Genomic DNA, 265,846 nt, shown 5'->3' with positions numbered 1-265,846 from the left:
GTGTGGGGATTGCTCGTCTGCTTGTTCTGCTGAGGTGCCTCTAATTTGCCAACCGGTGCCAACATGGAGCTGGAGAAGCTCTCTGGTGACGACACGGAAGGCATGATGCCCAATGGGAACCATGTGGATGAGCTGGGCCCCGAGAAGGTCACCCTGGAAGACGGGTACGTCCTGTGTTTTAAACCAGCCACTGTTTTATCCTTGTTTTGCATTATGCATTATTCAGAAAATGTATCCCACATCATGTTATGTATCTGTACTACTAATAATAGTAATAATAATTACATCGCATACATTGCCAAACTATATCTCGGGGTGTGAAGCAGCTGTCATCTGTTTGTCTGGGCTGGGTTTCTCTCCGTATAAAACAAATCGATTGGATAGAGTTAATAGAGTTAACGGGCACAATGCGTCATCGTAAAAAACATCAAGAACAAAAACCACAAGATCGAGGATCGAGGGTCGCAGGTTAATAGCGACACGCAGTTGGCTGTCCGATCCTGGCGTGGATGTCTTTCCTTGCTGGGTCTGAAGAGCCGGGCCAGGTGTGTCAGAGCAACAGTTGCCCTCGGAGTAGATGGGTCACACTGTGCCTGTATCAGTGCTTGTGCGCTCCGACCCACTGACCCTGAGCTACTGAGCTACTGTGACACTGAACCAGTGAACACACTGTAACACTGAGCTACTGAACACACTGTAACACTGAGCTACTGAACACACTAACACTGAGCTACTGAACACACTGTAACACTGAACTACTGAACACACGGTAACACTGAACTACTGAACACACTGAAACACTGAGCTACTGACCACACTGTAACACTGAGCTACTGAACACACTGAAACACTGAACTACTGAACACACTGTAACACTGAGCTACTGAAGACACTGTAACACTGAACTACTGAACACACTGTAACACTGAACTACTGAACACACGGTAACACTGAACTACTGAACACACTGAAACACTGAGCTACTGAAGACACTGTAACACTGAGCTACTGAAGACACTGTAACACTGAACTACTGAACACACTGTAACACTGAACTACTGAACACACTGTAACACTGAGCTACTGAACACACTAACACTGAGCTACTGAACACACTGAAACACTGAGCTACTGAAGACACTGTAACACTGAGCTACTGAACACACTAACACTGAGCTACTGAACACACTGAAACACTGAACTACTGAACACACTGTAACACTGAGCTACTGAACACACTGTAACACTGAACTACTGAACACACTGTAACACTGAGCTACTGAAGACACTGTAACACTGAACTACTGACCACACTGTAACACTGAGCTACTGAACACACTAACACTGAGCTACTGAACACACTGTAACACTGAGCTACTGAAGACACCGTAACACTGAACTACTGAACACACTGAAACACTGAGCTACTGAACACACTGAAACACTGAGCTACTGAAGACACCGTAAAACTGAGCTACTGAACACACTAACACTGAGCTACTGAACACACTGAAACACTGAGCTACTGACCACACTGTAACACTGAACTACTGAACACACTGTAACACTGAGCTACTGAAGACACCGTAAAACTGAGCTACTGAACACACTGAAACACTGAGCTACTGACCACACTGTAACACTGAGCTACTGAACACACTGTAACACTGAGCTACTGAAGACACCGTAAAACTGAGCTACTGAACACACTGAAACACTGAGCTACTGAACGCACTAACACTGAGCTACTGAAGACACTGTAACACTGAACTACTGAACACACGGTAACACTGAACTACTAAACACACCGTAACACTGAGCTACTGAAGACATTATAACACTGAACTACTGAACACACTGAAACACTGAGCTACTGAACACACCGTAACACTGAGCTACTGAACACACCGTTACACTGAGCTACTGAACACACTGTAACACTGAGCTACTGAAGACACTGTAACACTGAACACACGGTAACACTGAACTACTGAACACACTGAAACACTGAGCTACTGAAGACACCGTAACACTGAACTACTGAACACACTGAAACACTGAGCTACTGAACACACTGAAACACTGAGCTACTGAAGACATTGTAACACTGAGCTACTGAAGACACTGTAACACTGAGCTACTGAACACACTGAAACACTGAGCTACTGACCACACTGTAACACTGAGCTACTGAACACACTGTAACACTGAGCTACTGAAGACACTGTAACACTGAGCTACTGAACACACTGAAACACTGAGCTACTGACCACACTGTAACACTGAGCTACTGAACACACTGTAACACTGAGCTACTGAAGACACTGTAACACTGAGCTACTGAAGACACTGTAACACTGAGCTACTGAACACACTGTAACACTGAGCTACTGAAGACATTGTAACACTGAGCTACTGAAGACACTGTAACACTGAGCTACTGAACACACTGTAACACTGAGCTACTGAACACACTAACACTGAGCTACTGAAGACATTGTAACACTGAGCTACTGAAGACACTGTAACACTGAGCTACTGAACACACTGAAACACTGAGCTACTGACCACACTGTAACACTGAGCTACTGAACACACTGTAACACTGAGCTACTGAAGACATTGTAACACTGAGCTACTGAAGACATTGTAACACTGAGCTACTGAAGACAGCGTCACACTGAGCTACTGAACACACTGAAACACTGAGCTACTGAACACACTGTAATACTGAACACACTGTAACACTGAGCTACTGAACACACTGAAACACTGAGCTACTGAACACACCGTTACACTGAACTACTGAACACACTGAAACTGAGCTACTGAAGACACTGTAACACTGAGCTACTGAACACACTGTAATACTGCACTACTGAACACACTGTAATACTGCGCTACTGAACACACTGTAACGCTGAGCTACTGAACCCGGCACTCTTAACCACCAGAATCCACATCTATGAACATCATAACATTATAAACAACAAGTTTATAAATGCAGACAGAGAGATTACTCATTTCCTCGGCATGCACAGTAACTCAGAGGATATCCTCTCCAGTCACCAGCGCTGCTCTCCTCACACATTACAGGTGGAGCAACAGAAACAGTGCCTTCTGGTTAAATCCTTCTTGGATTGGCCACCTATGCATGAATGACAAAATGAGGTTTAACCCGGCGACCTGGTCATTGTTGGCGATCTCCACTGTGCTTTCCCGTGCATTGTCGCAAGCGGGCTCTGGGTAGCACTGCTGCGTTATAGCTGGGCGTGGGGCGAACAGGGTTGTTTACTCTTCTCACCAGGCACGGCCATCACATTCCCAGCGAACTCCCAGATAAGGACACGACCGCCCCTGTTTAGTCAGTGAACACGAGAGCGGGGGGGGTTACTCTTCTGAGCATGGCAGGAGTGCAGTCTGTGTTATCGAATGGGGTGTCCTAGGGAACAGTAAGACTTCGGTACGGTCATCTATAAGAGACATGCAGGGGGTCCACAAAACAGGTCTTAATCATCAATCGAACGTGGAAAATCCTGTGATTCAATGTTGACCAGTCTTTGTCCTCCAGGTACGATGGACCCGAAGAAGCCGAGACAGAACGGGAAGAGTTCTTGCCGCACAAAAGCGATGGGAAAGCGCAGCCACAGTTTACAGATGTAAGTACGGCACCCACCAATCAGGAGCCTGCGTTCTACCCCAGTGGGGATAACATGTTAGCAATCTCCTTCGTCCAGCGGTTGGCTCACCTTTGTGTTTACCCCGGCTGACCGACTGCCCCTCTTGTTCTTGGTAGTTCGAAGGGAAAACATCATTCGGGATGTCTGTCTTCAACCTGAGCAACGCTATCATGGGTAGTGGAATCCTGGGGCTGGCATATGCCATGTCCAACACTGGCATCATCATGTTTCTGTGAGTATCCAGCCCACACCCTCTCCCTCCCGCAGCTAAAGCCACTTCATACTAACGCAGCGGGCACCTGAAACATCGGCCACCCACGCCGGCTCCTGTTTGAGTCTGAAACATGATATATGACGCATTAAATGTCACATAAATAGTCGGCACTGACGTGCAATTACATTTGGATGACCTTTTTAAGAGTCCCAATGCACAGACGAAATTGGTCCCAGTGCACAAATTAAATTGGTAACAGTGCCAGTTTTTTTTCTCTTCCAAGAACAGCACAGAAAACTGTGAGTTGAAGCTTTATGACTGTGGGCTTAAGGGACAGATATAAACCAGTACTCTACACTCGGCGGACTTGAACCAGATACAAACCAAAACAAAGTATCATCGGCGCTCTTCCAAGAGTCTTGAGATAGGATCACTAACTGAGCTTCAGCACAAGATATGGGTAACACAGGAAACAAGTCAATCTTTTAAAAACTGATGATATTTAAAGATTCGTGGAAAAGTGTCCATAAGACATCTAAGACCTGAAGAACATCTTGCCTTAACCCAGTTCTCACAATCAGATTATCCCCCACACTGTGGACTGTCTCACCAGACCAAACAAGGTCACATGACCGGTAGCGCTTTCCCATGATGTCGTTGTCTAGGTGGGATCAGTTTGGCTTTGCCCGTTAGCTACACATATGTGTTGAGTAAAATTAAAGGGGAAAATCCATTCAAAGGCTCCCAGCTTGCCAGAAGGCCTGTCCGATCAGACAGTTAGTAATTACCGCTCTGAGTTTTGTGAGCCAGTATAAGTTCTTTGCCACACCTTTGCCACACCTTTAAAAAAGGAGCTGATCTCGGGTGGGGTGGTTAATTACTATTAACAAAGACCCACGGGTAATGATTTCCCTACGTACTTATTGAGACGGCAGCCCACATCAGGATGAATACGTGATGTCAAGACACTGCCTAGATCTTTACGATGCCAAGACCACAACTGAAGCCAAGAGAACTGCAGATTACTCACTCCACGGTTCCTTTTTTCAGCATTGCGAGGAATTTGGTTCAGACCCCAAATCCCACAGATATGCAAGTAATGAAAGGCAATAAAACCTTGGCAGCAGAAGCTAGTGACACGATTACCATTGTTTAACAGTGTGTGTGTGTGTGTGTGTGTGTGTGTGTGTGTGTGTGTGTGTGTGTGTGTGTAATGGCGAGGGAGGGTGATGTGGATTTTCCATAGCCTCGGTGAGTTAGTGCAACGCACGGGGAGGGAAGCAGAACGCCTCTGTCCGTCTATCGCAATGTTCTGGACACCGAGAGATCAGGCTGCTCGCTGTACAGAAATACTCAGGTTACAGCAGGACGAGAATCAAGTCCGAGAAACACCAACCCTACACTTTCTCCATTTTATCTCTGTCGTTGTTTCTCCTCCTTTAATGTTCCCCCTTCCTTCTTTCTGCCTTACTTCCTTCCCTTCAGTCCCATTACCTCAGTATCAGTTTAGGCCTCAGGCTTCTACCGGCCTAGATTTGAGCCTGGCTCCCATCCAAGAGGCAGTATGGCTGGGCAGCCTCCATTTCCCATCCCCACAGGGGGGCTTCTAACCGGCCTTAATTAATCTGTAATTACCTAGCGGGGCAGCTGCTGCTTAGCACGTCCCTCGCACTGGGCAGGGACGGCAGGGAGGGTGGCCAGGGCTATTTCCAGTTAATCTCCTTTTTGTCCTCCTTCCACGTCACGCTTGGACTACCGTGCGTCTGCCAGGAGCTGGCATCCGATTTAAGACACTGATGAAGCCAACGTAACTGTGTACGGAAGGTGATACTACAGCGAGTTATGAGAAAAGGCCAGTTAGAAGTTAGAAGCTGATGTGACAGGATACGCAACATCCCGAGTGCCTAAAGGTTTCTACAAGGGTGGGTGAGCGTGTGCCCGGAACCCCAAAGTTACTCCAAACTGACGCGAAAACAGAATTAAGATGAACGGGTCTGGAAAAGCTTCCAACCCCTCCTCCCCCAACCATCCCCATTCGCTGCACCCAGCCATCGAGCCAAAAGTGCATCTCTTTCCAAAACTCACTGCAAATTCCCAGTTGGGTAAAAGAATGAGGCTGCAGGAGGCTGTTGGTGCTCTGAGCAGCAGTGTATTTATAGCCCCGTCTGTGAGACACATCACCTCAATGATGTGCAGCTGTTTCTGCAGCCCGGCCAACTTTTATTACCTCCCGACGAAGCCCATTGTCAGTCAGTTTCGAGTCTGAGAACTGCAGTTCCCCCAGAGCCACAGCTGTCCGGCACTACAGTCTGACTGCCAGGAGCTGGAGGGGGCTGTCGTTGCTCAGAAGTGGAGTTTGGGGGGTCCTATACACACTCTTCTTCACGGACACATGAGAATCCTACGTCCGGGTGGCAGGAAAAGTACTCTATAATGCCATTATTTCGACTCCTTATTAGGTTAGGTTTGGCAGTTGGGAGGGGGGGTCTATCACCGTCATTTCTTCCACTGAAGAAAAGGAAAATTGGGAACAAGACCCAGGCAATGCAGGCACATAACCCAGCATAGTTTGGGAGTCAGGTTTGGATCGGGGGACTGGATAGCACGGAGCGCACTTAAATCAGATTTGATTTAAATATAGCCAGCAGCGAGCAGATCAAATACAACCTGCATAGGCAATTATGGTCCCTGGCCTCGTGGGAAGGAGGAGGAGAAGGGGAGGAGCAGCTCATGTCCATGCAATCTGGCCCGCTGGCGTCTGTCCATGTAATGAGATTAGGGGATTTGATGACCTGTTGAAGAGAGGAGCTGGGTCACAGGACAAGACACAGCCACTTTAATCGCTTCAGTCCAACTGTCACACACTGCCCAACCATCCCCTCGATCCCCCCTTCCCCTTCTCCTCTCCTGTCATATCCTATCATCTCCTCTCCTCTTGTCCCCTTGCCTCTCCTCTCCTCTCTTCTCCTCCCCTGTTATCTCCTCTCCTCTCCTCTATAATTCCTAACTTGTGTTCATCTCCTCACTGCTGTTTCTCTGCTCTCATTTCCCCTCCAGCCCTTACTGGGTTCGAGGGACTTGTTTTGGCATCCCCTCCACACACACACATTGGTTGCTCTGGGAAATGTTCTCTCCTGCAGCCAGAGAACTCCAAAACAGCATCCAAATGTTCGAACCCCTGTCCAGAAGCAAATAGCTGAAGATTTAATGCACCTTGTATCGACCTGCAGAACTGACTCTTAGTTCCCAGTAACTGCTGCTCTGTGCCGAACCACAGTTCCTCCACAGTGTTCAATAAATACTGCAGTCCCTGTTGACACAACAAGTATTCTTCACCTCTAACATCATGTCCTCTTCGCTGGCCTTCTTGCGTATCTAATGGCACGTCTCTCCGCAGCATCTTATTGACATTTATCGCCATCCTGTCGGCGTACTCCATCCACCTGCTGCTGAAGAGTGCAGGCGTTGTAGGTAAGGTTATCTACTATATTGATGACTTTTATTATTTTCGTAAAGACAAGTAAAGAGGAGGGAACACAATGTAATGGACCGTGCAATAGTGAAGAAGCCAGACACGGCCCAGAGTATTATCTCTCCTCAGGCGGTGCATGCATTCACCGATCATTTTTAGTGTTTCTTGGCCAAGAACTTGTAAAGTGTACTAACGCGTTTGTGGTCCATATTGTGTTCCTAGGAATCCGTGCCTACGAGCAGCTGGGCAAGAGAGCCTTTGGGAAACCAGGGAAAGTGCTGGCAGCTGCAATTATCTGCATGCACAACATTGGAGGTATGACACAACGCCCTACACACACATGCATACAGACACATACACTTTCATATGTACAGATTTATACATTTTGTTTTGCTTTACTATATTCCACCACGTAACATTTCATAGTTCGCTCTTGGACAAAGACTTTGGACAAAGAGAAGGGTCTGTTACTAAAAATATTTTTGGAGCACCGGAGTATGCCAAATAAATAAGGTGGTGTTTGAATTAAGCCATAGAATTAAGGTGCGCTGCAGTGTGATGTCAGCAGTGACGCCTTCTATTGAAAGTGCTCAGTAAAGTAAACACCAAGTCTAATGGAGAGACGCAGCTCCCAGAACACTCTTGTTGACTCTGAGATCCAAGGAGCGCCGTCTCACCCTGCAGGACGCATGCAGTCTGAACTCACTTAACACTTGTTCTCGCCTCTGTTCTTCCAGCCATGTCCAGCTACCTCTTCATTGTCAAGTACGAGCTGCCCTTGGTCATTCAAACCTTCCTGGGCAAAACCGGGAACACGGGGTGAGTGAGTGGAGCGGGAGGGAATGCAGGACCAGTCACTGGGAGACGTTATCCATCAGCACTTAGTCTTAAGATGCCACCATCAATCTCCCGGCTTCACAACCCATACACTGTCATCACCCCCTCGGTACTGGTCCCTACTGGCCACCCAGGCCCCACAGGTCCTTGTGTTTAACCCCAACATCCACTGTGCGCCTGCTAATCCAAGCAGATTGGTGCCCATGCCCCCCTCACAGGCTGTTGGTGCAGGCAGGCGCTTCACTTCCTTCCCCACTCCCCTGCGCCACCTTCACACATTTAAAAGAGTGAGATGCAGAGTGAGAGAATTGGAGAGTGTTGAAGAGTGAGAGAATTGGAGAGTGTTGGCTCGCCGTGTGTCTGATCATCTGTCTTGTCTGTCATTTGTAGGGAATGGTACATAAATGGAAACTACCTGATTATCATTGTCAGTGTCACTATTATCCTGCCCCTCGCCCTCATGAAGCAACTTGGTACGTTATTATTAACACCCCCTTCACTCCCTTCTTTCTTTCTTCTTCTACTTTGTCTTTCCATCCAACTTTTCTCCACTCTCACCTCGTTCCCTGCTCTTTTTGTTTCTCGTCTTCCCGCTCATGTTTCCTGTACTTGCCTGTCCCTTTTGTTCTCGTTAGCAATGGGATCATTAGCAGAGCAATGGGATTAGATGACTGTGACGGGGATTATAACAGTAATGATGAGGATGCAGATTAACAGACACAGTAAGGGATGTGGCATCCAATGTAGATATAGAGAAGCATGAATGCTAGCAGCTCATCAGTCTTATTCTTTATTGTCTATGACACGTTATGAAGTGAAAGGTCAGAGCTTTATGTCATACTCTAAATAGAGAATAGTGTATCAGTGTATCTTTCCCTGCTTTCTGGATAACCCCACGTGTGTTCTTCGATTGCAGGGTACTTGGGCTATACCAGCGGATTTTCCCTGACCTGCATGGTGTTCTTCCTGTTCTCGGTGAGTGAGTCAGAAGAAAGGAGCGGGGCATTGCAGTTTCTCAGAGTTTCCTCACTGTGCGGTTTCTGTCAGGACTGATTCATTCGTTCACTCTGAGTCAGGAGGGGTCCAATCCGCAGGAATATGATACCATCTTCCCTAGTGGGTCAGGAGTTTTAGAGGGCAGAATCAGGGCCATCTGCTCTCGCTGTGATGGTGGCAGGATGTTTGTGCACATGCTCAGTCTCGCTCTTGTCCTTGCTGGCAGGTGATCTACAAGAAGTTCAACATCCCCTGTCCCTTAGAATCAGAGGGCAATGCAACACACTACCTGAACGACACGGCGGCAATGACCTGTGAAGCCAAAACCTTCACCTACAACTCGCAGGTAAGCCACACGCACACACACACACGCACGCACGCACGCACGCACGCACGCACACACACGCATGCACACGCGCACACACAAACACACACACGTGCAGACGCACGCACCCACACACACACACACACACAGACAAACACACACACACACACACACACACATGGGCAGACGCACGCAAACACACACACACACATGGGCAGACGCACGCAAACACACACACACACAGACAAACACACACACACACGCAAACGCACGCACACACACACGCAAACATACACGCACACACACACAGACGCACGCAAAAACACACGCACACACACATAATATTTACTAGGACGTAAAGGTAATAAACCAAGGAACATAAATAGGTAGGCTATATACTATTTTAAAATTGTCTATAAGTATGAATTAGACAGAAGAGTGTGTATATTTTCCAGAGTCAGGGAAAAAAATGATAATGTGCATTATATATATATAATTATTGTAAAAACACTGCAAACATAGAACAAGATAAAATACATAGAAGGAGCTCAAAATAATAAATGAAAAAGAATCCAAATAGATACTGTCTGGATCAAAGGATAGGCATGAGGAAACACTGACATTTCTTTTTCGTTTCATCTGCAGACGGTCTACACTATTCCCATCCTGGCATTTGCTTTCGTGTGTCACCCAGAGGTGCTGCCCATCTACACCGAGCTGCGCAGGTAAGACGGCTGTCACCTAAGAGTAACCCCCCACCTCAGCGCTCAGTTGGCTGTTGCTGGCAGATGTGAGGATTGTGTATTACACTCCTACACAATTAATAACAAAACAGACCTTGTGTCAAACCTTAACACATTCCGATATCGAAAGCAGAGGTACAGTAATAGTAAGAATTACAGAGGTCAATCATCAATTGTGCAAAAACAAAATACAGTTCCCTACATATTTATAGAACGTGTAGAGATGTCCCATATCAATAACTAGACAAAGACATTATAAATATAGACTGTAACACACTGGATTGACTATACGGGTGCTGGGGAGGACAGGAATAGCATTCGGTTGCAGATGGTCAGTTATGAAAGGAGTTCATGCAAAGAGAATGGGATGAACCTCACACTGGGACCTTGGTCAGTGATTTGGGGGGGTAGGGCAGCAACACACTGAAGATTTTTCCCTCGTTCACCCGCCTCCTTGTGCCATACGCTCACTCACTCGCTCTCCCTGTCTTTCCCCCTTGTCCCCTACCCACGCCAGCGCCACCAAGAAGCGCATGCAGAACGTGGCCAACATCTCGATCCTGGCGATGTTCGTAATGTACCTCCTCACGGCGCTGTTCGGCTACCTCACGTTTTACGGTAAGGCCCCCGCCCTCTCTGGCGCTTTCTCTGACCTCGGGTGACGCCGTCCTCTTTGGATTCTCCTGTTAGATTTGGTTGGCAGGCTTTTAGCACCCTCTAGTGGGAAATTGTTTCTTGGCCTAGACCAAATCTACACTTTGGCCTATTTATCAATCGCAAGGTGCAAATTCATACCCAGTCATAGCTCACTTTATTGCCAGGTCACTTTCTAGTGCTTATACATAAACACAAGTGTGACGGGTACGGGTTTGCGATTTGCGACTGGAGGGTCGGCCACAGTTTCGATTTCATCTAGTACTCTGAGCAGGAGTTGGCACTGACCGGCGGCTGTCTCTGCATCCCCAGGCAATGTGGAAGCCGAGCTACTGCACACCTACAGTAAAGTGGACCCCTTGGACACGCTGATCCTGTGTGTGCGGCTGGCTGTGCTGGTGGCCGTCACTCTCACTGTTCCTGTGGTCCTTTTCCCGGTAAGACACAAATCCGCTGCAGCTCAGCCCGACACGCCAGCTTGGTTGACTGAGTGCAATGAATGTGCGTCTTTTCTTATTTCAAAGCTTGACGTTTGCGGTCTGAAGCCAGGAGAACAAATCAACACAAAACCTGCAGTCTGTATTCTAGATTTGGCCAGTTTGAAAACAAAAGTTTTAGATGCTGCAGGGAGGGTGCTGTGTTGGTAGGGTTGTGGTGGAACTGCTATGGCTTTGACCGCACTGCACTCCCTCTCACACCCGGCGGCTCGCGTAGATTCACAGCTCGCCACCAGTGATGCCCTGCAATGGTGACTGAGAAGTACTCTCTGCTCCCCAGATTCGGAGAGCAATCCAGCAGCTCCTGTTTCCCAGGAAGGAGTTCCACTGGGTGCGTCACATCCTCATCGCCATCACCCTTCTGATCATCGTCAACCTGCTGGTCATCTTCGTGCCCAACATCCGGGACATCTTTGGCATCATCGGTGAGTGATCGTGCCCGGGAAGGAATCTGGGAAATTGCAGAATTGATTGTTGATCAGAGGTGCCATGCCAGACTCTTTTCCCAGGGCATTAGTTAAAATGAAATAAATACAAATGTTGACCACATTTGATGGCAAGTCAAATCCAGAGCTTGACTGTCTCGTCTCACTACTTGCCGCAGCTACAACTTCTAAGTATTTCCGACAGCTTGATGACATTTTCTTCCTCTTTCCCTCCACAGGTGCCACATCTGCTCCCAGTCTCATCTTCATCCTCCCGGGAAGCTTCTACGTGCGCATCGTCCCCAACGAAAGAGAGCCGCTGAGGTCGAGACCCAAGATCCAGGTAGAGACTCGTCTGACTGCTGGATCTGCAGATGCTCCCCATCTCTTTGCTCGCTGTTCTTTAGTGTGGTCTTCATGCCTTGGTGTCTCTGTTGTCATCCCACATCGATTTAACAGACCAAGCTGGTGGAAACAGGTGGCAGAGCATGGTACTGTGGCATGTGGGAGGCCTGCTCTGTCATGAATGATGTTTCTGTCAGAAGACACAGAGAATCTCAACGCATCTCAATAGTATTTTATGACAGATGTCTTTCTAAATGTAGCTTCCGTTTCTGGGCTGAGAGAGAGCAGCTTTCTGTGCGGATATTCATCCTGTAGCAGTTCTTCTGCGATTAGCTCATTAACATGGTGTGCTTTTAGCAGAAGTACACACATATAAGACACAGGGGACCATAAGTTAACAGTGGGTTTGTTTCCAGAAGAGGCCAAACATAAGAAGGTGTTTAAGTCTTTTGGATAAGGGGCAAGGATTGTGGAAATAGGATGCTATCAGACATAACAAACAGTGGCTCAGTTAAGACTTGTGAGGAACGGTGGTCAGATAATTATTCTGTCTTGCAGACAGTTTAGTCCAGGCCTACTTTATAGATCTGTGCCTGTTCAATACTAGAAAAACTGTTTATTTTCTCCAAGGAAAAGGGGAAATGTGCTTCAGAGTCAAGCAAAACAGGAGGTCAAGAATAGAGACCTGTCATTTAACAGAAATAGTATTCTAGATGTGGCACAGATTAACGGCTCGTTATGTTAACGAATGAATAACTGGGGTGGTGCACCAAGCTCCATAACAATGGCAAGGCTTTGGTGCATTAATGATTCATCCCACTACACTACATAGTAATCCAAACACTGTTAATGCTCATACTAATCAGTGTTTTCTCTCTCTCTCTCTCTCTCTCTCTCTCTCTCTCTCCATTGCAGGCGATCTGTTTTGCAGTAGTTGGTGTCATATTCATGGTGATGAGCACCTCCTTCATCATTTCAGACTGGGTGACAGGGGAGAAAAACAGTGGGGGTGGACACTAAACCTACAGCCCCCGTCCAGGGGGTAAACAACAAAAACAACACCAAAAATAAGAGACAAACGTCGAACACATCAACCTCCTTCCTTCTATCCCTCCCTCCCTCCCTTTCCTCCCTCCAGCCCGAGCTTGCTGAACACAGACCCGTTACTGAATACCGTGCAGCGAGAGCAAACAAAACCAGGGCTGGGTCCCCTTGAGCTTCCTCTAGCCCCTACACCCCAAGAGAAGCAAGACTGGTTTGCTATCCCCCTTTTTTGTTCGGCTAGAGGATGCCTAAACTCCTCACCGAAGAGTCGCATTTCACTGAGGAAGGCCGTGCTTTCCGAGGCTGGCGCGAGAGAACAGAAAACCTTCTATTTCAGCGGGTCAAGAATCCACATACATAATAATGCTCAATTCCCGAGTATACGTCATTGCCATGCTTTGGGATTTCCAGGTTGCTGCCAATCGGGTTAAGTGTTTCCCCCAGTACTGATGACACACCGGTAGGCAGAAATAACCTTGTCCGACAACAAAACCAAGAATCCACAGCGAGTGTTTTTTCGAAAATGACATCATATACGTCCATTTAGTTTAGGAACAGCCTACACCCCCACCCACAAATCCCCTCCCACCTCCTGACATCGCAGGATCACAGATGTAACAGAATCTGACTTCTCGTCACGGAAAACCAATTAACACAGAAGCTACCATTTTTAATTATGTTTTCTCGGCATGACAAGTAGGCTGTCCTTCCCAACCCACCTGGCCAAACACACACACACACACACTAACAGTTCCTGTGGCTCAAAATTGCTGCAAATAAGAGTAATAAGAAACTCCAAATGTTAGAAAATGCCAACAGGGTTTCAGCGACCACTTGGGGCATGTCTCTGAATACTCAAATCCATGGCTTCCTGCAGGAAATTCAGTGGGGTGAACGGTATCCAGAGCAAACCACATTCCCCGGCTGATTTTCCAAAGTCTCCTGCTCCACAGAAAGAGGTCTTGAGCACATCCTGAAAGAAACTGTTCAAAATTCAAGTCACAGATCTTGTATTGGACCAACATGAGTCTACTTTTCCCACTTCACCCTGGGTTTGGAGAGCAAGTTCAAAAAGCAGGGAGAGCTGGGAGTATAAATCTTCACAGTAATGTTGCTCTAGAGGAAATTTCCGGCAGGATTTTCATCACAAGCAGTAAATCACAGTCAGATCCAATTCAGCCCATATCTATTTGAAATGCACCAATCACTAATGCCTCCAATCTACCAGTGCTCTCATGTACAAGGGCCGTGTTGTTCTAGAAAAGGAATCCAACGCTGTCCTTTTCTGAGGATGAAAAACATTTTCCTTAATAAGGACAAAAATAAAAGATAACTAATATCATTATGGCACTCCGATATTTATCATGTATTTATTATGTGGTGAATAACTTATAAATAAATCAAACGAATGATAAAAGTAAAGAATCAGCAGAGCCCATGAGCCCGTCACAGCACATACATTTAGAGTACCTCAGTGGTTTATTTTTACAGTCAGTGGCCATCTATACATGCAGCCAACACAGTGAGAAAATTGTGCCATCACAGAATGCAGTATTTGATTGGTCCACATGCAGCCAATGGGAAGACTTGAGCCTTCCTATTGGCTACCATGGATAGCATTACCTTTAATCCCCTCAATCCTGTCATCCTTTTACTTGGGTTTTTATTTTATGTCTTAAGTTGTTTTGACAGCGCAGTGTATTTCTGAAAGTATTTCTGATGTTGCTCTTGTTCCTCATGTGGCAAGATAACATTCATTGCAACCTTTAGTACACCATCCACAGATGAACTGGTCACCCTTTTCACAAACCCTTCTGCTGCCCCCCAGCCCCCAATCCCTTCCAACATCTATCAAATCACAATATATCTGTTCAGTGAATGAGCCCAAATAGTATTACCGATCTGACCCCTATGGAGAGAGACGGCTACCGATACAACCAAAGTGGATGAACCATTGGGATCGTTTTATTGTATTTATTTTTTTAAAGGGGGTGGGGGGAGGGGGGACGGGGCAGAATGTAAGTATGTCAACAAACTTTTTTTTTTGTGTTTAATTTAATTGAAATTAAGGTGAGGGTATGCGTGCAGGGGTTTGGTGCAAGACTATCCTCATTCTTTGGAGTCAAGGCAAAATTAAAGGGCAGGAATTGGAAAGACTTGGAGTAACATCCATGTAAAACTAACACAGCAAAACTAAAATCTTGAGAAAAGCTGTGAACGTGTATCTGTACGCTCTTGTATATAATGTTTTGAAAGCCTATTTGAGGCGGCCGTGTACTGTCCTCCAATGAAAGGCACCTTTTCAAGAACTGGGAGGTTGTTCAGATATTAATAAAGACAAATGGGAGACTGTTCTTGTGCTCGTGTGTGCTTTTTTATTATTTGTCTTTTGTTTGTGTTAATATAATAATAATAAAAAAATGTTACTTTGTGGAATGAGACATAAAGGTTACTCGTAGTTTATACCTACAGCCAATTGCTTAACCCCCCTCCTGACACCAAACACAAAACTGACATCATCTAGGTTGTGACATCACAGATAAACAAATAATGTTGTGGCAACATAAAAATGACATGGCTACATCCATTGGAAGATCCCAAGGGATGTTGTCAAATCGCTGTGAAATAACACGATACACTGAAATTTGTATACGTATATTGAGAAGAAAATAATATTCACAAATAACAAAATACAGAGAATGAAAAGTCTAGGGTGTGCATGCAAAACAGTAAAATTGCCCCTGATGTGTAATTGAAGTCGCAGAGATGGACCTATGAAATGTGCGCACAATGTTACTGTGTGACAATCGCACAGCATTAGAGCCACCACATGCTCGCGGGTTGGACCTGTCCGCAGCGTTTCTCTCGCTTCAGAGTTTGTCAAAACGGAAAGGCCACCGACCTAAAAAACCTCACAGCGTGGCCAGAACAAACTGTGTCAGCGGGGGTCAGTTAAAGAGCCTAACTGCCACTCTTCCCAGACACATTAATATTAAGTCTTTTAAAGGTACCTGATAGGTTATTGAAACTCTTTATCACACAAGGATTTATGTCTCAATGACCTCTAAACATGCATTTTTACTTTTAAACACAATGGGGAACACATTCTGCATTGGAGAAGGATCCTGCTTCAGTGCATTGAAACACTAGTCCCTTTGTCAACTTCCTCGGACAAGAAGCGACCGAGAAACCTTCCATAACTGAACACTACCAGCTCTATCGCACTGTCTGTGATGATTAACCAAGGAAAGGTTACTGGAGAGGGAACAGAAAGAGATGCTAGACATTGGCGCTTCCTCTGTGGCCTGAATACAACAGGCTTTCTCTTAAATAATTGGCAGTGTTGTTTGCAGCATCAGATTGGGCCCAGTAGAAGGCGTACTTTTACGCTCTGTGGTGCCGGTGTTGGTGGGGGGTGGGGTATTTTGTTTAGACCCTACTACCACAGCAAAAAGTGATGCCAACCCCCAGTTTCAACTTGTCATCGGTGGTATACCTCAGAGCGGAGTGCACCAGGATGCACAAAACAATTCCCGGGCCCACAGACACGATGCGGGCAACTGTGACAACTGAGTCCCCGGCTGTCCGTGTTTGTGTGTCCGTTTCCAGTACCTTAGTCTATCAAAGACGGCTCAGGGGGCAAACTGAACAAATCCAGTTTCACCCCAGCGTGTGGTATGACTACAGTTTTCTCTCCCAAAAGAGGAACAAAAGAAAAAAGCAAGAAATGCAATTCTGCCAGTTCCTGCTAACATTTCCCCGTCTAGCTCTGAAACATCACTGAATGCATTACATTTCTGTTCATTCCTCACCCACTCCCGACACAACAGATAACACTCTGAGCACCAGCAGAGAAAATCCCCTATATTGTGTTTCTTCCTGATCACCTTTGATGACACAGCTCATTGCTTCATGCTTTGCAGGGAATCCCAAAAAATCCCACCCCCCAGCAACCCAACCACTTCCGGCCGACCATGAACTGAGAGAGACAAACAGAAAGGAAAAACAGAAGAAGAAAAAGAAGAAATGATGATGCTTTCAAACTGCGCTCAGCAAAACCGTTGTGAGTGTGTGCATGTGTGGTTGCTGGCTTCCTGTTCACTCAGCCCCTGTTGGTTCTCCCTGCTCATAAGAAGTCAACGCGGAAGTCTGCGTTTTTAATCGGTCTTGGTCCTCTCAGTACCGCACACTCCTCCTTTTTGCTTTTTTCAGGGAGGGGAAGCGGATCCTGGCCTGATTTTTCTGGGGGGGTCTTATTTACTCAGCCTGGGGCGGGAGAGCCCCCCAACTTTGTGTCAATTTATTTATCCTTTCCTCACCTCCAGAGAGGGATAGGAGCGGCACCATGAGTCGAGCGTCCAAGGTGTCTAAGACCCAGGAGAACAGCCCCAGCTCTCTCTTGAGTGTGCAGGAGAACGAGCGGGTGTTCGAGCTGCTGGGGCGGAAATGCATGGTGAGTAGTTATCACTGGGGCTGCCGAGCACTGGAGGGGTGGGGTGGTGGGGATGGGAGGGAAACAATTCATGCGGACATGTCTAGGCTGACATTCATGGGTTTTCTTGTCAGATACTGATCTAGCACCTTCTCTCTGGTGGTTACAAAACTACGTCTCTATAAACGACAGTGTTTGCGTCTCTCCTATCAGAGGTTCGGTAGCAGGGCAGGCCAGGGAGGGATCGGAATTAACCTGAATCTTTGATTAATGAATTCATGGATCTGTGATTGGGATTTTGCTGCTCAGCATGGCGCAGCTGTCACGTAACTTCTCACTTGCGGAGTGCGGCAGTTACCCCGTCCCCAGCTTGGGGTGGAGCGTTACTTTGGTGTCAAAAGCCACTGCTTGGAAATACCTGGAAAGCAAAGCCTTGTGAAAAGTACAGGTCAGTTTGGGACAATAATAGACAGCACTCGCTGCATCCTTAGTATCTATAAAAGTGAGCAGGAATCCCCAACTGAGGTGATCTGTGAGTCACCTCCTCCTCTGTGCTATGATTGGTCTGAAGGCATCTATCTAGTATCAGAGTCAGGGGTCAGTCCACAGAAAGCAGGTCGATGTAGCTCACAAAACGTCATCATGAGTGAGTTATTTCCATTGAAGTAAAAATGATATCGTAGGCAGGAACTCTACATCTCTTTAGTGTCCACTACAGGAATCAGAATCACATCAAACGTGTCGGGCCTGGATTTCCTGTGGTGGGAAGTGGACAGCAGCACAGATATAGTGATTTGTTTGTAGACTGGAAAGCAGACGCTGGATTTGAGCTCTACAATCACAAGTCCGACGACGTGAATTTTCAGTTAAAATGTTAAAATGTCTAAATAATCTCATGCGATTTCCTCTGTGTCCAACCGGAGAAGTGTGACATCCATTTTCTATCACCAGCGCTTGAAGTTGTTGGTCTTTTTTATTTTTCCAACATCTGTTGTCCCTGTAACTATATGTGGAGGCGATTCGCTCCCTTAATTGAACTTGAAAAAAGGGATTAATGACCAAAAAAAGTTATTTTTCTTCTTCTATATTTTGTATATGTTGATTGTGCTGCCAATTCTATTTAGTCATTTGAACACCAGCGTTCACTGAACACGTTGGTCACTCACCAACTGCATCAACACCATTTTACTGGCTTTTCATTCCCACACGTCACCCGTTTCAGCTTCCACTGTGCTCGTCTCCCCAGTGTGCGATATTCTCGAGCAAGGCTTAAGCTATTGTCTCGTAACTGGGGTGCAGTCGTGTCTAAATGGCAAGCCATTAAGATGTTAAGACAGGTAGAGATTAGGGAAATACAGGCCATAAAGGACCAAGACAGATATGTCACTTTACCAAGGCGGCTGAAAAAAGTCAAGATCGATGACTCTCTTCTATTTTGTCTCTGTATTCTTCTTGACGTATTTCCTGTTTATAGCAAATCTGAATGTTCTACAGCTTTGTTAACCTTGGTAGCCACTTTCCCTCTCGGCGATCACATCATGACAAGTTCAGAGGTGGGATGCAGTCTTGTGGGCTGACATGACCAATTCCTTCCAGAGTCACCAAAGTTCAACCTGTGATCATCTTTCTTGACATTAGAAACAAAAGCAACAGAAGGAACAGTGCACTTTAGGTTCCCTTTGCATTCAGATTCCTGCTTCATTTAAAGCCAACACATCCATACACGTGTCGATTGTCACGGTGTTTTATTTGCCCCAATTTATCTACGTGGACTGCTCTGAATTTGCTCCTGATGCACTTGAAGCTTACAACTGTTTTAAAGATGGCTGCCTGCCTTTGTGCAGGGCGGGGGTGCCCTTTGAGGCAGCTGTCAATCAGACACCTCTGGAAGCTGCCAGGGAAACGAGATGATGATGCCATTTCTCTAGAAGCTGGCAGCGACAGTGAAATCAAAATGACACACCACAGCGACTCATGGGAGTCTGAATCACAGCGACAGGGATCATCTGTTCAACTGCAATGATGCTGTGGAGTTCCAACGACAATCATCAAAATTAACTGGACAATGATCTGAAGCCACTGGCAACCCAGAAAGCCACTGTTGTGCACATGTTCAGATCACACAACCAGCCACCTCTTGTCTCTAAGCACAGCCCTGCCCGTCATCAGTCTTCACAAGTTTGCCACTTCAAGAACAGTCACACCTCTGCAGCGTGGAGAGGAGTCTCAGAGTACTCTCTTCCGGTCGGTAGCACGTGATTTCTCATCAGTCCACACTCAGGGCTCCTGCTGCTTCAAGCCTTTATCTTTCTGAGGTTTGCTTTGGTTTCCACCCCTGTGTGTTGTTATACAAATCTCTTGTGATGCTTTGAGCTCCACAGCACAGCTATTGCCAACGCATGTGGCCACGTGGATTTGGGGCATGTTATTTTTGAAAGGGACCCCTCAACTAAACTGAAGAAAGATGCTCATGTTGGATCCCCCCGACCCCCGACGAGCCAAACCTCATCACAGTTAGTTCCGATGGATGCCTCTTGGACGCCTTTCACTTCCTGTTGTGTGGTGCTCACTGATGCTCTAGCGCCAGTTTCTAGTTAGACAGTTGCTTGGCTTCCAAGAAACATGTCTGCATTTCTCTTTGTGTTGGCCAAATGCGCAGGAACAAGGATTGTCGAGGCCCTGGCGGTGCAGAGAGGGGATTGGGAAAAGTGTTGGTGCTGCCTGACTGGGCTCGAGAGCCTGGCGTCACGCCGAATTCCCTCCCCCTGGATAACCCTATTAAAAAGCACTCCCTTCTGTAAAACTGAGAGGTCACCATCCTTGCAGATATTCCCGGCTGTTGTGTCCAGGGTGCCTCATTCACGTACCGTAAGACTCGTGGTCACTGAGATTTCAGGGTTTGTGCTCCGAGACCCAGGAAGACTCACCATCTCTCTCTCGCTCCACACTGAGGTCCAAAGTAGAAAACCAACCCCTCTCCTCCCTACTACGCTGCTTCACTCTCCTATATCAGTGTGATGTATTACAATCCAACATTGCAGAAACAATATTTTGTTCATTGCATAATCCGTTCTATATGACAATCACAATATGATCAAAAACAAACAGAAAAACACTGCGCACTTCAAAGCCGCTTACAGACAGAGATGTATACGTTCAGCACACAACATCCTTGATCGGTTCAGATCTGTGCGTCTCCAATTCTTTTAACTGAATTATGAAACCTAGGGGGGTCTTTTTACGTGCAGAGGGAAGAAAAAGGGGGCAGGGAGGGCTAAACTGAATCGAAGTGACAAGGCTGCTAATTAAAGAGAAGTCTAACTTCCATCTCGGCTTGCAGGGCCTGAGCAAGAAGTAACAGGAAGCACTGAGCAAAGCCACTTCCTCTATTTCTATAATGAGAACCCATACTGCAAAGAGTCGCACTCCATGGCCGCACACACGAAGCAGGAAAACAACAAACAAAGGTTGCTTGCCTGTGCACTCTGACGGGGGAGTTATGGTAGCACCGTACAGTAACCCCTGACTGGCTCTCTCTCTGGGATAGTGTTCCTGACCGATTTTGTGTGGTGCCTTTAATGCGATCTACCTCTATGCGAGAACGGGGGTATGGTGCAATGTGTTCTGGGGCCCGACTTTGGTCGTTTTGGTTCTAGGTTGGCACTGGCTAGTCTAGATAAATATTCCTGGGAGCGCGTCTGAAATGCACCACTCTCCCAGGGTCGGTCGACGGACACATTAGGACAGAGTCTAAAACAGGTCTAATCACCAGACATAGATAGCAGTGAAGGCGACTCAGCGTGCAAGAGTAAATAAAGATATCACAAGACGGGGAAGAGATAAGTACAAGATTAAAGTGCATTAGGGGATGGGTGCACAATGTCAGCTTATTTTAAGAAGGGCGCACACTGAACCCCTCGAGCTGGTTCCGTCTCTTCCTTTGCAAACAGCGTCCACATCATCCCCAGTGAATGAGTTGTATCGGAGGGAAATGCAATTAACCCTGCAGCACCTCACCTCACCATTTCAGTGATACCAGATTAGACATCTAGTGAACCTTACAGTCCTGTCTACACACTCTGTAATTGCTGCTTCTTCACGCCCTCATGGTTCACAGAGTAAGCCAGAGTCGCGCAGCCTGGGGAGCATCAACGTGAACCGAAACAGGAAACCAGCTCAGGACAGTGGGGCTGTTTTCACTCTGAAAGATTATGCCAAAAGAGTGCAGGGACATACAGCTCTGAATGGCTGAGTCAGTTGAGTTACCAGTCGGGCAAAATTCACCCCGAGAGGAGGGAGAAAAAATATATTGGTTTCAAGTCATTCATTAGCAAGTAGCCAGTCATAAAAAGTGCTTGCCACACACACTGCTATAATACAATCCTTCCCAATATAGTGGCAATGCTAGTGTGGCAATAGTTGGCGTACAAATTAAACCTAATCTTAACCGGAGGATCCACGGGTCTTTTAAACAGCAACAGCTATCAATGAATTATTTTGATCTCTACAGGCTTTTTACATCAGCCCAAATTAGGTGCTGAAAAATGCAAGCGTGTTCCCTTTTCTGTTTGAGTGAATCTGCATAAATAAATACGTCATGTAGAAAAAAACACACAGCTGCTTTTCTTTGCATTGCCAGTACAGATATCCAATTTCCATTTGTACCTAGGGACACAAATGGAAATTGGGCTTCAAGGCATTCACGACAGAAAACAGGAGACACTTCTTCACATAGAGAGGCGTCACAATCTGAACAAACTCCCCAGCGATGTGGTAGAAGCTGAAAATTTGGGAACATTTAAAAATAGACTGGATAGGATCCTTGGATCACTTGGTTATTAATGGACACCAAACGAGCACGATGGGTCGAATGGCCTCCTCTTGTTTATAAACTTTCTTATGTTCTTATGTTCTTATGTTCTAATACTGGTGCAACGATACTGTGAAGAGGCTGTACAATGCTTAGTGAGAGACTATGAATTGTGGAGCAGATCGAGTTGATGTGCACTGGCAATGGGGTGGCTGGCTAGTTTCTTGCACACCGTTGAGGAAATAAACCACAATGAGCATGGTTTTTGCCTGGGTCTGGGTAGGGCAACCTATCTACGTTACGACACAATCGCAGCACACAACCCCGCGAGCAGCTAACAGTTTGATGCGTTAGCTGTGAAACAAGTTTTACAGTCCAAGCCAGGCAGACACAAATGAGACAAATCCTCCAATCAGACAAGAACCAAGCGGGATCGGGCTCTGATTAAAGGCGTTGAGGTTTGAGAGTGTGTCGTCTTGCCCTGCAGCTGAAAGGTGCGACTGCAACTCTGTTGAAACGCTCTCTGTTGCCCTGTGATGGACAGCCACCCCCCGCCCACACCATCATCTCCGCGCATCCCTAATGAAAAGCTCAGCGAGTTGATGAGGTTTCTGTGGCCAGGCTGTCCAACATTCCCTCCTGTGAATAACACTGGCCCAATCAGGCTTTCAACTATCTCCGCTGAACAACGGGTTTTCAGAAGAGCTGCAGGGAAATTCTGAATAAGGTTTCTGTGCTACTTGCAGCGCGCTTTGACAAACCCGGCTGGTGTGAGACTAGTGCTGATCTGTTGCCTCTCCTCTCCTCTGTCTATTCCTCCCCCAGACCCTGGCCTCCACCGTGGTCCAGCTCTACATGGCCCTCCCAAACAGCAGCAACCGCTGGAGCCTGCAGCACTGCGGAGTAATCTGCTTCGTCAAGGACAACCCCAAGAGGTCCTACTTCATCCGTCTGTATGACATCAAGGTAGCTGTATGCCTGTCCGCGCTCCTGTAATTGGTCTGATTCCAGCCAGGGTGGCCTGGCCATCCCGGCACCCTATGCTTGTGCTCCATCCTGGCCAAATCTGACAAGATCCAAGATTCATGAATAGTTCATATTTCAGGTTTGGTCCAGGAAGGTGTGAGCTTGCTCTTAAAGAGGGAGTCCAGTAAGTTCTTCCAGTGCATACAAACCAGTAAATGAAGTTGTGTAATTGTTTCTTGTTTGTTTTGCTTTTGTTTTGTTGTTCTCCAGGAGGGCAAAATGATCTGGGAACAGGAGTTGTACAACCAGTTCATATACCTGACGCCAACACCGTACTTCCACACCTTTCCTGCAGATGTAAGTTAGTGCCCCACAAGATTTGTAGCAGTAAACACCATCTCTGACTCCCAATGCCCGCTTTTCCTTTCATATATATCTTTCCAAATTGCTGGTATTTATATTTCAATTTCCAATGAGACTTTATACAACTGAACCAGGGATCTGTATCGTTGTGTTGACCCTCAGCACGAATAGTGATTGTTCTGAATTGTCTTATTGTCTTCATAAAAGGTGAAAAACTTGTTCCCCATTTTCAGAAAAATTATAAGTTAAAATAGACAGGCTATGGCCTCACACGCCAGGTCTCACAGTGGTCCGATGTCTCTCTCTCTAGGATTGTCAGGTGGGGCTGAATTTCGCAGATGAGTTTGAGGCCAACAATTTCCAGAACCATTTGGAGGACAAGATCAACCAAAGACTGAACCGCCAAGGTATGTTTGTGAGAAGTCTCTCTCTCTCTCTCTCTCTCTCTCTCTCTCTCCCACTCGCTCTCTCTCTCTCCCGCTCGCTCTCGCGTTTTCTTGCATGCAATGTTGGACCACACTCTTCTGGAAAATGGAAACATGACAGTGACATAGTTTCTGTTCTGTGCACTTGCAGTTCACAAAGAGGTAAAGGACAATTTCCCTGTCCAGCTGGTTTTGAGCCAGGCTTTGAGGTGGTCACCCCGTTGAACACTGTTAGAAATCACGCTGAATTTCTTGTTTCCATTTTAGTTTCTGTTTGTTAAGAGCCAGTCCACACTACACGTTTCATTTCCACATTCACCTTCAACAAGTGTGACCAGTCGCGTGTTCCAGACAATGGTCACAGTACGCTGGTGCTTAATGTCTGCAATGTTGAGCGGGTTTGGTAAACGACTCACGGGCAACAGTCTGGCACATACAGCCATTTCACAAATTGATGCCCCGAAACAGATTATTGTGGTACTTGTGGTATTAATAATAATGAAGTCTGTTTAGAAAACAATAGGCTGGCTTGTTGAGGACTTAACTAAATTGCAAAGCTGTTTGTATGCTCACTAGTACAATGTCTGATGTCTGTTGAGACTGTTTGTCTGTTCTGCATTGTGAGAGGAAGTCGATATCTCGTAAACAGCTTTTATCTCTCTCTTTCTCTCTCTCTGTGTCGGTCTCTCTCATGCTCTCGCTTTCTCTCTCTGGCCTCCAGAGAAAAGACAGCTTCCTCCACCACCCTCAGGAGATGGTGAGTCCTCTCACTTCTTCTTTTTTTACTCCCCTTCCCTCACATCTGTTTCCCTCTTTATTTGGGGGTTTTAACACCCTCTCTGCCATCCATCAATCAAGTCACCAATCAAATAAATTAAAATGTGTTCTATAATACAGTGCGATTGAAACGGGAAGGAGAGAAGCACAATACTAATATTCTACATGCAAAACAACTTGACCAGTAAACTGACCAAACAGTGACAGCAAGCATGTATTTTAAACATGTAGAGGATGGTTTATAATCCATGTATTTTTCACATATCCTGCTTGTTGTATATCACAATCACATAGGCTGTATGTACGACGTGTTTGCAGAGCTACAGCTCAAATGAAAGCCCTGTTGATATCTGCCGTCCTCATTCTGAGTCGCACATTCTCTCCCTGCAGACAGGAGAGGTCTACCGCCACTGCCACCCCCCAACGGTGAGTGTCCGTCCACACCGCGATGCACATAAAGACACGCAAAGAGACAGACACGGGTCGGACAGCATGCCAATGTGTACGATAGTCACATACGGTGCTCACTTCTTCCCCTCTCTCTGGCCAGGCCCGGCTCCCTCTCCGGGCGGCCCAAGCCCCTATCAAATGGCCACAGTGGACATCCAGAACCCGGACATCCTGTCGTCTCGGTACCGCTCCACCCCCATGCCTGCTCCCATGCCCGCTTCGTTGGACAAGGGCAAGAAGAGCAAGAAGAACAACAAGAAGAAGGGGCCCAAGCTGACAAAGGCAGACATCGGAGCGCCCAGTAGCTTTAAGTATGTGGTGGATAGGCCCTGCTACTACCACTACTACAAATAATAATAACGATAACTGTTGTGTATTTGTTTTTTATTATTTTATATGTTTATATGTTTTGGTTTTTTACTGTACCTATTCTGTTTGTATGTTCACAGACATGTAACACACGTTGGATGGGATCCCAACACTGGCTTTGATGTAAGGTTTGATTTGAACTGGACATTCTTTTACCGGTTGTGTTACAAATGGTGATCGCACATGTGAAAGCAGCGAGGAAACTCACCTCTCTGTTCAGACATTATCTTGAGGAATCTGAGACTGAGGTTATCTGAGGGGTAACTCTTCTGTAAATGTAACTGTACAGCAGAATTGATTTCACCTAGGCTATCTTACCATGAAATAACCTTAATGTAACATTTAATCCACCTGTAACTTCAAAAGGCTTAAGTTTTTGGGATAATTTTTGGGGTGTGGGACAGATGAATAATTTGGACCCAGATCTGAAGAACCTGTTCGCCCGAGCCGGGATTAGTGAAGCGGAGCTGACGGACGCCGAGACCTCCAAACTGATCAACGACTTCATTGAGCAGTCGGGGGGGCTGGAGGCCGTCAAACAGGAAATGAGGAGACAAGGTGAGACTTCGGTTGTCATTGCACTGAGCCGTTCCACACGGAATGGGTCTGTGTCTGAGGCCTGTCTCTGGGATCCGAGTGAATTTACAGCAACAGTAATATAGAGTCGATTAGCTTTTTCTGCTTCTTATTTTATACAATTTGTTGTACAGGTTGTAAAGTTCAGGTGAGGATGCAGAGATGATATTGATCACTAAATATCACTAGAAGTCTCCTAGTCACCAAAATATATCTGCTATTATCTATGAATTGCTATCACGAGACGTCCACGTGTCCAATCGAGAGGAGGCCATTCGCCCCATCGTGCTCGTTTGGTGTCCATTAATAACTAAGTGATCAAGGATCCTATCCAGTCTGTTTTTGAATGTTTCCAAATTGTCTCTTCAGCCACATCGCTGGGGAGTTTGTTCAGATTGTGACGCCTCTCTGTGTGAAGAAGTGTCTCCTGTTTTCGGTCTTGAATGCTATAGTATCTGCTATCTTCTTCTGTTGTTTTCTATCAGTTTTTGATTGTGTGAAGAGCTCTAAACTTGTTGCTAAGGATGCTATTCTAAATGTAATTTATTGGAATCAGGAGAAGTTGTAAATTGGGTATAGATCTTAAATAAGCTATTTGACTCTCTCTCTTCTCCCCTCTGTCACAGACCCTGGTGCCCCCCCACCTCCTCCCCCCAGCCGCCAGGGCCCCCTGCCTCCCATCCCCTCCTCCAGCCTGGCTCCACCGCCCCCCCGGGGCCGCAGTGGGCCCTTGCCGCCCATCCCAGGACAGCCTCAGCGCGGACCCCCCTCCCGCAGCCCCGCGCCCCCCCCCAACCGGGGCATGCCCCCTCCCCCTCCCCCCTCCGGCCGAAGCGGCGGACCTCCCCCCCCGCCCCCTCCGTCCTTCTCCCAGCCCGCTCCGCCCCCCAGCCAGCACCGCTCCGCCGGGCCGCCGCCGCCACCGGGGCATGCAGGGATGGGGGGAGGGGGAGGTGGACCCCCGCCACCACCGCCGCCTCCTCCACCGCCACCCCCCTGTGCTGGCCCCCCGCCCCCGTCCCAGCCCGGCCCTCCCCGGCCCCAGAGTGGTGCCGCGCCCCCTCCCACTCCCAGCGGGGGCGGAAGAGGAGCCTTGCTGGACCAGATCCGACAGGGAAAGAAGCTCAAAAACGTAAGTTAACAACCTGGCACTCGTTGGCAAAGTTCTGGTGATCACGTGGCTTGGCTTGATCCAGTGAGACACCGCCCCCCCCCCATGCCAGAGCCTTGATGTATCGACTGCTTTTAACTGACGAGTCTGTGCCCCCCCCCACCCCCACCCCCACCCATAGGTCCCAGACAGCACGGAGCCCCTCTCTCCATCTTCGAGCGAGTCCAGCGAGGGGATAGTGGGCGCTCTCATGATGGTCATGCAGAAGAGAAGCAAGGTCATCCACTCCTCCGGTGAGAACACGCGTCCCAGATGTCTTGTTGTTTATTTGTTTGTTTGTATGTTAGTTGCATTTGATTTTGATCTAGTTTGGGGTGGCCATGCTGTCGTTATTGCAGTCAATCGATCAATCTCTGTTTTCCCAATTGAAGGCTAATTAAGCCCAATAACTCAATGCAGTCGCAGCAGCTGTGAACAGGCTCTGGACAGAAAGTAGCTCAGGAGGTTTGAAACTGAAGTTTATTCCAGTTGACCAGATTCTGTGCAACTCTGACCTTATCTTGAAACGAATAAGTCAGACAAATTCATTTTAATGCCCCGTCATCCTGTAAGCGACTCTCCTCTGTAATTCTACTTTCAGACGAAGGAGACGACGACGCGGGAGATGATGACGACGACGACGAATGGGACGACTGAGCTTTCATTCCAACTTTTCAACTTCCCTTGTCCTGTCCTAACCGTGTCTTACTGTGCCTTCATTGACACCCGGGGGTGGGGAGGGGGGATGATCAATATAAAAATAAAACACCAATGAAACAAATGAAAGGGGTGGCTTTTGCGGGACACTGGGGTCCGAGAGGAATCACGTGGAGATGCCCTCCGCCAGATATGAATTAGATACGCCAAATTAACAGGAGTCAACAGGATGATAAAAAAGGAAACACATTCGTTCATCAGGCACCTGCGTGACCCCTGGTATGATCCGTTACAGACAGTGCTTTTGGTGGAATGATGTAAGCCGACCAAACGCTGTCCCTTTCCTGCATCGCTTTCCCCCTCACGTGTTGCGTTCACAATGTGTCAGAGCATTTCAAAGGCATCCGGCTGCTCACATGACCCCCCAGCCAGACGAGGACGACACAGCCCACACCCCGACTGCTTCCTCACTCTGTTACTCATAAACGTAGATACTGATTGGTCAATCAAGCGAGTGATCACCTCGGTTCACAGGTTACGGGGTTCAGAGGTCAGAATACCCCACCGCAGCTATAGCCCCAGCCTTGCTCCTTTATCACACACTTCACATCTATTTGCCAGCTGGTCACCCACCTGCAGCTTAATATCAAGTAAAGTGTGGGAGATGTATTATTCCAGGGGTGTTCTGCTTTGGTAGACTTTGAACTAGGATCTCGGGTCCTGAGAGGGTCCCCACAGAAGCACACAATTCGGAGACACACAGGTAAATGAAACTATACTGTTCATTAAAATGCCTGGACTGAGCTTCTTGAAGGACCCGTCTCCCTGTGGTACTGCTATTAGTATTTATTGTTCATGTGGACATTACAACTACTGTGAGTCTTTTATGCCATTTTAAACTAGAAAGGATCACGGTTGGAAATCCTTAAGGCTTTTTATTTTCACATAAAATACATTTTTATTACACCACAGGGTTGTTTGATTTTGTTGTGTATACTCTGTAGAAACATTGTTGACTTTTCTGTCAGCTGCAATACAGTATAAAAGTGGTAATGTAAACTGCAAATTGAGCGTCATCTGTCCAGGCCCTGAGACATGTACCTGTACATATTACCTGCTTAATCTGTGTAATTAAACATTGATGATAAATGATTTGGCAACTTTAAATGCAGCTAATACATCAAACCAAGTTACACAATGACCACAATGAGAAATGCAGTTACACTAAACTGAAATGGGAAAGAAAACGCACTTGTTTGACATGGTTTTAAATAGTTGTCATTTCCCCCTGCAGGGTACAACAGGTAACTGTCAGCTGGAGGTTTGTTTTCTCTGAGCAGCTATGCCTGAAAAATATATATACTTTTACTTCCGCATTAGCAAAAAAAAAAAAAAACCTGTCAGCAATACAATAATAAGTCACAAACAGACTGGGCAGTTGGGAACACTGATCAACTAGCATACAAACTGTGAAAAACACATAAGGGCACCTGGGGGAATTTACCTGTCAACTTCAAATACGACCTAATAGATTCATATTACTGTCCAGGAAGAGCACATGTTGCATAACAAAATGAAAGCTGAACCACATTTGAGTGACCCAAATCAGATACCAACAACAAGTACAAAGGCCTGCACAATGCGATCAGGATGCACATAACAAAAGGCAGCCACAATAACTTGTCATGTCAGGATTGTTTAATGCGCGGTTTGTAACACAATCTATGAAATTCATCCACAAGGGGGGGGACTTGTGCCACAGTCGTCTGTACAAATATAAGGAGAGGTGGGGGGCCGGGGGATTATGACATCATAGAGGGGCTCTCGGTGCGCAGGAACACTTGTATCCACTGCCTCATTACACGTGCAAGTGTCTGCGAAATGTCAGATACCTATTTTGGATTCCATATATTTGACGTTGATTTCATGAAGCCTTAAATTGCAGAAAACCTAATAAATGTGGTTAGTGATTATATGTAACTTGTTGCAATTAGTAAGGTTTTTAAGTGTTACTGACCTGGAATATCTTACTCTTAGTTCGTTGCAATTGGTGATTATGTATGTAAGGATACAAAGGACGAAGCAGACAATCAAAACAATGCACCGCCGTGTCTGAGCGAGTGAATGAAGCGCTGTTTAAAGTTTAAAGAGGGGCACAAGGACCGTCTCACAGAGCTTTACACTGGGGCCGGACAGTCAGATTGGAAAGATCTAACTTTACAACTTGAGCTGCAATTGTGAAGAGCCGTGCACTACAGAAAAGCACCGTCATACCTATAGAGCTGGGTCGGGTCGGGTCGGGTCGGGTCGGGTCGTGTTGTGACGGGCGGGCGGGGGGTTTATCTCTGCGCACACCGCCTCAGTGCCGCAGCGCGCTTTCCTGTAGGCCTTAAAAAACTTTACAAAAACAAACCACGTCACAGCGCTTCCACGCACAGCCCGCCCTCGCCGCCGCCCGATTGGCCGCACACACATCAATCACTCCAGGGGACGCCTGTGACTGGCCGGGCCCACTCTCGCTCTGCTCCAATCCGGTAGCCGTCACATGGGTAAACAATCCGCGGCCTCGGCGCTGCGGCCTCTCATTGGTCGAGAGGTTTCGGCGCGGCGGGCGGCAGCCAATGGCAGAGCCGGTCATTAGGGAGCGAGTGAGGGCGACGCAGAGGGAGCTGCGGGGGGCGGGCGCAGGGACGCGCTAGATAAGGGCTGCGGGATGATCCGAAACAAGCGGGCGACAAACTTTGAGCGGCGCGATTACAGCTTCAGCAGGCGGACGGCAGCGGACTGGCCATGACTGTGCGCCGCCGGGCTCGGTAGGCCTGTGCGCGGCTGTGTGGGCTGCGGAGCGCGGGTCGGAAGTGCGTTATAGTTGTGCTGCGGCGGCGGTTCCGCTCGTTTTCATTTTGTATTATTAATAACCGCACGCCGAGCGAGAGGGACCCGAAGCCCCGGACGGAGCGGCGCAGCGGCGGCGGCATGTCGGACTGCAAGAAGCGCTCGACCGCGGCCAAGCGCGGCGCGTCCCCGCCGCCAGGGGGCTCGTCCCCGCCGGCCAAGCAGCCCCGGGAGCGCGCCGAGGAGCGGGGCGCCGGGGACGCGCCGCGCGAAACCCTCCGCAGCAATGGAGGCGCCGGGGACGCGCACGCCTGTGGCAGCGGCGGCCACGCTGTCGGGGACGCGCCCCCGGAGAAGGCGGCCGGCGGGGGCGCGCGTGTGAAGGAGCCCTCTGATTGGGCGGCGATGGCGGCGGCGGAGGCGCTGGCCAGCCTGACGCGGGGAGACGGCGGGGGCGGCGAGGCCAAGGCCAAGGCCCGCAAACACGTGGAGGCCAAGAGGAAGAAGACCACCGCGGGCAAACCCAGCAGCAGGAGGGCCTCTCCCAGGGCGGGGGAGGCTGAAGACAGCCCCACGACAGAGAAGGGCCTGGGGAAGGGGGAGACGACCGCCCCGGCTGACAGCTCCACCTCTGATGCCGCAGCTGCCGTCGTGGACGCGGGGGGCACCGAGGTGGCAGTCGGTGCTGAGGAAGATGAAGACCATGAAGAGGAGGAGGAGGACGAGGGAGATGGGGATTCTCTGTCCGGTCTGTCCACCCAGTCCTCGTCCTCCGAGGGGCCCGGGGAGCCGGAGGACACGGAGTGCTCCATCGTGTCGGTCAAGGTGGCCCCCGAGACCCGGCAGTCGGTGGCCCGGCTGGCCCAGGTGCAGGTGGAGCTGGAGGCCATCGAGAAGCGGGCCACGCGCAAGTACCGGCGCATGGAGCTGCGCTTCAGTGAGATGCGGAAACCCCACCTGGACCAGAGAGGGACCATCATCCAGAGCATCCCTGGCTTCTGGGTCACGGCTGTATCCTTCCTTCAGACGCAGGAGTGTCATTCGATTATTCTGTCATTAGAATTGTGCTGGGTTACAATAACACTGGTTCATTTATGTAATGTATGTATGTATGTCTTGGAGGCTGATGATGGTGATCTAGACCTGATTATATTATATTAAAGTGTGAAGAATTAATGCAGGGTGGAATTGTGCAGTCCACTGATTTGTAGATGGAAAATAAACTGTTTAGAGGGTGATTAATGTAGGGCTGTCACAGTTGTGTGTGTTGTTCTGATTCCTTGACCGACGGCCTGGCAGTTCCTGAACCACCCCCAGCTCTCGGCACACATCGACGAGAACGACGAGGACGCGCTGAGCTACATGACCAACCTGGAGGTAAGAGCATCTTTCCCCAGCCTTCGTCTCGTGATCTGCTCGTGATTCATCTCGGTAAGAAGGAGGGTTTTTTTCTCCTTCGCTTTCTCTCGCTCCTGCTAACCATCTCATGCCATAAAGAGAGAAAATGTACGTTCTGTGCCTGTGCTAGAGTCCCACTCATTCAAGCCCAAAAAAAGCCTGCAGGAGCAGAGGGGCAGCAGTGTGAATGAGTGGGAGGCCCGGCCTGTCTGCAATATCTCCCGTTTCCTCCTGACAACCAAGATGACTGATCTAGCATGCATAAAACAGTTAACGGCGTTAACTGAAATGTAATGAGAAGTCCTTACACAACAATGTCTCTACAGGTGGACGGCTTCAAAGGCAACAAGATGGGCTACCGGATCTGCTTCCACTTCAGCAGAAACCCTTACTTCCAGAATAACATCATCGTCAAGGAGTTCCACATCGGGATGGCAGGTGAGACTGCTGTACTGAGACAGTCCATGTCTGTGTGTCTCTGTCTCTCTCTCTGGTTGTGGTGCAGCTGTGATTGAATATTTTCAGTTTGTTTTTGTCTCTCTCTTCCTTCTTATGTCAGTCAATCAGTGTCGGTAATGATGTCAATGCCCTTTTCTCACCTCTCTCCGTCCGTCCCTGCCTCAGGCTCCTCGGTGTCGTTCTCGAACCCCATCTTCTGGCACCGGGGCAGGAACCTGGCTGCCCACGGGAAGATGGTGAAGGGCCCGGGCAGCATGAGGGTCTACCAGAGCTTCTTCAACTGGTTCACCGACCACAGCAGCCCCAGCACGGACGAGATCGCAGAGGTACGGCTCCCCGGATGCTTCCCCCGTGATCGTTCCCCCAGGGGTTCTGCGCAGTCCTGCGGCGTCTGTCCCGAGACTCCCGTGGGCGCTATACACATTGATGATTCAATGGATGGCTTGATTGATTAATTGAGATCTCCTTTGACCTGGGTTTCAGGGTCTGGGTTAAAGGTCTTGCACATACCCACCACAGGAGAAGTAAAAAATGATTTAAGGTGTGAGATGTTTGTGGCTCTGTGTGCCTGGGTACCCAACGCACCGGTCTCTCTCTCTCGTTTTGCTGTAGATCCTGAAGGACGATCTGTGGAAGAACCCTCTGAGATACTACCTGACGCCAGTGTGGGAGCCCAGAGAGAACGGGAGGTAGGAGACCAGAGCTGAAACGGAGCAGATTAGACTTCTCTTCCTGTGATATTACACACTTTAATTGTGTAACATCCCTTCCTGCTTCGTGTTTTGTCCGTTTATGGAGAAATTATTTTCTCACTGTGGTTCTTCCCTGCTGACCCTGATCAGGCGCGCCGACAACGGCAACGGAGACGAGTGTGTGGTGATCTCGGACTCGGAGGAGGAGGGGGAGGAGGAAGAAGAAGAAGAGGAGATGGAGGAAGAGGATGACGACTACGACGACGTGGGGGCGGCCGGGGACGAATCCAGAGAGGAAGACCTCAGCGAAGAAGGTGCGCTTGAGTTACACGCAGATTAGTGGTTTAACGAGATGGGAAATGGTCTTTAGAGTCCCAGCTCGGTGCGTTTGCATCCGTTTGAACCCGTCCCCTTGTTGTACGTGAGCCGCTGCCTGACCGGTCTCCCCATGTCTGTCCCGCAGGCGATAGCTCGGATGGGGACGCCACTGCGGACAGGGAGGTCGTCATCGATGGTGAGTCCTGGGCCGTCTTCATCTTGTCTTTTTCTCACGGGCTTTCTGTAATCCCCCCGGGGTTATCAGCGGGAGATGCTTTAGTACCTAGCAGGGCCCTGGCTGTGAGCTCCCGCTCTGTATAGATGGTAGATCAGTACGTTCCTCTGATGACCAGTCGGCTAGAAAGCGGTGGGATTGTGTTCGTACAGGGCTGGAATCGCCGTCCCCGAGTTAAGCACTGAAACTGTGTAATTTGCACTTTAAAAAAAGAATAATCCGCAGGTTTGCCTCTCATGTCTGTCCCCGTCTGATCTCCTCCAGGCTCCGAGGACAGCGAGGAGGGCGTCCACGCGGAGGAGGAGGAGGACGACTCCTCTGACAGAGACGGGAATGACGAGGACCTCGACGTGGAGGAACTGGACGACGGCGAGGGCGGCGGGGCTCCGGGGGCCAAGGGGCAAGAGGGGGGCGATGAGGAGGACATCGAGGTGGACGGGGAGGAAGACGGATAGGGACGCCCCTCGCAGGATCCTTTCCATATTTATTTTTATTTTTTTATTTATTTTGTACTTTCTTCGGCTTTTCTAAATCGCGGGGCCCGGCGCCGGTTGAGCGGTGTCCTGACCAGCCGGGGAAAGTGGCAAAGTAGTGCTGCTCTCGGCAGACGTGTGGGGAACCGGACTCGCCCTGGCCGGCCGTGGGGCGCCGAGGGCTCGGACCCGCCCTGCCGGGAAGGGGTGGCTGCTCGGTTCTCCCTCTGGCCCCACAGACCCAGCAAAGCAGATTTTAAAGGCCTGACGGTGTGTTGTCCTGAGGGGCCGTGCTCGGGGCTGTGCTGCTTTGGCGAGTGATTTGCATCGCAGGGCGCGGATTTGAATATTAATCATTTGCATCCTCTGTCATGAGATGCGCATTGTGGGCTGCGTTTGCAGGGAGGCGTCCATTAAGATGGTAATGCGGCGGGGGTGACGACTGGCATCTTAACTGACGGTCTTCAGCTTCGCCATGGCTTTGTCGGTTCTGAAGTCTAAATATTAGCAAAACTATTGGTACCCCAGACGTCTTAAGAGAGTGCAGTGTAGGTCCTGACCACGGGCTGGACAGCATGCATCCCGTTTGTCCCGGGAGAAGCACTGCGACGTTCCTCTGCGAGGTGCCGCTTCGAGCCCCCCAAAAAGTTGATCTCGGCCCGTGTATGCCCATTCCCCCGCTCCAAGTCATCCCGGAGGTGTTCTGCATTAGACTGAGGTGGAGAAACGGCTATCTGCACCGTCCTTTCCTAGGTTTCTCCCCGTGCAAGTCCACCGACCGTTGGCAGGACCAGCCAGCGTCCAGAGACCCAGTGCGTGTATTCGCTCACCGGTGCCGCTTCAGAGACCCTGTAGGGAAGGCGACCCCTCCGGCAGCGTCTCTCTCTGAAGCACCTAAGAGCCCAAAGTGATCGGACGGTCGTCTCTCGTCCGGGGAACGGGGCAGTGAAGCCGTTCCCACAGCGGCTCTCGAACGCAGGGGAGACGCACGGCTTCCCCCCCCGCCCCCAGGTTGCGTGTGTTGCCGCTGGCCTCTGTCAGTGGCCCGGTTTGCCAGATTTATGCCCCTCTCTCTTGCGCGTGTCTTTATCTTGATGAGCGATCCTTTACTCATAATAGGCTGTATATTACTTTCCGAGTCTCAGGGATGAAACTTGTATTTAAAAAAGGAAAAAAGTGTTAAGTAAAAGATTAAAACCGACCTAGATCATGAAGTTGTGCTGCCTGTGAATTTTGCTACGATCATGATTTATTGTGGTCCTTGGGTCAATGACAAGCTGACTAATAACTTAAAATGTGCCCATACTGTCTACGACGCTTGAAGAGGGGTTTGTGATGAGAAAAATGCTATTTGCCTAGGAGTTTGATGGGTCGACAGTATTACCAGACTAAATCCCCCTGTCCTGCTTCGAAGGTCAGGCGCCGCCTCCCCCGCCGCCACTCTTAAGATGACCCTTCGGGGCCGCGGCGTGGGGCAGGTTGGGATCGTGGTGTCCAAAGCTCTGTGTAAGTGGTCTTTGTGGATCTTGCTGTCGTCCCCGACCCGTTTCCGCACGCATCTACGAGGCTCTGTCTACCGTCGTGTTGTGAAGTACTATCCACCACTTCTTTTGTATTTCTTTTTCCGGGGGGTTGATGCAAGTCTGTGAGGAGAAACTTCTGCCTCCAGAGCCCACTACAGCTTTCTCAATACTGCAGTATACTGCGTCTCTGCTCCATTTGTCAGCAAAAGACAAATATATCAACTCCCGTGTGTTATCAGGCTAATTTATTTTTGTATGTAATGAACTTACTGTAATGAAGCTGCAGTTATGCTTTTCAGTCTGTTTTTTATGATTTTTATTTTATAGTTTTTACCTTCACCATGATGTTCATATTTCTTCAGTCGGCTCTTGAAATGCAGCTTCGTGTGTCCGTCTTTCCGGGCGGTTTGTCCTCCCCTCGGATGAGATGTCCTCAGTGCTCGCATCCGTCTCCCTCGCCTCTCTGCTCTCTGTTTTGTGTTTGGGAATATTCATCGGGAGATCGGCATCCCGTTTCAGCAGACGGACTTCAGACGTCTCTGGGAGCGTGCGAGGGACACATCCTTCGAGACGCGCCTGTAGGCAGACTCGGTACAAACGGGATCGGCTGGCCAGGTTCTATATAGGGAGCAGTGAACCCACGTGGACAGAGTCAGGACCTTTATGGGTTTTGTATTTAAAAACGTAATATTTTAAAATGCACTAGGGATTTCTTTGCAAAATCCTTCAAAACTAAGAATTTGACACTTAAAGAAGCCTTAAAGAAATATATGCCAGATATATGTTTGAGGTTAGACTGTTGTAGATTTTTCTAACATCACTCAAATGACTACCTGACAACCCCCCCCCCCCACACACACACACACAGTACAATTAAAGTCTGCATTTTTAAAGATCTCTGCATTTTTAGCTATCTGTTTGCATATGCTTTGTAAATATTGCTTTTTTTTTTTTTCCCCTTCCTCACAGATTTGGGTAAAGCTTTGTAAACTTTACGAATGATGAGATTATTTTGTTTTGAGATCAAGGAAATTAAAAATTAAAAAAAGCTATATTTTGTGTACTGCATTTGTTTGAACAGCTTTATATCTGCTGGATTGTGATGGGAAGAGGGTTACTCTGTTTTGTTTCTAAATAAATCTGTGCAGAGATCCAGATGGAATATGTTTAAATGGTGAATGTATCAAATCAGTTTCACCTGCATTACTTATTAGACAGAAAATAAAGGAGCATCTTAATGAAAACCATATTCTTGGAGATAGTCAACATGGGTTTAGAGGAGGGTTTGTACGGGTCTGCGCTCCACACTTGAAGATATCGCTGCTCTAGAGGCAGTTCAGAGGAGAGCAACCAGACTTATTCCAGGTCTGAAGGGAATGTCCTACTGAGAGACTGAGGACCTGAACCTTTTCACCCTGGAACAGAGGAGACTACGTGGGGACTTGATTCAAGTCTTCAAAATCATGAAAGGCATCGACCACATCAAACCAGAGGCGCTTTTCCAGATCAGCAGGGACACACGCACCCGGGGACACAAATGGAAATTGGGCTTCAAGGCATTCAAGACAGAAAACAGGAGACACTTCTTCACACAGAGAGGCGTCACAATCTGAACAAACTCCCCAGCGATGGGGCTGAAGAGACAATTTGGGAACATTCACAAACAGACTGGATAGGATCCTTGATCACTTAGTTATTAATGGACACCAAACGAGCACGATGGGGCGAATGGCCTCCTCTGTCAGGCACTGTGTCATGTTCTTGTGTTTGGGTTGTAAGTGAGGGCTCTGGCTGAGCTTGCGCAGCTGTAGTTCTGCTGAAGTCCAGTAGGGCGCAGCACCGCACAGCGAGCAGCCGCTTGAGGATGAGCAGCTCAGTGCGCAGCGCCAGGACTCGGCCTGATCCATTCGCGTCACACGGGCTGTCGCTTCAAAGGTCGTTTTCCACTTTGCTGCAGTTCTGTCCTTCAGTCATATGTGCCCCTTCCAAGCTGCACAATTTAAAAGAGCCAGAAAACATTTCGCCAAACAAACAAAAATATTAAAAACTACACACTAATATGTGCACAGTGGTCTGCTAAGATATATATGACCCGACAGGACATTCACTTGTTTGACATTTACAGTATTTGTCTCGTACACCTGCCAGAATACGATTGCAAAGTCTCTGTGGATTTTCAATAGTTTTTCCAGGGCAGTAATTTATAATCACTCAAAAATATATATGTATAGACTGACTAGGGGAGAAGACCGCGGGACAGTGTCCCTCGGGACGGGCCCAGCCCGCCGCAGCGCCTCGCCTCTCCTTTGTGTGCGGGACTCGCTGCTTTTTGTTGGGCAATGTGAACCTGTTGCACCACACTTTCCCACGCACTTGTCCTCTATACCGTCCATTAGAAAATACACACCACTATGATTATTGCGCATTATTATTCACAACACCAATATGACGCTGCACTACTGCATATATTGAATTTTGAATGTTGCAACACATTGTTAACTTTGAACTTGCATTCCGTGTTGACCATTTCCGAGACTGTGATCTGTGACGGCAGGACTTGTCTCAACAGTGTGTGATGCAGGACGCCATGTTTCATTGAAAAGGACACCAGCGCACAATCTTTATACTATTTCTTATCAGCTTCAGATCCACTTACACTCACTTTAAAAACACACTCGTATTCATATATACAAGCGTTAGCACTGTTATGATTGTTGCATGTAGCCAGTTGTAGCAGGAGCGCACTACCCTGCCAGCGCAGATCCAGATGTGCAGCACATCTGTCCCAGGTGTCGCAGGGCGCGCAGGTGAGGGAGTGACGTCAGAGTGGAAGGCGCGCCCGCAGCTGCTCAGCGCCAGTGACGTCAGCACCGGACCCGCAGCCAGGTAGGACTCGCACCCTCGCACTTGTATTATCCGGCGACCCGGGGCCGAGCAGCGGGCGAGCAGAGGGGGTTTCTATTGCGCCTGTAACCTGGGATAACGCGGAGGACGCACCGAGGCGCGGTCTGCTATTGTTCTGCACATCTTACCTGCCATTGCCATTGCTCATGTTATATTAGTAGCATTAGTATCATGACACTAATCAATAGGCTACTTAATGTCCGGTATTTCAAAAGCGGTTGTGGATACTTTATGTGACACTGATTTGGCGTTTAGTCTATTTCTGTGTGACTGTGTTCTTCTTATTAACACATGCAGGTTATTGGGTGCGTTTTGAAGAGCTCTGCACACCGCCGAGAAAAGGGTGTTGTCAAATAATAACAGGATTATACCCTGATGCCCGAGGCTGAGGAGACTGATCTGTGTTTAATTCTGTTTTAACTCAATATCAGGTTATATCTCTCATGAATACGTAGCATACTTTACAAATGATAGGACATAGCAGAGAAGTGGAGGAGCTTTACAGGAGCGCAGCCCACCTGCCAGACAGACAGACAGACAGCGCAGACTTTGCTCAGACAGGTAGAGACACAGGCAGGCCGTGCGCTTCCAGGCTGCATAATTGATATGTAGGGGGTGCAGTTCAAAGCTGGGGAAATTCACAGAAAGTGCCTGAAAAGATGCAGTGTTATTCACATTTTTTATAAAAGAGATTATGCACATATTTCTACAATGCACATCTTCAGAAGAACGGTTTAATTTAAATATCTGCTATTTAAAATACAATGTCTCAGCTCCCTCAAACGACCAAAGAGGACCTGAGAGTGAGGAGACGTGAGGAGGGCTTGTACAGCCAGGATCCCCAGCCCTGGACCCGGAGCTGCCCTGTCCTGCTGCTCTGTGTTCCAGCCGAGCTCTCGGTTACTTCACTGAACCTTAACTGAAGTAACAATCTGCTTAGATTAGATTTTTTTAAATTGTGTTATAATAGAGTTGGTTCTTTAATAAGTTCTTTATACTCAAATGAAAACCCCTCCGCTCTCAGAACGCTTTGTGTGATCAAGGACAATATAACTTTGTGTTCAGATACACCAAAGAATAACACAATAATGTGTATTTTAAACACAATGTATTTTTCCCCAAAAGTATTTGTTAAAAAGACACTGTAGTGTGTTGTGATTTGGTGAATTAAACAACAATAAATAAGTCACAACTGTGTGGCCTATATATACACCAAATTAAAAACAGCGCATCCAATGCAGTGTTGTTGTGCAGCAGCTCGGATGACAGACGTGAGGACTGCGGACGGATTTTCCTCCAAGGGCGCAAAAATAAATCGCAAACGCCGCTGTTGACTGCGCATGTCACCTCCGGCGTTCCGCAGTTCACGTCACAAGAGCAACACCGCGCTGCGACTCAAGTGCGGCCCGTTTGATCTCTGTTTCATTGATTTGTGAGATGCGCGCTTAGCTGGGCCCGTATGTTAGGGAGGCAAATGTGGAGGGGGGATTTATACGCGTTGGCACAGAGCCCAGGCATTTATGGGTATTATTACCGCTTGTAAATGGACCGCTTTCCAAATCACAGCTCCTGCTGGAGAGTCCACTATTGTTGAACCTCCCTTGGTATGCGTTTTCTTTAATTAGTATGATAACTTCATGTACTTATAAGGCCCAGTATCCATGTTATTAGTCCCCAATTTGCTCATAAAAATGTTTGGCTTTAAAAGGCCCTTTGGTGTCCCGCTGTTTTAATCCACGGTTGTGCAACGGGGTACCTGGGAATGTGTTTCGAGGGGTAGCGAAGAATGCTGGGGGTGGGATCAGGCATTCTTCCAATCTGCAGAGTCATGGCTTGGAACTCAAGTTCGTTTATGGCCTTTTTGGAGGTGAGCCTAGCTGGGGATTAGGGGGTTGCCATGTATTCAGTGGCGTGTTGTATTTTATTTTCTCAGATTGTCAGATTGTCCAAAACCAACGTCATTGTATGAGGTCAGAGATGAGGTATGAGGTCACAGAGCCATATTTGAGAGGAAAGATTCAACCTTCTACTGCGAGCAGGCCGTTAACCCCAGTGTCTTATCCAACTATAAGGTGTGGTTACGAAGTATGTCCTACCTTAACTCCCCATACATTAATTAGGTTTGTGTCATTATATAAGCATGACTAGAGTTGTTTTCCACACATGAGACATCCCGAAAAACGCAAGTCCAACACAGCTTGTTGTTCTCAAGAACCATAACCTCATTGTCCAAGTGCTACAAACCTGCTACATTTTGCACATGCTTGATGAAGACTCCTAAATTAGTTAAAAGAGGAGAATTAAGATGCCACCCTCTCTCTGGGGATCATACACACAATCCATACTGGATTCACTCTGGCGTTGGGGTTCTGCCAAATACACAAAGAGGGGTCTAGCTCATGTAGTGGCCCATGGGGGCATTGCTTCATTTCTGGGGATGACAACACCCCAGTGGCATCAAGAAATACAGCAATCACATTATTTATTCATTTATGTATTTATATGCCTGCATTTACGACGCTGGGTCTTTCCCAAACATTAGGTAATCCACAAGCATTAACAATATTTTAATTGGAGTCCACATAATTACATATTTTTGTTGTTGTTTGTGGATTTTAAATAACTGCAGTTTTGATTTGATCATCTAGGTGTGAACCTTAAGCATTATTGTCAAGAAGCAAATGTAGAAGTTGGTTACAAAGTAATTTATAAAACCTAATTTGGAGTAACCCATTTCACATGGTATAATACCATGGTAAAAGTCTGCACTTTTAAAAATATACATTAAATTATTAGGCTTAGATCATCTAGGCTTTAAAAAACATTTTTAAACCAACTGCTTCTCTGGACCCATTTTAAAACCTCTTGACATCATTAATTGTCCATTAAGTCCGGTTGTGGATGGCTTATCGTAGTTGGTGTTTGGTCTAAAACTAGGGGAAGGAATATGTCTGAATCAACCTAAGACTGTTTAAAAATATGTAGTTTCAGGGGCATCTTCCAACTTGAACAGGTAATAGCGAACAACATTTTAAAATGAAACAATTACAGATCCTTAATCATATAATTAGCGTCCTTCTTGCATGAGATTCAGCCTGCAGGCCAGAAAGGCGTGTGTCTTCTGAACATGAACTTGGCAAAAACTATTAGCTGCTTGAATGAATGAACAAGCTGCCGTACAAGACAAAGGTAACCGATTTGTTACGTTAGAAATGTATTTCTATTTCTTCTTGTATTATTTAATTTTCATTTAATTGTTTTAAAATTTATGAAGCGTAAATTGGAACACGCTGTTCAGAATGTTTTTATGATGTTCTGAAGAAAGAGAATTTTGTAACAATTGATAAATGATACAAATGTTGCAAAAATGTGTTTCAGAAGGTGTTCAGCCTGTGGAATGCATTCATTTTTCCTGTGTACATAATGATTCTGAAGTTCTTCCTCTCATTTTAGAAGGTATGGAAAAACATTAGTTAATTTTCAACATAAGTATATTTCCAAAGTACTGAATTTAATCATTTTCAGTCCTGAATTGGTAGTAGTTTGCTGTACAGCAGACATTTTCAGTAGACCAAAAAAAGTATATTTAGTATATGCCAAGTATACTTCAAGTAATTCATAAATTGTAATTGATATACTTAAACTACAGCATGCTAGATAAGTATACTTCAAAATGTACCTTTTTTTGTTCGGGTATTACAATTGGAATTGACAACCGAAGCTCAACCCAGCTTTTCAAAGTGTGTCTTTGACGTCTGTCCGTTCCCTCACGTGGTGCAGCGCTATGAAAGCAGGTGTGCGGTTTTCATTCACTACCAGGCCTTTGGAAATGCCTTTACTAAAACACCTCTCAGCATTGAAGGTGTCTGCAAATGGTACACACTTGTCCAGCTACTGAAAATGGACAGGTTATGAAATGCATTCTGAGTGGATTATTAAAGAGACCATCAAAATATTGCAGTTAGTTTATGGATTTTGTTTTTCAACTACAGGTCAGAAATCTGGTCGTGTTTGATTATCATTTCAAGATTTCTGAGAAGGGCCTAGACTAAATCAAAGCTTTTCTAAGTAGTTGAAGTGGCCTCTGACAAAAGGTGAAACCTATGGTAGGGTACAGGTTGTGTTTTTGCAATGCGTGAGTAGGTCAAAGCTGTGATTTGGTCGAGCCCTAGGTTTGTAATCGGTAACGTAGTCTTGAGGCCAGTATAATGTAACACACTGCAAATTATAATAGCTCATCTTCCAGGAACAGGCATCTCCTTTTCAACCCAACACTAATAATAACGATAACTGCAGGATCCTAATAAAGTGGCCCATTTTTCTGTGTAATTACATTCCTCCCATCGCCCGGTTTCCTACACCTGTTCCATCTGGTTCATGTTATTTTCCCTTATCTCTCCGTATAGCCTTCTTTCCAAGTGATGGAGTTGAATTGAAAAAGAAAAAGAAAGGAGGACAAAAAAACTGCGCGGGCGTAAACACTACGATAAGCCAACTCAAGTTCTGTAATTAGATCATTCTGGGTTTTCTCTCCCCCCCATCCTAAGTGCCTAGTGGAACAACGGACCAGGCTGGTCTGTTCATTGAGAGACATCCATCTTCTGGCATAGCTATGTCAAGCCCTTGGAGATGGGACTAATTAGTAAAACCATTTATCTCCCACTCTCTCTCTGTGCCTCTGCCTCCCCTATCCTACGCTCTCTCTGCTTGTGTGTGTCGGCGATGGAATGCCAGGGCTTTTGTTGCGGCATTGTAACAAAGCATCGGCAAACGGGCAGCTCCTGCTAATTATTAACCACCCCGTCCCCCCAAGTACGGTTGTACCTGAGCAACGCAGTTCAAAGCCTGCCTTGCTGAGAGGGTGAAATTGTGGGCTGCTGGTGTTTCATGAACCATTGCTCATGTTGTGCCTGTTCAAGCCCCCCAGGACAGTTCTGCCAGAATATTGAGACAGGGTTGTTTTCACTCTGCAGTTTTGGATCAGTGCGTTTGCGTTGTGCTTCGTCGACAGCAAAGCACTCAGCCAGGTTTCCAAAGCCCACCCACGGTCCACTCCAAGATTTCTCCAATCTTTTCTTCCATCTGCTGATGAATTCTGATGTTTCCAGTCTGCTGTGGCAGAGAGGTGCCCGACGCTGCCTGCGACCCAAACTGGATACAACACCTGCAATGTTGTCGAGTCGTCTTTCGTTGCCGATGTTTCCGTCACGGTTGTTACTCTTAAATGAAAGATGGCCGGGTGGTGCTTCAAACCGCGTGAAAGGCGCATGGAACCAAGTCTGTGGGAGGAACAATCCAGGTGTGATGTATTGTACTTGATTGATCCGTGGGTTTAACAGGCAAAGGAAAGGTCAACTGTGTTTCAGCTCTGCTGCAGGACATCAAAGACTTAAAGGGTCTTTGTCAATGCTTTTCTTGCTTGGGATTCCTTGTCAACTGAGCAGAACTTTGTTCAATAACCACACACACAAAAAAAACAAAACCCTTTATTTAGATGGAGACTTTATCTGTGATATGAGCCCTAATGTTTTTTGATTACATAAAATCTCTGCAGTCTTTATTCTGCTGTCTTTATAGTGCTGTTGGGAAACTTGTTTTTCTCATTGCCTGATTACATCATGGCCAGAGAGCAGACCCACAATAGAGCTCCACAACCTCATATAACAAATCAACGCCACTTCATCTCGAGAGAGTAAGGAAATGGAAGGTTTTCTTCAATGATGGTTATGTTTTTGTGAAACACAGTCCAGGTTTCTTTTAACCCGGGTGATGTTCAAACAGTGTTTTCCCCCCATAGTATAAAAAGAACATCGTAGCCACAACACATTCTGTTAAATCCATCCAGGTAATCGTTTAATTAGATCAATTCAAGAGTCGGGCTGGTACAAAAGGCAGAAGACGCTGTGGCCCTCGAGGACTGGAGTCCGAGACCCCTACTCTAATGCGATCATCTCTTTTCAAACCCCAAAAAGAGCCTTTCCATTTTTTTCAACCTCAAACGAAGTTGTATCTTTTCAAATTCTCTTCCCTTTTTTGTTTGTAACAACTCCCCCCCCATAAAAAGAAAGAAAGAGAGAAATCCATCTCTCCCCTTCAGTCATATCATCTTAACTGGCAACGTCAAAGCTCGGGAAACTCCTAAACTGCACCTTGTGCTGTCAGAATTTGTGCCCTTGAGAGAAAGAGAGAGAGAGAGAGGAGGGAGAAAAACGATTAAACTGAAACCTAAAACCTGCTTGAAGATGTCTTTCTTTCTTTGAGGGGTGGGGGGGGTTGCCTTCCCCATTTTCAAAGGTTCGTTGTTGCCTGGTTTTGGCAGGAGTCCCTGGGGATCAATCTCCCTGTGTCACGGGAGACACGTCTTTTCTCCTCGTACAACATGTTTTCTCCTTAATCCTCTGTGATGTGAAATACAGGCTTCAGCTTTTGGGAGAAATCTCAGTTGGGCCCTCCCCCCCGCCCTAAACTGTACTAAGCCTCTGAACACGCTTAAGAGGGGGGTCGACTACTAAGGTAACAGAGAGTTATACATCTTAATAAAGCAAGCTGTGAGTTATGAGCCTGTCAGTTGCATTCGTGGCTAAAGTGTTTATCAGTGGTTAGTCTAAATAATAGAGCAGTTTGCACCTGCACCCAGTCTATCAACGCAACCCCCTTTGCCATATCTCGGTCACAATGGTCCGGTCTGGAGATGTGGGGGGAGTGTGCCAGGCAGTTCGCAATTATATTCCTCTTCTAGCTAAAGAGATAACATATCTGACAGACTCATCGCTCACTGATAACATACTTTTCTGGAGATTTCCCAGCATGCGCGTTCATACCGTGATGCATTTCTCCCACACGGTAAAAGGACCGCGATTTGAAAAGCGTTTTCTGGAGTTTGTCATTTGGCATCCAGCTTGTATCCAAAGCAGTGTATGGAGACTAGACTAGAAACAGACTTCTGCAGAGTATCCAACAACGGGACCTTGATTTACTTCTCACCCGAATGAGGGAGCGTAAGAGATGAAGTCACTTCCTCAGGGAAACGCACGGCCCTCTGTTCCCGTCACCCCCCCACAGTCGATGGAACCAAGGAGCAGCTGCAAAGGCGGAGGTGGAGGGATGCGATTTCTTAATGCCGTGGTTGCGATGCTGTGTGATGCAGCGGAGAGGAATCCCACTGCTTATAGGTGGGAGCAAGACTGGGGGTTTTCTCCTCCTGAACTTTGTGCATCATGTACTGTGGTATGTGTTAAATACATACAAGAATAACAATTAATTCTTTATTCTGAGCTGTGATACTTTATGACAGGGGCAAATGAAAATAACTGACCCTCGTCACCCTCACCCTCACTCATCACCGTTCTGACAAAAGCCAGTACCCTAACCCTGGCCTACAACGCGATGATTGGAAGCTACACCCAACCTGACACTAGAAGTGAAAGCAACCAGAAAGCAACTGGAACCACAAACCGAAAGTGCCATGCAGTGATACCTGACACTATACACTGTTTTACACCCATAAGAGACCTACCCCAGAAAGACAACGCCCCAAACCCCAGCCAACACCGAGATCGAAAGCCACGCCCAACTTGAATCTACCCATTTCAGTTAACTGAGTAGAAAAGCAACCCAAACCCTAAAGGAAGTGTTTACAGTAGTGGGATCAGCCTTCAAAATCAGTATAAAAGAAAAGAAAACAAAAAACATTCAAGCTTGTTCTTGGAATGCATTCCCCCGACATAATTTAAAGATGTTTACTATCTGCCTGGGTCCACTCCAGCCTAACCCCCCTGTTACTGCAGCTGTGGATCTGAGAAATATTAACAGGAATTTCAATCAATAACTGTAGGGCATCAGACTCAGACTCGGCTCCTGAATACCACATGTGCAGCGTTAACAAGCACGACGTCCCAGGGTAGGTGATCCCAGGCATCCACTGTATCCATAATGAAGTGGGTTTTTTTTTTCCATTGTATAGACTTAGATTCAAGAATGATTCACAAATGCCACAAGCCAGTGCACTAAGTCTAGGTGAGCATTATAATCATTCTCATGCATAGGGTTCTTTAAAAAGGCATTATTTATGACCTCCCCCCCTCCACAGCGGAAGATAGTTTACATGCACAGTCACACAACACAATCCTGCCGAATACATTTGGAAATCCTGCAGGATTAAGGGCCTGAACGCCATACAGATTCCTGCATGCATTGTGAAAGCGAACGCTTCAGGAATCCTGCTTCTCCAATGGAAGGCAGTCTTACGGTTTCTTCTCCTTCTGGGTCCATTGCCGTTTTGCTCAGATCCATGCATATCCTGCACCGAATCTGGTGCAAGATCACGTAGCTTCAGATAAATCCCTTTCTAGTCACCTTGGATTAAGTTTTCTGTCGAACGAATGAAGCACAATAACAACGATGTAATTATGAGTTCAAGATTGAATATTTGTCACTGATCTCCACTCAATTCAGCACAGCGTCTCAGATGCAAATATCCACATCACCAGCCAACAGTGTTTAATAGAAGGTTTGTCTTCTACATCCGATGCTCATTAGAAAACATCCCCCTTTCTTTGCAACTCCTGAGATTTAAAAACGATTTGAATATCCACTTCCTTAGAAGGATAAATCTGTCTTCGCACTGTAGTGTCTGCGGAAACACTCGAGTGATGATCTGTAATCGAAACACGGGTGAGAACACTTCCACGCAATCTGACAGTTAATAAAAACAGAAGTAAAATTTGAAGAGCATATGCTTTGCTGTTTTAGTTTAAGTTACTGCAACTGCTGCAGTAATAAATATTGTACACACACAAAATCTAAATCATATACCTTGAAGAACAGACTGTAATGCAGAAAAGCGTCTAATACCGACAGCACATGTATACAATACTTGCTGTGGCCTTAGCGTGTTGTGTGGTACAGTATAGATTCTACTGCAGTTCTTCTTCCCCAGGGGTTCATATTTCATCTCTTGTTTTAAAATCAAGGCCAAACATGTGTTCTGATTCTTTTTTGCTAACGAACTATATACTAAGTCTGTTAATTATGAGCAATGTAGTCCTTGCTTGAGCTGACTCACAATGGCCAGCAGCCCCCAAATAATAAACAAGAGATGAAAAGCTGCGGACCGGCACACCTCTTTGGATCTGTTCTGAACGAGCTTCTTGCTTCATTTAATTCCCCTTAAAACAGGTTTTGGATGTCTTTCCTTCTTAATTATGGAAAACAAAACAGAGATACAATAATTGAAACCGTGCTTAAATGACATAAGCCAAGGCAAGGGGGCGGGGGGGCACAGTGCCCCATCTAACCAGAACATTCTGCTTGTGTTTGGTAGTTTTCTCATTCGCAGCCAGAGCAGGGGGTGGGGGGAATGAGCTCAATAAAACTCTGTTTAGATAACAATGGAAAAGCCTTGCAGAAAAACAGACCCGGCTGCATTTAACCTTTGCTTTGAATGTTTGCAAGTAGACAAAGCGCATGAACCCAATGCTTAGGAAGCTCGGTCTTTCAGCGCCATCCTTGGGTCGGTCTTAAAGAGCTGATATCTGTGTTAAATGTCAGCAGATCTGGTTTCCTCTGTCTAGGAGGAGCACCTGGCCTGATTGTGTTCATTGTTCAGGGAGTTGTTCAGATTTCAGGCAGGGGTGAAGAAGCCTCAAAGCCACGGTCACATTTCAAGATCAAACACGGAGACAAGGAATCAATGACACACTGCCAGCACCTTTCCCATCATGCTCCTGTGAGCACAGACAGTGTCGTTTAATTGAATTGTGGTTTAAATCCGGAGCGGTCTTGAAGGTCCAAGGCAGGTCCAAGTATCTGTTCTCTGATTCACTCTCTCTGGCTCAGCATCCACATCCAGGTCTTCCTCTCCCCCACGGCCTCCCGGAATGAGGCAGCGAGGGAGTGACTCCGGACTTCACTCCTGCGTAGAGTTGCATCAGATCCCAGAATGGCCTTGTTTTCCTCCCTGCTTTTTAAAAAATATTTTTGTATTTCGGTTCACTGCAAGTTGCTGGCTGCCCCCACTGTGTTCAAATCTGAGGCCCCGGCTCTGGGCTTTATTGAAACAGATGCGAGATGTGCTGTATGTTTTAATCAGTTCCATACCCCGGGGGCTAGGCAGAATAATTAAGCCACGTGGCCAAAAAGTTAAATAAAATAAAAAACGTATGCTTCCTGCCTGCAACTGAGTAACATACGAGCTTATTTGAGATCTTGAAGTTCACGAAGTTCCAGTTAATAATCTGTGGTTTGAAGCAGGCAGGATCTTTTCCTTGACAATTTCTTACTTCCTATATGTGTCTTCCAGGTGTTTCACTATTCTTCCGGTGGAGCTGCTTTCAAACAGGTTAATGAATACTCGGTAGTATTTTCGGTTAATAAAAGTAGGACCAAGCAAGGGGACCTGTATCCGTGTTGCACAGTCCTCACAGCTCATATGTGACCTTCAGAACATTTTGCGACACTAAATTGCATCCCAAAGAGAGCGTAATATGGATTTAATTATGCCTTTATTGAAATCAAGGTCTTGCTCTAATAACCAAGTTTCTTTTTATGTATTTAATTTCCCTTGGTGATGGGTTAGTGAATGTGCTCTAAAAATAAACGCACTTGTTCTTTCTTTCTGCATCTGTCTGTACATAGTTGTCTTGACCCGGTACTTGCGCTAGTGTAGTGTATGTAGCACAATGTGCATTAAACAAGCACTTAAACCAAAGGATAATGACCACAATAAATCAAACTTTAAATGCATGCAAATAGGGTTTCTGAGCTACGTTTGGCTCCGACTGGTACTGAGAAGATCTAGCTTAAAATTTAAAATCCAAGCCAAGCAGAACATTTAATTTTGCACAGTATTCCTTTGATGAGAAATTAGCTGTTCTATCTCCAATAAAAATAGAAAAAGTTAATTGTTCTGTAGAAATCCCAAGACATCAGGATAATGATAGGACTCATAGTTGCCTAGCTACATCATCTGTCAGATTTGCTTTTCTTAATGAAGAAAACTGTCCTTAAATTAAACTGGTGCCTGAAAAACAGCTAAACTGACGTCTGCACGGAGAGATCAGCAACAGAAAAACCTGGCTAACGACAACAACCAAGAGGGGAATCTTGAATAATTGAAGCCGCTTGTAATTGCGACGCAGGGTGGGTGTCAGATCGCCCCCGTGTGCCAAAGACCCATTAACACCGAAGAGTAAATGCTCGTTTAATTGCTTCGTCTGTTGCTCGGATTGATCGCAGGTCTTTCCTCCAGATAGTTGTGCACGTTCAGGAACCCCAATTAAAAACAATAAAGCTTACGGCTTTATTAATGATGATTGAGGGTTTGAGTCTGATCCTCTGTTTAGTCGATGGAGATCACAGAAGCTAGTATCATGTACAAGGGTGGTTGAAAGAATGAGCCTAATACAGATGGTAACGCCAGAGACTGACAATGTGAAGGTACTCAAACAGCCACAACATGAAGTGACACTAAAGAACAATTATTTCTAGTTTTGCACTCTTTCTTTTTTCAGTTTTGCTCAGTGTTCATCATCAGAACTTGGATGCGTGTTATGACATCATCACATTCCTACACAACAATGCCCTTTCTCTTTCTTCAGAACGGTGACAGAAACTTCACTCCACAATCCAGAGGAGACAGACTGTTCGTTTAATATCATGTAATTGCCGTGCGTCTGTCTGAAGACTTGAAGCCAAGGGTGTCGAGGCTGAGACGCCAAAATCCTGTACACAATGCGAGCTTATTTAGAACTCACCATCAGATTCCTCCACAGCTCGGGGAATTGCACGCTGCTCATCTATAAATAGCTGTGAGTGAAATAAGAAGGTGTACACTGTTTGTAGCATTTCCAAACCAAACAGGAGCCTCTTGGTTTCGCATATTTTTCCAGGGCAGTATTTAAAAGTTCCCCACATGTTCAGCTGCAAGATTGATCGCCGTACATGACAGGAGAGCAGAGGTTTAACGGTGTCATTTCAGCATAACAGTGGCCCTGTCTGGGCCTGTCTGAAATGCCTGGCCTTAGGCAGTGTGTGTATAGGCAGTGTGTGCACGTGGATCTGCATCGCTGAGCCAGTTGGAAGAGCACTGTTTATAGAAGTATACCAGCGATAGGCAACTGTGATTTTTCTCTGTCTCTAATACTAGTTGCCCTTGCTTGAGCTGTACTCTCTTTCTGTGGAAACCCTGGTGTTTGTGATTGCTGTGTGCCAAGCCAAAGCCTGGTCACATTGTGAAGTTACTACTCCCCCATATACAAATAATTAAATTTAAACTGTCTGAAACCAGAGGATTATTATTGTTGTCATTATTAAGTTTTTGGCAAATGCCTTTAATCGAAGTGACTTACATGGTTTAATAATCGCTCACGTACAGTGTTCTGTGTACACAATATTACAAAGGTAACAACATTAATAGAAAACTTCACATCCAGTGAATACAGTTATGGTGTAAGAGAAGATCAGAATAGTCTGCAGGTGTTAATCTAATCTAAACACAGGTTTCTGAAGGGGGTGTTGAAAGGTGCTGTGCAGTCCTGCTGCTTATGGGCAGCTTCTGCCACCATTGCAGGGCAAGAGAGAGACAGAGAGAGAGCCTGAATGCCATTCACACTACGTTTCTGTTGGCTGTGGTGTGCGAGCGAGATTTGCGTCGATGTGAAATCCCTGTGAGCTTTGGAGTCTTAGTGGTCTGGACACCTGTTTGAGACTAGCATTGCCCAGGTGATAAGTACCTGCCAGGATGACACACAAGGCAGGAATTTGACAGATAGTGGGTGCAGATTCATTGTGTTTTATTGCATGGGCTTGGACTGGTATGATTTAATGTAAGGTCCTAGCTGTAATATATGCCATGTTGCAAAATATATCCAGGCAGCAGGCAACATTAAAGACAGTTCTTCGTGGTGCATTTTATAGTTTAGTCTTAATGACTATAGCATCAGCATTCTACACCTGACCTCCTATTAAGAGTCCATTGCCAAGCCTTGGGAAAATTGTGTCTAATTAGTTTCCACTTTCAGTGACAGAGTTTATATGGGCAGCGAGGCCAGGCTGAAATATGAATCGCAAAATTCCTGGAATCTGATATAATCTAAAAGCTAAAATAAATATATAAAGCACGCAGAGAATGCAGACCCTAAGGACTACAGTGCAGATTCCCAGGAGGAATGTGGGAAAAGGACATCTACTCTGGTAAAATGAAAACGGTACAAGAAGGCACGTGCCGGGAGTACGGTTGAACTGGCAAAGCTGCTGTTGCCCCATTAGCTCACGATCAGGGTACCGCGGGGGCCTCTTGTGTGTTTATACGTGATGCACGTGGGCAGGTTTTCACAATGACAGCCCTTCGGTGCCAAAAGCAAGAGAGCAAGAACAAAGAATGCATCATATTCTTGCTCTAAAATCATAATTGGCAGTCTGGGCAGCAAGCAATTAGATTGGAATTTCTTCAAACTAAGTAGGGGGAAACAAATGAAAGATGCTCCAGAAAAATTATACGTGTGTCTTATCTGAGGTGATAAATATCTTGTTGCTGGTGAATATAAAAGCTGGGAATGAGCTGGAAAAGGGTTGCTGCCCCTTCTTTAGGTGTGATAATGTTTTTCAGTAAGGCTGGTGTGGATAGTGGGGGTGTTTTAATAATGAGGGAGTGAGAAGATGAGGGACATTTAAAAAGAGTTCAAAGCTTTGCAAGCCAGGTGCATCCTATGAGACAAACGTGTGTCCGTCTTGAAAATAAAGCGTAAATCCTTACTAGGACGCAGAATTATGGCAACAAAATTAGGCTTCACAGAAAAGTTGGAAGCACGCCTCAACATGTTTGACTTAAGCAATCAACGTGTTATATATTAAAAACTGATCAGCAATTTCAGTTTATCAAGGACAAAATCAATCAAGGCCTAAAATAGAAATAGAATAAAACAGAAAATCACTGATTGGCACCAGATTTTTTGCCAGCGTTTCTGCTCTGTGCAATACTGCATAGGTGTGGGAGATCATATTTTACACCATCGGCGCCTTCCTTTCCGGTTCGCCCGATCACAAGCGACTGGATCTATTTCAGAATAGCCGAAGTCCCGGTGTTTATAGGAGGATACGGACTGAGTGACAGTTTACGCACGATGGCCATCAGTGTGTGCCTTGAAAAAGCCAAGGTGTAGCGGTTTTGCTTATTTCCCATGATCCTTTGCCAATGTGGGAAATTATTCATTTCCACCAGAAGGAAGCCCCCTCCCTTTGTCCAGCCTGTGCCTGTGAACAGCATCATGGGGTTACGCTCACACGAGCCAAGTAGCACAGATGTCACTCGCCAGCCTCCCAGTTCTGCCGAAGATCAGACGAGTTCCGAGCGAGGGCCCATTTTTAAGCCTCGGGGTGAGATCTTTGGCTGCGCTTACCTCTGTCAATGTGCATATTGTTACAGCAGTGTTAACCATGCATTTCCTGCACTCACTTTGCTACACTTAACCCCATTTGCTGGAATCCTCCAAATCAGCGGCGTCCACCTCCGGTCCGGGAGGGCCATGGGGTCTCTTGGTTTTTGTTCCAGCCCAGTTCTTTGTCTAATTAAGTGATTAAGTGAATGAGTTGAACACTTCTCTCTAGATTCTGAGAAGTTGAGAGTATAACCCAAGTAATGGACATATAATTGAAGCTATCAGCTGAGCAAATACAACATGCAAAACTTTAAGGAGGCTTAACAGAGAAAATAATTAAATTAAATCGAGGAACTGAGAGCTCCCATCGGAACAAAAACCAGAAGGCAAGGCACCCCTGTTCTGAATGTAAATCTCCTCCAGTTTACAAACAGATTAGAGTGCCAGCAATTTCCATACACACGGTGTTTAGCATTCACCACATTTTTGTAGTGTATACAGACCCGATACATCTGCAAAGCAGCCTCCCTGTTCTCCGTCCCCTGGTGTAGAACTAAACACACAGGGGAGATGTGCTATAGGGTTAACATTTGTTTTTAAATAAAGGGACATAAATTGTGATGCCTTTAAAGTCAGCAAGGGTATCATTTGATGCTTATGCATGGAGTTTATTTGTAAAAAAAGATTGGGAAACTCAAGATTATGAACCACATTCTGACACGTACCACAAAACAACACGCCAACAACTGCTAAAGAGAGGCTATCTCTGGAATAAGTTAATAATGTATGTAATATTCCCTAGCATGAAGTATGTTGTCAACAGGAGTAAGACAACTCCGAATGCTGCAGTGCGTAAACCACAGGTAGTCAAGTACCACATATGCGTCTCCTTAATGACAACACTGAATCCTTTATCAAACCACCTAACAATAGTGGCTGGCAGGGGAAGGTCAGCCATTGTCTCCCCCCAATGTGCGCACTCTACCCCCACTCAGTTTGATGGGTTGGCTCAGAGGGGGTTCTCAGGGCTGTTGTGGGTACTCCGGTGTGGCTCCAGTGTGGTGTTTTCCTAGTGCAGCGTCGGAGGAAGATCTCTTGACAGCGCGGGATGTGGATCACTTCCCCTAATGGGAAACTGGGGAGGAACCGTCCCCGTACAATGGGAACAAAGGTGACTGAAGCACGTGCCAGTTTGCGGACTCTACCCATTGCGCACAGGGTACCACTGTTCCCCTCTCTCTCTCTCTTTCTCTTGCGCTCTCAACAGGATGTCCTACCCTAAAGCTGGCAGTACAATAACTGTGTCCTAAAAATATCTCCTGTCGAAACCCCCCTGTCCGGTACACTCCCCCAACCCCTACACATCGAGCAGTCGAGCAGGTTGTGAAGTTGAGCATGTCTTTCTATCGCTTTGTTTCTCATTATTAACCCGTGGGGGTGACTGAGAGGTAGGGGTCACTCTAGTGCAAGGAGGTAGCGGCAAAGCCGGGGAATATGGTGGCAGTACAGACAAAGTGACAGGGTTTCTCCTGACATGGCTGCGGACTCAGTACCTCCCCTCCTTCAGTCTGTCTTGAGTAGAAACAGATAAATTGACTTTGATTTATCTGCGGAATTATTTTTCCCGATTGTGAGACTTTTTCACATTCCCACTGTTGGCTTCCTTCTGCAGTGATGACAATCTCCTATAAACACCAATGTCTCTCTCTCTCGCTCTCTCTCTCTCTACACATTCTCTCACTTCTCTTCCCTCCTCCTTTCATTTCCTTCCAGCTTTTAAAGTCTTTTCTTTCTTCATTCATTCTTTCAATTCTTTCTGTCCATCTCAGACTGTTTCTTCTTCCTACATACTTGATCATGAATATATTACTGCATGGTTTTCTTTTCACACAGCTGAAGAAGGACTTTTATCTGAAATGTTAGCTGTAGGATCACAGCTGAAATACTTCTTCACAAAAGGACACACTTACCCATAACAGTGATGGCATTTTTAAAAGCAGAGAGAAATAACAAGGGAGACTTTGTTGGAAAATTCATTCCCAGCATGTGAACTCTACCGCCATCAATTTATCAAGTCATCAGCGGTGGACATTTAGCAGCTGGCCAGGACTGCCTCTTGCCTTTATGTTTTCGGCTGATTTGGCAAGACCGGGGCCCTCCTGTGGCTTGTGTGGGTGTGAGATCTCCTGCCCAGCCCTCTCACACGAGGCCGCTGATAATAGGCGGCCCTGCACTGAACGCCCACCAAAACAGAGATCTCAACACCCCTATTTTATTGTCGGCGCCCACGCCACCCTCTCGTCCATTGTCCGCTGCTGGTGTTCCACTTGTGTGCCATCACGTAGAAAGAAGACAAAAAAGAAAATATCAGGCAGTGGGACGGACGACCTTTTGGCAGATGCTTCCGAGGTCTTTTGTCGCTTCAGAAATCAAGATCAAATGTGGGCAGCTGCATTTCTGTGGATGCCTTTAATAAAAAGCTGTGAAACTCTTACTATGGGAGTAAGGTTGGGGTGGGGTGAGAGGGTTACGGTAATAACTTTTGTGTCGTTTAACAATCCCCCCACAAAACACTCGGATCTCCCCGCACAATCTGGTCCGTAGCAGAAAGATTTACAGTTGGCATGTTCCTGATGCGTGTGCTGTAATTAAGCTTGCACTATGTTCTGCTTATTCTGATACCCTTTCTTGTGTCAAAGTGAACGTGAAAAATGACTGTCCGTGACCAATCTCTGGTCTGCAGTTCTCGAGTTCAAAGAGTGTTTTGATATCGAGGGGGGATTGAAAAGATAAGCAATATTGCATCTTTAAAAGGGTAGATGTATATCTGCAGGCCTTGGAATTGTGTATTTGTTTTCTTTAACTTGTCTCATATCCTCCTCGGGTTTTCATTAGGGCTTCTTTGATGTTGTCTCTGCTCAGCCAGTGATGTGTAATCACTGTAGCCCACAAGATTAAGTCAATGCCCTCAGTCCTCCAGAAACTACACTGTGGGCAGACCGGGCACCGTATTCCTTCGACCTATCAAAAGCAGTGCAGTGGGCCTGAAGAGCTAGCCTGGGCCTCGATGATTGGTTCAAACGGACTGGCAGGGGTGCTAATTTCAATTAACAGAAATCTGTACAGACTTCTCCCAGCAGAGGGTTCAGCAAACTCTGCAAATATATCCCTGATAGGTAAGCACAGTTCAGTGAACAATCTATTCTAATCTCAAACGCAAATACGGCTAAACAACACACAAGATTGAAGGCTGTGAACACGTTGGACTGCATCTCTATATCCACATATACGTGCAGTTTTCTACCGAGCTGCACTTAAAGCTAGACTTGAAGTGAGCCCTGTTTATTCATGAGCCGGGGAGGGACTTGTCTCTTCCCTTCTTGTCCACTAAATGGGCATACTGGGCTTAACGGTAAACCTGAAATTAATTTCCAGGAATATTAGCATTGCTCATTCTGCCGTATTAATATTTCATCAGGGATGGGGTTCAGCACAGAGGCAGATTATATCTCAGAGGAGTCTGAGTGGCGAGCATAACACTGCACTATCAAGACGGGCTTCGGTTTAACAACAGCAGACAAACGTGTCCATTTAATGTTGCAGAAATGGGCAAAACCACAGAGAAGGTGTGTGGTAACGTCAGGCCATTAAATGAAATGCCTCCTCTGTCTAATGAATCCAGGGGCTTTTAGAGAAGCAGGGCTGGGGGAAGCCCGCCAGTAAGATTGCATTAAAGAGGCTGCAATAACCTCGGTCATCGGTGCCAGATGCTGGTAAATGAAAACAGGCTGATGCCTCCACTTGTATTTTCCCGTTAGTCTAATTGGAAACCACTTACGATGCACACAAAACAAAAAAGAAGTCGAAATTGCCAGGAATAAAACTTGACTATTTTTCTGGAGCCTTTAGAACAGGGTGGCCCGTTTTCAAACCATCACGGGTTATGTAATGTCATAACGTCATGTTGAATGTTCACCCTTTTTAAAGATGAAAAATGTCACGAAATGAACTATGAACCATTGAATTTATACTAGATAGACCAAATCAAAACCTTTTACCTACAAATCGCAAAGCACAAACCTGCACCCTATCACGGTTTAATTTGTTATCAGAAACCACTTTCTGCTACTCACACAATAAACGCAATAGGGTCCAGGTTTGTAATTTGCCACTTGATAGGTCAAAGTTAAGTTTTGGTCTAGACCTTTGTTAAGATAAACGAGTTCTCTGGAAACTTTATGAGACACATCCCCACCGAATGACTTTTACTTCATTAGGAAAAACAGATGCCTACTCAGCACAATAGTAACGGACATCAGCATGAATACAGAATTCATATATTGAAAGGCCAACTTCCCGCCATTGAATTTTCAACAGAGTTACTAACATCCTACTAAACTATCAACTGGTGGACGATGATAAATTAAAAGGCATCCACTATCATTCTTGTCCATGTGGCTATATATTCCGTTTCATCCATTAAAAGAGCAAAACACGAATCTAATTATTTATTAAACACTAAATATATATATTATTACGTACTCAGTTGCATTTTGTAGCTCGTTTTTGCCTTTCTGGGCTGACAGCAACGGTTGTGGAAAACCCGCTGCAGGTGTTTGGGGACAGTGTATTGTCCCCGTGTGGCCAATATTAACGACTTTCCGCCAATGCAACGTCATAAATCAATAATACAGATCAACCCGTGCAATAGCACTGAACGCGTACCTTAGTGTTTCTTTTTTCACAGATTACAGTTCTCTCTCTCCGATGTTGTCAATTACAGTTTCGATTAAATCGCTTTATCTGATAATCTCTCTTGTTTTCCTAGTTCACTTTTCTACTTTTCCTGAATTTTAATTAATAATTAGATCAAAACCGTCAGTAGTTGCTGCTCCATTTGATGGTATATTCGATGGTTTTCTGCCATTTAGAAAGAAAAAGCGATTTGTTAAGGACAACCTCCCCTGCTGTAGGTGAGGGCGCGTCGTCCAATCACATCCCGAGCTGTCCGTTTATAATAACTTTCCCAATTAAGCGGTTTTGTCTTTTTCCATCTGAAAGCTGCGCTTTTTACAGACAGATCTCGCTGATTGGAAGTGAGTGAGGTCCATTTTAACTTCATACTTCTAAGTATTAATAGGCGATCATTTGTTTCCTAAATTCAGATTTGTGTATTATTTAGTATTCACCATGCAGCGCGGTTTCGGCCTGATAGGAGCGCAGGAGACTGAAACAGTTGCGCCATTTGTGGGTGAGGAGGAGCCGCCACAAATATAGCAAATCAACTGTTGAACCTGGGGCGCAAATAACTTTGTTACACAGTTCGGTCTTCTCGTCAATAATAGCTCTTATTTAAAAACATGATAATAATTCTGACTTTGTCTTTAAAGTCTGTCTTTGTTAAAGTGTATGCACTTGCAAAACTCGCACCTTGTGCAGTTGAGATGTTCAGCCCAGGCCTGGAGACACCAAACAGCCCCGAAAACAAGAAGCCTATTGCTTTTCAAAGACACTCTGTTCCTTCCTCCCAGGTGGAGAGAAACTGCTAAATGATGTCTAACATGTGGCTTGAGCTCCTTCCAGAGCTGAGACAGGATGTCTTTGAGGAGGAGGAGGAGGAGGAGGAGGCATTGCCCTCAGCAGTGGGGATGGACAGCGCTGAGAAATATTTCAGAAACTAGCTCAATTGCAAATAAATAAATCTAAAACTTGTAGGAAATCATGTGATACTTTAATGTATTGTATGATTATTGTTTTTGAAAGCAATACCAGTTTATTAACAAAATATACAGAGTTTATAGAGTGAAATATAGAGTTTACTGCCTAAGAAAGGTGATATTATACTTCGGAGCGCCACAAGATCGTGTCGGCAGCGAGAGAGTTAACTGGGACACGGTTGGGTAGCTTTGAGAGACAGAGAGAGAGAGAGAGAGAGAGAGAGAGAGAGAGAGAGAATGGGTAGAGCAGAGGGGAGGGAGGTGGAGAGAGAGAGAGAGAGAGAGACAGAGACAGAGGGCTTTTTAACTCGGCGCTGCTGACACCTGACGGCTCTTGACGGCTCGCAGTTCGGCCGCGGCGCACAGGCTCTCTGTGGGAATTTCTCGGGGTTTTCTTTCCGGATTTTGGAGGCACTTTTGGCTTCGCTTGACATTGTCCGAAAACTCACACTGGACACCCGCTGCGGAGCCCGGAGTTAGAAAACCAGCAGAAATAAAAAGGTGGAAACAAGTCTGGACAGAGAGGCCGCTGCAGCTCACCTGTCTATCCGGAGCTGAGGGTCGTGTCCGCGCATCGCCGCCCCGGCCGGCAGGCATGTGACGCAGTGAGCAGCTCCCGCACTTTCTCTCCGCGGAGCGCAGCCGAGGAGCAGCCAGGTGCGTGAACGGCGCAGTTGTGTCTTGTGCTGATGCAGAGCTGCCGAGCGCTGGCGTGTCTGCAGTTCCGCGGAGTGGGCGCAGCGCACCTGCACTGAGAAGTGCTTTTAAGAGCCTTGCCCTGAGCCCGTGCCGTGCGCTTATCTCGCACATCTTGCCGCAGTGTGCGAGGTGAAGGTGTGGTGCATGCTTACATTTTTAAGGACTTGGATCATGTCGTGTCTTAAGCTTGGTGTGTAGAGGTATACAACATATGTGTGTGTGTGTGTAAGTACAGTAGAGTGCTTTTACTGGCCGTTATTGCCTTTGCGCCTGTTAGCATTGTTGTAATTGTGTTGGTCAAGCTGCTTAGTATTGTCAGTATAAGTTGTCCCTTCCTAAAATGTGCTGTACTGTATATGAAATGAATTGACATTGAGTTGCTCAGTTGGTGCCTGTCACCCGACTGCGTACATGCGGATACATATGAAGTGTGGTCTTCGTATGTGTGTAATGTATTTTAATATACATTATGTATTTCGCTTTTAGTATTTATAATTCATACAACGTCTTCTTGCGCGGATGAAGTGCTTATACATAATGTATGCAGAGCTAAAACCAAAATGAAAACGAAAAGCCTGATTTAGCTTTTTATCTCACTCCCATCTCTATAGGTTTCGTATTCTTCTTCTGATCATGATGATTGTTGTTGTGTACAGGGGTTGGTATTGAACCTGTGCTTATCATACACACACTTATCTCTGAATGGTTTCTATGGGAGTGTATCTATTGGGAAGGATGCAGCACCTATGTGATTGCAATCTACTGACACAGGAGCCCACAAGTGGTAAATTAGTTTCCTGGTCTGTGCTCTTTGAACCCGCATGCTCCTGTGTTTGTTTGTGCATTCACATAGGTATTTTAAAATGCTCTATGCTTTTGCAGTTTTGGAGATTGCAGATCCAACCAGTTTTTACCTCAGCAGGGTGCTAACAGCAGTCACAAGACCATGTCATGCTGTTACCAATGTTGCTTTTTAAATAGCCTTCTAATGGTTGCAAAGTGAGGCTAGGTGTTGGTAATAAGGTATTTGGATCAATGCAACAGGTTTTGCATTAGAAAATAAGGATGCTGTTTGCATTACAATTACGAGATTGCGTTATAAAAGAAATACATAAGTACACTTTTAGGTTTCTCTTGAGGGTAGGCTTTATTGTGCGTGCATACAACGATTCCGTGTCGTGAGTAATTCCGTTTCTGCATTTCTATTCCCCAATGTTTTGCAATGCTTTTTTCGCCCCCCTTTTCAGTGAGGAATGAGGGGGAACTTAAAATTGGTCACTGGAGTATTTTTAAAGTACAGGCTGTGGGCTGCTCTGCTATTAAAAAAAAACATGGAATTTGCATGCTGAATAGAATAATAAGTCTACAGTAAACCAATTATATACATATTTATATATAGCAGAGGTTGGTTCAGTTTTATTAAGTGAAGAAATCCATGTAGTAGAAGTTTCCGTAGTTCCATAGAAATAATAAGAAATTCTCCTTTTAAATAAACGTGACATTTACCAAACGTGGCAAGTGGTAGAAAGAGCCACGGAAGTGCGGTTTCATGTTAAACATAAAAACGAAGTCAATGGTTCAATGAAGTTGGACATTGTACTGCCAAGGAGGTTATAAACGACGGACGGGGAGAAAGCGTGGAACAGAAACCGCACTTTGCACCAGTACATGTTTCATCCCTGTAATGTGGCACCGAAAACATCCAGCATGTTTCCAGAACTGAATATTCCGGGAAAAAAGTATTTTCCTCCCCCCCTAATGTTTTCTTTATAATTATTGTTCCAGGACAAGGATATAAATCCACAGATATGTCATATTTTTCTCTCTCTGTCAGTTGTTTAAAGAAATTCTGGCAATATCATCAAAGCAAAAGTGAAACATTTGTTTGTCTTTCTTTCTCAATTTCCATTCTACCTACTTCCTTATCTTTCTATTTCCGTGCATGCAATAGAGGTAAATCAGTTTTATATAAATTATTATATCTTGCATGTGTTTGCTTATCCCACAATGAAACAAAAACCTTCTGATTACTCCATGCACGAAGGTACAGAAGAGAGCCAGCTATACACCCAGGCAATTTGTACCACCATTGTCAGAAATGACTGTTTACTGTTACATTAAGCCTAGTTTTGCATGATTAGACAAACCCATTTGCCGTGCTTTGCTCTGTGTGCTTAACAAGACCGTACCAAGTGGAATACAGTGCTTGCTTTGGCTGGGTCCAGAATTTATAACCAATACATCAGATAGCCAGCGTCCTGTGGTCTTCATTTATAACGGCCTTTGATGTTCCTTGCTTTAGCGTTTGTCTCTGTATTCCTCTCTATGCTGGAAAAAAGGGAAAACCAGAGATCATTGCTTGCAGTTATTTACATTTTGGGGAAATTAAATGTTGTAGGTTGTGCCCTTTCTTGTTTAGGCTTTGTGATTTTTAGGTAGACCATGATGGAGGCTGAAAATGTATAATTCTATATAATGTATATAATCAAGCATTAGACTGTAATGAAATTCTCTGGCCAGCCTGAATCAAAGGGAATTGCTGCTTGATTGCAGAAAGTAAAAAAAAAAATGTCTGCAAACTGCCCTGTCTGTTCAGTTTGCATACCCTTGCAAAAGACAAAGCACAAGTAGGGAGCAACACATTCCAGAGCATTGTGCCTCGGCTGTCGGGGTCTGCTGCACTAGGGCTGTAAGCAGATACAGCTGCGGCAGTCTGTAGGCTTTCCCTCTCCGTGGGGAGCCCGACTTTCTGAACTCTGAGTGGAGGTCTTTATCGCCGATCACACAGCATAACCTCGGAGCTGTGCCTGGCATTGTGCGAGGGAAGGCAGCTCAGGCTTAATTAGGGAGAAAACTTGTTCCCCCTTCTGTTTCTGCTCCCTCTGCCTGTCTCTCTTTCGGACTGACTGCTGCGACTGGGAGAGCAATAACTGTTATTCCGGCACAGTAATTGTTTGCTTAAGGTCGGGGTTAAAATGAATTGCGTCACGCTGGGCAATATCCACAGATGCCTCGCAGTCCTACTCCTATCTATCCAACATACAGCCAGCCCCCTTCTCCTCTGGACATCCTGCCAAGAATCTCAATCGCAATCCGAACTGAAGCTCTCCGTGTTGTCCGATTTCTCCTAGAGTTACTCTTCTGGGACCCTGTTATTCCTTTCCTTTTTCTTTGACTACTGCTTTCAGCCGAGGCAACCTTTGCAACAAAAGACTTGCAGCTGTGTTATTGGCTTACGAGGAAGTATAACAGTGATGTTGTGGGGGGAAAAAAAAGAAACCTGGTTTGGACCGGTTGATGATATCAAAGCGCAGTAGAAGATAACAATGTAACACCCTGATGTAAAACGGCAATAAAAACACACGGATGTAATGATAGAGAATTAGTTTACTCATGAGTTACTGGATATACTCTGGTTCCTTTTCAAAGTGTGACCCCAGCTCTGCCAAACTACCTGGCAAGTTCAGTCATCCCTTTTCCTGGATAAAAATGGGAATTTTTAGTGTATTTTTGCTAATACTGAGACGAGCTCATGCCCAAGACAGAAGACTTCTAAGCTGTCCTGCTACAATGCAAGCTGATGCGACCGGTCAGGGCAGTCAAAACACACTTTGATCTCAGATCTAAGACTTTGAGAACATACAAAGACTGGGAAGCAGTAAAAGACAACAACAACAACAAATGTAGTACAGATCCAACCTGCAAAATATAGTATAGTAGGAGTATATTAAGCATCCCAGGCCACACTGACCTTAGAGTGACCATCCCTCCGAGTCTGGACAGAAGTGAGCAAATATAGGAGAATATCTCACTCTTTCTCTGGCAGTGCAAACCGAGTTACTCTTGGCAGACTTGACTCCATGCATGAAAAGTATTTCTAATCCAGAAATAAAAGCACAGTTCCATTTGTCTTGGCAGAGTTTTGGATGACTTTATCTACTAGGCAATATGGGGTTTCTGCCCAGTTATTATTATCATTCATATGCAATGGTGTGAGGTTTTTAAACACTGTAGTATTGATCCCGATCCACGATCCTGTCTCTATAATGAAGATCACCCACACATGGCTGTTTCTCTTTACCCTCGAACGGTTTCGGCACAGTGCTTGTGCAGTCTAAGAAAGTCCTCAATAAAAATAGATGCCGGGACCAGCTGAAGAGCGTTGCCGTTCTGTGTGCTTTGTGTAGCGCCTCAGACTGACAACTGTGTTGAAAGCGTTCCAGCTCACAATCACTCAAGACTGTGAGTTACTGAGTGAAACATCAGCCAACACACGGCTGTGCAAAAGTCTTTCAAAAGAAAAAGCCATATATATTAACAGAGGGACTGTGTCTTTACATGCTCTTGTACCGTTGTGTGCATGACGATTGTCAGGCCTGACAGGTGAAACCAATGAGCTTTCGCTTCCTGTTCGTTCTGCGCTCGTAATGGTGGGGATGGTGGGAAACCTGCTGTTGAAACGCAGCTAACCGTGTGGCCTGTCGCTCAGCCCATCCCTCTGAATTAACGCAGCAGTGGAGTGAGGGTGGAAACCGTACGGGAGCTGCCTGCTAGTCCAGTCCTGATCACAGGGGCTTTGACAAGTGAAACTCAATCCCCCGAGGGCTGTGGAAGGCAGTTGTTAAGAGGTTGTGCAACAGAGAGAGTGATAGGGCTTCCAATAATTATAACTAATATAATATTGATGACTATATATCTATGCTCGGAGAAACAATCGCTACATATCCCATTAATTAGTGACTGGAAATACTAGTGCAGATGGGAAATAGACCTCAATATCAACTGTGCTTCATCTTCCAACCCATCGGATTCAAGTTCAGCTTTGCTTTCTAAAATGTTGGTACCGAAACTACAGGGTTTAGAAGAATTATAAGTAACAGATAGTGGTTTAATGAATTCTAAAATTACCCTGTTTATATATTTTTAATGTACCTGATAATTAACAAATGATGTATTGCTCAGTGGCCTGTGCAGTTTGCTTTGGCAGCGCTGCTAATGAGAGTGGAGCCAATGAAGCACCTTTCGAATCGAGTTGAATTGGGACGGGGGGGGGGGGGAGGCAGTCGGAGCGGAGCGAGAGAGAGAGAGAGAGAGAGAGAGAGAGAGAGAGAGAGAGAGAGAGAGAGAGAGACAGAGAGAGAGAGGAATGTGCTGTCGTGTTGAGCCGCGGACAAAAGCGATGTCACCTCTCGCTAGATAATTACACGTGAAGGAGTTGAAAGGGAGAATGTATTTTGGAAACGGGACAGAGCTCTGAAGTTGAAAGTTGTTTCCACTTTTGTAATTAAGACCCGTTCCCGAGGCTGGGTGCCCATTCATTGCCAGCCTTCAAAGAGAGGCCGCTGTGTATTCACTACCGAACGTGAAATATAAATCACAGAAAAACAAAAACAAATGGGAAACGCTTTCCCCCTCTTCTGTTTTCATAGCTGTGATGTTTGTTAATTAAAAGAAAGTGTTGATTTATAATTCCAGCTCAAACGGGTTTGTCTTGTCTGCACAGGATCTTGGAGTTATACCTTGAAGGGAAATTATAACTTATTTGCTACCTTAATAATAATAAAAGAAATCTTTCACTTCTTTTCATCCTCTGCCTTGTTTCTTTCTCACTGTAATTAAGTTTGCCTGCTTTTTATTTCCCCCCCTTCCTCTATCACTGGCCCTCTGAAGTAACAAAGCTTCGAGCTGCCTCTCCCTCCTCTCTCCCCCACCCCGTTTCTCTCTGCAGCTTTCCCTCTCCCGCTGTCTGTCTTCTTATCTTCATCTCTCTCATCTCTTTCCCTTCCTCTTGCCTTTCTCTCTCTCTTTCTCTCTGTATATTCCGAACATGGCTATAGCTCTCTTAATAAGCCCCTCCCTCCCTCCCTCTCTCCTCTCCTCTCCGCCACCCTCGCCATTTTTCATCTCCAACGCAACGTAGTCTCCTTGGGAAGTGTTTGTGGGGAATTCCTCACATTCCTCCTGTTGCCAGCCGCGTCCCCACTGAAACCCTCGGAGCCACTTTAATGGTTCATTGGAATGCCCTCAGTGAGGTGTGAATGATCAGGCGGGGGTTCAAGGGGGTCAACGAGAAGGGTCAGCCTAATTGAGTGCCCCTAGTTGGGAGGATGTGGGTTATAGCGCCCCCTGCGTTCACTTTGGGCGGTGCCGTCTGCATCAGAATTCGTCTTTGTTTTCCCATTCAAAATGGTTCTCGGATCCGTTTACAGAGGTTTTTAATTTTTTAATGCACCGCACCATGTCAGATGCCTATATTTTTCTGACCTCTTCAGTCTCGGAAGTGCAATGCTAGAAGACTTAAGCCCGTAGGAGGACGAAGCGCTCGCCGCTAATCCATGCACAGCTGAAGATCTGAAACCGGCAACCGAGCAGGAGGTGCATTCAATCTCCGCAGAAACTTTGCAAGCTGGACTGCGGATTTTGTCTTGGATGTGTCGAGCATGTTCCGCATTGAGGGCTCTGCCTCCCATATGTACAAGTACTCCTACGACATAAATAGTAATGAGACGTGTGCTGATGGGTATGCTTTTATGAGTCACTGAACTGCTTCGATGAATAAGAAATCACCCTGTACCTTTCAGTGCATTCCTCTTTCCAATTGATCTCTTCCCTCCCTTGTGAAATCAACGGTTCATTTTATTTAATTAAAAATCAGTTCCAACGTCCGTATCATGATTTCACATTTTGCTATTCCACACGTGACTTTTATTTTATTACGGCATATTACTATGAACGTTTATAAGGGATTTACACATATACACACACATAGTTGGACTTCCAATCAGTGCTGTTCAGTGAGACTCTAATCCATTAAAGAAAACACAGGGGTTCCTTCTTTAAGAGACCAACCTGACCTCAGTCAATCAGGCACCGTGACGCCTGTGAGGAGCTCAGAAAAATGCCCGCTTTGATGGCACTCGGTGGGAGGGCTCCCGATCCCGACGTGGGGTACAGCGCAGAGAGAGAGAGAGAGAGAGGGCGCACACTGCGGGCGGCAGGGAGGAGGTGAAGGGTGTCAATGACAGCATGCAAAAGGAGCTAATCCCAGGCAGCTGCCAGTTCTGAGTATTAACTGGCTGTGCTGGGGATTCTTGAGCCGTGGCCAGTGGCGGGGACAGCCTCGCGTCCACATGGGTTGTGATGGCGTGTGAGGTGCTCTGATGTGCTGCGGTTTCTAGGTAGCACTAAACGGTTGGGGGTGGCTTGGGGGATGATCGCTGCAGAGGGGATGGGAGGCTAAATGTGGCCACACACACACAACCACTATACACTCACTCACACACGAACGTATACTCACTCACACGCACACCAACAAACTGTCTTCGCTGTGGTATATACAGGTTTTTTGAGAGTTTTTGTGTGTTTATCAGCCCCCCGAGTAGCGCTGTGAACCGGTTCCAAGGTTATTCTCGCTCTGGCCAGTGTGTCACACTCCTGTCTTCCTGGGATGAGGCGGGGGCGTTATTGCGTTGATGTTCAAGTCCTCACTGACAGATTCTGTCCATTCTGCTACCCAGAGCTTCACAATGCCTGCCACACGCTTGGCGGTGGCTGAAAAGGAGGAGGATAGGGGCTAATGGCAAGACCCGGGGTCACCTCTAATTCTCATTCCAATTACACGCATCTTTTGCGGGTGTGAATGACGATTATAGTGACATTGGGTTTGGTGAATGGACTCTTGAATGTGGTCTGGGTTATTTGGAGATCACTTTATTGCCAAAGCGAATTGACATCGAAGCGCAGGTAGGGACACGGGTGACATACCGCCGGCACTGTGGATTTGCCATCAAGCGATCGGGGGGCAGGTGTGCTTGAGCCGAGTATCCTGGCTCTGAAAAGCAGGGATTGAGTTTTAGGTTGAAAAGTTAAAATCCAAGGTCAACAAATCAATAACTAACTAAATAAACATGGTTGAAATGGTTGAAATGCTGTCATCTCGACCTGGTCCTTAATGTAAGCATCTTAGTGTACAAGCTCAACTTCCTCCCCTGGCTTTGTGCAACACGTTTGCGGTTTCATCGCTTTGATGGAGGGGACAGACATGATCATTGGAAGGAGCTCCCGACTGTAAGGCTCAGCCTCCTGTCCTTTTGTGTGTCGAACACAGAAACCTGCATATCTCGGGCTTAGCTTTGCTTTGTAATTACGGCATAGCTGCTTTGGGAGGGGCTACGGCCTGGAATGTATCCGCCAGGCTCTGATCAGTCTCATCTCCTCGCCCTCGTTTAACACAGGGGTCCTGGCGCCGGGTCCCGGGGCCCTACTGTCCTCCCTGTTTTCATTCCAGCTCTCGATCACTTAACTGAACGTCCTAACTGAAATCATGGTTTGGCCATGATTTTTAAATCATTTTAAACAGTTGCATGATGATTACAAATAATACAATGATTTAAGGAGTTTGAATTCCCAACTTTGTTTGTGAGCAAAACCATAAAAAAAATCAGAAAACCAGCAGGGCAGTGGGGGGCCCAAGATCAGAGTTGAGAGCCACTGGTTTAAACCGTTAGCCTGTTACCTTATTTAAATTTTTATTCTTATTTTCCTTGAAGTCCTGTTGGTCTGCCCACTGCTACACCAACTCACATCTTAGTTCCCCCGTCAGCGGTTGTTTTTATATTCCATGTTGATCAACTAAATGATGCACCTGAAGATATCACTTCCTTCTTACACATTTAACACAGGGTCTTCTCCGTTCTCAGTAAGGTATCAGACCTTCTAAAGACCGTATTTGGAAATGCAGTTACTCTGAACAGGTGTTCAAAGCGACCTGCGGACCACAACTCCCATCTGACTGGGAATCAAGTTGCAAGTAGTTTCCATGCTGACTTCAGTGCCATTGGTTTGGTTCTTTTGAGGTGTGACACTAGACTGGTGTCTTATTTGACAGTGTTCCCTTCAGTGATTGGACCGTGTTTTAAAATGGAGGTATGGCGAGTGGGGCAGAGAGATCATTCGATGCAGCACATGCACTCCAGACATTTATTCTACAATCTATCATGCTTTGCGTCTGTGGTTTCCCCTCCACCGTGCCTCAAATTTGAAGGCTAAACATGTTGCAATCCCACTCTCTGAACATGCTTCGGCAGCCGCCACTGAACGCAGCGCCTTCCCTGTGTTCGGTCCGCTGCCACAACTTGGCAATTTCCACGCGGACGTCTGTCTTCTCTGACCTCGAGTGCCAAGAAGGGTTCACAGCCAGCCTTCCGATCAGGAAAGAAATGGCACTACGGCTGTGCACTCAGTGCCTTTGGATACGACCCCCCACCAGTATCTGTTTCTAATTCTTTGGCAACAGGTTTGATGCCCATATCTTCACCCAGCTCTCTTCAACACAGAGCCCCCCCCACATCTTAGTTTCTTGAGACAGCCTTCCTGACATTCAGCACAGAAATGGTCAAGAGAGATGTGTTTTTTTTTGTTTTTCTCAGTATACCTCAGGTCTGAATCAGCTGTGTTTGTGTTGTAGTGCAGGACAACCCAGCTGCAGGCCTCCAGCCCAACACAGTCCAGGGTTTTGAGCCAAACACCAAACATGCATGCACATTTTACAGCAAAAGGCAATACATCACCAAGAGACCTGCCAATCAAAGCAGCCGAGACTGTGGTTTCCAGAGCAGTGCGCAGGTACAATCTTGTGTGTCTGCTCTCTCTTCTGCTGCTCCATCCCCCAACCCCACCCCCAAAGGATCAAGGCAAGGCAGGCCTCCCAACAAGTCCCTGCGACCCGTATGCCTGCATGACATCAGCCTGAGGGGGGGCATGCCAACCAAACAGAGATTGCACTCTCAGTGTCTCAGTTTGACTGCTCTCTTAAAGCCAGAAATCGCTGCGGTTCTCAGGTTCAAATAATAATCATCATAATTATAACCCTATTACAAATCGGAGCATTAATTTCCACATTCTTTGTATTTGTGCAGACGTTTCCTACTGCGCTGAATTGTTATATTTTCCAGATTTCCAGAAAAGCAATTCGTACGGCACCCACTTGAACAAGTTGTTCATTGTGCTCTTATAACAGCCCCTGTTATACGCAGAGTGTTTGTGATTTTACTCTTTCATCACAAAGTGGTTAATGTGTCTGAAAACACTTAATGGATCTGGTTCTGTTCTGACCCAGTCGTGCTGTTAAAGGACTCTTATGTGCTCTCCCTCCCGTCTCAGTGCTGGGCTGCTGTGTGTTCAGCTCAGCAATTGGCCAGTGCAGTCTCTCAGGTCAGGCCCAGCCTTGGCCGGGACAGCGAGGGGACCAGCCAGGCCCAGGGCAGCTTTAGCGCCGGCTCTGACACTGGATCTGCAAAGGCGAAAGCAAACATTGATATAAAAACAACAGGGGAGAAAAAAAAATAATAGAGCGCGGTCTTAAGCCAATCTGACGCTGAGAGACAGCTGTGGCATATAAATAGGAGCGCGAGAGGTGCTAGTAATTGGAAAGGAATCTCCTGTTTATTGTGCGAATGAAGAGCCCGGGCATCGAAACAGGTGTCGGAATGTGACGGGCCATCCATTTCTTCCCTGCGCTGTTCTCTCCCCCCGACACACGCTTCTGCTGGTTTTATACCAGTACAGTATGCGTCTCCCACTGGCAGCCGGATTACGGCAGAGACGCGGGGAGAAATTGGGAGGTAATGCAGCAAGATGACCAATGTCTATTTGTGACTCCTGTCTGTACATTTCTGTCATTCTCCAGCTTGTTGAAAGATTTGCTCTCAGGTAGGGAAGTTTTTCATAAGCGGGACAGATCCGTTGGGTTGTTTTGTGTCTTTGTTGTATTGTACCATCATTATCTTCAGTCTTTGTCGAACCACTACTGGAGGCCTCCCCACGATGTTTCTATTTCAATCTACAGCTTCTGTTTTTTACAGTTTACATCTGCAAAGCTTCTGATCTCATCTTTTAATCTTCTGTGGTCCTCCTCCTGGTTGAATTTCATCTATCCATTCTATAGCTGCTTTAGTCCATCTCTGATCTGGCCCTATCTCTTGCCCATTTCTCAGTTGAATGTCGGGAAGGCTGGCTTACGCTACAGTAGGGAAACAATAGGCACCTTGTGTTATTTCCAGAAAACACGGAGCTGGGGGTTGAAAGAGAGAGAGAGAGTGAGAGTTAACTGTAGCTGTGAGGTAAGAGCAGAAGAACTAATGTCAGCAGTTTTGACTTCCCGTGAGAAGATGCTTTCCTTCACAGAATGCCTTGAGTCACGCTGGCTTGACTGAATCTGAGAGTCTGCAGCAGTTCCCCAACATCTGGATTCGTTCTTTAGCAGTTGTTGATGATGACAAAGTTCTCGTTCATCTGGATCTTTGTTTTCTTCTTTTTCTAACCTTGTAATTTAATTGTTTGGGTGCCGTGGTACCTACTGATGCCACTGAAGAAAAATGGATTTCAGCCCAACTCTACTCTACCGAACTCCATGTTTCTCACCGTTTAAAAAACGAGCCCTGCCATGCCACAGAGCGAACCCAACGCTGCACCTCAGCGCCTGGGAGGCCTGGGAGGAGTTAACACTGATATCTCCTCTGGAACGGCAGGGTAGTCATTAGCTCTTAAAGATGGGATATGAGGACGGGCCCGGTTTGTTATCTCGCGCCCGTGTCGTAAACCTGGAGGTGACAGTGCTGAGAGAGACGCTGCACCAGAGCAGGGAAGAGAAGAGAGGCGGAAATTATCGACATCAAAGAGCAAGATAAGATCAGGGATCGCTTAGCAAGTCTTAGGCCGAGGTGCCGAATCCTCCAGTGAAGAACTCGGGGATTAACAGAGGCTCCCACAGTTCACGGCAAAAAAAAAATTAACTCTTTCCACACCAGAACTAAAGAAAAGATAAAGCAGACAACATTCTGGAGGGCCAAAATGCGGGTTTCCCTAAAGTAAAGTTCAACGAACTGAATAATTAGTTCAACTACTTAAGTGCTCTGGCCCTCAGGCACAGGATTTGGGGAAAAAAAACTTTTTGTCAGTTTGTGGCGTGTTTATCGACTCTCATCTTAAGCCAAAGTGATTCCCTTTCCAGAAATCAGCAACCAGGGAAGGATCTGTGAAAGTTACGTAGCTGCAAAATTGGAAAGCGTGAACAAAATGAGCACAACTCTATTGTGCACTGAGATTAAAAAACTACTGATTTACAGAGTATTTGTCAGAATCCAAAACACTCTTGAAACGACTTCAGAGGGAGCGTTCAGTTTGGGAAGGCTCTTGTCAAGCACTCAAAGATTGCTCTTATTACTAGAATTGTGTTTGTTGTTTATTTGGCTGAGGTCTCTCTCTAAGCAACTTACAGGACAGACTCTGAATACGAGGCAGTGGAACAAAGCAACGCAGAGTCGTAGATGTGCAGTAAGTCGTTTGAGTGGAGGAGTTTACATCATGTAGCAAAAATGCCGAAATACAACAAACACACTGTAATGTAATGCTTTTATCCCTTCTATGGAAGTGTGTGGGGGCATGAAAATGAGAATACATTTCAATTCACATGCAAATATCTTCTTTCGTAACACGCAACATCTCTACATGGCGGAATCTTTCCTATCTGGAGTAGCACACCCCTATGGTAACTATTGTTGTACCACAGTTTAAGTGTAGTCTCCTGTAGTTTGAACAGGTCTTTGCCTTGTTTTACGACACTGGACACATGAATCAACCGGTCAAGCGCAGTAAACGTGCCGTAGAAATATTGATCTTGTGAAAAACAGTGTCTGCATTTCTGAGAGTGTGTTGACTGTGTATTGCTGATGTTGGGTAAAAATGGGAGACGAATGGAGAAGATTTGGTGGGGAATGCCAGACATTGCCTAACCCCCCCACCTACACACACACACACACACACACACACACACACACACACACAGACATGCTGATCCCCAGCCCAAGACAGCCAGCCTTCAGCTAATGGGAATATTGGTCTGTGGGGGCCCATTAAAAAACAAAACCATAAAACCCAGCTTTTTATTTTGTGAATGAAAAGGTACTGATGTCAGTCTGGCCCCAGGGCCTCCAGCTGTCGGGCCTGTGAGCAGATTCAAACTTGTCACGTTTTCACTGAAGGAGAAATTCCATACCTCTCAGAATTAAATAGCTGTTGACACAGAGAGAGAGAGAGGGAGGTGAAGAGGGAGGGCTTGGGGGGCACAGAGAGCTTGGTAAATAATTAGGCTCTATTCTGTCAGTGTTGTAACATGACCTCAGTTAACCTTTTTTTGTGAAGACTGCTCGGCTCAGCAGTGGAGGTGTGGACTTCCAGAAAGGCGGGCTGCGTTCCTGTTTGCTTTTACTGTGTCAGTGGAGCAGCCTCTGTGCGGACCTCTGACATGGACAGGCTGATCCCGGTATTTTGCCGATCTCTCTGTGTTGCTGCTACTGTGTCCCCCTGAAAACAACGCACTCTCTCTCTCACACACAACTAGATTTCTTCAACTTGGCTTCGAACCTCCTCTGAATCACATCACACTTAATTTATAAAAAGTCTACTGTGGCGTACCATGGTAAAAGCATAGGAAAGTGTCTTGACATAAAGTAAAACCATGCCAGACAGTGGAGAGGTGTAGTAAACCATGACACGAACTGTGGTAAACCGAAGGATGTACATTTATTTATTATTTATTATAACACTTGGGAAAAGAAGGGGGAAAACTTCCCAGTTACTGTGCAAATTGGCTGTGGTAAACTTTCATAGAGGTTGTTTCTTAGAAGAGTTTTTTTCATTTGTATGTAGCCTATAGTTTTAATGTTATTAGACTGATGTTAAAACGATTAAAAAGTTAAACAGAGCACTCAGTGTGATTTAAACAATGTACAAACTGGTATGCGAGAGATTGCAAAACCTGAAGTGGATTAGAGTGGTTGACACTGGCCATTTCTATCCCTGCAGATTCCTGACATTTAAAAACCCCAACGCCGCCTGACCGCGCAGGTGGAAAGTGCTATAAATGTCACTTTAAAAATGTTTTGTTCAAAACTTATTAGAACCCATTCTCCCCCATTTTAATCACCTCTGTTTGCTCTCCAATGCAAAGAAAGAGAGAAGGAGGGAGAAAGGGGAAGAAAAGATGACCCCAAAAAATGAAAAAAAAGACAAATCTGGCAGCTTCGCAATGTTTGGCGTCTTTTCCAGAGAACTTGTCTGAAAACCACGAGACATATCCGCAGTATTGTGCCAGGACGCGGCAACAGAGAATGAAAGCCCAAATCCTCTGAATAGCCACACAAAGCCTTTGACCGCACAATATACGACATACAACACGGTCTAGTGCTGGGCAAACACAGGGAGGGAGGGAGGGAGGGCTGTCTGAGGGCTACCTGTATAAGTCAGGGAATTACAGCGGTTTCACTTGAATAAAACAGCTGCATTTGCTTGTGAAAGAACGGGTTCATACAGTGTAATTCTCCACACTTATTTTAGACGTTCCTTTCTTCTCTTGTTGCCCGTGGTGCTAAATGGGCTTCGTCTATTCTCTCAGATGGGAGAGGAGGAGGAAAGGGGAAAACAACAACAACTTACAGCTGAGTCATATTTCTTTGTTTGAGTTATATTTTTACTTTTGCATGACTGGTATTTAGAGATGAGCGAATGCATTTCCCCCCCCAGTGTGGGGGTTGGGTGGTCGGCGGAGATGTCTGTGAGTTTGGCTGAGTGGTCTGCCGGTGCAAAGAGGGTCTAAATGTTTATTAAGTGAGTAGCCGACGGGTTCGTGATCTATGCAAACTTTTCACACCACGCACACCAGGAATCTGCCGTGTGTGTTTTCTGGTTCCTGCCAACCACAGAAAACACGTTACAAAACAATCTCGTGATGTCGGAAATCCCAAAGGAGATGTGTGTTTTTCCTGTGCTGTTCTGTGTTGTCTTGATTCTGCTTCTCCTTCAAATTACAGTTCCTTCCCCCTGTCATTTTATACCAACGGGTCAGCGTGCCACGTATGGCAGAGCTCATCTGTGCAGTCTCCTACTGATAAGCCTTAATAACACACTGCGCTTCACAGTATTTTTAGCCAAAGCCAACAAGTGTTTCAGCCTGTTATGACTAGGTTAATTTCCGACGGTCCTTTTCCAAAACACAGGGTCGCATCTCTGTGTTAACTGCCCTGCTTGGGACAACATTAAACATACACTCCAACTATCGCAATATAGAATCGGAGTCTTGAATGGAGGGCAGGAGACTGTGCCATTTTAAAACAGGCCCATACTTTGAGAGATTCTCCGTTTGGGACAGAACACCAAGCCCAGACCGGAGCACACCCCAACACACTCCTCTAACCGCATCTTGCGCAACGTGCAGGATTGGACCCAGATGTCGGAGTAGGAGGCCGACACGGCACTATTCTAGGGAAACTCAATTCCACTTAATTCTGTTTGCGTTTGGCATGGGCTGTCTGTGTACAATGCGGAGAAGGAGCTATGCAGCTCAGAAGAGTAAAGCCACGCTTCTCCAAGATCAGGGTAAACAACGGCATTGTGTTCAGTTTGTTTGTTGTTTTGTTTTTGTAAACACTGTTTGTATATAAAGGGAGTTAAGCCCGAGTTCAGATTTCTAATTCGGTTCCGGTAAACAGTTTTTAAAGGCTGGTGCAATCTGACATTCTCCCATGGTCGCCCACTGTATTGTTTATTAAACTGTAAACTTGGCCACGGAGAGCCAGAGAATGAAAGATGAATATTTTGTGGGATACTGTGCAAACTCAAACTCCCGGCCAAACACTCTGACAGTTGACAGGAAAATCTTGTTGTTGTTTTTTTTTTCTCTTCACAAGCCAGCGTCCATTCCTAGGTCTTTCCACAGAGGACTGTTTGCACACCAAAATGACAGGCCATCTCTCTCTCTCTCTCTCTCAGGACATTTGGGCACATCGCTTGCATTCCAGCGCAAATCTCTGGGGCCGACTGTAGAATGAGGCAGGCGGGCCCCGAGGAACCGAAGGATCAGTTCATATCATAAGATGGGACGGTTTTTAATACCGAAAGGAATTTGCCTGGCATGCAGAGGTGAAGACAGATGCGAGCTTAGGGCGCCCACAAAGGGAGGAAAGTCATTCAGTCAGACATGTTCGTTGTGCAACCGTAGAAAAACAGCGAATTGGATATTAATATAAGATCACTGGGTTAAATACCACGCTTCATTACTGATCACTAGCACATTTTGTGCCAGGCTTTTGGTTTGTAACATATTGATTATCATTATGATTATTGTGGATGGTAAGAGATGCTGCAAAATCCTGTCTTCTCCTTTTCCTTCTCTGATCTGGGATGAAGGTCACGATGTCTTTAGATCTCAGAACTCGCAGGTGCTCTGATAAAAATCTCCCCCCAAGAAAGGCACATACTTTCTCTGACACCTGCATAGGGATTGAACTTGTTAAGACCTGGGTCAGCCTGCAATGAAAATAAATTGATTTAAGAAACGCCCGCACCCAGATCACCCAGGCCTGTGTCTCAGTCTGTCCTCCCTGTCTTGCACAGCAGGAGCACAATCCACTAGACGCCAGATATATGGCCTTAGGAAGGTATTTATAATAAGGATGATAATAATAACAATATTCTACAACTGGATACGCTGGTTCTATCAGGCTAATAATAATCATAATAATAATAAGGTAAGCATCTAGATAATAACTTCCCTTGCAACAATGGGATGGATTCTTGCCTCACAGATGACTTTATCCTTTCCGGAGGCTGAGCACAATAGACTGTTTGGCTGATTTAATGGAGCAACCCAGGTTTTCAGACAAAAATGCACGCTATAGCTTCTTCGAGTGGGGTTGTGTCAAGACAAACACTGCGGAGGAGATGCCACACCCCCGTTGCGGTGCCAGTTAATACACTGGAGGCAGTGTAGGAATCTGTATTTGCCAATTTGTTTTGTCTGAAACTGTGACAGACTCGTGCGTGACCTTGCTGTTGTAGACCTGGATTAAGCATGAGAACACGGTTGTTTTTAAGCCCCTGGTGTGAACGGCTTAAGTCAGATTTTTGAATCCCTTTCCTAGAAACACAACTTGAAGCAAATCAACCGTTCAATGCAGCTCTGACCGAAGAAAACCCTCATTGTGGCTTCCTTGTGTTGGCTGATTTGTAAGTTAACTTCCAAAAGTCCTTTCGCACTTACCACAAAGCTCCGATCAGCTTACATCTCTTCGCTTCACTTTCTTTCTCGTGTTTTTCTTACAATATGGACACTGGGAACTGCGTTTTAAAAGCCCAGCGCAGGCCACACGTGTTTCACCCTTGGCTTCCACTCAGATATGTCTTGTCTGTTGGTATTTGTGTTGGGTTGGTGCCTTGTGTGCTTTGGATCCTTGTTGTTTTCTTCGAGATCGTCCGAGTTGTGGCTCTGTAAGCTACAGGCTGGAGCTGCTAGTTTGTGTCAGGATGTTGTGTAAGTGTAGAAATGGATGGATTGGGCGGTGAAGGGAATTTCAGACCCCTGTTGAAGACACTGGCTTGAATCAAAACTCGATCCCTGGCCTTGGTCTCTGCAGTAAATACACCATCGCAGGATTTGAACGCAGTATCGTAATAACATCAGTATCCAAACCGTAATCACTTAACTCAGCCTGCTACTGGAGGCATGCTTTAAATAATCCTGGCTCAGTCTGGACAGGGCCTGGTGGTCAAATGAAAACAAAGGGCCTGGGTTGTAGGTTAGCCTTTTTCCCTGGGGGGGGGGGACTATTTTATCTGCTGGCATGGTAACCTTCTATTTGTAGGGGCTGAAGCCTAGGCTAGAACCCGCAGGCTGATGATGTTGTATATTATTATTATTTTAGTATTTATTTTTCTGCTTCTGGAGCTGGGGATCAATGTAATCCGGAGCAGCAGGAATGAGAAACGTTTGGTTCTTATCAGGGCAGTAGAAGCGTTGGGAATTTGTGTGATGCAGTGGCAGGGGATTGTAGACAGGGGGGCAGAGATCGTGTCTTATCCATGGGAGATTTTTTGTACCGGTCTGAGAAATGCACGCAAGAAACTGGTTAAATTCCAGCTGCATTGTTGGGTTGTGTTTGAATGTGTGAGCTCTGACCAACAGTGCGTCTCTTTCTTAGTTCACTGTGGTCACCGTCTCCAGACCTCGACAGACCCCAAGCTGACGTTTGTGTCTCTTTAAAGAGGCCTTTGGTCATCAGATCCTCTTGATGGCTTGTCCAGTGATGTAGTGGAGAGCTCCATCTCCAACCCTGGTGCACAGGACAGTCCCAGGCCCAGCAGGTTTCCTATGCCACTCCTATCCATATGAAAAGACTTGGAAACGTCCCATTCAGGTTACTCAAGCTTTGGCTAACTGCCGGCCTCTAGAATCCATTCAGAAATGCAAGGATACTTTATCAGTCCTCAAGGCCAAGAGTTGCCCTCATTCATAAGTGACTGGCGTTAACGCTTTAGTAATTGAGGATTTCCGAGGTATTTCCGTGACTTGTAAAACCTGTTAAACTGGATTCCAGAGCCCTCCTGTAGAGACCCTCGTATAGACGTTCCAGTCTATAACAGGGTTACATACCAAGTACAGTTTATACAAAAGCCCAGATTTGTATGCGTCTGTCTATACTTATCCAGTCTCTCCCCTGTACATTTTTTTATTCTTATTATTTTATTGAAGTCGTTGTTGGTGGAATCTTGAAACAGGTGTTGTTTTTTTATTTATTTTTTATCACGTTATCAAACAGGTGCCATGTAAACAGCAAACCATATCTTTGATTAAGGCACACAAAAATACTTAATCTCCTTCGGCTATGAATAGCATTGCCACGTGATGCTGCGAATGTGGATGACGTACTGGTGATTTCAGCTTTAAAAGGAGACGTGCTGTTGAAAATGAAGGTAACACTCTTTCTTACCAAAAGTAAAGGGGCAAGTTTTTATCCTAGTAGATTGTACAAGAGGTTGTGTGCTTTCTAGAACACAAGTCCATATTGTGTACAGTACTGAAGGCATGTTATAATGTTTTTCCCTATATATCGAGGGTTGAAAGAACTTTGTAGCCTCTGCTCAATAATATGGTCCTTGTTGATGTTCATACACAGGGACTTAAAGCATTCATGTCAAGGGCTTGTTAGAAAAAAATAAAATAAACTGGGCCATTTGTGCAATTTCATAATCTACAACCCCCTCCTAGTCTTATCAGCTGAAATCATTATTAGCGTGATTATTTTTGTATCAGATGGGATACCTCCAAAGAGAACGTTTTCAATTTCGTCACACATTTTTTTTTACTATGCAAACAATTACAAATATCTGGGGTAAAGACACGCACAAGATGTCTGATCTCCTCCTTGCTATTCACAGACTCACTGAAGGAATGAGAGAGGTTGCTGTTGAGTTCATCTGTGTGGGGCTACCCGGCCGCACTGCCAAAAGAGACGGTTCAATCATAGACGGCTTGGAATGAATTGTAAATAGTTTAGAACAGGAAGAAAAGCAAATCTGTTCTCCGGTATTTACAGTTCATTCATCCATTTCTTACAGGTCCACCTTATTTTGGGAAATGAAATGTGAGAAGCCTTCACAGTCCCCTTATGGAAGTACATTCTGATGAATTTACCGCAGGAATTGAGCACTTTTAACATGCTTTTACTATGGTTTTAGCATTTCTTTACTGTGTAAATATTTACCTCCAGTGCGATAAAGCACAGGGAAGGCATGTTGTAAAAGTGCACAAATCCTAAGGTAAATCTCTAGCACAGGCCAATCTCTAACCCTTTTCAACACGGCAGTGGGTACAGTCTTAAACTTGATTAAAATCTCAGCAGGAATTCCTATACCTTCTGTCTGTCTATTAATAGAAGTCCCAGCGTCATACTCTAGCATGCAGGTGCCTCACAGGTGAGTTAAACTATGTGTCCAGGTACTTCACCAAGACATAACAATAATAATAACGTAAAAAGGAAAGGTGAAAGAGCAGGAGGCAACGCTGGAATGATGTTGATCACACTGCGCCGCTCGCCTGTCGACCCGGTCGGGCGAGTTTGCGGCACAGGGAAGGGGTTTAATCTAGTGGATCTGTCAGGGGCTTAAAAGACACCGACTTTGAAAGTCTCCTCTTGTGTCTCCCACCCTTTAAAAAAAAAAAAAAAAAAAAAATCACAAATCGTGCAAATCTGTGCAACGCTTTGAAACGGAAGCAGCCGAAGCTCTAGCTCTTTGGGTTTGGCAAAGCTCAATTAAAAGCAGATTGCAAACGGAGATAAAATAATACTGAATTCACTTTCTTTAAGGCTTGTGTTGGTGTATGTCACAATCTGACCTGCTATCCTTAAGCATCAGTAAGAATTGAGGGACTTAAGCAGCCCAAAGAGCTCTCTTATCTGTGACAAAGCGCTAGATATCTCTGTCGCAAAGGCTAAGGCTTCAGCAAAGCTCCAGAAAGTGCAGAATCGTCGTGTAGGCAGTAGGCAAGGTTTGACTTTAACTCCGGGTCTTTGTGTGAACTAAGTCACTTATCCTGGAGAACTGTAATTTGAGAAAGAATGTTATTGAACTTCCGTAACTGCATTTAAAGCAGGACTCGATTCACGCAAGAGCCCGATACAGGTGTCTTAAAGCTCGGGGTTGATCCTTTAGCTAGGGCCACGAGAAGATACTGCTGTTTGAAAGGAAACAGGAAGGTGTAACTACAGCCGGTCCACAGAATACGAATACGACAACTTCCCAGGGATAGTAGAAGTTACATTACAGACTTGTAGATCGATAAGATTCGAGATTTACACATATTGAAAGGCAGGAGGAGAAAACACGATGGGAAAATGAATGAAATAGCTGAGATATAAGCAAATATATATAAGCCCCTGAAATAAAGACGTTCACTCAGCCGATGGATTGACTTTGATCTGAAAACATGCCGGGAAAGAGGGGGTGGGGGGCGCATTGGAAAAAAAGGTCTTTGCGGAGATAAGCAGTCCAGGAAATGGCGACCTGTCATGTGCCGGGCCGCTCTCAGCCGCGGTGCCTGTCAGATCGGTGTGTGAAGTTCAGCGCCGCTCTGACTCGGAGCAGAGGGAGGCTGTTGTTTCCTTAGACAGCGCTGCCGAAAGTTAAGGTTTAACGTGAGCCGGTGTGACAGGGATTTATATTAACACCGAAGATCTGGCAGCAATCTTAATCACGTTTGGTCTCTGAGCAAATAGTTGTCTAATCTCCTTGAAGGAGCGCACTTTCTCCAAGAGAGAGAGAGAGGGACTCCTGAAACGAGATGAACAGTATCAGAGCCAGTAACTCCATGGCATATCCTTTCGAGGATAAGACAGAAATTGACGCCAGAGGAATAGAGGAAGGTCTGTTTGTTCAGAAACTGCACTTCAGCCATGAATGAACATGGCTGTTGAGTAAAGGAGCCTCTGAATAATTATTGTTGTTGTTGTTGCTGCTTTACATGGCTCATACCATTGGTCAAATCCATTCTTGGTCAACCTTCATCAGGACAAATTAAAGAAGACACTTGCAGAAGACGCATCCTATATCGAATCACTGAAGTCATGTACAGCGGCTCGGCCCTTACTCAGCCCATTCACTGCAGTGCATTGTGGGTCTGCAGAAGACCTGAATAATAATTGTGTAGATGTTGAGATAGATAAGACACAGAAGTAACTTTTCCACTAAGATCTTCCACCGAGGCCTAACTTGATGTCCATTGGTAGCTTTGCAGTTATTCAGCATCCTACCCAGCTGATATGACCTATTATTATATTATCACCATGGCCAGTGCAACATTGAATCCCCTCAGTTGCTACGTTATCAAGAGATGGTCTTAAAGTTGAATATTTAGGGTGTGCCCCTGTTCACAAAAGCCTTGTGATCATCCTAGAAGATCAGCCCTCTAATCCCTCACCTCTAATCCCCCTTTCTCTCTCTCTGTCCGCAGGCCTCCACTGGCTTCCCGAGCCACCGCTACCATGGCCACGGCCGCACTCCTCCTCCTCCTGTGCTTCTGCGGCATCCACGGCCACCGCCAGTCTACTCCCAGAGTGCACCTCTCCTACAAAGGTAAGTGCTGTCTCGGCCGAGAACGGTTTCAGCCCAGTCCGGTCCGTTCAGGAGTGCTTCTGCGCAACACGTGTGCCAGAAATCCTGGCGCTCGCAGACCCTTCAGTGAAATGGTTAAAGAACGGAGTCTAACGGGGAGTCCTCTGTTTTTCTCTCCTCTGTGCCTGAAGGTTAAATTGACTCCTGTGGTCATGGTGGCCTTGTCGTTGCTGCCCTTATCTGTTGTAAATCTCCGAAGGCAAGGTCTCGGTGACAAGTTGTTTTGAAGCGTGTTATACCAAATTCCACGGTTCCCCTTCACAGGAAAACGCCTCTATTGGGCACACAGGCGCTGCTGCAAACCGCCGACTTCTGGCACAGCAGTAAAAGTCACAGGTTGTGTTAATGCTTGACTCTGCCCGGCTCTGCGCTTTTCTCCACCTGACTGTAGGTTTGAGCAATACAGGGTTGAGCCCGCCTTGTGTTAATTGCTCTCCTGCCACAGGCATGGGGGCAGAAGCTTTCCACAGACGCTGGGTTATTGGGTTTGGAGAAAATAAAAGGTGAATCATCGAAGAGGTATGATTTGAATTCAAATACCTGGTTATTACCTCAGAAGAGCCATTGCCTGAACTTAGGGATGAATAACGTGATACAAAACAAATACCAAAACGTTCAGACCCGTTGTGTAACGGCACCACAGATTTTTCCCAGGCCGGGAATAGAATCAGTCCATTTTCTTTTCTTTCTTTCTTTCTTTTGTGTGTGTGTGTGTGTGTGTGTGTGTGTGTGTGAGCATGCATGTGTTTATCAGCATGTCAATTATATGAGGCATGACACATGAAGTCCAATTGGTGTCAGTGGAAAAAGCCCAGGCAGGTTTGTTTTGTGTTTGTTTGTTGCTTTGTGTAATTATTTGTTGTGCCACACTGGCAGTTCTCTTAAAGCAGCGACTCATGCAGCCATCCATGCTAAAACACACGAAAGATGTTTCAGCAGTTTCTTCCCAAAGGAGAAGTGTATCCTGGGACTGTTTAACTGCTCTCTCCCATCAGCCACTGGCCTGTTGCTGTTCAGGACAGGGAGTCAATTTAATGTTATGAAGATTCAGTAGTAGAATGGATGTAATATAAGTATTGAACAATGTAATTTTGCAACTCATATCCATTTAAATCCAGAGATTAATTACACAGTATCAGAGAAATCTCGTTCCTCGGACCAGAGAAGGTAAAAAATCCAGCGGGACTTCTGCCTCAGAATAGGTATCAGAAATTATGCACACCTCAAAAAAGAATATCTGGAAGATATTTTATTTTATTTTATTTAGGACATTTTGTATAATTCAGATGGGAATAGGAACACCAATAATCCACCCGGACTCAACTGTCCCTGCCCAGAGGGATCTCATTTTGCTTCTGAGAACTTTGTTTTTTATTTTTTTAAACTTGCTTCTGTTTTTAGGCTCAGAGACCTATATACGTGTCCGCTGGTGTGATCCACATTCTGTGTGACAAAGGGAGACACACAGGCCGCGTTTCCCAAGGGGGGATTAACATACCCCGCATTTTGGTGGATTGCCAGAGAAAGAAAGAGAGAGACAGAGAGAGAGAAAGAGAGATTTGTGAAGTGAGCAGAGGGAAGGGGAGGGACTGCTTATTGTGAATGTCTTGCTCTTGACAAAAGGGGATTTGGATAGTCCTTTTGGTAAATCACCAAGTCAGGAAAAGGCCAGAGAGAGAGAGAGAGAGAAAGAGGGGCAGGGGGGAACAGGGCTATTGTGTACGTCTGTGACAGCGAAGCGAAGCCCTCTTCTGCGAAACGGGATAGGCCAAGTACATAAACGGAGTAAAAATACACCCCCAAGGCCTGGCTTTATTTACCTCGGCTCAGGGAAGCCCCCAGAAATATGCACCGGCCCTTTTCCAGCAACCTGCTCCAGTGCGGCCGCCAGCCATTCCTGAAACGTGGCGACCCCGGCCTCACCCCTCTGCCGTGCACCGCCACCCTGTGCTCTCTCGTCACCCCCCTTTAACGACTGCTCCTACAGTTACAATGAGGGCAATTAAGTGCGAGAAAGAGGGTCTATATAAAAAGAGCAGCAGAGGGGAGAGACCAAGCAGCCAGGAAAGGAAGCGCATTGAAATCTGAGCGCCATATTGGAGGGGGGGTTGGATCTGAGCATCGTCGGCTTATAAATGATATGAGACGCTGCGTGGGAAGTGCAGTCAGTGTCCAAGAAAAGGCTCAGACAGTCCAAGTCTTGATCTAACAAGTCTGGTTAGAGTTTAACGACTCTCTGAATCAACTGCTTTCCCCCATCAAGCCCAGTCTCTGAACTCCACTCGTCTCTTGACCACTTGCTCCACTCTCTCGCTCTCTCATTTTCACTCCCTCTCTCTCTCCCCCTCTCCTAATCTGTCCTCATCTGTCTCTTTTTCCCTTTACCTCCCTCACTCTCTCTCCCCTCACTCTTTTTCTCCCTCTCTCTCTGTATGCCTCTCTCTCCCTTTCCCTCCCTCCCTCTCTCTTTCTCACCCTCACTTTCTCTCTCTCTCTTTATCCCAGTCTCTTAGTTCTAACCACTAGCTCACATGCCTCCGTCTCTCTCTCTCCCTCTCTCTCTCTCTCTCTCTCTCTCTCTCTCTCTCTCTCTCTCTCTCTCTCTCTCTCTCTCTCTCTCTCTCTCTCTCTCTCTCTCTCTCTCTCTCATATTCCCAGTCCCTTGTGCTCCAATCACCATAAAGGACAGAGGCTCCCTCCTCTCCTCTGGGCCACGGAAAAAACAAAAGGCCATTCTGTTTTACCGGATTTGGATAAATTCCCAGTCCCCCCCCCACCCCCTTCCCCATCTCCCAGAATGACAGTGACGCTCTGCAGCCCGGTTTACAGCCGGACTGGGAACTTTTTCAAAAAAATGGCTCCCCTGTGGAAAAAAACCCATCACAGAAAGAGAAGAAAGAGAGAGCGAGTACGCAGGGTAGGGCCGTAGTGTCAGAGAATGGAAAAAAGCATGAATCACGATGGCTATTAAATGTGTGACGTCCAGTGAGAGAGAGACCCTCGCCCTATCCGTTCCAGTAACTCGCTGTTTCTGTGACTCCATGTGAGCGAAATTCCCACATTTAAAAAATTATAAATCAATCTTAAAAAGGTATTTCATTGAACTCATCCTTTCCTGCTGTTTTATTCACAGGAACTGCATGTCCTCCTAACCCTATCCTGTCTGTCTCGCTCTCGGCTCTTGCTTTAATATGCTTAGACCGGGGAAACTTGTGGTGGGTACCTTTGCACACTTTCCTTCACACCAAGAAAGCCAGGCAGTTTTAACAGACAGCTTCTCGTATCTGGAAAACATTTAATTCATATTGTTGTCCTTTTTTAAAGCTGTTAGGCTGACACTGTTACTCCAAAAGTTCATGTAGTACTGAAGTTACAGAGTGTTGAGTTATATCATCTATAGTGTACTAGAAATAGCAGTCTATCTCTTGAATACACAACCAAACTAGAAAGTACACAGTTATTAATCTCTGAGCCATCTCTGGGGAAGTTGTCAGTACATCAAATCCAACGGGATAAGACTCGATTGTGTACGGTATACGGCTCTGTTTGTTACACGTTACAGTTATGAAAAATGCCGTGTTCGCAATACTGTGGAAAACATACACGCACAGTTTTCCACAGTAGACGCTTATTAATGACTGGCTCCTTCCAGCGAGCTGAAAAGCAGATGTACAGGACATGTGTACAATTGCAAACACGGTTACAGAGAAATCCATCACAGTTGTTGTTTTTTTGCCAGTCGTCTCTACACTGTGTCAATCCCCGATCTCATTTTAACTCTTAGCAGCCCAGTGTGACGCACAGGGCTCACACAGAGGTCTGAGAGACTGCAATTACTCCCTGTTCTCAAGCCCATTAAACACATCGTGACACCTACGTCACCCTGGGATCCGAAGGGTTAACCTGGCTGTATTGAGACGAGCGATAAGCCTCCTCTGTCATTGTTTCCCAACGATGCTTTGTGATGCTAAGTGCTCTCTTAAGACGACAACCTATATTCAGAGGAGTGGACTATAGAGCTGGGCGGGAGAGTTGGCAAAGTAAACTCTGTGTTTCGATTGATCCCTTTGCCGAGCTGCCAAAGTATGCCGAGAGACGTGGCCTTCGGTCACACCAGACAGCGTTTTGGGGATCTGAACTCTGTAGACAATGGACTAAGAAGATTGCTTCTCTAAGGCCTGCGTGTTCCTTCACTTTTTAATTGCTGCCAGCTCAGCAAAACAGTGTCTAATCTGCAACTTTGCCAACAAAGAGGATGTTTGTTTTCTTTCTAACTGCAGGGCTGCACCAACTCCCTCTCTCTCCAGACCTCACCACACCTTCCCTCACCTGCCTTAATCACCCCAAACCTCACAGCCGCCCCCTCCAAGTGTCCCACCTGTAAGCACACGCCCACATGCCTGGCCTCTCTCTCTCTCTCTCTCACTCTCTCTCTCCCAGACTCTCGTTTCACCTTCACACAGCCATGCTAGGTGTAGCGATTCAGCAGTGATACACCGGTCATCCGTATCTGATTCCCCCCCCCATGCAGATATCCAATCCCCACTCGGCTGGCTGCTCTCCGTGCCCCCCATTGTCCCGAGACCAGCGAAATCAGGCTCCAACACACCCCGGGGCAAGCTATCCCGCCCCCCTGCCTGAATGCCCCATGCCTGTGCTTGTCCCAGCCCCAGTCTTGCGGTTAATGGGGCAATCTAGCAGCAAAGCAGCTTTCAGGACGGTCCCTGAGAGCTGGCAGCCACCCAGGGGCTTGGCAAGCGGCTGCAGATTCAAGACCCCGCTCGGGCTCTGTTCAAATATTTTCAGAAAACTCAAGTTCTGGGTTTGGAGGAGGAGGAGGAGGTTGGGGGGGGGCAGCTCACCCCTATTGAGACTTGTTCATTTGTTCGTGCTCTCTTAGTCGCATTCATCTTCGCCTAAGAGGGGATCAAAGCAATAAAAGGCCCTATTGAGGACTTTTTGTGTGTTTTTTTTTTGCTGTAAGACTCAGTCAGGGGCATAATACATTTCCTCAGCACTTAAGAGCTCAAATAAAAAGGGCAGTCGGGTCCGGACCCTTTTGTTCCCTCCCACCACAGTTTGTCAGAAAGGAGGATGCACCGATCTCATGCCAGAAGGAGATAATGGTTACAGGCAAGGCCACCGCCTTCTGCCCTCCTTGCCCCTTTGCTTTCCAGTCACAGGATCTTCTGTCTCGTTCCCTGAGCTTCACCTGCACACCTGGGTACCCCCTCTTTGTGTAAAGAAATGCTTATTACTTTCTTATATTCTGTTGCTGTCATTGTCCTATGTTTAAATCTGTCCCAAAACTGAAAGCCAGAGCAGAACGATGCGTTGATGCTCTGATACTCCGTCCTCAGTTGTTCGGGAGCCAAAGAAACGATCAGCTTTACCCAAAAGATGGTAAAGTAGGGTGAATTAATTGTTTCAGTTACTACAGTATTAATAGTTAAACAGTGCAGTGGGGAGTTTTTTGTTTTGTTAGTGCTCTTAGCAGTACATATGCCAGAAATGTACTTTTAAAATGTGTTTTTGTTGTCCCTAAACAGTGTTTTACTATCATGGGCCACTAAGGGCCTCAACAGCTGGCGAAACTCAGTCTTAGTATCGCTGCATTCAAATAAATCCCTCACATCTCCCCCTTCTGTAGGATCTGTGGCCTAAAATTCTCCCCACATCTCAATGTGACGAGGTCTTTAAACCTTGTGGAGTTAATGTGCCGGCTGTGGAAGTGCCTGAGTGATCATCCGTGTTCACGACCACTCTTGTTTCTGGAAGAGTGGTTTCATTTGCCTGGTTTTGCTCGTGACTTATGACATGACAAAGTTGGGGAAGTCTAATTCTGGCTCCCCATCACCTTGCCCTGCTGGGGTATGACATTTTCCCCGATGTGCTCTGACTGGACCACGGGGCCCAGGCTACATTCCTGTCTAAGGCTTTTACCGTTTGATCCGTTCAGGAATTCTGTTGCCTGTTTTTATCGTTTTGTTTTTTTTCCAATGCGGCTCTAGCCTGACGTGGACCTGTTGCTTCAAAGGTCACTGCTAAATCAGGAACTAATGGATAATAATAATCAGATCGCAACTCCAAGTTCCATTGCTGGAAGAAAAAGCAGAGCGGTTCCTATGTAAAAGCGTTGGCTTGGACTTAATGTTCCCATATGTTGAACCCACTCTAGATATTAAATTGACTCAAAAAGTGGAAATAATTCTCTCAGTTTCTTGTTTTTGACAGGGTATTTGCTAATGAGATGAGTATACCCCTGCTACCAACGACCAAACACACAAAGGTCCGCTGGCAGCAGTTGCTGGTTGTATTGGGGTCAAATTGTTTAACCTTTTCTTCCCTTCACCTCCCCACCTCCACTGTATTTGGATTAACTCGAATACTGCATGTGAAGGTGGGATATACGAAGATATCTGGACAATTCAGTATTTTTTTTATTTGCCACAACAGGCCCTGGACACCTTCCATCAGCACAAGAAAATTCAGAACAGACACAGTACAGGGCTTCTGACGGAAGTGGGTGTAGCTACATATCTGACTTCCTTGGAGTTCTGAAGGAAGTGGGTGTGGCTATATATCTGGCTTCCTCGTAGTTTCAAGGGCATGCAAACTTCAGCACCGGCCTTGCGGGCACAAACATGCTCCCGGGCACCACTCCGAGGGGCACTGGTCAGGAATACAATGGCAGGATGTGGTGCAGAGCAGTGCACCATGAAGTTGAAGGAGTCGTCTAATTGCTCTGTTTCATTGTTGACCTTGAAGTTGCTTTTGCGTGATTTTGAGCACCTGAAGGCAAATGCCCCTCCCTCGATTCAAAGACCATGGAGATGCTGTTCCTTAGATCAGTGCCGGGCGCGTGCAGTTGCCAACCGCATTGTGTGGCGTTGCTCATGTCGGGCACGTTTCCTTTCCTCCGTTGGTGCCATTATGTGCATCCTTAATGAAGAGATCAGAGACGCACAGGATGCTTACGGCTGCCCGGACATGGCCTCCTTTCGCCAACCACGATGGGTGGAACCACGATGAGGGAAAAGTACAAAACGTCCAGCCCTCTGGTTTGTGTTGCTTCCCAGAGATGGATTGTTCATTGTTAGCAACAGGAGCGCTTTTGTTCCAGTTGGCGCCTGAGAAGTAATTTGTGTGCGTGTGCGTGTTTGTGTGACTGCTTGCATGCTCAAAGCCTTCTTGCCTACTGTTTCTCAGCCCTAAATGTGAAGGGCAGTGTGGTCTGAAGGTTTTATGGTTTACTCTAGAAGTCAGGGGGGAGTCTGGTGGTCAGTCGGGCACCCGAGAGGGCGGTGTGAGCTATTCCTGAATTTTTCACAGTTCCACCCTTCTATGTATGACACAAGTCATTAATATTCATAGTAATGATGGAATTGTTAGTGAATGAGCTGGAAGCGGAATCCGGGGATAGTGTTTGGATGGGCTTCATCCAAGTCTCAAGTTCAGACAGTCATGATGTACTCTAGACCCAACCACATCTGAGCTAGTACAACATGTGGGATGGAGATGGGAGACTGACAAGAGGGAGGGAGAGAGGGAGGCAGTGGGGATTAATACACAGAGCTGGGGGACAGGAGGGAGAGGGAGAGGGAGAGGGAGAGAGAGAGAGAGAGAGAGAGACAGAGAGAGAGGGAGAGGGACTTTGGCTACTCATTTCTTTTGAAGTGCCGGAAGGTCCACTTTTGTCCTCCTTATAAAGCTTGGCTCTAGTTGCCACAGGATACAGGAAACAGCTCCTCTCCCATTTCCTGTTGTGCGTTTGCTTTCAGCTCCTCGGCAGCGCTCGGCTATTTTTGCTCCCAGGTTGACCGTCGGTTCCGCTTTTGTCTTTGCTCTGATTAATGCATCCTGTGCAATGGCTGAATTTGTTATTTGTTTATTAGGCTGAGGCCGTTATCCAAGTTGACTCACCTGTGACACACACACATGACAAGGCTGTTGTGGGAGAAACACCATTTCTACCGAACACATCACAACCCAACACTCTGACACCGAGCTACTAAACACAATATAGCCCGACTTTAAGACTGAACTAAACTCACTGAAGTGAACTCACTTTACCCCTTCATCTACTGTTTATTCTTTGAATTAATTTCCCCCCCTCTCTCCCTCTGTCCCTCTCTCTCTAACCAAGAAACCCCCTTCCTTCCTCTCACTAACCACGTATTAAAATAGTATCACTCGGTGAATTAGCATTGGAAAAGTCAGTGGAATTTTCTCTAATAAATCCTATTACAGCACACGTCTCCCTGGCAGCAAGGCCTGCGTGTCCGACTGGCAGCGCCTGGCAGCGAGAGCCATCGCAGTGGGTGCGTGGCTCCAGCCAGTTGGCGTCAAAGTCCAAATTCCACTTTGGCACATAATAACACCCCCCACCCCCCACCAGTGGCAAAACAAGTGCTGTGAAATAGAGTCCCATGCAGACTCAAAGAAAAGGTTTTCAGCTCCAAGGCATCAGCTCCCGTCCTGATTCACCTTTTCCATCTGTCGCTCATTGAGTGTCAGGAGGAATATATCGCACCGCAATTAAAGAGTCCTTTATATAGTTGAGGGCTTTTCTGTAATTTCGTTTTCTTATGACTTTTATTAGAGCATCAGCTGAGCTGATGATGAGGAGAACAGACTATATTTCGATCCTAAAAGTTCCCGGTTCTCCAGTACAACTTCATGATCTCTAGAAATTGTGCAGATATTTTTTATTTTTTTTTATTTTATTTTACTGTCCCCTCCACAACCTGGCTTGGCAATCTATTTTCCATGCCTCTAGTTTTCCGGCACAGTCCACTCTTAGCTAAGTTTCCATTCCTGGCCGAGCCTTAATCGGTAATACTAATACAAGCTGAAACGTGGCCTGAGAGTGCAAGTTGGAGAGGACAGTTCGTGCGTGCATGTGTGTGTGCATGCGTGTGTGTTTGTCCTTATCTTCTGCTACAGGGTTGAATTGTTGATCCACAACCCAGAGATTCTGGAAAAATAAACAAACACTCATTATGGTGACTGGGGAAATGACACGTTGGCAATTGGAGCCAGTGCCATGACTAGATCTCCTAATACTCTGACTAATTTCTCTGCCGCCTGAATTAAACCGCCTGCCTACAAACTACAAACACTTCAGTCTCTGAGAGGATTTTATTTTTTTCCAATTCTGTTCCCGATCTCCAGTTTTCTCTGGATCCAGTTGCTCGTTTGGATGGTTTCAGGATCTCATCACAACATGCCAGTTAGGAGCTTGGCATGGCTAATTCCCCAAGCTAGCATGTTCAAATCAGCACAGGATTACAAATCTGTTTGGCGCCACAGATCTTTAGGCTGTTAAAACCCCGAATTGTCCTTGTCCTTTCCTGGCCAGAATTTACCCCAGCACTAGTTTTCTGCCCCATCCTTTCCTCTCCTTTTCTGTGCGCCCTTTGGCACTTTGGAGTGTTAGCCCCCCATTACCACGACGGCTGTTGGAGCACCAGTCCCGTTGCAGAAGTTTCTGGGAGAAGCTGGGGCCTGGATTGGATTGGCAACAATCCCCGTTTCCCTTTGAACCTCAGCGCGGTGCATATTTCACACCTTTTTGTATATGATAGCCCAGAACCAGCTAATTAAATCACTGGAGAGAGGATAGACCACTGGAGATAGAGAGAGGCAGCGTCGTTTCCACAAGACACTAATGCCAATCGTCATGTACAAGACTACGTCAGAGCCCCTGAATAGCAGTTCAGTCCCCCCTGCGCCCGGCATTCCATCCATTGACAGTAGTCTAGGCGCTGCTTTTGCTTGTCATTAATGCCACAGCCCCCCCACATTAACAGTGACTTGTGGGATGTGTTGTTGTTGTCCAGTGTTCTCCGTGAAACTAAAACACACAAGTGTCCGCTTCCCCTGCCCCCGTGTTGGTGCTAACTCCATTTTGTACTTGCTGTTGATATCTGTTTCCATTCCAAGTCCAGTTGTCATCGGTTCATACTGGCCATTTTTTTTTTTTTTTTTTTTTTTTAACCTATCCTACTAAAGGGGAACCTTAACACTCCTTCTTGAATGAGGCAAGAGCATCATGTGCATTTGTGAGTTTTTTTCCCACCTGCTTTTTAATCTGAGGTCGAGATCACAGCGACTTGCGACAGTTTAGCAGTTGCATTAAACGGCTGTGAAGGGCAGAGGTTTGTCCACCCATTCTGGCGTGGCTGGGGAGGTAGGTGTCATATTGACCTTTCGAACAGCAGGTGCATCCCATAAAAGCAACCCCGCTGCCCGCTCTCCTCTGTGACCAGACACAGACATGGCTGCCGGGAGAGAGACGGAGAAAGAGCGAGACCGAGAGACCGAGAGGGAGAGGGGGGTGGTGGATTTTCAGGATAAACCCTCTTGGATTGGGATGAGACAACCCCCGAGAATAGCACCTCCGTTCTCGGGAGGCTTTCCGTGACTCTTCCCTCCCTACCCCCCGCGCGGAATTCCAGGGATTTTCTCCGGATCATCTGGGGCAGCTGGGGAGAGACAGACAGACTGTCACAAATCGCCACCTACTTAGAGACAGAGCCCGGGCAGACCCAAATGTGCCAGGAGTAGGCTATTACCAATCTCTGCAAAGGTTGCCTAATGTTTGAGCTGCCAGCTTCTCAACGTGACCTCTGTACCTGTCTTCAGTAGAGATCAGAGTTGTTGAAGCACGTCTGTGAATGCATCAAATCGCTGGTGTCGCTGGAAATGATCAATCAAGCCGCAATCTTTTAAAAATATTTATTTTGCTCCCACATTGCCTTTCCAACTTCAGATTAATTAAACCACAGTCAGTGCTGGTTTTGCTAAATCAAGATCACTGTAACTGTGGTTACAAGTGAAACAATGCAGGAGAAACACAAGCAGTCAGTCTTGCTCATTTGAAGTTTGCCTTGAAAAGACGCTGTTTAAGGACCAATAGGATGGTGGGGAGTGAAGCAGCTTTGGGAGCAATGAGCTCTTCTGTCTGTCTGTGTGCGGAGCGAACGTCGGAGGCTGTCATTCTAGTTGTTTTGCCGGCACAAGAGATATTTCCATTAGTGTGGCAGTGAGTTGTGTGCATCAGTTGCCCTTCATCCAAAACTTGGTCAGCCTTCCTAATCCACAGCAGGCAGCCACTCGCTTGAGGCGAAGAGATGAGAGTATCATTTCCGAGCTGTGCTTTACAGGGGCCACGCTTTGTCCGGTGAATAAACATGATCTATCACGTCTGGACTTGAAACTGCTGTAAAGGCCTGCCAGGACATGGTGGAGTCTGAAATAGAAGCGGCCGCAGTATTTGGAGTCCCACCAGGGATGGGAGTTTTGCGGCCCACCCTGCGCTCTACTTCATTATCCCAGAGCAATGAAGTTGTCCTCGCTAGCATGTCTTATTCAACTCACATTTCTACTTCCTGAGCAAAGGGACGGTGGGGGGTTATGTGTCTCAGACACCCCATCCGTCCTTCAGCTTGTGCGATCTTTCGTTGGTGCCCCCCAATGTCATCACAATGCAAGCTGACACACAAGCCCACACAATGGTCCGGCGGACTGTTGCGGCAGCTCAGCTCTCCCAGGCCTGCGTTGAAAGGTCTCCGCCCCGTTTTATTCTAGAGATGCAAAGATCTGAGTGCAGACATAAGATATCCGGCCCGTGTGAAATCAAAGTCAACCTTGCCGATGTCGGACAGCAGATCAAACAGGAAAGCCGACGGGCAGACGCAGGGTCTACCCAAAAAAGACGCCTCGATGGGATCGGGTGCCAAAAGAGCACACTGACCTTTTTGGGCCTTGGTTGCCTATTATTTATTTATTTCTTTACAGCCCTACCCAGATGAGCCTCAAAGGCGGGTGGCTGGGTGCTGGTCTGTGGTTTATGATGTGAGTAATTTACTGGGCATGTCACACCCCCCCGCTCTTTTCCCTTTACCTCCCCACCACCAACCTCGTTAATGTCTGTCAGGAGAGTAAAACGGAGGCGCGCATTCTGACGCTGGTGTCATCGGGGCCCCTGAATGGGGGATTTATGGCTAAAGTCAACAAGCCCCTCTCTGATACTCCAGCAGCTGAGTTCATCTTTCATCTCTGCACCTGCTTAGACTCGGCTGGAGCCCCGCAATGGAAAGGAGGAGAAAAAAAGAAAAGGCCGCTGAGCGACTGGGTGCCACTTTGCCTGGCCACGGGCGCCCTCTGCTGTTTGCGATAGCGCCACTGTGGCAAATTCGGTGCTTCACGTTCAGAGAAAGTGTGTCTTGTGTTAGTGGTTCATGAAACAGAGTGGCTTGAGTCTTGCATGAAAATCTTAGTTTGTGACTTTATTTTCTTTATACTTTTTCAATTTCTACTTCTTTCTTGTATCTGTACATATTTTCTGCTTTTTTAACTTTCTTGCTTTATGTTGCCGTTGGCTTCCTCTCGTTTTCTTCCTCTCGTTTTCTTCCTTCCTAATTAATTTCAGTCCATGTCAGTGTTCTTGTACTTTGTACTTCATATTGTGCCTCTAAAGGCCCAAAACAAATATCAAGTCCTTCCATTCACCTTAACTTCACATTCTTATGAGCCTGCAGTGCTGGGGTCCGGTTCAGATTATGATACGGGCCGCCCCGATGAAGAAGGAAGCAAACAGAAACGGGCTTTTCACATCTGTTTTCAGACATGGCCATGAGCTCACAGGCACAAACCCGCAACAGATCCATCTGTAGTAGATTGTGTAAGTCGGCGTTGGATTCCATCCCAGCAAAACCAAATAACAATTTGGCAGCTTCGCAATATTGTGACCACAGCGCAATATGACACTGCTGCAACACAAATTTGTAGACTCTAGGGGAAGTTGTCAAAACATCGTTTAATGAAGTTATCAAATTTCCTGTACATGAGGAAAACCTTCACAAATAACACAATTTTAGCCGTCAACAATCTTACAAAAGATACTGTATATATTTATATATGCTTGCAAGGTAATAGAACGGCTCTCGATTTGAGTTGAGGACCTGTGGAATGGGCAGACCGTGTTGCTCACTGTTCATGTGTTTCTACAAAGGCTTTCCACCATCCTATCTGTTAGAAACAAAATGCCATGAAAGTGAAACTTCCCTCAACATGACCAAACGTGTTCACGAGAAACTACACTCTAAATACACTGTATGGACCTCAGTAATTCCTCACTAATAGACCCGAAAAGGCCAAGCCATTCAAGTACATCTCCATATCCTCAAGCAGCCCGATCTGGAATGGATGACAAGCTCTGACATTCTAAATGCCAGCTAATTCACCTAGTGTTTGTTCCTAGATTTGTTCCTAACCTGGATGGCCTCTCTTGTTGTGTTCCCGTCCAGAGCTCCTGGAGACCCGCACGGTCCGGCCCTTCAGCTTTTCCTTCAACACCAGCGACTACCGCATCCTCCTCATGGACCAGGACCAGGGCCGCCTGTACCTGGGCAGCCGGGAGTATGTGGTGGCGCTGGACATGCAGAACATCAACAAGGAGCCGCTCATAGTAAGACACTGCCTGGCGTGTGCGGGGTTGTGCGGGGTTGTTGCGGCTAAAGAAAAGAGTCATTTTCATATTTATTTTGCCATTGCCAGTGTTTGATTGAACATGTGCTTCTCTCTCTTTCTCTCTCTGTCTGTTTGTCTGTCTCTCGCTCCTCAGATCCACTGGCCCGCCACCATCCAAAGACAAGGAGAGTGCAGGATGGCTGGGAAAGGAGAACAGGTTATTTTCCTTCTTTTTTTAAGGCAGTTTTCAGTTTAGCCATTAGTAAAGGCCGACCATATAACAGTCATGGGTTAAATCATCTACACATACATACACTCATTTACAACATGGATCACCACATGAAAGCTTACATGGCTCTTAAATGAACTCTGTGGTCGTGTTCAAAGACACGTGTTCAACTGTATCAGGGCCTATTTGAGAGTTTGAGTAATGACATCAAGATGACTCACTGGCCATAACTGTCTCTTCACACTCAACTCAGTCCCATACAATTGCTATCTTCACAGGGGGAATGTGCCAACTACGTGCGTCTGATTGAGCCCTGGAACCGGACGCATCTGTACAGCTGTGGCACAGGGGCCTACAGCCCAATCTGCACCTTCATCAACAGAGGCTGGAGAGCCGAGGTAAGGCATGAATGTCATTCCATTCATTGAGTCAAGCTAGATGATGGTCTCAAAGGTGGCCACACTTTTCCATAGTCCGATATGTTTATGAGTATTTGGGAGCACAAATGGACTCACCTGGCCAATATTAGCATATATTCAATACACTGTCACACATCTAAGGTTGTTTCAAGGCTAAGACACCATTGATTAAAACAAACCAAAAAACATCATGATCCATTACTCCATTACTACACTGTACGTGCTAAGCAAGCACTTCTCTAGACTTACTCCCACTCTCTCGCTCTCTCTCCATGTGCAGGAGTACCTTTTCCGTTTGGTTCCGGGGAAGATGGAATCGGGAAAGGGGAAATGTCCGTATGATCCCCGGCAGGAAAACGTGGCTGCCCTGATCAGTAAGACCATCCTCATCCTAACCCTCATAATCTTTCAGGCTGGGTGGCCTCTTCCTCATCTGCCCAGCCTCACGATAACAGCTTCCTTCCATACGAGTCTGAGAAAAGGAGACCATATTACAAAAGTAGACAAGGGGGAGCAGAAAATGTCAAGGATAACTGCACAAATCTTTGGGAGTAATCAGTCCTTATAGATCTCTCTCTCTCTCTCCCTCTCTCTCTCTCTCTGCAGATGGGAATCTATATGCAGGAGTCCATGTGGATTTTATGGGAACAGACCCTGCAATTTTTCGTACCTTGGGTGGCAGGCCGGCCGTCAGGACTGAACAGTATGACTCACGCTGGCTTAACGGTAAGCACTGTTTCTATGTCACACCGCGATCCTGGATATAGCCATCGAGAAGAACATGCTCAAACCCCAAAAGACCTTTGCCCAATTTCAGTACGGTCTGGCGGTCAACCAAAATCTAAATTCCAGTAGGAGAGAGCTCTGAGCTTCAGACAAAGGCACTAATGCCTCGGTTCCACTGGCTTAAGCGTCTGTGCCGTGCCATGCCATGCCGTGCCGGATGCATCCCAGAGCTTTTTCTGTAAAACCAGGCCGTTGTGAAGTCCGTCCCTCTTGGGAGGAACAGCGACTGTGGGTTTGGTTTGTGTTTCATTTTAAAAACAAAGACAGAGAACAACACTGCGAGCGACACAGCCTGACGTGGAAAGGACTTGTGTGTCTGTTTTATTATTTGTGCTTTACATGATTGTAAACAGCGTAATCAATACACGTTTCTGTTAAGAGATATTAGGAAGAGCTAAACGTGTATAGACAACATTATATTCAGACAAGCACGTCCCATAAGAATACGTTTTCATGTGCAACAATAATACTAAATAGCAAATATGTATTATTATTATCGTCATCATTTGTGCTAGTATACATGTATTTTAAACGGCACAACATGACTCCCTTAACTTATTACTCTTTCTGCAGATTTGTAACTGCAAACAATACTTGTTGCCGTATTATTTATAATGTACTTATCAGACGTCCTTAACCCGGGCAAGTTACAGTTGAAACAAAATACACACGTTTCACGATTAATCATCCAGATACAATATAGCAGGTTATAATTTATCTAAAGTGTGTAAGCAGTCATCGTTTCTGTATGTGGATTTCACTCCATGCTGCTAATAAAACTGTAATTTCTTCGTGATCGCACAGGCACTTGAGATTATATCTTCTGACACAATGTATTTGATCTCTTCCCTGTGTCTCAAGTCAAGCGCACACCTCCAATTCTGAAAGCGAATCATGTCCTCAGTGGACGGGACAGACGCTTATGGACACGTCTAGGACCAGATATTTAATGGACGCGTCCACCAGTGGAAACGGGGCATTAAAGGCACTAAAAGTAACACTCTTACCTCATTTCAAAGCCTGTTTTTTCAAAGCACGCTGGAATTCCCCATGAGAATCCTAATTGTCTTTACCAGTCACAACCCGTGATTAAATCATGGGTCAGAAACGAAAATTACAAAAAAAATTATAAATCTTAATACAAGAATATCTGAGCATGTTTTGGACTGACTCTTTCCCTCAGAGCCCGTCTTCATCCAGATCCACATGATTCCTGACAGCTCGGAAAAGAACGACGACAAGCTGTACTTCTTCTTCCGGGAGAAATCGCTGGAATCCGGGGGGAGTCCCAGCGTCCTGTCCCGAGTGGGGCGTGTCTGTCTGGTGAGGATCCCTCCCTTGCACCCCAAAACCCATTAATGCTGCTTCAAAAACCCCGTTCTCTCGTGTGTGAGCTCTGGGCGTAGATGGGCAGCAGACGCAGAATGGAGGGATGGGTAGTTAAAGCCACGCTGTGTGTGACGTTGATGTCCCATTTCCGCAGAATGATGACGGGGGTCAGAGGTCGCTGGTGAACAAGTGGACGACCTTCCTGAAGGCGAGGCTCGTGTGCTCCGTGATCGGGGAGGATGGCGTGGAGACGTACTTTGACGAGCTCCGTAAGTCAGACATTTTTTGTATGCTAAACAAGTCAAATTAAGCAAATTATGTATTCAAGGGTTTCAATTACGTATTGGCAGCAGGACAGTGGGGCCCCAGGACAGGGGTTGAGAACCACTGACTGAGACTATACTTACACTCTCTCTCTCTCTCTCAGGGGATGTTTTTATCCAGCCAACGCAGGATGAGCGGAACCCAGTGGTGTACGCTGTGTTCTCCACCGCAGGGTGAGTCTACAAATCTGCTCCACTTTGTGTCCCTTGAAGCGCAAATTCTAACCTGATGTTTCCATGAATCTATTCAATCAAGACCTCTGCCATGTTCAAATCTGTCCTTATTCCCTATCTGTCTGTCCGTCCACAGATCGGTGTTCAAGGGCTCCGCTGTGTGCGTCTACTCCATGGCTGACATCCGCAATGTCTTCAATGGGCCGTTCTCTCACAAGCATGGGCACAACTATCAGTGGACCCCCTATACGGGCAAGATCCCCTACCCACGTCCTGGCACCGTGAGTCCCACCTACTAGTGTCACTCCTTCTGCCATATAGTGCCCCTCTCTACACACAAAACAAATGCTCCAAAACAATTTGTCAATTAGATTAGCAAGTGTTTCTTTGTTTTCTGAAATGGACACTTCTAATGTTGCAATACTTGTTACATTCATCTCAGCACAGTTATAAACAACTAACAAGCAGTCTTAGATTTTGGAAAGATACCTACTGTTTTTCCATTGCTGCTTTGATTTTATTTATTTTTTATACATAAATGGTGTTTCTGACTCAATATACATTTAAAATATCTTTCCCTCACCCACGTCCCCTCTCCCTCTCTTTCTCATCCTCGCTGACTAACCCTCTTCCATCTCTCCATCCACCTCTCTCCTCCTCCTTCACTAACTCCTGTTCCTGGCCCTTCCCCATCCCCCTCTCCCTCTCTCTCCCTCTCTCTGTAGTGTCCCGGTGGTACGTTCACCCCAGGCGTGCGTACAACTAAAGACTTCTCGGACGAAGTGGTGAACTTTGTGCGCACACACCCCCTCATGTACCTTCCCGTCTACCCACTGCACCGCCGCCCTCTAGTGGTGAAAACAGGAGTGGACTACCGCTTCACCACCATTGCCGTGGACCTAGTGGATGCAGTGGATGGACGGTATGAGGTCCTGTTCCTCGGGACAGGTGAGTCGAGAGAGCAGCAGTATTGCCTCAAACAAGCGACGTGGATGGCTGTGAGCAGGACTCAGCTATTGGATGTTTCTTGACATATTAGACATTTTCCTTCCTACCTAGCTATGTTTATTCATCTGCTTCACTTCCCCCCCTCTTCTTAGACCGTGGTACAATCCAGAAGGTGATTGTGCTGCCTAAAGACCCCAGCAGCACGGAAGAGCTCACTCTGGAGGAGGTTGAGGTTTTCAGGGTAATTGGTTTCTGTCTGTAGATTGTAACAACTATTTAAAAAAAGCATCAGCCAGATAAGTAACAAATAACTCCATGCTTCAATTGAATGTTCTCTGTGTGCTTTGTGTTATTGCAGACCCCAGCTCCTATCAAAACCATGAGGATATCTTCAAAAAGGGTAAGCTTTTTACAATAAAGACTTAATCTATTGTACCCTTCCTACAAAAGGGTCCTTTCAGCTATGAGGCATCCGTTATGATACAGACATCTATAAGGGTGCCTGTCTAAAAAGCTCTTTATAGTTTTATGACAGTGTTTTAAGACAGCAGTATATATATATTTATGTTGATGATTTGTCTTTTTTCCTTTTTTCCTTCTTCAAATTTACAGCAACAGCTCTACGTGTCCTCAGAAGGGGGCCTTGCCCAGGTGTCTCTGCATCGCTGTGGCGTCTATGGAAAAGCCTGTTCGGATTGTTGCCTTGCCAGAGACCCCTACTGTGCCTGGGATGGAGAAAACTGTGCCCCCTTCACCCCTGCCACTAAAAGGTGAGGAGAGGAAACAAATCGCAAAACAGGGCTGCTACAATGCATTATCAATAGACATCTGTGTATATGGGCTACTTTATAAATACTCAGTAATTACACGCCATTTATTTTCAGTTACTTAGTTTAGTTTTGCACAAACTTGTGATTGTATCAAATCAAAACTGACCAACCTGCTAAGCGACAACTACAAAGCTTCTGCGCGGGTTTGTATTTTTCTGTTATCTGGCCAGTCTATGTATATGACTGACGCACACTTTCCTTGTCTTCCCTGTGAGCAGGAGGAGCCGACGGCAGGACATCAAGCATGGAGACCCCTTACGCCAGTGCAGGGGCTTCAATGCCAAAGGTAACCAGGCATATGCCACCGCCTTGGGCATTCATTTGTACCAGAAGAGACATCTGATCACCCTGTAAATCTCCCAGTGGCATGCAGGCCCTTTGATCCAGCTGTGCTTCTGGGATTTTGTAGCAGAAAAGCTTATGGATTCCAACAGCATTCTTGGGTCTAATTCTCCTGCCCTGTGTCCCTCAGTGGAGAACCGGCTGAGCGAGACGGTGCAGTTTGGCGTGGAGGGCAGCAGTACGTTCCTGGAGTGTCAGCCGCGGTCACCCCAGGCCTCCGTCAAGTGGCTCTTCCAGAAGGACACCACAGAGCGCCGCAAAGTGGTGAGGGAGGCGTCCAACAACTTTCCACCCATATTTCATTTACTTAGACCACTAGTAGCTCTAGGCTATGTTTATGTGAGGAAAACAACAAAGTCAGGGTTCAAAAAAGGGGGCTACAACATTATAATTCACGCTCTCTCTCTCTATCTCTATCTCTACTTTCCTATCCATCCCCTCTCTTCCTCCATCCTGCGCTCTCTCCCTTTCTCCCTCTCAGCTGAGTCGTGATAGGGAGGTGCTGAAGACCGGCCATGGGATCCTGCTGAAATCCGTGCGCCGCTCTGATGGGGGGTTGTACCATTGCGTTGCCACAGAGAACAACTTCAAACACACGGTGGCCCGCATCTCCCTGAGGGTCCTGGACCGCGAGATCGTCGACGCGCTCACAGCCTCCGACATCCCCGAGCCGGCACATTCCGCCCCTGAGGCCCCGCCCCCGCGAAGCCCCGCCTCCCTCCCACCGCCCCATCTCATTGGGCAGCCGGAGATCCGCCTCATCAGCCAATACTGCCAGTCGTACTGGCACCAGCTCAACCCGGCGCACCAGCCCAGGCGCACCAACAGACGGCACATTGACAGCGACCAAATCAGAGACTGAGCGATTTATTTTATATTTTCTACAAAAAAAAATAACAACACAAAGCCACTGATCTCATAAAGTATAAAAAATGTCACTTTATAAAACGAGAGTAACTGAGTTTTCCGGGCATTGTCTCACGTATTCTGTGACCAGAATCTCCCTTTTAATCCCAGTTTGATCTTTGAACTGCTATAGCTTTCAGTGCGTGTGAATTATTGCGTACTGAAACGCAAGAGGAACATAAAATAGCACACATGCATGTAGAACTCAAGGTCACCTGAATTCATGTGTAGCCCCTAAAACACAGGAAAATCCTCGCCTTCTAACAAAACCCTTTTCATAACACCGGCCAAAGAAATCGGAATGCTTTTCTTGTAAAGGACTCTAGCAATGCTCAGTGATGTCATTTTCGCTGCTCCCCGGTTGGGTGTTTGGGTCCGTCTCTCTTGAGTAAAATAATTCCTGAAATGGAAATTGTACTATCAATTGTACTCTCAAATAGACTCGTCAGACTAGTGAACGCCAAAGAAATCCAATTTTGATTTTGATTTTCCGTAACTGAGAGAAATGTTAGAGCCTTTTACCATTATTATTATTATTAATATTATTAATCTTTTTACCCCTAATGTTTAAGAAATCCATCCCAGCAATTTGTAGCTAATAAAACACACCAAGGAGACAGACCAAGCTGCTGTTAAAGACCACAACTCAGAGATGGAGGGCAATGGGATCCTCACTGATCCACAGGGGGAGCAGTGACAATGATACAGACGGCTAAAGAGTGAGAGGCAAAACGGAAAACTCGGTTACTATGTCTTGAACTACTAAGCTTTGAGGGTGTATAAGTAGCGTCCCCTGAGTTATATTGTAAGTTTACAATTCCAGTCCAAAGCTACCGTATCCAGGTCTGATACCATAGACTGCTTTTCTATATTTTATGTTCCGTTGCCCAAAATCCGCATTACTTACACTAGGACCCAGAATTCAGAAAGTACAATTTTATGGCTTGAAAGTTAAATTCAAAGAGGGTTATACTGCTCTTCTAAGACAGGTTTTCAGAAGCATGTTTCAGCATCGCGGATGTCATGTGTTCATTTGCAACAGCAGCGAGAGGTTGTTTTAGTTTCCGTAGTTGACTGGGAACACTCACGCTAGGACCAAGTCCAGATACTCGCCTGCAAGTTAAAAAAAATCCAATGAATGTCTTTTTTTCTTGTTACAATGATCCAAAGTTCATCTTTTCATGTTCTAAACTTTGTCAGACCGCCGGTTGGTTGGTGAGACAGGTGGTTGGTACGTTTGGCAGGAGTATTGTTGACGGTTAAACAGTTGAGCTCAACAGCCATTGTGGTTGATTGTATCATGAACTGGCAACAGAGAAAAGGCAAGAAAAAAAATCCAGGAACTGGTAAGAAAGTTTATTTTGATATTTTAGTCGGAGATGCTCAAACCTGACACCTTGTGGAAGGTACCATTAAATGCATAGTACATTGTAATCAGAAATTAATATTCTATATTATATACAGGCGCGTTCTGTTCCTATGTCCTGTCATAAGTCAGTTTTGAATGTAGGTCGTAAGTCATGCAAAATGTTAAAGGTTGTTACCATAAGTTAACCCATATTTAAACGCATATACTGTATAGAGTACATTATTGATGCAAAAACACAGGGTAATGTACAATAATGAATTTGTTACAAACAAGGTAATAAAATAAAGGTAAAGATCTGACCCAGGCATCTCTACCTTATGCGTATACATTGACAATTGCCGATATTTACACACAAGGCAGAGATGCACGGTAAAAAACAAGTTTAATTGGAGGAGTGACATGGTTGTGGAGATGATGCTGTACTCGGTCTCGCTCGTCGTAAGTGACGACTGAATCCGTGTGAGTCTAAATTGAAAAATAATGGGGCTTACGTCGTAAGTTGAGGTTGTCGTAGGTCGGAACGCGCCTGTATTAATTAATTCTCATCTGATTTTGCACCATCACTTGGCATAGGGATGCTGATAAACTAAGATAAGATAGACAAGCTAAGATGAGGAATATGAGCATAGAGATGTTGGCCATTGATCTTATCTGTCCTTCCTTAGTGATGCAGCAACACCCAGTCAGTCGTGACCAAGAAGAGTCAGTCACATTTTCCCATTTAAACAAGGACGGTTTATGATCTGTATTTCAAAACCCAGAATGTCACAATCATTGCCGCCAGGTTCTGTCATTACACAGAGTCTGACTGCAGTGGGATGTCTTAAAGCAGAACAAGGTTCATTCTTTAAAATCCCACAGGTGACTGCTTAACCCATAGCTGTGAACAAGGTTTAAAAGATACAAAGTTGAGAACCAGTGTGTGTTGCTTGGAAGTAGAGCAGAAAGACGGAGGTCAGGACACAGAAGTCACTTTATAATTTATAATCAAAGGTTTTGGTCTGGAGTTTCAAGCCATGTAGATCAATGAGGATCAATGAGGAAATCTCGAGGGACGATCTGGGCGACAGATAAGCTACCGGAAGCCAGTCTGGACATTGGAGGTCTTTGGATCGTAACTCTTTGACTGTTTTTTCCGTGCGACAGTTGGTGCCCATGGACAATTTACAGTACTTTAGAGGGACTTTATAAGTGTAAAAAATGAACAAACAAATATCCCAACACAATCAGGTGATGCTGAACAGGAAGGTTGTGTATTTTTTAGAAAGCAAACCCTAAAGCACTCCAGGCCAGGTGCTTTAAGCAATCTCTCTCTCTCTCTCTCGCCTCACCAACTCCATGACATATTTATTTTGAGGATGTAAATATTCCTGTAATCTCTGCACTTTGGTGTTGGGAGTTTCTAGGGGTGGGTGGGCTGGTGCGTGGGGCGTTACTGTGTGTATTAACAGGACCAGTATTCACGGAGAAGTACGGAAGAGGTAGACTTTTCTTGGTTGCCATTCATCAGTTGAATCTTTCAGGAGGAGCTCAGTAACCGAGTTCTGCGTTCATCCCTTTCTTTTCACCAAGCATATTAAACCTGTGTTTAGTCCCTGGGATCCTCCAGGAGCAGGGCAGCAACATCCTGGAGTTATATAGTCCAAAGCCGCTAAAGTGGCCAACGTATGAAATTTAAGATCACTTTACCTTCTCCAGCACACTCCCAGACTCTCCCATCCTTGATCCGCTTCAATGAATCCTTCCATTGAAAGATGTAACCTAAAGCACAAGTCTGCCATCACCAATTTAATGGTCAAACTCAATTACAAGAGTAATTAATAATAATAATTGCCAACAACTCCATTGTCCTCAGCCCGTTGAAAGTCTACCTCCTCCACCATCTGTGGAATATATTTTGTACCAAATCATGAAAGTGAAATCAAAAGATGTTGGAGGCCATATTCCTTCCAGTTTGTGTGTGTTTGTGTTTGTGTGTGTGTGTGTGTGTGTGTGTTGTTGTTGTTGTTGTTGTTGTTGTTGATACAAGGTTTTAATGAGTGCATGCAAAGGTGTTGAGAGAAAGGTATCTGTGTCCCTACACGCCTATGTTCCTTCTCTCCTTAAATAAGAAAGGGAGGCTGCAAAGTATTAACACCTTCCAGCTTTTGTTTCTTCAGTTTTGGGTGTTGCTTAACTTCCGTCATTACAGTGGAGCATATAATCAAATGAATATCACCTTTATATCGATGGCATTTTTAACCATTACACTACAGCTCTAGCTGGTGCTCAATGCAGATGTTTTGGAAGCTTGCACAGATCTCCCCCCCGATGTTACAATCCGCAGAATGAGCAAGCAGCCAGTCTTCAATTCCAAGCGTGGCTACCGGTCTCCAGTCGTTTTGTCGATTGTCAAGGGCGGTCTTTTGAAAAGAAGAAACACTGGAAGGAATTCGGTCTGGCCAACCTCGTTTTGTACCGTAGCGGATTTTCTGTTTGTTGTTTGTTGTTGGACTAAATGAACTACTTCCATTTCCTGTTTGTAGATGTTCTTGTGCTTAGTTTAAATTAATAAGGTTGTTTGTAATTATTATTATTAAAGAATTGTATGTTTATTTTTCTTTGTTTTATTTTATTTTATTTTGCAGTTTGTATAGAGATAATAAATATGTTTTATAACCATGGGGAAAAACAACAATCTTGCCCAGTTGAATTTCTGTCTTTTTATTTGGTTTATTTACTACCTTTATTTTTCATCTTTTCTGAAGAAGATTATATTGCATTGCATCGCTGGCTCAGATGTTTTTGGAAAGGTATCTTTAAGACTGGTGATCTGAAAAGGACATTTTCTCTGTGTTTTTGTGATTTTTAATTGATATGTACATGGCTACATAAAAAAAAAAAATACTGTGATGTCTTTAGATATTGTGTCACTCAAAGAACACAAAACTAGGAAACCTATAAAGCAACAGCAACTTTCCAAAAACTGTTGAGCAATATTGTTTATTTTTTATTTAGATTGTTGCAGCCGTTATCAGTAAAACAAAAAAAATTAAAAGCCATCTCTGTCGTCAGCCAATCAGATCATCTGGTCCGCTTCCCGTTGTACTTCCTTCTCTGTGACAACTTCTTGCACTGATTCTAAAGAAATAAACACATACATGAAAGTGGCGCCTCACAAGCTACAGCTAGCAAAAGAAGATTTAATTCCTGCACCATATTTCATCTCACTTTCTTTCAATCTTTCACGTTCGATCTATTTCTTGGAAAATCCAAAATTGCCCAATAAAAACTGTAATCTCTGTTTTCAAATTAAAACTATTCAGCAATTGTCAGATGTCTGGTTGTACAGACTCAAAAGAGGTGACGAGGAGTGGGAGCCAATACTAAGTAGTGTTAGGATCGAATAGCAGATCCATTGAAAAGCTAAATATTTAGGGCCCCGTATAGCAGCCAAACCCAGAACACATTTTACGGTAGTCTGAGAGTAAATTAGCACCTATAACCAGATGTATTGTTCTGGTGCTTTCAGCTCTGTTTTGGTGCATTATTATTATTATGTGTTCAGACATTCGATATCCCAGCATTCCCTCACCCCTCTTTCTCCGGCAGTAGTTGAGAGTACAGAATATGGTGTTCACAAGCAGGATTATGCTCAGCAGCCCCACGCCACCGGCAATCCAGGGAGAGGAGACTGCAAGGAGAAAGGAAGACAAGTGAGTTGCAACGTACATATGGCACAAAGTGTGTGGTAAGAAATGGCCATTTTCTGGTTTCTGTGTCGAGTGGGTCAATTTGAGCACAGCAAGGTGACCTCTGCACACTAGAGGGCAGTAGCTTCAGCCTTGTGCTACTTTCCCTTTTTATCTCACATCTTTAGTCTTAAATACTGTGTTACTAGTTTAAGTATTTTACAAGCAATAATATAAACATTCAAAACAAATTTTAATACTTATGATTAATTTTTTTTTTAATCAATTCTTAAAATCACTTAAAAAATTTAAAATCTTAAGTGATTAACGTAAACAAAATACATGAACTTCAAATAAACAAGTGCATAAAACAATAAAACAAACTCGTGATTAAAGCAAAACTGCAAAACAACAAAAGGGTCAAATACATTGAAAATAACTGAAAATGCACAGGACAAACCAAAAAACAAATAAAACGATAAAATAAAAAACAAACCAAAACAGTCCGATGCATTTAAAATTAAAATCCTAACGGCCAATGTATTTGACAAAAGAAAAAAACGGAACAAAACTAACCAAATACCCAAACAAAACAAGTGCATTTAAAATCAACTAAATCTTTAAAAACAGTTAAATTCATTTTTTAAAAGTCATTTTTTAAAACCAATCTTTTCATAAAAGGTTAAAAGATCTTGGACTCGGGCTCCAGCAGGGGGAGATGGCCGTCCCCGGAGGTGGGTCCCATCACGGGATTCTGAGCTCCCCCAGATCTTGTATCTGCCAGTTCTTAAAGGCTTCCTCCTTGCCCCTCTGATGGACCTCCAGATTGACATAGTCCCTAATAAGTACCATGCCCCTCCGTGCGAAGACAGTTGGGTCCAGCTCCTGCTTGTTGAATAGGCAGATGTTTAGTCTTAAATAAGGAGGACTTCCTGTCGACCACGGGCACGTGCCTGTCACTCACCTGGATGTGGGGCACACGTGTCTTGGGTAACAGGTTCCACTGCCACGGGGAAGGTGAAATTGACGGACTTCCTTACAGCGTCCTCCACATCAGCAGCAACCTGGGACCAGAGCAGGGAGATGTTATGAGGAGGTACAGAGGGTCTTCACAGAGCGTTCCTTGGTATTTTGCCCACTGTTTGTTAAGGATCCCTACACCTCACCAGACCTAGGGTAAACACAATTGTTTGGATGATTCATTTTGCAAATGTAATAGTTTAAAAGAAAAATGTTCATAGTATTGGAAACCATTTCAGTATTTTCAGTATTTCTGTAAAATAGTTCAATACCAGTGAATGGTGAAATAAAACCGCAGGTGTGAATGGTAACTGAACTAGAGAAGAAGGGGTTAACCTGCTCTGAGGTCAGAATGATGATGAGGCTTGTAATTACTGTTTGCTCCGGTGACTCATTGAAACCAGTTTAAACTCCAGCTGGTGAAGACTCTAGAAGCTGCCTCATATTACAGAGCATTACAGTCTATTTGTGACCCTGAGAGCGATCGTCATTTGACAAGAATCCAGCCGACCACACTGGCATCGCACCCGTCATTCAGCTTTTCAAGCGTCGACTTGCCAGGTGAAATATGTCAGCTGGGTTTCCCCAGTCTGTGAAGGACAACCACACACTGAGCTGCAGGTCTTCTCGGTCCACTCAGACGTACCATGACCGTGTAGGTTCTGCCCGGCCTCAGGCTGTGGAGCTCCGCTTGTCCTGCCCCTCCGGACGCATTGACCGCCTGGCAGGGTCGAGACAAGAGGACAGCACATTGATGTGTGGATGTGTGATTTTCTCTCTTTCTTTTTTCTTTGTCGTGTTCTTTTCCTTTCTTGCCTGCCTTGCTCTCCTTTTTATCTTTTTGTCTCACTGTCTCTTCTTCTTCCTATCATTCTCTTTTTCTCTTTCTCTTATCATTTTTGTCTTTACTGTCTCTTTTTCTCTTGTCACCATTAATTTGATTTATCTACCCATTTATTGCTTGCTGTCCTTTTGAATTTTTTTTCTAGTGATCTTTTTATCTATATTTATTTTCCTCATCCCAAATCAATACACTGTGGGTCTGCTGTCCTCTTTACCCCTCTCCCCCCTGCTCTTCTCTCACCACTACAGTGGACTGGATGTCCTGAGGATTTTGGTGTCCATTTTTCTGTTCTCCGTGATAAACAATGTACTTCTGGATTCCCAGTTCCACGGGTGCCAAAGTGAAAGAGATCTTCACCCTTTGGCCCTCCAACGACAGATTCACAAACTGGGGATACCAGCCTGGAGAGAGAGAGATAGAGAGATAAATTACAATAAGTGGGACAATGTGGGGTGTAATTGTGTAATTGTAGTTTACCAGTTAATGTTGTGGCAGTGTTGCAATACAGTGAACAATTTTTCTCACGTCATATCCATCTGAACCAAAAACACAACCAAACTACAACCACACTCAACATTGTCAGAACATAACGTGTTAGCTAGGTCCTACACAAAATACACACTGTTGAGCACGTCCGCTATTACTCACTACCCAAACATCTGTAGCATTACCCCAGATTAAGCAATAGTGCTGGATAATCCCAAACTGCAGTGAGTAACAAACTCTTACAGTGCAGTAGACTGACACATTCCCGGCTATACCCTCCCAAGGGTCTGCTAAATTCAACCTTTGTGTTTGTGTTCTCAAAATGTTTTCTGTTAAGTTTGTGGACAGAGAGAGAGAGAGAGAAGAAGAGAGATTGAAGGAGGGGGATGGAGAGAGGGAGAGAGAAGAGATGAGAGGGAACTAAGGTAAAGGGAGGGAAGTATGGAAGAGAGGAGGTATACGGGGTGGGAGGTGGAGTTGGGAAGAGGATAGACTGACGAAGCAGGAGGTAAAGAAGAAAGGAAGAATTGGGAGTCAGAGAGAGAGTGGGGGGGGGGAAGGAAGGAGGTACCTCTTGCTGTTATGGTCTTCAGTTTGTTCTGTGAATAGCAGACCGAGCACAATATAAACACCTAAACACATCATTTATACATTTTCCTCAGATAAGGAATAACAGGCAAATCATCTTTTTGGGTTAAAAATCACTTCCTCAACAAACAAACACAGATGGGTTGAAAACTACACCAACTACAAGCATACTACACTGTTGTCATATATAACTGATAGGTAAAGATGGCTGTCAGTTACTCAGCCATGTGTTTACATTCATTATTCAATTGTTTTAATGTCATTCATTCGTCTTTTGTCCTGTATGTGCTCACTTGTTTCTCCTTGAGACAATAATTGAAAAGAAACAAGACACTTTAGGCCTTTCCTACATCTTGTGTACATTTGGCTGCTCCGCAAAGAACAACACACTTCAATTCATTACAGCTATGAAGTGAACTACATTTATTTTGTCCACTTACCATTTCTGTGACAGACGTTGCAAATAAAACGGCCATGCAGATCCGAAGGTAGAGAAACACAGCCATGTTTCTCTCACGCGAGATCTCACTGTGGTTAAACTGACACACTTTCTGTATAGTTGTGGTGTTAATAGCGTTGCTACTTCATGGGTTGGCTTTGCCTAAAACCCACTTCCACCCTGTGTTAGCTCTGTGATCTTCAGAGCCATTTGGTTGTGTGCTGATTTTTTTTCTGAAGAACTAAAGAAATAGCAGAATGGTATTTGCATGACAGTGAAAATGGCGGAGGGCCTTGGAAATTAATTGCAGCTTCAATTATTGTTGTTATTGGTTATTGTTATTTGGCTGTCATTTTACTGCAAAATATGAATAATCGTTATGGGTGCTACATCTAAGTGGTGGATGAATTGTGTCTCCTTTCAGTTTGTTGTCTGGTTTTATTGCATTTGACTTGACCTGCCACCCAAACCCTGAAAACCCTTGTTATATAAAGAAACACTGACCAGCACTGTAGTATCAAGTGAGGCAATCTAATATTAGCTTAAAGTGTACCTTGTGTAAAGTATATACGGATGAATTAGTCACTCGGGTGAGGGGGTGGTACTGTAGTAAATGTCGTGCCAAGGTACCAGTCATCTGTGGCCACACAAAGCCATAATGGTGGCCGCATTTGCAAAACTCGTATCACTTTTAAAAGGAGTGTTTTTAATATATTTCTTAAATCGCAGATCTCTCTTGTTCTGCTACCCTCTCACAGTTACAGGGAATTACTCATAATCTTTCATCTTATCTGCTATATCTTGCAATGTGGATTTGAGTAATTGCGCTGCCTGTCAGCACAATAGTAAAGCTGCGTCACACATTCCTTGCGAACCGTCCTCCACTGGTGTTGAACACTGGAAAGCATAACTACATTGAGAGAACCTTTTTGAGAGATGTCCAAAAAGATACAACCTTAAAAACGCACAGCCGTATCTCAAATAGGAACATGTTTACTTTTGTGTCAGATCAAAGAAAGTTAAATCTGGCAACTGTCTAAAGCACACCTGGGAGATAAATCTGAACTGTAATCAAATCTGTGACAGTTCTGGATAAGCACAAACTCTCTTTCTGGAGAAATTACAGTGGTGTCATCTGAACTAACCACACAATGCAGCTTTTTTCCTTTCCCCAGTAACAGGACTTAATAAATAATAAATCAGACACTTTATGCGATGCAAACAGATATATATATATCTGGAAACAAATAAGAGACCACCGAACACTGATTTCAGATTTTTTTTCCAGAGCTGTACATACGTGATTTATATTTCACATGTACCCCCACATGTGTGAACTGTGATTTTGTTGTACTGGTGATGTGTAATTATATTGTCATGTGTATGAAATCAAATTTCAAATCCTATGGATAATTTGTGGTCCTGAAGAATCGACTACATCACACATGCAGTTATTTTAAGTAAAAAGGGAAAAGGAATCCACTTAAAACAAGTGTGTGAATATATGCATTGTAGTTGAAAGTATTTAAAGCCTCCATTTTGAACAAGGGTATTGGGTGGTTCATTTAGACTAATGACTGAACTATACTTAGTTATCAATACTTACATACTCATTTTTAATCAACAGAGAAAACTGGATTTCATTTGAGTTAGGATGGCAGTATGGACTGTCATTACATATGGAGTGTCAGTTAACATGCAGAATTGTCAAATGTAGTATTTTGTCTACGTCTGTGTTAAAGATTCAGTAAATAACAACATGCTCTCTTTTCAGTATAGATTTATATTCTTAATAAGACACATACAAAGTAGTCTCCAAATCGAACTGACACACAGTGTAATCCTGCAGGCAGATTCGTCTCCACAGAGTCCATCCTCAGAATGGAGCCCAACGTCCCACGATAGGGTAAGCAGGTTATTGTTTTGTGTTTTGTAAGCTTATCTGATGATCAGACTGGTGTGTGGGTAGCAGGTGGAAACATGGCTTCCTAGGGGTGGCACTGCTGTAGATTTTGTTGCGGTCTTTGTCCCACAGAGGATTCTGGGATCCCATTGGCTGCTATGTGAGCTGAAGCGGCCGATCCCTCAGTGCGCAGAATAAGGCGTATCCTGACCCGACGCAAAAGTAATCATCCTTGTTTATGTTGCTGACTCGGAGACGGACCCCGGGCTGCTCCAGCGGGAGGAAGTGAAGGTGAGAGAAGAGCTGGGGGAAATCCTCCATGAGCTGGTAGTGGGTGGCCAACTCCAGCACCCGGGGAACGTGGCTCCTCTCCTCGCCACCCTCAACTCCCTGGCTGAAACTCACGGTGATGAATTTGGACAGGTCCCCTGAGCTCAGCTGGGCTCTCAGCAGCTGCTCTCCGGCCAGGGCGGCAGCAGCCATGAAAAGATGCCTTCCTCTACAGTCATCTGGAGAAGAGGAGGAGGAGGAGGAGGAGGAGGAGGAGGGCAGGTCCACCAGCCGCTTCAGGCTCTCTGAGCACAGCACCATCACAAACCGGCACCGGCCGATCTGCTCGCTCAGCCATGTCATGTGACCTTCCCTGGCCATCACCTCCTCTTCCCATAGGTCGAGGGTCACCTGCAAGGAGGAACGTAGACCTCTCACATGTTAGACACTTCTCCAGAGACCCTGAGATTGCAGCTTGCTCGAATCCCACCTTGTGTTGGTGGTCTTACTGTTAGCCAGTGGCGATGGATGGACAACTATACCAGGGCACAGAAAATCAGGTGTCCCCCTTAACACTAGGCACAGAAGTAGGATCTTCCGCATCTTGGTAATTTAAAACAGTTTAAGCATCGGACAAACTGGCCTGTGTAAAGGCTGGACCAAACTGAAACTTTACCCTACTTACGAATCCTTACCCACTTATTACTACTCACAAACAAAGATGTGATTTTAGTTTGGGTAGGTCAAAGTTTGGATTTGATCTAGGTCTTAGTGAATCAACCCAAAAGTCCTTCTTTAAAATGTTTTCCTGTGACCCAGTTGATCGATACGCAAGATTTCCCACTCTCAGAGAAACTCCCTCCCCTCCATGCCAACCTGGCAGGCGCAGTGCTGCTGCAGGTAGGATGCCAGGGCCAGCACCAGTCTGATGTGCCCGGGACCTTCGCAGCTGGAGTAGCAGAGAAATATGCTGGGCGGGGGCCTCCGGGGACAGCTCTGGGGGGGTACAGAAGGTGGGAGCATGAGGGTCCCGGCGAGGTCAGATTTGGATATTCCTAAAATCCAGGAAAGAATCCGACCATTAGTTCTTCAGAACCTTCACAGCCTACTGAGCAGGACCACGTTGAAACCTCTGTAAAACAATGTAAACATCCTATGGCACATTTATAATAATTAACATGCCTACAGGGAGTGATGGACAGTTTTATATGTCTGGTTTGAGAACATCCTGGCGCTATTTCAACAGGCTACTGCACTCACACTGCAGCAAGTAGAAACATGGTCTTGCTTTCATGCCATCCCCTGATTGACAGATGAGAAAATCTTAACATATTTCTGTTGGCAAACTGCATCTGCTATCTGTACCATCGGTTCCTGGCCCGTATTGTGTACACAGCGAGAAGCTCCGAAAACCTGTTTGGTGGCAGAGTATTATGTACATAGGTGAAGAAACAAAACCAGCTAGACAGCACCGTTTTTTCTTCTCCTGAGGCACTTGTGTAGGAAGAGTGAAAGGATCACGGCCACGGTGACCAGTATCAGAGCTGTGGCCGTCACTGCGACGTAAATGGGAGACGCCTCTGCAAACACGGGAGAAGCTGGGCAGTTACTGACCGCACATATCTGCTGTACACAGATCCCAATCATATCAGGATATGGTGTTATTTTGGAAATGTGTTCCTTTTCCACCATTTTCTCTTCTGCACATAAATGATTAATGTCTCTCTATCTATATATACATTTTGTTTGATTGCCAGTGAGCAGTCAATTCCACTGCTCCTTTTTTCCTCTTGTTATGCTGGACATATGCAGTTATTATGTCAAAAGCACTTGATTTATTATTTCTGGTATTTATCAAGCTATGATGATACATTTGGATGATTTTAATGCATGTGTCTTCCACACAGTCTATAACTTTTGTGGATTTGGCAAACTGTGCATAAGCCTGACTATTTTTAGAGCTCATGCTGGGGAATACATTTCTCTTCTTACACGCGATTATCTACGATAAGTACTTTTCTACAATAATACCACTGTAATTCATTCTTACCCATTTATATACATCTAATTGACAAATTAACTAGATCAATTATAAGCTCCAGAATAGACTCCAGGGCCAAAGGAACACAATTTGAGAGCTGGGGTTTAATTGGTTATTGCTCTATATTGCTGTAGCTTAGTGCCCATCTTTATGGATGAAATTCAGACTCACCTGTCTCTTTCAGGTAGTAAACTATCTGCTTTCGAGTGGAATCTAGAAGATCAGAGAAGATCTGATGGGAAAGCAAAGCAAAACAAAAAACAGTTATCCGGGAGTGCTGAAAAACCGTCCGTAAGCTTACTGTGCAGCTGGGTCAGGACTGTGGATTGTACATCACTGACTAAGCACAAGACCATTTTGTCAGCCTGTAATGGGTTCATGGAAAACCCCAGACTCACCATGAGTAGAATGGTAATGGTGCAGTAGGGGCTTGACTACAAAGTTACAGCTAGAAAATGGTTATTATATATGAAGACGAAAAACGCACAGCGAGATAAAGGAACATAAAGGGAGAAAACATCTTCCTCGTTCAAATAATGCTGGAAAATGAGAACAACATGTTGCCAAATCCAGGGCCCCACCTGTATGGTATAGTTAGCTCCTGGCGTGAGATCCTGCAGAGTTGTCTCCACATATCCATGTCTTGCTGACTTGTGTTGCTGCCAGGGGTACAAAGAAATAAAGAGATGGAAATGGAGATCTGGAAATACCGATCAATCAGAGAGCACTCTCGGCCGTTGCAATCCATTTGCCAGGATTTTTAACTGGCGGCAAGATCTCCCACCTTCACATGTGCACTGGATCAGAGTTATCACACAGGTTTCACATGGTTTATTTCCACAATGAAAGGATGCCTTAAAATAATGCATCAGGTATGTCACCCTTTGTCACTCTCTTCTTTCCTATTATTTTGATTTTCAGTAATTTAGCTGATGCATTTATCCAAGACTAGTCTAGTTTACCAGACTAACATACAGGTACACAACACTGCAAGGTGTTAACACACTGCAAGACATGTACAGTAGTTTCCCATAACATAAACACACTGAGCACAAACAGGATTTGCATGCAGGTGCAAACAGGTGGGCTTGCCAGAATCTGCCCCCTCACGCTCTCCCTTTTAGATTGGAATGGTTTGTATTTGTTTTGTTTGTTTGCTAGCGTACGAGAGCCGTCAATGGTGTCAGGTTGGGTGTTGTTTGGGAGTTGATCAAGAACATGATAAAGACAGAAAAAACACATGTACATATTTTTTTTACACACCGCAGCCTCTTTAGCTCGCTACACTTTCACCTATGCATTGCAAAGACGTGAAAAGCATGGGCAAACGGATGTGGTGCGTTGTTGTATTTCCGGGTGTCATCACCTGTTGCATTTGCTCAGGCAGATTGGCGCTTCATTACTGGGCAGGACACCTGGATGTCTTGACATGGCAAGGGAAAAAAGGGAACACGGAGGGGGCTGCTCTGTGTGGTTTACTTAAGGCTGAGTGAAACTGAAGAGTGTGAATAAGGACGGGGGGGGTCTCTAAACCCAAATGTTATGCAAGTAGCGATTCAGCCCTGTGTAGAGAGCTGTGGAAGGGAATGGAGCTGCACTGTCTGAAGGAAATTCGAAAACCAGCAGGGGGTAGAAGCAGCAGTCAGACCTGCGGAGACATTGGATATTGGTAGAATCAATACTTCTGCTTTGTAAGCTGTTCTTCTCATGTTGGGGTACCAAGTTTTTATTAGCTTGCTTAATTTGTGAATAATTTGAATGTGCGGTAGTCTTTACCATTAAGGCCAAAAGCTGGGTACTGTGTGTGCATCTGTTTATAGCCCTGAAACATATCTATGAAGAAAAGCTGAAAGATTGATGGTGTGTCCAAATACCTACCAGTGTCACATAGCTCCAATTCGCTGTGTGCTGCCTGGCATAGAACACAGAGTAGGAGGGGATGCTGTAGCTGTTGGGGGCCGTGTTAAAGCTGATACGGACTGAGGTGCCAACACCTGAGATGGTGATGTTGGACGGAACCCATTCTACAATGGGAAAACAAAACAGTGTGAAACAGAACTGAGCTCAGACCCCACACAGTCGCTGCTGAGCCACACATGGACTTTCTAGAGAAGTCAAATCTTTCATGTGTTGTGGAATGACATGCCTGGTTTGGAAAGAAGTCCATGTCAAAAGCTAGCGTTCCTTTAATCCTCTCGACTAGCAGCCAAGATCTGTATAGTTTCAGGCTGCTGCAAATGTCTTCACACAACCTGACTATTTTAGCTTTCAGTTCCTTTAATTGGCATGAGGCAGGTTATTGCTTCAAGAATATTAGGAGGCATAAAGCCTGAACTGACAGATGCAAATTAGCATAACAAGCAAAGTCCTGCTTAAGCGAATTTGCACTTTCTTTTCATTTTTGTTTTCATTTTCTCCAATGAAGGCTTGTTCAAACTGTTATTGTAAACTGGGGTATAATAGTTATTTCTATTTGTAGATGTCTCTGAAGGCAGGCAGGTTTGAGTCAATCTGATATTTCAATTCTTATCTCGGTAATCATCAGAATAATGAATATGACCAAACTCCGCAACTGACTATCAATTTAAAAGGAACGTTATTCCACTATTGTGCAATTTAAACACATCCAGACTTACTTTTGATGCAGGACTCCTTAGCGTATCCTTCAAAATTCATGCAATCTGCAATGGAAATGAAACAGCAAAGGAATCACAAACCGCAGCTGTCTGTGCATTTTCTGTTTGCTGTACTGTTGGAAAGCATGATCTTCTAAATCAATGGAGAAAGTAGAAAATGTACATCAAGCATTTCAAGATACAGATCTTTTGCCACAGACAAGAGAAAGAAGGCCTCTGATTATGCCACACTGTGCTGACTTTCAGGTTTGGTATGGACACAAGCAGTCACACAGGCTTACACTGCGGTATGGAAAGTGTAGAGATGGCACTTACTTGTGCAGTAGACCTCACTGTGCGTATCACCACAAGCTGAAAGTTCAGAATTCATGTCAGTTAATTAAGCTTGTACACAAAATAAAATAAAGCCCTTTAGACAAGCCTCATGTTTTTCTTTCTTTTGTTACTTATTACCACACTGTCATACTGTCATACTCTAATCTCTGTTACTCGTCAGGTCCAAAGAACACAACTCAGTGGCCCACTCTCACCCCGGGACCTGTGTGTAGTTGTAGCTCTGCGGAACTCGTCAGTCTTGATGTGGAGGAAGGGGTAGGCGTAAACCTGGATGAAGTACAAGGTGCTGAAACTGACACAGAATGAAGCTCGAAACTCCTACAAAGAGAAAAACAATAATTTGGGGCTTTAGACCAGTTAGATGTCAGACATGTCTTTGTGGGATCTGATCCAGCACCAGGGAGCTTCTCATTTTCTTTCCACTTGAGTTCTTCACTATAAATGAAAGCTTTAATCAATTGATCACATTTTAGTTGATATAGCACCCATCTCACAAAATGCTGCAGCGAGCTGTACAAGATCAACATATCTATGAAGTCAATGAATACATGAAGTACAATAGATAAATAAACTCTAAGGCAAGGATGAGAGAAAAACAAAACACCTCCTTCCTTCCCCTTCCCTTCTGAAGGGAGACATTCATTTGGGCGACTTACAATGTCAGCGTCAGAGGCATCCAGCTGCCTGGTTCTGTTGATGGCCAGTCTCTTACATTTAACTTCACTCCCGTCTTCAGAGTGCAGACGCACATGGAAGCCCCGGAGGAATGCCATGCCTGGAGGGTGAGTTGGAGGGGAAAGCACAAAGAGAAAGAATTGCTGAGGCTGAAGTCTCTCTACTAGACAGAGAAGGGGGTTCTGCCACTGGGGACCCTGATAACTACAAGACCTACAACCTGGAATTTGCAGGTGAACTCTATGGATGTTCAAGTAGCCAGGAGTATATGCTCAAAGATCCAGTAAATGAGGAACAAATCCGTACAAGAGATATATGCTCTCTGGTCCCAGTCTTGGTGACCGGAATTAATTCACTGCAAGTTTACAATTGAAGATTTAGGCCGACAGAAAGAGCAGAGAATTCAGCAGTTCTAACATTGAGTGTGAGACCCTGTGTATCCACCCTGTACTGGATCAAACACTTATAGAAGATGGGAGGATGGATGGATGGCTGAATGAATCAAAGGGAGCTGCCTCTCTGAAATTATTGTACCTGTGGCACCTTTCCCAGCACCAGGAAGTTCAAGAGACAGTGTTTTTCAGTCTCACAGGAGTTTATTTTTTTTTTGCCACCTGAGGGCCAGGCTTGTTTCCTCACCTGTCACATGTTGCTGTATTTACAGAGTTGCGGTTCATGGCGTCTTAGAGCAGTATGTTGCGCCATGACTTTGTGCTATTTGTTGTTGTGAGGCACAGCTGTGGTCTGGCCTCAACATTGTACACACTTCCAGTTGGGCAACAGTCGAGCAGCAACAGTTTAGGTGATGTTAGCTTGCTTGCTTTTCCTTTGATGTGTCCTTGGTTCATTGTGTTCTATTTGTATGATTTAACTTTGTTTTGGACGGTGAAATACCATGGTCACACAAGACTGAAGACACCCATGAACCCAAACAGGAGCCCACAAGGATAAGAGTTCTTTCGCTCTGGTTTCAACATGTTTTGGCACAGCTACACAAGCATGAAGTATTTTTGATTATTTTCAAAATAAATCAGACCCATTGAGTATTTTGCAACCCAATGTACCATTCTGAAATGTATCATTGCTCTTTTTGGAAACAGTGGAACAAAATCTCATGTTTCAACCTTATGTGAAACTGAGATGATTGCTAATTCTGAACGTGGACTGCAGCATACTTACGCAATAAACCGAAAAATAATAATATTTGCCATTAACTAAATACAGTGTCTGTGTAAACACATCACCGAATATCCATAATAATAATCACAGCATGTGCCAACGGATACTAGACAGCTCCTTGTTTCTTTTCAACAAGCCCCCTCTTCAAAAACCCATTATGCAATCATAGTGAAAAGTAGTTCTTCAAAAGCAATTATGAAACAGACAAGTCAGACCACACATTTAAAAAAACTAAAACCAAAACAAGATATGCATTGTTTGCGAGATGGGTGATAAATAGTGTTTGTTGTTGTTATTCACTTATAATTATAATTCACTTATATATTAGACCTGTTGGAGAGTATTTCTGATAGTTGGTTTTGTCCTGTGCTGATGTACAGAGGAGCCTCAGGAAGTGCAGGAGAAATCACACCAAAGCACTGGCACAAATACAAGCTTCAAACAGCAGTTTGAAGATGCATAAACACTGGCATCACCTGAAATGGCGCCTAAACCAAACTGATAGAGTTAATGTGCTTCCACCCTCAACCCACGCCTCTTCCAGATCTCAGAATTGAGGCCGGTGACTGTATACCCCTACTCACCATACCGGCTGGGTGTCCATGCCAGGACCACAGCCTCGGAGCCCGGGCAGCGGCCATCGGTCACACTCGTCACCTGGAGGCTCTCAGGCTGACCAATAGCCACCTCACACTCCTCAGTAGTCCCGCCTTCTGCTCTGCAGGGGGATAGAGTATCACAGCCTAGGGAATAGAGGTGACGGGTCAATGGAGCAGAAACACAGTCCGTCCAGTTCCACAGGTCTCCATCACATGCATACAACTTTAGAAAGTTGATTGAATGATATGGATCATGAGTTCATTAACCTATCAGGATCTTAGATGGAAGGAGAGCCAGCAGTGGTCTGACTCTGGAGACCAATGACTGAAGACGATTCCACGCAAGTCTGGTCCGGCTGAGTGTGTGGGGAACACAGTGCTGATCATTAAAGGCGAGGGACAGGAATTGATTTGGGAACAGTGGGAAACACAGCTGAAACACAGCCCACATGGCCTCAAGAGCCAATACTGACTTTGTTCGGTTAATTGAACCTCTGGTATATAGACTCGGATGCTTTGAAACTCACTCTGGAAGGAGTACTGGATGTCTCCCGCGGTCCTTCTACATCTGCTGCCCTTGTTCTGTGCAGAGACTGGGCTGATGTCCAGCTGTGAGAGAAGCAAAACGATAAAGAATTCAATTAGGGGGGTTTACAGTAATTGGTCGCAGTTAACATCTATCCCAGAGTCGGTTGATTCTAATGTATCGTGGCTTTCCAAGAAGAAGGAGAAGAAACAAGACAAAACCTTTCCAGATTCGGTTGCCAGCTTTTATCTCAACTTCGGCAAGATTCCAGCAAGAAAGAAAACATGAAATGATGGGAGTATTTCAATTATTAACATACACATACAGCTGATTTGTATACAGGGATCATGTTCTTTTTGAGTAATTAAGTCACAATTGGCTACCTGTTTGGATTAAAAACGAGAAGATTTCTATTTTCTGAGTATTACTAATATATTGATTAATTATACCCTGGAATCTATACAACTGCATTAACAATCCCGTGATTTGTGCGTCTAATAGGCGGTGTGCTGACATTTCAAATCCGGCTTTTCACTCAGCGTATGTTTTTTTTTTTTTTTTAATAATTATTCCTTTTCCATTTAAACCTGATGCAACATTTCTAGGAAACCCTAACCTGAAGCAGCTGATTCTGCGCGTTGCTGCTCCTTGTTCCGACCTTGGCGCGTCTCTCCTGCCCAAAGGCAGAGCCATTCATCCGTCAGAAACTGATCCGTATTTGAAAATATTGATTATTAGTGCACAATCATTTGCACCCAAACAAAAGGTGAATCATAATCATCATCCTAATAATAATAATAATAATAATCATAATAATCACAATCATTATTATTATTAATAATAATAATTAACCAATTCCGTTGGTCGCAAAAGCTAGATTTATTCAAACAAATAATTTAATTGTAAGTTTTAAAGGTGTCTAAAGTGGACAGCCTACATTAAACCCATTACATACCCTTTGAAAGCAGTGATCAGAATTAGTATTGCATCATTATTATTTACTTATTATTATAATTACTTGGTGCACAGAAACGATATTTGGTTATATTTTATGTATACACACCTGTTCGCTCAATACAGATCTGGAATAAATTAAGAGACCACTGCAAAGTTTTCTTAAATCAGCATCTCTACATGTATGGCAGCCATTCCTTTACATTCATATTTTCATTTGGAATTTGGGAGAAATGTTGTCAGTAGTTTATAGAATAAAACTAAAATCAGATAATGGCTCTGCACAGAGCACCATGCAGCACACAGCAGATGTTGGCAGATATTGTTTACCTCGCTGTCTTAAAAGTAATCTTAAATGTACACAAAAGTGATCCCAGCTCCACTTGTTTGCACAGAAGATCCAAGAAGAAGAGCAGGGCAAAATGATGCACTGAACTCGAAAATGTTGCTTTGAATCACGTTGCATAACTGACCCTCTTTTAACTGCACTCTGTCTCACTGGTTACCTTTGCCCGACCGCTGCTCAACTCGCAGATCAAACTCCCCAGAAGGAAGGAAAGGACCCAGTTGCTCATGTTGTCCGGCCCCAGGGTGCTACCTCCAGCGCCCGAGCAGCGCCCGAGTCCGGAGCGGCTCCGCCGGCAGCTCCTCTAGGTGCAGCGGAGAGGAGGGGTTTGCTTTGGGGCGGTGGATCCAGCCAATTACCAGCCAGACACTTGTATATGTACATTCTTTGTGGGAAAGACGAACCAGAGGAGGGTGACACTTTAAAAGAAGGTGGGCTGGTTCTTCATGGATTAATATACGAATACCACAGGATTAAAACATCAATACCTCATTAACATCATCTGAGTCCTGATGCTGAGCACATGAACCCTAACTATAACCCTGCTATAAGAACTCAGATGAAGTGCATGACGTGTTCATAATTATATCAATGAATGAGGAGTCATGTTTTTCATGTTCCCAAAGTGAATTTAATAACAGAAAAACTGAGCTTTGTGAGATGAAAGCTGACACGTTTGCAGTTTTTTTTTTCTCATGACCACTTCGACAAATAAATAAATACAATATTTTTTCCTGACTTTGGTTCCTTTCCAATGCAGTGTGAAGACAGGATCTCTCTTTTCTAAATAACAGAAAAAATTATATACAGCTCTGTGAAAAAATGAGACCACTGCAAAATGATCAGTTTCTCTGGTTTTCCGATAAATATTTATTTTTCAAAAACAGAGATTTAACATTTAAAGTATGTATTTAAAAAAATGAAATATTTATGAATGTTGGAAAAAAAAACAAATAAAAACAAGATTTAAGTTAAATCTGAAAAAAAAATACTGAAAATAAAGTGTGTGAAAATAAAGTGTGCTGTTTTACATTTGGCGCCCACACCACCTTATTTTAAAGTGTGAGTTTTAGGTACAACTGTTGTTGTTTTTTGGGCGAGTGCAAATTCAAACCAATTTAAATGAACATGTAAACATGTACAACCTTTTGAATATGATTCAGGCTTCATTCCCTTTTTTGTTCTCACTCATTATACTGATACATTCTGAAAAATAACCACTTGCCATTTCTAAACAGATGCCCTCAAAGCGACTCAGTTTGATCACATAGTCCTGATTGCGGCCATTTAAACAGAGTACGATACCACACATAGTGCGTGACTCATACATGTAGTTCGGGGTTAGTGTTCACTCGGGAGACATGCTTTAATAGTTACATCAGGGCTTCAAACAATGGCGGCAACTGAGTGTGTGTCGCAGAAGAAGCCGGGCTGCTACAATTAATGCGTTTAAAATAGTCAATATATCTAAACTAAGAGCAATAGTGGAGAGCAAAAATGAGCAGGTAAATGCGAGTCATGCATTGAAATGTGTCCAGAAGGGCAGTGCTGCGGAGTTGCAGGTGCGGTACTTCTGTATACAGCGCTGGGGGGCGCTATCTATTCCATTGGAAGAGCACAATTGCAGGTGATTTCAGGGAGTGACTTCAGCCAATGAACTGCGCACCGTGTTTCTGATTGCGCCGTCACAACATTTTAAAAATACATGCATAAATACATACATACATATACATACATGCATGCATCCATACATACATAACAAACGTATGAACACTTCGTAAAAATTGAATCGTTTAACTGAGCATTTCTTAAAAACCCTAGAAGAAAACAATCACATTGGTGTTTACGAGTTTAAGGACGGGAAGTTATAAAACATGCAATGGGTTAAAATGCTGAACACCATGTTGCAATTTGTTGTTTTTGTTTGTTTTGTTCAGTCACAAAGAAATAAAAATGTATACACCTCTGAGATATGACCATAACTATGGGACACAATGCAAAAGTCAAACTACTGAGTAACCTAACAGAGCGGTGCAGCAGGATCCCACACCCGGATCCTCCACTAGGGGGCGTGGGAGGATAATGACTGGAGCTCCTTGAAATTGGTTTTTAAATGTTTGTTTTTGTTTTAATTATTGAAATTCAATTTGCATGTACCTTTTGTATAGTATTTATGTCTTTATGTTGAACGGTTTAGTTCAGATTTATAAACGATGTTTGGACTGAACAAGAAATACTTTTTAAAGGCATAGATTGAGTTGCATTAATTGCGGGTGTTTTAGAGTAATATGTTGGTGAAACATTGTAATGAGGTTAAATTGACCTGAAGGTTCATAGAGGGATGAGTTCAAGGTTAGGCTGAGGGTTGGGAAGGAATTCCCAGTACATTGCTGTTAAGGGTGAAGTGTGTGCTTCCGGTTCTGGTGTTGCCCTGGGCTAAGGTTTAGGTTAATGGTTTATTGGCATGGCTCTCAAACTCTCTTTCCAGCCGTTGCCAACAAAGAAAGTAGAAGAGCAACAACGCATGGACCCCTCCCACAGCCCATGGCCCTCCTCCTGCACAACAAAGCTCCTTGCTGCACCAGGTCAAAACAAGCCTGATTAAGACACCCACACACATTATTTTTCATGTTGTGTTGTGTTTGGGTCTCTCTCAGGCATCGCTGATTCCCCGCAGACAGACGCTGAACTGTCACACTGTTGGGGTGGCTGGCTGTGAGGAGCTGTCCAGGGTGCTGATATGAAACTGCTGCCCAGCTGTCACTGTGTACAACAGCAGTTCTGTGGAAATGTGTTGATAATGAACGCGGTGCCTTCCATTCATAACAATAGCCTGGAGACTCACCCACATCAACAGCAAGCAATGCTAAATTAAACATACCGTAAACATCAGATTGTCATCACTTTCGATGGATAGCTCGAAAACCATCTACAAGTTTACCTTGGCAAGTTGACATCTAAATTGACTTTACAACTACAGTTTGGTGGGGAGGACAAGACCCAGTTCCACTGTGTCTGTAGTGTGGTATCCCTCAACTGTCTCTGCCCTTCCAAGTCTCTACGTCCCCCTGTAGCACTTGCTCATTGGTTCAATCCACCGGGGTCAGCCAGGCTGTTGTTCCCTCAGCCAAGTGGGTTATGTGTAAATAAACATCAATTACATTTAGCTACTATTGCCTTGCTCTTACTCCCAGAGGTGTTTTCCAGACACCTGTTATTACAGTCCTAAACTGCCACTAACACTAACAGCTGCAGTTTAAAAAATCAAAGTCTATTTATGCACTTATATTGACACTTAGCCTTGACCTATTTAAAGACTATTTTAAATTCCTTTTTAAATGACTGGTGTATAATAAAATGTTATATATTTTTAACAATTTTAGAAGCAGGAATACCAGAGCGCAGATGGTGATGAACAATATCCAACTTCAACTGATATGAATCAAAAACACGAAGAGATGACAGAACGGACGGCAGCTGATTGACAAATCTGCCCCAGTGAAGCCGTGAGAAGTGTGCAGTTTAACCTCCTGTGGCGAAGCACAGTTCCCTCAAAAAAAAAAAAAAAAAAAATCCAGTCTGGGTCCTCACTCCTCCCCAGCGTTACACTACAGTTCTCAGTGAATTCCCATGCAGTTTGTGAGTCTGTATGACGGACTAACAGGAAAGGAATTGATTAGTGGTTGTGGAAACTATGTAAGAGACAAGGGGTTACAAATAGGGGAAGGGGGCAGTCACGTGCTCCAGGGCTCTTGACTCCTCTCATCACACTTCTTTCCCCTGGGTGATTTTCCAGCATCTGACTGCCGGGACACAGCATGCCCCTCCCCTTGGAGTGTCCCTCCCCCTCAATCCCCACCAAAACCGCCCACTTACTCTTCCTGCTGCTCAGTGTCAGTCAGAAACAACCTCAGTTTCTCCCAGCCTGAGAGTGAAGAACGCAGGGGTTGCATGAGCCCACGTGCTGCAATCGGACTGTCCCGAGGCTGTGGACTGCGTCGCTGCCTGCTGGCTTCACCTGCATCTCTCTCTTCCCCGTGCATGTTATCCTTCTCCGGAAGATGCGGTGTCTCCTCTCCCTTCTCTCACACTGACAGCGACCGTCTCCGAGAAGCACTGTGTGTGGATGTGACGGCTATGGCCCCGCTGCGGCTCCTTCCCTGGCTCCAACTGTTCCTTTTCGCTGGACTGTCTAAGGAGGATGGGCAACTCGTCATCTCCGCTCAGGACTGCACCCTGGACTGCGTCATCAAGGTGAGGCAGGTTTCTCAAGACACAGCACACAACAGCCATCCTGGCGCAGTCCTGACTCTGATGGTCTGCCTTCTGTAAAGGTGCTGGGAAGACAGGCAGAGAGACACAGAGACAGGGACACTGGAGCAGAGAGACACAGAGACAGGGAAACGTGGAGACATAAACTGAGAGACATAGAGATGGGGGATAGGCAGGCAGGCATGGGGACATGGACACCGGAGCAGAGAGACACAGAGACAGGGAGACAGAAACCAAGAGATGGAGAGATATGGAGACCGAAGCAGAGAGACACAGAGAGGGGGGATAGGCAGGTAGGCAGGTGGACATGGACACCGGAGCAGAGAGACAGAGACAGGGAGACAGGGACACAGAAGCAGAGAGATGGAGTGACATGGAGACAGAAGCAGAGAGACACAGAGACAGAGGACAGGCAGGCAGGAGGACAGGGGGATATAGATACCGGAGCAGTGTTGTACGCAAGAAGAACAAAATGAATGAAAAACAGACACACACACACACTGAAAAACTGGCCCATTTCAGATACGGTTTCCATTTCAGATTTGAACTCTACAATCCTCGACCCTGACCTCATCGTTAATAAACAGCAGACCGAGCGTGGTTCAGAACCGACAGGCTTACTTGAAATTGCTCAGACAGGATCATAAAAGGAAAAGGAACACTGATTAAGAAACATGTTTACATCCACCCATTAGACAAGTGGATAATCCCACTGTCTCAAAAAGCAGCTGTGAGCCACGAATACGAGCAATATAATGGCATAGATGGTGGAAATCAGACCTGTTTTTCCGGGGAGCAATCACAATGAACCTCAGCTGCAGCCCAGATCTTATTCATTTTAAGAGCGCTGGGTTGACACATAAACAAACGTGTATGTTATCCCTGTTTATCCTCTGGATTTGTTTATTGACACCTTTATTGGCACTTTATTGTATTCATATTGGTTCCATTTTATGCGCATTAATGTTGTAAGTCACCTATGACAATGACATCTCTCAAATAATACACCTGAAGTACTTGAAGTAATTTGTTTGGAGTCCCTATTCACCACGTTTAGACCTTTTGGCAGTGTATTGCTTCTGTTTCTCTTTAACATTAGAAACTCAAGAAAACGAAAGCAGATGGTGTACCATCAACCCCACCCCCAACAATAAATAGAATAATAATAAACATCTTTCATTATCCACAGCTGTATGGTCACATGTTAGTGAATTAATGTGTGAATACCCTAAGATCAGTGCCTAAGTATATCATTTCCTCTGAGCTCTGATCACTCGTGTGCACCCTGACCCCGAGCCTAGTCTGCAATCCGATCCCTAACGCTAACCTTAATTTTAATACTGGTGATCATCATTTATACAAACAATAGGGCAGTGTACACACAGACACGCACACATGGAACTGCAAACACGCACACAGACACACATGTGCACACAGTCACACACTCAAAACCTCATAGCTAGTCTTCAAGCAACCGTCTCACACACATATACGCCCAAAATACGAAATGCATCAAAAATCAGTTCCCACCCATTACCAAACTGCCAACTGCGGGACTGTGGGGCATCCAGCCCTTTTATCTGTGTTTGTGCTGAAATCAAGCCAGTTATTCTGGCTCAGAAGGCTGCCAAGCTGTCATCATATTGATCACTGCACGCCCTGCAACATTGCCACATTGTCTTAGCGAGTGAAGTGGATTTCTACTCCTGGACCAAATGTTTTTGTGTGATCTTATGCAGAGCTTTAACTGACACACTAAACTACTCTATGCAGTTCATTAAGGGTGACAACACATGCACACAAATGGCACAAACATGTCGGAAGCAATTTTCTTTAATTGTCTGCTTAAAACTGAACGTTTTTTATTAGACTGTTTAACTTGTTCCCTATTGCCTTTATTGTGTAACTTCATATAGGCATAGATCCTATGGCCATGCCATATGTTGGTCTGTGCCATGTCTGTATTGTTATTATTACAATATTTTAATATTTTAATTTGAGCAAAAAAAACAACTAAAATATGATTTCAAAACTTGCATTTCTTCTGTTAATTTATTATAAACATTTGTTTGCAGTTTATCAAGGGTCAGAATAACTGTGGGGGCCATTGCATTGCATGTTTACACATCCCTGCCCAGTGAATTGAAGGCATGTTTTTATTTTCTCAATTGTGGAAGATGTGGGCTATTTTAAAACTTGTGCGGAAACTACACTGCACTGTGGCGTGGGAGACAGGGGTTCAAGTCAATATATAAATGAAGTAAATATGAGCTGAACGTCTGAGTGGTAATTGTTTTCCCTCGTCTCTCTTGGCAGGGGGATCCCAAATGCGAATTCTGTCGGATCAGTCAAGAGGATATTGAGTTAACCCTGGGGATCAAGACCGACAAAATATTTGGCAGTGAGTCAAGATGCTTTCTTTTTTTTGTTTTAACTAACTTACAAACTAACTGGCTAGCTAACACACAGACAGTGGTTCAAGGTTGTCATTTGGGTGTATTTTGTTTCTGATAAATGTGATATGAGAAACACATTGCAAAACTTTTAAACCCTGACCTCAAGGTGTCTTTCAAATGGTTCTCTGATGTGCTGAAGTAAGGTTCTCTTATTATTGCCAGTGGCGTTGTTGGCACATTTTACAGGTCCATCTGTGGAAGGCCAATCCTGTTATTCTACATGTGTTAATGGATCACATCTGTCAGCCAACCAGCGTGTCATTTAATGAATCACCTCATTACTTGCCATGCTCTGAGTTTGCTTCAGAACTGAAAAGCAAACTCAACTGACACAAATCTTGGGGAAGGCTAGAATGAGTCGTCTGTTCTCAGAGTCCGGCTATTCTGTGAATGCAACCCACATTAAATTAGTCAAAATCCCTAGAGGCAGTAACAATGTTGGTATTGTTTTTTCCCTGTCACTCTTCTAAGTAAGCTACCATTGTAGTGTGTGTGGTCAGCCACCGAATCAGGTTCCAGTTGCCATTTGGGAGGCTCACTTCCCAGAACATGATCTGCGCATGCCTTGCTGGCAGAGTGACAAACTGATGCCATGCGGCGCTTGAACGCTCTACACAATTCAGAGAGGGCTGATGTCACCCTAAACTAGCTACGTACCCTTTGAACCCAGTCACACATCCGTTTGATGTTAAATAGCCTGTCAGAAAACTGGCTCTGCTTAAATACCCTTATCCATCATTTCCACACTGCTTTGAGTTTGCCCCAATGGCACAATGGGGTGCTGTAATACATTTGCACACAGCTGCAGTCTGGTGAAAGGCAGACCAAATGTTTCTTATTCCCTGTCTTCTGCTCTCTCCAGGTTGTGTCCCCTGGCCCTGTCATTTTCTAATGGGCCTGGACTCCCCCTCACTGTGTCAGCACTTCGTGGGCGCCCCCCGTGACGTCACCGTGGAGTTTGTCTACAGCCAAGACCCGGGATACGACACGGTTGTTGTGTCCTGGAGGCCCAGTCAATATGGTAACTACACAAGGGGGTTGACGTTCAATGCCTAGCTGCATTCCAAACATTACATATAAAATATAGCAGCTTTTCTGCATCTTCATGAGTTGTTATATTGTATAAGTAGGATACACACACTCTTCCAGATCGAGTCTATCATCTAAGCAACTTTGAAAACTCATCGAATGATGCCAGATGTCAGACTGATGCATGTATAAGCCTGTTATCAGGCGATCAGTAGGGAGCAGTCAGCATGCTCTTGTGTGTGTCTATACAGGAATCTCGTTCCTCAGAGGGTTCCAGGTGTCCGTCCAGGCGCTGGGGGGCATGCTGGTGGGATGCCAGCTGCTTTTATTCCAACGCAACCTCTCCCTGGAAGCTGTTGATGCAGAGAAGGTACGATGGTTCTGTGAAACACACTATAATAATCTCCTGCGCCTCAATGTTATCATTCTCTTTTTCTTGTGCTTTCAAAGCACCTCAAAGCAAACTACTGATGCACTCCTGGTCACAGTGCCTGTACTGACTCCTCTGCATGTAGTATTGCATAATAAAGTTGTAAAGGCATATATTACTGTTTTATTTAGTTTTGCTTAATTTCCAACGTGGTATTTTTAGGATTTGAAAACAGGTTTCCAGGAACTGAACCACTATTTATATCATTGCACCTCTGGGAAATAAAGTCTCGACTTTAAGCTCTCCAGGAACCAATTAGGTCATAAGCATGTGGGTGCCTGTAATAACAACAACAGAATGAGGTCATAAACGCAGGGCTGCCTGTAATAACAACAACAAAATTAGGTCAAAAGTGCAATTGTAACCACTCAGCTCTTCCTTCTCCACCACTCTACAGGTGTACCAGTCCGACCCATTTCCAGCCCTGGCCCTGGGCTCCCAGTATGTGGCGACAGTGATGGCTTTACCAGTACCAGAGCAATGGGAAAAATACCAGCAAGAGGAAAAGTACCAGCAAAGCAAACAGTTCAGCACCCAGAGTGAGAGGCTGCTAATATGCAAAGTATCATGTATTAAAAACAATACGTGTGTGTATTTTGAATAGAAATCAACCAGCAGTTCCAGTAAAGCTTTCCTGGTGATCAGACTTGTTTGACTAGTTTATATATATATGCCTCCGGCTCATACTGACATTATACTGCAGAGAACGGACTACAACCCCAATTCCGAAAAAGTTGGGACAGTACGGAAAATGCAATAAAACAAACAAAAAGAGTCATTTGAAAATTCAATTCACCCTGTACTATATTGAAAACACATTATTAATACATTATTTGATGTTTTACTTTGTGAATATATTTATTTTGAAAATATAGACTCATTTAAAATCTGATGACTGCAACACACTCCAAAAAAGGTGGACAGTCGACTGTTTACCACTGTGTAACATCACCTTTTCTTTTAATAACACTTATTAAGCACTTTGCACTGAAGACACCAGTTGGTTAAGTTTAGCAAGCGGAATTTTCCCCCATTCATCCATTATGCATTTCTTCAGCTGCACAGCAGTATGGGGCCTTCGTTGCCTTATTTTGCGCTGCATAATGCACCACACATTCTCAATGGGAGACAGGTCAGGACTGCAGGCAGGCCATGCCGGCACCCGCGCTCTCTGCTTATGCAACCATGCGCTTGTAATCCGGGCAGAATGTGGTTTGGCGTTGCCCTGCTGGAAAATCCAGGTATGTCCCTGGAAAAGACGACGTCTGGATGGCAGCATATATTGCTCCAAAATTTGTACATATCTTTCTGCATTAATGGTGCCCTCACAGATGTGCAAGTTACCCCTGCCATGGGCACTGATAAACCCCCATACCATGACAGACGCTGGCTTTTGGACCTGACGCTGATAACAGCTTGGATGGTCCTTTTCCTCTTTGGCCCGGAGTGTTTTGGCCAAAAACTATTTGAAATGTTGACTCGTCGGACCACAAAACACAATTCCACTGTGCTACTGTCCATCTCAGACGAGACCGAGCCCAGAGAACATGGCGGCGCTTCTGGACAGTGTTGATGTATGGCTTCTGCTTTGCATATTAAAGCCTTCACTTGCATCTGTGGATGCAGCGGCCGAATGGTGTTGACTGACAAAGGTTTACCAAAGTATTCCCGAGCCCATGTCAGGATATCCATTACAGACTCATTACGGTTTTTAAGACCGTGACGTCTGAGGGATCGGAGATCACGCATATTCAGGAGTGTTTTTTGGCTTTTCCCTTTACGCAACGAGATTTGACCAGATTCCTTGAATCTTTTCATTATATTGTGCACTGTAGAAGGTGAAATGCCCAAAATCCTACCGATTTGTCTTTGGGGAATGTTGTTCTCAAAGTGTTGGATTATTCGCTGACACATCTGCTGGCAGATTGGCGACCCTTGACCCATCCTTGCTCTTGAAGGACTAGGCCTTTTTTGGAGGCTCCTTATATACTATGATTACACGATTGCTTCGCCTGTTTCACATCACCTTCTTATTTCAACTTGTCACATCGGTATTAGTCCTAAATTGCCCCTGTCCCAACTTTTTGGGAATGTGTTGAATGCATGAATTTCAAAATAAACGTTTACCTTCAAAAAACTATGCAGTTGATTAGGTAAAACATGAAATACCTTGTTTTTATATGTTTTTTGTTTGAATACAAGTCAAAGTACATTTACAAATCACTCCTCTTTGTTTGTATTAGCATTTTCCATACTGTCCACAACTTTTTCGGAATTGGGGTTGTACAACATGCTACAGATTACTAGCCATATAATCACAAACTATAGAATACATACAACCACAGATTATTAATACATACTACTATAATATCCCTCTCTGTGTCGTTCTTGATGGACTGTTCTTTCTGACACAGTCTGATCACATCCTGCATTGACATTCTCAGTCACCTAATAAAGAGTTGCTCTTCTGTTTTTCCTTACATATCGCAGTAATGTACGAGCATCACGGTCATCGAATGTGCACTTTCCACCACAATTTCCAACCCTATTTACTGATGCCTTTCCCATATATCTAAATGCAGATGTAACTTTAGTCACTGTTCCTATTGAAACACTATATAATACTACAGATTACTATATAATTCTGCAGTATTGTACTCCACTCATCAGCCTCTTGTCCACAGCTTGCACAAAGAAAAGAGTGCTGGCAAAGTGTCGGAGAGGTGAGTAGAAACATTTACTACACCATGGTAAAGAGTAGACAACAAATCTATAGTGGTAGCTGTCCTGGTAGTAGTTGCATAAGACTTCTGCATAATGGTGTGTGTGGGCTTCTTTTCCCCCAGATTGGTACCCCACGGATATTGCAGTGGAACAAGAGGGGGCAGATGTGATTGTGACCTTTAACCTCGCCCCCCCTAGCCTGGGGATCAATGGCTACTTTTCTTACTGTTACGGAGCCGGCACAAGAAACTACACAGAGTTCAAAGTGGTGAGTGTGAACAAACATAAAGCTTAAACCAGCATTCACCAGAAGGCTGGGAAAAGGAGACCTTCACCTGTGCCCCTGTGCTATTAACGAAAAGCACATAATGGCCCGTCCAAATAAACCTCCAGACTTCAAGATGGTAAAATGACAAATGGGCGTGTAATAATTCTGCTACTAGCCTCCACCGCTGCGCGATGACATCCCGTCTGCAACGATGAGCCACAGTGAGTGCTAAACAGGGTTCAGTATGAGTCCGTGATCAGGCTGTTCACGGAGCCCTATACGGGGGCCAACCAATAATTTCCGCAAAAGTAGATGGTTTGTCAGAGCAGTGCCAACACTATCGTGGGCCTCTGCAGGACCAGTGTTTGGAGCTGGCTGCTGGACCGACAGGCAAATCAACAGCAATCGGAGAACTTCAAATCATTCTCCACCCGTGTATTTTTAATGGCACACCTTCGCAGGTAAAATCCATCCAACAAACGGGTCCCTAGAACCTGCCGAGAACCAGTCCGTCAGAATCAAAAGCCTACTCAATGGGTCAACATCCAGCTTTTGATTATAGCAAGATCACTGAAGTAGGACACATTTATTTACTATAGTGACACGATGCTTATTTGTAGGTGTAAATAAGATTAATCTTGCGAATGGTTTTCCCGACCCGGAGAGGAATGCTACAACGCTCCAGTTCCAGTTCACCCACATTTCGAAAGCAAATAAGTGTCTAATGCATAGAGCTTCCCGATGTGACTAATCAGATTACGATGCCCAACAACTGCTGGCTTATTGACCAAAGGAGTATTTTCCTTAAAACACTGACTTGGCTGCCACCCTGCGATGAATACACTATAATAAATACAGTACACCTCCCCAGATAGGATGAATAGGGATTCTAGCATTACTGTGAAATTGAAAAGTTAAATTGTTTTTATATTAACTTTAAACAAAGTGAAAGCAACAATAACTAAATGCCTCGGAGGATTGTGGATTTAATATCTTTCTCTTGTTCAGGGGCTTATAATAGATGATTGCCCCATTAATTGGCACATCATACCGAAACCTTGCTGAAATTAAAGTGACATGTTGTTTCTTGTAGCTGGAAGCCAGCCCAGTACTGAACAATGGCATCCAGGAGTTACAAATGCTGATAGACGAAGAAACCCATTAAGTAACGCACAACCTGCACAGCGACACGTGGTTGTAAATCAGCACATTTACAACAGGGAGCAGAGAGGGGCCTGGATTTCAAAAACACTTCATTCATAAAACAGTGTGAAGCATATTGCTATTATTCACATGTCACTTCTGCAGAAACCACACAAGTGCAGGCTGACCCATGACCCTGAGCACAGCTGTGACACCTCCTGTGTGTCAACCCTATACACACATCTCCACCTACAAACCCGTGCAACCTTTAGGAGTACATTCCTGATTAATTCAGACAGCCGACTGTAAAAAGATTCCTGATGGTCATCAAAATTGCAAATTAGCCTCCAGTAACCTGCTGCCCCACCGCCATAGGCTGCACGCACCACATAGCCCAAGCGCTAGCTGTCAATCGATCTCAAAAACACAAGTGCAACCCCCCCAACATAATACAAAATACAAATCATTATTGTGAAACCTCTCTGGGGGAGAAGCAGAAATAAGTCAGCCAATCCAAACTGCTTTGTACAGGGCCCAAAAGAAGGCTGGGAACCTTGAACTTTATACCTTCTTGTGTCTTTCTCCCCAGAACCCATCTGAGAACCAGACCCATCACAGCTTCCGTCTAGCAGGTCTCCGGGGGGGTGTGAACTATTCCTGTGGGGTGAGTGAGAAACGACAAGGTCGACAAACAGGGCCTCGATGTGCGTTGAAAAACAAGAGAAAAAACAGTCAAAGGAACAGAAGGGAAGTCAATGGACGTTATTGGGCAACCAATATTGACACTTGACTACAATTAATGTTTTTACCCAAACATAGCAATGCCTTTAAACATGGCCTGCTACCTAAACATCTTTTCACTGTGCACCACAAACTAGCTGCCCAACTAGATTCCAAAGCTTTGTACCACCCAGCGGCAATTAAACTGTGTGTGAATGAAACTCATACTGGAATGCTTTGCTGCTTTGCCAGAAAACAGGTGTGTCCCCCGGCACTTGATTTAATATAGTGGGCCTTTTTATGGCTTCCCCACCCTTTTCTATAGATACTCAAACCCAAAAAATATGTTCTGGTATTTGTTGTGCCAGTTATAGTAATTAAAACACAATGACTGTTTTCAATTACAATTTACTAAATTATAGCCTTTAAAAGCAGGGGGGGTTACAGTTGAAAGCCATTACCCCTAAGCAGTGATGGATATGTTTTAAGCCCTTCTTGTGGGACTAGGAATGAGGTGCGCTTGTTCAAACATGATCCTGTCTTGTGTGCTCTCTCTGTAAAGATAGCCGCGGACCAGGTGGACCCCGTGCACAAAGGATTCACCTTCCACATGAAACCGCCCCCCCAAGGTAAGTCTGAAACAGCCCCAAAGCGAGAGCCATGTGAGATCTTGTCTTCTCAGCAGGAATAAAAAGGAAGCTGGACAGAGTTCACCATGGCTTGCACTGGGTTTTGAAAGTCAGGGGCCTAGTCAGGGGAATTGAAAAGTTATTTCAAAAAGACTGGAGCAGATCACCACATAACCTCTGCCCTTCGCCCTCTCCAGAGCCGCCCCCCCCGGGCCCCAATCTGGAGTCCGTGATCCTGGTGCTGCTCCTGTTCGTCACTGTGCTGCTAGCTCTTGTCGCCGTTGGCTTCTTGTTGTTCCTCAAGAAGTGGAAAGAGGGGAGGAGGAAGAGAGCAGGTAGGGTGGAAGGCCTGCCCGCCTGGGAGATAAATAATTCAGCCAACACGTTCTCTTAAAGGGGCTTCTTGCCACAGTTCATACAAGAGTTATGCAGGTTAGTTAAAGGGATTGTCTTTTAATGCTATTCAATACGAGATTAAACCTTCTAATGGCCTGAGTGAATACAAAAGCAATCCCACATTATCCAGCACAAAATAAATAAAATTTACAGGCACCACGAACAACAAACTTGCCTTGTTTAATTCTGCAACTGGGCGGACAATGCTTTTTCATGCCAATAGGAGTGATTCATCAATTACCAATCTATCTTTATTCCATCGGTAGTGCAGCCTCGTTCCCGAATCTAAACCAGAGGAGGATTTGAGAAGGGGCCTCTAAAATGTCCTGCTTTTGTACAACACAGCTCTGCATCAATTTCTGTGTGTGAAATTACATTATTAATGATGGCAAATTGTGCTCCCAGTAATACAGGGGACAAAGCTAATGCAGTGCTGGGGTGTTGTGAAGCTCCTGTCCTTCTCACGGCCTGCTGTGGTCTTGTGTGTCTAATGCGCGACTCTGCTCCACCTCCATGTAGAAATGCAGGCACCGGCACCGTGCAACTACAAAGAGGCCCCGCGTGAGGGGCCCCCCACGCAGCCCCGCCCCCCCCGGCTCCTCCTTTGCTACTCCAACAGGGACGGCCCGGCCCACATCGGGGTGGTGATGCGGCTGGCCGCCTTCCTGCAGCAGCACATGTCCACTCAGGTAAGGAGAAAGACGGCTCGACCAGGAGACCGAGACAGGACCTTTGGAAGGCCGTTGGAAGTCACTGATCAGCCTAGTCTAGTCAGACATCGATTATCTATGTAATTATACTTTGCATTTACACACTGCCTATGATCCCAAAGGATCCCAGGGCTCTTTCTGGGACAAAGGGGACTCATTTTGTCCTCCTCCGAAATGAAATGCAGGAATCTCTAGGGTGGTGGATAGTTCCATTCTAGTCCAGCACCATCACAACAGATAAGGTGTAAAAGAGGAGGCGACGAATTATTGTACCGAGAGACTTAAAACTAGAGGGAGAAACTTTGGAGTGACTACAGTGAGTCAGAACTGGGATACAGCTGGGGGGAGACAACACAACAGGTTTAATGACTGGGGAGGATTCAAATGACTGGAATTGTTTTTTTTTTTTTACTTTTAAATTATAACCAGCAGAACCCGCCCTTAATAATGCTGGCATGTCTTCACTTCCTCATTTAATCATTGCTGGCAGTCCTGCTATCAATTTACTGCTAATTCTTTTTATTTACTTATTTAATCTGGGAATTAAAGATTTCATAGAATTTCCCACCGGGGCTTTCAAGACTGCAACAGAGCCATGGGCTATTCCGGTTGCCTTTCTAAACGGGGCTTGGAAAGACTTGAGATGTCCTCAGCTTATTTGATACAAGGGTCCATTTCCAGTTGCTTCAGCTGCTTTAGAAAACATGACGCACACAGAGGCCAGCAACCACACAAGTCCTATCCACTTCAAGGTTTCACTGGAAAATCAACAATAGCATCAGTTCCAGCTGCCGATGTTATGAGACTTGTGCCAAAACACGCTGACTTGAACCTCAAGTGTCACAAACAGCTGAATTGATGACCGATTTTGGCATATACATTTCCTGAACTTCTCACAGCTTTGTAGTGGTCGTTTTGGCTTTCATACCCATTCTATAACCAATTTTAGTTAAATTTCTGAGTAGAGTAGAGCCCTGAGTAGAGTATTCCAGATGAATTCATATTAATACCCTCTCAGCCCATCTACACAACAAGCAACCATCCCTGGGTTATACGTAGTTAGGTTCAGAGCCACGTTGAGGGACAGATACCTGAGCTGCTCTTCCTCTGTTTTCCGTAGGTACACCTGGACCTGTGGGAAGGTCTGAGCCTGGTGGAGGAAGGGCCGATGGGTTGGTACACCCGACGGATGCAGGAGAGCGACTTCGTGCTGGCCGTGTGCTCACGAGGGCTCTGTCAGCTCTTGGACAAGCGGGCGCAGCACCACAGAGAAAAGGAAGAGGAAGAGGAGGAGGAGAGCTGGGACGGAGATGTCTCAGCAGCTGCGGTGTCCTTGATCGGGGAGGAGATGGGCTGGGCTGCCTCGCGGGGGCAGGACCTCTCCAAGTACATGGCAGCGATCTTCGAGTACTCCAGAGAGACGGACTTCCCGGGCCTGCTGGGCTTGGCCTCCCGCTACGTCCTGCCCCAGGACCTGCCCCTGCTCTTCTCGCACCTCCACGGGGTGGCGCTGCATGGGCCGGGGCGGCAGCTGCTGGTGGAGAACGTCTCGGGTGAGGGGTACCTCTCGGTGCCAGCAGGGGCGGCACTTAGCCGAGCCATCACAGAGGCCAAGGGGGCGGGGGAAGACGAGGGGCGACTGGGAGGGGAAGAGGAAGCCCTGTTGTGAGAGTATGGAGAGGAGAGAGGCTGTAACCATGGCACTGTGTGGGCACTCTTTCCAAATGTTGCCTTTCACAGCACAGGCCTTTCATGGAGCAACAGTGGCTGCACTTTCACAGGCAAGGATGAGCAGATATAACCAGGACAACCTCAATCACGCAGCCCCAGTAACAAGACTCAAGGTCAGGGCATTCCCTCACCGCTGATCTCCAGCAACAAAAGGAAACCACTTGAAATGATGCACACTTGTCCTCCAGCGGCTTTTAATACGGACCAGCTACGACTCTTGCCCAAACTGCAAGGTGTTTTTTACCTACACTATGAATGGGTACGACTATCAACAGATCCCTCAGTTTATATGTCATTTCTCCAGATTGTAGGAGCCTTTAACTTGTGAATGACATGAATTCTGCATGCTACTATCCTGTTTACCTCATGTTTTTCGTATGCAAAATCATTAGCAAACTTAATTAACCACAATCACAATTGAAGTTTTACAGACTTTCTACGATAACCAAGCGATTGCATTATTATTATTGTATATTTCTGTACCTGTCCTTTTGAAACCGATGTACTCTTTGGTGTTTGTTGTTTAGGGACAGAGCATGAAGTTCAAACCTTCATGTTCCAGATGTATACACCCCATGGGCTCGGTTTCATCCCAGGTATTGTAATGTGATTATAAAGACAGTACAATAATTCTCAAGGCATGTTTTAGCTGGCGTTTCCGACATTAACTCTCTGGTTCTTTGATGTAGGAACCCGTTCTTCAAATCAGGAATTGTTTTCAGAAATGCCAGACAACAAAAAGCTAAAGTGGAACTTGGAAAAACACAAAACACACAGACACGTTTATTTTTAAATTCTATTTATTGTGCTACTTTTGTCTTATTTATATATTTACAGACATAATAAAATCATCTTTTTCTTCCTTGCTTTTCCTCACGAAAACCACCCTCAACTTGGAAATAAGGTAACAGTCACTTCTTTGGGTGATTTTATGATTTTTCTTTCCTCAAAAGCACCCCTCTCTCCCCTCTTTCTTTTTGTAATATATAAAAACAAACAACATAAAGTCTAGCGCATCAATGTCCCCTCACATTAAAAAAAGACAACTGTTGACTTAAGGAATATGTTCACTAAAGTATTTTCTTTTCTATGTCCAAATGCACTGCAGCCACTTATACAATACAGTTGAGAGGAGGTGGGGGAGTGGGAATAAAACCTTAATGTCAACATCGTATCTGGCAAGTTTTTCCCTTCAGGAAGGTCTTAAAAATGTTGCTTTGAGGAATACCAACCCTATTTGGTACAGGAATAAATAAAACTCTTCATGAATTGCTTACACAGTCTAAGAACTTAAAAACCATTACTTATTCTTAACAAAAACATAAAATAAAACCCAAAACAGAAAGCGAACACAGTCCATTAGAGATATGTAAGCATCAAATGCAACTTTTTTCCAGACTTAGACTGCAATCTCTACACTATACACAGAACAATTAAGATAGTAAGAATGGTTCAGTCTTGCTTTAAGTAATCCAGATACCAGGAGAACAACTTCATGTGATTTTCTTTTTAAGGGCTGGGGGGTTTAACTTTTAAAGCTTCATGATTACCTTAACCAAGAGTCTGTAACGGAGGATGGGGGTTTTCATGTGCCAAAGCAAGACCCCCGCTCATATGAGATCAGGACCACCAGCACCGATATAAATGTGGAAAAACGCAGTCACAGAACGACTCGAATGCCCTCAGCCACCCAACACCGCGGGATATGAGGCAGAATCAAAACACACAGATGAAATGAATACCGAGGCCACTGGATGCACAAAAGCCCCAAAAAGACCCGCAGGGATTAAAACGCATTTCTCGTTGGACACAAGGTGTGTACGGCCATATACACTCGAGCAACGTTTTGCTGTAGGAGTTTCGCCCAAAATTTAAATCACCACATCATCTTGACCTGGTGTACAGACAGCAGGTTTACATGAAGCATGAACACATTACATAAAATAAAAACAGCCAGATAGTTGGACAACAGTGAGGATATATGTAGTAAAGTGGCAGCTAGATATTAAGACAAACAAGCCTTGCAGTCGAAAACATATTTTGTTGAATGTTCTTCAAATTGGCATCACTAACATCATGACTAGAAACAGATGGGGAGTCCTAGCTACAGGGATGATCAGAGCAAGAACTTATTCATAATAAACAGCATGATGAAATATAAATTCCTTGTTTTTGAAATGCTGCAGTCGTTATATTCTTCAGGAAAAAAAAAAAAAGGGCAGCAGAATTAAGTATTGTGAGTATGTCAGCGCCCCTTCTGTTGAAATTTTCAGGACAAGCCTACAAGGTACTGCAACATCTTAATTGAAAAGGGAGTTTTCCGAGGAATCCCATGTATCTAGTAGGTATACAAGAGGTATACAAAACTTTGAGAGAGAGAGAGAGAGAGAGAAAAAATCAAATATTATAGTGATTTTTTCAAGGCTACACAAACGCGCTCTATTTTCACAATTGATCTAAGGGAAACGCGTCAGGTAACGTGCCACTGTGAAAACCAGGGGCACAGAACTACAAAACAAATCCGGCAAAATAAACCCGGCAAAACAACCGTGGATTGCTCTTTTTTCTTCTTCACAAAATCAGACATCACTAATGAGTCAAAAGATGCATGATTTTGAGAGATGAGCTCAACACATTTCACATTTAGCTTTCTGTGGCTGGTGCTGGCATATTGTAACAACATGGCTTATATTGATCAGTCAAAGCCTTAAAAAAACCCACTCCTATCTGCTATTGAAGGACACTCATTATATCGCATCAGTCAAGGTTCCACATCTGGCTGTATTTTGGCAGCAGTCGATGACGTGACCAATGCCACACACAGCTGTAAATTGATGAACACTAGTTTAACCTCAATTCAAATTTCACGCTCTGTATTATGCAATTTGACAAGTGTTATGTAGTGGCAGTTAAACAGCGAAGAGCCCAAAGCAAAACTGAAGGTAGATCAACATACTGTTCAAAAACAGGCCGAGACTCTGGAAATGAATGTGTGCCTTGTCATTTACGCATGATAAAGTCTGGGGCACTTTCTTGGGGCGAGTTTGGCGGGATGGGTGAGAGACGGGCCGGTTGGACCCATTTCATGGCTTTGCGGAGTGTGGGCTCTTTCACCGAGAAGGCAGGGAAGCAGATATTTGAGAGTTTCTCACGTTACCGCATCTCTGTAACGCAGCGTTACTCATGAGCTTGAAACGCACGGCTCCCATAGCAGTGTGCATCAAACCCCCGTGCGATCAGGAAGGCCGGAAAGCTAATGTCGGACAATTGCGAGTATTTTAGGGTTGGGCTGGGGGCGGGACTCTAGAAAGGATGGGTCAACATATCTTGATAACTCCGAAGTGCTTCTCCCCCTCATTGGTTTCCTTTCTTGTTTTTAGTCACACTTGCCACTCAACGATACAGCTGATGACAAAACAAGCCTGGGAAATGCCTCTGGACTGTGGGGTGGGGCTGAATAAATAGATACAAATCAAAGACATTTTAAATGACCACAAATAAATAAAAACTACAACAATGAAAAGTGCTCTTGCGTTTCTAATCTTCTGAAATGCTGGCCTCTCTCCGGGACCTCAAGTGTGCGGCTCACTGGACACAACAGATGCGCGAGCTCACGTCACAACGGTCATCTCCTCACCATCCACAGACCTTCACCTCTACTGCTACGACTAATACTACAACGACTAATTACAGCTTTCACTTATATAGCGCTGTCCAATACCAAAAGATGCCAAAGCCGACTCTCAGGGCCAGAGGGGGGTCTCGGTTTGTGCTGCCGCTGAAATTGCACAGTGCAGTCCCTCTGTGCTAGACCCTCAAATAACACAGTAAAGACTTGGCGGAAATTGGCCAACTGACCTGGAGGAGAACATTCAAGGGGGACTGACCAAGCCTGATGAGGAAATGACCTAGGCTTGCTGTCCCAGAGCTCCCTTGGGTTCTTCAAAGATCCCAAGTGCTGAGGATCTAAAGCTATCCCCTGTGTAACACCTTCTCCTATAGCACAGTGTGTCGTGAGAAGATAACGGGGACATGGCGTTGAAACTCCTGCTTGATAGCAAAGTTAGCCACTGGCGGTTCCCCTGGCAGACGCTTGGAGTCTTTAATCCCCCCTAGTGTAGGCCAGCCCAAGCCACAGCAAGCCCATGACTGATACCTAACCCGATCCCACACTTTATGCTCAACAAAAACAAACAAAACTATTGTAGAGATTGGCAATTTACGTCATATATGACAGCTAGAAGGGGAAGTCGTTTGTGATACATCAACGGGGTGATGCCATCACTTACATTTGAAACTATTGATTGTTTTTGTTCGTGTGATTGCCATCCATCTTGCCCACAAAGTCTGACTGGACTGCACCCTCACTTACGACACAGCACAAGAGAAGCCAAGACAAGGTATCCTTTAAGAGTCTGTTTTTGTACACAAATGCTTCCGTCTCCCTTCGTGGTTGGTTTCGGTCGTTCGTGTTTTGGTCCGCTCCCCGTGTCATCCCGACCTGTACAATTGGGGTCCCGCGCATTCGGAAAATCAGTGGTTGTGCTTTTTTTTTTTTTTTCTCCTTTAAGGTAAAAAGAAAAGAAAAAAAAAAAGAAACAAGAAAAAGACAGAGTTGGAAGTGGGAAAGGAGAGACAAAATAAATGTTTGCGGACATCTGCACTCTCTCTCTCTCTCTCTCTCTTTCTCTGCCGTCCGTTTTTTCCAGAAGCTTCCCGGATCTCCTCACAGCATGGTCTCGGAGGCACACCCTCCGCCCAGTGAAGATCTGAACGCTTGTAGCTGTGAAACCCCGTGCAGATGGACGCAGGCTCCAGCCACCACCAACACGTGGAAAATCTGGTGCGAGTGAAACTGCCGGAAACACAAAAAACACACAGACAATGTCACTTCGTTAGGTTTGGTCAAGATTTCACCACAAATTACAAACCTGTACCCTTCAGATGGTAAACTGAAGCACAATTAGACGATCTAGCATTAAATTAATAATTTAAAATTCAAAATGTCCTCAACACACACAAACGAACGTACACAACATTAGTGACTGTATTGTACTGAATGACCGTCATGTTTATAATACAGTAATCCTGGCAGCTAAAGTGTTTTTACAACATGAAAAGATGCATTTAGTCAGCCTGTGCGCAAACACACGCGCACTCTCTCGCACACACTCACGATGGACTACAGAAATCAGTGCGTCATCTTTTGCGATCTAATCTTATATGAAAGTAATAAAAAAATAAACACAGCATTCAATTCTGGATTAGGCAATTCTGCCGAGGAAAAGAAAAACCTAAAATAACCTCAATCACTGCAGTAATTATGCTGATCCAGGATTTCATTTTGTTCCTTGTCGGCTTCCAAAACAGTAGCAAACCCGATGTACGCAGCTTCGTACTCATTTGGCATTGGCGTGTTCAAGTCTGCCAATATCCGACAATCTGCCGCGACCGTCGCTACAATTCTGTACGCCTGGCGCATCAAAACCCGAGCGACAGCAGGGACTAATTCACACAGCACTGAGTACGGCTCCCACGCGGATGAAGCCTGATCCGTTTAGCTCACAGGCCCGCAGGCGCGCCATTCCGGCACAGAAGAGACCTGTTCAGACGAGGCTCGTTTCAAACTTAAATGACAAACCCTTGTAGCAATCCACACACTCTGGAATGCAATAACAGGGAGGGAAGAGGGATAATTTATGATTCCTTCACATCATTCATGTTTTTTTAAGCCACACCTAGAAAACGATACACAATTCAGCATTCCGGGACCTGCAGATTCTGGCTGGTGTCCAGCGAAACAGTTATATAAATAGTTAAAGAAAATTTCAATTTCAATCCAGAGAACATTTTCACACCCTCGTGAGGCGGGAGTGTTTGAACTGGCTGTTACCATGCTGGTGAATCAGTCATGACAGTGGAGGGTGGTGGTTAAGGTGGCTATGGCCGTTTACGGTTTGACAGTTTTGATTATGTTTGATTGATTGTAATACAGCCGCACCGACCTTTCCTGGTTAACCTCTCGGACAGCTACATTTTCGGCTAAACTTTCTCCCACGCTTGTTGCCAATCAGCACTTAAAAACAAACAGGACCACAACACAAGAGGCTTGCACACGGCCCTGCACCCTCTTCTACATTTCCTCTTCACTGCAGCCTGGTCACTCCGTCTTCATCACTTGATCAACCCGTTGAATCATTTTGATTTGATATGCTTTTCACACAAGAACTGCCAGAGCTCGTTAAAAAAGAAGATTGTGAAGCTCTACATTGATACGCTTTCCTTCCACTTCTGGTATCTGTGTTGCTGCTACCTGCCGCTTCCCTTTCGCCCTGTTGTCTCAATACCAACACTCCTGTCTCGCCCTGTTTTACGCCATCGTCTCTACAGCACCACAGCCTGCGGCATCAAACAGCTTCAGCTTGAAAAACAAGCACCCTGTCCGCCTGCTTAGGCACCTGTTAAAATCAACAGACACTTCAAGGGGAACTTCTCACAGCTCAGCTCCGGACTTACCTGGGCCACTGAAGGCTACGTACAGACAGGTGACAAATAAAAAAAAATAAAAAAATAAAGGGTCTCAGTAAGAGTTGGGCACCCACGAGACCCAGAACAGCTTCAATGTTCTTGGCACAGATTCTACGAGTCTATGAACACCTTCCACCTTTGGGGTTTTGATGATGGTGGTGGAGAGCGTGTCTAACACGTCAGTCCACAATCTCACATAGGTGTTGGGTTGAGATCTAGTGACTACGAAGGCCATAGCCTATGATTCACATCATCGTCATACTCATCAGATCATTCAGTGAGCCCTCGTGCCCTGTGAATGGGTGACTCATCTGACCATATCACTTTTTTCTCTGTAGACCAGTGCCTATGGTGCCCCAATAATGACCCCTCTTTCAAAGTCACTTAGATCCTTTCCTCTTGCCATCATAATCCAAAATTGAGGCCAACTGGGCCTGCTCAGCATTTTTATAAATGCCACAGAGCATGATAAGATGTTATTTGCTTAACTGTATCATGCAGTACACCTGTTTGGAGGCATCTGCATTTGTTATGTTCTTCCACTCATTTATTCAGGTTTTTCCTTTAATTTGTCACCCATCTGTAAGCATATGTGAATAAACATATGGAGTTCAGTGCATACAGTACATAAATACATACAAACACACTTACGTAACCCCTGTAACTTATACAATGCTGGGCAATTGCCCAAAATACTGTCACACTGGTTAAAGCCCTGCTGACAAGCGCTGGCCTTCAGGGACCAGCTCACATAAAAACCACCACACAGGACAGAACGACAGAGCGCGGATGTGATTCTCGGTTCAACTCCCAGGCCTTCAAACGGGCCCGTAAACAGAAACACGTGTTATGACGAGAGACTGGAGGACCGAGTGAGTCGGTCGTTCCCTTAACTGGTGCATTAACTCTGGAAAACCGAGCGTGGAGAACACGTACCCAGATGTCACACTTGCCGGGGAAGAACCTCTCTGGGATGCGGGCAGCGTAAAGGGCCACGCCCAGGATGTAGCAGATGGCCATGAGGAAGAGCCAGCCCATCTGGCCCACGGTGGTGGCCTTGATGAAGCCCTCGGCGAACATGAAGTGCAGCGTGGGAATGAGGCCGCTCAGCCCCAGGCCCAGGAACACACCTGAACAGGGGAGTGGGAGAGAGAAAGACTATTTTTTACACAGGGGTGGAGGGGGTCAGACTGTGGAGAACAGGAGACACACCCAGAGGACAAGAAACTTGCCTACGACACACAGGGTCAGCGGTCACGTGCAACATATTTAGGCGTGTACAGTGTCAGGACTAAAGGTCAATGATGCGATGCTCTGTCTTTTGTCACATTGTGTCTGTGTTTTAACTCATCTGAACTCTTGCCTTGCGGTTGAGCGCGACGTCGAGATGCAGCCCTACCTGCCCGGACCGCTCGGTACTGTGGGGTGGCGAAACGGTCCCACTGAGACACCACGATGGCCGTGATGCCCAGCACACAGATGATCACCAGGTAGATGAGGCGGGGCTGGGGGGAGCAGTAGAAGGAGTAGTAGAGCCAGGGCACGAAGCTGCCCATGATGAGCAGAGCGATGCCAGAGTAATCCAGTCTGCGGAGAGAGGGGACAGAGATACAGAGACTGTGTAGACCCCTACTCATCACCACAAGACCTCCTAATCACAGCTCTACTATACTCTACAGTACTATGTCCATGTGATATTACTCTGTAGAAACTAAGATGTTAGTGCTTGTTTGTTTCAGTGCTATACAGTAGACCATTGGGCTGACAGGTGGGCTTGGAGCCCTGGTCTTGGGGCAGCGCAGCACGTTGGGAAGCTCTTACTTGGAGAAGGTGCGGGAGACCTTCTCGGAGTGGCAGTAGACAGTGTGGAAAAGCCAGGAGAAGCACAGACACAGCACGGCGCCAAGGAAGAACATCCCGAAGACCACTTTCTCCTGGACGGGAGCCACAAAGTTGATGTTGGGGCTGAACATGTAGCCGATTCCCAGGATGAGGAAGAAGAAGAAGCCTGCGGAGAGGACAGGAAAGCGGGCTTAATCAGCAGCCCAGCGAAAGAGCAAAGGCCTGATCGAAGAGATGGCGGCCTTGATGCACAGAATGTCACCCTTAGGTCAGGTCTGCCATGTCTTCTGGTGGTTCTTCTGACTGTCGACTACTGCACCAACACGACCAACGCATCTCACTGGACAAAGTGACCCACGGGATGCAGAGACAGGGGGCTTCATGGCGGGCTTCATGGCGGGCTTCACGACGGGCTTCACGGCGGGCACGGGCGACCCCAGTCCTCCAGAGACTGATCCCTGTACGCATTTGACGTCCCTCTTTCGTTAGGACACTGCTTTAACACCCAGGAATAACCCCTCATGCAAATAACCTCCCCCACCCCCCCGGGTGCTCACCGATGAGGTGCGTCCAGATGTTGCCCGTCTCGGTGTGCAACCGGAAGATGCTGCGGAAACAGGCACGGAACGAGGGCATGGGGGGGCGGTGCCCGTGCAGCAGGAAATCGTTGTCCTTCAGCCAATCGGGGAGCACGTCGTGGGGGATCACCCGCCAGCGACCCTCCCACACCTGCAACAGCCAATCAACAGAGACCAGAGATTTAAAAAAAAGAGAAGAAAACCGAGAGGCAGTGCTTATAGACCTGAACACAACCTGAACACTTTCACCAATCTTGTGCTTCTCTCACCCACAGGGATTAATGCCTGTCCTCAATATTCACATCAGATATCTTCATTGATTGTGTAATCATACCCCTCTTCCCAGAGCTTTATTATGAGTCTCTCTGCAACATGTAACAGTAAAAACATTTTAGACATTCATTCAATCATCTGGCAGCTGCCGAGAGCCTCAGGCACCCAACAAGTTAATGCAGCAGAAGTAACATTTTAACATGAAGTCCAAGGCAAGATACAAATATAAATCAGATGAAGCTGCCAAACCCTGAATGAGCAGCATTGTTTCATTCAGGATCCATGGAAAGCTGGATAACACACACACACACACATACACACACACGAAACTGCCCTAAAGTAGATTACTTTATAGATTACAAACACACTACATTGACATTATAGTTAATACATTAAAGCAGACTCAGTAGTTATTATGGGTGTGAATTCAATTCGATTCAAATTTAGATTCAATGGTTGGCGATTCGATTCAAGAGCCTTTTTGTTTTATTTGGAACGAGTCGATTCGGAGAACCATAATTCGATTCATTCACTTCTTTATCCATATTTCAAATATCTACAAAATGGACACCTGAAATGCTGTGACACGTTCACTAGCCTGTTCTGTTGATTTGAAATAGAATGAACATCAGACAACATAATTACTTAAACATTTATTTTAACAACACATTTCAAGGACTATGCATTCAGCTTAGATCAGATTTCAAGGGGTGCAGCTGGGTGTGTGTCCGTGTGCGTGTGCGTGTGTTTTCCCTGTTCAGTGTTTACAGTGAACAGTGTCATCATATGTGTTCAGCTTTCAGACAAGGTCAACATGCCTTTCAAAGATTTTATATATAATTTTTAACATCCCCTGTTAGAAAGTACTGTACTAAAAGTATACTTGGGTCAGAATAGTATACTAATGGAATACTATTTAAGTAATATTTTAACCCAGTATACTTTTAGTACACAATTGTTACATTTAATGTCGGTTTGTTTGTCCTATCAAACTAGCCTTGCCTACAGCTAACTTCCATTTCTTTTTAAAAAATGTTAATGTAGCGAGAGTAGCATTCAAAACCATGCAATCCCATGAACCCGTGTGATTGTAAAAACAACACACAAGTTATAAACCCGTGTGATTGTAAATATAGCATGCTACTTTATAAGCAGTTGCATCTGCCGATTAACAATCTCAAAAACTACAGGCTATTCATTTACTAACATCAACGCCAACAAGTAACACACCACCGGCACCAAGACATATTTGCTCCCAAGTCTCTCCTCTTTGTTTTTTCACCTGCCTAACTTTTATAAATGAAGGCGATTGGATGCATACAAAAAAAATATTTGACAAGCACTGCCTGCAAAGTGGTTGGCTCCATATAAAATGATTGACAGTGACTCCAATGACCAATGCCAGCGCTTCAAATCCTGTGTGGGCGTAGCTTGTAGCTTGGATTCAAAATAACGCCAGCGGTGTATACGCCTCAGAGTGTGACATGGGTAGGTCAAGCCTCAGGAGCGAAGGCTGGCTGAAAGATGATCGAATGTCTATCATCTGGAGCCGTTATACACACACAAAAAATTAAATCACAAAAATACTCTATGCACTTGATTCCTTCCATTATAACCATTTACAACTCAATTTAAGGTCTATTCAACAACAGTTCTGTGCAAAATTGCAATTTGACAACCGATGCAGTTGAATCGTTAAGAATTCTGATGAATCATTACAACCCTAGTAGTTATAGTTCTTCAGCAGATCTCTAGTCTGAGATTTGGTGACAGAGTGGTCTAGACTAGTGTTTTCTTCATGTGACATTTAGTATAAATATAATATTCATGTGTTGTAAGAGTAGACCTGCAGATTCATATGAACGAATATATATATTATAAATTATTAATATTATTATTTATTTCTTGGCAGATGCCCTTATCCAAATTCCAATGTACACGCTTGTATAGGAAATATATAGTAAACAATACAAGTCTTGGATAGTAAAAGCTAGTAAAGTGCAGGTAACATTAAGAGCTAAGGCAAAGGAGGCATAGGGGAAATCAAAAATATACATATAAACACAGCAGATTTCAAACTTAAGTCTCAATCCGTTTTGGATTTTCTACCCTATATTCCATTCTTTCTAACAGAACCAAACGGGGAGGGTCTTCTCCGGTGACAAACGGGAGGCATCTTTCTCGGCTGCCCTTCTCCCGATTGGCCGGTTCGTGGCCGACGCCTCCAACCTGCCCCTCCTGACCTCTGACCCCGATGGCCTTTCACTGCAATGCCCCTCTGACTCACTCTCACGATGGGCTGTGAGGTCTGCCACCTCTCATTCCATCTCTGGACTGGGGGGGATTCAAAAGCCCAGCATCTACTGCAACTTCAAGAAGAAATCTATGTCTGAGGGGGGAAGGGATAATAGGAAGCATTTCTACGTAGAATGCTCCTACAGTAAATAGTAACACTTTATGGTAAAAGGGTCTGAATCTCACAATTTAGCTGTCAGACAGAGATGGGTAAAGCGGACCTAATACTCAAGGACAAAGGGAGGTTGTCAGTTCACTTGACACACTGACTAATGGTCTACAGGGCTACGGTCTCTCCCTCAACAAAAGCATCCGTCACTTCCGATTTCACGTCAGGAATCCTTACCTCCACCACAGGAACACTTATTTTCTCTGGCCCACCAGCACAACCCTGCATAGACATCTCACCAGACCACACGTGAGACCTGGAGATCTCCCTCAGTGTAGCTATCTCGCTTTCTCTCCGAGTTTCAGTAAAATAAACCCAGGGAGCTTTTTATTCCTTCTCCTCCTCGTTCCTGTGCTTAAGCAAGCGCCTCCTCAGGCAAGAGACACACCTCCCTGAACAACAGAGCTGATGTACTGCACTGCAGGGTCTGATTCATAGAAGGCCCTGTGATGTCATCAAGGGATTTCTTTGGGTGTGATGTCATACACCTCACAACACCACAGACTCCCCCATTCACCGCCCTAGGGACATACTGCAGTAACAGCCAACCCACCCCAACCCCTCTCACCTTGAATACAAACTCCTCCATCTTCTCCATCGCGTGATGTGCCTGCAGGGGTAGCTTAAGAACACGAACCGGATCTTCTTCTACTTCTTCTTCTTCTTCTTCTTCTTCTTCCTCCTCCTCCTCCTCTTCCTCATCCTCCTCCACCTTCTTCATCTGCTCCTGTGTCGTGACCTTCTCTCCTTCCCCCGTCCCCGAGGCCCTCCTCTCCCCCACCTCTTCACTCTGGGAGACAGGAGCAAACAGAGCAGCACGTCCTTAAAAGAGTTAAAAACATCATCGACAACTGAGGGACTAAAAAGGGAGGGAGGGGGAAAAATACACATTTCTTAACATGGTTGTAAGCCAGGTTTATTCAGCCCCAGTCCTGGAGATCTGCAGCAGGGTTTACAGGTCACCCTTATCTCTTGGAAACCCAGCATAGACAAATGCGTCACATACAGTGGCCTGGTAAATTGGAATAATGTAGTTTTGTCGAGCCTGTTCCAACGTTCCTAATATATACATCACACTGGGCACTGATAATTAGACAGATAATTAATTCTGGGCACCAAAAGAGGCAGTGTTCAGGTAATCTGTCATTTAGAGACCCTATGAATGAAACAACCCAACATCCTCTCAATGAGCAGAGATGCTCTCCGTGCACTGATCACCTGCTGAAGTAAACAGAGACAAGCGCTCTGCCTTCAGGCCCCATGTCCCAGCGCCCGGGTCCTGGAGGACTCCCTGTGTCCGCTGGTGTCCACTCCAGCCTGGTTGTCATTTGCCCCCCCCGCCACTGGTTTAAGAGCGGAGACAAATTGACAAGCTGGGAAGAAGACATTTGCACGATGAAGAGCTCAGCTGGAAGGAAGACCTCCAGGCCCAGGGCTGGGAACCACCACCTCAGACCACTGATCTTCAAAACCGCATGGGAAGAACACTGCCTTTGAGTTGGCGATTCATGGGGGGAGGTGCGACGCTGACAGGATCGGGGGCCCTAAGGTACAGGGGCCGGGGGACACCGCGGAGATGTCGGGCCATCATTACCGCTCCGGGCTCTGCGGCTCCATCCAGCCCCAGCAGGGGCACTAGCAGCTCCGAGCCCCGGTGCTCCGGCGTGTCCGGGCAGCTGGGGGAGGCACTGGCCATGGCAAAGGGGGGGTGGTCTTCCCCCCGGCCCCCCCGGTTCAATCTCCGCAGGCGCAGCTGCACACAGTCGCCGTTCAAGCCCGCGTGCCTCCTCCTGATCTCACCTCGCCATCTTAAGAGAGAGAGAGAGAGAGAGAGAGAGAGAGGAGGGCGAGGGGAGAATAGGGTGGGTCAGACACCCATGGAGAGTGAAAGAAGTGAACAGAACTGAAGCTTGCATGTTTTGCTTGCTTAGAGAAGCTGTACTTCTAGAAACATCCATCTGCGTGATTCAGGGCTCTCAAGTAATCAATCTTAATTGATAAACAACTACCTAGTCACTGTGAAAGATGCTGCTAACCCTCACACTGCACAGCGTTTCTATTCATTTCACAGTATGCAAACATCCCACAGGTCTCTGTGTAAATAACCTCCGAACAGGGTTACTCATTGGCTGAGCAAAGATCCTGCAGCTTTTACAACCTGAAATGGATCCATCTTCTGTGCAAATGGGAGTGCCACTTTGGTTTGAAATGTGTTCAAAGGCAAACGGCAAAAGCCATCGTTAACTGTCACGATTCACTGAAGCCTCGGTTCTGTGTAAATGAAGTTTTGGCTTTGCACATAAAAACACATTGTTCCAGAACTACTATTGGCAGTTTGGCCCCATCGCTCCGGGGCTGTGCCAGTTACCTACAATGCCTTAATATGTTTCTGCTCAAGACAATTGCCAATGTATGAACTCCAGCAAGAGCTGCTTTAGCACAGAAGCCCACGAGGCATCTGTGATCCGTGAGCTCCCTGCAGCGGTGTGAAACTTCCTGGCCACATCGCTATCTTCGCTCTAACTCTCCCAGCGGAGCCGTGCGGTGCTTCCCGTCACCGTGATGGACTGAGGTACATTCGGGGGTGACAGACTGTTCTACAACATAAAAAACGGATTCAAACAGCACTGAGGAATGGGGTCGGGGGTCAGTTCCAAAATCACTCCCTGGAGTGTGAGCTCATTATTTCTCTGGCAGCCCGACCCAAATGCAAGCAGTGTATTTCTCCCGGGCCACACAGCGAAGTCAATGCTTTATTGCATCTGGAGCGCCAAGAGGAGGCATAAATACACACACACACATTACTCTCTCTGTGAACCAAACCAAGCAAAGAGCAATAAAACCAGCACCCTTAACTCTGTTCCCAGGAAGCTCTTTATTTAAGGCTGGCGAGTCCATACATTACTCATAGCCTACTCCACACAGTCTCACTGGGGCATGCTGCCACCCTCTGCCCCAACTACTCACCCACTATGGCATCTCTATTTGGTGTGGAAGAGAGAAGCTAGCTGGACCACAGTTGTGAAGAGCCCAGGTGACTAGGAGGGTTGGCTGGCCTTTGGGCTGTGACTTCCATGGGTGTGTGGAGTCAAGCTGGCCCTATCCGAGTAGTGAGACCGACCCTCTCAGACTAGCAGAGGGATTGAGAGGCGGATCAGTCTTCACGGGGAAGGATGAGCCACTGGCTGGCCTAGCTGGACAAACACTGTCAAATGGTGCTCAGCCTTGCAAAGCATGATGCAAATGCAAAACTGCACCGGTCCGAGCTCAATGCGTGCGCCAGGAAGGGTGCTGTCTGAACTGGCGACATTAAAAACAAAAGCGTTGGCTAGACTTTAAAATGCGCAGTAGCCATTACTATTTAATTACAATCCTAGGCTCGGTCGCAAATGAGCATCTTTAACACGGGCTCCGTCAGGCACCTTATTTCTAATGCTATTTGTCGTGGGGGGTGGGGGCACCGTGGGGAGGGCGTCGTGCAGACAATCGTGCGATGCATCTGACACACAGACAGCAGGGCTATAATGAGACAAACGGAGCAAACAATAGTAGCGCCGCCGCTCTGACCGCTTTGCTCGATGCGAGCGCAGCCCCGGCAGGGCGGCCCGTCCCTTGGCTAAGCTACTGTACGGATCATAAGAAAGGATTTGCACAAACCTTGCTTCAATGCCGCTATTTAATCCGCGCCACGGCGAAGTGCAGGTAGGTGAGGGCAGGCAGCTTCACTTTTGCAGTAAACAACAAGATGAGAAGGACTTCCGGGTACCGACGCTCGCCGTCTCCGTCGTTGATTGGCTCCGGGGCGAATCGTCGCCGGCTCTGATTGGCTCAGCCAGCCGCCAGTCAAGAGTTTAGCAGGATTCAGACTAGTCTGTGTTAAAGCGCAAATCTCCGCGACGTTCAGTAACGTCGACAGCGAGCAAAATCAAACGGGAAACGCCCTGTGCAGTTTATTATCTTTATTGGTCTATTTCCGAAATATCAGCACTTTAAGCAATTAGCAGTTACTCAAGCACAAGTGCACTTTCAGCGGCCCAGACTACTGGCTGTGCAATCTGCCCATCAGGAGCGTTACAGCGTTTGGCCACACACGGGCGCCATCGCACATTTCTAATCATGTCAAAATTATAAATAAATAGTTTAATAATAAACATCTACATTATAATGATAATTATACATCTTCAGTCGACGAAATTAGCAAAACAGTGGCAGCAGCTTCCTTCTAGTATTATTGCTTATGTGAAGGACATTATTCTTTATTCCACAGGGTACTGCCAGTATTGATGGCATTCAATTAACAGTAATAGTAATAAGCTGTGTTGTGAAGTTGTGAGTGTGCAACAGGGGTTCATGGAGAACTCAATTTGTGGGCATGTTACTTAATGATGTGTGAAGCCAGTCATTTAGAGAAATCGGTTCCTTGGTGGTTTTCAGATGTTCATTGGTAATGTTTCATTACTCACAGAATTCACCCGAAACACTTCTTTCATTAGAATTACATGTTTCCATGTCAGGGTCTGGTGGGATTTCTTTATTATTTTATTTAAGAAGTTATGTGCCTATGTAATATGATGTTAAAAGAGACGTTACTCTCTTAACACTACTACTGCAGTGTCAAAGTTCAGAATTATATTCTTGAATATTATGTACATGCTGATTAATTTGCTGTAATTTAATTAAATTAATAGGTTTAAGAAACAAGATTTATTTAGGAACAGAGACAGGTAGGAATGGTCTAATTGTTAAATTTGTTTAACCTTAAATGTAGGTGTCGATATTTTGGATCATTTGGGCTAGGGTTCGAGCCCCCTGTAGCCAGGTGTTAGGGTTGCTTATCTTTAACTGAATTGTGTGTAGATTTGTTTGAGGCTCACTTGAAATGTTGAATTGGCTGGGGTTTGGCTGCAGGCTACTGTTATGGCTTTAAAACACAGCAGCATTACTGAACAATGCAAGTGTATTGTGTCCAGTCTCTCCCAATTTAACACTGAGGCAGCATCACTGGTAAGACTAATTATGCAGGGGTTATATGCTAGGCTATTCATGCTTCATTATTTAAAGAAGTAAGGATCTCTAAACAGATATGCAAGTTATCTATTGATGCAAAACAACAAGGTACACCTACTTTAATTAAAATGCTTTTTTGTTTGTTGTGATAGGAATGTAAGTTAAATAATTGGGTGGTTTCCTTTTGTGTGCGAGACTTTTCAATACTTCTGCGGCACAGCTGTACCAGCCCAAAGCACAACACTGTGCCACTGATGGGCAACACTGCTCTGGAGGACCAGGGTGGGAGATCCCTGCGCCGAGCCAACCCCACTGTCATGGGAAACTTATTTATTGTGGCAAATGGTCACTGACATCTGAACATGCAGTTAATGGATGAAGTTGATCACTTGTGTACCACATCTTCACCTTCCCACCACACAGAAAGGCAAGTGGATACAAATGTGTCTGGGGCCGTTTCAGCTGAGGAATGTAAGGCCACACGTAGGACAAGAAAATTAAACACAGCCTCAGCAGCAAAGTCAGTATTCCACAGTTTTATTTTAGGAATAATATCCTGAATCCTCTCCTTTATTTTACAAGACAAAAAAAAAAAAATCTAAGATTTCTGGCTCTGTTTATAATTTTTTGTTCTACGTTTTTTTTTTTCCTTAAACCATCACACAAAAATAGAAACAAGAAATTTGTACATTATTCCAAAAAACAAATGTAACTGTACACAGTAGGATATCCTCTTATATTGCATTCAGCTTAAGACCCCTGTTACCTGTCCCATACAATAAAAAAAAGATCTGTAATTCACCAAAAGATATGTAACACTTTCTATTCCAATACAACGATTGCATTTGCTGCACAGAAATTCACAGAACTCTCAGTAGCCCCTGTAATAAATAGTGTGACCGGTCGCCCATGCAGTCCGTCTGCCCAGACAAGGTTGGCATCGGTTAGATGCGAAATTCAGTATTTCCTGCCGTAGACCGCAAGTGAACCAATCATTCAATGTACAGTCAAAATCTTAAACCAGACACAAACAAAAATCACACTGTGTACAAAAAACAAACAAACACAGGAATACAGGGCATTCAACAAGTGGGAGCACGTGGAAGTTGCGTTGAGAAATGTTACGTCTGAATCGTGGTCGAATCTCACGATCGCTGCCGTGGTCGTGAGCAGCTTTGTTGCCTGCGGTCACGATATATAGAATCGACGCAGCGATAATGGTCATTAACGGACATGAGGACATCCAAATATATACTGCGTCATGCTCCATTTGAACGCAAAGGCAAGGAAAACACCTTTGTACTTAACAAATACAAGCCATTCATTGGAATTGACGTGACCCACAGCCTATGAATTGGCTCCTTCAAAGCACACGTTCAAGGTCAATGGCAACTGTTTTTCATCTCCGTACATCTGTATTCAGACACACCAGTAGCAACAGCATGTGCCAACCAGGTTTGGTCCCTAACTGTAGACAATGCTCCAGTTCTCACACATAATAAGCAGTATGTGGTCTAGTTATTTGGAATGTCTGTGTATCCCTCTGGATTATATATATAAAAAAGTCACCTATGTCTTGTAATTTAATTTGTTTGAAATGCAAGATTCTTCTGTGGCTATGTTCTTTAAACACGCCGTGCGCTACTGCTTGCCAATGGACCTCCTACTGCACTGTTATCTGCACCATTATCCAACATTTTAAAACCTGCTGCGAATTATTGCGTAGGTCATTTCAGGTCACTGCTCCGATATCAACAGCTACTCTGTGTGTCTGTATATATATGAGAAATGCTTCAGGTTTGGCTGGTTTTGTGACCCAACACAGTAAGAAAGGTCGTGTCCATCCTGCTCCCTGGGTGACTCCTGCTGACGGGCAGATCGCTAAAGGGGGGGGGGAAGATACTGAAATTCACTCCTCCGCCTACCCCCTGAAGAGGCCAACTGCATGGGTGTTTTATCACAGAACCCCACCCTCGCCCCCATCCCCTGCAGCACCTCCACGTTCTGATTTTACAAAGCTCCCGTAAGTCGCGAAACACGCACCTCCCGACCCAACCGGCCTGGAAAAGGGAAATCCGTCCGGTCTCTCGTCCCGAGACGCCTCCTCCGGGCTCCCACTGCCGAGTGTGACTCAAGTTTCCTGTCGCGAATGTCTTTTTTTTTTTTTTTTTTTTAATTAAGACAACTATAAACAAAACAAAAAATGTGTATTAAGGTTTATACTGTGTGGGGCCTTCTCTCTTCTTCGGTCATTTGTCTCCATTACAAAAAAAAATGAACAATGGTCCCCTTTGTTATATGCAGTGTAATGATATCATATTCAAAATGAAAAAGATAAAAGAAAGGTAAAATGACTTCTCCTTCCCTACTTCGCCTCTACTACCAGAAAACCTCCTAGTCCCTACTACCAACCCCACCTCACTCTTACTACTACTACTCTATCTACTACCCTACATTACTGGATTTGGAAAACACAGATCGGGGTAATCCAGCCCCTTTTTATTATTATTTTTTAAATGAATTTAAATCTATTTATTCGTTTTTGATTAAATATTTCTAGATTTCTATAATACATACTGCTTTCTGAAACAAAAGCTGTCAGTTTTGCACCTGCTCTAAAACCTTAAACCACCATCATGGCTTTCGCTGTCCATAACTACGGATCCATCGTGTTAATTAAACAAAAACAAAAAAACATCTACACAAAATGACAAAGATCTACAGATCTACCTAGAATGGCTTACATTTGCAACCAATCCCAGCTGCCCCCCGCTCATCCACTAACATCGCTAAAGCCCGACTGCAAAGGCCGTTCTCATTACGGGCCCAATACTGCGTCCATTACCCTATGTATACATTTCAAGTGTAGGAAACTTCTTGGCCTTCTCCTTCTCTGCCCCCTAACTAAACGGAGAATCTACCCGCCGTTCAGCTCCAGCCTCCTTGTACCTGGACCAGGAATCAAGAGCAACGAGGCCGGACACCTTTCCTCTCAGGTCCCCTCAGGTCTCATTTGCCTGGGGAAGCGAACTTCGCCCAGAAACTCGAGGGAGCTGGTCAGACCTCGTTGGCGAGACTCTTTGGGGGTGGGACGGGGATGGTTAGGACTCCATCTCTCAGGCTGGGATTGACGGTACCTCACACATGAAAGACTCGACAGCACTTGCACTTTGCCAGATGAAAAGAGATGGGACTGCCTCCCACTCCCACCGTTGGAGAAAAACTTATTTTAATTGACGAAATGCCACCATTCCCTTCCTCTTACAGTTGGGGTTATTTAAAGCAGTATTAAACTATGGGAACGCTATAGATGAGCACCGTTCACGGCATGGAGAGATTGCACACTTTCTTGGTTTTCGAGTACAGTATCACGACCAATCAGCAGAATGGCAGCAGAGGACTGACCGAGCCAGAGGTGCGCTCGCTGCACGCCGACACAATTGCACAGTGACGCTGAGACTTTAGTGTAACTTTCCCACAATGTCTTACATTTTCAGGCCTGTGAGCAAAGATGTAAGATGAACAACTGAAGAAACAGAACGAAAAACATAAACAGAAAACCTCTGTGGTGCCATAGATGTGCTTTCGGGAGAGGGGGATCGGAGAAATGCCCAACCCGGGACAGCAAAACGAGGCGCAAGACCCACTGGGATACCTTGCAAACGAACGCTGAAAATGGTCCCGAGAGCGATGCATCTTCTAAAACGCATTCTTCTCTTTGAGAGCTCCGTTTGCACGTTTTGGTCACTGAAACGCATTTTGCTGTCCTGGGTCTCTCCCCCACCCGAAATAAATTCCATAAATAATTTTTTTTCTTTTTTTTCAATAAAAAACAATACCATGGAAAATAGAAATCTATAGCAGCGTACTTTTCATGAAGATCCCACAATGTTGAATGGAGATCCCTTCAGGCCGTTCAGAACTCTTCTGCGTCTCACTCTACAGCGGCCGGCGTGATGATCTGGTCCTGGAGTCTTTTTGATCCGCTTAAAACATAAACACAGTGCTAACAGTTTACTCTGGACTAACATCAGCTGCGGAGGACTGACAGATCTATACACAAGGACGCAACGGAGCTCCGTCGACCCGCGGACTCGAAACACCAAACCGCCACCACGTTCACCACACCGTCCCGAAACAGCATCGTTCTCGAAGCGCCCCACTCCGTTGTGGCCAGGTTTGGCGGCCTGTTTGTGAAGAGTTGTGGATTGAAGGAATCTGATTAAATTTAGGTTTTCCCCCCTCCCTCACTGAAACTGAGGGAAGCAGACATGCAGGTGTCGGACTGTGACGTGATGCGCGTTTGGCGCTCAGTCCTGGGGCTACAGGTCGTACAGCGGATGCAAAATTCCTCAAATCACTAGATGAAGCGGGGGAAGGGGGTAATGGAGCCAAATAAGTGATTGATGCACTCAATGGAGTAAATGAGAGGGTGATCTGAAGACCGCGTGGCTCCTTTTCTTCTTGACACAGTGGGCGGCCGCTCGGGCATGAGGGGCCCAATAGCAACATTCTGAGGGTCTGGTCTCTCTGATCACAGTGCTCGTTTTAACTGGGTGGGGGGTCTTCTCGAGACGTTACCCCATCTCCCCAGGCTGTCTAAGGAGACGGGACAGGCCGGCCGTGGCAGTGGACCCCCGGGTGGGCTGGCGGGGTCGTCGGGGGGAGTGGGGGGTGTTGTTCACAGTGGCAGCAGCCGGGTGGTGTGCAGGAACAGGGGGTTGAAGTCCTCCGAGTGCACAGCCCGGTGGAGCGAGGGCTCCGAGGCGCTGCGCTCGATCTTAGGCAGCAGGTCTTGAACTTGCTCGATGGACACCAGGATCTGAGAGGGGAGGAAGAGTCGCAACACACTCAGAAAGAGTCTTGATTTTCAGTATGGGGTCTGCAGTGCAGAGCGACGGTTCTTACCTGCGGAAAAAGGGGTCGCTCGTCACGTTTGAACTTCAGGCAGTCGACGATGAGTCTCTTCATAGCTTTAGGACAGTTACTGTAGAGTTTACTGATATCTGGAGACAGGTATCCTCGGCCCACCATGAAGATGATCTGGAGATAGAGAGAGAGAGAGAGAATAGTGACTGGCAAGTCTTCACGGCCGAGGTCCCAAGGTGCATAAATCCCCCAAACATGTTCCTTCCTGTCCTGTCCCGTCCCGGCGGCCTCACCTGGTCCCGGTTGTTGATGTTGCAATAAGGCAGCGATCCGGTCATGAGCTCGAACAGCACCACTCCGTACCCGTACACGTCCGACTGGAAGCTGTAGGGGTTGATATCCTGCATCCGGATCACCTCCGGAGCCTGGGGGACAGGGGGAACAGTCAATCCACAAAATCGAACCCGCTCAAGAAAGCAGCTGCGATTGTACACGGCCCATTCGGCGAGCCTGCCCTGCCTTACCATCCACAGAATGGATCCGCTGGGCTGCTCCACCTGCTGCGAGCCGCTCCAGCGAGACTTGACCGTGGCCAGGCCGAAGTCCCCGATCTTCACGGTCCAGCCTTCGTGCAAAAATATATCTGGTTCTGGAGTCAAGGAGCGGCACCGGGCCCAGGCCTGAGAAGTGGACTGTAGAGGTATATATAGGGATATTGTCGCAAACCCTGTTAATTCCCATCAAACATGTCAATCACATTGTGGACCAACAAAGTCAACTTCCTCATTGTGATTGACAAATAATAACAAAAACAGCGAATACAACAACATGAATGTGAACGAAAGACCAACGAACAAAACAAAAACTGGACTGGAAACGTTGTTTCGGTCAATGAGGAGAGAGATATGATCACAAGGTCAGGCACAGCACTGAAAAAGATACTGTTTGATTTCAGATCCCGGTGAATTATATTCTTGGCATGCAGATAGCTGGAAAAAGAACAGGAGATGGTATGCATTAGGTTTTAAAAGGGCCTCACGTTAGAGTGTACATTCATCTAAACACACCCACAGCGTGAGTGAGAGTTTCTACACATGAATTAACACCCCCAGGATGCATCACATCACAGGCCCAGTGAGGAGGAAACCAGGAGACATGAAGCCTTGTTCTTCTTCTTGTGAAGAACTGTAAAGACCCAGTGTCCATTTAATTCTACACTTTTAAGGTACAGACAGAATGCTAGTTCTGGCCCCCCAAAGGCACAGATAGGAAGGTAGCGGTCTAGCGCTGGACGGATGTGGCGGCTGCGGTCTTACTCCATGCCCTGGGCTGTCTGCCGCGCCACGTCGATGCGGCGCATGCTGTCGAACTTGGTCTCGGTCACGTGGAGGTGGCGGTAGAGGCTGCTGCCCTCGCACCACTGCGTGATGATGGCGAAGTTGGGCTTGGTCATGAAGCCCATGAAGAGGAGGATATTGACGTGGCGTGTCTTCCTGCCAGAGAACGGAGAAAAGCAAAACGAAAAAAAAAGGTCAGATTGGTACACAAGCTCTGGGTTTCAAACCTCGAAAGGATCTCGGGCTGGGAATCGTCTGGCAGATGCCCATGTGTGCATCAAGTGCATCAGAATCAGCCAGCCATTTCTCGCATCATGTGACCCTCATCCCGGTTTCTTGGCGTTTTATTATCATGCTATTGAACAGCACAGTGCTATCGTGTCCGTCGAGCCATCTTTGCACTTAAATCAATAGAAACAAACAGCCACCTCCTACAGTTCCACAGGTGATGAATGAAACATACAAGAGAGTCCTGGGGTCTGGATTGGAAGGAAAGCAATTTTTATTTTAAAAACCACTTTCTGGCCACCAGGGTGGGAGTCAGAGGTTTTGAAAGGGACTTAGGGGCTCATTCAGTCTCAGAAGGTTGTGGTTTGGCCGGGGGAGTGTTCAGGAGGCAGGGACTCCGTGTGAAATTGGCATTTTCCACCACAGTACATGCTACTTCAGTTTTTGTCTGTTTATGCCGGGGGACAGATGCGCCACGTTGTTTTGTTCGCCATGTAAGAAATCAATGAGTGGATGATGCCGTGAAATGTGTAACATTAATCCGCGTTTTATGGCTTAAAAATGTGGTTCATTCCACGAGCGAGATTTATTTGGACTTTATTTCTAGAGCCGTTTTTTCAACCAACCATAAATGTTTGCTTACGCACGCATCACACTAGGTTTGTCAGGGACAGAATGTAAGGAAAGAAATGCGGCAGAACATCCCGTCAAACACGCGCATGGGAGGAGCCGTGCGCAACACTCACCGGAGGACCTGCATCTCGTTCTTGAAGGCCTGCAGCTGCTCGGGCGTGGGGTCCGTCACTTTGAGGATCTTGATGGCCACGTCTCCATGCCACTTGCCCTTGAACACGGTCCCAAAGGAGCCGGTGCCAATCCGCTTCAGGGTGGTGACCTCGCGGGCGTGAACCTCCCAGTAGTAGCTGGAGTCCCTATTGGCCCCCCGATGCTGCAGGGACACACACATACACGGTCAAGGCCAATGCAGGACCACCCCTGTCCTACTACTACCGTTGATCTATGAAAGGAATATCAACGGCAATCGGTATATAATCCTATCAGGAGAGACGCAGAAATCTCGAGCACTCACCACTTTCTTCTTGTCGTCGGACGAGGACTGCTTGCGCTCCTTGTGTTCCGAGGGGGACTTCGGGGGAGGGTGTCTCCTGCCGGGGGACCCCAGGGACGGGGGGCTGGTCGAGGGTTTGTGGGACGGCTCCACGCCTGGGACACAGAGAACGAGTCAGGCACCCGTATGCCCCAGTGAATACAGAAAAAAAAAAAAAACTCCTCGACCAGGTTCGCCGTCGCAGCGTGCGGTTCCGCCGAATCCAGTGTAACTAGAGCCGGCGAGTCCAGAGTTTATAGAAACTTACCCATCATGTTGTTCATTTTTAATGCTTCCTGAAAGAAGAACAGAGACGAAACTACATCAGGAGATGAATACTAAAGTGGAGATGGCAATTCTACAGATTTGAATAATGCGTGATTGACGATTTTGAGGACGCCCTCACCTCGATGATGCCAGCTCCGGCCGGGCCCACGGTGCTCACCATGTGCACGTTGGGCGTGGAGGTGGACCGGTGCCTCTGCAGGGACTGGCCGTCCGCCCCGGGCAGGGGGAACTGGAAGGCCGAGGAGGGGGACAGCAACATGTTCCTCAGCCTACAGTAACAGACACAGACTCGGGTCAGCAGACGCTCCGTGACACTCTCCTCTCTTGGGAGATGGTGGCCATGCCCCGTTGCACAGACAGAGAGGAACAGAGAGCAGCGTGTGCCAGATTCCAGCACCCCCAAAACTACTGTGCAGCATGGGTGTGCGTAGGCGTGGGTCACAACGGTTGCGTCTGATTCCGCTTAAGGGCACAAGCGAAGAACAGCAAACAGCACCATTGTCTATATCTGCCGGGGAGATTTGCCAAATCATCCTTCAGCTCTCACATTTCACAAGTAAACAAACAAACAAACAAACAAACAAGACCCCTTTATTCGGGAGTGAGAATCCAGGAGAACGATGATGCTTTATACTGTGCGTCTCTTAATCTGTTCCTAAGCCGAATTGCCCCTCCCACTGGTGCAGTTACTTACCCAGGGGGCTCGGGGGTGAAGAGCGGGTCGCACTGGGAGTTGTTGGGGTCGGGCATCAGTAAGATGGAGATCTGTGGGTACTCGTCTGTGCCGGGATTGGGCAAGCACCTTCTACGCAAAAACAACACACTATGAGAACGGGAACGAGGGTTTTCCTTTGCCGTTAAGACCGCATCACTGCGCTCCCTGTCTGGTGCACAAACCGCTCCACACTTCCCTCACCAACACGGTGGCGTTTGTGGCGCGTTCAGAAACGGATTAAATGTGCCAGCCGTGTTTGACTTGGTTAAACTGAAATACACAGCTGAGAGACAGAAGTACAGTTTACTATGTCATGGGTGCACACAGACACAGACACAGACACAGACACTTGTCAGCTCCGAGCCGGAGGCGTCTTAGCACCACTCACCGTTTGGTCATAGTGTCCATGTCCACACACACCGTGGGCACCTTGCTGCTGCAGTGCTGGTGGAACTTGTAGCCGCAGGTCTGGCAGCGGAAGCCGTGGAAGAGGAACTTGTGGCAGAAGTCACAGTAGGCCAGCTTGAAGAAGGTCTTCCGAACCTAAACACAACAAGGCAGCGTGAGCCTCTTCACACCGGCCCCCTCGGGTCGCCGCTCACACAGAGACTCAAGATTTCAAGGCCTTCAAAGGTCATATTTGATGTCCGAAGGTGAGGGCAGTGATGGTTCACCATTATTGACATTGCTTTACAGAAAGGATTCGGTCATGAAGGGATTTTGTGACTTTGCAAACCTCCTCCGCCAAATCCCACCCCCCCTTTAAAACGCTGAGGCAATTATGTGGGCTGCCACCTCTCGGCGTGAAACTATAGGTGTCGCTCTGGAGATATCTCAGCCTTACGCCAGAACACTGCGCTGTGCAGGGCAGGCTGGGGAATAACTGCCAAACACCAGGGGAGCTTAGGTTTCAAGGGAAAGTACCTTAGGATTTTTTAAATGTATTTGTGTAGTAGTTACCAGGTACACAACACTATCAGAGCGACACAAGAGACCTTCTCAGCTCATACAAGAGATAGGGGACCATATGAAAACACACACTCCCAGGAATGACTCTTCAAAACGAACCGGACAAACCCAGAGGACGGGGACGGGATACCTTCGTTCTCTGGGAAAATCGAGACTGAGCTCGTGGTTAGGTGTGCCTTCCGTGTGTGCAGTAGCACCTGCGATGAGGCAGGGGGCGCTATGTGGCGTTATTCTTGTGGTACTTACAAAGTTGTGCATGGTGAGCGGTACATCATCCAGCACTTCCACTAGAAGCTCCTCCCCCACCAAAGGGGTGATGTCAGTGTTCCAGTCTGTCAGCTTCTTCCGACTGCCAGAGAGAGAGAGTTAGTATTTGTGTGTGTGTGTGTGTGTGTGTGTGTGTGTGTGTGTGTTTGCGCGCGTGAGAGAGACTCACCCTTCGAGCAGTCGAAACACAGCACAGCACTCCTGGGTCAATCCTCGCACCTTCAGGGCTTTGTCCAAACTGTCGTGGACTGTCTGTCCAGAACGAACAGTTACCTGGAACCAAACAGAGACATATAAGCCACTGGGAAACATTTTGCATCAACCTTGAATTACCTACAAATGCACAGTGATATAGCTAAAAAAAAAAAAAAATCTGATTTCTTGTAATTATTTAAGACAGTTGACAGTAGATGGATCAAACTGGGTGGAGCTAATAATATCCCTTCCCACTGGACCAGGCAAAACAGTAGCCACGCGACGGATTCGTCGGACCGTGACGTGAGGGCGCGGTGGCCGGAACATACCACTGTGCGCTGCTTGTTGGGGAGGTAGACGCGGATGGTGCCTCCCACGTTCAGCGGATCTCCGGGGCTGGTCTCCTCCGAGGAGGACAAGGAGCCGGACGAAGACATGGTGGTCCGGCTGGGGGGAGGAAGAGGCGGAGGAGGGGGGCCCCTGCTGGAGCAGCGCGCCCGGCTGGCCGGAGGAGGAGAAGGTGACAGGCTCAAGCCGTTGGACAGCTTCATTCACTGGAACAAGGAGGGGGCGCACTCTCACCTGAAACCTGGATAACGCATACAGGGATCAAGCTCAGATTGGTCTCCGTCTCAGGGGCAGCTACTGGTTTCCCAATCCCATACTAGAGGACAACCCCCCCCCCCCCAATTATACATCACCCTAGAGCACAGTTTCTAAGAGAACAAAACAAACCAAAGACCAAACTCGAGTATGTGTTCAGTTGTTCAATGTTGGTCCTTGAGGATTTCAAGGGGTTTGTTCCTAATGATCTCTAACTTGTTGAATTTACCAAAACACCCCCCACTAAAATGATCTGGAATTAAAAGAAAGATCTGGAAGAGCTTAGTAGACAACATAAAGCAGATACAGTAGATTTCAATATAAATGATTATGTGTGTTTGGTGGGATTAAGACACGCCACAGGTTTGCGAGTTGTAAATAACTGCATATTTAAATAAATAATCATGATCCAACAGGATCTCCATTTCTCTACAGTATGAAGAGGATCAATCCGAAAAATAATTTCATTCCAACACAAAATCAACCCTTAAGCTGTGACCATTTAAAAACAAAACCCCCAGAGTCACAGGTCAAGAGCAGAAAAAGAAAGGAGGAAAAAGAAGGTGGATCACTGGGGAGCAGCCCGTTAAAAATTAATCATCCTAAAGTGGTTACACCAGTCTGATAGCATCCCGTGATTCATTTCTTTACATTGCGTGACGTTCTACGGCCTACATCATAAAAGCACTGGTAGATAGACTGGTAGGCAAAAATAAAACTCACATCGATTCGTACGGCACACGCAAAGGCGCACGCACATACACAAACGCACGCACAGGCACGCACTCACACTGCCCTCAAAATCCTCTCTAAACCCATGTTACTGAGGGTGGCGACGAGGCAGGGGGGAGACGCACAGAGACAGAGAGAGGGAGAGAGAGATGGAGGGAGGAGGGTGGAGAGAACTCTCTTCAGGATTAATTATCTCTCTGCAGCCAAGGCTTGGATTAATGCAGGGAACAACAGGGCGGCCTCCCTACAGACTACGCCACACACAGCGCTCCGCACGGCGGCTCCTCTCTACATTGCACCAGCCCCCCCATCTCCGCTCCCAGAGACGACCGGGATCAGAGAGTCCGGGGCGCAGAAGAGGACTCAATCCGTCAAGCCATCCACGGCCGCACAGAGCAATTATTCAGACGCGGTTTACAAGGAGTTCAAAACGATTAGCTTGGCCGGGCAGGGGGGGGGGGGGTTTGGGGGGACTGAGCTTCGGCTTGCTGGTTGTCCATTTTCCTGCATTATGCACTCCGGCAACAATTACAACAGGCCGGAGTGGAAGACAACCAAAGGTAGACCAGGAGGGGTGAGGGAGGCAGAGTTTGTCGCTGGTGTGTTGGGGAGCTTAACACTAAACCGAGCCATCTGTTGCGCGTTTCCTCTCGTCTCCATGCGTTCGGCTCTGCCTTCCAGAGAGCAAGAGGTTTTGCGCACTTTTTAGCAGCGGCGGCCTTTAAGTGACGCACACAGTGATCCACGATGGCACTGCAGAAATTCTCCATCTATTTTTGAATGGACTGGTTATACAATTAAACGGCTGTGTAAATATATAATGGGATCTGTGCTTCGTTAAAGAACAATTGCCATCTGTGCGTTTCGTCCCGCAATACTGCGTCTCTTGATTTTGCGCCCCGCTTCCCAAAGCGGATCGGAGAGATGTTTGGCAAAAGGGAAGGACCCCATGCCTACAGGCATGGGGTGAAGAGAAGCCCTGTAGGTACACGAGTTCTTGGAAGGTGGACTGCACAATTTAACAACTGCTTGGTTGTGTAGGCACAAAATGATATGATCTATGACATCAGGGATTTATGTCCCGATTATGTTACAACTATACGCAGTTATAAAGATTCACAAACTAGTATATCAGGAGAGTTATGAGAAATCTATATAGCTCTACAGACACTGAGAAGCCAGATATGTGTAACTAGTGATCAATACGACTTAATTCCCAGCCCAAACCCACTATTAACCTGTATGGGATCCACTGCCAGACAAACCTCTTCTACTCACTCAGTTAAATCCATACAGATTCTTATAGACAAATACTGATGCAGGCATTAGCTGCGAAACACATTTAAAAGTAACCAGAATAATAAACAAAGACTACGGCTTGTAGTTCATGTCCTGCGTTTGTAACACTGACATTCCCCAGCGCTTAACTCAATCTGAACCCACAGGCAAATCAAGTGGTCTAGAAAACAACTAGATCACATTCTTATGGGATAAACACCCCCAGACGGACTTACTCTCAAATGCTACATTTCACAGGAGCTTCAGTGGGGCACAACACACTTGGAACTACTTGGCAGGGCTTGCAAAATACTAGAAGGGAGAGGGAAGTGGGGAAAGGAGTGGCGTGTGCATACATCACTAAACTGCCAAATGGACGGAGGAGAGAGAGAAGATTTGGAATGGAATACAACCTCACGCAGAAGGAAAGTTCCCAGAGACCGGTGTGCGTAGGGGCGAGGCGCCACAGTGCGATCTCGGTCGCCGGGCCGGGCTCGTCTCTCCCCGAGCGATCCCCTTACAGCAGCTGCTGCATTATTACTGAGCTTGAACAATAGCTGTTGTACAGACACCTGCTGTACACGAGACTATGGCAGCACCCTCTGAAACGCGACCCCAACCGCTCTCCTTTCCACACGTGATCTCCGAGTGCCTCCGTCGGCGGCAGGGGTAAAACTAACCGCAGTGGATGGGACGATGTTTTAATCTCGATGACGGTGGCAGCTTTCCAAGTTCGTTGCCGAAACCAAGGCCAGAGTCCACAGGTATGAATCAAGCACAAACAGTGGAGCTGGACTGAAGGTAAAGAGTGGTTTATACAAACCGACGATCCCTGCAAACCCCCTACGGCCCTCAAATGTGCAGCAAAATCCACCACTAACCCGGGATCAATGACAACTTTGACCCACTTGCTAAGCGAAAACTACAAAGATTAAACTTATTTAAGTGGAAGAAGCATCTGAAAAACAAATGGAGCTCAAACCAAGTAAAGACTTGAACGTGTGGCTCAAAGTTTTGTTTTAATCTGGACCCCACTGCAGTTGCTCAAAATCAATACACACCTACTCACAAACTGTACTTCATTAAAAAGAAAAAGGACCTGCAAACTTTACACACCTTAAATCTGCCCGCCACACTGCGGAGTGACCTCACTGTTCTTGCGTAGGCTGCAAATATTACCCACAATTCCCAAAGGAACAACTTTTGTCAAGAGCAACTGGGAACAGCCAATCCGGTTTCATCACCAAGTCACATGTTAGACATTGCTGAGATAATATTTAGTTGAAGACCGGTAAAAACCTTTTCACCCTTAAAATACTGCTTTTCTTGTTGATACTTAAAAACCATGGATACGCAAAATACAACGACCATCACTGGGATGACTTCTACTTGAAAAACTCTTGACAGATTCTTTCAAAATTAAATACTGAAAATCCAAATGTTAGAGCAGCTTTGTGTTTATTCTACTTAGTTCAAGATAAGGTCAGTAGAGAACAAGGTGGCGATAAAAAATGTTTTAGGATCCCATTTTATTCACAATTGTTTGCATGATAAAACCTAAATGAAGAAAAATGACTTCAATGCAACGTATCATCAGCCCTGCCTTGATGTTCCTATCCCCCATTTTAATCACAGACACCGTGTTCGTCCACGTAATTAAAACTATTAAAATCACAGCAGTGTGGCATCGATCCATTTTAAGTGCCGGTTCTAATTCAAGCTACAGCTAACGGCAGGATTTTGGGGAGGAACGTTGCTCTGTTGGATGCATTATCTGAACACGAATTGTGCACATTTCCTGCTTCATCACCACAATCACTGTATCATTTTCTGTACTGATGTGGTTGAGGGATTGTATTATTAAATCTTTAAGCAAACATTTTTAACCCAGGCAACTTACGTGGTTTTCTCACACACAAACATAGAACATTATTAAAACAACATTATCATGGTCAACAACATAAAATCATCTATACTTGACACGGTCTGATTCAGATATTCAGTTCAGCCTCAAAAGAAAAAAAGGTGAGAAGATGAGAGTCTAAAACATCACACACTAACTAACATCAAACTGACTAATTTATCACTGCCCTGTAGTTTTCCACTCAGCATGTTTCAGATGTCACTTGTTAATTGCTGTTAATATAGGGCTATGGACAAATATAATAGCAGCAGGCTAGCTATGGCACCGAGTTTGGTGCGAACTGTAGGTAAACAAGCTGCATGGAAAAACAGGCCGGGGCATCGAAACCGTCGGAACGTCTCTGCCCCGTCTCTCCATCGTGCTCTGATTGTTCCACATCAACACGAGAACTGCCTACTAGTGCTGGTTTAGGAAAGAAACGCACACTCTCAGAAATGCCTTTCCTCGGGTCCTGCCCGTGCTTCCCCCACCTCACAGGCTCAGCAAATACAGTCATCTTGAAGTGGCTTCTGCGGCTTCGCTACAGCGGCAAACTTTCCACCGAGGTCGGCAGACAAAGTGCAGAGAGAGAAAGCAGCGCGGCGCTTCGACCTGCATTAATTGCACACCAGGCATCCTTGCAACGGAGGACCAAACCACAGAGACAGCCGAGACGGCAACCCCCGGCGTATCAACATCCTTGTGAAGACATCTGACACAGCAAGAGCAAGAACGAGGCGACCAGGGATAGGCGATGTGGCTGTATAAGCCCGACTGAGGAGGGATGGTCATGCAAGAGAATCAGCAGTCAGAGAGAGGGTCTCAGTTGGCTCCAACGCCTCAGTTCACTTCCAGACCAATTCTAACTCTCTTGAACCAAAAGGGTTTCGACTTGTTCATTCCCTTCCACATGATTTTTATGTTGTCTTCTCTTCGCATTTCACCGATGTAAGTGAGGGTTTTTTGGGACACACACATTTCACAGTAGGATGCAAATACAGGTTGTCCACATGGTAGGACCAAAATAAAAAAGCCGAGTTCAAGCGAACTGCAAGTGGTGGCCGCCACGCTGGAGAGGGTGCGAGAAACAGGTCTGCCTTCTGCTAGGCAGCGGTTCAAGACCGCTTCACTCTCGTTCACGCCGCTTTCAAATGGACAGGGAAAAAACAAAACAATGGAAACTAATGAAGAAGAGATGAGGCAGTGAGGGTGTGTATCCCTCGGTCACTTCCCCTTTGCTTTAGTGCATTTCTTCTTTTCTTGTTAATATTTCACACAAGAACCCCCCCCCCACCCGCAAGAAAAGCTTTGGTTTTAAAGTCCTGCATAAGGGTTTAATCAATCAGAATAGCCTATTAAATATAACTATATATGGCCAGTAGGGTTGCTTAGTATGTAAACTATAAAATAAGGAACCTGGGAGCCACAGGAGGCAATATGTCAGTGCCATCAATCACGTCACTATCCATGCACAGTTCAGGAAGTATTCATTAGATGTTGTACTGGTATGGTTTTTGCCACACTATATCTTGGTCTGAATTACTATTAAAATGAGCCAAAACAACATCATAACGCGGTATAAAAATAACGTACTCTTATCTTGAACAAGCCCGTATTCATTATTCATCTGCTCTTGTTTCGCAGAGTAATAGTCCATTAGAAACCCGCACTGGGTCTCCATCACAGTGCATCATGAATCGAGAGGCTAATGGCTCGGGCTGCAGTGCTGTGTCACTGGGACCAGTTCATCGTGCAAACAGGCTGATGTAACCGGGCGAAAGCGTGCACTGCGCATTGCTCGAGTGCCTGCGATGGGACGAACCCTGCCAGCGCCACAGCACCCAAACTGCGTCCCAGGGGCACTAAAAACAGCATCCCAAACTACTTCCCCCCCAAAAAAAGCGATTTCAGATCAAAACTGCTCCCCTACAAGCGTCAGCAGCGCCCATCGGCAATGCACGACTGCAACACATAGACACGTCCCCATGCACTCTCTCCTACTTTTTTTGCAGCATTTGTTTCCTCGTCTGACATGCATCTGTTCAGGGCCCCGGATCCCGGTGAAGTTGCACTTTTAGTGAATGGCCACTGTCGATACTTCTCCTGGGGACTAGCAGGTACTCATATGCAAGAAACTCAACAGGTGCAGCCGGCGCAAACTGACGAAGCCGGGTCGGTGCGGTCTGTGTGAGCGAGTGTCACCCGTCTGCACGGCACCGGCGCATACCTGCTCCCTGCCTGCCTGCCTGCCTGCCCAGCTGCGCGGCTCTTCCCGACTCCGTGTCCCGCTCTCCGTCTCTCTAATGCGGCTCCAACATGTTCACACATGTGAGGAAGCGGCGGAAGATGCACCAGCGGAGCCGCATGTGGGTTCAGACCAACTTCGGACGAGGATCTCCGCCGCCGAGGAGAGCTCTCCCCTCGCAGAGCAAGCCAAGAGACCCCGGCGTCCCTCTGCGCCCTCCCACCGCACTCGAGCGGGACTTTCCTCTGTGTCCCGCCACACCAGACCGCCTTTCCCTCCCCGCCGCCCCGTTTCTGCTCACTTTCCAGCCCGGTCGTGTGTAGTCGAGGCGGAGAGGGATTACTTCTGCCCCCTGCTTGGAAAAGTAACCTCTCGGGTCAAATCCGCGCCCCGGGCCTCGGACCAGGCCTCCCCCGCCGGCCGCTACACCGCCGCTGGGGAGTGGGGGCGCCGGAAGGACCGCCGGCCGTGGCCTGATCGATATAATCGGCAGCACATTATTATGATTCAGAAATAAACACCTACCTGAGACAGCCATCTTGAATTCTCCCAGTCTTAAAGAACGAGGCAAGAACATTGCTGGCCGAGGGGCCCGCCCCCAAGCCGCCTCCTCATTGGTCAGCTGTCTCCAGCGGCCCGTCTGATTGGACAATGGCAGACGTCTGTTCTGTAAATAACCGATTCGGGGGGCGGGAGCTTGAGTTGCAACATTTTTTTGTGTGTTCATTAAAAAAAAAGTGACGTCACACGGGCCAAACTTTTGCCTTTGGTGGATCGAGAGAGAGAGAGAGAGAGAGAGAGAGAGGACAGGATTATCATGCAGCGTTATAAAAGTGTGATTTATATAAAGTGGGAAGCACTGCCACACCAGAGAAACCAGCTCGGATTGTGGAATGTGCTGCGGTCACCGAGGACCGACGAAGCGCCATTCTGTAACACTTTCATCTGCCTCTAATAGCCGACACAAGCCTCTGGTGGAAGTAGTATCTACTTGTCGACACAGGAATCCTGACACAGATTAATTTAACATCTTCAATGCTGGTCACCTGCTAAGAAAGAAAGACAAAAGAACACAATGCATGGGAGTTGCAAAAAGGCTGCCAAAGAGGAAGAGCTTCTGAACCTGCTTGTCGATTGCAAATAACGCGAATCCTTGTGGGTCGTGAATGTCAAGTTCACTGGGAAGTCAAGGCATCCATGGAAATGCAATACAACCACAACATAATAATAATAATAATAATAATAATAAAAACCAATGATTTATACTCAAGAGGTTGTTCAATTCAATAACATACTTATTGTTATTAGTCTTAAATGTTTGTTTGGAGGTCCTGGGTACAATTCTTGCAAGTTCATCGCTTACATTTCTTAACCTGCGACCACAGCTGGATAATCTTTGCTCCTGTTTTTGTTGATTTGTTTTTGCCCATACTTGTCTTTGATTAACGGAAGACCAGGTGGTCTTTTCTTCTGTCATTAACTTGGAGCAAACCACCCATGTCTTCTAATGCTTTTTTAATTGTATTCGTAGCCTGCAGCCTTCGACCTGTGCACAAAGCATGACGTTGTAATGTGCTGCAGCATAAATCAGAGACGCCGTATAGAAAGCGAGTAGAAACCAAGGCAGCATAGTGTAGCAACTCATTGAGAAGGAAATGATTACTGAAAAGACTACAGAGCTGGGTATCTCAAAGCTTCCCTACCCAAACAGCATTTCAAAGGGCAATATCCACTATGCACCCAAACGTGTAATAGGACTAAACATAGGGTTAGCCTACTACCAAATCAGTTTAATAAAGATACCTTGCTTGTAGATAGATTCTGAAAAATAATACATAATTTAAATGTCACTGATTATTATTTTGCATATATAACCCAATTATTATTAGTTTCTGGCCTTAATTGTTGTTTCTCAATGCACTTTGATGAAAATGTTGAATGGATTCTCATTCACAGAGTAATCTGATAATTTAATGTGGATGTGTATTTCATTTCTAAATGGATTTCAGTTGGTTTAAGGTTGGGTACTAATTGATTTAGGTTTGACACTGCTGTATATAAAAGGGATGGGAAAGGCTGAGTTTTGTTTTGTTAGTCTTTCATGAATCACTGCAGAATGACGTACCCTTATACTTGAGCAACTAACTGAGCTGATTTATTGTTATTTTATGGAGTATTATCTTTGTTAAAACAAGGGCTAAAGTAATTGCTCTAGGTGTTTATTTGTAATTCTTACGATTCATATGAATATTTGTAATGTCGCCAGAATTAGTAGGCTATGCCATAAAGAAGATGAACAATGAAGTGGAGATCCTAAAATAAACTGGACAAGTGTCTCCAGATTAAACACAAACCAGATAAGTGGAACGACACAATCAACATCTTCTTTCACAAGAAAGGAGACACAGACAATCTGAAAAACTATAGGCCCATTAATCTACTTCCCATCTTACACAAAGTATTTACAAAGATATGAACACATCACCTTCACCAATCTACAACAATGCTACGGCGACAATCCGACTGCACCAAAACACCGACAACATCAAGATCTGCAAAGGAGTGCATCACGGAGACGCAAAATCTTCTTCACAGCAACTTTTGAAGTTTTCAAGTTAAATGGAGTTTATTAGAACAACTTATGATTTGCTGATGCTAAAAACATCTGAAGACCTGCAGCTTCCATTTCAATAACTCTCAGATGAAAATGAACCCGAGTAAATCCAAGTTCACGTTATCGGCTTTGTATGTGATCGATGCATACTACCAATGCTCACTTACGGATGTGAAAGTTATTCAAAAATGTTACAGAAACTACAGATAATACAAAGCAGCATGCAAAGATGTCTGATTGGAATAACAAGAAAAGATAAATGACTGGATCCGAGAACAAACGAAAATGTGACATAATTGAAAGAGTGAAAATGTTAAAACGGCAATGGGACAGACACTCCGCAAGAAGAACAAACCAAAGATAAGATTAATAATAAGATTAATAAAAACCTAGAAGACTACCACATACAAGATGGGGAAATTAAATAAGATGTGCTAGTGTGACCTGGAAAAGAGACAAAATATCACTGGAAGGATCTTGGGGAGGCCTTCAGCAAGTGGGGGGATAAATAAAGGTAACTGCTGACTATATACACACATCTTTATAAAGGCTACAGTGAGGGAAAAAATATTTGATCCCCTGCTGATTTTGTACGTTTGCCCACTGACAAAGAAATGATCAGTCTATAATTTTAATGGTAGGTGTATTTTAACAGTGAGAGACAGAATCAGCCCAGAACTACACGGGAGGATCTTGTTAATGATCTCAAGGCAGCTGGGACCATAGTCACCAAGAAAACAATTGGTAACACACTACGCCGTGAAGGACTGAAATCCTGCAGCGCCCACAAGGTCCCCCTGCTCAAGAAAGCACATGTACAGGCCCATCTGAAGTTTGCCAATGAACATCTGAATGATTCAGAGGAGAACTGGGTGAAAGTGTTGTGGTCAGATGAGAACAAAATCGAGCTCTTTGGCAACAACTCAACTCGCCGTGTTTGGAGGAGGAGGAATGACCCCAAGAACACCATCCCCACCGTCAAACATGGAGGTGGAAACATTATGCTTTGGGGGTGTTTTTCTGCTAAGGGGACAGGACAACTGCACCGCATCACAGGGACGATGGACGGGGCCATGTACCGTCAAATCTTGGGTGAGAACCTCCTTCCCTCAGCCAGGGCATTGAAAATGGGTCGTGGATGGTATTCCAGCATGACAATGACCCAAAACACACAGCCAAGGCAACAAAGGAGTGGCTCAAGAAGAAGCACATTAAGGTCCTGGAGTGGCCTAGCCAGTCTCCAGACCTTAATCCCATAGAAAATCTGTGGAGGGAGCTGAAGGTTCGAGTTGCCAAACGTCAGCCTCGAAACCTTAATGTTGATGAGGGAAATAAGTATTTGACCCCTTCGACTTAGTACTTGGTGGCAAAACCCTTGTTGGCAATCACAGAGGTCAGACGTTTCTTGTAGTTGGCCACCAGGTTTGCACACATCTCAGGAGGGATTTTGTCCCACTCCTCTTTGCAGATCCTCTCCAAGTCATTAAGGTTTTGAGGCTTTCGAGGAATAGAGAAATATACAGTGGGGGAAAAAAGTATTTGATCCCCTGCTGATTTTGTACGTTTGCCCACTGACAAAAAAATGATCAGTCTATAATTTTAATGGTAGGTGTATTTTAACAGTGAGAGACAGAATAACAAAAAAAAAAATCCAGAAAAATGCATTTCAAAAAAGTTTTTTGTTATCCTGTCTCTCACTGTTAAAATACACCTACCATTAAAATTATAGACTGATCATTTTTTTGTCAGTGGGCAAACGTACAAAATCAGCAGGGGATCAAATACTTTTTTCCCCCACTGTATATTTCTCTATTCCTCCTTGCAGGAGAAAATGTCTGTCTGACACATTGTTAGTGAGTCCTGCAAACCTTTCAGTTGTCTAAAACCTTAATTTATGTAATTCATTTAATACTTAATATAATACCTAACTAGTTAACTCAGCTGATGCGTGGCTAGACATGATGAGAAAGCCAGCCACACTAATTCAACCAATCAATTTTTATTTATATAGCACCCTTCACAGGGTAGCCACAGAGCGCTTTACAGACTGGTAAACATACAGTAAAATAAAATACATAAATACAATAAAGTAAAATAAAAATAGGCCTTTAAACAGTTTACATGATCTAAAGTAAAGTAAGTGAACATTTAAATAAATAAACAATTTAGGCACGGAGGAGAGAAAAACAAAAAAACTCCTATGGATGGCATGTAGGGGAAAATAAATCTCTGGGGGTCCATGGCTTAGGGCCTAGGCCTAATGGTTGCCTCCCCTCCAGGCAGTATAGTTATTACAGCAGCAAGGAGATCAGAAAGTTCTTTATCGGTGCTGCTGGCTGTGCTCTTCCCTCTGGAGGAGGCCTCTCGCTGGCCATCGGGGGTGGGGGGTTGGACCATCAACAGGCTTTGGGTGGCGATGGCTCGTCAGACCTTGGGTGTGGATGTCCCATTGACCTTCTGTGGTGGGGTGCCCCGGAAGAGGGTTGTGCCTCGTCAGACTTCCACGGTGGGGAACGAGGCGCCTCGTCGGACCCTGTTGCTGGAAGACAGAAGGACAGCTGTGCTCAGATACCGGTCATGCAATGCAGGACATTTCCAAGGACAGTTGTGCATCGCATGTCCATGGCACCCCGGCGGCACTATGGGATAGAAAAACAGAGACTGAGCAGATGAGTCTTCAGCCGTGATTTAAAGGCTAATACAGAGGCTGAAAGATCGTTCCACAGTTTCGGGGCCCTATAAGTGAATGCTTGACCACCTGCAGTTTTCTTGTGTATTTTAGGGAGCGCTAAGTAACCAGCTTCCTGGGATCTCAATGGCCAACCTGGAGTGTATTCGATAAGGAGATCTTTTAAGTAGGGAAGTGCCAGTCCCTTTAGTGCTTTAAATGCTAGTAAGAGAAATTAAGGTCCAGTTTCTTTTCTTTTCTTTTCCTATTTGTACGTTAGATCAATCTTTGACTTGCTTCCTTATACAAGTAAAGGCATCCCATAATTAAAACGATGAGAAGTATGTGTATTTAGTTTCATGACAGTGAAACGCCCAAAATCTCAAAGACAATATTAGTATAGAAAGAAACACTATACAGTGTATTGATCAATTAATCATAATAACCTACCGAATTAACAATAGTTTTTCAAGGTTTAATAATATATACCATATGGTTAAATAACCACCCATACCAAGTGTTCATGCAATACTTTTATGGTTCAGAAAATATGATAAAAATCAACATCATCATCTAGTATTTGAATTCAAATATTTCTTAAATGTCTGTTTTTAAATTGGCTTTAGCAGAAGCATAAGGGCAGGTCTGCTGTTTTTCGTGGGATGTTTGCTATCGATTATTTTATTTGGACAAACACAACAAGCGGAGAGAAAAGAGGATGTGGGTGAAGACATGGCAGGGGAGGAGAGGGCAATAGCCTGTCTACTCTGAGAGCTGGAGCTAAGCAACAGTCTCAGGCTATATCCATCATAGAGTATTTTTAAATAACATGCCCCTAAACAAATTGTTATTTGAAGTATTTTAATAAATACTTACAGAAATCAAATACTCGTCTTGCGGTTTTTCTTCTTCAATCATCTCAACTCTCATTGGCTGCTGCTGGCCTCTGTGTGATGCTGATCACGTCACCCTACACGATTGGTGCCATTCATGTTCACCTTCAGAAGAGCCCCTCTGAGATTCCTGGGGCTGGATTTAATGATTTGCAACATGTTTCAGACTCGTTTCCTTGAAGGTACGAGCTTCTTTTGAGCACAATTAAACATTGCAAGTTGAAGCAGTGTGGTGCCTTAATTTAACCCCATATTGTAAGAGCATTCATCACAGCACTACTGTGCCAAGAGACTCAAGTCATTATTGCAGAACAAGCAACGATAACGATGCTGTCTGGAAGCTGGGTCACCATTGTGGATCTAAGTTAATACTCTTGGCAGGGGAACAACAAAAATGTTCCCATGAACGACGCCGATGGAATCGGGCGGAGCTCGTTTTCCCCAACAGTAAGCGCACACAAAAGAGCTGCCCGTTTGACCAGATGGCGATTGCTCTGATAGGGCTCTGACTGAGCTCAGTTAACTTTAAAACAATACAAAATGGCCACAGGGATTAAATTGGGTATTCCAGTTTGGGAGATTTATACAATACATAAACAGACCTCCCACACATCCCTAAAAATTGCAAAACCTCATTTCCAGGCACTAGGACACAACTCAGATTTATATTAGCAGAATGACGTAGGGCATACTGTAAGCAACAGGACGCTGATACAGCCAGCAGGACCTTTGTGTGTTTACTGGAGATCAACAAGTTAAAGTGTGCGGTGAATGGAATAGGAGGGGCGATCGGACGGGTGCAGGGTGAATGTCAGGACCGGGTAGAGACGTGGGACAGTGAAGGAATGCCAACCTGACAATGCTAATGAAGGAATCTGCCTCAGTGCCTTCTCACACAAAACACTCACACTACTGCAGTATGGTTATTGTTCGATCGAACTTTCTAGTAATTGAATTTTCATCAATATATATGTGGTCTACATATAAGCAGTCATTGTATTGTAATCTTTCAGGTTTCTGTATAGCGTGTGACACTAGTGCAGAATGATTGCATTAATGGTATAAAATAAAGTAGCTTAGGATGAAGTGTGCCTCACCAGGTGTCCACAGCTGTAGTGGAGCCCCACACCACCCTGGAGAACCCGGCTGCTCCTTCATGGTGGACAACGAGGCCGTCTACGACATCTGCCTCCACAACCTGGACATCGGGTTTGCCACCGACACCAACCGCCTAGTCAGCCGTGTCCTCCAGTGCCGCCTCACCACAGCCCAGTGTGGACCCGATGGACTTCCAGACCAACCTGCACGCACTCTCCCATGGCCACCTCGGCCGAGAAGCCCTGGCACGGGCCGCTGTCCGCCTACGAGATCACCAGCTCCTGCCTCGGGCTGGCCGACATGGCAAATACATGGCCTGCTGCACCCCTTCCCTTTACCTGTAGCGCTGCTCCCTCTATATAAGAACCTGTTCTAAAAGCCAGAGACTTGTTTTAGAGTAGAAGTTGTGCTCATATTTGGGTTTTACAATAGTTCTGAATTTCTGGTTGTTATGCAAATGTTCTGGGGTGTTTTGATTCTGTATGTGATGCACTAAATACAGCATGCATTGTCTTTGGGGGGGACTAAAGTCCTTCAGGTAATTTCAATAAGTCACTACATTGGGAAAAAAGCTTTTTAGACAAATGAAGATATTTAGACATTTATTTGACATAAAAAATATTCATAATCCTGCATGGCAGAACGTAAGGGTTTTAACAAGATAAAAAAAATGGAAAATGAAGTCCAGACAACAGCACAGGCTGATCATTAAATAACAGGCTTGATGGAGAACACCGAGATTCGCCTCTATTCCAGCTTCCACGCCAAGCGGGCAGAAACTTGAACTCCTGCAGCTCGTGAGCGGATCGGGTCGGGTGCCCAGCCGAAGCTGCAGTGATGCGAGCGCTGGCTCTACTCCACACTGAGGAACTTCCTCTTCTTGGCCGTGTGGGTGAAGGGGTGCAGCCGCCACTCCACGTCCGCCGTGGCCTCGTTCTCCAGGGTGCCCAGCTTGATCATGTACACTGTAACAGAGGGACAGACAGCGCCAGTCAGCCAGGCGCAGGGTCTACACAGCCCGTCACTGCTGCCGCAACCCCTCTCTCCTGGGTACCACTGCAACAATGCCCTAGTGGCAGTCGTTAGACTGTTAAAGACTGTCTGACACACCGGGGTTGAACAGGAGCCTTTACCCTGTGTCTAGCCTTGGGGCAGGGCTGTTTGAGGCAGTGTAATGCCCCTGCTGTGTGTGCTATTAAATTAGCCCAGCGAGAGGTTTACAGAGCTGTAGGGGGCAGATCGTCCGCTGTCGAAGGATGGCTTTATAAACAAACGCTGTGCCTCCAGTTCACCGCTCTTCCAAACCCCTGAACAAACAGCACTGCGTATCTGTGGTGTTGAGGGACACACTCAACACGTCTCAAAAGGTGGTCACTTGGCAATAGATGCACTGATTCTGGGCATCCCAGCGGAACGGTTTTGTTAGACTTTTGTGAGGTCCTGGCTAATAAGCTGAGGGAACAAAAAAATACATATATACACCAGGCATGTGTTTTACCATTTAAATCTAGCAGTAATCACTTTCAGGCTAAACAATAGGGTTTCAACTAGCAAAACACTCCAATTGTGTTTTTATCCTTCGTGTCAGGGGGGCACAAATAAAACAACAGGGCACTTTTGAACCGTTCAAAAAAGCCAATTACCTTCACAGTTTCAAGCCACAGAGAAGCTAGCATGGGTGCAATATTAGATGTATAAACACCACCGATTTGCACGAGCGGCCTCTTATTATTAGCGCTCTTGGCCCGCTGAAGAATGCAGGCTATTCAGGGAAAACAGAGCGAGAGATAAAGGAGAACTACCCAGGGTGAAAAGTGAGACAAAGCCAGCGGGGGCTATCTGTGCCAGAACACTGAGCAAACGCAGCCCCCGGCCCTTGGAACAGCAGAGTGCGCTTTCCGCAGCCCTGGAAACTGCACTTCAGATTTCTCCCAAACAACCGCATTCATTTTCATGGTGTCATTTAGGTGACAACAGAGCTTGTCTGCCTGGGTTCTGCGTTTCAGCACAACTGTGGTGTCGGAGACGGGCGGGAGACGCGTTTGAGTTTTGAGAATAGTCAGAAGAGTCACAGGTGGAGGGAGGTGCGCTTCTAAACCCGGCAAAGTGATTAACAATCCCTCATCAAGACTGAATACCAGACCTGGGTCAGAATGACAGCAAATACCGTTTCAATCATAATTGTGAAATAAAGATTTTGGAGAAGGATCTGAAGTAATTTGAAATACGTATATGACCCGGGTCTGCTGGATAGCACTGAGGGAGTCAGATGTCCAAAACAAGACCTGTTTGTTCTACACTTTGAACCTCGGCTTACAAAGAACGTGTGCAGGTCTGTGTCGTGGTTAATGAGTGACTTAAATCAAGGAGTTTCATATCTCCGACAGAAGTCTATTTATTGATTGATTGCTTTGTATGGCTACCCTCACATCAAACCTTAGTGTTTTTTTATCGAGCTCAACTCCATGTTTCAGTTTGTCATCAATCAACCGCCATTCTTGAAAGGAAACTACTCACGTTTCATCTCAAACCTCGGCCCCACTTCTGACAGCTCGACGTTCCTGTGGTCGGTCTTCTTGTACGTGTGATGTCTGAAAAATAAGAGCCCTCCTTTAGTGCGAATGTAGCTCGTTTTCTGTGCACATCGGTCAAACTTTCGAATTAGCAAAAGACTGCTTTCATTTTGCTAGATCTCAAAGGATACTACATTGGGGGATAAAATAAAAGGCAGGGGTTTGTCATTTCATCAAGGACTCCATGCAATCTCACTGGCTGAGACACTGCATTTTTAAATATCCACAGGACAACTGCCAAAGCTTTTATTGCTCCATTGCAAAATGTGCTTTTTAAGTATGGTAAACTGCAGCTAATTTACCAAAACTGAGCTTCAGGAAACATGAGTGCTTACTTATGCAGTGTCTGGATTGTGGAGTTGCATTTCTTACAATGACTCCAACTAAGAAAATGTTTTTGTACTGGAGCGAGAAGCAGCCAGTCCTTCTATAAAGACAAGATGTCAAACAAGCTCTCGAATCTCTTGCAAGGCAGCTCTTCTGGCTGTGTAAGTCCTGGAAATTCACACTGCAGTTGCATTGCCAAGACCTAGCTCAGCTTGGTTTGCTCTGTGCAGCAACACTGGTTAAACCCTTCGGCAAATCTTTATATTGAGAAACAAGAGGCTGGGAAAACAAAAAGAGTCCAACAGTGCTGTACTACTAAATTAAAGCACAATCTCTGTGTACTTTGTAAATTACATAACCCACACACAGCCAACAACCTCCCTTAAATATGGATGACTTTCAAAACAACCTGAACCTTTTCACCCTGGAACAGAGGAGACTACGTGGGGACTTGATTCAAGTCTTCAAAATCATGAAAGGCATCGACCACATCAAACCAGACGAGCTTTTCCAGATCAGCAGGGACACACGCACCCGGGGACACAAATGGAAATTGGGCTTCAAGGCATTCAAGACAGAAAACAGGAGACACTTCTTCACACAGAGAGGCGTCACAATCTGAACAAACTCCCCGGCGATGTGGTAGAAGCTGAAAATTTGGGATCATTCAAAAACAGACTGGATAGGATCCTTGGATCACTTAGATATTAATGGACATCGAACGAGCACGATGGGGCGAATGGCCTCCTCTCGACTGGACACTTTCTTATGTTCTTAAAAAAACAATTACTGCGAGATCAAACGGAGGTCAACCCCACTCCTGCGCCAGTTCACACACAGGGCTGCGTATCGCCAAGTGGGAGGCGGAGGGAGAATGGCGAGAGCACGGCTGAGGGTTTTAGCACCGTTTCTACAAACATATGAAACAAGCCAAATGGAGCGGCTGGAGAGGAGCACGGCGTTCACCTGAAGGAGATGTAGTCCTCTTGGTTGGCAAAGGTGATCACTCTCTTGCTGTCCTCTTTGGGCACCGGGAACAGGTACTTGAGGATGCTGGACACCTGGGGGAGAGACATGCGGGCTGTGATCACATCTCCCCTTTGACCCGCAGTGAACAGTGCTGTCTAGAGGTAGTACGAAAGTATTGGAGACTGCAGACAACACGCATAAGAGAGAGCAGCGGCCGAAGAGATGCCCTCAAAGTGTGCTGAAGCTCTTGGGAATCACCGCCCTTCACAGTCAGTGCGTCTCAGGGTGGGATGGGGTCTCAGACTTACCCTCTGCCCCAGGCGGGAGCTGAAGTTGTGGAAGATGAGGTGGGGGAAGGCCTCGGACATGGTGCCGATGTCGGGGACGTCGTGTCTCATCACCACGTTGTACAGCGTGAAGTAGGCGGTGGGGCCGAAGGGGAGGTGGCACACGATCAGCCCGTCTGCACACGCACACACAACACAGCACGCGTCAGGCGAGGGGTGGCATACAACACACACACCACCACCATGATAAGTTTCTCTTTTAAACTCCTAGACTAGACTGAAATGGAAAAAACACAGATACCCGAGACAGTCGAAAGGCTAAAGAAAACATCCAGCACAGCCAGTCAAACAAATGATGTTGTTGCGTAAACACACACACACGCACTGTGTGCATTGTAAACATTTTAATTCCCCCCCAACCTGCGCCAGCGGCTGAAGTGCATTCCCATAATCCCCCTCTGCTTCAGCTGCTGAAGCTCAGCGGTGCTTTCCCCATCGCCGTTCAACAGGACGGGAATCTGTATTCACAATAGCTCTTCTTCTCTTCCAATTGATGCAAATGAAGTATAAACAGAAGCAAGAGTCAACCCGGCACCTACCCGGCTGGCCCCTGGTCTCGTGCAGGATGACAAGGTCGGTGACGTCGTTGGCCCGACAGGCCTGCACCAGCGCTGGCACCTCGTGGTTCCCTCTGTTCATGCGCTGGGCCCCGGGGAAGAGCAGCTTGACCTCCTGCAGGGACACAGTGGACAGCGCTGACACGGCGGGACAGACACACAGACTCACGCTCACAGAGACAGACGCGCTCTCTCCGGACAACTGGGCGATTGCGGGGAGAGGGCAGGGGTGACCTACTGTCGTAACTCACCTTTGCAAACATCTTGAGGCGGGAGCTGGGGTCACGGGACGTTGTGACCATGATTTTGGGGTCCTCCACTCCGGCCCATTTGTACTCATCGTCCATGTGCGATCTGACACCTAGCCAGAAAGAGCAGGGGTTTTAGGGGGTAAAAGGGATCGGGGGCAGGGAGGGCCCAGTTATCAGTTATCGTAGCAATGAAATACAGTAGGGCAACCAAGAACTCCTGTCCCACAAACAAAGCATTTTACAACTGATTCATACGATATACTCACCACCATAGGGCTGTGCATTCTTCACAGATCAGTGAGTGTTCAGAGAGCTCTGTTCTACAACGGTTCTGGATGGGACCAGTCTATTCCCAGAACTCACTGGGGAGAACAACAAAGGTGCAAAGAACTCACCTTCTGCTCCCTCGTCATCATATTCGAGGAGCTTCTGCAGCTGCACGGCATCCCTGCGCACCTCCGTGGGGATCAGCTGGTTCTCTGCGATGAAGAAACACGTTTTAACACACAAGCGCCTCTTTAACACACTTCAGCACACGGCCATCGCACCAGAACACACAGTTGGCACACGCCTTAAAGGACAACCATCGACTTCCCAAGAGAAGTCAATAAGGAAAATACCTGTGATTTCTCTGTTAAATGATCATATTAACAACTTTTAACACAGAAAAAGGAGAGCTCAGATTCAGAACAGCTGTCCTTTAAGACCCAGAGAACACACCCTGACCTCTGTATCCCTGAGCCAAATATATTGCCCTGGTTTTGTTTTTCTAGACATAGAGAAAGTCAAAATGATAGTCTGTACAGACTACACGTTTGAAGGGTTTTCCTCGTCTTTGTCTTGTGTTGCGACTGTGGCACAGAAAGTCCCCACAGTCGTAGAGAGATGAAAAGCAGAGCGGATGTTGAAATGCGAGGAGCTGCAGATAGGGAGATTCAAGTGTCAGATGATGTCTCCTGGATGACTCGGACTGTAACGCCATGGATGTGACTGTGAGTTTTGTCGGGAACACGGTCTGTGAGGCGCCACATTCCAAGCAATCAGGACTGCCAGAACATCAAGGGCTCCAACAGCTTTGAAGAGCAAATTGCCATTGTATGCGGCATATTCCAAGAAAATAAAACTCTAGAAAAACAAACTGCCTCCTTTTCATATTATAAGAGTGTTATAAGACTCGGGACAACAGAGACTGTTTAAGAGCACAGCTTTGGCAAAGCAAATGTTCATACGACCCAAGACCAAGCACAACCCAGAGCTGCCACAAACACCTCAGTATCTGCTATAGCTTGGGTGTTGGCTGCAATTTAGATGCTGATAAAGGAGACTGATATTTGAACCAGGGGTACAGAAGTGAAATAGATCAATAAATGGACATTTCCTGTACGTATATGAACTTTAATATCAGGGCATTGTTACAGCAGAAGGTAGCAGTAGTGTTCATTAAAACAATTAAAGGGAACCAGATTAATGACACTGAAGCTAATAAAACTGATTAGCAAACCAGATCATCAAAACCAGTTCTAATTAATCTGGAAAACAGTCTTCTGCAAACAAACAAAAACCTGAAATTAGTCACCATGAACGTCGAGATTCCCCCCTCCACCTCCCACAATGCGAAAGGCCGATTCATGATGCAGACGCCCGCTCAGAAATTTGGAGGCAAACAAAACGGCGTTCAGCAGATGGGCTGGGGGTGGGAGACCAGTGTTGCTCATTTTTTCCCTGGTTCTCACTAAATACCTCAACCTCATCTAAAGGTTAACTGCTTCCCTCTTTATAAATATCCTGTAGAAAATGATGAAGGAAAAGAAGTGAACACGTTCCGACATGACGATGCACCGGGACTTCCAGAGCTAGACTCCATGTCCGAGTGTCTTTATATCACTAAACTAATTAAACAACCATATCTTAATCCCAGCTGGTCAATACAATCTCCACAAGCCAGCGTTATTGGTTTCCAGGGTTTGATTCCAGACTGATGATGCTATTGCTGTTCAAGAGAAAGATACATCTATACACTGTCATAATGGTGGGCCGGAAGCATTTGCCAATACAATTACGCCAACCCCGCCGGCTGCACAAATAAACACATGCCTCGGTCCAGCTTGTTTTCACTCCTGACCACAATGCAGTGCACTCTGAGAGAAGGCCAGACTTCCCCGCTTCACAAACAGGGACACACTGGCTCTCTCTAGTGTCCACGGTGTGTAAATTCAGTCTGAAGCATCTGGACTAACGGGGAAAAAATTGCTTTGTCCAAAATGTGCTTTAATCGCACGTACAACCACTAAACCCTGTGTCTGTGTGTGTGTGTGTGTATGAGATGTAATCTTAATTGAGATCTGAGCTGCAATTATACACTGATAATTGATGCATTTCTGCCTTGAACAGGGGTGCCCAGGTCTTGTATACAAACTGCAAGGAAGTAGCACAAAAGCAAGATTTCTGACTAGATTTCTAGAGGGTCCTCTCTCACCATCCAGCGCATGTTTCAGCTTCTGCTTCTTGTCCTCAATGGTCCGCACCCTGTCCTCCAGAGCCTTTCGGTACAGGTACTCCTTTCTCAGCCTGGCCTCGCGTCTCAGCTGCGCACCCATACACATACACACACACACACACACACACACACACACACACACACACACAAGAGAGCAATGGTCAGAATTATACAGTGACCCTTGTGTAGAATATTACATTTGTACAAATATTAGAAACGGGACCATTTAAGCCTTACAACAGGGATTGTTTTTGTTCTGATCTCAAAGGGCCCCTTATAATATAGAGCAGAAAACTTAGACCAAACTAACAATTCGTGTATGACATCAAACACCGCATCACAAAACAACCACTTTCCTCAGTGAATACATGTACATCATATTTTAACACATATGCTAACAGTAATTGGGAAGTCACTCATGTTAGCCACTTCTGGACTTGCACACGTTGGCCAGTGGGGCGTAGTCATTGTTATCTACATGTACAAGTAGCAAATGGACGAGGAGAGATGCGGAATTAACTTCAATGACTAATAAACTTGTTACTTGTTTACCCAGAAAACAAACATTGTCGGGCTCTGATAAAAGAAAACATTAAAATAATAGTTGCAACGCTTCTTACGTGTTGTAACCTTCATTATAAGGCGAATATTAAACAATATATACATGTTGTTTCTTCTTCGTCGTATCGATTCATCGTAAAGATGTACACTGGGCGTCTGGCCACCACGTTTACCAATGGGCAAGGTCTCTAAAACAAGCCCTAACATGAACTTTTAAAAACCTATACCGAAGACACGGCAGCAAGTTAGCAACCTCAGCAGACATGTGCGGGGCTGTGTTTGAGAAAAGACGAATATTGTTACTTACCATCTTCACAGCCTTCCTACTGACACTCACGTGGAAAGCCGGACCTCTTTCCTACGCGGCCTCCTATTGGACGGTCGCGGCAGCCAATTAGAAGCAGCGTCACTCATCCCCATTCCCCGCTGCTGTGTGTCATTGAACAGGAATCGGCAGTGACGTCATAATCAGACGATCAAAGCATTGGAAAACAGCTTATAGCACGGGACACCACAGTGTAGGTCTACACTAATATTAGTAAAAATACATATTCAAGTTAAATACAATAATTTATCAGACTTGTTATAAAGAATTCTGGTTTCATGTTTGTATATATTCCCATATGGTCTAGCGGTTAGGATTCCTGGTTTTCACCCAGGCGGCCCGGGTTCGACTCCCGGTATGGGAAAGCGCTGTTTTGTTCTCGCTCCAGCTTTCACCAACCGCCCCCCACTCCCACAGCCAGTGGGCGGCATCCAGTGCTCTTATTGGCTAATCCAATACACTGTGTAGTGGGGTTTAATTTGTTTTTGTAGACGATGACATAATGAAATAACTGAAATGTATCAATAGGAATAAAAAAACAATACATGTTTTGACTCTTTCTTTGTTTCAAACTCTAAATTTACACTCAAACCGAATCGATACATACTACACGCAATGTAAAAGCGCACTGAGAAATGAAAATAGAATGTTTTTTTTTTTTTATTTCGACATTTATTTATGTATTTACTAATTTATGTATTTCAACATATATTTCGACATTTATTGTTTTCTTTTCTCTCTGTATTTAATTTAAATTTTGACATGGATTATCCTCCATACTCGCATTTCTACTAAAACTCAGTAAGGAAATTAGATTTCAGTGCACATGCATGCATTGATATTACTTCCACACATGAAAAGCTTGATTAAAAGACGTTCCTCGTTGCCGTGAAGGATTATTAATCCTGCCGTGACCCGGATTCGAACCGGGGTTGTTGCGGCCACAACGCAAAGTACTAACCACTATACGATCACGGCGAGCTACCGAGGAGACAGTGCAGGTTTAGATCAGACATAGGAAATGCAGCCAGCAGCACAGCCCTGCACTGATTGGTACAAATCCTCACTCTCTGGTCACATGATCAGGCGACAAGTTACACGTTTTAAAACAAATTGGCTCTTTTAAGTGAGATGTCATTAACAGCACGATCTTTAAAATATAAGATACCTAGAAAAGTGAAAAACATGACCCCTCTGCCGTGTCAGGATTTCTCCTGCCGTGACCCGGATTCGAACCGGGGTTGTTGCGGCCACAACGCAAAGTACTAACCACTATACGATCACGGCGAGCTACCGAGGAGCTGATGTAAAGACAAGTCTGATACTTTGTTGGCATGGACAAGTGTGACGTCACCATCATTGTGATGTAAGATTGTGTTTGTCCTCCGGTGCGGTGCAGCCACACTTCATACTCATTTCATAAGCATTCGACACGAAATGTAACGATAGAAGCTGCATTGTCTGGCTATACACGCTGCGGTGCAATACTAACACATTGCAATGATTCTATGAAATATTTAAGACCTAACATATCATGGCGAAATATACAATTATACAAAATACGTACTACGCATACTACCCGATTGACACATTGACTTACATCCATTCCCATATGGTCTAGCGGTTAGGATTCCTGGTTTTCACCCAGGCGGCCCGGGTTCGACTCCCGGTATGGGAAAGCGCTGTTTTTATTCAATCATCACCAGGATGGTATTATTTACCCCGTTCCAAGATTCCAAAATGTAGCGTTATGCGTCACAATCATATTTACGCTTTTCGAAATGTTTTTCCATACTCTCCATCTTCATGCTGTTGTTTAGGCCAGTCAGGGCAGATGTATCCCAAACACGAAAACTAATCCGATGTCAATCACTTTCCATAACTAAGGATAAAGACTCGAGCAGCACTGTGCGCATGCGTGCTGTGCGCGGGGCTGCCCTGTAGCGGGACATCGTAATGAATCCGCTCATGCGAATATATACCACATATACCAGATATTCAAAAGTACAAACCGGACACATTGAAACAATACATAAAACAAATGACATCACTTAAAAATATGATTCATAGAAAATTGTTAGAAAAAGTGTTCATTTTGACGTATCTTTTCCCGTTTCATCTAGTTTATTTTGTTTACCAGCGCATCGTAAATAACTGTGTTACTTCTCCCTGAATCATGATCCGATTTACATTGATAATAGCTTAATTTAATTATCCTAGATATTCGCCCTTATTATTTATCTGGGAGAATGAACTGCGTTGTATTATTAAATACAGTGCGCTGGGTTTAAATCTGTCCCGTGTAGCCACTACATGTCTATATCATGAAATATACAGTTTGACATATACAGTCACAGCCTATATATGTAGTTTATTTAAGCAAAATGAATACATGCATTCATCCACAAATTCCACAAGTTCTTCCACAAATTCAGTGTTAGCATGTTTTCTCTTTATACCTGCAGCTTTATCAATGTGCAAAATAAGAGTCACATCAATAACATCGCGGGGCATCAGCTTTTATTGTGAATGGGATTCCTTTAAAAAACACATTGGACACCGTAATGAATGGATCAGTTGTATTAATCGCTAAGTTTTGTGAGGTTGTAAGATTTGTATTTCTGCAGTCGTTAAAGCGTCTATACTTGGATTACCATACAGTTATAGCGATAACGAGGGATTACAAATAATTAAAATATACGATTCTTCATACGATTGATCACATAACCTCTGTTTTAAACATTTTAATAGTTTTCGTGTAAACAGGGGGAAGCTACAAACCGTGCATTATTTTGAGATAATTTACAAGACATCGGGACATTTCATTTAAATCCAGGACGAATATTTCACATTTGCGTGTATTTATAACAAAAAGGAATGCATTTCGTCAGGGCACATTGTATTCAGTACGATGGAGGATTTTCGCGATCTATTCAAACACTGTTAATGTCTTTCTGCTGCAAGCAATTAATCATGTTAGGCCCTTTTCCAGCGTGCATTTATAACTGCTCCAAGTAAACACACACATACATACTTATTTGTAAAAGTTTCTACCGCATCTCTCGCATCGAGAGCGGCCGCTGTTCTGACAAACGGAGCTACTTTGTCACAATGAGCTGCCTAGCGAAAGTACGCGTGCGCAGTGAACACGCCCATAAATCTGTTGGTAATAATTATGTACATTTAAAATGATTTTGACCGTGTTATGTCATAGTGACCAATTTGCTATTTACGCATAGATGACAGGATGAGCTACACAGGATTTGAAAGCTTCTAATACAGTAATAATGTTGAAAAACAGAGGGAAGCCCATTCAGACGGTCCTTTATGTCTGACAGGATGAGCTACTTAATATTTTCAGTTGGGGCAGCTCATTTCAACCGGTAGCCAATTGTTTTCAGATACCGGGAAGCTCATCCTGATAGAGAAGCGCAGTTTGTCAGAACACCGCCATTACTGTAGTTACGATGTCAGAATGCAGACGCGCTGCGTCAGTGACGTCACAGTACTGACCGGGACCAGTGTGCCGATACCATGTACGAATCTGTTTTATTTAAGTACACACACACACATATATATATATATATATATATATATATATATATATATATATATGCTTAAACAACATAATGTGTCCACTGAGATCTCAGTTAATTGAACCCTTAATTGAACTAATCATTTCCTAAATCAGAGCCTTTTAATTAATTTTAAACAGCAGGGTTATAGCGATACTTCTGTATTTTGTCACGCAGTCATACGAATGCATGGATACCATTTTTACGTCTGTGCGTCCAGTCTGAAGGAATTTGAATGTTTCATTTCATTAGCACAACTGTGGAAGCAAATTTTCAGAAATCGCTGACTGCCAAAAGCCGGCTAATAGACCTTTTAAATACTCAAAAACCGTGTGGATAGCACATCTGTACGTTAAGTATTCTCTACAAGTCTATAAAAAAGTATTTTCATGAATGTTAAAACATACTTTTCTATTGGCACTATCTCGCCGAACTGCGCATGTCTTCAGCTGTGATGCTGATGATGACAAAATACCGACGTATCCCTTTACAAATAACACATAACAGAACCAAATATTGTAATACAAAATGTAAAAAGTCCAATCTAAGCAGATTGTCAATTAAGGTTCAATTAAGTAATGGAGAGCTGGGCTGGGGCAGAGGCCGGCAGGGTAGCTGCTCCGGGAGCAGGCCTGGCACCCCTGTGCTTGAGGACTTCACGGGTCCAAAACCCGAAGAGACCCGGAAATGTGCTGCCCGACCCGACCCGACCCGGACCCGTCTGTTATTTGAAATCTGGACACACAGACCCGGTTGAACCCGATGGGCACAGATCCCAGCTAATCGCTATTAGCAAGTTATTTTACAAGTTGTGAAAATAAATCTTTGTGTCTTACCTAATGTACCGCTAGTCTCTTCTCTCCGGTACCGGACAGGACAGCTGGGAAAATGACATCCATGTTGCTCGTCTTGCTGATTGAACGCCCGTATAATCCGCTTATTATTTCGGTTCAAAAGTCCACTTGCTGTCACGGTGGCGGAGTTTTTTCGTATCTCGCTACGATAACTTCCACTGTTGGCCCTTTTGATCTGTAATAACGATGGTGGTTCAGTGCCGTCAACGCCCATAATGCACTTCGGTTTACGTCATCTGTCAAACACCGATATGGCGGAATAAGTCCCGCCTTCTAAATAAAAGAGCCAATCGTCAATTGGTAAAGTGACGCGTCACTCGGGTATCACACACAGTGTTAAACAGACGCGGGACCCGAAGTGCAAGAATGGGACCCGAGCCGGATCGGCTGATCGTTTAAAAAATGGGCCCAAACCGGTACGGGTCCCGGGTCCTCGGGTTCGGGTGGACCCGTGAAAGACCTCTACAGCCTCAAGGTAGGATCGTTTGAAAGCAGCTGAAATGAAACAAGGGAGAGCAAGTCTTACTTAACTTTAACAATAGACTTTATTTAATAGTTCTTTCTTGGATTTTTGATAGCACAATAATTTAATATATTTTCCATATTTAGTTAGTCACACCTACGATCACATCGAAGATACATGTTTTTGTACAGGTAGATATCTCACAAAACAGCTTGGTCACGTTAACTAGGCAATGGATTACAATTCAATTGATATATATTCTTTAAATTATTATTTCTTAAATTGAATGCTTTATACAATACACGAGGCGTCAAACAAACAAACACAGTGATCCAAATTTCAGAACATCATATTGCACTACAGAAAATGTACATTCAGATTTCAGTCAACACAGTCATTAAATTAAGAAAACCTCATAGAATAAACTCGACAATCAAATAAAATAACAAAAGCATTTGCAATACTCGGAGACAAAAAAAACTATAAGATATTTAATGCATATTGTTCACACGGGAATGTCTGTCTCGCCTGTGCAGTTCACAAACACACAAAAGCATCAGTTACTGCACAAGACAAAACAGGATAAACTGAAGAAAACAAACTGGATCTGGTAAAGTGAACTCAGTGGTGAACTATTGAAAAATGCAACACCCTAAGATGTTTAACTCAGGGGATAAGAAAAGACCTTCCTTTTTTCAGAAATGTAAATTATAGTGCAGCAGAAGACTGTCTGCATTGCATAATCTCAACAAATGTCCCTGCCTTTACAGATCAAAACAACCAAAAACTTTAAAATCGGTTACATTTGAAGAGCTGAACATTATATATATTTTTTAATTATTGTATATTTATTTTGGCTAGGGTCATTAAACTTCGATAAATAAAGTGTAAACAAATAAACGAACGATACAAAATATACAGTGAGCATTCATCAACACACACAAACGCCAACTACAGGCACAGAAAAAAAACTAACATTTTTTTCCTTTTTTCGTTTAGTTTTTTTCAAAGAGAATAGACAAAAGCTTCACATGTTTCATCATATTAAGTCACTAACTGTACAATACTTTTATTTGGTTTTACAGTTTACGGTACAACTTTTACACGTTTATGCACGCTTGTCACAAGGATTCACTTTCGGATTCACAAGGGGCTCGACGCGAGGGGAGAGTGTATTTACAGATGGCAAAATCCGTTAATTGGGAGGGGGATGGGAGGAATGAGTGTGGGGCCAGAAGAAGCATCTCAGTACAGTGGCCTGGGATTAGAGTTCAGCATAGTGACAGTGTCAAGGCTGTTAAACGTTGCCTATAACAATAAAAAGACAGCATTACGTCCGCTTTCCCCTTAATATTTCTTATTCTTCATCTTCAAAAAACACCTCCTTTTCAACTTTCTTCACGGAGTTGCATCTATCTTCTAAAGGGAAGTTATGGTTGGTAGGGTGGTCTGATATCTTAATATTGAATGATCACGCGCTCAGTTAGCCTAGCCTAGCTTTGGGTTTTCACAAGCCTGCAAATACAGAACAGAAGCTAATATAGAATATTGCATATTTTTATATTTTTTTAAAAATGTTTTGGAATGTATCTTGGTCTGATATGCAAAGGCAGACAGAGTCAAATCCCATGGATTGCAACAACATTCAAAGGTGGCAACAATAGGAAAAGAGTGGAAAATATTCTGTGTTGTACGAATAGATCCAACATCAGATTTATTATTATTAAAAAGACAATTAAACCAATCCCTGTCACAGCCCTCTCTTCCCCTGAGAGTGACACTGGCGCTGTGCTGTTGGCCTACGTCTCTAAAACCTTCAGTTAGAAAATGGACAAACTTCTGTTCAGTCCACTTTGGATGGTGAAGGAAGAAGCAGTCAAAATGATGGTTCTTTTCTTTTAACGGTGTGGTGCACAATCTCCACCACTCAGCTCGCCCTTAAGACAAGCAAGCTGAGTTAATCTGTGAGGACCGTCCCACGATCAGTGTCCCCTACATCAATCTGGGAAATCCCTCCAATATAAAATGTGTAATCTCAGATGTCCTTCTTCAATTACACAGAACAGAGTCCAAACCGTTACGTAAGACCGCTGGGCGTCCTGTCAGTGTCTTCACACTAACCGGTTGACCTCTTCCCTATCGTTTACATGATAAGAGGAGAACCCCCCCCAAGACTTGAGATGATGCCAATTCTAGCCCCGGAGAGCAAGAGCATGGAGTCTCTCGGGGCAGATTGGGGCGAGGAGGGTGGAGAGAGGGAAGGGTAACAGAATGAGAGGAAGGGAAAACAACAGGGGGGGGGGAGCATGGGAAGACGGGAAAGGGGAACTTGGTCATAAAATTACTTGGCATAGGTTTACAAAGCCCTAAAACTGGAGACGCTCACCAATGGAGGGGGAGGTGGACTGGTACCGGTTGGCTGACTGGCTGGCTGGCAGGAGAATTGCAATTCAAAGTTGCCAGGCTGTAAAAGGAGTTTATGTTGTATAGAAGGAATAACTGAGACCGATTTTTATTTCATTTCTGATATGTGTGTGGGGGGGGGGACTGCAGAAAGCAAAATGAACTTGGAATGTTTAATCAACCACTGCTTTTGCTTTCCCTGCAGTCCTTTCAGAAAACCGTTCCCAGATTGCAGGGTGAGAATCGAATGCGCTTGTGGTCTGAGAAATCTCTTTCCTCCTCCTCCTCCTCCTCCTCCTCTGCTCTCGAGCATCCATCCCTTTAGCAGACTGAGCTTTCTGCACCTCACCCAGATGGACATTGCATCAGGTGAATACAGTGGGAACCGAATGGGGAACAAATTCAGGGTTTTTGTGTCTGCAAACACCCCTGCAGAGGGACAGCTCCAGCAGGGACACCGTTTTCTATCGGGTGCTTATTTGCATATCTGGATGAGCTCGGGCAGTAGGGAAGGTGTGGCCGCTAGCTCCTCGCTGGCTGGGTTGGTCGTTGCTCCACTGTGTGGGCAGCCCAGGTTACAGGTTGGCCCCCGTGTTTTCGAGTTCATGTTGTTGGGGTCGGAGGTCAGAGGTCGGGGAGGGGAGCACAAACCACCCAGTACTGGGCATCCCTGAGACATAAATGCGAACTGGCTTATTTCAATGGCAGGTTTCCAGATTTAGGGCTTGGATTCTCATATAGAGAGAGAAACAGAGAGAGGGGAAAATAGAGGGAGGCAGCAACATCATATCCAGAGTAACGACACAGACATTCTACAGGAACTATAGATGTGCAACAACAAGTTTACGATTAGCTATGTGATGCGTGTGGATCACCCCCCATCCCACACACCTCCTCTTCCGCTACTAAATCTTTCGATCACACTGTGATCAAAATATGACCAAGTGTAGACCCAATTATCCCTTCAGGGTAAACTGTTCATCGCCTTCATTCCCTGTGGTGCATCTCTGGAAACTAAACAGCTGTGGCCATTTAACAGACTGAGTTCAGCTCGGGACGCAGACTGCTAAAATCTAATTTGGGTTGAAGCTTGTCCAGTGTGTTTCCTGCATTGCCTTGAACTTACACCAGAAAGCCAAAGACCACTAAGGGACAAGTTTCAGAACAACAGCTGCGAGGAATACTTCAATAGCACTGATACACTGTAGACCAGTGAGAAAAGCTGAGGCCGGCTTTGGTACAGAGTCTGACTGTGTGTTGTACTGTTGTGCCAGTGCATCTATACTAAGTATCAGTAGAATGTGATATTGCCTCCAAAACATTTTGCATTATGGAGAAAATAGCGTAACGTTGGGGAAAATCCAGGGCTCTTTTTTGTGTTTTGTTTTTTCGATTTGATATTATATTTTTTTAAGGAACACTACACTTGTTTGCCAGAGGAGGAAGTGGGGAGCAGGAGGAGAAGCCACACACATTTTCCACAAGCGACGGTAGAAGATGCAAAACAACCCCAAAAAAACAGAACCAAACTAAAAAGAAAAAACATGCTTGTATCAGAAAGGTGGGTAACGTGGTCCTTTATAGGGAGCCCTCTGGAGAAGAATCGGGGACCTGGTTTGTGTGTGTGTGAGGGGGTGGCGATTTAGATTTTTGTTTCTGTTCATCGCCGTGGATGATGCGAATGCGTTCATGATGCCTTTTTTCTTTCGTACAGACGCGGATGGGCGTGCCGCGTCGATTTGGCCAGTTAGAATATTGAAAATGTGTAGTTTCTTGTTTTTTTATTTTCTTGCTTTTTTCCTTCTTCGTCTGTCTTGTCCATCGTGTCTTGTTTTCCGTGCGTCCGCGAGGCTCCATTGGGGGTGGCGGGTGGAGTGGGTGGCGGTGGGGGGATGGAGGAGTGGATGTGCGAGTCCAGGGGCCTTGTGGGGGCACGGCGGGAGGGAGGGAGGGAGGTGATGGCTGGCGGCAATGTGTATGTGGTGGTGTGTCGTTGGCCTCAGTCCGAGAAGAGGCTGGCGAAGGATTTGCGCAGGTTGCGAATCGTCTCGGCTTTCACCTCGTCTTGGCTAAGGCTGGAACGGGGAGCTGCCGTAGTTTCTGGAAGGTTGAAGGCATTGGTAAGAGACTGGGATTTGCTATAAGAAAGAGAACGGTAATAGAGGAGAGGAAAAGACTATTAAAGTCATGCAGCGACCCAGGGATCAGAGAGGGGAGGTGGGTGGGTCTGGCCGGGGCTAAAGGGGGACACACTTACCTGCTGGGACGGGGAGGGGGGGCTGTTGTTTTTAGAGGACAGATGAAAGACCTACAGAGCAGTATTTCACTATCAATGCCAATACCAGCGCCTGCAGCTCCGATTATTAGTAATTACGGTTAGGTGTCAATTGCTTGCATAGGTTTTCAACCTGGTTATAAACTGTCAGGTGCCTGCAGACGTCTCTTGGTCAGCTGCTTCTGGTTTTCTATGCTGGGGGTCCGTGCAACGTCACTCTGAGGAGGGACCCCCGACTCTGTTTTAGCTCTGTAGTGCTGTCCAATGAGAGAGAGAGGCAGGCTTGATTCCGGGCGAGGGGCAGGAAATGCCGAGGGTGGCGTCTCCTGGCACAGGATGCTAGCAGCGGCCCAACAAGACCGATGTAGACACCAGTCACTGCAGGGTCCTTAAGCGATAGCAGTGTGATCAAAATGAATTGATTATTTCGTTTTCATGAAATGCTGCTCAGTAGACCGAGTTTCAGATTTTTTCGGAGAAGATTTACTTTGAAGATTTTGAAACTTGTGAATCGTGAAGGTTTGGTTTGAACCACTTGGTTGAAATCTGTGAGTGTGTGTGTTTCGGGTGGGGGGTAGAGTTGCTCATGTGTTTGGACAAGGGAAGAGAAAAAAAAGAGGAGGGCTGGGGGTGGGGGTGAAAAGTCCAAAGATGCTACAAGCTCTTTATTGGCCAAGTATGGGCAATGTGGAAGCAAAGTCATGCACAACTGTTCGCGCTGGTGGAGATTGTACATCGGAAAACAGCCTTGTTTTGAGTGGGAAGAGACTCAAACCAGGCATTGAGCAGAATCCTTCCACAAACCCAGCCCTAGGCATTTACACTTTCCGGTTAAAAGGTCAAATGGATGGAGACAAGTTCAAATGCAAAACTGAAGGACTGGTGTGTAATTTTCGCAGATGACTGTAGGCTGCTAACAGATTCGTGGCTTTGCAAACCCTCGTGAGAAACACAATCGAAAAGCACCCGTGGGCTCAGCAGAGCAACCGGCCACGGAGGAATAGGCGTTTTCAGTTTTCACTGAGTGGGGTATCGATTTGACCTTTAACCTTGGTGGCCCCGTGAGATCCTGTGGGAATGCAACAAGACATAAAGCCCCAAACTGGAGCGGCTCATCCATGCTGTTTTAAACCCCATCCTCTCCTAGTCATGGCAGTTGTGCATGCTTTACACTTGCATCATGCGTTACTGGCCAGAATAAGTCATGCGGTGGCCCATGCTGTTTATGCCTTTTGGGATTTCCTGACTCCACGTGGGTAAAGTTGGGCCCCTTTCTGAGAATTGCAGCCCCGCCCACATTTCTCCCTCTCACAAGGGACTAGAGAGCTGCAGGAAATCAAACACTTCCAACTAGAGGGAACTTATCAAGATTGATCTGGGGAAATTGTGGACCTTGATTTTCATGACTGTCTGCACCGGCAGGGGTTTCCAATTAAGCAATTGAGGAATAACTTGTACGTGAATTGTAAAAAGAAAGAAAAAGAGGGAATGTTACGATCATACGGTTGTTTCCTGCAGCTCCAGGTAAGCTGAGCAATAGGGCTAAAAATCTGAAAGTCACTAAACAGCAACACACAGTTCAGTCTTGAGACTAAAAGTTCATCGACGACACTGAGCAAAGCAAATAAGTAAACAACACTCAGGACAGCAGAATTGGAGTTCACAAAGTGTGACTTTTGGACAGCAAAATATAGGTAGATGTTTTTATTTATTTTCTTTGATCCTCTCTCTTCTCTAGGAGTTAAAATTGTATTTGTCTATACCCTTCAACAGCCTCGACACAAAATAAAAAGATAGAGCTCAATGCTAGCTCTCCATCATGACAAGGGTTACATCTTAGATATTGACGCTAATAATAAAGGCTGGATTTTACAAAGCACACGAGCTCCAAAGCCCTGTTGACTTTCTACTGATTCAGGTCTGCATCCAGCCTGTGAATTGGGGTCCTAACTGAGAGAGTGTTTTGGTGAGGCAGGGGCCACTCCTGTAGGGAGGGCACTATACACTTTGACCTTTTATACTAGCTTAGCGAGAGAGCTCTGAGAGAGGGGGATGACTGAGGGATTTATATGAGGGAGAGGAGGAGAAGGAGGATGGGGGGGGTCTCCCTTACTTCAACTGAGGGGGGCCGCCCATCCCCATGCTGGGGTGGTCCTGGCTGGGCTTCTGGGGGGGCTGCGGTTTCTGTTGCATGGGGGGCCTTCCTCCCGCCCCCGCCATCCCCAGCGGTCCCCCCTGTCCCTGGGCGGAGGGCCGGGGCTGCTGGGTGGTGGGGGCCATGGGGCGGCCCTGCTGTGGGGGGGGGCCCTGCTGCGGCCGCTGCTGCTGGGGGGGCGGGGGGCCTCCCTGGCTGGGCTGCCGGGGGGGCTGGCCGGGCTGGCGCTGCTGGGAGGGTCTCTGCTGGGGCTGGCCCCCCATGGGTTTGGGCCCAGGCCCGGCCGCTGCCCTCTGCTGCTGCTGCTGCTGCTGCTGGGGGGGGGCCTGCTGCCTCTGCATCTGAGGGGACCCCCCCTGACTCCTCTGGGGGGAGCCCTGGGCCGAGGGGGGGCGTGGCTGCTGCTGCTGGGAGGGGGGCTGCTGGGCCCCCTGTCCCGGCTGTCGCTGAGGAGGGACCCCCCCAGGGCTGGCCTGCCGTGGCTGCGGCTGCTGGAGGGGGGGCTGCTGCGGCAGCGGCTGGGAGGGGGGGTGCTGGGAGCTGGGGCTGGGCGCGCGGTGCTGCGGCTGGGGGGGCGGCTGGCTCAGGCCCTGGAGGGGTTGGCCCTGAGGGGGGGGGCGCTGCTGCGAGGGGGGGCCTTGGCGGCCGGGGGCCTGGGCAGCGGGGGGAGGCTGCTGGGGGCCGCCTACGAGAGAGAGAGGGAGAGAAAGAGAGAGAAAGAGAGGAAGATATAGCAAACAGTATTACCCAAGGTGACACACATGGTATGACAATCACTGGACACGTTCCTCTTAAACACAACAACAGCACTGCACAACAAGCCACAAGCCAAAGCACAAGACAACAGTGGATTGGCCTACAGCTGTCAGTTGAAACTGACGCATCTGAAGCAGGCACAGGGTGGTGGGGAGGCACAGCGCAGCTCACACCCGAGTCTGAGAACCACGCATTGTGCTGCTTGCGTTTCCCGAGTGTGCAGTCGTGCGCTCGTCTAGTTAACAGTGTCATCCTTGGTCCAGGCATTATAAAACCACAATCCCTCCAGCATGGATTTTTTTCCATTACACTCCAGTGTCTCCCCCCTGCCCTGTCTGCCCCCCTCACCCACGCTCACAACCACCACCTCACAACCACCATCTCCACCCTTTCCTGCACATCCGGCCAGATTGGGCAGCTCAGAGTATATACACAGAAACCTAGTCCCCCGTCTCATTACAGGGCCCACCTTAACAGCCCAGTCATTGTACTATATGAACCACTGTCAGTTTTTCCATGACTTTCCCCCAAGATACTTCATTGTTACTCTTTTTTTCTTTTCTTCATTTGGCCTCAAAAGGAAATAAGCAACGTTGATCTTTTTTCCAGGACACTTGAGCTACGTGGAGGCGGTGGAGGACAGCTCAGTGTCAACACAATGACTGATATCAAGTTCTGTGGTTTTCCAAGGGGAGAGAGATCGAGAGTCACTCCCTCTTTCGGCCACTAGAGGGTGATATTTATTATGAGGAAAGTAGCTCCTTTGCAGCACAGTGCTGGGCATCTGAAATTCACCACACTTACTGAAGACCGAAATGTTGTTCCATTTGTTTTCTGTATTGTAGCGTGGTGTTGATATTGTGATCGTTGCGCTTTCAAATGCAAATACAGTTTGATTGGCATTAATCCCTGCAGAACTTCAGTTTGTATTTAGATTGGCAATTGTATGTTGTTTCACGACTTCACTGTCTATGCTGTCTGACCATCTGCCAGTGAAATCATCAACAGTCCCTGATATTGAATAATGCAGAGAGTCAGTCCTATCCAGCATGTATTCCTTACCTTGTGGCGGGGGGCGCTGTTGAGCTGGGGGTCCTTGCTGAGGACCCGTGGGTGGCCTCTGCTGTGCCTGACTTGGCTGGGGAGAAATTGCCTGCTGCACTGGCGGCTGTTTGGATGCGGGAGAGAGACAGATAATGCTTTCACACTGTATATAAGGAGATAAGCCTTCGTAATACACATGAATAACCCCCCCCATGAAATCAAATGTGCAAAAACTGTCACGGCACACATGGGTTTTCACAGGTTCGTTCTACATGTATCCAATGATAAACATGCAGCAGTGTGGAGATCACGGTGCTGAGAGTCAGTTTAACCCCTGGAAGTGGTACCTGGGTGGGCAGGCCAGCAGTAGGGCGAAGGGGTGATGGGATGGGGGTGCGTGGAAGAGTCTGGTTCATCTTGTTGAGGACCAGGTCAGTGATGAGGGTCCGGTCTTCATCCTGTTGCTCTCCAATCAGGGGCATGGAGCAGCCCACAACCTGGGAGGTGGAAAGAGAGAGACGGGCACTCTGGGTTCATAACACAATATATACAGTGTATGCCACAATTACGACGTACAATCAAGGTAAATATTTCTGTCAATATTATTGTTCTTTATTGTTATATTGCCATAATATATATAATTATTTTAACATTATCACAATACTGCCACAAGGCTATCTGGTAAGCTGGCAAATCCCTGTTCAAGCCAGGGCTCTATAAGCACTGGTCCTGCGAAACCCAACTGGCTGCAGGATGATGACCTCTCACCTCGATGATGTAGTCCTTGCCATCTTTGCCATGCAGGGCTTCCACAGCACACATGTCCAGCCCGCCGAAAATCTCTGAGCAGGAGTCCACCCACTGCCGATACCTGAGAGAGAAGATGGAGGGGGGGAGGGGGGGAGCAACATAAAACATCAAGCCAACACTAAAGCTACATTTTGAATGAAGGTTGCATTTTTAGTGCAGCAGAAAATGGCTCATCCCTGGACTCCCAGAATGCACCTCACCTGTCAGACATGGCCACTTGCTCAAGCATGGCAGAGCCCGTATTGGTTTTCCAGTTTCCGGAAATGGACGTCCTCCTGTCGAAGAACAAGATGGGTTAATAGTTGACCAAACCAGCATTGTATTGTTGCCCAGTTTCTCCACCGGGGCCCGCCAACCGTGTTCCCTGTGAAGCCGTCCATCAAGGTTCTGGGGATCACGATCGACGGGACCAACATGGGCACCCGGAGCTGGGAGGAGGCTTTATCTAAAGTCCAAAGAAAGATCCACGGCTGGAGCACAAGGACCTTGACGATGGCCGGTAAGGTGCTGGTCGTAAAGGCCATCCTCTTCCCAATACTCCTCTACGTAGGAATGATCTTCCCCCCAGACAAGGTTGGCGCAAAACTAGTGACCAGGATCATATCTCGGTTTGTCTGGGGGAGCAAAATGGAGAGGCTGAGTGTAAATGGTGAAGGGTACCCTGGATGGAGGCAGGGGGGTCCCGGACGTTGTGCGGCTGATAAAGGCGCAGGGGCTGGCCTATGTGGTCAAGAACATCCAGGCTGCTGGCAAGAAAGTGAGTTTTATGAACCGCTTTTATTTTGCCAGCAACCTGAGACCTTTCGGCCTCTGCGCCATGGATAACACCAGGCCGCACTCGTTGGATCCCCCGCTGTTCTACAGGGCGCTCCGAGCCTTTGCGCTCGAAGTAGGCCTCCATAAAGTCGTGCTGGCCTCCTGGGATTATAAGACCATCTGTAGCCAGATGAGATCTACCCAGGAGACCAGCCGGATAGAAGATTTCCCTCCCGAAACCTGCCGGTTTATCTGGGCTAACGCTACGCACGTTTGCCTCACAAATATGCAGAAAGATGTCTCCTTCGATGGCTGTGAGTCGGTGTCTCCCCACCCAAGTGTTCATGCACAGAAGGGGCATAGCTCCTTATGACATCTGCCCCTACAAGGGTTGCCTGGGGAAGGAGACGGAGGCTCATATCTTTAGGGATTGCCCCTCTGCCTGCAGGGTCTGGCTCCTGTTTTCTCCGTTCCTCCACAGGTTTGCCGTTCCTGTGCGGGCGACCGCCCAGCAGATCCTATATGGTCCAGCCAGGGGATTGACATCTCCCACCCTGAGGTGCTGGTGGCGTGTCGTCTGCGCAGTGAAACAGGCCCTGTGGGAGGGACGGAACATCTGCCTATTCAACAAGCAGGAGCTGGACCCAATTGTCATCGCGCGGAGGGGCATGGTATTTATTAGGGATTACGTCAATCTGGAGGTCCATCAGAGGGGCAAGGAGGAAGCCTTTAAGAACTGGCAGATACAAGATCTGGGGGAGCTCAGGATCCCGTGATGGGACCCACCTCCGGGGACGGCCATCTCCCCCTGCTGGAGCCCGAGTCCAAGATCTTTTAACCTTTTTATGAAAAGATAGGTTTTTAAAAATGAATTTTAAAAATCGAATTTTAACTGTTTTTAAAGATTTAGTTGTTTTTAAAAGCATTATTATTTTTATTTTTTTTGGTTATGTTTTATTTTTTTGTCAAATACATTGACCGTTTGGATTTAATTTTAAATGCATCGGACTGTTTTGGTTTGTTTTTTATTTTTTCGTTTTATTTGTTTTTTGCTTTGTCCGGTGCATTTTCAGTTATTTTCATTGTATTTGACTCCTTTGTTGGTAGCAGTTTGCCTTAATCACGTTTGTTTTGTTTAAGCACATGTTTATTTGAGTTTAAGTAATTGTTTATGCTAATCACTTTAAGATTTTAAAATTTTTAAGTGATTTTAAGAATTTATTTAAAAAAAATTAATCACAAGTATTAAAATTTGTTTTGATTGTTTTTATTATTGTAATGTAAAATACTCATACCAATAAAACAGTAAAACAGTTTCTCCACTTCAGTGCTGGGTGCTTTTACAATGTCAGTCCCAACTTTTGAGGCATTGACTGTCCTGCTGTGATCCAAGTGGAGAAGTGAATTTAAAGGAATTCTGAAATAGAAAACACTTCTAGGGAAGCACGTCTAAACACAAACTACCCCGGCTATCTTGTTAAAGATGTGGGATCATTCCAGAACAGTTATGGGATTCCAGGAATAATACATTCCCAGTAGATTTGTTTTATTCTGTTCATAATCATTCAAATTCAGTGTATTTCCATGAAGTCACATGATTTTATTTTTTGTCTCAAAAAGTTGCCAAACAACCCATGAAAATTCACTTCACCTTCAAATTCACCAGAGTTCAAACTGTATACATATATCTCTTTATAGTAAAGCCCAGGGTACTTGTGTGGTCTGTCTCTGTGTGGCACGCTATCGAAAGACCTTGTAAAAACTGTTTTTCATACTACTGGTTTCTTCCATCTATTCTACAGCTACAGCCCATTCAGGTTGCACAGGTAGTCCAGCTCCTCCAGGATGGCACATCCATACGTGCCGTCGCAAGAAGGTTTGCTGTGTCTCCCAGTACAGTCTCAAGAGCATGCAGGAGATACCAAGAGCCAGGTCGTTACACGAGGAGAGCTGGACAGGGCCGTAGAAGGGCATCAACCTAGCAGCAGGGCCGGTATCTGCTCCTTTGTGCAAAGGAGGAACAAGAGGAGCACTGCCAGAGCCCTACAAAATGACCTCCAGCGGGCTACTGCTGTGCATGTTTCTGACCAAACAAGTCAGAAACAGACTCCATGAGGGTGGCATGAGGGCCGACGTCCTCTAGTGGGACCTGTGCTCACAGCCCAGCACCATGCAGCTCGATTGGCATTTGTCCCTTTGAATAGCCTGTGCTGCCGAGATTGTATCTGCTGAGCCACCTATTTTAGTATCATCTGCAAATTTGACAAGTTTGCTAACTATCCCAGAGTCCAGATCATTAATATAGATTAGAAAAAACAAAGGCCCTAGTACTGATCCCTGTGGAACTCCACTAACAACCTCACTCCACTCAACTCCTCTAATTGACACCCTCTGTTTCCTATACATCAACCAGTTCATAATCCATCTACTTACATTACCCTGAATGCCTACAGCTTCCATTTGAGGAAAAAACCTCTGTGAAATACTCATTTAGAACATTTGCCACATCTTGTTCGTTTTCTAAGATACCTCCATTTTTGACCTTTATCTGTTTCACTTCCTCCTTTATTAACCTCTTGCTGGTGTAGTATTGAAAAAAGCTCTTTGCATTAATTAGTTTTAGCTCCAAGAACTGTTTCTTTCTGTTTCCCTCTTTACATTCCTGAACATCTCTTTGCAGTTCTATATATTCTTTGCATTTTGATTTGTCTCTATCCCTTTGGTATGTGCTATACAACATTAAGTTTTGGTACAAATCTTTGAAAATCAGAATCTGTATCCAGTGTGCTCCAGTCTAACTCTTCTAAGTGCCGCCTCATACCTTCAAGGTTTGATTTTCTAAAATTGTAGACAATTGTTTTAGACTTGGTCCTTGTTTTTTGAAAGAATGCCTCAAAGCTAAACATACTGTGATGACAGTTCACCATTGGTTCTCTAACTAGTGTCCCTCTGACTCGATATTGGTCATTTGAAAATATAAAATCAATGCATGCACTTTCTCTGGTTGGTTGCCTGACACATTTTGTTAGAATTGAGTCAAGGGTTTGGCATGAGTGTCCCTGTGTCCCCAGGTTGCCGATGGTGAAGTTGTGAAAAATTGTGTCTTCAGAGTGAAATCATGTTTACAAGAACAAAAGGGCAGGCGCATCTGGGATTGGGTGGAAAGCGGTTCAACGCTGCCATCTGAAGCTGTAATCCGTCGACACAGGACTTTTGTGGGAAAGGGTTTATTTTTTTTTATTTTTTTTTGTATAAGCGTGTGTGACTGAGGGCAGACTGGGACCCTGGTTGACTGCATCTTCTGTGAGGGGGAGAGGGAGCTAACCTTGTCTGGAATTGCAATTTGTGTTTATTTCTCAGGAACCTGGTAAACGCTTGGGGCATCACAACTGGGAACAATATCATAAAAATCAATTCCGGGATCCAGAGCTCAATTTGACACATTTTTAATTATATTTTCTTAAAACAAAAGCCACTACGGATATTGCTTCTGCCACACCCAGGCCAGTGAAGCTCTAGCTAGTGTTCACACATATGCAGAAGTTTATTGCCTGTTGCAGGAAACTATTTAAGTTTCCTTTTAGCTCTCTTCTCAAGTGTGACTTCTCTCCAGTACAAATGTACCTTGTTAAATTTAGTTTTATACATCACAGTTTTTTGTTGGGAACCACTTTCTACTTATAAATAAAACAAAACAACAGGCTGCAAGTGTAATTTGTGATCTGCGGGGAGGGCAAAGATCAGCCCTCATCTCATATAATGCAGTCCATCTGTGGATTCTCTCTGGTGAAACTCGTTGACTGAGGGCAGAAAAAAGGCGAATTAACGTGAAAGGAAAAACAAAACTAAACAAAGTGGATTCATATAACATCTCACAGCTGGGCTGCATCACAGGCCCTCTTTTAAAATAAGCCAAACTAGACAAAGGATCTTCTAATCTTCTATGGCGGGACTCGGACCCCTTTTCCTGAAAGTGAACACACAGATTTTCCTGAACTGGTTTTGGTGGGGGGTGGGGGGTCATGGGGCGGTCGACAGAAATTCCCAGAGAGGCGAGGTCTCAAGTGGACGTCATCGTAGACGCAAGAACGATTATTATGATGGTGATTTTTATCATGACATTTATTTAGTGTTATTATTTATTATATAATACTGCTATAGCTCTTATTTGCCGTCTAACAAGTGATAAATACTAGTCATACACACAGCTCTCCAGCCACCTATATATTTGCCATAAGGAAGACAGATTGGACAGGGCACTGACGACACGCACTCCACACTGTGATTTAGATGCTTTTGTCTTTCTGGCGTTGTCTCTCTCTCTCTCTCTCTCTCTCTCTCTCTCTCTCTCTCTGTCTTTACTGCACTGCAGAGCCGAAACAATCCTGTGAAGAGCAACAGTAAAAAATAAAAAAAGCCGTCGCCTCAGCCACAGAGGTCTCGTGTTTCTGCTCGCACTGCAGCACTTCAGGAAAGGGGGACGCATGTCAGGAAAGTGAAAGACTGGTGATTCAGTGGTGATGTCCAGATTAGCTGGGCTGTTGCACCACCGTGGAGGGAGACGTTCGAGCCGAGGCGGTGACACACTGAGGAAGCGATCACAGTTGTCCCCGCACCATTTCCAAAGAACGCAAGAGGATGTCGAATATTTGAAGGTTTACTGAGTATTTAATAATATTAAATGGGTTAATGGGTATTAACACTGAATGGAGTTTCAAAGTTTCAAAACATTTCATAACCTTAAGTTTAAAAAGGTTTGCAAGGAAATTTGTAATATTTAGGTTTACATAAAGTTTACAATACTAATGGTTTTGGAAGACAGGTGTATGCAAACAAAAAATAAACTAAATGTAAACCGTAAACAAACAAAAATTTTCAACGTGTAAACTTGTTCGGTATAAAATTATATGTATCAATCTACTACTTCCATAGAAATTATATTCAAAAGTAACAAAAAAAAACAGGAATGAAAATGAAATTATTATTATTATTGATTTCATTCTTAGCACTTGCTTGGGATTGTAACTCCAGGAATGGACCTGTGTAACGTGTGAACAACACTGCTGTGTGACAATCAGAGAACGTTAATGACGCTATGGGTTTCCACAACAAAAACATCAGAAACAAAATACAACTGCAACCTCACACAACATTGCCAGAGTGAAATTAGTTCATTTTACAAACCGAGGTACTAAAGAGAATGAGTAGCTCACGACACGAGGAGTGAATGTATAATTTCTCTGACCACAAAAATGCACTTTTCCCATCATACGAGAGTTGCACTACAGATGATTTACCAAGATGGAATGTTTTTCATTTAATTGTTGTTTCTGTGCTGATAATGAAGGAAAAATCCTAGAACCCAATACCACCTCTGCACTAATTATCAGGCTTTGGGAAATTTCACTGAGCTTGTATACTGCAGTCTATGGCTGAAGAGGAGGCCCTATTCCTGGAAATCTTCTGTTCTCCGTCTGGCAGGTGTATCGGTTACTCAGAACAATTTTGGAAACTGTAATTAAACAATTACACAAACCCCTGGTGGCATTTCCAGATAATGTTGTTTGAGAAAACTAACTGTAACACTGCAATATCCCTAATTCTTACAACCCCATGTTTTGTGAAAAGTTTAATTTCATTGTGAAATCCCTCTTTGTAAAAAGCACTCTGAGATGCAAAGGTATGAAAAGGCGCTGTGTAAACTACAACTCATTGCCTTTAATTGAATAAATTAAAAAAGGAGAAAGTATTAATCATAATCCTCTCAGTGTGCAGTGGTTTGTGGTTTTGGTGGTAGTGGATTCAGATTGCTCTTTACAGTGTGGAGAAATATTACAAAGAAACTGGATTATCACCAATCTCTTCCCAAACAAGACTCGCCCTTTCATTTCCGTCTGACTATACTCCAGATATGTGATATCGAGCCAACTGGGAGTCAGTGTTGACTGTTTAAAGACGGCCCGTTGTAGTCACAGAAATGTGGGGATGTCATCCTTGTAAAAGCGGCAATGCCCGAACCGCTGTGGAGGGTGTGAACAGCATTACGAAAAAGCCTTCATCGCTGAAAGACCTGAGGTCTTGTATTTAAATACAATAAGACATATCAGCTCTGCATAAATATTCAAATGTATAAGAATATGTATCTAATTCTTTGAATAGAATATGTAAAATATTGTTGTATAGTTCTGTCTGTCTGTCTGTCTGTCTCTGTCTCCCCTCCCCCTGCACAGCCACTTTTCTCTCTTTGTCTGGTTCCACGTGCAAAAACATGTGTAACAAGGCTGCGTCCCAAATCGCACACTTGCTCCTACACCCTTTGACAAGTGTACACTTAGCGTGACGTTGTGCTGATGTCACAGAGTGCACACTTGAGTGAGGAGGGTGTAGGTGAAGCTAAAAGCGCTCAATGGGACACACTTCAGTGTCAGCATTCAGGGCCTTTACCTTTGTCTGAAAAAGTACCTACGCAGTCTTGTCATCTGTCTCTGTATTTAATTAAAATAATAATAATAATAATATTAATAATAATAATAATAATTTTGAAATACATTGTTCGTTAATATCACCTCCTAGTTTTATAGGATACTACTTCAGTAATTAATTGATAGGTTCCGAAAAGTGTTTTGGCTGAAATATCTAATCATATATTTAAATCATGATTATATAATAATTTTATATTATCTATCTATGTATTATAATTTCCTTGATACATAATTTAACAATATCTACAACTGTCTAGCTAGCATTACATTACATTTATATACACCCGCTGCTGCCATATTTTCCCAACTGACTCTGCCTTTAATGCACAGAGTTCTGGGACTTAAATACTTCCGCATAAGTGCGCTCTTTTGATCACTCCGCCGAAGGGAGCACTGAAGGACAAACAGCTCGATTAGGCTCCTTCACTCGCTCCCTGAGGGACTGGGACACCCATTAAGATGACCACCATAGTATATCTGCCCCGCAAGGGAAGGGAACGAGGGAACAAGTGTGTGATTTGGGACACAGCCAACTCTCTTCCCCCTACAGTCTTTTCCGTATCCCAGAATGCTTTGCGGAGGAAGCGGTGATGTCGCTCCGTTGTTTTTTGTAACCCTACCCTCCAAAGCAGGAAGAGGAAGTAGAGGAGTGAGGGCTGATTGGACATTATTCACCTTTTGTTTAGAACTATATAAAATGTAAAACCCGGAAGAGAACTTTAAGAAGCTGTTTGAACACGGGACTGCCCCGCGTTTGCTCTGTTGTTCTTCCGAGCCGGCCTGAATAAAGACTTCTTTTCCATTTGCAACACAACTCCTGTGCTGCCGGTTTCGTCCTTTAAAGAGGGTTTCTTCAATTGCAAAGCAAAATACACCCTTGTGCTTCTTTAACACCTTTTCTCAAAAATATTTGGAAAGGGCCAAGTACCACAAGATCTTCAGCTGAATCTCTGGTTCTCATGTATAAAATACTGTCTGTTATTTTCAGCCTCACTTTTATTTTCCACAACCATAAAAGGTCAGGGTTTTTGCATAGATCTTTCAGCACTGTCATGTCATAGACCTGGATTGCAGATGTTATCCGTTTTGAGAGCAAGCAGTTCCAAACTCTAGTGACATCAGGGAAGGATAAGAAGCTGGCCAACAAAGTCATTTCTAAAACCTCACTTTTCCAAATAATACCTATGCTTTTTTCTAGGGGTGTGTATCTTTCCCTCTATGACGATTCGATAAGCATCTAGATACTCTGTCACCGATACGATACAGGAAAGATACGTTTAGAAACATTAATGATTCAATATGATTCGTTTTAGCTCTGAGTCAATTTGATGCGATACAATATGATTCGATTCGGTTCAATTCAAAGTAGTTGGATTTAGAAATACATTTAAAATAATTAAATTCACGCCATCCAGCTAATTGGTAGAAATGAACTGGCTATTTCCCATACAATTATTATGGCCAATTTAACAGGTAGCAAAGTACAAGTCTACACATTTATATTCTGAGGTTCTCAAAGGTAAAAAAGACTGAATACCTGTAGGACTAGAAGATTTCTACCCTGAAGATTTTGTGTGGAATTGATATTGTAATCATCATCCTGGCTTAATCTGAATGAATTTTCATTTTCTTCTCAGATCTGTATTAATATGTTTGCGATTATTATTGTATTGAACACATGCATTTTAAATGAAACCGCAGTGTATTAAACTCTCAACTTGTTTCAGTTCAGAGTACTGTACTTTTAATAGAGATAAGTATATGTGTGTGTGTGTGTGTGTGTGTGTGTGTGTGTGTGTGTGTGTGTGTGTTTAGTTTTAGTTTTGGGGTGAATAGTAGATGCTGTCAAAAAAAAGTTGAAATCGAAGTAAAACAGATACAAATTAATGCAAAATCACTGAGGTATCTTTGCTATAAGCATGAAAATAAGAGCCACACCTGTCCAGGTTTGAGTTCTCAGTCAGTCTGTTCACAGTGATTCCAGTGGAGAGACGCCGTGCAAGCCCGGGGACTCACAGCACAGAGCCGAGCAGCCAATTTATATTGTATTTTTGTGAGCTTTTCACAAACGTTTTTACAAACGTTTTACGATTCAAAAGTATTATTTTAGGAGAAGCCAATGACAACAATCTGCAATTGCTGTATCGGTTTGTTGGCCAGTTTCTGATGAGCGGATCGATATTTGACCGGTTCCCTAATAAGTGTGGACTGGATTGGGGAATTTGAATTGATGCAGTCGTATCTGAAACAGCCGGACTGGCACATCGATTCGAAATTGGTGAATCATTACACCCCTACTTTTTACAAACATGGAAACCAAAGCGATTTGGATTTGGATTTACAAGGGTGACCACATGACACAGGGACACTGTGAGACAGGACGGGATTTCAAAGTACCAATATTAACCTGAGAAGTCTGTAATGCTTAACTTACTCAGTGACCACTTTCACATTTAGGGCAACTGTCAAACCCTATATACTATGTCAAACTATATAACTATGAGGTTATATGGCCTCTCTAGGCTTTGCCTCTCACTTTGCAAACAAGTTCTTATCCCACCTCCTCTGAAAGAATCACACCGTAATTCCCTTTACTGTAAGTCTGGCGTGTGTGAGGGTTCGGGGCCAGGTCCGGACGAGGTGGAACTCACATGTAGGCCTTGTAGTTGTTCCCGATCTTCTGGATACGGACATCGTACTTGGCGTCGATGAAGGGCTCCGACGTGGCGTAGGTCTTGGTGAGTGCCACCACGCTGGCAATGTCCTGGAAGTCATAGTGGTTGTCCACTTTCACCTGCGGCGCAGGCAGAAAAGGGGGACACAATCACTGCACCGGAACAGCACAACAGCACCGTAACCGGGCAGCCCTGTGTCGCTCTTTTTGATTTAATGAAAGTCTACTACAGGTTTATGGCATGGCTTTAACACCCAGTATCCTGCGGCTCTGTTGTCTACACTAGAGCAGGACAGCGCTGTTACTGGCAGGTGTTGAATGGTAACAGCTGGGCTTTTGGAGAGGGAAAATGAACTGTATTATTATCAGGAGCTGTTTAGCAGGTTTGTGTGAGAGTGAGTCTAGGGAGTGAACTGTGCATCAACTTTTATTTTCTAATAGGGCGTCAGTTTTGTGGTGCTCTAGAGACACAAGGAAGTTTGGAGATTGGTCCAGGGTGACACAAGCTGAGGCTAGTTGTCAGGTCAGGAGCTTGAATCCTATCTGTTGTCCACCCGAGTTTATAAACAAAATTACGCTTGAATTGTGGATTAAAGGAAAGTAAGGCAATCAAAAGTCTTCCAAATACTAAGACCAGAGCAATTAAGCATAAGAAAATCCAGGAGGTCAGGGTGGGAGAGGAAGACCCGCTCAGTGGTTTATCTTACCTTGCCCATTCCCGAGTGAGCGTGTCCCATCTTCACCACCACAGGGAATCTGGGAGTGGTGATCTGGAGGGGAAAGGAAAGGTAACAAATGAATTCTCCCCAGGAGACAAAGCTATCGAGCCACTCTCCTGTCCTACGGTGGCTTTAAACACCTATTCCCTGATATTACGCGGTCCTCGGGAGCCAAAAACTCTTCCCACATTACAGGTACAACCACGTTATATTGAATCTGCTTTGGCCTCAAGCATTTCCCTGTAGTAATAGTCAGCAAATCATTTTTGTTATAACTAACACGGTGTATACAGTAAATAAATCTGCTCTACAATGGTTACATATTACAACACTTATTTTATAAGCTTAGTTAAATGATATTGTAACATGTGAAGAGTGTACCCCCCATTGAATAGTGCTGCATGGGGTGTTATAGGGCAAGTCGTATGTGATTAGTCTCAGTGGGGACTAATTCCTCTTGCATATCGTCGGAGGGGGAGTATATATAGAGGTTCTTGAGTGGTTTTGAGGAGTCCCAGAGAGTGGAACTGCCCCATTGCTGTCCCTCTGTCTGTGATAATAAAGCCCTGCTCGCATTGAGGAGGTGTGTCAGAGTCCTTATTCAGGGCACGTTACAATACAGTGTATTAACAACACATGTACTAAACACTGCTAAATGCTGCCACGTGAGCCCGGTTTCATAAAAAATATTGTAAACAAAAAAAATAAAGTTGAGAAAAATGTTGAGATCAACATCAAAAATAAAACAATTGAAAGCAAAATGTATAGAATTGTAAACAAAAATAATGATATCAAAAGCAAAAAATAAAGCGGCACTGAGACTTGTGAAAGTCGTGTAGTGTGAGGCTGGCTAGACCCCACTGCAGTGAAGCTGAAACAAGGAGAAGTTGTTTGTAACAATATTTAATCATTTTAATAGAGAGGTCTGACTTATACTGAATATACGAGCTAGAGCCAAGAACCAGACAGGGTCATCACAAAGACAGCAGAGAGGAATGTATCTGAACCCAACTGGGAAATAAAGACTAATAGTGTTGTTTTATGTTTACATGATCTGAAAACAAATCCAGAAAGTTGCACAGTTGAAGAAAGTGATCTGATTCAAAGTAGGTTTTGCTGACGTTGCCCAGCAGTTGTGCAAGTTCCTCATTTTCAGAAAGTTGCAGTGAAGATGCTGCATTCATTAACGTAGAGGAAACGGGCCGACCTAATAAAATACCCACTGATTGCACACCCTGGGGTCACCCCACGACCTGCACACTCGGCTCCGTGACCCTTTCAACTGCGAGCTCTGTGCCCGGGTCCTCACTGCACACCGAGGTTAGCTGTGCTCGCATTAGCTAAAGACAAATATTATGCTTATGTTGGATTATATTGTTTATAAGAAATTGCTCATTTATTTTGACTTTTTAAATATTTGTTTGTCCTTGTATGTGTCATAAATTCCACCTAATTTCAGTATAATAGTGGCTAAAACTATTTACAATTAGTGGAATATTGCTTTAAATAGCAAAACAAATAGACCCCCCACCCAACTTGGAAACGTCTACAAGTACAATGGAGTTAGTCTTTGAAGTGGGTCTGGGTCACAGCAGCCTCAAAGGATAGTGTTTTGACTGTTGAAACAGCTGTTTCTTTTTTGGCAGGTTGCATTCACAATGGAAAACTGGATAATTAAAATAATATTGCATTTGTTTATTTATGCATTCATTGATTTATTTATTTAAATTCACTGAACTATTTATTTAAATTCACTGATCTATTTATTTTTATTTAACTTTTGTGGTGTCAATTATTTGTTTACTTTTATTTGGTGGAACTATAGGGGGAGAGAGAGAAAGATTAAAAAAGCAGAGATTAAAGATGGTCTCTGTATTGTGTCCATTTTCTGTTAGTGATCAGAGATACGCTTTCTTATTTTATATAGATATAAATTTTGAAAATCTTGCAGAAACCTTCCAGAAATATCAGTAGTGATTTCCTGGACTGTCCCTTGGCATTCATTAAAAAATGTACAGAGAGAAAATAAAAAGGAAGTCTGCAGTTCAAGGTACTTAAATCTCTCACAAGACAGCTTGCCGTAAACAAGGCGCTGTGTAAACTATTTGCAGCGCACTGGTTGGCAAACTAGTAAAACATGGTTGCAGTGTTAATGGTCCTGTTCTCAATCACTGTCCAGTTCTCCACACTGTACGGTCGGTACTGGGGAAATTATCATTTAGCCCCTGTGGAATATGATTTACTGGGGAACATGATTATTTAGCCCCTGAGATTAAAGTCACTTAATGGGACTGTTAAAAATAAAGTCAAATATAATCATCAAGCTATTTAGAACTAGCTTTAGAAGCACATTTTTTGTAAATTACTGCCTTTAAATTTTAAACACATCTATTTCCAGAATAGAAAGCTTTGTGCCCGAGATCACAAAGGTTTGAACATTACACTTTGATAATATATATTGTGTTTTTGTACTTGGATGCTTTGTAATCAGCCAGTGTTGATCAACTTGACTCACTGCTACAAATTACACATCAAACCTTGTACTTATTTACATGTCATAAACAGACACATCAAAATAAAAAAGGTGTTGAGACATAAAAACATCAAGAATACTTCATTCAAAGGATATTTGTTTTGTGTTGTTGTGTTCTGTTATATAGCTCTGGAAAAAAATAAGAGACCACTTAACATTGATTTCTGAAATTGGAATAGTCTCTTAATTGTTTCCAGAGCTGTATGTTAGTTTTTAAGATGTTTAATCCAGATGTCCTGAATTTATTCATGTAATCATTTATACATTTTCCTTCTTTTTGGCCAAACCATTGGGAGAAAGCTTCATAGTTTCATACAGCATTACAGCTGTAAATCATAAATCGTATGACCTTATTTTGGCAAATATATACAGAAATGCATATACCTTCCAAACTGAGAAATTTAGGATTATGGTAAAGGATGTAAGGAGACAGCTTTGAAGGTCTGTGTTTTATGGCACAGGCCTGTTCTCACCAAAGTATGACAGATAACATGTCCATGCTAGAGCCCCCGCAACTGACATACGGGCTGCCATGCCCGTCTCCACAGAGAGCAGCACCACATTGCAATTGAAGATTTATTTTGTGAAACTCAGAGATTCAAGGCACTTTATATATTCCATAGACCAGGGCAACAAACCCAAATACAAACTACATGCTGCTAACAGAAGTGTTACCCAGCTTCTCCCTCAGTTTGATAACAGACCATAAAAGGTGATTAAAACTAACTTAATGACACTTAAGAAATTCTACCTCAGAACCAAAACATGCTCAAGCCATGTTTGGTCTTAAAAGAAAGAGCATTAGCTAAACAACCATTGGACCATTTATATTTCACATACAATGCAACAAATTTGGTAAGAGAATTATTCACATGGAGAAATCCAAGAAATCTCGGAGTTAACATTACAGGAAAAAAAAAATGTTTGGGATCAACTGTAATGTCATACTTTGAGGGACATGAAAATTTAATTGATAGAACTAAAACTTGACAATATAGAGAGTTAGAAACTCTAGGTAACATTTGAACCATTTTCACATTCCTCAAAACCATCAAACCCCCAACACACATTCTGTAGGGATCAAGGGAGAGGAATGGCAAAGAACAGAAAGTTAAAACTAGCAATTTGAAGTGGCACAACCTGGGAGAAGAAACCAAAGAGACGAAATCCAGGAAGACTTAACGGAACCAGAACCAGAACTTCTCCACCAAAAACCTTTGCAACTGTCCTCAAGTCGAATCAGTCTGCCAGGCCTCCCCGCTTTTGGACCGTCTGCATAACTGAATCTCAGTAAACCACACAGGTAGTATATTTCATGTACTAGTCAAGAATTAGGTAAATCACAATTACATAAAACCTAGTTGTGTATGGGATCTAAATTGTAGGAACGTGCAGCGTAATCAAAATACTTGTTTGTTATTTTACATGTTTTGTGCCTCGAGTCAAAACTTGAGTATTGGATAGATCTCCTCGCACTCGCACTCTCACTCTTAATATTATCCACCCTGCTTGTCTCTATCCTATCTTTGCAAATACATGTTGTCTATTTACAATTTTTTTAATAAACCTATATCTTGTATAAAACGAAACGGCCTCAAGGTCAATTCATGCAGATCAACCTCACCACTAATCTGAGTTCGTATTAGTAAAGTATTGTGGTAACTTGCGTATCAACCTGGTCTCGTTTTCAGTGAACTTGACTGCTGTGGTTGCATGTGTGTGGGTCACTAGATAACAGGACTTTACTCAGCAATTATTATTTCTTCTGATATCGATACCAGATAAAAATGGAAACTCCAGTTTAAAGTCCTATGCCAATCTAAAATACTTACTAATAAAACAATAACTGTAATGATAAATTAAAACAATTTGTCCATTGCAACATTTTGGCTGTATCTTATCAGATCAGCATCCTTTCATTTAATTAAACTATTAATACAGCCTGCATCTGAACTGGTAAAATAAATCATGGAAAGCCAAGACATTTCACAAGACAGAATCCAGAAAGCTACACCTTTAAACCCAGAGCAGATCTGTTAAACAGCTATGATGGGATTTCTGGCAGTGGCGTCTCTGCGGACAGATACAATCTGTGAAACTGTATTTCTTCTGAGAAACCCTATCAGGAGTCTGTGAATCAGCCTCACAATATTTGCATTATGCCGGGGCACGTATGGGATCCGCCAGCCCAGAAATGACGACTTTTCATTCCTGCTTATGAATAAGTCATTACCTAATGATGGGAAAATCTCCTCTCTTTTTTCTGGACACTTTCTCCTATCCTACACCCTCATCAAGATCATGGAGTTTCCAAATATGAGACATAACAACATCCTTCCTACAGGGACTGTTTAAAAAATGCATTTAATCTGAGAACAATTCCAGACTGTTGCATAACACACACCGACACACCGTCACACCGACACACACACACACACACACACACACACAGACTGTATCTGCTTATAGGACCCAAAACAACAAAGGAGACAAGTCTAAACAAACAAACAAACTGACAAAATAAATAACAGATAAAAACAGATTTTTCTAGGGTTCATCCATGTGGCTAATCCACAAGAGCTGAACTTTGACCCTGCCACCAACCCTGCCACACAGCAAGTGCCACTTCCTGTTTCAGGGACTATTGTACAACATTTGCACAACCAACCTATGAATCGTGTGGCATTCACCAGTGTTGTGTAATGGAAATATAACCAAACCAATGGCTGCAATCAAATCAGGAATTATATATATTATATATATATATATATATATATATATATATATATATATATATATATATATTATATTTTTATGTGGATTTCTTTGATTTACTAGAAGCTTTACTTTCTGTCTTTTGGAAATTTCCAGTCAGGAGTCCTTAGCTTGATAAGTGGAGTAATTACACCGCAATTCTCAAGGGGTTTAATTAAATACTTCTCTCTGGGCTATTTTCTCCTCTTTTAAAGTTGTGTACATTTAGAAGAAATTAAGCACTTTTAGACCGACTGAGGATAAATTAAGCAGGTGGCCTAATTTTCTGAAAGGAGCTTCCAACAACAGGAAGGGGTGCTAAGTGTGCGTCGGCTGTTGCCATCATGTCACTCTGACTTCTCGCGTCACTAATGGGAAAGAAGTACAGAAATGATTGTGTTACATTTTCCATTGCTTACGGCTTGTCTCGGTTGCTATTGCAGAACAATCCTGGATTTTACTGACATAAAATACTCAAAACCTAAACTACAACTCCAAGCAAACTGACATATACCGATCCCGAGTCTCCATACAGGCATCTCAACCTGTGATTACACCTACAGCAGTGCAATTCTATTCCTGTAACACAGGTTTCACACTCGAATGTCACACACTTTACTGCAGTTTGTTTACAACCAGTATTTGCATTTTCAAATGCGATGTCACAAGTTTAATTTTGTAAAGATTGGTTTTGGGATTGATTTCTTGAGCTTTCAGATTAGAAAATTTGCAAGATTTCCTTTAGGGGTGAGATCTGTGTTGATCTATTTCATGCTGTATACTACGCCTTTAAATCTCTAACAACCATATATAAAAATCAAGTCCCCTTCTCACAGCTGGCATGGGTACGATTCCCCTTGACAGTCCAGAAACACAACTGGATCCATAATTAAATACAGTAATCCGGGCACGGACACCACCCCCTAAAGCCACTGTGTGCCCAGCCATGCGGCGTGGGATATTTTTATTGTTCAATTTAACTTCGGAGGCCTCATAAAAAGGTTCAAACCGAAAATCACGGGTGCAGAGTTGGACGGCAGACCCTAACATGACTCCAGCAGAAAGACGTCATGTTTAATTTTCCATCCGCCATCCCATTCCCCAGCTTACCCCAGCGTCTCCTGCAGCCCGATGAGTTCCCAAGTTGCATGAATGGTCAGCGCTTGGAATTCGGTTATTTTGGGCACTAATTCATTCCTTTTAGAGAAAAGAAAAAACACAACAAAACCCAAAAAACCCCACCAAAGAGCAGCGGAAACTGGCTTTTGTTTTTTTTACCCGGATTGACTGTTGTGGTCTAGCGCTTCTGGCCTCCTGAAATAGTAAATAGCTAGTCTGTTACACCAAGGCCAGCAGTGACTGTGCGGCCCTGCATGTCCGGGGAGGAAACAGGGCGCAGCGAGGAGGGATGGGGGTCGTGGCCGTGACTGGGCACATTTTTGGACGATTCTTTCAGATATTTTCTTTAGTTTCTTGTTTTCCAGTTTGAAGTGATGGACTAGAATGGTAATCAGTCTGTACAAGCACACACGCACACGTACATATGTGTAACCACCAGCTAGATCACTGATACAGAAAGAAAAGAGAAGAGGCTACTTTTGGGTATAGTTTCGGGTCCTGAAACATACCGGGAGAATGTCTTTCCCCCTAAGGTTTAGCAGCGCACAGTAGAAAGTATCAAAAGCTATAATGTCTCCATAAGCACACTCATAAGGAAGAAAAGATAAAAAAGCTGCACTCAATGTTAAAGGACCACAGGCAATGTTCTTCTGTTTGTCCCGTATCCATTTTTTCATTTTTTCTTTGACTGAACTCTCTAATTAAATGACAGATTGGCCGGTATTACAGTACGGCATCGGTGTTTACCAGCACCACTCCTTGTTGTTTATAGGTGAGCGCATACTTATTAACATTGACGTAAAGTTTCTTTGTATAGCCCTTCACACAGCTGCGGATTAGACCATACACTTCCAGCCCAAAACACATTTAAATACAATAATCAGAAAAGTGTTTTGTCTTTGTGTTTTCTTGCTTTTTCAACACAGTGTTTTGTGCAGGGTTTTGTATTACGACACACAGACCTCGTTCGACATCGTGGCGATAGCAGGTCGACGGCAGGGCAAACCGTGAGGCCAGAGATGACCGTCGTCGAGATCCACCTTGAGTAACGCACTGACCTCCCACTCCGTAGGGTGACATGTTGTGCAACGCTACTTCAGGAAAGTCCTACAGCAAGTTGCACAACCAACCAGTTACATGGCATTCCGGCTGATACAAAACTTGATTAGCCTTATTTCCTTAAGTCACTGTGGCTCATTCACTGAGAGAAGGTGACCGCACAGACAACCCCAAGGGCAGAAGGTCAGAGCAGCTGGCATCTGCAATTTAGTGGCAAGGAGTCATGCAAAATAAAAAAATGTGTGTGTGCCGAGGGGGGGGGGGGGAGCACAAGCATCCAATGATCTTGTTTCCAAAAAGTGCCCTGAAATGAAATATACTGTCTATTTAAGCTTCTTATTTAAACTGCATCTTTGTTCAATATTGCTGCTAATTGAGTAATAGTAATAACAGAGAATGTGTATTTGTCTAAGGGTCTGTAAAGTCACATTGGTTGCCCCCACTGTATCGTATGGGTCTTAGCTTGCTGTTTTAAAACTTAAAATGAAGAAATGCCAACAAACACTTGAGAAGTTTTAAGGCCTCTCTTTTGCTTGTGAAAAGCGTTCGATTTGGCTCATGTATATTCGTTTACCACTGCTGAGAACAGTGTTCATGTGGGAAGAGAAGACTTGGATCAATGCAATATATTCTGTGGGTATGAGGAATACACATATTAATCCTGTATTCCCCAAATTCCCAATTCTGATCCCCTAGGACAGGGAAGGCAGATTCATCTCTGTGATCCTCAGAAGAAAGAGAAAAAAAATGAAAAGAAAACAGTGACTTGGCCACCATCTGGAGCACAAGGAAATTATATCACTTTTCATTTCGTGTGGCCCGGGGCTGCCGTTTTTTGCACTTATCTGCGACACAGGCGGCTGTTGCGTCACACTGACTGGAAGAGGAAGAATGAGTGGTGCGGATTGATGATAATTATATTGACAGCAGCAGTAATAATAATCAGGGCCCCTGCCCACACTCACTGCTGCACAGTCATGTGACCTGTAGTGCTGCCCACGCCCCCCTGTCTTAATCACGGTTGCAGGAAGCGAATCGGTCCTGTCTGGCTGTGTATAAAAAGGGGCCGTTTCTCTCAGCAGTCCAAGCAAACAGCCCGGTCTGCCAGAGAGATCACACCGAGATCACACCGAGATCACACCGAGATCACACCGAGATCGCACCGAGAATAAGCAACAGGTAAGCAGGCTGCCAGTGTCAGTGTGTGTGTGTGTGTGTCTTGATGGCAAAATGAGGAATGCATCTGAACAACTGAACAGTTATTGTTATGTGTTTTTCTGAGCTCTACCGGTTAGTGTATCCCAGAGCACTGCACAGGCGGCGCAGTGGCTCACAGATCGGCTCAGAATAAGGTAGCCAGAGAGCCGTGCTCGCTGCAGAGGCATGCAAACCGTTAAGCCGAGGCTTGTGCTGTCTTTCAGATTGTTATTGCAAAAGCTCAGAGAGTGGGAGTTGGGGTGGGGGGTTCAAAACTTTCTGCAAAGATGCAAACTTGGGCAAGAGATAACCTACATGAGAAGGGGAATGTTTACATGTTTTATTACTATTTAGCTATTTTTTTTATGTTTGGGGGGGAATTAAACAAGTCAGGAGCTAAACAAGCTGAGCAGCTATGCAAAAGGCATTGAACATCGGTCTGGGAATGAGCAATATTGAGCAGGACAGGTCCAGCTGACAGGACTCCAAATGGGATTCAAGACATTAGTATTTGTAGGTGTTTTTTTTTTTTTTTTTTTTTTTGCAAATGCTGTTAATTATGGAGAAAGTTCTGTCTTGACTTGAATTTGAAATCTATAGGAGCAGTGTGGTTTGTGAAAGACTGAGGATTATTCTCAGGTGATTAGTCTGTCAGTTCCTGCAAACTATTTTATTTTAAAGCTTTAAATCCTGTAACTATATGTTGCATAATAATACATCATCAGAAATACAATAATACAACAATGTCATAAATGGCAGAAAGCCGTACCCACAAAATCACTATGATATAAAAAAATGAGTTTGAGCGCAAATGCGATGATGGGATACTGCAGTCCATAAAACAATAGTGAAAGTATAATTGTACAATTATTATCTATAATGTTATTAGAGCATGCTTCATTACAAAGGGTCCATCGTTATCATCTCTCAGAGAATCCTCACAGTTAATCGGCTGACTGTGGGTTTTCCTGGCGCTGGTTCTGGCGTGTGCCGTCTCTAGCGGTGGCGTCTTGGTGCCGTGGACACGCAGCGTCTGTGTGGTCTGTGTGCAATAATAGCCTTCCCTCCATCATAAGTATACCTGTGGGTGCCAGCTATTTCTGCCCTCCCCTTCCCTATTTCCAGTAAAGGTGCAATTAAAATTCGCATTGTTAAAACTTGTTTGCTCAAATAAAAACAAAACTGCTTATTTTTCCTTTTTAATATTCTTTCTGTTCAAATAAATGTATTTATTTACTGACTGATTTGAATTTCCTCTCCTGGTGCACCTTGAAGAGTTGAATTCATACAAACTATTGTTATTATTTATTATAAGCAGATACCCTTCCCCAGGGTGAATTTAGCTTGGTATCTTTTATAGATTAGTTAATAACTTTAAAGTTATTATACCTTTAATACCTCAATTCTTAGTCTGAATCCATCCCTTTGGATCCAATCAGGATTTCGGACCTGTTCGGAGCACAGAATGGGAAACGCCCGGTGGATTCACTAAGAATAATAATGTTCCTCATATTTATTATCAGGACTGAAGGGACAGTTGCTTGCTATTGGTTCTGCAGTGTTTTGGTCTGTCAACGTGCAGTGGTTGTGTGCTTCCCAGTATCATTCCTGGAAGGTGGGGGAGGGAGCTGTTGGGAAGAGGAGCGTCAGTCATTTATCTTGGGTGACTGTTTATGCATTTCTCATTGTATTGAGTGATGCCTGTCTATGTGAGTAATAACAGGTTTGTCAGACAGCTGCAGATTTAATTTCCACCTGTCTGCGGCGGCTCCTCGGAGGCCTTTGTTTAGTCTCGAAGCGCTCGGTCTAGTGGGATTAGAGTAGTGGGAAACATCTAATAAAAGGCCAGACAGAGTTTTGGACCGTCCAGCTTTTGGGCAGTGCGTCAGGGCTGGGGAGGCCAAGCGCCACCTCACGTGCCGGGGTCGAGAAGCGTGATGCCAAAACCCGAAAAGATCACTGCGCCCAAGCAGCAGGGAAGCAAGAGACGATACAGAGAGACTTCCGCGGGGGGGTTTGATACAGTGGGGTCCTTTTTATTTGGCACTGGGGGGAGGCAGACAGAGAGACAGGAGGGTTGGCAACACACAGATTTGCTCAGACTTGTTTCTCGAGCAACCGGGCTGCTTGGCTTTGTCATTTCATCTACCACCCACCGTCTCTTCTCTCTCTTTCTGCTCCATTACAGGAGGTCAGCTCTTCGCTTTCCAAAAATCAAGTGGCCTAAAATTGAACTGTTTTCACTAGGCAACTGTGCGTGCCGTGTGTGTGTAATATCGCTTACGGGGGGGAATGAAACAGGACTGTCTAAGTGGTGCTGTAGAGAATACGTCTTTATTTATTTTTTGCTTGGTTTACACAGTACGTACAATATGGTTCTTTGGTAATTCATGGTGGCTAACAGTATAACAGGGGTTATGTGAGAAGTCAGAGTGAGTAATTAAACGTGCAATACACTGTATTAACTATACACTCAGTTTCTTGATGTGTACGATGGACTTAGTACTCCTTTGCAAAACCCTTCCTGTTTTTTTTAATGAGACAGGTGCAAGTACTGTAATCCCATTGTTGGACGGCATTATTAGAGAGTTAAAAACATGCTGAAAAAGAACACTATAGGGACCTGACGTTCTCCATTGGTGAACACTATACTAAATTAATGTGTATTGTCTAGTACCAGCACTGCATATCAACACGTACCCTGTAACACATTTGTATCAATTCAGAACTGAACTGTGTAGTATCATGTCAGATCAGCTCCCTGACTCAAAGCGAATGAGATCACAAGATATATCATACTTGTGCGAGGAGGCAGATCACGATTAGCCATCAGATTAGCCATCGAGCACAACTTGAACCTTCTTACATGTTGAAATCTGTCTCTGGTTTCTGGGAGGGGAAGAGGGAGGTTGTCTCATCGGTTGCTCACGTTATCGTTATTGTTTGGCCACAGTCAAAACCTCAGACCTGAGGTCTGCAGAGGGTGCCTGGGCCTGCGGAGTGATGATCTCTCTCATCTCTGCCTGGGGGAGGTGGCCTGTGCAGTCCGCGGGGAGGGGGAGGGGGCGGCCGGGTTTGTGTGCCTCAGAGGACCAAGGAGGGTGACTCCACTGAAAAAGGCTTTCTTCTCTTCTGTCTCTAAGACTTACTGACTTATGTGTATATTTCCCTCTTTGTTTCCCCTGCTGCAGGTTGAATCTCCAGTCGAACAGACAGACAGACAGACAGAATGAACTCCCAGCTGAGTGTGTTTGTGTCCAGCCTATCCCTGGCCCTCCTGTTAGTGGCCCTGAGCGAGGCCTGCACATGTGGTCCCCAGCACCCCCAGACCAAGTTCTGCACAGCTGATGTTGGTGAGTAGAAACCCGAAAAAGCCCTGCCTTCAGCCATGAAAACGCTCAGCTTAACCACTGCGTGGCAGACTGGAATGCATTTTTGTGAGCGGAGCTGAAATTTTATTAGGTTTTCATTAATTTTCAAACATTTTTTAAAGGATCCTGGGAAGAAATAAATGAGCTTTCCAAAAAAAAGGATCAGGCTTGATTGTGATGCTGGGAAATACCGCACCGCCCCCCCAGTGACAGAAAGATGGCAGTCCCAGAGTGAGAACAGAGTGTACTTTTTGGGAGCCCGGCCCAGCAGGCATTCGGCCGGCGGGCCTTTCGTCTCCACAGGAATGTCCTGTATTAATGATCGTCTCACAGACGCCCCGGCCTTGAAAGTCTCCACCTTCCAATTTCTGCTTAGACTAACCTCCCCCCACCCCCCTCCTTAACACTCCTAAGAGAGTGAACTCAAAACCAAGGAGAATAAAAAGCCGAAACACAGGACTAGCAGAAGAATGGCGCTTAATTATATATATAAAAAAATAATAATACACACCGTGAAAATCAAACCTAGTCACGTCTAGGCTGGAGCTGGTCCCAGCTAGCAGCTAGTCTGTGTACAAATAATATCATATATATTTATCCAACTTTAACACTACTCTATCATTCTGAATAACACGTGTTCTAATTAGAACATCAATTAATGTTTCTGTGCAATACGGAGCAGCAGGACGCTGGGTTCCCAGGGACGGGTCTGTCTGCTGTGTTCTACACACTGCCCGTCCAACCGCTCTTTGGCTTAATGGTGCTGAAGCGCAGTGTCGCCCCTTGTCTCTACAGTGATCAGAGGCAAGATCGTTGGGATGGAGCAGATTTCCATGGACAACCAGACCGACGGTGCGCAGTGGATCCGCTACGAGGTCAAGCAGAGCAAGGTAAGGTGGCACAGAGATCCCCAGCAGATCTCCAACATCTACAAGGTCTACTGTTACTTTGCTGATCTGTTTCTGTCCGAGGGTTAAATACTATTATTCAAAGACTGTGTGAAGCTTGGGGAGGTGTAACATAAAATAACCAAAAGAAAAACAAAACAACAGTGGACGATGCCAGGTGAATAGCTTTTTAGCGGGACATCGGCACACAAAAAACAAAGCTTCCCTCGGCCCCATATTAAACATAAGACAAGGCCCTTCTGTCCCAGGAGGGCTGAGTGTTTAAGATGTGGTGGAGGTAATGGCAGACCATTCCCCCGTGAACATCTGTTGTCTTCCGCCTCTTCCTCAACCACAAGCGCCGAGTCACAGTGAGGCCATCGGAAAGTACGTCCGCACGGGCTTGTGGGAAAGCCTGCCCGAGTAATTAGAGACTGAATGCAGTCATGACACAGAAAGGAAGAGAAAGAAAAGACACAACTGCTATGTTATGCCCCCTCCCTCCACCCGTCCTTGCCCACCGCAGAAAGGAAGTGTGTGACTCTGAGACCTCTTCTTTGCTTGGGTTTCTGTTTTTAGAACATCAAACTGAGGCCCTTTGTTTTGGTGCCGTTTGTTCTCTCCTGCTGCAGCCGGTTGAGTGAGAAGAGGTTTGAAGGAGGGAGTGGGGGGCACTGGAGTCAAACTGTATGATAGGACTGAACGAGTTTACAGAGAAATGCAGCCGATAGCTTGAGATTAATGAGTCTGCTTTGCCGTGCCGTCCAGATGTTCTGGGGCGTGCTGTGCATGTGTGTGAGAAGAGGAGAAGAAGCAGACTGGCGAAAAACAACTCGTCTAGACGCAATAAGAACTCTTTCTGCCTTGGCAATTGACTAACTGCTGTCCAATGGTGGTTTAAGTTGTCATCAGAGGTCACTTTCTGCTATAGATACAAATACAACAGGGTGCAAGTATTTTACGATTTAGTCTAGACCTGTATGTGAAGTAGGTCGTTAATGACTGTTCTACGGTCACTATTCCAGATGTTCAAGGGCTTCGAGCGCGTGGCCGACGTGCAGTACATCTACACCCCCCATGACGGCGGCGTCTGCGGCTTCGAGCTGGACCCATCGGGCGCTGCCAAGCAGACAGAGCTGGTGGTGGCGGGCATGCTGACTGAGGATGGGCGCCTGACGGTGTCGGTGTGCAGCTTCATCCAGCCCTGGGACAAGCTGAGCCCCGGGCAGAGGAGGGGCATCATGTACACCTACAAGAACCACTGCGACTGCAGGGTGAGCCGGGCCGCCAGTACACTGGCCCACGACACACAGGGCCCGCTTACCATCGCCCTACTTTAACACCTATTAATCTTAAGCAAGGAGGGAGGAATGTTTTGTACAGAGTGCTAATTTAAGTTAACAGCAGTTCAATAGTATTTTCTTTTGTATCATCTTGCTCTTTTGGGTTCTTCCTCTAGACCTTATGGATGTCTGTAGTGCAATGGACCCATAAAGTGCTCTCTACCTCTGCTTTTAGCGGGTACACTATACGACACTACACACCACCTCCTCCACTGGTAGTCCACTGCACAAGTACACCAAATTAAACTAGTCCGCTGCCCCTCTCTCCCACAGATCAACCCGTGCCACTCCGTGCCCTGCGCCCTCAACTCCGAAGCTGAGTGCCTGTGGACGGACGGGCTGTTCTCTCGCGGCTGGGACCACGTCCAGGCCCGCCAATATGCCTGCGTACACCAGGAAGGCGCCGCCTGCGGTTGGGCCCCCCAGAAGCCCCTGCGCGCAGACGCCAACCTGAGAGCCCAGCAGCACTAGGGCACCGGCACCCAGCATGTCTCGTTCTGTGGTACCAGTCTTACCTTCCCGAGTCAAAGGACTGCATGAGGATGGAGTAGTGGATGGCGATTGTGATTGTTTATTTCTTTGTTTATTATTATTATTATATTGGTCAGCAGATGCCCTTATCCAGGGCGATTTAAACAGTTTGTCACCTTATACATCTATACAGCTAGGTTTCTACTGGAGCATTTTGGGTGCAGTGTCTTATTCAAAGGTACAACAGCAGTGTCCCCCACAAAGGACCGAACCCACAACCCTCACCTCAGGGGTCCAGAGCCCTGACCACTAGCATATTCATTTTTCTTATTGCATTCAGATTGAGAAATCTTATTTTTCAAAGGGAACAAACACAGAAATACGGATCTGTTCCTGCCTTAATGACTATTGCAGAAATCCTGATGTTAGTTTAACTGTGGACGGGCTATAAAGTTAGCAAAGTTGGTCACCTAGTGGGGGGATGTTGTAACTGCTCTTTTTAACACTCAAATGTCAGATGTGTAGTGGACTCACACGCTATTGAAATACAAGTAACACAGCGAAGCCCGTAGTAAACAACAGCATTGCGTAGCACAGAGAGATCTTAGTATTTGTAACTCCAGCAGGACTTTAATCCATCGGCCGAGGCGTTTGCACGTCTATACAAACTTACTAAAAGAAAGTGGCGCAGACTGATATCAGAAACACTTTTTTATGTGTATGTAGCTTTCAAATTTTGTTGTTAATTGTTTTTTCTACTTTTAGTTTATTTTTCTATGCCTTTGAATAATGAAATAAAAAGACTTAACACGCTCTTATTGGTCTATGTCTGTTCTTTGAGGGGGGGTGGAATAATACATTGATCGCCACACTGTCAGAGTTGATCATATGTGATTGTGGACTGCATTGAGGTCTTGTATTTGTACACGATACATCACAACAGAGAACAGAGGGGCTACGATTAAGGTTTCAGTTGACAATTGTGTTGCCTCCAGTTGTGATGCTACCAAGGTGTGAGTGGCCCTTAACATATCTGCAGTGGCCCCTCGCAGCCCATGACATTAAGAGACTGCAGTTCAATTAGCAGAAATGTAAAACCAGTTACCACAGTACAACCCCACCCCCGAAGAACCTTCTAGTCCAGTTATCCTGTCCCAGTCTGGTCCCACAGTGGGCCTAGGGGGTCGAATGCCCTGCCGAGCTCAGAGAGGTCTGGTGTCTCAAACTCTCTGAGCCCCGATACACTTGCGGCTCCGATGTTGTCATTTTTCTTAAGGTGTGTGCACTCACCATCTCCCGGTAGTTGGGGTAGTAAATCTGCTCGATCAAGGGGAACTCCTCCGGTCCGAGTTTCTTGAAGAGTCGGGACATATGCGCGAACTGCAAGAGCAGACAAGGCACCGCTGATCAGCACTGTACAGCATGTTTTCCTGGAGACTGTCCAGAGATTATCTGTTGCCTAAAACCCAAAACTGACTGTAACCCTAACTCCTGCCCCAGTCCCCACCTCACCCCATAAAGACAGCCCACATCTAAGCCCAGCCCTTGTCTGTATGGAGAAAGACACAAGACTGGCAAAGTGACTACCCTGTCCTGCTGCTGTTTTACAAAGCGTCCTTTGCTGATCAGTCTGACCTCTGACCTCTGCCCCCTCCACCACCATGGCTACCCAATGGTTACTCACCACCCAGGGCTTGTCACAGAAGTTGTAGACTGAGTGCAGGGTGTTGACGCTGGGCAGCCCGGCGTACTGCAGTCCGATGACGATGTTGCGGAAGTCCCCGTTCTTGGCCATGCTGAAGGCGTGCTGTCGGACCAGCACGAAATCCGGCCGGAAAGACCTGGACGGGAACGGGAGAGGGAGAGCAGTCAGCTAAGGGTGCTTCGAATACCACAGTTAGGATTTGTTTGGTCACGCTCCAGGGCAGTGTTACTATAATGCACCTCTATTTGCCATTAATCCACTAGTCTGTGCTGTCTGTAGTTTTGTCTGATACTTTCCCATCAAGAGTCACTCAAGCTGTTCGCCCTGTTTTGGGGGTTTTACTACTGCCCTCTGGTGGCTGCATCCTTGCAAATACATCTTACTGTATTTTTACCACAGTATACCACACTACAATTCACTCTTGTAGGGGACAAACAGCCTCATATGTGGCCTGTTCCCGTATGATTGGGTCATATTTGCATATTATATGTCAGGCATATCTGCACTAATTAATGCATTTAGCAGGGGTTTTAAATGTGAAAACAATATCTTAATTCAGTACTGAGTGACCAGGATTAAGCTATTTCAGATACGCTGACCAGACCAACTGAATTCCTGAAGAGTCTTGCCTGCTGAGCCTTGGATGATCTCAGTTACTCTCCAATCCATGAGAATCGGAGACATTAGGGGGGCCACAAACGAGAGAAGGCCTCGTGGCTCAGCTAATAACTGGTTTGTTACATAAAGGTATAAATGAGCCACTTCCTTTGATGATCATGAATATTTTTAATGATGTCCTCTCATAATCATCTCCGTTTCAGACTAAAGAGACCGAGCTCCTTTAAACTCTCGTGTTGACCAATGGGTGAGGCAGATCCGTGAGAAGAAACACACAACAGGCTTAATTGACTATAAAACTGTTACAAATTGAGATACGGCTCATTTTCTCAGCACAGAAGGGGAATGATTAATCACTCCACTTCTCCATTGCTTCCTTACTTTTCTGTTTATCCTTCCTTTTTTTTCTGTGGAATCAGTAATGGCTTTTGAAGAACTTCTGCTGACAGTGATTAGTTCAGACAGAAGGCCCTGCCCTGTTGCGTCTTAATTCAAGTGCTAGCTCAATTAACCCAGCTCTGCAAACTCCCAGTGTCAAGAAAGGGAAGAGAAATACAACGCTGCGGTCAAAGCCGTGCCGGCAGACGCCAGGACTTTTACTGTGGTCAGCGCCGATCTCCAGCTCAAGACATTTTTAAACAAAGGATTTTTAAATAACGGGAATTTTTGTCCATTAGCTAAAAACACTTAAAGGTGCAACATATATTTGAATCCCTATCTCTCAACTCACTATCTGTTACATCTGGAGCGTAGACCCACAGAAACAGAGCTATTAGGGATAGGAGACACCGCTGCGCTTGTTATTGACCACCCTCAAGTGTAATCGAGTCTCATGCTGGATTGTCCTCTAGTTTACCCAAGCAAACAAATACACAGCCCCCCCAGGCCAGATCGAAGTTCATTACGATGGGGTCGTGTCTTTTCCTCTCTGCAGGAGGGCTACGTCAAGAACAGTGAAGGAAGGGGACAAAACAGAACAAAAGGATGAAAGTCCATGCAAGGCAATCACCAAAATACAATATTCAGACACTGCTTTCCTCACGGCTGGTGATGTGAATAACCACATTATGTTCGGGGGGGGGAATCATAAAGTACCCAAGCAATGCGGCTGAATGTTTTCTTTTCTAGACAATGATTTTAGGATTGATGTGCCGCCTTCTACACCGACGCTATTCTGCAGAATAAAAACAGCACTTACAAGCGTCTAATTACACTTTGATCCCGGTTAGACTGAATGCACATTTTATTTTCCAGAGCAAAGCAATGTATAGATTCCTGGATGGATTGAAGGCCTACTGATTTTTCCCCTCCTTTGTTAGGAACAGTTTAAGTTACTGCCAATGTTTCGATCTCTGTCCTCCTGACTGGATTGCCTTAATCGAGGGATTGATTGGGACAGTGGGGACAGTGGGAGTTTTTTTTTCCTAGGGGAGAGTAAAATAAATCCAACTGGACTAATTCCAGCAAAAGTACAAAGTGAGTGGGGAATGAATGAGTGGTGTGACATTATCTGAGATGGGATTGGGGTGGGATAAGATTTTCCCTCAGGTTCTCCAGGTGGGGGTGCCTGAAACTTGTTTAACAACTGGACCTGAATTAGTGTCTGCAAATGGTGGAGTGCATAGTGTGTGTGTGTGTGTGTGCATGTGTGTGTGTAGAGGTACTGAGGTGCACCTACTTGGTGACCTTGGTGCCATTGCGAAAGGCCTCGATGTCCACACTGAAGCTGCCCGTAGCGTGAGCCACCAGGTTGATCTCAGAGAAGTCCGCCTGGAAGGAGGAAGAGAGTTTGAAAAGTTAGGCTTCATAGTCAATGGAGCAGGAGTCATTAAGACACAATATCAGTTACAAACAGCTGTCTCTGGCCCCTGGTTAGTAGGAGATAGTTGGCCTTGTGATCAATACACACATCACTGAAGTAGCAATACCTCTGAAGCACCAACCTATTATTTGCATGCATTCATACAGTGCATTGTATTATTGTTTTTTTTTTTTCCATTTCCATTTCCTGTGCTGGACACACGTGAGGGAAAGTTCTCACCTGTTCCACTTTGATGTCAAATTCCCCGTGGACCTTCTTGCCTTTGAAAAACTTGGCCCTGATGGAAAGAGAGAGGGAGAGAGAGAGAGAGAGAGAGAGAGAGAGAGAGAGAGAGAGAGAGAGAGAGAGAGAGAGAGAGAGAGAGAGAGAGAGAGAGAGAGAGAGAGAGAGAGAGAGAGAGAGAGAGAGAGAGAGAGAGAGAGAATGTCATCAGGGATGTGTTAAAAATAAATCAACCCTCTCTAGGGAGATGACTACAGGCTTCTCACCTGCAGCTGCAGTGTCGGCACAGCGATGCTCGAGAGCGGGATAATGTTGTTATCATGTGACACACTGACTGCGCTCTAATCACGGCCCACCCGAGAGGCACTTTACACGGCCGCTCCAGCGTTCAGACCTGGCCTCAGATTCGACTGAAATGGGTGATCTCTGACATTCTGGGTGGCTGTCATCTTTTCCACCATTTGTTCCTCTACAGTATAAAACGCCGATACGAATTGACCGGCAGTCACTCATTTACCACTCGAGCGCTCAGCCATTTTCAGGCCGTCCAGTTGCCCTTGTCACCCCTCGGTGGGATTGACTTTTCAACTGACTGACGCTGCCCAGCAGAGTCGTAACTGTAATAGAAAATGTCATGCTGTGCGGATGCAGAATAGCGTATATTTAAGAAAGCGTGTCAGGCTCCTTGGATAACAGCAGCTGCTAGATTACGTGATAATAATAATAATAATAACAATGAGCAGGAACTAGGAGGATATATTTGAATGAAATCACTGATAAACCACTTCCTGCAGTATTCTTTGTAACACAGATGGCACACAGCTAATAATAATAATATTAATAAATGGTAATAAATGATAATAATCCTTAAATTAATTGTTGGTTTGCTGTACATATCCTGCAGATCTTTTGATGTTTTGTTCTCTATTTTTGCTGCGAATCTCTACATGATTCAGAGACTGACTGCTCTGTCTAGCCAGCCCCTACAAAAAAACAGAACAAATGTTTTAAAGTTGAGCCGAGTTCCAGAACTTTCACAGACTGACAGCTCCCCCCCTCCCTGGGTGAGGCCCGATCTGTCCTGTACGACTTTCCAGTCATAAATAAATGAACGCACTCCAACACTGGTGTGGTGCAATTGCTTCAGAGTACAGTGACTGCGTCGCTGGAGAGAGCAGGAGTGGGGAGGGGGGGTGTGGGGGGAGAAAAAAAAAGATACTGCTGTCCAATCCTGTTCCCCTTCCACACACGACTTCCCTGCAGTGCAAGATGGCAGTGCTGGTTTCCATGACAACTACAGAACCACCCTCCCCCCGTCAACAGAGAGAGAGAGAGAGAGAGAGATAGAGAGAGTGAGAGGCACAATCACACAAGGTGCTGCGCAGTGTCAGCCTGGCGTGTTTCCCAGAGGGCCGAGCTTCTCCTACACCTGTCAGCGAGGGGGCGGTGCAAGCATCACGCGCTGAGAGCCGCGCCCAGCAATGCAGGGACAGCGAGTCCGAGGAGGTACACGGTGCAGCCTCCGGCCCGTGCCTCACAAGCGTGCTCTCCACAGGATTACCCCCTTCCTTTTCTCATTCTTGCCCCTCTCCAGTGTATCTGTGGATCTGGTTTGCCCTGGAGAGACCTACCGAGGTCCATCGACGCTCGCTGTCCGTTTCTTCACTGACGCTGGCTCAGTGCCCTCGGTGTGCCGGGTCACATCGTGGCGCTCGGTCTGTTCCACTCAGACACCGCACTGTACACAGTCTCCATACGGAGGAGGCAGACCGGCGGCTAACGTTATGGTACCGGAGTGCCAGTGTCGATGTCTGCGTTGTCTGCGGGGCGAACTGGATCCGCAGATACACCTCACCAGCCCAGAGGTAGTGCGCTATAAATAGCCGCTGTGTAATAAAGCACAGACAAGCCCAGTGCTGTGGAGAGGCTAATCAGAGAGCGGTCTGGGCCTTTATGAGGTGTAATTGTCTTTGCTGGGCAGAATCAGACTCATCCCCTCTTGTAATTGCATTACACATAGCGAAGGGGGGCAGATTGATATTTACTAGCTCCCCCTCCTCTATCCTACTCACATCTGCAAACCAAAATGTAAAAGGGGTGGACCAGGAGACTGAAAAATAAATGATATCAGGAATAGATCATAAAACACGGACTGCGCAGTACAGGGGAACTGTCCCCAAAACAGGATCAAGAGGATGGCATGAAGGGAAGTATGTCAGTGATACACCTCCTGGCTGTCTTGTATGCAGATCTCTGCATGGCTAATTTCCTCCCCCCAGGCAAACTGCCGTCTCATATCGAACAGGGGTCACCTCTCCCAGTCCACAAGGGTCTTCTGGTTTTCATCCCATCCTCAGGTCTCATGACATTATTAGTATAAGTCAGATCCCCTGTTTATTCCAATTCCAGATACGTGATAATAATTGAAAGGAACCTCTAAACCTTTAGAAACCCACCCCCCTCAAGGACCGAAATAGCCCCCCGATGTGCAGTGCCTATATGACCTGCTGTTTCTCTGTCTCTGTACCTGTGTTATGTACAGTAATCCTGAAATCACCTGTCTGATATAGGATGATATATCAGAAACCTAATGTGCAGAGAAAGACCAGAGATCTCTCCTGGGGCAGCTCAAAGCAGCACAGGCAGAGTGGATTTAGTTGACTGGGTTCCTCATGAAGGCTGGAGATCTCAGATCAATCTTGAGTGGATTCTGTCATTTCTGAATGCATATAAGCATGCATTAACCTTGTGGCTCACCACAAACGGCAGGAATAACACCTCGCCTGACCTCCTCCGAGCTCCCAGACAAGGCGGGAGTGGATGGGTGTCGCACCGCTGCTCTGAAGACAAACGATCCCTCAGAAAGCAATAGATCATATGGGTGTCCGCCGCAATGGTACACAGTCTTATACATGGGCGTCTGTCCGCTTTCCAAAGAGAGCTAGGGAAGGGCAACCCAAAACGCCAATGCGTATGACTGTGCATCCCGGATCAATTTTAAATCAATACTTTTTTATTTATACAGACGCAGAGAAAGGGCGTAGCTACAGGCGAGCCAGCGCTGGGGACGACGCTGCCCTGGCTGGAAAACAAGCTTTGGAAGGATTCTGTTCTTACTTTTATTTTTCCTCCCTCTCTCTAAATGCCTCTGCAGTGAGTGACGATCCAATAACTGGCCACCTTCCTGGAAAGGTCCATAGGGCAGTATTAGCTCTCAAAGTGACACAGTAGACCCTTCCCAGCTAACAACTTGTTGTACTGCAACTTCAACACAAAGTATATTTGAGTCAAGTAACATTTCTAGCGTTGTTGCACCATTGTGTCAGCCCCAACCAACCCACAACCTTACTATAATGTTGTGAAGTCTTTGTGTGTCAGCTCAGTTGTCCAACAAGTTGTCCTAATGTGGATGTGTTGATTTGATACCCTGCCTTGGAAGAGATCCTACCGAATTAACACTGACGCTGTTTTACACAGATTTGAACCAGAAGTGTGAGAAACACAGCCCGGCCTGGACTCTGACTGCAGCCCAGCCGAGCCACTCAGGGTCCCCATTTCTCCTTGTGCTTGCCATCCGTGTTGCAGAAGCTTTTTAAGTAGAATAACCGCTGAGGTTCCCTGACTGTAACAGAAACAGATCCCACGCAGCGCGTCTGCAGTAGGCTGACAAATGAGGGCAGACAGTACCAGGATTCATTAAAAGTTACATGCAAACTAGAGTCACAACTTGTCACATTTCATCAGAAGGCCGGCAACAGGGGACGAGTGTGAGAAGAAACTCAGACTTCCACCGAGTTCAGAAATATGACAGTTAAAACTTCTTACCAATTGCAAATGTAAAGAGAATACATTTTAGGCGGAAGAGGTTATTCCTGTTGGGAGTGTATAAAGTGTATATTGGGAGGGGGGGGTAGCTAGGGTGCTGCAGGCTGGGAAGCATTGGGAATCTCCATTCTAGGGAATTGACTTGGAGAGGAAATCTCTGTCTGCAGCAGCTCCGGCGCTGATGTTAAGATGAATAAAGAAACAGCTCTTAGAGAGTGTCAGATTTCTGGCGTTAAAACCCAGAGCGATCATCTGAACACAGACCAGCAGCCCCCTCCCCCTCCAGCTCAACGGGAGGGCAGCGAACCCTGTCTCTTCCAAGAATAGACGGCTCTGGGGCTCCTGTAAAACACTGCGGCCTCCCCTTCCCTCTCAAGGACAGCTCTGTCCCCGAAGCAGCGGTCTGCACAGCGGGTCGACACCCAGGGGCACAGGATACAGCGCTGATGAATAAACCCACTCTCGGCCCATGGAGATATTTACCATGTACAGTACAGGAATAAACTGATCCAAACTTTTACCTACAGGTCGAGGTGTATTTTTAAAAGTAAAGTATTTTTTTTAACCAGTATAGAGCTAGTCAGCACTGTGTTGTAATCACTCTCCCTGGTACTGGTTCTGTGTGGCACGTGTTGCATTGAATCACAGAACCCTGCTCTGCATGCGTGTATACAGGTACAGTCTTCTGTCAACATAATATTATTATTATTGTTTGTTTACTTCTTTGTGAGTAGATGTCCTGACCCTGGGTGAGTCTGGGATTTAGAAAGATATCGCTGCTCTAGAGGCAGTTCAGAGGAGAGCAACCAGACTTATTCCAGGTCTGAAGGGAATGTCCTACTAAGAAACTGAGGGACTGAACCTTTTCACCTTGGAACAGAGGAGACTACGTGGGGACTTGATTCAAGTCTTCAAAATCATGAAAGGCATCGACCACATGAGTTTTTCCAGATCAGCAGGGACACACGCACCCGGGGACACAAATGGAAATTGGGCTTCAAGGCATTCAAGACAGAAAACAGGAGACACTTCTTCACACAGAGAGGCGTCACAATCTGAACAAACTTCCCAGCGATGTGGCTGAAGAGACAATTTGGGATGGACAATTAATGGACACCAAATGAGCACGATGGGGCGAATGGCCTCCTCTCGTTTGTAAACTTTCTTATGTTCTTATGTTGGGGGTCAACTCAGAACCCCTGGCTTGAGTAATGTTCTGGTCAGTGTCTGTCCTTTCTCGCTGTGCATGCTGACACGTTTCCAAGCTACACATTCAATGCTCCTCTTGGCTACAGTCTGTCTCTGTCTCTCTGTCTGCTGGGAAAGCCTCTCTCCCCAAACCCCCCGATGTGAGGGGAAAACCCTGCAGCTGGTGTTTCTCCGGCAGTTGTGGGAGACTCTCTTGTCACAGAGAAACCCTGGAGAATCCACTGCCTTCCCCCAATGCAAGCTGACAGCTGAGGACTGACTGCACTGCACTGGTTGCTCCCAAACCAGCATGAGTAGACAATGGGTTAGTACTGCAGTCCACTATAGGCACTCTGAATACCACATTCACATGTGCAGATTCAACAAAGAACAGGCTGGGGGAGCAGTGAGGTGTTTAAATGGATCCCACTGGGGAGAGAGAGACGGCACCTGTCGGAGAATCGCGAGGGGTCAACGTGCGGGGGCCGATATATCACACCAGACTTTCCCTGCACCGTGAGCCGGGGAGGACGAGAAACGGAGTCGGTCTTTGCCACCACACATCTGATCCAGCTTTAGCAACACTTAAAAGGAGGAGGTGTGAATGTCTGGTGGCAAATGTTCTCCTTTGTTATTTTTTCTCGATGCTGAAGAGATTGTCTTTCACGCCATGCTGTTTTACTTGAATTGCCACCCCTGCCAACATCTCGAGCTGGAAAACAATCAACAACCTAATAACAAAAAAAATCCATAGCTTCAGCATTCAGCTCAGACTCTCCTTTAGCCACACTGACAGTCTGAGCAGATGGATGGAGAGAGAAAAGGAGGTTAACTATATGATGTGGACAGCCCTTTCTGAAGCTTCCTAAATATAGAATACAGGTCACAGATGGCTGTAATTGACACCCTCCCCCAACACCCACTATCCCCCCAAATCCACAGCCAAGCCTGTAGAAGCTGATGCTAACTCACTCGCTGTTAGGTAGGGATGGCTGTCTTATGATCAAACCATGTGATGAGCGCGGCTGGCATAGTCTGTAGTCTGTTGTCACCGCGGTGTCTCCGGCGCAGTCTGTGATGTAGAGGCGGCGCCGCTCCGTTCTGCTCCCAGGACCTCGCTTTTTCAGAGATTAAAGCGTTAGCTCAGAGTCTGACCTGTGCACCGGCATTGAGATGCTGCTCCCAGCAACCCTGTCGTCTCACCTCTGGGTTCGGTGACACTGGGTCTAATGAACATGAGGTGGCAGCTGACTCCTCCTCATCCAGTATCTCCTGGGGTTTACACATTTGTGTGGCCACAACGACTCATTGTCCTAAGTGCATCTGACGACCGTGTGGCCACCCTGCAGTTGGGCTCGCTGGCCTCTTTCTGACAGCTGCTCACAGGGTCCTCACACGGGTTGAAGTGGGGGAGATGTGGTGCTGAGCCCTTTGAAAGAGAGCCCACTAACTGACTAATCCCCCCATTTATTTCACAGCTGACTTGAGCCCGAGAATCCCTCGCTACGTAGGATTTGCCGAGTCTGATAACAGCTTCAGCTTTGTGCATCATCCGTCATTTCAACCGAGGGTCTCACAGCTCTCTGTAGCACAGCCCTCGTGCCGACCACAGCACCAGGGGGCATGGGTTGTCTGTAAGAGTCAGGCCTGCACTGTGTCTGGTCACCTACACTGCCTCCTATAAGACACTGACATCTGTTTATTCACAGTTATTCACTGTAACATGGATAATTTAAATATATATATATATATATATATATATATATATATATATATATATATATATATATATATATATATATATAATCAGCAGCAGTAGCCTTCTCCAATATTTCCACCTATTTCTATCTCCAGATGTGTGTCTTTATATATATACATACAGATAGAGCGAGAGAGGTTATTATGTTTGCACAGCTGGTTTCTTGTGACTCACTGACCTATTTCCCATCAGACACTTCAAGGTGTCTCTCAAACCGCTCCAATGAAACTGATGTAAAGAGCAACAGCAAGCCTTAATCACGAAGGACAGTTTTAAATGTTGTCCTGCCCCTGATGTCTTAATGTCTGAATCTTAACTATAGCAGCTCTGTACCTAATGTGACAAGGAGTCAAATCTCTCATTAATCTGAGCATAACTTTCTTCCCTCATCAAGCAGGCTTTTATTAACCAGTCAATGGCAGACATGTCAACAGACTCCATTATTCTTCTCTTCTGCGTGATTGGAGTGTCTGGATTGATGACCTGAGATCCTGGACTTAGGAAACAGGTTGGCCAAGGCAGGAGTTTTGTGTATTTTCCCATCGTGCGGATGCACACACCACTAGTAAGAAATATGAAATAAAGCCATACATAGAAAAAATCAGAGGGTGTGGAGGAGACCTTCCTGACAATATACTGTTTATTAATTATTAATTATTAATAATTATTTATGTTATTCTTATATATTTTATATTTAATGGTTTATTTGCATGTTTTGCTGCGTATTACATCTCCTGTACTCATCGACCAGCTCTTTGGTGGTTTTTAACTGTTCATGCCTATTTAAGTGGGTTGGTGGTTTACTCCCAGCTTAAGTGGTTTGGGCTGTTTAAAGATTTTCAGAGGGAAACGTCTTGGTGTGGTTGTAGAAAGACCCATTACCGAAAAAGACCCTGAATCTCCCCTGTATTTAGTGGCATCACCCCAGCCAATTTTATACAGTGGTGCAAAATGTCTGAGGAACATTGTCGGTCTTAGTTTTCCAGCAGTGTATTCGCCTCAGGTTTGAGTTTTGCCATTTCTAAGTTCTCATAACCCAGGTGGGAAGAAACAATGTCGAACTTTTTCAACAATGATGTGCGAAGAATAACTCTCAAGCTCGATTTAGGCACCCAGAAGGTTTTAAATGGGTTGGAAAGCAGGTGAAATCTGAAAAAGAGATCTGATTAAGAGGAAAAGAAAACCCAGCCTGTTAATTGAATTTGAGGAGATGTTACATTGTCCATAATGGCAATGCAATGTGTGAGTCAGACATTGTAGTTAACCAGACTTTTAGTCTTCTTTGCCTTTGGATTGATACTTGGGATGTATAATTGACTACAGAACACGGACTCTATTTGAAGTGCTTCTCCCATGATGCTACACTCATTCGATTTGCTATTGAGGTGGCCAGATTTATCTTAATTCCCTGATGTTCAAATTAGTTTTCTTGTTTGTTTGTTTCTTTTCTGGTTTCGATTATTTAATTAGCCTAAGGACTAAGGAATTGGAGGGGGTTGGGGGGCAGCAGCCTGTGCATTAGTCATAATTATCAGTTAGCCACTATCCTCCTCCACATCGCTGAAGCCGGCCCTGCGACCGTCAATAGAAATTCTCTCCTCGGTCATATTGCAGCTGTACTGATATGTTACATCACCGGGTGGCATCCCCTCAAAACCTGTGTAACTCAAGTCTTTGTCAGTCAAGTCCTTGCCCGATTCGCCATCCTCAGCTCCGTCTTTATATAGATTTTACAAGCCCGCCAACTGACTCATAATACAATACAATTTTCAACAACGTTCCTGCCGGGAGTCCTGCACTAATTATTTAGCACATTTCTTATAGATCTCTCTGTGTAGGTGCTGTGGTGTGGCGGAGGAATCGCGTCTGATATCGATTAAGGGGAAAAACACCAAAAAACACCAAAAAACAACAGCTGGGGGTGTCCCATGGGATCTTCTCTGCCTGGCTCCAGTTAGAGAAGTCTGGGAGAAATCCTCATCATTCATACAGAACCTCCCACCCCCTCTCGCCAGAATGAATGGCAGCGGATTAAATAATCATGAGAGGAGAGCGGGAGTCATTAAAAAATAACTCCGTCTTGTTCATCAAAGGAAGACCCTGACATCAGATTCTGTATCAGGGAGTTTGACAGGGAGAGGGCTGGTGGGGGGGGGTAATGGACTGATGCATTTTATTTATACAACTGAGCAGGAGAGTGTGTGTTTCTGAGAGCGAGAGAGTGAGAGCATCATATTAATCCTGTGAAAAACAGATGGGAGAAACTATACTGTTTTCTGTTGCTGTTGCTATTGTAAAGCCAAGCCCAACCAAACCCGCCTCCTGTTATATCAGAGACCGAAGACAGACAGAAGGGTTGGAGGGATGGTGTTAAAACAGCAGAAAGGAAACCAGCTTTTCTCCTTTTCATTCTTGTGACGGCTAATTGTCTGAAACCCTTTGATTTTTTTTCCACCCGCAGTAAGTCCCAATCAAATGGGTCTGAAATCCCAGCTCGGATCAGTGATCCCATGCTGACGTGGCCATCGGAGTCACTTACATCAGTCTGCTAATTCCCAAGGAGGAGCAGTGCCAGTGCAGACCTCTTAGACTGAGCCACGGCTACACTGCGTCAAATTGCATCGTGCCTGACTACACTGGGCTAATAGGAACCCCATGACGTGCCGTAATCAGTATTCCTAATGCATGTGTCCTGTGCTTGCCCATGGTGTTCATGTGTTCAGAATCATGACAGGTTTTCACCAACGTCAGTCCAGACTTCTTCCAGATTAACAGACAAACACCAGGACCCAGGAAACTGACTTTGAAGGCCTTCAGAACAGAGAACAGGAGGCACTTCTTCATACAGGGAATTGGACTGATTCCTGATCCATTTAGCTGAAGCTGTCATCTTGGGCTATATCCAGAACGGTCTGGATGAGATTTTGGGATGATTGAGCTCCTGGCTTCCTCACGTGCGAGTGATCCAATGGCGTCATTCAGACCCTCATAAAATCTTGTGTACTGGAGTTATTGATCAGAAGGTCAGGGGAGTCCAGCATTGATTAAAAGGGCCGTGAGAAGTGTCTTATTGAGGTCATCGATCAGCAAATATTCACAATCCCCTCACCGATGTTGCCAAGGGGAGAATTATCACCCTCCTTTTACTTTGAGGTCCACAGCGTCACGCCCGCCGAGATGGATGGGGGTGCAGACAAAACAGGCCAACTCTGGATGGCATGGAGCAAGAGGTTGGCATGGGTCTGCCATTCTCCAGCGAGAACTTTTGAAAACCCTAGCCCCTTTCTTAAATCTCCCCTTGGTGGAGATCTCTCATTTAGGAAGATCTCTGCAGGGACTTCCAGCTCCACATCGCCACTCTGGAATCAGCCGTATTAATCTGCCAGAGTTACAGGCGGAGTCATCTTCTTGCCACCCATCCATCGATCTATCGCCAACTCTAGTCTTAAAATAGACTCCCATCCAGGGATAGCTTGTGAGGCTCTTACACGCTGACGTCGCAAACTCCAGGCAGACCACGTGACTCCATTAAGACTACAGGCTTCTGAGATAGTATACACGTGTATCTCATGAGTCAGCAGAATAGATTTCCATTAATTCCCATCAAGCCAAACAGGAACAAGCTGCCCTGCCTCGTCCATCTCTGGATACAGGGAGGCCTGCATTAGCACAACTAGATGGGCCCGGGTATCATAAGTGAATTTGAAAAGCGACAGAGTCAGATGCAATTAGAGAACTACAACAGGGCAGGCACAGACTTAGCTGTCATTCTGCAAAGCTCTTAATGAAGTGCACTGATAACTAACTATGATACGGGTTCAGAGACCTACAGAACCTATTTGTTTCTGTTCTTCCATGCCCCGACTCCAGACCTGTTTCTTAATTGTATTCAGCACCATGATGAAAACGCCCCCCACATTTCTACATAGCGGCTTTCCACCTTAAGAGCAATCTGATGGAGATCAATTCCACCTTAACACCCCCCCACACACACACATATATATATATATATATATATATATATATACACACACACACAAACACACACTCAGACACATCAGGGAGTCAAAGAGAGGCTCGCTGCCCAGCAACCACGTCCATGGCAACGCAGGGATCTTTAGCGATGGGGGGGCACGTAAGGAAATGACACCGAGAAAGAGACGGACAGAGATACATTCGCAGCATCACATGAGCAGAGGGCAGTGCTGCAAGAATGAGGTTTCATTTCAGTGGAGTGATTAATCCAGACATTTCACATTTGTGCTGGGGGTGTTTCACACATAGCTGGTACAGAGAAACAAGTTACACAGTAAAATTAAAACAACAATAAGAATAATAAGAATACATGTCTATGTGATTTATATTATTCCAATAGACACAGAATATAAATGAAATCTCCTTTAATGTTAATGTTTCAGATGTCTTATATTATATTATACAGAATATATATTAAATGTATATTTAAATACCGTATACGATTTTTGCCAGAATAAATAAGCACTTTATCAACGCGCATGCTGAAACAATCAAATAATCGAGCAATTGGATGCTGTGTCTGGCTTTTGTATAGTAAACACTGCTCAATTAGGTGCATGATATCCATTAGGTTAAATGAATTTGTTGCAACGATTTCAAAACCTATCTACACAATTAGAAAGGCATTTTCCTGCCAATTTTGCTGCAGCCATCTCCTCTGCCTTTAGCAGTGTGTAAGGAGCCAAGATACTGCAGCATTTTTGCAGGCAGCCCCAGACACTGAAACCATCCATTAGCGAATGTATTGGCATTTAGGTTAGTCAGTTGTCCTGCTAAGCAAAGCAAAGCAATCCACTATAATGGAAAGAAACCCTGAACACCTTTCCACACAGAAAGCCCAAAGAACAAGACTATCAGGATTCAATTGATTCTCCAAAACCCTAATGGCTCAATTGGGGGTCTGTCCCGATCGCAACACACAAGTCATCTTTTTCTTTACAGTGAGTGTTTGTGAAGGGATTCTCGTCTATGAAGTCCTGTGCATGGACCGTTGGCTAGTTCTGCGAAAACAGAAATGTACGTAGATTTAAAAATAAACTATTTTCTTAGCCCTGGGGACTGCTGTGGCTTAAGCCTTTACATCTCTCGACTCTGGCAAATAAAGTGCAGTACGTGGTTTGTCAGCACTCTGGTTCCTTTCAGTCTCAAATCCTCTCGTGTCACCACAAGGGATATTTAATAAAAACTGTCTTTCTCTCTGGATTGGTTTGGTGTCACAGCAGAAGATGTTAATACACCATGTCTCTGTTTCAGGGTTTTTAAGTCCAGTCCAGCCACAAGGAACATGACAGCTGTGCGCTATTCTCAGCAGCATCAATTGAGGTCCATATGCTCTCACTTCCCGTCTTCTCCACCCGCTTGCTTTTGTTCTTGCGCTGTACTGTTTGAGGCAATGCTGGATATCCACTCTAGAAAAATAAACACATTGGAAAGGTTCGACCTAATAGTAAATAGAGTGAACTGGCCATGACCCCCATCGGGGCAGGAGAGGACAGCGGTGTGTTTCGTCTGCTCTATGATTTCTCATAGTTCAGTGGACGGTTACTCCTGTCAACTGGGCCAGTTTCTACATCTTAGGTAAATGAAAGCAGACAGTCTCCTGTTGAATTAGCACATTGGTGAAGCAAATGTAAAATTAGGGACCTAAGACAGGTTTCCATTATGGGAGCAGGAATGTTTACCATCAAAGTTGGTCATTTCTGCTGTATGAATACAAATAAAATGCGTGGCTTTACAAGATAAAGTGCTTTAAAACCATAAAGGAGATGGAAATGTAATACAACAGATCCATCATTTTGACACATATAGAAATATAAATCTGCACAATCAAGCCTACCCGACCCAAAGAGAAACTGATCTGCAAATGTTTTGTCTCTGTTCTCTGCTGGAATGTGAATAAACCGTCTGCAGGAAATCCATCAAATGCATTTTCCCAAATACAGAGGCCGACATATTAACCCTCTCCTTCCCCGCAGAAGTCTGTGTATCTGCGTTTGTTTCCTGATGGAAAGAACGAACGGTAGAGTCGCCTCACACACCCTGAAGAGGAATAAAAGACTGCAGATCCCTGTTAGTGAAGGCACAATCCTGGCCTTACCTCAAGTACAAGGCTTTCAAGTTTGAAAAAAAGAAAACGGAGTTAAAGGGATTGGCAGTAAAGCGAGTCGAGTTAAAAACCATTACTGTGAGAGTTGGGGGGGAGGTTGAGGAAGAGCCTAGGGGCGATCTGAGGCAGTGAGGGAAGAGAATGGGGAGAATTACATAAATCAACCCAACCAGCGAGAGAAGAATGAGATGGTTTATTACGGATCTCCTCTGAATAAAAGGGTCATCCCAGAAGCGCTCCCAACACACTCAGCGGCTGAATTTGCGACTTTCTACGGTTTCAGGTTTCACATTCTGCAATTTGTGATAAACAATAAAGGGCAGCAGGTCAGAACAGGGCAGAGATGTTTCAGAAGAGACCTGGTGTGGAGCCAGGTCTTTCACTGAAGTGAGAGTGAGAGAGAGAGACAGAGAGAGAGAGAGAGAGAGAGAGAGAGAGAGTCAGAAAGAGGGGGGATCTGCAAGGTACCTAATCCATTGGTGGCCTGATATCATTGACTGTACAGCTCCTCTCTAATTCCCTGAGAGTGTCTTGAATTGAATTCCTGAATTCCATGACGCAGCGTGCGGTGTGGGCTGGGTGGGCAGAGCAGCGTGGATGAGAGCAGTAGTCCGGGGTCTGTGGTGAGCCCTGCCAAAAAACGGTGGGGGCAGGGGCAGTGCAGGGGGGAGAGAGAGAGAGAGGTAGTGGCAGAGATGAGTACCACAGGTTGCAGGAATAGAAGCAGCCACAGAAACGCAATTCTAGTGAAATGGTACAGCGCACATGCGGTGTGTTGGGAAGATTGATCCTCCTCGGTTCAGAAAAAGCGTGGTTCTGAGATGTCTGGGCTGTGTCTCTACACCCCTTACACACAACGCCCCATCTATGAGCACACTGCCCCTACTCTAATTGCCTCCAGAAGACACATATTGCAGCCAAGAAAGACAGCGCAGTGGCCCCTGACCTGGCACACGTTTTAATGCATGTCTCAGCCACAGACTCCTCTGGAAACTGCCTGATTAACAGCTGTATAGTTCGAACACCAGTATGGCTGTGGGTCTCTCTGGGTTACATAGAATAGCACTTAGCCATTCCAAAAATAAATGAGAAAATCACAGTAATGGTTGCGATTGTGTTCAATATGTAGTCCCTGTTCTTTAATGGCAGGATTAGCTATACAAGAGGATGCATGGATCAGAGGATTGAAAGATGTATCAGAAATATGGAGACCCCTGCTGAGATCTGTGCCTACTTCCTGTAAAGGCCATGCTGTGCTGTGAAAGAAGTTCAGGTTGTCCCTATTTTTGGGGGGAATGAAATGACAGTGTTTTTTAGGCTAATAAAACTGTATATATCAGAGAATACATCTATATCTGTCGACAAAGGAAAGTGCTGGAGTTTTCCTGGAACAGCCAATCCCCTATTTCAAAATCTCATCAAAGCCTGGCAGAATGAAAACACAGGGAAAAGCTGTGACTGTGAAATTCTATCAATTATTCCCTTGTTTTGCATTTGTCTTCGGTTTCTTTTCATTCATTCGTAATGTTTCAGGCCTGTATTTTATCCATGCAGAGGTAGAATAAGTCAATCGTAGAGAAAGCGAGAAACCTTTCAGACTTTGGCTTAACTGGCTCCATTATACGACTTTACTGAGCTAAAATCTGAAGGTTTTTCCCAGCCTGGAAATCACCCTAAAATCTCCTGACGAGCTGAACTTTACCATGCCTGTCTCTGACAGAAAAAGTCAGTGCAAAAATGCATGCTGCTAAATGTCATAGTACCACACTTTCTACATAATTTTCCAGCATATTTTTCTTCACTGTGAAACACAACACATTAAAGCTCTGCTTGTTAAGAAACCTCTGTCTGATTAGATGCGTTCACACAGCCATCTACACTGCCATTTGATCTGGATCAACTTTTAGCCGCCACCGGGGTCTTCGCATACTCACACAAACTTACAGTTAGGTCCATAAATATTTGGACTTTGACACAATTGTCATCATTTTGGCTCTGTACGCCACCACAATGGATTCTAAAGGAAACCACCTTTAATATTTAATGTTTAATTTGAGGGCAGTTACATCCAAATTGGGTGAATGGTGTAGGAATTACACCCATTTTTATATGTGGTCTCCCCAATTTTAGGGGCTCAAAAGTATTTTGACAAACTAACATAATCATGAATTAAATTGTGAGTTTCAATACTTGGTTGCAAATCCTTTGCAGTCAATGACTGCCTGAAGTCTGGAACCCATAGACATCAGCAGATGCTGTGTTTCTTCCATGGAGATGCTCTGCCAGGCCTGCACTGCAGCTGTCTTTAGTTCCTGCTTGTTCTTGGGGGTGTTTTACCTTCAGTTTTGACTTACAAATCAAAACAAACCAATCAGAGAGATAGCAAAAACATTCGGTGTGGCCAAATCAACTATTTGGTACATTCTTAAAAAGAAAGAATGCACTGTGAGCTCAGGAACACCAAAGGACCCAGAAGACCATGGACAAAAACTGTGGTGGATCACAGAAGAATTCTGGTGAAGAAAACTCCCTTCACAACAGTTGGCCAGATCAAGAACATCCTCCAGGAAGTAGGCGTATCTGTGTCGAAGTCAACAATCAAGAGAAGATTTCAGCAGAGTAAATACAGAGGGTTTACCACAAGATTATAAACAGGAAACAGGAAGACCAGATTAGAGTTTGAGAAAAAACATATAAAGAACCCTGTACAGTTCTGGAACAACATCCTATGGACAGATGAGACCAAGATCAAATTGTACCGGAATGATGGGAAGAGAAGAGTATGAAGAAGGGAAGGAATTGCTCATGATCCAAAGCATACCACCTCATCTGTGAAGCATGTTATGGCATGGGCATGTATGGCTGCCAAGGGAACTGGTTCCCCTGTATTTATTGATGATGCAACTGCTGACAAAAGCAGCAGGATGAATTCTGAAGTGTTTAGGGATATATTATCTGCTCAGATTAAGCCAAATGCTTCAAAACTCATTGGACGGCACTTCATAGTGCAGATGGACAATGACCTGAAGCAAACTGCAAAAGAAACCCAAGACTTTTTTAAGGTAAAGTAGTGGAATGTTCTGCAAAGTCAATCACCTGACCTGAATCCAATTGAGCAGCATTTATCTTGCTGAAGGCAAAACTGAAGGCAAAACGCCCCAAGAACAAACAGGAACTAAAGACAGCTGCAGTGCAGGCCTGGCAGAGCATCTCCAGGGAAGAAACCCAGCATCTGGTGATGTCTATGGGTTCCAGACTTCAGGCAGTCATTGACTGCAAAGGATTTGCAACCAAGTATTGAACCAATTTAATTAATGACTATGTTAGTTTGTCCAATTACTTTTAAGCCCCTAAAATTGGGGGGACCACATATAAAAATGGGTGTAATTCCTACACCGTTCAACCAATTTGGATGTAACTGCCCTCAAATTAAAGATGAAAGTGTACACTTAAAGCACATCCATTCAAATCCATTGTGGTGGCGTACAGAGACAAAATGATGACAGTTGTGTCATTCTGTCCAAATATTTATGGACCAAATGTATATGCATATATTAAATGAGTCTTTAACAACACAAAGCTATATCATAATCTGTAATTTTATATAATTACAAATTATTATAAAAAGTAAAACAATCGCAACTTGCATATATTTCCATAACCATAAAATAATAAATAATATATTATATGCTAACATAAAATAACAAGACCATTTAGTGTTAGTTTTAAAAAATATTTTATTTATAATACGGACAGTAGGGAAGTGTTCTCTTATCTGCTCCACTGATGTCTGCCGCCTGTCTTTAAAACAAACGCCGCTGCAGTGCATGCTGGTACTTGAGCTGGTCGAACGTTTACACTGCCAGGATCAAATTCGACCAATGCATTTGATCCGGATCTGAACCATCTCCCTAAGACGTACATTTGATCCGATTGCCGAGCGTTTACACTGACATTTCTGAGCAGGATCAAATGTTACCGATGCATTTAATACAGATGTACAGTGTAAACACACCTACTGATGGCCTGGTGCGATGGATTAATGCTTCCCCAATCGCAATCAAGAGACTACAAGCTTTCTCCATTCAACTCTGCATAGATAGGAAGTCTCAATGAAACTCTTTGGGCCGGGAAACAGACCTTGACCTGTGTCCCCAGGCCAGTTTTAATAACCCGTGTTAGATCAAAGTGTCCACTACTTCAGCTGAAGAGCCGAGACCTAGTAGTCCCAGCTGAGAAATAAGCAGCGCACGTCAAGAGTGAAAGAGAGAAAGGAGCTCTGTGGCTTCTGTCAAGAAGAAAATGAAATTTGGCTTCTGGCACGATGCTATTCTGGGAAGACTCCAAGTCTTCTGTTTAAATCAAAACATCAACTGAGTGAGAGATATTACCCATGTAAAGCCCAGGCTAGAACAAGCCCTAATTGATGGTCCTTCTGTTTTTCAGCAAGTCATCTTTCATGGTAAACAACAGCAGCAGCAAAACTCATAAAAATGGTAATACCGGCCCTTGGAGGCCAGACAGATTCTAATCTCGGGACTTTATGCTGAAGCTACAGGAAGGAGGCCTCGTAATTAAATAGTTTACATTCACACTGAAGCAGGGACACAAAGTTTGGATCTTAATTCTCCTTGTTGGCCCAGACCGCATACAAATTTTGCCCTACCCACGAATCGTAAATAACAACTGTGTTGCCTTTTAGAAGTGGAAGCAATGGCTCCTGAGAGTATATGAAACTGAGAGGATGCAAGTTGTGATTCACTGGGAGGGCGAGGTCTTGCTGTGGACTCAGCCCCCTCCCCCCCGTCATTGTCTGTCCTTGTTTTCATCATCGGTGGAGTGGTGCTGATGTTAGTCCTCATCCCTGATTGCAGAAAGGGACCAAATCAATGTAAAGTGATTCAATCAACACTGACAACGGTCTGGGGAGGCGAGGAGAGCAGAGAAAATAACACATGAATAATTACAGATGTTCTCATCATGGATGTGTGGGGGCATGGTCTCATTGGCCTGAACGATGTTGTCTGTGCATAAGCAATGAATGGGAGCAGGTAAAATGGTCTTCTTTCTCTCACTCTGTCTCTCTCTGTTTTGTGCTTCATTTGGGTCTCTACATATTAAACTGCAGAAGGGAGAGGGCAAAGAGAGTCTGATAGGTAATAAATCAGGCAATTTACAGAAGATTGTGTTTCATCCAACTTGCCTCCTAGGAATTGGCAACACATAACTTGGGGGATTTTCCGTGATCAAGCTCGAACTGCACTTGAGAGGGACTCCGTCACCTTGGAATCCTTTCCACTGAGACGAAAACTTTGCCAGAGATGAGATCGTACTCTTAATCCTAAAAGAGCAGAACAGAGGCTCCGGGGGACATGAAGCACTGACTCCCTTGCTGTGCTTCCAGCAGATCTTCGCCGAGAGACTTTGATCTTACGCAATTAAAAAGCTACTGACCTTTTCCTCACAATCCCCTTTGACCTGAAAAAGTATTAAACGTTGACCGCTACGATCCTGTTGTCGGTGCCGATTCTCACAAAAGTCATATCACAAAAGTCATATTGTATGTTGACAAGTCTTCCAGGCTGCAGTGGCAAACCTCTTTTAAGTTGTGTTTTACTTTTGCATCAAGGTGAGACCCGGCAATCAACTCACCTTTGAATGACCTTCCCTCAAGCTTTCAAGGTACCTGAAACAGTGGCTGAAAAAGACAGTGGATGCAGGGGTGACCTTGGCGATGATGTAGGGGAACTGCTACAGCTCTGACTGGTCGGGGGTGAAAGCAATCTTAAAAGCCTTCGAAGAGCATCTGCACCGACACCTGAATTCCCAAGTGTGGGAGGTATGCTTGACATGCGGTGCCCGTGATTAAACACAAACCTCTGGGCGGTGTTGTGTTCAGTGGATGGGTTGGACTTGCTCAGAGATTGGCCTGGTCTCCGCAGGGGAGCGTGTCCGGTTGGGGGGCTGTGTGACGAGAGAGTGCCAGAGCCGGCGGTGCTCTGTGCTTTTGTCGTGACACCGAGGAGAGAAGGAGAGAGCGGAGTGATGGAGGGAGGGGGAGAGGAAACATCCCTCTACCTCACCTCAGGAGCATGCGCTGCTGGGGCCCAGAGTGAATCATGGTCTGCAGCCGCAATCACTGACTCACCCATCTCGCTCACAGTCCACTTCCCCTCTCCCCCTCTTTGTCTCATCCACCCCCCCTCTCCCTCTCCCTTTCTATCTCTCTCTCACAATTTACTTTACAAATACCAGGAATCATCTGCAGAGTGCACAAGGCGCAAGGCAGGGTACGCCCTGACTCCACACCATCCTGCACATCTCCGTCTCGCTCTCTCTGTCTGTGAGCGCCTCAGTCCAGCAAGCACTGTTGAGCTACAGCAACATCTACATGATTCTGCTGATAACAATCCCCATAACCACACCACCACTGACATACTGACACCCACATCCATTGTCCACCACTTCCTAGTGTGCCCACAGACAGCTGTACTCCTTCCACCTTTTCATATCCCGCTGCCCGATCAATTTTTCACCCCTGCACCACAGGCAATTTTGTGTCATGATTGTCACGCTTTAAAGAGGCAACTGGCTTCTCTCTGTTAAGCTGTTGAGGTGACTGTTTGTCAGCTCTGCTTTTGATCCTTAATACATTTTGAAAAAGACTGACTCCTGCAGAAGCATCACTCAGGGTTCATCATTTCACCACCTGAACTCTCAGTGTGTTACATCACAACCCCCCCTCGCTGTACAGAGAGCAAAAGCGCCTACGTGAGCACTCTACTTCTTCAATCTAGGCAGAACAAACAAGCCAGACACATAAATCCCCTTTTTAGTACATTAATGATATAAGAGATGGATCGACAGATAGTTTTTTGACAAACGGGAAAAAAGAATTACAGCTCAGCAGATCTTTAATGATACAAAAAAGCGCAGCTAGAAAACATTCACCTCCAATTTCCCAGACAGAGGGAAATTAATAACCAGGGATGAGAAAGAAAGCATTCTGTTCCTTTTTTGTACCATATGCCTTCCCAGAAAGCACTGGAACTGAAAAGAAAGCTGTCTTTGATGTATGGCTTGCAGTCTGACAGCCTATTGATCGGCACAGAAATGATAGACAAAACTTCCCTATAGGAACTGGTGACTTATGTGCCTTTTATGTTAAATGCCCAGATGCAAACATGCATTTTAAACAGGGCGATCCTGTTCCTGGTGTGACGCCGCTTTGCATTGATTGCCAATGAACACTGGCAATAAACAAGATGAAGAGGTGTTAGAAACAAGAAGAGGAGTTGCCGACCTTAGGAAGACAGAGGCTTTTGCTTAATTGGCTCCCTGAATTACGCTGCATTTCCTTACCTGGTCAGCTGACCTATGGAAGCTCGTTATATTTCACGGCCCTCAGCACACCCAGTGTCAAACCCTTATCACTGCGTAACCTGACCCTGACCTGACCAAGACACATCGATCCCTGGTGCTCCAAAATGACTAAAATGATGCACAAATGCATCGTATCACGACATCGACACCATGTAGCCCACAGATATGACTTTGTATGTTAATGGTCTTTTATCAGAGGTCATCAGGACAGTACTGGAGTCTGGATCGGCATCGTGTGAAGCTTTAGCTCTCCACATCTGAACCCCTGAACTCCTCTACCCTTCCCTCCCTCTATAAATTAGGAGAGAGATAATACACCAAAAACACGGTACAATCACAATACACCATCCATGATACGGTAAGGATTGCGATACCAACCAAAAACTCATCTCTACTTTTCAGACTTCATGTATTTAAATAAATAAAATTGATTGACACATATTTATCATATTTACTATCATATTTAGTGGTACAAGGCCACAATGTGGAAATCAGTTTTAGCTGGATGACAATGATGTTCCCAAAGTTTTAAGAGAAGGAAAAGCAGACTGTAATCCGCTTTGAGAAGCGCATCACTGGGTTGATTTTTGCATTGTGTGTTAATTACTATGGTATATTGTTCTTTTATTGTGTGAAGTGCTCTCTGGGATTATACATATGTATATATATATATATATATATATATATATATATATATATATATATATATATATATATTGCTACAGCTTTAAGCTGTAATTTCTAGTCAATACATTTGAATATTCACAAAAAAGTAGCCTACATCAGAAATGAGTTGACTCATGAAACAGAGAATATGATTTCTAATGATTGGCAGTTCTACAAATTTGTTTACAAGTTTTAAACATATCACGATGCCTGATACAATTATTATTAATAATAATAATAAGGTCACACTTTACAATAATGGGCACCCATTCTTAACAAACTGATCAATTATCACAGGATTAACACATGAATACCATACGCCCATCATCTGAGTTCTGCTGTTAATCACATGTATGACAAGGTCAAGGTCAGGGATAGGGTGACAGAATAGGTTTGGGTTTAGGGCTGTCATTCCTGTGGGATTCAGACATTCATTCATTAAGAATTGTTGCCCGTTCTTGTGAAATGTAAGCAATTATAATGATAATGATATTAATAATAATGATAATAATCAACATAATTTTCACCATCTTCTGAGTCACGTTTCAAAGATGCCACCTCCACAATCCAGCTCTCTGCTTTGCAACCTACACGCTGTTGTGTTTTTTTAATCCTTGTTGAACAGGAGTTGCCTCAGACAATGAAATAATACATATTATATGTCGGGTCTGACAGTTGGTATAAAATATCTTACAAATACAAAGCTGACAAAAGGAGAGAGATTTTATTGGCACTTCAAATGCACTGAATTGCTGCTCATTTGTATGATTTGAAAGTGTGCTGATCTTACTTTCAACTGTGGTCCTGCTTATAGTAAAAGGCATCAGTTTAATCTAAGGCCGTTTTGTTAAGTAAACCAAACAATACATAAATAAATCGCCTGAAACTGAAGGAAAAAAGATCAGATGTTTCAGAGATTAAAATGATTAAAGAATTTGCACTTTTTTTCTCTCATTCTAATAAGCGATTTAGGAGATTAATGCCAAAGGGTACAGCAGATAACTCTGGAATAATGGCCCTTCATTTATCTCAATTTCTGCACTGCAATGAAAGTGTGCAAAAAAAATGTTTTAAGGCCTAATCCTGGAGACACTTAACAGAAGCGAGGCGAAACGATCCATAAAGAGATTTTTTCCTTTCCGACGACGTCAGGAAAGAGGGAGAATTTCCACAGCTGTAACCATTTCGACGGCCCTTTCTGTCTTGTAACCCAGAAAGAAACCACACACACACACACACACACACAATAAGGCACATAAAGGAATCAGAGGCCACAGCTGTCACACTTAGCCGAGGTCCTGTTTTAATGTTTTAATGCTTCTTCTCTGTCAAAAAGAATAAAGGACCTCTTAAAACCAAATGCCCTGTCAAAATGTCAGATAAGATAGCAATCAATCAATCAATCAATCATCTAAACAAGAATCCTTCAAAACAGAAGCATCAGATTAAGGTATTTTTTAAATCTTTATTATTTTTTAACTTGATGTTTGTGGTGATGATGATTTATTATTATTATTATTATTATTATTATTATTATTATTATTATTATTATTATTATTATTTCAGACATAAATGGGTCTGATGACCTTGGCAAACCAAAAAATACCAGAGACAACTAAACCAAGCATCTAGTTTGGTAGACAGATGGCGACTGGATACCTGACTATAGCAGAAAGAGATTGCTCGTAGAGTTTCCATATGTCACTCTCACTCACAGCCTCCCGCCTTAAGACGGTACTGAGCTTAACTGCTGACTAACTGAGTCGTATTCTTCAGTCTAGACCTTGTCTTTGTCCTTTCTGCTCGGATTATCCTTTGCCAAGCTGACTGCCGGCTCTGGAAAAAGAAATACAGCTTCCTTCTGAAGAAACATGAGGCAGGATGTGAAAAAACAGTGTGATGGACAGACTGAAGGCCCACTGGGCTTTGGAACCCTGCGCGACACTGTTTGGCTTCCCCTGCTCACTTCCCCCTGTTTCCAACTGAGCATCAACCTGGTATTATTCTCTTATTTTATTCCGCACAACAACTGTCATTACATTTAACGATCGGTTCTGGAGATAATGGTTGAATCTCTCCCAAATTCTTCTTCTCTTTTTTCTTAAGCAATTCAGCAACCCACCACAATGCCTACGTGACCAATTATCGAAATAACGATCATTTCGAAATAGGGTAAATTGTCTAGGATTTGGGCAGCCAGCATGAGCTTAGCTTTAATACTGTGCAGCAACAGCAAACCCCGGCAGTGTGAAAAACACTGCAACGCATTGCTTAAAATTAGGCTTTGCAATGATTAGAAGCGATTCACATTCGACAACAGTGTTTGTCGCTGGCTTTAGTGTACCTGCAACGCCAGACAAGGAGAGACAGGGATCTGAAGCTGTTTCTTGTACTGTTATATTTTTAGACGCTTCAAAAGTAAGCCTACTGCTCTGATCCATCTATCTCAGAGGAAAAGAGGTTCTTAATGGAGGCTTAGGAGTCGCTGCCAGGCTGGGATGTCTTCTGAAATATCCAACTTTGGCTGAGAAATGACAACCTTCACAACAACTACATTCCCCCACGGGCCTCTCTCTATGTCTGTCTGCTTCAGCCCCATCGATTCACAGCTTGGGACCTGAAAGTGCTCTCGTTAGCATTCATATCGGTTCCTCAATTTTGTCTGTGCAAAGAACTCTGTCCCCCAACGCCAGAGAGGACAGCTGAAAGGAAAATACCGTGGGGGGGGGGGGGAGAGTTTCAGCGTGGCACCGTATTTATTGTGCAGTGGTCTTCAGAGCGCCGCGTCACACTGATTCACTTCCCCCGGGAGACGAAGCCCTCGCTCCTCTCTCTCATGTCTGTTTCTCGTTGGCCACTGCACCCCCACGCAACGTGGTGAACACGTGTGCGCCCGAGCACGCTTATTTTGCAGTAGGCTTTATGAAAACATAACAAAAATAAACATGTGCAGGAGGGAAAGCTTTCTAGATGAAATCTGAGCCTCCAGGGATGATTCACCAAGCCAGCGTAACCCAGATCTAACAAGCAGTGAGAGAGTTGGAGGCAAACCCATTATTCTGGGGTTGCTTTATTACAATGCTGCCACGATGTTATCTGGTGAGCTGGGTTTACACTGTAAGATATTCTGGGTTGCAGTATAATTTTCTCCCTTTGTCCGATTTGCCCCTGTGAGCTTAGTAGCCTGCAGGGCCTCAATTTAATAATTTATGACAAAGTTTACCCTTAGCTGGATCCATGTTTATGTATATTGTTGCAGACTCATCAATTATGATTTGTTTGGGGAACCAAGGCCCATAGTTCACTGTCACGTATGCAGCTCATGGTATGGAGGAAAGCCAAGGGGAAGAAGACTGACACACCAGGCTGCATGCAGCTGACCATAGCTGCTCTGTGGGAGGAGGAGAGGAGTATTGCGGGATTATCCCTTTTTTTCTGTAACTCAGCAGAAGCTTTATATTATATGTTTTAATGATTATTGTACACCTGTGACTTGGCTGTGTCTTCCCTCAGAAAATAATCTTACTGAGGTGATAATAAGTTAAACTGTTACACAGATTGGCTGGAAACCATACATAGAAAAAATCCCTCTTATAAGACTGCAGTGAGCAACGCCCTGATAGGACTTCCCGGCTGCATGAGGGACAAGATCAGCCATCAGCTGGGCTCTCTGCCCTTGCTGAGGAGGATGCCCGCATGATTTACACAATGAGTACCATCCCCCTGTGGTCTGAGATTTCACTTTAGTGGTGGGAGCTCCCCGGGCTGGCTATAAATACACACACAGAAATACAGTATATAACATTTCTCCTGCCTGCAACCAGACACAGGGAAACAACCACAGAGTCTCTGCCCTGACGTGAAATGGGAAGACAACAATCTAGGTGTGCGTTTCAATTGCTTTTCAAAAGCCGTATCCAGAAAGCTCGCACTCCGGGCGATCATGTCTCCTCTCGGACCTTGTTTGGGACGCTGGCTGTCAACTACTGAAGCGGCACCATGGGTCAGGAAGACTACTGTTGGATACTCACTGCTGGGGCGTTAATGGAGTCATGCTCCCTGGTGCTACGGTACATCTAATTCAGTGATACCGTACTTGTATCCAAATCTGGCTCCTGCTTGCGGACTACACTGTAATTCCCTGTGTTGTAGTAATGAGGAGCCGCACGCGGCGCACCGTGGCGGGGTTATTAAAGTAATGTGACTAGCTGGTCTGTGCTGAGGCTCTGATTCAGCCATACTGATTGATTTTGCCCTTGTCATCACGATTCATAGCTGTCTTATTGTGTGGGCTGTATTGTGGCTCTAATGAAGCAGGGATATCAGATAGCGGGCCTTTGGCTTTTGTTGCGATTTCTTCTCCTTGTCCTATTCAGAGGCATCCACATACTGGCAAGCGTGAGGGAAAGTTACCAAGGGGAATTGGCCAGCTGTCAGCCCTGAGGACGAGGCGCTGTCTGCGGAGGGAAATGCAGGGCTGCACTTCCGGTCCACATGTTGCTCATACCTGGGAGCAATCACAGACTGCATTGCAAATTCCTGAGCCTTAAAAAGATTATAGACCAACCTGTGGTTGCTGTTGAACCCTAGCTCACAAATGATTGTGAACACATGCAGATCCATTGATATAAAAAAAAACATTTTGGACCCCCCCACTGACCCCTGTAGAACCCCCCCCGCAACACACACACATGCACACAGCACTGACTGACGCAGGGAAACTCCACTTTAAACTGATTAATAAAAGCCATCTGAAACAGCAGGCAAACACAAGCTAATTGCTTTACAAACTACACAATTCCTTGGTGTCGTGTTTAGCGCACTAATTGTGTAATTTAGGCTGATGGGAAATACATAAGCGATCTATACTTATTTCAAGGCAAGGCAAACATATCAAAAGCAATTCACAGAGTTCATAAATCAGGCAGAATGACACTAAACACTAGAACTAATCTTTGGTTATGGCACAATTTACATGTTCAACAGTGAATCATTTGCGATCCCTGCAAGACTGGCTCAGCACTGATTTTGAAGGAATTACCATCCATTGCTCACAAAAGAATATACATATTTCATATTTTACAGCCACTTTTTACTGATACATTTAATAAGGAATGAAAAGACCATACAAAAATCTGTCCTGCTCCATATCAAAATGTATAATCTCCTCCAAAATGATGTCAGGAAGTCTGCATGTGTGTAGCCTTGTCAGCAGTCTCCGGCGTCTCTGCTGGAAACCACCGATAACAGCTGACACAACTCACTCTTCACAGGATTTACAGGCTTGTACTGGCCCATTCACACTCCTGTAAGATCTCATTCAACTACCGAGGAATTAATGCGTTTTATACTGGTGTTTTATGAGGGCTGCGCCTTCAGGAGATCACAGGCGACTGCAAAGGACTGCAGAATGACTTGGAGGCCTGCGAATGGCTCAGCACTGTGAAGTGACTGCGTTTTAGGCAGATCCTCATAGAACGACGGATTATCAGGCATGCTCAACATGCAGTTTACTGAAAACTAGAAGATGCCAGTTAGTTTCCAGTTCTCCAGTTACCGTGACATTTTTGCTCTTGTTGCTCTCGCCCTGCTGTGCCCTAATAAATGATAATCGTACCCGGTCCTCCCAATTCAACCGACATACAGGATATCCAGTCAATCTATCAAATTGAGCAATACCTTGAAAAGCTCCAGGTATGATTCAAGTGTATTGGTAGAGCACTTGGTGGAATGAAAACCACAAGCTGCCTTTGAGGGCTGGCGTTGGGTTATGTTAGGCCATGTGACCTACTTGCTATGCTGATGCATACATTGAGATCAACACCAGTCAAGCACTAATAAGCGGGGATGCTGGGGCTTCACACCTGTCTTATCACTAGCTATACACTTAGCTGAACCACATCGACCTCTTTTCTGAAGTCGGCGGCCCTGGACGATTCTTAGAGAGCCGATAAACCCACGTGAGTGTGGCCCTCGGGAACTGGGCTTGTAGCAGCACTGGCCTGCAGGTTCAGGGTGGTAAATTCTCACTCTGCTGTGCAAATGTTGACTAGTACTTGAGATGAGTTCACAGTAGCCTCCTCCTATCGTGCTGGTGGCTACAGTTGCAGGAGAATTTGGGCCTAGATCAGCCGCTTGCATTCGCTCCATTAAGCAGCGCTGGTGGCACCCTACTGCGCCCCACTGACATGTTTTGACAGCCAGTGGACGCAGTGCCTCAACAGCAGCTGGTGTCACTGGAAGGAGTCCAGGCATCATCGCCTCAGGGGGGCTGTTCTGTTAGGACAACACTGAAGAGAGCAACGGGACTGCTTCCAAAGTCCCAGAGGGGAAGAAGAAACTCCTGACCCCACTCTGGTCCAAAAGTGGAGCGGCTACACGCTCACCATCCGCAAGGGAGTAACACTTCATCAGCGGGGATTCTGTCAGGCTGCTGCCTGGCATGGCGCAACTCTAGAACACTTCCCCCAGCACCCTATCCTGTCTGTTTGCATTGGACAGGGCTAGTTCTTCTGGGACTGATGTGGTTTTACACTGATCTCAGTTTTGGTTGGAGCACAAGCACAGATTCCTTTTTTCTACTATGCAGAACACTGTACGAAGACACTGGTTGGGCTAATTAGTCTCCTCAAGACGGGAAATGAAAGGCAATGAAAAAAAAGCAAAAGATCAATCAAAATAATAATCATTAAAAGAAAAGAAGCCCAACAACAACAGCAACACACATATTATATGAAATCCCCTTTCAGTGAGTAAAAGCTGACTTCAATCCTGCTATGTGGTTTTTCAATTGTCCATGAAGAGGCCCTGGCTTTCTAATAAGATAAGCTGCCACCATTAGTTTCCTGTCAAGTAAAGCACATCTATACAGTGTGATGGGCCAGTGAGTCATCCGCCCCTTACAAAACTGAAGCCGGCTCTTCAAGCTTTTAGTCAGCAGACGTGTCAAGCATGCGGAAGGCACCCAGAAAGCTGGGGACAAGCCTGTGTCTTGAAGCCAACGAAGCAGTGCCAGCCACAAGTTTGTGCAGACAAGAAGACATCCAATTGTGACCTCCCATGAGCCCGGTTAAGGGACGTTTTAGTATTGGCTTCTAGAATCTTGCCATTATGATTATTATTATTAATATTAATATTATTATTATTTCCTCTAATGTTTTACAAGGCTGCAAAACCTAGATGTGAATTTGTCAGCTTAAAGAGCACACTATGAAGGGTACAAAACTAAGTGCCAGTGCAAGCTGGTATTGCACATCAGGGGGGATTGGACACAGCTCCTGCCTGCCTGAATGAGAGGTTAGCCTGAGAAAACAGCACTTACCAGGGTCAGGGGCCACCTACAACTGTCTATAGGATAAATACATAAATAAATAAATAAATAAATAAATAAATAAATAAGGATAAAAACATTCACTCAAAGGAATACCTAATCTGATGGGGGTATTGATACTATGACAGTGACTTAACGTCACAAATTAAACACACCTGCGAGTGTAAACCCAGAAATTCTTGTTTCTTTGTATAACATTGGAGGCATTTTGTATCCCCTGTCTTGCTGATACAATACATGATGATTTCTCCTTGCGTTATTTGCCAAATTGGATCACTGACACAAGCTGCCAGCAGGAGGATGCATGGGCTACACACAGTCTAAAGACATGGAGGGGGCTGGGATATCATTTTTTTCCAATACATACATACAATACATAGAAAAATAAATCAATTATCTAAACTTAACGGTTTTCCTCAATTTTCAAATTTTCACTGAAAACATATTATTATTATTATTATTATTATTATTATTATTATTATTATTATTATTATATTGAAGCATATTGGTGGAGATTGTCGCTTCCATGATATTAACATATGTCCATGCATGTATGTGTGTATGCGCCGCGCACGGGGTGTGGTTTGGGTTAAGTCGTTTCTTTCACGGCGCCCGAACCGTCTTACCAGTCGGTTTGCTGGTCGTCAATGACCAGCAGGACCTTGGCTCTGGACGGGCCGGTGGCTCTGTCCGTCGCCTCGCTGAAGGTCGCCGCCGCCGCCGCCGTCGTCTGCTTCACGGCGTTGGAGATGGAGGAGAAGAAGCCGGCGCCGGCAGACTGGCTGGAGGACTGGCGGCGCTCCGGGGGTCCGGGCGACACGGCCGGGCTGGGCTGCGGGGGGTCGGGCCGCTGCAGGTCGCTCATGTACCCGTTGGGCAGGTTGGACATGAAGTTGCTGTCGGAGAGTCGGCGTCGCAGGTAATTCATTGTGGCAGTGCAGGGAGAGCGTGCACTAGATTAATTATTTCTAATAATTTTTGTACTGTAATTGGAGATATAAATCAAGTCGGCTCGACCTGTAGTGTTGGTTGTCTTTCTGGTCGTCCTATCTGTCCGCTTGTGCTGGAGTGGACACCACCACACCGGGATAAATATATTTAAAGGCAAGCTGGCACGTTAAAGTCCATGGATCCGCTGTAATGTGTCCCAGTGTCTTCTGTCACAGCCATGCAAGGATGCCGCACGGTGTCGGTCGGTCGGTCTGTCCGCCTGTCTGTCTGGGAGCTTGTAAAATGGGTAGCAAGCGAGAAGCGCCAAGAAACAGGTTTCTCCTTCGCTCTGATACAGGGTTTTTTATGTTAGCGGGCGACCAAGAAAAAAAAAGAATATCTCCCTTTGAAGGATGGGTGCACAGTTCACGGCAGCGACAGGAGCATCAATCTTTGCGCTTTTCCAAAAGCATCCTCACCGTCAATCCCGTCCCTTCTTAATTCTGCAACTCCACAGCACGCATCGTCCACCGTGAAATCCCCCTCTAGTGTCTTCCGTTTTTATACGTGTATCTGTGTATATGGTTACGCATATACAGGAGCAAACTGCTACAGCAAACGGGTTCACTCGTGTATAGAGACACCTACAGCCCGTAGAGCTCTTCAGTGCATATATAGTGATGTGTTATTGTGCAGGTTTGCTGTAAATGGCCGTCCGTTTTCCATAAAGCACAGAAAAAATGAAGCCAAGCCAAGCAGAGGCTAATAAAGCTACAAGCACACGGAGGCGCGTCTATGTCATGTCTGTGCCAGGGCTGCCGGAGTGATGCTGCGCTCTGGTGCTGAGGCAAGAGGGAGGAGAGCAGGGGAGTGTGCGGGGGGGCATCCACTGTCATCGCACCTCCCCCAGCCCTCCATCCCTTCATTCAAGCCCGACGCTATTTTCTTCTTAAACCCCCTGACACACCCCCTCCTAAACCCATACTCCTAAACGGTGGCCAAAGCAGTGGTACGTGCCGGGGCTGCGGGTGTGCAATTAAGACAACGGAGGGGGGGATGCGTGGGAGGGTAGGTGGGAGTGTGTGTATATGGATTTGATTTGCGTGTCCATGCGTAATTCGGCTGATTGCGCACCTCCGGAGATGTGGCCTCGTCTCTTTGCTCTGCTGCGGCAACAGGAGCAGCACGTCCCTGCAGTTTGCACCGCCGCATCGCCGTCTGGCTTGATGGAGAGCAATGCAATCCGGGTACAAAAGCGCAATGTCGGCATGAGCTGGATTTCCAGTTGTAAAAAAGAGAGCTATTAAGGCGTGTTCCTGTGAAACAGTATCTACGCTGTTGATAGTCCTAATGTCCGCCTTTCACCACCGTAGCGTGTCATCAAAGGCAATCCCTCCAGCCCACCCCCTTCTAAAATAACATATTGTCCAAATGATTGCATTAGCCAAGTGCACTTTATGTTGGTTTTCTGGCCAAAGGTTATAGCGTTAAAGACAACTGCTGATCACGTTTCCTCATAAATTTTTTGCGTTTGTTTTAAAAGGGGTCTACAGGCTTTTTGCTCAGCACGAGTTCCCAGGCTCCGGGCTTGGGGATCTGCTCTTCGTTTGATCACTGAGCCGAATCCACCCCACTGAGATTGAACTATTTGCTCTAGAAGACCTTAATTAAAACTGATTACAGTTTTCAATAGGATCATTGGCCTTTTCAATTGCACAATAACCCCGAGGCCTGTGCATAGAGCTGTCAGAGCTTCTTCAATAACAACATGTCTGCTATTGAACCATTTCAGCCCATACATCATTAACAAATTAATTAGTTAAGTGTATGAGATAATTTGCTTGATACATTATTTGATATGTATTATTGTTTATGGTATTATGGGTTAATATCAGCGATATAGCTGTAGTTTAATAGCAGTGTTCATGCTCTTGAGTTTGAAAGTTAGTAGTATATGTATATATACGTATATGTACCTATATGTAAGGTTGATTAAATCTGATCTTCTTCTAAGACCTAATAATAGATAAACAACACACATAAAATCATACTTTTTAATGTCTTTATTGAACACATTTATGCAACATTCACTGTTGGAAAAATTATGTGAACCTCTACAATAATCATCCCTATTAGGGGGTCATTTGAGTCAAATGTCCTGATCAATGAAATGTGGGTAAGGTTTGTTGGCTCCTTCCCTATAAAACAACCACCAGCTGTGGTTGTCACTCTTGGAGTCTGCATGTGTGTGATGGGAACCATGCCCTGATCCAAAGAGATTTCTGGGAACCCTCAACCTCTCTATCAATTCATTCAGTGACAATCGTGTTTTATGTTGCAGTGGACAGTCCAAACATGAGGCCCACACAGTCACCTGCTCTATCACCGGAGTCTGGAAAAATAAAATTAGGCCTTTGTAAGACTGATGCACTCCATGTCATACCTGCAATCTCCTCATTCAAACTGATTCTCTCTCTCTCTCTCTCTCTCTCTCTCTCTCTCTCTCTCTCTCTCCCTGTGTGTGCTTGTTTTTTCTTGCCTTGCCATGTCCCTTGTGTTTGACTGTTCCTTCTCTGAGGTAGTCGGGCAGAGGGGGGGTGGGGGTGCGGGAGAGAGAGTGAGAGAGAGGTGTGCCTACATGTGTGAGTGAGCGAGTGAGGAGTGTGCAACTGCTGTGAGGTCATAATTGCAGTGTGCCTCTGAGATAGAGACAGACAGAGAGAGAGAGGGAGTTAGACAGAGGGAGGGAGGGAGGGGGGGATGCAGATTTTGCAGGCGCTGGAGCATTTCAATCCCACTAATGCAGGGTAAATAGAGTCATCATCGTGAGCAGCGCAGGCACTGGTGGGCGGGCTCTCGTGACTTCGCACAGGGCTGGACGGCATGACCCAGGGAGCGCTCAAGGGCAGACTGTTCAGTCAAGGTCAGGGTTTCTCTTCTCTCTGTGCACAAAGTGCCTTTGGTTTCCTAACCCCCAAAAATTCCAGAAATTACACACACACACACACACACACAGACACACAAACGCACAGTTAGTTGCAGGATAATTCACTGATGCCGTACAGTAGGGACAACCCCTGTACAGTACAGACACAGAGCAGGGCAAACAGACCATGCGGTGAAATACGATGGAGTACAGAGACAGCTCAGTACTGACAGACCCCCCCTCCAGTACAGTACAGATATAGTACAGTCCAAACACACTGTACAGTACAGTACAGACACGGTACTGACAGTAAGGTGCAGTATAGTACAAAACAGATTGACACATCCAGTAGTAGAGTACTGTGCTACACACACAGTGCAGTACAACACAGAACAGTAAACACTTCCACAGTAATACACACACAAACATACAAGCAAGATGAGGACATTCAACCTTTCATGTTCATGACATGTTCATGACACAGTGCAGCACAGACACACAGTCCAGTATAGTACAGACACACAGTCCAGTATAGTACACACACACAGTCCAGTACAGCACAGACACACAGTCCAGTGCAGCACAGACACACAGTCCAGTATAGTACAGACACACAGTCCAGTACAGCACAGACACACAGTCCAGTACAGCACAGACACACAGTCCAGTATAGTACAGTCACACAGTCCAGTATAGTACAGACACACAGTCCAGTACAGCACAGACACACAGTCATGTATAGTACACACACACAGTCCAGTATAGTACACACACAGTCCAGTATAGTACAGACACACAGTCCAGTATAGTACAGATACACAGTCCAGTATAGTACAGACACACAGTCCAGTATAGTACAGACACATTGTCCAGTATAGTACACACACACAGTCCAGTATAGTACACACACACAGTCCAGTATAGTACAGTCACACAGCAGTATAGTACACACACACAGTCCAGTATAGTACAGACACACAGTCCAGTATAGTACAGACACACAGTCCAGTATAGTACAGACACACAGTCCAGTACAGCACAGACACACAGTCCAGTATAGTACAGACACACAGTCCAGTATAGTACAGACACACAGTCCAGTACAGCACAGACACACAGTCCAGTATAGTACAGACACACAGTCCAGTATAGTACAGTCACACAGCAGTATAGTACAGACACACAGTCCAGTACAGCACAGACACACAGTCCAGTATAGTACAGACACACAGTCCAGTATAGTACACACACACAGTCCAGTATAGTACAGACACACAGTGCAGTATAGTACAGTCACACAGCAGTATAGTACACACACACAGTCCAGTATAGTACAGACACACAGTCCAGTACAGCACAGACACACAGTCCAGTATAGTACACACACACAGTCCAGTATAGTACAGACACACAGTCCAGTACAGCACAGACACACAGTCCAGTATAGTACACACACACAGTCCAGTATAGTACACACACACAGTCCAGTATAGTACACACACACACAGTCCAGTATAGTACAGATACACAGTCCAGTATAGTACACACACACACAGTCCTGTATAGTACAGATACACAGTCCAGTATAGTACAGACACACAGTCCAGTATAGTACACACACACAGTCCAGTATAGTACACACACACAGTCCAGTATAGTACACACACACACAGTGCAGCACAGACACACAGTCCAGTAAAGTACAGACACACAGTCCAGTATAGTACAGACACACAGTCCAGTACAGCACAGACACACAGTCCAGTATAGTACACACACACAGTCCAGTATAGTACACACAGTGCAGTATAGTACAGTCACACAGCAGTATAGTACAGACACACAGTCCTGTATAGTACAGACACACAGTGCAGTATAGTACAGTCACACAGCAGTATAGTACAGACACACAGTCCAGTATAGTACAGACACACAGTCCAGTACAGCACAGACACACAGTCCAGTATAGTACAGACACACAGTCCAGTATAGTACAGTCACACAGCAGTATAGTACAGACACACAGTCCAGTATAGTACATACACACAGTCCAGTATAGTACAGACACACAGTCCAGTATAGTACAGTCACACAGCAGTATAGTACAGACACACAGTCCAGTATAGTACAGACACACAGTCCAGTACAGCACAGACACACAGTCCAGTATAGTACAGACACACAGTCCAGTATAGTACAGACACACAGTCCAGTATAGTACACACACACACAGTGCAGCACAGACACACAGTCCAGTATAGTACAGACACACAGTCCAGTATAGTACAGTCACACAGTCCAGTATAGTACAGACACACAGTCCAGTATAGTACAGACACACAGTCCAGTATAGTACAGTCACACAGCAGTATAGTACACACACAGTCCAGTATAGTACACACACACAGTCCAGTATAGTACACACACACAGTCCAGTATAGTACAGACACACAGTCCAGTACAGCACAGACACACAGTCCAGTATAGTACAGACACACAGTCCAGTATAGTACAGTCACACAGCAGTATAGT

The 265,846-nt window shown here is 45.3% G+C and overlaps 11 protein-coding genes and 4 non-coding genes across 20 annotated transcripts in view; 8 read left to right on the top strand and 7 right to left on the bottom strand.

Moving 5' to 3' along the window:
- LOC136753631 (sodium-coupled neutral amino acid transporter 3) overlaps positions 1 to 15,586 on the top strand; it is a 31,350-nt gene extending 15,764 nt beyond the window's left edge. For all 3 annotated transcript variants that reach the window (XM_066709906.1, XM_066709905.1, XM_066709908.1), the window contains exons 2-16: positions 1 to 164; positions 3,572 to 3,659; positions 3,797 to 3,912; positions 7,292 to 7,365; positions 7,589 to 7,681; positions 8,104 to 8,185; positions 8,594 to 8,676; positions 9,120 to 9,178; positions 9,426 to 9,545; positions 10,170 to 10,249; positions 10,785 to 10,885; positions 11,234 to 11,358; positions 11,699 to 11,843; positions 12,083 to 12,186; positions 13,104 to 15,586. The exon at positions 1 to 164 is cut by the window's left edge and continues 43 nt beyond it. In XM_066709906.1, coding sequence (XP_066566003.1) covers positions 64 to 164; positions 3,572 to 3,659; positions 3,797 to 3,912; positions 7,292 to 7,365; positions 7,589 to 7,681; positions 8,104 to 8,185; positions 8,594 to 8,676; positions 9,120 to 9,178; positions 9,426 to 9,545; positions 10,170 to 10,249; positions 10,785 to 10,885; positions 11,234 to 11,358; positions 11,699 to 11,843; positions 12,083 to 12,186; positions 13,104 to 13,208 — 1,476 coding nt within the window. In that variant the 5' untranslated portion in view covers positions 1 to 63 and the 3' untranslated portion in view covers positions 13,209 to 15,586. The remainder of the gene's footprint in view (positions 165 to 3,571; positions 3,660 to 3,796; positions 3,913 to 7,291; positions 7,366 to 7,588; positions 7,682 to 8,103; positions 8,186 to 8,593; positions 8,677 to 9,119; positions 9,179 to 9,425; positions 9,546 to 10,169; positions 10,250 to 10,784; positions 10,886 to 11,233; positions 11,359 to 11,698; positions 11,844 to 12,082; positions 12,187 to 13,103) is intronic.
- Positions 15,587 to 17,196: 1,610 nt separating this feature from the next.
- Positions 17,197 to 29,359, top strand: wasb (WASP actin nucleation promoting factor b). The gene is made up of 12 exons (XM_066709904.1): positions 17,197 to 17,685; positions 23,300 to 23,440; positions 23,711 to 23,797; positions 24,114 to 24,210; positions 24,950 to 24,985; positions 25,396 to 25,431; positions 25,556 to 25,766; positions 25,905 to 25,947; positions 26,229 to 26,382; positions 27,027 to 27,532; positions 27,693 to 27,804; positions 28,152 to 29,359. Exons 1-12 carry the CDS (start codon positions 17,578 to 17,580, stop codon positions 28,205 to 28,207), a joined length of 1,587 nt encoding a protein of 528 aa, XP_066566001.1. The 5' UTR covers positions 17,197 to 17,577; the 3' UTR covers positions 28,208 to 29,359.
- A 1,505-nt stretch (positions 29,360 to 30,864) lies between these two features.
- Positions 30,865 to 37,192, top strand: tspy (testis specific protein Y-linked). Its single transcript, XM_066709903.1, has 8 exons — positions 30,865 to 32,053; positions 32,342 to 32,419; positions 32,767 to 32,878; positions 33,065 to 33,225; positions 33,512 to 33,588; positions 33,742 to 33,905; positions 34,055 to 34,105; positions 34,409 to 37,192. Exons 1-8 carry the CDS (start codon positions 31,184 to 31,186, stop codon positions 34,597 to 34,599), a joined length of 1,704 nt encoding a protein of 567 aa, XP_066566000.1. The 5' UTR covers positions 30,865 to 31,183; the 3' UTR covers positions 34,600 to 37,192.
- A 22,210-nt stretch (positions 37,193 to 59,402) lies between these two features.
- sema3gb (sema domain, immunoglobulin domain (Ig), short basic domain, secreted, (semaphorin) 3Gb) lies at positions 59,403 to 105,649 on the top strand. 2 transcript variants are annotated; one of them, XM_066709901.1, is made up of 18 exons: positions 59,403 to 59,793; positions 81,677 to 81,798; positions 95,151 to 95,311; positions 95,468 to 95,530; positions 95,821 to 95,940; positions 96,242 to 96,335; positions 96,568 to 96,687; positions 97,931 to 98,070; positions 98,231 to 98,345; positions 98,504 to 98,573; positions 98,710 to 98,854; positions 99,299 to 99,521; positions 99,674 to 99,762; positions 99,880 to 99,921; positions 100,134 to 100,291; positions 100,570 to 100,637; positions 100,824 to 100,957; positions 101,175 to 105,649. In XM_066709901.1, exons 2-18 carry the CDS (start codon positions 81,708 to 81,710, stop codon positions 101,553 to 101,555), a joined length of 2,214 nt encoding a protein of 737 aa, XP_066565998.1. In that variant the 5' UTR covers positions 59,403 to 59,793; positions 81,677 to 81,707; the 3' UTR covers positions 101,556 to 105,649. The 2 variants fall into 2 exon arrangements, with proteins under 2 accessions (XP_066565998.1, XP_066565999.1); XM_066709902.1 differs by lacking the exon at positions 59,403 to 59,793 and adding an exon at positions 59,869 to 59,970.
- Positions 105,650 to 111,170: 5,521 nt separating this feature from the next.
- Positions 111,171 to 121,767, bottom strand: LOC136753627 (interleukin-17 receptor D). 2 transcript variants are annotated; one of them, XM_066709898.1, is made up of 13 exons: positions 121,642 to 121,767; positions 120,183 to 120,264; positions 119,641 to 119,799; positions 117,859 to 117,977; positions 117,397 to 117,520; positions 117,182 to 117,217; positions 116,867 to 116,911; positions 116,109 to 116,254; positions 114,812 to 114,889; positions 114,402 to 114,462; positions 113,662 to 113,769; positions 113,066 to 113,244; positions 111,171 to 112,600 (listed from the first exon to the last, which is right to left on the bottom strand). In XM_066709898.1, exons 1-13 carry the CDS (start codon positions 121,708 to 121,710, stop codon positions 112,076 to 112,078), a joined length of 1,731 nt encoding a protein of 576 aa, XP_066565995.1. In that variant the 5' UTR covers positions 121,711 to 121,767; the 3' UTR covers positions 111,171 to 112,075. The 2 variants fall into 2 exon arrangements, with proteins under 2 accessions (XP_066565995.1, XP_066565996.1); XM_066709899.1 differs by lacking the exon at positions 113,662 to 113,769.
- Positions 121,768 to 125,377: 3,610 nt separating this feature from the next.
- LOC136753974 (interleukin-17 receptor D) lies at positions 125,378 to 138,778 on the top strand. Its single transcript, XM_066710352.1, has 12 exons — positions 125,378 to 125,735; positions 128,070 to 128,154; positions 129,072 to 129,230; positions 129,490 to 129,608; positions 130,066 to 130,207; positions 132,353 to 132,391; positions 132,515 to 132,660; positions 134,393 to 134,467; positions 135,086 to 135,152; positions 135,350 to 135,487; positions 136,068 to 136,237; positions 137,379 to 138,778. Exons 1-12 carry the CDS (start codon positions 125,433 to 125,435, stop codon positions 137,925 to 137,927), a joined length of 1,992 nt encoding a protein of 663 aa, XP_066566449.1. The 5' UTR covers positions 125,378 to 125,432; the 3' UTR covers positions 137,928 to 138,778.
- LOC136753626 (adiponectin receptor protein 1) lies at positions 138,772 to 153,444 on the bottom strand. Its single transcript, XM_066709897.1, has 8 exons — positions 153,332 to 153,444; positions 151,269 to 151,482; positions 150,243 to 150,464; positions 146,917 to 147,088; positions 146,339 to 146,525; positions 145,917 to 146,104; positions 145,454 to 145,647; positions 138,772 to 142,844 (listed from the first exon to the last, which is right to left on the bottom strand). The coding sequence occupies exons 2-8, from the start codon at positions 151,368 to 151,370 to the stop codon at positions 142,716 to 142,718; spliced, it is 1,194 nt and encodes a 397-aa protein (XP_066565994.1). The 5' UTR covers positions 151,371 to 151,482; positions 153,332 to 153,444; the 3' UTR covers positions 138,772 to 142,715.
- A 1,758-nt stretch (positions 153,445 to 155,202) lies between these two features.
- On the bottom strand, positions 155,203 to 172,021 carry araf (A-Raf proto-oncogene, serine/threonine kinase). 2 transcript variants are annotated; one of them, XM_066709895.1, is made up of 16 exons: positions 171,944 to 172,021; positions 164,987 to 165,246; positions 164,632 to 164,735; positions 164,442 to 164,544; positions 163,615 to 163,769; positions 163,206 to 163,316; positions 162,630 to 162,780; positions 162,492 to 162,519; positions 162,206 to 162,339; positions 161,862 to 162,064; positions 160,867 to 161,043; positions 160,493 to 160,539; positions 160,075 to 160,193; positions 159,844 to 159,975; positions 159,590 to 159,724; positions 155,203 to 159,503 (listed from the first exon to the last, which is right to left on the bottom strand). In XM_066709895.1, the coding sequence occupies exons 2-16, from the start codon at positions 165,206 to 165,208 to the stop codon at positions 159,363 to 159,365; spliced, it is 1,962 nt and encodes a 653-aa protein (XP_066565992.1). In that variant the 5' UTR covers positions 165,209 to 165,246; positions 171,944 to 172,021; the 3' UTR covers positions 155,203 to 159,362. The 2 variants fall into 2 exon arrangements, with proteins under 2 accessions (XP_066565992.1, XP_066565993.1); XM_066709896.1 differs by having other exon boundaries at positions 163,206 to 163,313.
- Positions 172,022 to 179,276: 7,255 nt separating this feature from the next.
- Positions 179,277 to 187,309, bottom strand: imp4 (IMP U3 small nucleolar ribonucleoprotein 4). Its single transcript, XM_066709894.1, has 9 exons — positions 187,081 to 187,309; positions 186,192 to 186,300; positions 184,111 to 184,194; positions 183,716 to 183,825; positions 183,447 to 183,579; positions 182,869 to 183,023; positions 182,558 to 182,652; positions 181,209 to 181,282; positions 179,277 to 179,656 (listed from the first exon to the last, which is right to left on the bottom strand). Exons 1-9 carry the CDS (start codon positions 187,081 to 187,083, stop codon positions 179,544 to 179,546), a joined length of 876 nt encoding a protein of 291 aa, XP_066565991.1. The 5' UTR covers positions 187,084 to 187,309; the 3' UTR covers positions 179,277 to 179,543.
- An 81-nt stretch (positions 187,310 to 187,390) lies between these two features.
- trnae-uuc (transfer RNA glutamic acid (anticodon UUC)) lies at positions 187,391 to 187,462 on the top strand. Its single transcript has one exon. It is a non-coding gene; the product is annotated as a tRNA-Glu (tRNA).
- Positions 187,463 to 188,004: 542 nt separating this feature from the next.
- On the bottom strand, positions 188,005 to 188,076 carry trnah-gug (transfer RNA histidin (anticodon GUG)). The gene has a single exon. It is a non-coding gene; the product is annotated as a tRNA-His (tRNA).
- Positions 188,077 to 188,313: 237 nt separating this feature from the next.
- Positions 188,314 to 188,385, bottom strand: trnah-gug (transfer RNA histidin (anticodon GUG)). Its single transcript has one exon. It is a non-coding gene; the product is annotated as a tRNA-His (tRNA).
- A 319-nt stretch (positions 188,386 to 188,704) lies between these two features.
- On the top strand, positions 188,705 to 188,776 carry trnae-uuc (transfer RNA glutamic acid (anticodon UUC)). Its single transcript has one exon. It is a non-coding gene; the product is annotated as a tRNA-Glu (tRNA).
- A 3,277-nt stretch (positions 188,777 to 192,053) lies between these two features.
- syn1 (synapsin I) lies at positions 192,054 to 261,218 on the bottom strand. Its single transcript, XM_066709893.1, has 13 exons — positions 260,085 to 261,218; positions 231,163 to 231,220; positions 230,800 to 230,891; positions 228,483 to 228,639; positions 228,089 to 228,178; positions 212,053 to 212,115; positions 211,323 to 211,465; positions 201,634 to 201,708; positions 201,392 to 201,494; positions 200,971 to 201,120; positions 200,642 to 200,747; positions 198,782 to 199,508; positions 192,054 to 196,531 (listed from the first exon to the last, which is right to left on the bottom strand). The coding sequence occupies exons 1-13, from the start codon at positions 260,384 to 260,386 to the stop codon at positions 196,393 to 196,395; spliced, it is 2,205 nt and encodes a 734-aa protein (XP_066565990.1). The 5' UTR covers positions 260,387 to 261,218; the 3' UTR covers positions 192,054 to 196,392.
- Positions 220,547 to 227,611, top strand: LOC136753622 (metalloproteinase inhibitor 1). Its single transcript, XM_066709892.1, has 5 exons — positions 220,547 to 220,708; positions 223,918 to 224,079; positions 224,893 to 224,987; positions 226,010 to 226,258; positions 226,601 to 227,611. The coding sequence occupies exons 2-5, from the start codon at positions 223,956 to 223,958 to the stop codon at positions 226,796 to 226,798; spliced, it is 666 nt and encodes a 221-aa protein (XP_066565989.1). The 5' UTR covers positions 220,547 to 220,708; positions 223,918 to 223,955; the 3' UTR covers positions 226,799 to 227,611.
- Positions 261,219 to 265,846: the final 4,628 nt, after the last annotated feature.

This window comes from Amia ocellicauda, chromosome 7 (assembly GCF_036373705.1).
Source record: "Amia ocellicauda isolate fAmiCal2 chromosome 7, fAmiCal2.hap1, whole genome shotgun sequence".
Taxonomy (NCBI): Eukaryota; Metazoa; Chordata; class Actinopteri; order Amiiformes; family Amiidae; genus Amia; species Amia ocellicauda.
Note: the sequence above shows the minus strand (reverse complement) of the source record. Positions and strands in the feature narration are given on the sequence as shown.

Excerpts from the sequence above, each read along its gene's own strand:
- wasb (XM_066709904.1), top strand. The coding sequence starts at position 17,578 with ATGAGTCGAGCGTCCAAGGTGTCTAAGACCCAGGAGAACAGCCCCAGC. Across the intron at positions 25,767-25,904 it reads GGAGCGCCCAGTAGCTTTAA|ACATGTAACACACGTTGGAT; the intron begins GTATGTGGTGGA and ends GTATGTTCACAG. Across the intron at positions 26,383-27,026 it reads ACAGGAAATGAGGAGACAAG|ACCCTGGTGCCCCCCCACCT; the intron begins GTGAGACTTCGG and ends CCTCTGTCACAG.
- tspy (XM_066709903.1), top strand. The coding sequence starts at position 31,184 with ATGTCGGACTGCAAGAAGCGCTCGACCGCGGCCAAGCGCGGCGCGTCC. Across the intron at positions 32,054-32,341 it reads CTGGCTTCTGGGTCACGGCT|TTCCTGAACCACCCCCAGCT; the intron begins GTATCCTTCCTT and ends ACGGCCTGGCAG. Across the intron at positions 33,906-34,054 it reads GGAAGACCTCAGCGAAGAAG|GCGATAGCTCGGATGGGGAC; the intron begins GTGCGCTTGAGT and ends TCTGTCCCGCAG.
- sema3gb (XM_066709901.1), top strand. The coding sequence starts at position 81,708 with ATGGCCACGGCCGCACTCCTCCTCCTCCTGTGCTTCTGCGGCATCCAC. Across the intron at positions 95,531-95,820 it reads TGGCTGGGAAAGGAGAACAG|GGGGAATGTGCCAACTACGT; the intron begins GTTATTTTCCTT and ends CTATCTTCACAG. Across the intron at positions 100,638-100,823 it reads CAGGGGCTTCAATGCCAAAG|TGGAGAACCGGCTGAGCGAG; the intron begins GTAACCAGGCAT and ends TGTGTCCCTCAG.
- LOC136753627 (XM_066709898.1), bottom strand. The coding sequence starts at position 121,710 with ATGAGCAACTGGGTCCTTTCCTTCCTTCTGGGGAGTTTGATCTGCGAG. Across the intron at positions 117,978-119,640 it reads ATGGACACCCAGCCGGTATG|GCATGGCATTCCTCCGGGGC; the intron begins GTGAGTAGGGGT and ends CTCACCCTCCAG. Across the intron at positions 114,463-114,811 it reads GAGCTAACTATACCATACAG|ATCTTCTCTGATCTTCTAGA; the intron begins GTGGGGCCCTGG and ends CTTTCCCATCAG.
- LOC136753974 (XM_066710352.1), top strand. The coding sequence starts at position 125,433 with ATGAGCCCACGTGCTGCAATCGGACTGTCCCGAGGCTGTGGACTGCGT. Across the intron at positions 129,231-129,489 it reads CTGGAGGCCCAGTCAATATG|GAATCTCGTTCCTCAGAGGG; the intron begins GTAACTACACAA and ends GTGTCTATACAG. Across the intron at positions 132,661-134,392 it reads ACTACACAGAGTTCAAAGTG|AACCCATCTGAGAACCAGAC; the intron begins GTGAGTGTGAAC and ends CTTTCTCCCCAG.
- LOC136753626 (XM_066709897.1), bottom strand. The coding sequence starts at position 151,370 with ATGGCCAGTGCCTCCCCCAGCTGCCCGGACACGCCGGAGCACCGGGGC. Across the intron at positions 150,465-151,268 it reads GAGCCGCAGAGCCCGGAGCG|AGTGAAGAGGTGGGGGAGAG; the intron begins GTAATGATGGCC and ends CCTGTCTCCCAG. Across the intron at positions 146,105-146,338 it reads GTCTCCCGCACCTTCTCCAA|ACTGGATTACTCTGGCATCG; the intron begins GTAAGAGCTTCC and ends CTCTCTCCGCAG.
- araf (XM_066709895.1), bottom strand. The coding sequence starts at position 165,208 with ATGAAGCTGTCCAACGGCTTGAGCCTGTCACCTTCTCCTCCTCCGGCC. Across the intron at positions 162,781-163,205 it reads TTCACCCCCGAGCCCCCTGG|GCTGAGGAACATGTTGCTGT; the intron begins GTAAGTAACTGC and ends CTGTTACTGTAG. Across the intron at positions 161,044-161,861 it reads AACGAGATGCAGGTCCTCCG|GAAGACACGCCACGTCAATA; the intron begins GTGAGTGTTGCG and ends GTTCTCTGGCAG.
- imp4 (XM_066709894.1), bottom strand. Across the intron at positions 184,195-186,191 it reads GCTGAAACATGCGCTGGATG|AGAACCAGCTGATCCCCACG; the intron begins GTGAGAGAGGAC and ends TCTTCATCGCAG. Across the intron at positions 183,024-183,446 it reads CGAGACCAGGGGCCAGCCGG|ACGGGCTGATCGTGTGCCAC; the intron begins GTAGGTGCCGGG and ends GTGCGTGTGCAG.
- LOC136753622 (XM_066709892.1), top strand. The coding sequence starts at position 223,956 with ATGAACTCCCAGCTGAGTGTGTTTGTGTCCAGCCTATCCCTGGCCCTC. Across the intron at positions 224,988-226,009 it reads ACGAGGTCAAGCAGAGCAAG|ATGTTCAAGGGCTTCGAGCG; the intron begins GTAAGGTGGCAC and ends TCACTATTCCAG. Across the intron at positions 226,259-226,600 it reads AGAACCACTGCGACTGCAGG|ATCAACCCGTGCCACTCCGT; the intron begins GTGAGCCGGGCC and ends TCTCTCCCACAG.
- syn1 (XM_066709893.1), bottom strand. The coding sequence starts at position 260,386 with ATGAATTACCTGCGACGCCGACTCTCCGACAGCAACTTCATGTCCAAC. Across the intron at positions 231,221-260,084 it reads GACGACCAGCAAACCGACTG|GGCCAAGTTTTTCAAAGGCA; the intron begins GTAAGACGGTTC and ends TCTTTCCATCAG. Across the intron at positions 199,509-200,641 it reads ACAGCGCCCCCCGCCACAAG|GCGGCCCCCAGCAGCCTCCC; the intron begins GTAAGGAATACA and ends TCTCTCTCGTAG.